Here is a 235,214-nt window from a genome sequence, read left to right as displayed (position 1 = left end):
CAAAGAACAACTAAAGGGTCAAAAGGTAGAAAAAGTGGGAGACTTGTCTGAACCTGCGGGGCCTTCAGCCCTCACACTGTGTTGCTCTCGTCTTCTCTGTCTTAGCAGTTCTCGCTTTCTGAAATTATTTGCTGTGGGGTATAAGTATCTTAAGGCACGACTGGCCTTAAGAGTGCTGGTGGGACAAGCAGAGAAGATATACTTTACAGGGAGCAAAGCTCATGCTACAGCAGTGTTTCTCAAGCCCGACTGCACAATAGAATCACCTGAGAGCTTTAAATGCTACCTGTGCAAAGGGCCCACCCGTGGGGGTCAGATTTAGTCCTCTGGGAAAGGGGCCAGGGCATCGTTTGTGTCTGAGTTCCCCCAGTGACTCCAATGTGCCCGTGAATATATAGGCTAGAAAACAAGAAATAAGGGGTTAACATGCACAAGTGAGCTTCCATGCTGCGTATAAGGAACTGTGCCGTCAGGGTAATGCTGTTCAAGTTTACTCGGCTCCAGCCTGCAGTTTGAAAGACTTTCTCATTCCAGCAAGTCTCCAGAGTGTAATTTGCTACAGGGGATCACCAGGGTCCTCAGAGCCCCAAAAGGCCTCGTGGAGGAGCTGGGGGCACATTTGCCAACATCTGGAGTGGGGAGATGAACTGCAGTCTCTGAAGCATTTTTGGCATGGTGGCAAGCAGTCCAAAATGCAACTGTAAAGCAACATGAAAATTCAAATTATAGTTCATTTGGGGAGTTATTAGCAATGCTCTATCTGGTAGTTAAGAGTAATTATTTATGATGAAACTAAGGGTTGAACTCAGAGTGTTAACATGAAGCATAACCAGCTTTAAAAGGGTTCAGTCTTTTAAAAGCATTATTGGCCCATCTGGCCTTGTGGTACTAAAGCAGTTCTACAGCACGCAAGTTAGCAGGTGGAAAACACGCCTGGGGCGAGGTCTGACTCTGCACACCAGATTACCAGCTGCAGGTGGTTTTAGAATTTGCTCCTCAGATTGTCAGGGCTTCTTAAATTCTAGACTCACCATCTACTAGAGGGAAAGGACCTCCAACCAAGTTATGAACTTGAGATGTGCACGATGTCCTGGGGGGCCTCCCTGTTGATTCTGACATGGTCAGACCCTATGCAGGAGGGCAAGAGAACCCAGGCGCTCAGGGGCAGCCCTTGGGTAGCGCTGAGAGCAGCCTCAGGCCTCATGCTTTGACCGGTGCTCTGCGGGGACGTGGACCTCAAGTATGCTGTCCCTCAGTTTTGGCCAGCCAAGAGAGGAGAAATCCAGTAAGAATGTGGCTTCCTTCTGGTATCAGGTGGTATGGGCGTGCAAGCTCGGAGGGCAAGATGTGCCTCTTAAAGATGAGCATCAATCCAGAGCTGAGCTTCTCCAGGTGGGGTCCTGGAGCCACCTACATCAGAACTACAGCCAGCATTCTACCCCAGACCTTAAGATCCAATTCTTGTGAGATCGTTTTAAGCACATTAAACTTATGAACCATGATACTGGTCTTCTCTAGACTTCAATGTCTATTTCTGGCAGCATGACCTTTTTTACCTACCCTTGAGCCTATCAAAGTGGCAGTAGTCATTGGCAAAAACCCTAAAGGGGTGTCCTTCCAGTAAACCAGTGGAGTTTCTGGGTTTTCCTTTTGTTAAGAAAGTTGGTATGTCTTAACAAGATGGGTATCAGGTAAAGGGGGCAAGGTGATAGCATAAACACAAGAGAGGGAGGAGAATTAACTTTTCTGGGAAATATGGGAGAGCTTCCAGGAGACCTAAGGTCTTCAGGTCTTCAAAAGACAAGCTGCTCTCTCCACCAATGTTCAAGAGCTCTTAGTATCCATATTCTCCCAAAGTAAGACATTACACTTTTGGCTTTAAGCCCCAAGACGCCAGGCAGCCTATAATTGAAACAGCTGACTTAATCATGCTTCTTTTCTGGCACAATGACTCACTGCATCCACACCCCACCCCAAACAAAGTGGCCAGTTTCTCCACCAGATACGCCTTGGGTGATTGACTTGCTACAGCCATTAGCAGTGAATGGCCCTGTCTTCAGCACACCAGCCTTTGTTTTCACCTTCAACTGATGTCACCTTGCCCTTTATTCTGCACTACTTCTTACCATTAAAAAAAAAAAAAAAAAAAAACAAGTTATCCTTATATTACTCTTACTGTCAACTAGATCCCTCTCAAAGGACAGTCAAGCTTAATCGACCACAGTAAATCTGCAGAGCGCTTCTGTGTCACTGTCTATTCCACTAGCTTTGACATCGCGCTAAAGTGGGACAGCACGTTCCAAACAGAAACTGAAACCAGAACAGAGGAGCTTTGCTGGTGCAGGGAGGGTGAGAAGCCTGGCACCCGGCCTCTGAAACTGTTCAGTAAGATATAGGCTAAAATGTACCTAGCAAACACACGAGGCTCAGAGTAGGGTATGCGCAGAAAAATGTTTTTAAAGAAGATGGGGGCACCGTTACTGAAGGACTCATCCTTTCTCATCAGCTGTGCATGTTCTGTTCCTATCTCCCCGGCACTATACTAAAAAGGATGATGGTAAAGTTTTCTGAAACATTTTCAGAAGGTGGCCCAAGCCAGAGTTCAAAAGTAACATTGTAAACTTTTAAAATTAAAATTTGGTGTCAGATGAAAAAAATTAAAATTTGAGGAAAAATAGAAAATCAGATTTCAAATAGTGGCATCTAGCTGGACAAAAAGATGATCATGGGCAGAGACCATAGTCCTTACTGTCCATTAGGTCCATATGGACCTTAGTCCTTATATGTGGTACAGAACATCCCTATATGTCCTATACCTATAACATCCCTAATACAGTGCTTACACGCAGTAGATGCTGGATAAGCCCGAATTTCTTAAGAGTTTTTTCCCACTGGTTAAGGCCAGAGCAAACCCCAGTCCTGCTCTCCGGATGAACTGAGCACACCAGATTTACCAAGCACAGGCAAATTAGAACAAATAGTTTTGTCTAAGCTTGCCAAAAAGCCAAGATTTTGTGAGCCACCTGAAGTTCTTATCTCACACTGAAGTTTTCTAGATCAAGTACCTGATGAAATATACCCCTGCCAGCATTTTCTTTTATCTGGGCATCGGTTACTTCAATACAGCAGACATTACTTGAAACACAGAGGAAAAAAAAGAGCGATGCTTTAGAATTTGTCTGCACGACGTCTGCAGTCCAGTCGATACTGCTGCCCAGCACAGATCTAGCTGAAATCCTGAGGCAAGCGTCTCTGGTACTGGTGTGTCGGTCTTATAGCGAATGAGCACTGGTCAGCGGGCCAGGAAGCTCCAAGCCTACTCCAGGCCCTGACACTTGGTCCTTTCGAGACCTTGGATACACAACTCACTTCTTTGTGAGCCTGTATCCTCAACTGTAAAGCAAGCCTGTAAACCCTAAATGGTTTTTCAGACCACTATAAAGGGACTCCCTAAATCAAAATGTGCAAGCCAACAGTTGCAGAAAATGTGCTCTCATACCACCCTTTAATAGTCTTCTGGTAATCCCAACGACTGTATTAGATAAAAGAAAGAAATATGAGGTATGAAAACTGGAAATGAGAAGGCAAAATTATCATTACCTGTAAATTATGATTAGTATACCCAGGACATCCAAATGAAGCAACTGAAAAAAAAATTTTTTTAAGGGAAATCCATTAAAATGCCTATATCGAAACATTAACATTTAGAAGAATATACAATGGAAGAAAGGCTCCTGTCCACATTATAAACAAAAAAACTAACAATAATAAATTTTCAAGACCTTCTAAAAATAAACTTATAAAAAAATTTCTGGCCTGGGGACTTCCTTAGTGGTGCAGTGGTTAAGAACCCACCTTGCAATGCAAGGGACATGGGTTCAATCCCTGGTGGGTGCTCTAGGATCCCATATGCCACAGAGCAACCAGGCTGGTGTGTGACAACTAGCACGTGAGTGCCCCGACTACTGAAGCCCCCGCGCCCTGGGCACACACGGCAACCAGAGCACCCATGTGCCGCAGCGAGAAATCCCGCATGCCGCAGCAAAGACTGCTCACGCCACAGCTGAGCGCTAACACTGCCGAATTAGTGTGAAACCTCTTTCCTGGTTAGAGAAAAAGAAGACAAATGAAGGAATATCAGCCCGACGAAGATTAGTACTTAACATTTACCAGGCACCTCGGCTTTAGGCACGACGTTAAGAATATTAATTCTCCCATTTGCTCACTACAACTTAGATGATATTATTGTCCCCATGTAGAGAAACTGAGGCCAGCATCGAAAAGCAACTTGCCCGAGGTTGCAGAGCCCAGACGATACTCCTCAGGGTCCCACCATGCTGGCAAGGCAACAGAGTAGAACAGAGAAGCCAGAAACAGATCCAATTACTTTATGGGAATTTGAACTTATGATTCAAATCAGTGGAAAACAAAAGAGTTCTTGGCTAGCTGGATCCTTAATCAAAATAAATTCCAGGTAGATTTAAACCAAACAAGAGGAGAGGAGGAGGAGAAGGAAGAGGAGGGGAAAAAAAAAAAAGAGGACTGAAGAGAGACGTGGGAGGGAAAAGTCATAAAAGCACTAGAAGAGAACATGGGTAAAAAAAGATGTATGAACTTGGAATGGAGACAACTTTACAAGCAAGATACAGAATTCAGTAGATATAAAAACTACTATACTTAAAAACAAACTACAAACAGTGACATATGAGAGAAAATTTCCTTACATTTCCAAGGAATTTCTAACATATAGCAAGAAAAAGACCACAGCCCAAAAGCAAACAAATTTAAAAGGTCAGTAAATATATGTCAACCTCATTCATAATAAAGGAACTCAAATCAAAACCATGAAATATTTTCCATTTCCATCACCTTAGCAAAAGCTGAATGAGATAACATCTGATGTCAGTAAGGATGTAGGGAGATGGAAGGCAACTGATTCACCTCCGTCAGGATTTTTAACACTTGGTCACTAAACCAGAAGTTCCAGGGCTAGAGATGAGTTTGTTCTATGAAAACAGTACACAAGATGTTCACTGACTGAAACAGTATTTGGAATATCAATGAACTGAAAACCTAAAAATTCAACAGGAAGGCCTGGTTAAATAAATTTCAAGTTCATCCATAGAATTAAATGCTATAAACTTGTTCTTTTAAAAAAATCTATACATACCAAAATGAAAAAATGTCTAAGATATACTCAATGAAAATGACAAGATGCAGAAGAGTGCAAGAAAGTTAAAAAGTCCACTTGCATTTTTAAAAGCAGGAGAAAAAATACATATATACAGACAGAAAAATTCTAGGAAGCTACTCAAAAAACTAGTGAGTATCCTCTAAAGAGTCCAAATGGGAGGCAGAGAGAGATGAAAAAAAAATTTTTTTAACTATTTGAATTTTCCTTAACTATCTGAATTTTCCCCCATGTACAACTTTCACTTTAAAAAAATGAATTTGACAAAATATCATCTCAACACTGAACAATAAAAGACACACACTTCAAAGCAGTTTTTTTTCAAACATTTACTGAACACAAACACCATTTTTTCCTTTTACACAGCAATATTGTTAGTTTCAAATTAGCTGGGCTATTAGGACTATCAATTACTACGAAATTAAAAATGATTCTACATGTCAAACTCAAATAGAAAATGTCATGCAATATATAAATCACTAACAGACCTCTGGTGCAGTCAGCAAGTTTACTATGTTTATTAAAGTCACGTAAATGGTTTGACAAAAGTGCACAATAGAATGACATCACTGGTTTGTTATAAATCACAGTGAATTACTAGAATACAACAATGTAATTCTTCTTTGTGGAGGATTGCAGGATGAGGTGAATGTTATAAAAGATAGGCTCTTTCACCATGTTAAGCCAGTCAGATTTTACTCCTCAGCTATGTATGTCTGAAAAGACTGGTTAGCAAAGCTGATTTTTCTCCCTCATCTTTTCTTCTCTACCAATTACTAAGCAATAACAAAAAAGGCCATGCACAAATTTTACAACACCTGATAAAAAACAGATACAAAACCTTGTTAATTTCATCACTTAGCAAAGCTTGTATCTTCGCTCCTTCATTTTTTTGATTAGGCCACTCAACACGTGACTTACCCCTAAATGAAAAGCTGTTAACAATTTAGCGAGTCTCACCCCTGCACACACAAGAGACACTCCCCATAACCATCAAGTCAGTGTTCCTTCCCTACACATTAACACAAATGAACACACCACAAACCTAGGACTAGAGACATTTACTTTACAGTTTTAAAAATTAATATATCTATTGCCATTATCCATGTAGTATTTATTTCAGATCCCACATTTGGAGAAGATACTGTACAACCCAGCCCATCTGAAGATTTGGGCAAATCTGCCAGGAATGTATGAGAAAGCCCGGCAATGTGCCATACACATTAGGAGCTCTCTACCTTCCAGAGAGGGTATCCAGAGCAGGGCTGTGCATTTTCAGAGCAGAAATAAACACACAGCTTAAAATCTTATGGACTAATAACTTTTCCTAGAGCAAAAGGCAGAGTTTTGTCTTAACCCATTTTAATGTTACAGTATAGTCAGTGAGGAAAACGGAATAGTCATCTGTACATTGACACATCTGGCTAGCCTGAAAGGAATACTTAAGGTTTTTACAGACACTCTACCATAAAAACAAGTCCTTTATACTTTTATCCATCTCCTCTCTAGTTCAATCACTGGCTGCTTCTAAAACCAGCAAACTAATCCAAGGTCCGGTAGCTCACTCTTCACCCTGCCCCTTTCCCCAAGAAAGAACAGTTTTTGCTCAAATAATCCAAAGCAACCTTATTCCTAAAGTAGCTGCCTCAGCTGAGGTGGAGACTAGTGACAGAGTATTGTTCCCTTGGGACCTAATTTTCAAAAACACTCACCAAATACAGAGTTGATACTTATGCAGCTGCTGGCCCCAAATCACATTTTACTTCAAACAGTGCTAGCAGGCCTAAGTTTCTCATAATTACCAGTTATTAATCAACTACCAGTGTAATGAAATAAAACACTTCCCAGAAACAAACAAGACCAAAGCTTGCTTTTTTTCGTTGGTTGGTTGGCTGGTTGAAGTTCACACAGCAAAAAACCTTAAGATAGCTGGAATGTGGCCTATGAGAGAGCAATACAGGGTGGACTGAAAACAATGTTGTTTCAGAGTTCTTAGGTCAAAAATTTCCCCTTTATCAATCTAAGGATGGATTTGTTGCCCGTTCCTTGAATTATACATTTACCTAAACTCAAGAGATCAATTTTACCAACTCTAAAGTGCAAAACCCACCCAGGTTTCACATGGTTTGCCCAGGCATTCATCCACCTGGGTCTCTATTTCAAATTTATATGACAATTATTAAGCAAGAAGTTTTGATTGAATTTGTAATGCTATCAAGGAAGATTTATAATCTAAAACACAATTCTACCAATAATAAACACAAAATGACAAAAGTGGCTAAAAAACAGCAATAGCCCAGAGTTCTCAGAGAAGCTGAGATACAGAACTATTACCTTTCTTACCTATTTATTTCCCTTTAAAAAAAAGAAACTTAAGTTCGGGAAGGGTTTGGCTAAACACATTTTAAAATAATTCTACCAAAAACAAAACAAAACAGGCATGTAGATCACTTGTTTCAAGAATGGTTTTATACAGGTGTTTCACAATACATATTTGGATTTGTTTTACAAGACAGAATTAGATCCTTAGAAATATAGTGAACAATGTACTGCTATAGTTTAAAAAAAAAAATCTCAGTTACCATTAGCAAAATTCATAATCTATCCCACTGTCTTCAAATTCAACTTTGTCAGCATTTCAATCAGCAGTTTTACTCTTTCCAGCATTCGGTCCTCCCTTCTCAAAAACACTTGAGTATCATTAAATTTCATTGTCTGAATATGTACAGATAATCATTATTCTCATTTAATAAGTAATACCTAAAATAGTTCTCATCCTGGGTAGCCAAAGGGATGAAATGTTTTATAAAACATGCAACATTATCTGATATTTTAAGTTCTGATGTTTAAAAATCATATGCATTAATAATGGAACCAAGTAAATACCAAGTATCACAGCAATTCCTCAGACTGTCAAATAAGCAGGCCTTGAAGTCTGAAAAATACAGGGTCTGATCTGAGCTGTGAAAAAAGTGTGATTCACCCACCTGGAGGATGAGCATTTTCTCTTTCAGGCCATGAGAGTTGCCAAGAGCAAGGTACACTAGTTCCTTGATTCACACCAGGAAGATCAAGGCCAGCAATTTTCAAATTAGGGATCCAATACCTCCCTTTAGACCATCCTAAAAACCTTTCTTGTAAAAATCCCAGGTTAGGAAAACAGAAGTAGATCACGATGGCAGAATTCACCATGAAAACATTCCTGACTGAAGCAAGAAGACACGCGAAGTGTAACTACAGCAACAGTACAAGTATCCTGCATCCTTGGGGGAATAGGTTTTTAAAGTCCCCCATCCATTCCCTCCCATCCTTCAGAGTATCTCATTTCATGGGGTATCTCTTATTTTATTTAAGGCCCTAGGTGCTGATTTTGGCTTGGTAACTATCTTTTATACTGATCCAGCTGCAACCTTTTTCTTAGACTTCCCAAAGCAATATCCATATATAAAATGTTAACCGAAATCTTGTGTTTTAAGTTTATATCTGATGTTGCTACACCATTATAATGCTTTTCATGAAAGAAAAAAAGCTGCAGGTGTTCACTTACAGTACCATGCACTATGAGTAGCTAAGGCATTCATTTGGCACTAGAGAAAAAAATATATAGCTAATTTTACTTATCATTTTTAACATTGAAAGAAATAGGTATGTACCCTTGAATTTCTGTGATGCTTAATCACAGAATATTCTTTTAGTCTGACAGTCAAAATGTTGCCATTAAAACAAAACCAAAACCATAAAGACCTCTGTACAGCCTGTTGGAATAAGTGACATTTTCTGGTTCCAAAATTTGCTGCCCTCAGACAGAAATAACTTTCAAAATGGCAATGAGAATTACTTTCATCATCAAAAACATTGAATCTATAACGCTCTAGTGATTTTTCTACTTCTTATCACAGACTAAATGAAGAAAGTGAAAAAAATATCCCAGTTCCTTTTCACCTGTCATAAAAACCTTAGGGAGGCACAAATAATGCCCTCTGGAAAAGTAGTTTTCAATTTGAAAAGATACCACACAAGAAGAAAGGGAGAAGGGGACAAAAACAGAATGTATAATGTACAACTATAATGTGACAACTTGTTTCATAGGAGAAAACACAGCAATCATTAATTTTTACATGTCTGTGAGCTGAGTCAAATGCTGACTGCTGGAATTTAGATTAATCACATCAAAACAGAGATGTCTATGCATTTTAGAATCCAAGCCCAAAGGCAAATAGTCCATCAATATTCTCTGAAAAGTTGTTTAAGATTACTGCTTTGTATGTATCACCGAGCATAATTCAACAATTTCAATGGAATTAACTTTACGAATTTTTAACTATTATTAAGTTAGCACATTTTTCAGATTAATATGCAGCTATACTTTTTAAAAATCCTCCCAATGTTATAATGTGTTGTATCATTTCACATAAATAATGGAAGAGTGAAAACTACCTATCGCAGTTTGGCATGTGCAGAACACCTGGATATTCCATTACTTTTAAAGCTTCTTTCAGTTGTTTTTCTTCATGAAATCCTCAAAACTGCTGCAAAGGCTAACACGCTGACACAGGCTTAACAGAAATGCTTTTCTAGGCAATTTTGGTAAAACATTTATCAACTTTAAATCATAAATGTCCCTTGTTACATAAACATTTTATATTCATTCCTTTAAAAAAAGAAAAAAATAGCTAAGTGACCAATATCCAAACACCTTAAGATTATAGTTACACCTAAACAATGTGGCTTTGTTTAAAGTGTATTTGAAATCAATAACCATATGAGGCAAGAAGAGCAAATACAAAACTAAGGAAGGATAAGTAGGGAGGAAAGGTAGTGGAAAGAAAAGTAGAATTTATGAACACATAATTCTATTGTCTGTGATTAAAGTCCTTTACTTTTTAGCACCACATTAAACGATTTTACATATCCAGTCACTTAATGAAATCCAACAAACTCTTCAAGAGTTCTGGGGATCTGGTCTTGGTAGTTAATGTCATTAGCCCGAACTGCCCGGGCAGCCAGGCACTTGAGACTCATCTTCATTTGAGTTTTAAGTAGTATTTCTGATACCCCAGTTGTACTTTTGTCTAATGGAGTTTTATTCTGTTTATTTGTCATGTCAGTGTGAGCGCCAGCTTCAACTAGACTAATGATGATAGAGTGCAAGGTCAAAAAATCACTGATGGGCCTGTTGTACTGAACAATAATGTGAAGGGCACTGTTCCCTTCATTGTCCACAGCGTTCACCTCAGCACCGCAGTCCAGCAGGAGCTTTGTGACAAGTGCGTTTGGAAAACTACAAACGTCATTGGTGTGGAAATCATCAACTGGGGTATTTGAGTTGACAGCTAGATGCAGCAGGGTGAAACCTTCACGAGTTCTGGGATCAAGGTGAATCAGGTTGTAGATCTGCTTGTTAATTTTGCACTGATCTTCTTCACTGCACTGTGTTTTAGTGGAGATGCACACTAAATACAGAAAGGTATAGAGGTTACATTCATAATTGTCCATAGCACTATGGACATCAGCATCTGGAATATTTTTTACTCTGTTCATACTCTGTTCTATTTCCAAAACACTGCATCTCAAGACACATTCTATGTCTGGGGCCTTCACAGTTTCATTTAAATGTATCATCTGTGAAAACACTTGGGCAAATCGAAGAAGATCCTTATGGGTATTTCTGTTACCTTTCTGTCTGAGGTGCAGGGCATGAAGCCACAACTTGATACACTGTTCAAATTCCATGTTATCTGCATAAACAGCTCCCCTGTAAATGATGGGATGGGAAACATCAATGTTGTCGGCACCTAAAATCCGTTCCCGAACTATAAGGCCTTCCATATGAAGAGCATCTCTGTCTTGCCGAATGGATTCCAGTTCCTGAGGATTTCTACATTCAGTTCTATTCCCATAAGCATGGATTGGTGGGAGAACCTCTTTCTCAAGAATGTTATCACCATCTTGAAACCTCTCCAACATAGCTAAATATAAATAGTGATATGTCTTCATGATGTCGTAGTTCTCACGATCATTTGCAAAGGAGGCACCCAAGAGCTCCAAAGCTTCAATCCGACTTCTCCGGTCACAATCAGCATGAGAGAGCAATAGTTCAACAACATCAGCTTTACAGCTTTCAGCAGCTACTTTTAACGGCGTCATCCCATGGCCGTTCACTACTATAGCAGCACGCCATTTTATCAGCTCCTTCACAATATCTATGTGCCCAGCTTCAGCTGCAAAATGCAATGCTGTGGCTCCACAATGTGCTTTAGCATTCGGATCAGCACGTTGTTCTAAAAGATATCTGACCACATCAGTGTGTCCCTTATAGGCCGCAATCATTAGGCAAGTGTTGTCATACTTGTTGGCAATGCTGATGTTGGCATTATTTTCTACCAAGTATTTCACAATGTCCAATCTGCCATCAAAGCATGCTGCCCGCAGGGGGGTTGAGTTAGTTACTGTGGTGTGGTTCACGTTGGCTCCATGACTGACCAGAAGTTTAACAACTTCAAAATGTCCTGCTCCCGCGGCACACCAAAGAGCAGTGGCACCATCAATGACATACCTGTTCATGAAGAGAACAAACAGTCAGCAAAGAGGCCGCCCGCCCTGACACAGATTTAAAGGACGCAGTCACTCACCCTGACCCAAACCTCACTCTACAGAGCACTAGTTAAACACTGGTTTTGGTGAAAATGAAATCAGGCAATTTAAGTAAAGCACTCAGCACAGTACTTGTATCTAGTATGAGCTCAATAAATGTGAGCGATTATCAGTATTTCCACGTATAAAAACTTAAAGAAAAAATAAAAAGAGTCACCGACTTCCTACTAGCAGAAGTACATAAATTTCAGGAAACAGAGGAAATATACGGAGTTTTGTAACTTCTTTACCACCAAGCTGATTCCCTGGCTCTTAGAGCACAGAATGTTCCTCTCTCCCAGCACTCTCACTACATCAGTAAGAAAGCCACCACAATCTCTGTGTTAATGTTGTTAGACACTGCAGTCAGAAAAAAAGTATTTGAGCAGATAATTTTACCTAGCATTATCTAAACTAGTAAGTATGTACATACTCCGCTAAAGCAATGAGAATGAAATAATTACTGCTTCTTACAATATGAATGATACAACACAGGTCAAATTATATATCCTATGAAGTAAAAAAAGTACCATCCACTTGGTATAAAAAATGTCATAAAAAAATATATATATATCATAGTTCAACCCCAACTGTCAATACTGTCTATCACTTCTGCTGAAAATAAAAGCCACACTTTATAAACATCCAAGCAATTACTTCTTCAGTTTCAAATAATGAAGCAAAATGTCTATAAGTAAAAGCACTCTCAGTAACAGCTACCTATAGGGTTATCTATAGGAGAGAGTGTAGGATTGATTTGGAAGGGGCTTAAAGCTATTAGCAATGTCCTATATTTTGAACTGGGTAGTAGCTACGTGGGTGGATATTTAGGGGAAAAAACTCATCAAATTGCATAAGAAAGATTTGTACATTTTACTGTATGGAAAACAGTCCTCAAAATAAATTTGAATACTTCTGAAGTTTCTTTTTAGAATTTCATTTTTTAAATGTCATTTAATTGTTAATTAATTTTTTAAACTACAGAATGAATCAAGAGGGGCTTCTCTGGTCATCTAGTGGTAAAAAATCTACTTTGCAATGCAGGGACACAGGTTAGATCCCTGGCCCAGGAAGATCCCCCAAGCTGCAGAGCAACAAAGCCCGTGCACCACGACTACTGAGCTTATGCTCTAGAGTCCAGGAGTCGCAACTACTGAGCCCCCAGATCACGACTACGGGAAGCCTGGAAAGCTGGCCTAGAGCCCACACTCCCCAACAAGAGAAGCCACTGCAATGAGAGGCCCACACACCACAACTAGAGAAAGCCCATGTACAGCCACGAAGACCCACCAGGGCCAAAAGAATAAAAATAAACAAATCTTAAAAAAGAATGAATCAAGAAAATAAGAAAATAAGACATTACATCAGTTGAAATGTTTCAGTGGTTGCCAACTGTAGCTTTAGCAGACAATTTAGTTTAATTAAAATTCACTTATTACATCTTTATTGTCATGATTATAAACACAAAGTTCAAAAATGTTTTCTTAAAAAAGAAAAAAAGTTTTTCTTTCAGTCAAAAAAAAAAATTCAATTTACAAAAACACCAGAAAATACCAATATCTAATAGTAAATCTAATAAAAAATGTACAAGAGCCTCTACTCTATACTGAAAACTATAAAACATTCCTGAGATAAATTAAAGACCTAGAGAAACGGAGAAATAGTCCATGTTTATTGTTTTGGAGATTCAAGAATGTTAAGATGTCAATTCTCCGCCAAAATAATCTACAGATTCAATGCAATCCAAATCAAAATCCCAGTAGGCATATGTGTGTGTGTATGCATCCATATGTGTGTAGAAACTGAAAGGCCAACTCTAAAATGTAGAGAGAAATACAAAGGAAAGACCCAAGACAACCAACATAATCTTGAAAGAAAAGTAAAGTTGGAGGACGAAATACAGTAAGACGGTGTGTTACTGGCACAAGGATAGATAAATACTAATCAAAAGAAAACAACCAAAAACCCCACCCTAGGAATAGATTCACATATACAGGAATGCAGATTAATGACAAAAGGTCCACTGAAATTCAGGTATAAAGTATGGTCTTTTTAATAAATAGTGAAGAAGCAGCCACTAGCATCTGTTTAGAAAATAATCAACCTTGACCCTACTCACAAAAGTTTCAAAGTGGCAAAGACCTATAATATGCAAAACAAAACAATAAAAGCTTCTTAAAAAAAAAAAGACTATCTTTATGACCTTGGGGTTGATGATTTCTTAAACATAATGCAAAAAAAAAAAAAAAAAACCATAAGAGAAAAAAGTTGATTAGACTTCAAAAAAATAAAAAAATTTTGTCAGGAAAGTGACCAGCAATCCACTGGTCACTGGTCCAATCTCACTGGAGATATCTACAATCAATTATCTGATAAATCACTAAAAAAGCAAACAACTCAATTTTTTAAAAAAATGTGGAAAGACTGAACACGTATACTTCAAAATTATATATTCAAACAACCAATAAACATATGAAAAGATGTTCAAGATAATTACTCAGCAAGGAAATGCAAATTAAAACCAGGAGTTACCGGGAGTGACCAATACACACGAGAACAGATGAAACTAATAATACTGACATGACAATACTAAATGTTGGCCAGGATGTGAAGTAACTGAAACCCTTCCTGCTGATGGAAATTTTTAGTGGGAATATAATCTGGTTCAACCACTTTGGTGGTTGACTGCTTGAGAAAGTATTAAACATACACCAACCCTATGAGCCAACAGTCCCACCCCTTGGTATATACTTGAGAAATGAATGCAAATTCCACCAGAAGACATATACAAACATGTTCATACCAACGTAATTCATAATAGTCAAATACTAAAAACAACCAAAATATCTGTCAATAGGACAAACTGCCATACATTCATATATATAATATTAAAAGACATTTTTAAAATACTTATACATGCAACTCAGTGAATGACTCTCATAGATACTGTGTTAAACAAAAAGAAGCCAGACAGAAAAAAAGAGTACACTGTATGATTCCATTTATAGGAAGGTCAAGTATAGGCAGAACTAATCTATAGAGATAGAAGTCAGAATAATCATTACTTCTGGGAGGGGAAGGGAGGGGAAATGACTGAGAAAGAGCATAAAAGAAACTTTTAAAGTGACATCAATATTGTGTCTATTGATGTAGAAAGTGATTACATGGATGTAAGCAAATTAAAATTTTATAACATTTATACACTTAAGATTTATGCACCTTACCTGACGTTACACCTTAACTAAAAATAGATATAATATAAAAACAAAAGAGGCACAAGTCAATTTAAAGAAAAAGTTTAAACACAGAAAGTTAATAATGTGTCAAGCACTGTACTAAGCAATAGAGCACATTTAATTCTCATAATAACCTTTTCCCAATAATCCTATAAGGTAGATAACCACTATTAAGCCCATTTTAAAGACACATAACTAAAAGGCTTATATGAGATTAAAAATACAAAAATCTTTGGAAACTATAATGCATCAAATGTAAGGAAACATAATACATGTCATTGTTCAAACATGTTTCCATTTAAAAAGCTTTTCCCCCAAATCTGTTTATTAATGTAATCTATCCAAAAAATCAATACATAGTTAAAATAGTTACATTTACAAAGTTACAAACTTTCCTTGCACTCCTTAAAAATAAAAAATTGTTACATGCCAGGAACATGAACCTAAACTAAATAAAACTCAAGAACTGTTGTACTAAAATAAGCATTCATGTATATTATCTTTAACTTTTGCAATAACCATATAAGATAAATAGGACCCCCATTTTAAAATGGAAAAAAAAAGAAGACAAAAAGTGATTAAAAAATTTTTTCTGGCCTCAAATTCCGCAGTAATAATGACATAAGGGAGAAGGAAATGGCAACCCACTCCAGGGTTCTTGCCTGCAGAATCCCATGAACGGAGGTGCCTGGTGGGCTAGTCTATGGGGTTGCAAAGAGTCGGATACGACTGAGCAACTAACACACACACACACACACACACACACACAATGACATAAGGTTAAAAGTTAAATTACAAGTATATACTTCACTTGGGCTTCCCAGGTGGTTCAGTGGTAAAGAATCTGCCTGCAATGCAGGAGACGCAATTTCCATCCTTGGGTCAGGAAGATCCCCTGGAGAAGGAAATGGCAACCCACTCCAGTATTCTTGCCTGGGAAACCCCATGAACAGAGGAGGCTGGTGGGCTACAGCCCATGGAGTCGCAAAAGAGTTGGACATGACTTAGAAACTAAACAACAACGTCACTTGGTTTTTATAATCATTTAATACTTTTTCCAATGTAATCTAATAATTTCCATTTTCCCTACGGTGATATGACAGAAGCCTAGAAAAAGTTTCAATTATCTATTTTTATTGAGGCAATAAAAATTTTGAAATACTTAATGACAAAAATATTCACTGCAGAATGTCCTTTAGGAACATTACCCTTAGTAATTTTTAAATTTCTACACCTTAATCAGCATTAAACAGATTAAAGGGACTAATAATCCTAACACTTATGACATTTTTTGTCCATAAAATACAGCTAAAGTTATAGCTGCATACTGCCCCAAAACAAAATGCCAAAAATATTTACAACAAAATGAATAGATAGTAAATAAAAATATAATCAAATAAATGCAATATTTACTTAATGAGTATGGGAGAAGCACTATAAAACACTGATCTCTCTTGTCTAAAATTGCAAATTTTAGGGTTCCCTCATAGCTCAGCCAGTAAAGGATCTGCCTGCAATACAGGAGACCTGGGTTCGATTCCTGGGTGGGGATGATCCCTTAGAGAAGGAAATGGCAACCCACTTCAGTATTCTTGCCTGGAGAATTCCATGGACAGAGGAGCCTGGCAGGCTATGGTCTATGGGGTCGCAAGAGTTGGACACGACTGAGTGACTAAGCACACACACATGTATTTCATCTGAAAAGTTAAGAAACTTTAACCTGGCATTCACCTTTTAAAATAAAATGTATAAGGATGACATTTCTGATCACAAACCTAAACTCATCTATTGTCTGGTTCAAGCATTTGAAATGAAAATAAAAATTCATTCAGTGTAAATGATCAACACTTTATTTTAACCAAAGTCCTAAAATCATTTATTAGATCATATATACTTCCTTGAAATATACACTGGAAATGACTTTCTAAATGAAGTCAAGTGACACTGTGCCCCTAAGCCTTTCCCCTACCTGGACATTTAAGGATCTGTACTAATACTGACTTTAAAAAAAGAGCACTCGACAAGATTCCCAGAGGTCCTGTTCTCCTTCCTATCCATGTCAGCAAACTTCTTCTAGGACAAGAGTTCCCCACAAACTCTGGCACTGAGCAGTCAGGCCCTCAGAACTCAAACCAGCACAGTATTCCAAGATCACATGGCGCCTCTCCTTTGTTCTGGTCCATTTCTGTAACACTCTTAACAGTTTCCCATTCTACAACTAAAGGTTCTTCTTTCATTCCTATTCATGTAACTTTTCTTCTTATCCCCTCATCTATGTCAACTTTAATCTTAACAGAGTAAGCCACAAGTAAAATAATCTCAGAATGGTGTGAGTGGGCAGAAAGGTGGCCCATTTCAATTCTTCTCTTTTGTTAATTAATTTGTAAGCTCCTCAAAAGTAGAAACTTTGTATTTTTTCCTCTATCTTCCACAGTATGTGTGGGGCACAGTCCCAGGCCCATCACAGTCACTTAGTAAGTTTTAAAAAAACTAAACTACTTTGACAGAGCAGCTAATGAATCCATAATTGTAATAATACATAAACAAAAAAAGACAGATTGAAGAAGGCTCAGACAAAATGTCAAATGATAGAAATGTTTGCAATTCCAGTCTCACCAGTCTGATATTTCACATGACAGTCATCAAAATCTGACCTCCACCTCACTCCAGTCTCCTACAATCTCTTTCTTAATTTCCCAGGCTTCAGCCCCTCCCTGCAACGGCACTGAAACACTTGTCATTGCAAGTGTACCATGCTGCTGCTCCTCTTCTTCACTTTCTACTTTCTATCCTTTAATACTGAGCTCAAACATCACCTCAGCTGCAAAAACTTCCCTGCTTTTCTCCCAGGCAAAGGTGAGCACTTCCTCTTCCTGCATTCCCTCAGTAGTCCAAAAAATTCCTGTAACCCTAAATGGCATGGCATCTATTACTCATTTGCATCAATCTTTCCCCTCCCCACCACACCTTAATCCCTCCCACCCAGGGCCACCTGAATGTCTTCCTGGGAACTGTATGTTACTCATCTCTGCATACCCAATCCCTACTATAGAGCCTGGCACACAGTAGGTGTTCAAAAAATGTCTGCTTACTGAACTAATTTCACTGGTCAGTGCAAAATACGGGGCAAGATAAGCCACTATGAAGGGTCAACGCTACATTCCTTGTCATTTCAGGTTCTCTTAATTGCCACTTCAAAATACCTCTCTCTTTGACAGTTAAGAAAGATAAGCAAAGCCTTTTCAAATGCTTCAGAAAAAACTATTTTTTCTTGCCACTATTCTCTCCTCATCAAAACAGGCCTCAGCAATCTCCTTAGCAGCAGTGGAACCAGCAGCTGTTACCGCAGAGATTCATAGCTCAGTGGATGCTTGTGCTTATACAACTGGAATGGTGCTTGGGAGTTCAGAGGTCATCCTACTTCACTCCTCTGTGTATAGGAAAGGCTGTGGGAATGCAGAGTTACAAAAAGAACACAGAAGCCAGTAAAGGAAAACAAACAGGAATCAGGTTGCCATCTTTGGTTAATATGATAAAGACCATCTCCTTAATGTCTAGAGAGGTGGTACCAGAGATTAACCACCACCCATGGGCTATCATTTCAGTAAAACGTAATACTCTGAAATATTTTCCTCTCATCTGAAACAGAAGAAAATGCTCTTCTTATCTCAACTTAAAAAAAGAATCAATCAAAATTCAACAATGCCCTAGTCATCTCAAAGAAGAGTTGCTTTTTTCAATCAGGTTTTATCCAAGCAGTATTCAATTATCAAAACTAAAGATACATATCTTTACGCTTGGATCACATCTACCTCAAAAGAAGAAAATGCTAGAAGAGCTTACCTACTGGCACAAGTCAACAAAAACAAATGCAATCAATGAAGCAAAATCTTCAGGAAGTTGTAATCTGTAAAACAGGTTATAATGATCCACACAGAAAAGATAATGTCAAACCTGACAATTCTGCATTCAACAATATGACACCTCAAAATATGTACAATTCAACCTAAGTGGCAAATTTTAACTATGACAATATGCATTTTTGAACTCCCCACCTGGAATAACAGTAAATTATCAAGCTTCCCCAGAAGATGACGGGATAACATTAATTTAAAAATGGCATCATCTTCTCTCACACCAGGTCCTATGCCATTTTCGCAGCCAACATATCTCATCCCAGCAATGTGTAAGTCAGAATCATGTCTAGGGATGTCTGGCTGCGTGACAATCCCGCAAGACGCTGAAGCTGCTGCTGGTTCTAGGGACTTATTTTGACATTAAGGTGCCATAACCCACCAAGGGCTTTATCAGACACTCGAAGGGCTAAAAATTGGTTGGTCAAATAACTCATCAATCAGAGGTTTCCAATGTTAATTGCTGATCTGGTTCATTTCTGATCTCGGTTACAATCTCAGTCCTGACAGAGGGAAAACCTGAAACGCCGCTACGACCTCCATACTGCTTGTTCATACACTATCTAGCAGAGCATTGGTTTTGCCTTAGTGCTCAGTCGTGTCCAACTATTTGCGACCCCATTCACGGGAGCCCGCCAGGCTCCTCTGTCCGTGGGATTTCCCAAGCAAGAATACTGGAGAATACCTATTAGATATTAAGACAGAGGGTGTGGCTATTTACCTATAGAGGGAATAAGGGGTAGCGGTCGATAAGGATGGGCAGCAAAACACGCCCTAGAAGATGAAGTGGTTATTAATGCTGCAGGTCAGGAGATACAAAAACGGGAGAAGCGATACCTCCATGAAATGAAAGCGTGGGACTGGAAGATCCATGAAGTGGTAGGTTCGCACGCGTTAAAGAGGAGGCAGGAGCTGGGATGTACCTACCCATCGAAGCGGACGGTGCCAGTCTGCTGAGTCTGCACCCGGTAATGTTCTAACAGCAAGCGCACCACCTTAGCGTGCCCATTGCGAGCTGCGATGATGAGCGGCGTGGAGCGCTGCCCTCCCTGCTGGCTGACATAGCCAAGCAAATAGCGGATGTCGCTTTCAGACCGGTTGAGAAGCAAGGCGGCCAGAGTCAGCACCTTGCCCTCGCTGGCCGCCTTGTATACATAGCCAGCCAGGCCCTCCATGGCCGCCGCCAACTCCAACACCCGTTTGGTCGCCACTGCTGCTGGTGCCTTGCGCCCCCGGAGGCCGCGTTCGCCAGCGCTGGAAAACTGGGCCCTCACAGCCCATTCAACAGGGCGCCGCCGCCGCCGCCGCCGCGCCCAGGCAGCAGCGCGGCCCGGGGAGGGCTGAGACGCAGAGGTGGCCGAAGGCCGCGGGGGGCAGGTCTGCGACCCAGCCCGGGCAGGGAGAGGGCGGTCAGGGCCGCCCCCAAGGCCCCAGGCGCCGGCCCTGGGCCGAGGGGATCTCCATGGCGGCCGCCGCCCCGGGCCTCAGGCCGGACCCCTCCTTCCTGCGGGCTGCGACAGGCGCGTGCCCGAGCTACGGGTCGCCGGTGAAATCCCAAGAGGTCCGCGCGCGCCCCGGATCGCGAAGGACGGCCGCGTTTCACCCGACCCGGCCCGTCAGGCCTAGGGCCTGAAACTGCCTGGTCCTCCGCCCCCGCTCTCCGCCCTCCCCAGGAAACCCGCAGGCCCTAGCCCACTGGAGCTCAGAAACGCCAGGCGCTGTCGAAGGTTTCAGAGGTCCACGCCTGGGAAGGCCCTCGGAGCGAGGCGGAACACTGCGGCGCCAGCAGCCCCTGGGCTCGGGACAGGGAGGAAGGCGGGCCTCTGCAGACTGGGCCGAGAGGGGGAGGGTGCGACCAGGGGACGGTTAAGTGGAGTGTCTCTTCCAAAGCCTACCGGCTGGCAAACAAGGCCCAATGAAGAAAGGTTCTGCTACGCGAAGGCGGCCCGTACCCAGTTCGGCCCTGATGTCCTCATTGCCCTTGCTGCCCGGAGCTTCCAACTCGCCCCCGTTAGGCTCTACGGGTCCCTAGCCAGGGAGTGGTACAGAGTGAGGCCGCTGAACCGTTACTACTGGGGGGTGGGGGGGCGCGACTCGGGGGGCCCTTCCCTTTTTGCCATAGACGTTATGGGACCCTTCGCCCGATTGGGGCCCGGGGAGGCGGGTACGCGGACCCGGCAGGGTCCACTTTGGGACCAGGGCGGTGTCTCTGAGCCCTACAAATAAGGGAGGAGTTTGGGTGTCTTGGGTGTCGGCACGAGGCTTTGAGAAGGGACTGGAAATCCGGCCTGTCCTCCCTAGAGAGGAGGATTAAGTGTGTGAAGACGGTCGGGGGAGATAAGGAACAAAAAAGGAAGGAGGGCAAGGCCTGTGTTCCCGCAGACCAGGACTCTAATCCTGAGCCTGATGGAGCCTTCAGTTTTCTCCCATATCTCACAAGATTGTTAGGATTTGAAAAGATCATTCATCCAACGAATATTAGAGGTCTACTGTGTGCCAGGCTCTGCTTGGCTCTAGGGATTCAGTGATAGACCAGATGAACACAGTGCCTCTTCAGGGACTGTGTTGTTGTGGAGAAAACAGACAATAAAGTAAACAAATAATAGACAAGACTGGTTGAGTTCTATCACTATGATTTGCTGTGAAACAAGTGAAATAGAGTGAAGGTGGGGCAATGCTAATTTAGGGTGTGTGGTCAGATAAGACCTCCATGACAGGTAAGGAGAACAGGGGGAATTTTAGGCAGAGGGAAAGCTAGTACAAATGCCCCGAGGGGTAACAGGCTTGGTGAGTTCAGAAACAAAGGTAAGAGTGACTTCAGCAGAGTAGGCCATAGGAGAGCAATAGGAGATGAAAGTGGGGTGCAGGTCTTGTTAGGCCCCAATTACCCATGGTAAGTTTAAATTCTTAAATGTGATGGGGGCATTTGAGTAGTTTTAAACAGAAAAGTGACAAGATATGGTTTATATTCTTTAAAAGATCAGTCTCTAGTAGGCAAGAGGCAAGGCAGGAAGGCCCCTTAAGAGGAAAGGTTTGGGACTAGGATGGTAGGAGTGGAGGTGATGAAGCTGGTGGGGCAGTCACAAAAAGTCCAGGTTCAATATGGAGGTCACTCCCTCCACACACACACAAAAGATAGTAGCTACACCACCACCCCTAAAACACAAAAGACAATATCTATCATACAGGAAGAGAAAATCCATTTATTTGGTCCCAAGGGACCAGGCTGGGCTCAGTTCACATAAATTATTGCATGTGAACCCCACTATTCCAATCCTAGTTTGAAGGCCTCATCTTAGTTGCAGAGCTATTGTTGGGGGGTTGGGCCATTGCTCAAATTTTCTCTTCCACTCTACAGCACAACTTTACCTATTTTCAGATCTCTATACTTTTTTTTCCCATATTAGACAAAAACAACATTGGAAATCAGAGCTGAAGATAGGGTTCTACTAGTAAAGTCTCTGAAGTAGCTGGTGGAAAAGAAGAGGAAGATGGTTGTTCTTATTCTGGGGCTTCGAGATTGGAAAAAAATTCCAGTTCTTGACAGGCTGACCCAGGCTTTTTGGCCTCTGGGCCAAAAGTGGGATGTGGGACCTGGGGGCTCCCTTCCAACTGATTTCATTCCCAGGCTCTGTATAGACATGCCAGGTTCCTCCGATTCACTCCCCCCACCCCCCCCCCCACCCCCGCGTCTCCCTCCCTTCTTCTCTCCCTGTGTAGCCTTTTTCCCTGCATCATTCTTTTCAAACTCAATTTTTTGAAGGTGATTCAGACACAAGGCCCTTCTTCCCTTTGGTTTCATTTTCAGAAAGAGACATGATTCATCCAACTATTTACTCATTGCTGAATCAGAAACTTTCTTCTTCCTCCTCTTGCCCTTTTGAGATGAAGTAGGGTTCTTCCTGGTGCTCACATCTCACTTTGGTGGTAGAACTGGATGAGTGCTAGGAGGGGTGGCTAAACCAAGAGTCATGAGAAGGGAGTAGAACTTGCACTTCGGGGCCTCGACCCCCAGATGGGAATATCCTTCTGCTCCAGCAGCCCAAGGTCAGGAGCCTTCTTTGTTTATCGCCATTGCCTAGTGTAAGGTTCTGGGCTCCCTGGGTTGCTCAATAGCCATTAACTGACTGGAGACTATTTGGTTGCCTGTATTTACCTGGGCTTGGAGGATGATGTTTCTGTGGTCAGGTTGTGCAAATTGGAGAGAAAATGTATAAACAGAGCAAGGCTGCTTTTCCAAAGGCCAGTGCCCAGAAATAGCACCTTGTTTTTCTGACCTATTCCCTTCCACTTTAACAGAAAACCACCACTGAGCAAACGATCAGTAACAAAATATAACTGAAAGTAGTTGTATCCAGATGGAGATTGATTTGCTGGTGACAGCAAACTGCAGCCTTCTACTGGACAAAAGATAGGACCAACCTCCAGCGCTTTGCTTTCTGGGGATTGGAGGTGACCTGTGAGCAGAATTAGCTGTATTTTCCATAGGAACATTCATTTTTCCAAGCCAGGTTGGCCCAGCCTACAGCTCCAAGTCAGTGGTATTTCTCAGATTTTGTTTAAAGCGCATTCAAAATGTCATTTTTCAAGCACCAGTAAATATACTTGTTTTAGTCCTGTAAGTCTCCCACATACTCTAATGGAAGAGGATAACTTTGGGTATTGAATAGATCTGGGTTGGACTCCCTTCTCTGAACATTAGGCATGGCCTTGGGCAAGTTTCTTCAACTGTACAATGGAGGTAATACTTTCTTTGTAGGGCTAGTGTGATGCTGATAAACAAACTCCTTAACCCATCCTCATCCTGTGAAGGAGTGCCCATCAGTACACATGTTTCTCTTCTCCCTAGTTCCCACCCCCGTCATACTTCCATTGTGCCATTAACCTGTTCAAGAAAGGACTTCTGGGACATCCCTGGAAGTCTAGTGGTTAAGACTCTGCACTCCATAACAGCAGGGGGCACAGTTCCATTCCTGGTCAGGGAGCTAAGATCCTGCATGCTGTGTGGCATGGCCAAAAAAAGAAAAAGAAAGGAATTTCCAGCCCATCTGCGTTTTTCCTACAGGCATGTGTCTGTGTCTGGACACATATGGAGAGCCCATATGCAAGGGGCTAGGGAGCGTAATTGACAAGAGGTTGGAAAGTTCAACAGAACCACCAAAGAAAGATATCAGAAATCAATGACAACCAAGAAACCACTGATGACCAGTCTCTATTAGCTCATTTTCAGAGGAAAATGTTGACCCACTAGCCTTTGTCTCCTTGTCCTCTCTCTCCCAGCCTTTCCCGAAAAGCAGACACAGTTATTGTCAAAGACCTAATGTGGAGGAGGGGGCAGCTGGTCTGTGTCATTTCCCAACCCAGTTCACCCCTGCTGGTGTAAGGTTACCAGGAAAGTAGACTGAAATAAGGGCTTCCTTGGTGGCTCAGATGATAAAGAATCTGCCTGCAATGCAAGAGACCCAGGTTCAATCCCTGGGTAAGGAAGATTCCCTGGAAAAGGCAATGGCAACCCACTCCAGTATTGTGCCTAGAAAATTCCATTGGCAGAGTGAGCTTGGCAGGCTGCAGTCCATGCGGTCGCAAAGAGTAAGCCACGACTGAGAGAGTTTACACTACACTGCTACGACAGACGGAAATGGACACAAGTCTTCTTCCTTCTAACCTCATTCCTCCCTGAATAGTGGGACCTCCCAGTCAGCTACCCTGGGATTATAACAACAGAAATAACAGTAGTGAGCGCATACTGCGCGCTTACTGCCTGCCAGGTATCACAGTAAATACTGTGTGCAGATTAGCATGTTAAAGTTGTGCAAGCCTCAGAGGGCCAGGCCACTGTCATCATCCTCATTCTTCAGGTGAAGAAACTGAGATGGCGATATTGTGTAACTTGCTCATGGCCCCATAACTAGAGTATGGTAGGATGTCAGGATTTGGATGTCAGCTGTTTGATCCCCACCCCCTGACCCTGCTACCAGCCTTCTGTTCCCTCTTTCTCCCCGCTCTGAGTGGCTCTCATCCAGCCTGTTCTCTGCGGCTAGGATCTCGGCTAGAGGTCCCCAAGGCTTTCTGTGGTCCTGATCACTTTGCCTGAGCCTAGGTGCCAATGAGTTAATCTGATCATCCATTCGTTGCTGATGGGGGAATGCTAGTGGAAACTCTTCCCCACCTGGCCACCCCCCACACACCCTGGACATTCCTCACTCCTACCAAGAACACAGGTCCATTTCCAAAGCGAGTGCTGTCTCATCCTAGAGATCATCTTTGTTTGCCCTGAGTTCTGTACCACTTTATACCTTTTCTGGGACCCTTATCTCTTTCTAATGAGAATTCATGTCTGTCTAGCACTTCATGGTCTACAACACTTTCCAATTTGCCTAACCCAGCCCCCACTTCCTAGGCTTCTTAACCATTTTCTATAACCCAGGTGACAAGAGAGCATGGCAGTTTAACATCCAAGGTCCACCACTTGCTAGACAAGTTACTGATTGACTTCTTCTCTCCATTTTCTTATTGTGAAATGGGAGAATAATAGTGCTTGTTTCTGGTTGTTGTGAGGGTTGAATGAAATAAACACACAGAGACACATAGAAAAACACACACACCGACACACATGCACACACAGCAAGTAACTCATTAAGTGTTGGCTATTGTTATCATTATCTCATTGAATCCTCAGACCCTGTGGGAAAAAAAATCAAAGCAGATCAGTTCTTGTCACCAGTTTAACTCAGCTCTCTAAGCTCTCTGCTAGCTCTGTCAAGCTCTGATTCTACCATGAATCACGGTTATTTATGAACACAACTTATTTCTGTGATGTAGCTACCCCGATGACCCAGCCCTTATCAGAGGGCCTTGTATATAGTAGGCTGTCCTGCCAGGTTGGGGATTAGCATGTAACAATAGTTCCTCCCTCATCCAGGCTGTGGGAGGAACTAATGAGAAATTTCTGTAATATACCCTTTAGTCCAGTGCCTGGCTCTAAGGAAGCTCCTAATAAACCAGAGTCACTATTGTTCCATCTTACAGTGAGGCTCCCAAACATGTTCCTTAAAAACATAGACTCTGGAACCATACTGTCTGGGTTCAATTTAGTGCTAAATCTATTAGACTTTAAGTTAATTAACCACCGGGGCCTCAGTTTCCTCATCTGTAAGATGGACATGCTGTTAGCATGTACCTAAATGAGGTTGTTCCATAGATCAAATGAGTTAATATAATAAACACACTTAGATGTGTACCTGTCACATGTTGGTATATGTAAGAGCTTTTTGTCACCATTTATAGATGGGGAGACCCAGGCTCAGAGACATCAAGCAGTAGTGGAGCTGGGATCCAAATCTAACTGAGGCTGTCTGAGACCAGAGCCTCACTCTTACTATTAGGATATGCTGCCGCCCCAGATGATCCATGTATATTTTACCAGGCGCCTTCTCCTATGGTGGAGATATCAAGAGTGGAGGAGAGTAAGTTGGCCCCAGCGATCTCTGGGGTAAGGGAGACCACAGAATGCCCTCAAGTCAAGCCACAGAGGTGGCTTTTTCCTCACCTGTGTCTGGCCATATGGTTTTAGCATTCTGTCAAGCCTCAGACCCAGAGGGCCATAAACATGGCACTACCCATGCAGACCTCTAACCCGGAATCTGCAGCAAAACTCTCATTATTGCATATTAATGTCACACTCAAAGCTGGGCCCCTGATTTTTAACACAGAGAGGTCCTGGCCTTGAGGCATTTTCCATTTCTGAGGTATGATTCAGCCCAGGAGACAAGACCAGACAGACTTGTACCAGAGGAAGGAGGCCTGGGTGGCGGATGGAGAGGGAGAAGAAAAATAAACAGGGCTTAGAGCTGAGCAAGTCTCCCAGCTGCTGGGCTGCAGGGGGAGGGAGCAGAAGTGAAGGCAGGGAGCCTGCCTGCACAGAACAGGGCGCCCACTGATCAATTTATCTTCCCTGAAGTCAAATGTATTGATTTAAATAGGAATCCAGCCCATGCTTCTAAAGCCCCAGAAAAACACTAATAACATTTCACAACTCTGAAGCACAGTATGATTGCCAAAGCATTCCACATAAGTAAGCTCAATTTTAGCTGCTTTTTAAAATAATTTGCATCTCTTATTACAAAGCATCAAGTGCTTTTTGAGGAATACTGGGAAATGTTTTTAAATGTAAATCTTAAAATGTCAAGTATGTACATATTATACCACTAGTAATAACATTTTCAGTAAATTTCTAACTAGTCTTTTTTTCCGAGCCTGTGTACATACAGAGGTCATTTAAACAAAATTGAGAAGTACTACAGAGTTTTTTGTTTTTTTTTTTTAATTTATTCAATCATGCCATGTGGCATGTGGGATCTTAGTTTCCTGACCAGAGATCAAACCTATGCCCCTCACACTGGAAACACAGATTCTTAATCACTGGACTGTCAGGGAAATCCCCAGAAAGTTTTAGATCTTTTCTTTTTCATGTAACATAACATCACGGGGATTTTCTAATGGTGCCAAACGTTTAGCTGTAACAATTCATAATGATTGCATTTATCAGTATAGATGTGCTACAGTTGCTGTAGCCACCCCCTAATTGTTAGACATTCCAAATATTTACAAAAGTTTAACTCTTTAAAAAATACTCCTATGAACATCTTTTTACTTACATTTTTGTCTGTATATCTGATTATGTCCTAATAGTAAATTTCAAGTAATGAAATTACTAACTCCAAGGGTTTTAATATTTTTGAGTACAGATAGCCAAATTACTCTTGAGAAAAATGTATTCACTTTACCCTCTGACCAGCACCGTGTGACAATTACCTCTCACTCTCTGATTGAGCCAGTGAGTTAGGGAATAAGCATCTCATGTTACAAATGAGGAAGACTGGGATTCATACAACTGAAAGTCAAACTCTAGTGCCCTGGATTTGGTGCCAGAGATCTTCCCACTCTGCCATCTAGACAAGATGAACTCCAAAAAGATTTCCCTGAGTAATGGAGTTGTAGAAAAAATTATTTTTCTATCCTCACTTATTGGTGAAAATATTTTTTTAAATCTTCAGTTTCTTGACCTTATTTGTGCCATGGGCCCCTTTGGCAGCCTAGTTAAGTGTACCAACCCCTGGGATTTCCCTGGCGGTTCAGTGCTTAGGACTCTGCCCTTCTAATGCAGGGGGCATGGGTTTGATCCCTGGTCAAGGAACCAAGATTTCACATGCCTCAAGGCACGGCCAAAGAGAAACAAAGGAAAAAGCCTACCAGCCCCTTCTCAGAGTAATGTATTTATATGCATGTAACCCAGTTATCAGAGAAGGCAATGGCACCCCACTCCAGTACTCTTGCCGGGAAATCCCGTGGACGGAGGAGCCTGGTAGGCTGCAGTCCATGGGGTCGCGAAGAGTCAGGTACGACTCACCAACTTCACTTTCACTTTTCACTTTTCACTTTCATGCACTGGAGAAGGAAATGGCAACCCACTCCAGTATTCTTGCCTGGAGAGTCCCAGGGATGGGAGCCTGGTGGGCTACCATCTATGGGGTTACACAGAGTCGGACACGACTGACGTGACTTAGCAGCAGCAGCAGCAACCCAGTTATATTAAATATAAAAGCAAAATGATGATAGAGTAATACATCTGCTCCTTTATGACAAGGAGCATTAATGGCAAGATCTAGAACTGCATGTAAGGAGAGGTAGTCCATCAGGCGTCCTGAGTGTTCCTGCACATTCTAGCTGAGTTTGCTCTTGTGATATTAGCAGTTTCAGTAGCCAGACACAGGCAACAGAGTAGCTTATTTGTTGCTTTCTCAAGAACTACTGGGCCTTGATTCTAAATTCTTCTTATGTAACAATCTACTACATGCGCTCTTCACCTGGCCCTCTGCATTGCCCCATGGGAATTAGAGCTGAGGGAAACTGCACAAACATGCTGACACTCTCCCTACCCCTTTTAATATGAATAATGAAGTCTTACATCAGGCATCTAGAAGTTTAGTGTCTACAGTCCTTATCCAGGAAACTGTAGCAAGCTGACTTAGCTTGCAGGGAGGGTAAAGTCTGAACGCCTTTACAATTCTGACCCTACCATTCATCTCAAAGCAGAGTTGAATGTAAATGATATTTTGAAATGTATGCAACAGCTATAATTGCAGACCAAGAATACCTGTAGTTTTTACCGGTACAAAAGTCACTGTGGTTTATTGTATACATTCAGCTAAAAGTTTCTGAAAATGTCAGGGTTTTTTTTTTTTCTTCCCTCATTCAAGTTTACAGATTTTAGGAGAATTCTTGGCTGCTGCCAACACCTCAAAAGAAGACCAGAAAATCCTGTTGATCAAGCAAAGCAAGTCTAAGTTAATTTGATATTTACTGCAATGAGGGAGAATAACACCTTGAAAGAAACTTGGTGTAGTTACTAAGAGGATTTCAAGAAAGGGTGTTTACAGGATTTGGCGGCCTGGGCTCAAGTGGTTTAAAGTGGTTTGTCAAAGCAAGAAACTGATGGGGATTGGGCACATTTATGATGTTTAAGATAGCTTGGGATTCATAGACACAGAAACAGAGGTCTTGAAGCAAGTCTCCTTAAATAAACTTGGTCATATATGTGAACTCTTTGCCTGTGTGGGCAGTCTGGGGTCCTGACGGTCATCTGTCCCATCCCAGATGAGCAAACTATTTGGCCAGATAAGTTAATTTCTTGAAACAAATAATTAATCTACTTATCCTCCTGGATAAGAATTTCCCTGGGATTTCCCTGGTGGTCCAGTGGTTAAGCCTCCGTCCTTCCACAGCAGGAAGCACAGGCTCAATCCCTGGTCAGGTAAACTAAGATTCTGCATGCAGTGCAGCACAGCAAAAAAAAAAAAAAAAAAAGAATTTCCTGATTTTTTAATTCAGTGATTTCGTAAATCCTTCATGCTGTCTTAGAACTGGAAGAAATATTCTAATTGGAATTAGAATTGGAAGAGGATCATCTACTGGAGAAATCTTGGGCTTTGGAATCAGAAAATCTTGACTTAATCCATGATCAATCAATCACTACCAGCATCGTCATTCTTTCCATCATTTCCTTCATTAAAGAAATACGTATTAACCTCCTATGATGGGTTCTGATAAATTATCTAAGTTCTTGGAACCTCAGTTTCCTCATCAGTAAAATAAAGATTAAAGTAAAAAAATAAAAATAAAAAAGAATTTCCTGGAGCAGTTGGCTCATGTTGATATGGGTGGTCTCAGTTCTTACTGAGAGTAAGAACTCTCAGTAACTCTTTGTATTATACAATCCATGGAATTCTCCAGGCCAGAATATTGGAGTGGGTAGATTCCCTTCTCCAGGGGATCTTCCCAACCCAGGGGTCAAACCCAGGTCTCCCACATTGCAGGCAGATTCTTTACCAGCTGAGCCACAAGGGAAGCCCCACTTGATAAGACCAGCTTCCTAACTCAAATTGGCTTTCTCGAGGAAATGGAGGCCTGTTTTTGCCTGTTTTTGCTGTCTGTCCTTTCCATAAGTGAGTTCACTGTGGGTGGGGGCTAAGTTTTAAACTCCTAGATGTGGGATTCATTTGTTTTCTATATGTTTACAAAAAAAAAAAAACAACCCACTCAAATACCTTTTTTAATACATGGGGGTATTTACTTAGTGAGGGGTCCTTGTGCTGTACACTTTTCCATATATGTAAGAATTGAATAATTAAGAAGTTGGGTTTTTTTTTTTCTTTTGGTAACACCCTTCTGTTGACCCTTACAGCTGTTGATTTTTTTTTTCCTTTTTACATCAAAATTTTTAAAAAGAGCTATTTGTACTCATTGTTTCTGATTCGGTTCAGTTCATTTCAGTCGATCGGTTGTGTCCGACACTTTGCGACTCCATTAACTTTTTTCTTTAAGTGAACTTTCTTATTTGGAAAATTTCAAACATAAAAGAGAGAATTGTAGAGTATGGATCATTCAGCAATCATAAGCTCATCATCAATGATGGTTTGTCCATACCCCAGCCCACACACATTCCCACTGAATTATCTTGAACCAAATCTCAGACATTGTTATCATTTCATCAATAATTATTTTAGTATATGGTTTTAAAATATGAGATTTCTTTTACCTAACCATAATACCATAAATCTGAAAAAATTGCCCCATATTATCTAAAATATCATATTCTAAAACAGCATAATACCATACTATCTTAAAATCAACAAGTAATTCCTTAACATCATTAAATATCCAATCAGGGTTCACATTCCCAACTGCCTCTAAATGATAGCACGTGTTTTTTTCATTTGAAACAGGATCTGAATAGGACCCATATATTGCATTTTGTTGCTATCTACCTTAAATTTAACTTAGAGATTTCCTATCCCTCCCCCTCCTTTTTTCCTTTTTCTTTGTTTAATTTATTCATTGAAGAAATTGTCACTTTTTCTGTAGAGTTTCCTACAGTCTGAATTTTGCCAGTTGCATTTCTTTGATATGTTAACATATTCTTCCTATCCCTGTATTTTCTGTAACTTGCTGGCAGTTAGATCTGATGACTTGATCAGATTCAGGTTTGAATGTTTAGGCAAGAACAGTTGCGAAGTAGCATGGTGGTCTCCTGTTATAACGCATAGATGGATGTCTAGTCATCTCTTTCTCATTTGTCTCCATCTCTTTGCAACAATTGATGATCATTGCCTACTTTTATCATTTCCTTAGTGTTTGCATGAGAATATTTTTTATAAACAGACACTTCCTCTTGTTAACTAGTTTTAGCTATCCTGGCATACAGTTTACATAGACAAGGCAGGTCATTCTTGATTCTTTCCTTTTGTTTTCATTTGTTGGTTTCAAAATAATGAATTGTTTCCCTAGCATCCTCCAAAAGTGAACATTTTGGGTTTCAGGGGAAGTTTATTGAATTACTACAAACTCATGGGTTTAAACATATCTCGCATGTTTCTGTTCATTCTTATTAATGGAAATATTTTTAATCTAGCACATTGTGAAAGATCAAAAATTCTGAAAACATACAGAGCTGGTGAGGCTGAGAAAAATGGTTCAACATCTGTGGACAGCAATTTGACAATATTTAACAAATTATAAAAGGCACGTTTCCTTTGACACAATGATTTTACTTTTATGAACTTATCCTACAAATGCACGCACAAGTATGCAAAGTGATGTATGTATCGAGTCTAAATAAACAAAAGCAGACTTGTTTATTTTAGCAAAAACAAAGGTAAAGAAATACTTATGCACAAAAATTAATAGCATTACTTACAACAGCAAAAAGTAGAAGCAACCCAAATGTCTATTGCTGGATAAGTGGATATATAAAATTTGGTATACACATACAATGGCATATTATTTAGTCTTAACAAGGAAGCAAATTTCTGACACACACTGAAATATGGATGTGTTGGTTGCTCAGCAATGTAAATACTTGATGCTCTTGAACTGATCGAAATGATTAAGATGGTAAATTTTGTGTTGAGTATTTTGCCACAATTAAATTTCTTAATTTAAAAATATAAACTAAATTAAAATTAAAAATTATAATTATTAACATGGGTTTTACCTTTCCCCTTTCTACTGTGCAATGCCAGTTTTAAATGCAAATATCATAGTATTCACACACGGAATTACACAATACAGAAATCACACAATTTGTGAGTTATGATTTGCCCCGGGGGTGTCTTGAACTGTCCAGAAGAGGCAGACGCTAGAAAGACAGAAGAAGATTAGAAAGAGGAAAGGAGTCCTTCCTCCCAACCCACCCCCAAGCTCAGAGCCGGAGCCCGCGGCGCCCCAGGGGCAAGCGGACCCTCTCTCTCCAGGACGGCCCTGCAGGGCGCATCCCTCCCGCAGGCAGGCAGCGGAGAAGGCCGGCGCCGGGCTGCTGGGTCCGCGGCGCCGCGCCCTAGCCGGGCGAGGTCTAGCGCCTTCAGGCCACGTGTCTCTGCTTCCCCAGCGCCCGCCGCCCACCGCGGGGCAGACAAGCGACTCCCAACGGTACGGAGACCTCAGCGTCGGTCATCGGGGCGAGTGGGTGACCCCGAGCAGCCAGGCCGGGGAAGGATGGCCACATTTACAGCCCCGCGCCTTCTCACAGCCGCGCCCAGAACCCAGCCCGGGTTGGAAGGGGCAGCAGTCGCGGGGCAGAGCCGGGAAGGCAGGATGGCGCAGGAACCAGGGCTAGCACGCTCCGTTGTTCCGGGAGACTTCCTTCTGAAATGTACATTCTAAGATCCAGTTAGAGGAGGGCACTCTCCTGACCAGTATTCTTGCCTAGAGAATTCCATGGACCGAGAGCTGGCGGGCTACAGGGTCACCAAGGGTCAGAAACGACTGAAGTGACAGCAGAGCATTAAGTGAAATGCAAGGCACTTCCCCGCATGGGACGCCCCTGTTCGACTGACCGCACTGGCCACACGCCCATGAAGCCGGCCCAGGTAGGGAGGGATCACAAGTATTGTAACATCTAGAGCAGTGTTGTCCAAGAGAAATAAAGAGAAATAAAATGTGAGCCGCACATGCGAGCCACGCTGTGTAATTTTAAGTGTTCCAGTGTCCAATAAAAAAGAAACAGATGAGAGTAATTTTAATAATATATTTTATTTTCCCTAACATATCCAAAATAATACTGAGTAGGGCTCTGTGGATCTCCTGGGCACAGGACTTTCTGTGTCCACCATTTCTTTGATGTTAGGAAACAGCCTTCATTCAGCCTCTATGACCTCCCCTGAGTTCTAATCAGATTCAAGCAGCTGTTTTTTAGGGAAGAGAAGGGATGGGAGACCAAGGAGAAACAGTCAAGAGCACCTTCGGGGCAAGGTCCTAGTTTCCAGTCAAGGAATACACACAAACAATTGATATGAAACTTCTCACTGTCTTCCCCAAGTGGGGACACATGGTTTGAGGGCATTAGCCCACTGTGTCCCCCTTTGCCTGGCAAAGTAATAGAGTTATCCTTTTCTGCTTCTCCCGAAACTGTCTGCAAGATTTGATTTGGCACCAGTGTACAGAGAAGCTGAGCTTTTGGCATCAAAAATATTATCATCTCAACAAGTAATCATTATTAAAATTACTGGGTTTTTTTTTCTCATATTAAATCCTCAAAATTCAGTATATATTTTACACTTAGAGCACTCTCGTTCATTTCACTTCAGTTCAGTCGCTCAGTCATGTCCAACTCTTTGTGACCCCATGAATCACAGCACGCCAGTCCTCCCTGTCCATCACCAACTCCTGGAGTTTACTCAGACTCATGCCCATCGAGTCAATGATGCCATCCAGTCATCTCATCCTCTGTTGTCCCCTTCTCTTCCTGCCCCCAATCCCTCCCAGCATCAGGGTCTTTTCCAATGATTCAACTCTTTACATGAGGTGGCCGAAGTATTGGAGTTTCAGCTTCAGCATCAGTCCTTCCAATGAACACCCAGGACTGACTTCCTTTAGGATGGACTGGTTGGATCTCCTTGCAGTCCAAGGGACTCTCAAGAGTCTTCTCCAACACCATAGTTCAAAAGCATAAACTTTTCAGCGCTCAGCTTTCTTCACAATCCAACTCTCACATCCATACATGACCACTGGAAAAACCATAGCCTTGACTAGACGGACCTTTGTTGGCAAAGTAATGTCTCTGTTTTTTAATATGCTATCTAGGGTGGTCATAACTTTCCTTCCAAGGAGTAAGTGCCTTTTAATTTCATGGCTGCAATCACCATCTGCAGTGATTTTGGAGCCCCCCAAAATAAAGTCTGACACTGCTTCCACTGTTTCCCCATCTATTTGCCATGAAGTGATGGGACCAGATGCCATGATCTTAGTTTTCTGAATGTTAAGCTTTAAGCCAATTTTTTCACTCTCCTCTTTCACTTTCATCAAGAGGCTTTTTAGTTCCTCTTCACTTTCTGCCATAAGGATGGTGCCATCTGCATATCTGAGGTTATTGATCTTTCTCCCGGCAATCTTGATTCCAGCTTGTGCTTCTTCCAGCCCAGCATTTCTCATGATGTACTCTGCATATAAGTTAAATAAGCAGGGTGACAATATATAGCCTTGACATACTCCTTTTCCTATTTGGAACCAGTGTGTTGTTCCATGTCCTGTTCTAACTGTTGCTTCCTGATCTGCATATAGGTTTCTCAAGAGGTGGGTCAGGTGGTCTGGTATTCCCATCTCTTTCAGAATTTTCCACAGTTTATTGTGATCCACACAGTCAAAGGCTTTGGCATAGTCAATAGAGCAGAAAAAGATATTTTTCTGGAACTCTCTTGCTTTTTCGATGATCCAGTGGATGTTGGCAATTTGATCTCTGGTTCCTCTGCCTTTTCTAAACCCAGCCTGAACATCTGGAAGTTCACGGTTCATGTATTGCTGAAGCCTGGCTTGGAGAATTTTGAGCATTACTTTACTAGCATGTGAGATGAGTGCAATTGTGTGGTAGTTTGAGCATTCTTTGGCATTGCCTTTCTTTGGGATTGGAATGAAAACTGACCTTTTCCAGTCCTGTGGCCACTGCTGAGTTTTCCAAATTTGCTGGCATATTGAGTGCAGCACTTTCACAGCATCATCTTTCAGGATTTGAAATAGCTCAACTGGAATTTCATAACCTCCACTAGCTTTGTTCATAGTGGTGCTTCCTAAGGCCCACTTGACTTCACATTCCAGGATGTCTGGCTCTAGGTGAGTGATCACACCATTGTGATTATCTGGGTCGTGAAGATCTTTTTTGTACAGTTCTTCTGTGTATTCTTGCCACCTCTTCTTAATATCTTCTGCTTCTGTTTGATCCATACCATTTCTGTCCTTTAGTGAACCATCTTTGCATGAAATGTTCCCCTGGTATCTCTAATTTTCTTGAAGAGATCTCTAGTCTTTCCCATTCTGTTGTTTTCCTCTATTTCTTTGAATTGATCGCTGACAAAGGCTTTCTTATCTCTCCTTGCTATTCTTTGGAACTCTGCATTCAAATGGGAATATCTTTCCTTTTCTCCTTTGCTTTTCACTTCTCTTCTTTTCACAGCTATTTGTAAGGCTTCCTCAGACAACCATTTTGCCTTTTTGCATTTCTTTTCCATGGGGATGGTCTTGATCCTGTACAAGACCTTGTACAGGATCCTGTACAAGACCTTGATCCTTGTCTCCTGTACAATGTCATGAACCTCTGTCCATAGTTCATCAGGCACTCTGTCTATCAGATCTAGTCCCTTAAATCTATTTCTCACTTCCACTGTATAGTCATAAGGGATTTGATTTAGGTCATACCTGAATGGTCTAGTGGTTTTCCCTACTTTCTTCCATTTAAGTCTGAATTTGGCAATAAGGAGTTCATGATCTGAGCCACAGTCAGTTCCTGGTCTTGTTTTTGCTGACTATATAGAGCTTCTCCATCTTTGTCTGCAAAGAATATAATCAATCTGATTTCAGTGTTGACCATCTGGTGATGTCCATGTGTAGAATCTTCTCTTGTGCTGTTGGAAGAATGTATTTGCTATGACCAGTGCGTTCTCTTGGCAAAACTCTATTAGCCTTTGCCCTGCTTCATTCCGTACTCCAAATCCAAATTTGCCTGTTACTCCAGGTGTTTCTTGACTTCCTACTTTTGCATTCCAGTCCCCTATAATGAAAAAGACGTCTTTTTTGGGTGTTAGTTACAAGATCTCAATTGCCACATGTGTCTAGTGGCTGACAGAGTACACAGGCAGGTCTAGAGCATGAAGAAGGAAGTGGGTGGCTGAAGACTTTGTGTAGTTGCCTCTGGGTAGCATAACACTGGTTGCTGAAACAGAAATACCTATTTTTGTCAATCACTTCCTGTGACTGGTGGAATTTGGCAGCAGAATTCCTGTGAGTGATTTTGATGACTGTCATGAATATTGAGTCGCTATTTTAACACTGTTACTGATTTTTAAATATTCCTGTATATAACAGTGTCACCCAGATATTCATTAAAACAGTGGTTCTAATGCTAATGCTACAAAACAACTCCTATTCAATAAATATTAGAAGGGGAAGTTAGATATGTCAATTACCAAGTTGTCGTTTTAGTCCCTAAGTTGTGTCTGACTCTTTTGCGACCCCATGGACTGTAGCCCACCAGTCTCCTCTGACCATGGGATTGCCCAGTCAAGAATACTGGAGTGTTGCCATTTTCTTCTCCAGAGGCTCTTCCTAAGCCAGGGATTGACCTGCATCTCCTGCATTAGCAAGCAAATTCCTTACCACTCAGCCACCAGGGAAGCCCCATTGCCAAGAGGGAAGCCAAATGACCAACCTTATGCTCCGTGTTGTTAATTTAGAAATGAATACGTTGGGAAATACTGAAAAGTTCTGAGAAATAAAAATTAACATTTAAGAAAATACACTTTTAGGTTTGCAAAAATGGCTACACAGGCAAAAAGGAAGGAAAAACAAAACCTGGCCACAAAGCTGCAAGCTCCAGGTCAAAGTAATGTGCACCTGAGCTGCCCTGGGTGTGCGTGTAAACACTCAGAACAAAAAACCCTGTTTTACATTTTGCATGTGTTCCTATAGAGGAAATTGCATGCTGCGAAAACTGTTTCATTAAGTATGGTTTTATTTTCACTAGCCTTTCGCATTCAGGTAAAGAATCTCCCTGCAATACAGGAGACCCAGGTTTGATCCCTGGGTCAGGAAGATCCCCTGGAGAAGGGAATGGCTAAACACTCCAGTATTCTTGCCTGGAGAATTCCCCAGACAGAGGAACCTGGTGGGCTACAGTCCATGGGGTCGCAAAGAATCAGGACACCACTGAGTGACTAACACTTTCACTTTCACTTTCAGAAGTTACAATACTTTACGGACAGACTAGCCTGCCACATAGTGGTGAGAATGGGAAACTACAGGCCACTTTAAAAATATTTAATACATAGTATTTGATGTATCAAGATAATAAGTGCAACAGAAAATAAGCACCTGGAAATGCACCAGCAAACTTAAGAACTAGAATATTACCTATAATGCATCCATCCATCTGTATGCCTTTTTCCTATCTTATCCTGCCTCACCAGAGATAATACTGGCTTGAATTTTATGTTGACCATTTTCTTGGTTTCCTTAAAAGGTTATTTTATCATTTCTGTATGCATCCCTAAATGAAATATTATCTAATTTGCTCATTTGAGCTTTATAAAAGTGGCATCATGATTTTATGTAGCTTTCTGCAACTTGCCTTTTTCATATGTTTACTTGACCATGTTACGTGTATAGCTGGAGTTAATTCACTGTGGGAAGAGACACCTATTTATTTATCCATTTACCCATTCTCCTGTCAATGGACATTTCATAGCCTGCAATGTTTTGCCACATTAACAATACAGCAATGAATATTTTTATGCATATTTAAGAATTTCTTTGTAATATGTCTAGTTCAATTTTACAAAATACATATAACCAAAGTGTCTTTCAGAGTTGTACCAATTTACACTCCATTTGTGGTATATAAAGGGTTCCACTGATTGTCGTCTTCACCAGTACTTGGTGTTACTAAATCACATAATTGTTGCCAATGGAGTCTGGCTGTGCTGGATCTTTGTTGCTGCGCAGGCTTTCCTTTAGTTGCACCGTGGGGGCCGCTCTCCAGTCATGGTCGGGCTTCTCTTGTGGGGCACAGGATCTGGGACACGTGGCTTCAGCAGCCGCAGTTCCTGGGTTCCAGAGAACAGGCTCAGTACTTGGGGCCCACAGGCTTAGCTGCTCTGTGGCTTGTGGGGTCTTCCCAGATCAGAGATCAAACACATGTCTTCTGCATTGGCAGGCGGACTCTTCACCACCGAGCCATCAGGGAAGCCTGGAATATCAGTTCTGATCATTGCATTGACTTGTATTTTTCTGGCTGTCAGTGAGGTCAAGCATATTTTAATTTCAATTGGCGACTTATGTTTCCTTTTTCATAAAGTGCCTATTCACATCTTGCCCATTTTTAACTGGTTTGTCTTTTTCTTATTTTAAGCTTAAGATCTTAATCTGGGAATATATGTATGTGTGTGTGTGTGTGTGTGTGTGTGTGTGTGTGTGTATCAGTTTCTATATTTAGCAACTTTGGTGAATTGTATTTAACAAGTTTGGTTTGGTAAACTCTCTGATCAATTCTAGTAATTTATCCATAGATTCTTCAAAGGTTTTCTACATATACAATTAGATTAGCTGCAGATAATGACAGTGTTGTTTCCTTCTTTCTCCTTGTATCTGTCTTGCCTCTGCCTTGTGGAGCAGAAGAGGTGATAGCAGACACTTTTGTTTCATTCTACTCTTAAAGGAACGATGCTTTCAATGATTCACCATTATAAATGATGGCTATTGTCTTCTTTTTCTTCTTCTTCTTTTCTTTTTATTTTGCTTTTTGGCCATACTATGTGGTATGTTGGATCTTAGTTCCCTGACCAGGGATCAAACCTGTGTCCCCTGCAGTGGTAGCTTGGAGTCATAACCACTGGACTGTCAGGGAAGTCCCTTCTGTAGGCTTTTTTAAAAAGATTATATGTTAATGTTAGGAAGTTTTGTTTTATTCCTGCTTTTCTAAGTTTTTTTTTTTTTTAATCAAGAATGGATGTTAACGTTTACTGACTGTATGTTAGCTTTTACTGACTACCTTTACTACATCTATTTAGATAATCATACAACTTCTCCTTTAACCCATTAATGTGATGAATTAAAGTTATGGGCTTTAATGTTAAATGATCCAAATATTCTTGGGATAAATCCAGCTTAGTTTTGATGAATTGCCCTTAATATAAGCTGTTGGACTTGATTTGCTAATAGTTTGTTTATATTTCCATCTATGTTCGTGAGGGATTCTGGTCTGAATTTTCTTTTTCATATAGTTCTTGATTGATTTTATTTCAAGGTTATACTAACCTCATATGAGTTGAGGAGCAGTGCTTTATTTGATATTCTTTATGTGAAATTAAAATCATTTGTTCTGTGAAAATCTGCTAGGAATTGCCTGAAAAATGGCAAGGCTTTTTTTTTTTTTTTAAGACATTGAAACTGATTTAATTTCCTTAATACTGTTAGAAACTCAAGCTTTCTTGTAACAGCTTTGATAACTTGTATTTTTCTAGAAATGTTTCCCTTTTTAATAAGTTTTTAAATTCATTGATGTAATGTTCTTTATAGTATGCTCATTTTATTTGTTTAATCTCTTCTGTATTTGCAGCTTTCTTCAGTTTTCTGTTCCTATTATTACTTCTTTATGCATGCTACTTACTACCCTCTTTTGTAATGAATCTTACCAAAAGTTTGTCTATTTTATCTGGCCTTGGCTTGTTGATCATCTCTATTATATATTTGTTTCATTTCATAAATTTTTGCTCTTATCTTTATATCTACTCTTAAGCTTTCTTTGTGTTTTTTCTATTGGTTTTTTTTTTCTCTTAGAGTGAAAGCTAGCTCATTAATTTTCAGCCTTTTTTCTTTTTTAATGTAAACATCTAAAGCAATAAATTTCCCTGTAATTACCATTTTTGGTACACCCACCAGTTTTTATATTTACAGTTTTCATCATGTACCATATAGTTGTTTCTATACAACTTTTAATCTCTATTATATCTTACTTGACTCATAAATTATATAGAAATGTACTTCCTAATTTTCAAAACTTAGAGGACACTGTCATTTATCTTTCTGTTAAAGACTTTTAATTTAATTGCATAAGCTCTATCCATGATCATAGGTCATAAAATGTGATTTATGTGAATCAAATTCTTTGAAATTTGTTGAAACCGGCTTTATGGCCTTTTATATAGTCAATTTTTGGAAATGTTCCATGTGCATGGGAAAAGAATGTCTGTTCCTTGACTGTCGGGTGTAGAGTGATTTATAAATATTCACTAAATCAAGCTAGTTGATTGTGTTATTCCAATCTTTTTTGACACATTAATAATTGAGAGCTCTGTATTGAAATCTCCCACTATGTTAATGGATTGGTCAATTTCTACCCATAGTTCTGTACATTTTATCTTGTGTATTTGTATACTATTTTAGTAGGCATGCACAACTTTAGAACTATTATATTTTCCTGATGGATTAAACCTTTTATCATTAAACTGATAAAAGGTCCTAATAATACATTTTTGCTTTATAGTCTATTTTATCTAATATCAATATAATCACACTGGCTTTCTTTTAATTAGCTTTTGCCTTTGTTCATCATTTTACTTTCATCCTTTCTATGTCTTTTAATTCTAGGTGTGTCTAGATTTTTAAAAAATCTAGATCTGAGCTCTTTTACTTGTTTGTCCCTTTTATACTTGTGGTTACTCTTTATTTTTTTTAATTGGCCGCGCTGGGTCTTCCTTGCTGCGTGAGGGCGTTCTCTATTTGTGGAGCGCAGGGGTTGTCTCTAGCTGCAGTGGGTGGGCTTCTCCGTGGCTTCTTTGGTTGCGGAGCACAGGCAGGCTCTAGAGCACGTGGGCTTCAGTAGTTTTGGCGTAAGGACTCGGGAGCTGGGGGCAGTGGTTGTGGCGCCCAGGCTTAGTAGCTTTGGGGGTACGTGCGATCTCCTCTGAGCGGGATGGAACATTGTGTCCCCTGCGTTGGCAGACAGATTCCCAACCACTGGACCACCAGGGGAGGGCTATACCTGCGATTTTGGAAAATATTTCTACCATCTTAATGTTTATTTTCCATTTGTTCTCCTTTTCTCAATTTCTCCATTTTTTTTCCCCTAAACTGACTTTTTGTTTTTGTTTTCTTACTCTATTTTCTCCTCTACTGCTGTGGCAGTTATGCTATCTCTGTTTTTAGTAATTACTCTTGAAATTTTACCAGGTACATTTAACAAAGTCTGAAGTGATCAATACCTGAACCTTTCCAAGAAGAACTCCGAACACTCTACCTCCCCTTACCAGCCTTCCCTCTTTCCCCCACCTATAAATTATTATTGTCCAGTATTTGTGCCTGTCCTTTTCAACCCCACACATTACACGTCATCACCATCTTTCGTTAGCAGTTTTTTGCAGTTATTTTACCTGCTGTTTAACTGTTTATTTAAATAAATAGTTTATTTAACTGTTATCTGGGTTAGCAGTTACTTTGAAGATATCTTTCTTTTAGATTCACTGTTACTGTTACTGTCCAATTTGTTGTTTCTTTGTAGGCAGTCTTTCTTTTCTCTCTAGCTGCTTTTAACATTGTTGCTCTGTGGTTTCTCTACACTCTGTCCATGTGTATGTCTTTTTTTAACCTGCTTGATGCATGTTCTTTTTTTCCTGTCCATGTGTTGGTGTCTTTTATCAGATCTGGAAATTCTTAGCCATTAGCTTCTCAAATATTGCTGCTTCTTTATTCTCTCTATTCTCTCCTTCTGGGATTCTAATTGGATATATTTTACACCTTCTCATTCCATCTGTTCTTCCCTTAACCTCTCACTGATATTTCTCATCTCCTTGACTCTCTGTGCTGCATTCTGGTAATTTTCTCAGATCTATCTTCCAGTTCATTAACTTATCGTCCAGCTAGGTATAATCTGTTGTTTGATCTGTCTATTGAGTTTTTAATCTCAACAACTAAATTGTTAAGTTCTATTTGCTTCCTTTTCAGAATATGTTTTGTCATTTTCAATAATCTCTTTGCCTTGCTCATTTAAAAAAATAACAGCTCTACTGAGATATAATTTACAAATAGGAAGATTTACCCTTTGAAAGTGTATAATTCATGTCCACAGAAGTTGTGAAATAATTACCATGAATTCTCAAAAAATTCTATCACCCTGAAAAGAAACTCTATACTCATTAGCAATAACTGCCAGTTTCCTTATACCCTTGTCTCCCAAAAATCACTAATCTATTTTCTTTCTCTTTGGATTTGCTTATTGGAGACAACTTATGTGAATGGAATCATACAATATGTATATAACCTTCTATAACTGGTTTCTTTCATCTAGCAAAATGTTTCCAATTTTCATTCGTATTTTATCGTTACTTTGTTCCTTCTTGTGGCTGAATAATATCCCACTATATGGGTCTACCATATTGTGTTTATTTATTTACCAGTTGATGGACATTTGGGTTGTTATTACTTTGGGGGTATTATGAATAATGCTGCCATGAACATTTATGTACTTGTTTTTGTGTGAGTATATATTTTCTTTTCTCTTGGTTATATACCTATATATCTAAGTTATGTAGTAGCTCTATTTAACAGTATGAGAAATTGCCAGAAGGTTTTCCCGTGGGGATGCACAATCTTACAGTCCCACCAGCAATGGGATTGTTTGTTTAGTTTTGGCTGTGCTGGTCTTCGTTGCTCACGTGGGCTTTCTCTCGTTGCGGTGAGCAGGGGCTACTCTCAAGTTGTGGTGCACCATCTTCTCGCTGTTGTGGAACACGGGCTCTAGAGCTCAGAGGCTTCAGTAGTTGATGGTGCGTGGGCCTAGTTGCCTGCAGCATGTGGAATCTTCCCGAACCAGGGATCAAACCCATGTCCCCGCATTGGCAGGTGGATTCTTAACCACCGGACCACCAAGAAAGTCCCCATCTTTTATTTCTTTAAACATTTCCTTTCTAGTTATTGATTTCTTCTTCTATCTGAAAATTACAATATCTAAAAACCAGAGAGGTCTATTGATAAATGTATTCTATTTTGTCTTCTATTCATGGTAGCATATTTCCTTCTATATTTGATGATATATTTCTGTGAAAATATAAGGTAGGGTTTTTCTTCTGTTCATTAGTATATCCCCATCATCTAGAACAATGACTGATACATAACAGATGCTCAACAAATCTGTTAAGTGAACAAATGAGTCCTAAGGACCTAAGCAGGAAAGTAAACCCCAGATAAGAACACATTTGCTTCTTCTTAGTGTCAAGATGCCTACAGACCCAGGACTATGGTTAGCCTCTATCAGTCAGGTTCTCCTTGGGAAAACAGAAGCCAACTACTCTATGTATTCTGAGTGTATCCACCTTTGTTCAATCAGAAAATGGAAACCGCACAGTGATTTAAACAGAGTATGTTTAACATCAAGAATTACTAAGCTAAGATAAAAGAGTAACTATAAGATATAAAAATAACTATGATGCAGAGACTCCGCTGGTGGTCCAGTGGCTAAGACTCCACACTCCCAGTGCACAGAGCCCAGGTTCCATCCCTGGTCAGGGAACTAAATCCCATAAACCACAACTAAGAGTTGGCATGTCACAACTAAAGATCCTGTTGCTGGCCAAAATCTCGGCCTTCTCTGCCCACCAAAGCCAAATGAAAAAATACGGAGAGTTTGGAGGAAATAGAAAGGTGGCTTTAGTTCTCAGCAGGTGGAGAGGGGAACAGCGTAGGCTCAGGCCTCAAGAACTGACCCCTCCATGAAGAGTCTAGGGGCTTATATAAGGCAAGGGCTGGTGGTCAGGAGTCAGTGACAAGGAACAAAAATGACAGGATCTTGGTTTCTTCCTCTTGCACTATCTCAAAGACAGTCATAGGCTGGTGTCAGTAACACAGTAATTGAGTCTGGCAGTTCTGTGTCTCTGCAGCCTTCTTTCTGATATGTAACTACAAGGGGAAGGGTGTTGCAAGGGTAAACACCAGATAGAGGATATATTTAGCCTAGAGTCAAAGGAAAAATTCTTAAAGAGTTTGGAATACCAGATCACCTTACCTGCCTCCTGATAAACCTGTGTGCAGGTCAAGAAGCAACGGTTAGAATCGACCATGGAACAGACTGGTTTAAAATTGGAAAAGGAGTATGTCAAGGCTGTATATTGTCACCCTGCTTATTTAACTTATGTGAAGAGTACATCATGCAAAATGTTGGGCTGGATAAAGCACAAGCTGGAATCAAGATTGCTGGGGAAAATATCAGCAACCTCAGATACGCAAATGGCACCACCCTTATGGCAGAAAGCAAAGAGGAACTAAAGAGCCTCCTGATGAATGTGAAAGAGGAGAGTGAAAAAGCTGGTTAAAAACTCAACATTCAAAACACTAAGATCATGGCATCTGGTTCCATCACTTCATGGCAAATAGATGGGAAAACAGTGACAGATTTTATTTTCTTAGGCTCTAAAATCACTGTCGACGATGACTGCAGTCATGAAATTAAAAGATGCTTACTCATTTGAAGAAAAGCTATGACAAACATAGACACTGTGTTAAAAGCAGAGACATTACTTTTCTGACAAAGGTCCATATAGTCAATGCTATGGTTTTTCCAGTAGTCATGTATGGATGTGAGAGTTGGACAGTAAAGAAGTCTGACTGTCAAAGAATTGATGCTTTCAAACTGTAGTGTTGGAGAAGACTCTTGAGAGATCAAACCAGTCAGTCCTAAAGAAAATCAACCCTGAATATTCATTGGAAGGACTGATGCTGAAGCTGAAGCTCCAATACTTTGGCCACCTGATGCAAAGAACTGACTCATTGGAAAAGACCCTGATGCTGGGAAAGATTGAGGGCAGGAGGAGAAGGGGACGGCAGAGGATGAGATGGTTGGATGGCATCACTGACTTGATGGACATGAGTTTGAATAAACTCCAGGAGATAGTGAAGGACAGGGAAGCCTGGCATGCTGCAATCCATGGGGTCGCAAAGTCAGACATGACTGAGTGACTGAACAGCAACAAAGGAAAGAATGTGAATTGTAGCTCCTGCAGAGTTAGAGGGCAGAAAAGCAAACTTAGTTACAGACATTCAGAGTTAGGAACAGTTAAAGTGAAAAAAAAACAAAACAAAACTAGGAATGTTCAGGCCTGCTCACTCTTCTCTTTAGCTTCTTTGTTCTCAGGGAAGAGAAAGAGAAAAACTCATTCCTCTGTTTTCCTTTTCACTGCAACAATCCCACATGCCATTAACGAAAATCAAAGATCCTGCGTACCATAACTAAGAGCTGGCACAGCCAAATAAATATATAAAATATTAAAAATATATAAGCAAAATAGAATAGGACCACTATTTTTTTTTAGAAAAAAGGAATATAGTGCTGAGAAAAAGTACCTAAGGAAGGACAAACGATGAAGGGGAGCTCCCTTCCCAAAGCTGGGGTTCAGATCTCAATGGAGAAGATGTGAGTGAAGACCACTGTATGGCAGAGAAGTTTGAAAGGCAGCCTGGGCCAGAGCCTGTCCTCAATGTCTGAAAAGGCAAGAAGCAGCCCAGTGAAGCACAGGTGAGCAGTGCCCAGGGCGCAGGTGGTCAGGCATGCAGGTGTGCAGAGGGAATGTAGCACCACTGTGGGAGGGAGGCCTGCAACCCACTGTCTGTGTTTGAGCGCCGAGGGAAGTGATCACCAGACCAAGCAGGAGCTGGGAGGTCACTGAGAGACTGTGTGTTCTGGGTGTGTGTCTGGGCAGAGCACCACCCAAACTGCTCCCATCCGTACCACCTTCCAATGTACAGCACCAGTACCAGCAGGAGAAGTCTTTCCTCCTCCAGTGTCTTTCCAGTGCCATCTACTGAAAAACTTAGTATCAGGCTCATAGTAAGAAGATACGTTTAAAGTTTTGCCTGTGATCACAGAACAGGTATTGAAAAGTGAATTTGGAACAAGAGAGAATAAAGTGGTAGTTGGCATGCCAAGTAGCTCAGTTTTGGATACAGGAAATCAGAGGTTTATATAACCCTTGGAAGGCTTGGGGAAGCAAAGGTAAGGGAAACTTCAACTGCAACTTCAGTCTGTAGCACCCAGGAGGGTGGTTCTCAGGCTTGCCTGAAGGCCACTCTAATCTCAAGAACCTCTGGGAAAGAACCACCCTAATCTCAACCTCTGGGAAGCACCCCTCACCCCCACCCCTCACCCTCTCAGGCTGCAGCATGTTGCAGGTGAGTCTCAAGAAGCACATCCGGAAGCCACCGTGAACTCATGTCTCGTCATGAGTCTTCAACTCCCCTGGAGAACTGTGCTCTCTCCCTCGCATCTACCAATGGCCTCTCAGTGCAGCCTCTATTGGAACCCCACAGGGCAGAGGATTCTGGGAAGCAGAGGATTCTGGGAAATGTAGTTTCCACTTCTCCTCAGTGAGGCAGAGGAAACCTCCGAGATGGAAAGTGAAAGTGAAGTTGCACAGTCCTGTCCAACTCTTTTCCACCCCACTGGCACGCTCCTCCGTCCATGGGATTTTCCAGGCAAGAGTACTGAAATGGGTTGCCATTTCCTTCCACAGAGGATCTTCCCAACCCAGGGATCAAACCTGGGTCCCCCACATTGTAGGCAGACGCTTTACCATCTGAGCCACCAGGGAAATCCATAGATGTGGAGCCAGTAACAAAAGACCATCCCTTAAACTGAGCTAAACTGGAATTGATGCTTTTGAACTGTGGTGTTGGAGAAGACTCTTGAGAGTCCCTTTGACTGCGAGGAGATCCAACCAGTCCATCCTGAGGGAGATCAGTCCTGGGTGTTCACTGGAAGGACTGATGCTGAAGCTGAAACTCCAGTACTTTGGCCACCTCAGGCAAAGTGCTGACTCATTTGAAAAGACCCTGATGCTGGGAATGATTGAGGGCCGGAGGAGGAGAAGACAGAGGATGAGATGGCTGGATGGCATCACCGACTCAATGGACGTGAGTTTGAGTAAACTCTGGAAGTTGGTGATGGACAGGGAGGTCTGGCGTGCTGGGATTCATGGGGTCGCAAAGAGTCGAACACAACTGGGCGACTGAACTGACTGACTAACTGAAGGTGGAATCCTGAGGCAGATCCCTTATGTTGCCACTGGCCCAAGGACAAGCTTCCCAGAAGCAGCTAAAATGGGCATTTGCCCTTAGGGCTGCCCAATCTTTACTTTGCTTTCTAATCAGTGCTCCTTCCTCCAGTCTCAGGTCCATGATTTTTGTTTGTTTAATTTTAGTGGTGAGGAAACTGATGATTTCCTTTACTATCTGCATATCCAGCAATGCATTAAAAAAAAGTTTTTTTTTAAGGATCCAGTTGTTTTATATGGAGGGAGCCCTTCTAGGAATCAAGCCCATCACACCACCAAGAGGATCCAGGCTACTTTTTATTTATAAATATTTATTTATTTGACTGCCTCAGGTTTTTTTTAAGATCCTCAGCAGGATCTTTCATTGTGACACGTGAGCTCTCTACTTGTGGCATGTGGGTGTTCAGTCACTTCAGTCATGTTCGACTCTTTGCAACCCCATGGACTGTAGCCTCCCAGGCTCCTCTGTTCATGGGATTTTCCTGGCAAGAATACTAGAGTGGGTTGCCATGCCCTTCTCCAGAGGATCTTCCCGACCCAGGGATCGAACCCACATCCTCTCTATTGGAAGGTGGTTTCTTAACCACTGGACCACCAGGGAAGTCCCCAGGCTGCTTTTTAAAAGAATGATTCCAACTCAGCAAGGTTCTAAAGTCAGTATATATATCCTCAAAACATATTGCATACAATTTCAGGTGGTGCAAAGTCCCCTAATGCCCATCTATGGACCCTGCCCATGGAGAGTAAGAACTTTACAAAAGAGAAATAAGATCCATACAAAATGTTAGCCCAGCTTTTATAAAGAGGCCAAAGCAATTGGCATTTTTTCCCAGTGCTGTTCTAAACATTAATAAAAGCATTTCTAACTATATGTTCACTGCTCACCATTTCTAGCATATTAGTTTTAAATCATGATAAAGACATAACATTTTTCTTGTTGCATAAGAAAATTTGCAGTGGAAGAGGGCTCCTTGTGTAATTAAGGTCTACAATGGCTCTGTGCCTGTTTCATAAGGACTGAGCAGGGTTTTACTAGTTATTATAAAGATTTGTTTGTAATAACTTTACTTATAAGACATTTTCATCATTTAATTTATGTCAGAGCCTTAATCAGGGACAAATTCACAACTCAAACTACGTTCTTATGGGGAAAAGACACTTTTATGCAGTGGCCAATTTTTTTCAGGAATGCCCTGGGGAAAAAACTGGATTGTCGTGTTTCGTGCGTTTTAACCTCGTCTCCCCACCCCAACCCCAAACCCAACTATCTTAGGAGTTACCCAGGGAAGGGACGGCAAAGCAGGGAGACCTGGAATCCATCCCGGCTTCTGCTGGGTAACCTCGCATCACATCTTCAAGTTTCTGTTTAATCATCTGTCAAAAAGTAATGACAATACCCAGAGTGGGTGGGCAAGAACTGTAAAGTTGTACGAAATATCGGTTCCATGTGTACTATTCTGGTACAGTTCAGCAAATGCTTATTGACTGATTCGGTAACTGAGAATTGGCTCTGGTCAGACGTCCAGCTAGGAAAAGGGATCCTGCTTTGTCTGCTGGGTCTATTCAGCCTTATGACTTGCCCATTGTTTGATGGAGGATACTGTAGCCAAACTAATGAATAGTTAATTTAAAGTCAGGCAGCTAGGGCTTTTTGCTTTGAGTGGAAACTTAACTCCCAGACAATATATACATTATGTATAGACTGCCTCTTCCTACCTCTGCATGTGGCACTCAGGCCAGAGTCCCGCCCAGGAAGATGATGGAAAGGCAGGGGAAGATGAGACATAGGATGGGGGTGAATGGCCCTCCCCTCTCACATCGCAGGGGTGCGGAAACTCCAGGCCATGGGAGTGAAACGTACAACTTGATTCGTCATCAGGGTGATACTGTCATGGTTAGCTCTGCTATTGTCCAGAAGGTAGTCTTTTTTGAGGCCTAGTGCTAGGCAGAGTGGGTTTCCCAGGTGGCGCAGTGGTGAAGAATCTGCCAGTCAGTGTGGGGGGTGCAAGAGACACGGGTTTGATCTCTGGGTCGGGAAGATCCCCTGGAGTAGCAAATGGTAGCCCTTTCTAGTATTCTTGCCTGGAGAATTCCATGGACAGAGCCTGCAGGTTTCCATGACTTAGCGACTGAGTATGCATACATGCTAAGCTGAGCATCCAAAGATTTTTTAAGATTAAAGATCACTTGAAATGGTATTTCTATTTCCAGTTTTCAGTTTTTCTTTCTAAGATTTTTTTTTTTAATGTGGAACTATTTTCAAAGTCTTTGTTGAATTTTCTACAGTATTGCTTCTGTTTTATGTTTTGGTTTCCTAGCTGCGAGGCATGTGGGGTCCTAGCTCCCTGACCAGGGATCAAACCCATACCCCCTGCACTGGAAGGCTAAGCCAATGCTGGACTGCCAGGGAAGACTCTGCTGTTTCTTATAAAGCTAAAGGTACACCTACCATTGGAGCCTGCAGTCCCATTCCTAGGTGTTTACCTAAGAGAAGATATCGGTCCACACAAAGACTTGTATATGAATGTTCCTAGCAGCTTTATCACAGTAGCCCCAAAGTGGAAACAACTCAAATGTCCTTCAAATGGATTAACAAACCATGGTACATCCAGACAATAGCATTCTACTTGGTAATAAAAAGAACTGAACTCTTGAAATGTACCAAAATACAAATGAATCTCAAAAGCATCATACTAAGTGGAAAAATCTGGATAGAAAAAGCTAGATGGTTCCATTTATATGAAATTTAAGAAAATACAAAACTATGATGACATAAAGGTGATCAGCGGTTGTCGGGGTTGGTGATGGTAGAAGGGAGGGACTGAGACCAGGGCCTGCCCCATACCAATCGTACAATAGATGTTTTCAGCAGTTGTTAAGAGTGAAAGAAAAGGACCTGAGTTCCTTTCTGGCATTGAACCCATAGACTCCCAAAGCAGGAAGCACCACATAAATTCTGGTTTTAGAAGCTCACATCAGCCTTTTCCACCATAGGCTCAGGAGCATGTCCTTAGAAATTCTCTTGAAGGAAGAATTTTGAGCCCACTGACCTGTTGCATAAAATAAGTCTAAGATGAAACTTAAGTAAACTTTTCTAATGCTCACATAAGAGCCAGGATGTGGACAGTGGCAGGCCCTAGTACCCTCTCAGCTTCTCCCAGCTCTCAATGGCAGATGCAGGGTGTGGGGGTGTGTGGCAGTGGGGAGGCTGAGAATAATTCAGCTCTGGGCTCCAACGGGGAGGCAGACTTCCAGACAAGGTTTGGGTTTCCAACAAATGTAGAAAAGAATGATCTCTTTCATTAAGGCATAGAAGAGCACAGAATCTCTTATTTTAGGGCTTTTGTTGAAGCCCAAGGTAATGAACTATCCGCTTCCTCCCTGGCCTGTCTGGCCAGAAAGCAAGCAGCTGTGACTCCAAAGCCTCTGGCCTCTCTGACTGGCCCAGGGCAGACACCTGCCTCGAGCTGGTCCAACCAGAACCTCCAGGAGAGCTCAGCATTGGGCCCAGAAGAGTCCAGGCTGATTCTGCTTGTCTCCTGGAAGGAAGCGAGGTCAACTTGGAAGTTGCTAACTGAGGCCCTTTGCTGGCGATGCTCCCTAGGACACAGGGAGAGCCAGTTTCAGAGAGGGAGAGAGGGATGGAACAGAGGCAGAGTTGGAGGGAGGTGGCTTTTGGGGTTCTCTGAGCCCTGGTCTCTTCTGTCCCCCAAGGCCCAGACGCACCCCGGTACCCAGATTCCTTAAGACGCCCCGCGCCCTTACAATATAACATCGCTTTTTGCCTTTCACCTGGCCCCACTTGTTTCTAGCGGTCACAGCCACACGAATCTTAATGAGATGGCCCTAGAGTCCGTCATGTGTTCTTAGTCTCGGCCCTATGGACTGTAGCCCGCCCAGCTCTTCGGTCAGTGGGGTTCTCCAGGCAAAAATACTGGAATAGGTGGCCATTTCCATTCCAGGGGTTCTTCTCAACCCAGGAATTGAACCTGCATTTCCCTTCATCTCCTCCATTGGCAGGCAGATTCTTTACCACTGAACCACCCAGGAAGCCCATAGAGTTAGTCATACAGAGTGACGTCAGTCAGAAAGAGAAAAACAGATATTGTATTATTAACACATATTTGTGGAATCTAGAAAAATGGTACAGGTGAAGCTATTTGCAGGGCGGGAATAGAGATGCAGATGGAGAGAGGACATGTGGACACAGTGAGGGAAGGAGAGAGTGGGACGAAGTGGGAGATTAGGATTGAAATATATACATTCCCATGTGTAACAGAGGGGACTAGTGGGAATCTGCTGGAAAGCACAGGAAGCCCAGCTCAGTGATCCGCGATGATCTAGAGGGGTCAGATGGGGGGTGGGAGAGAGGTCAAAGAGGTGGGGGAAATATGTGTCCATATAGCTGATTCACTTCACTGTACAGCAGAAACTAACACAGAATTGTAAAGCAATTATATTTAAAAAGTATTTCTAATGAAAGTAATTGGAGGTAACACCTCCTTCAGTCTCTTCCCCCAGTGTGGTCACCCTTCAGCTTCCTTAAGGATGACTTCAGCCTGGAGGAGCGTGTGCTACAGGTGCACCAGCTGGTAGAGAAAGCCAGTCTCCTCTCCCGTGGTCCCTCTTCCCTGGGGTCTGTCCTTGTGCTGTCACCCCTGTTTCCCACAAGCAGATGTCCCTAAATCAGGCCCTTCCTGACCACACTTCTCCCAGCATCACTGCACCTTCCCTGCCCCATTTCCTCCTCGTCTGCCCTCCTGGGTCCCAGCTTCTGGGTTTAGAACTCTGTGCCTCGTGCCTCCCAGGGGTGGCTAGAGTCTAACAGGGGACTGACTTCAAAGCCTTCCTGAGAGACGATGAATATTAGCTGAACCTATTGTAATCATTTCATGATATACTTAAACCATCATGCTGTGTGCCTGAACTTCTGCAGTGAGCTATGTCAATTATTTCTCAATAAAACCCAGTGGGGGGAGCCTTCGGGGGGGGTGGCAGACTAGTGTGGGAAGATGTTTTGGGAAAAGAAATATTTTCCGAAGTCCTTATATAAACTTGATAGAAAGATGAGGATTCGTCTCACCAGATTTGGAGTGAGAAGCCTAGAGTCTAGTCCTGTCTTTGCTTCTGTCTGTGTGACTTCAGGCTTCCTTTCCTCAGCAGCAGGACGGCAGGACGGAATGAGAGCGAAGGCTTGGGGGAGCCTTGTGAGGGTGCTTCCATCATCGCCTTGGAACTGGCAGGGGGAAAAGAAAACAGCTGACACCCTGTTTCTCTTCACTTAGAGTGGCCTCACTTCTGTTGTATACACTGAACATCCTTCTCAAGTGTTACCTTATCCCAGGTTTCCAAAGAAGCAGATCTTGAGGCAGAAGTGTGTGTGCCAGCACTTTAAGAGGGAGTGTGATGCTGAGGAAGCAGAGCTGAGCAAAAAGCCAGGTGAGAAAGAGAAGTGGGAGGGGGCAGAGGGCTTGGTTGGCCCCCATACATCTCCCCTGATGCTCAGTCTTGTGGGACCTTCTTCAAAGAAGCTGTGTGAGGCTTAGGACAGTCCACTCAGAAAGAGGAAGAGAAAGGAATTTATCAGCCAACACCTGTCCCTTTCAAAGGTTCACCCCATGGAGTGTCTGTCACTCCTGTACTCCGAGGCCAGAAGTTTGGAGGTGGGATGGGGGTTGCCATTGGCTTGTGCTAGAGTGAAACAAGTGGCAAGACCTGGAAGACAGGTGTGGCTGAGAGGATCTTAGGTGAGGCATTAACAAGGAGCTCCTGGGACTTCCTGGTGGACCAGTGATTAAGACTTTGTGCTCGCAATGCAGGGGGCACAGTTTCTCTCACTGGTTGGGGGAACTGAGATCCCATATGCCTTGCAGCACAGCCAAAAAATAAAAATAAATAAAAATTAGAAGGTGCTCATACAACTCTTGTTGGAAAAGAGTGAAAACATCTGCTAAAATAAAAGTTGAAACCACTGGACCACTCCAAAGGACCTCCCCAGCTGCAAAATTCCTTAACGCTGTTCACTGAAATGGCAACTGAGACCATTTGCCCCTCTGGTGGGCAGGAACCATGGTTCCAGAGAGCTGCAAGCAAGATCCCTGGAAATGTGTGCCCCTCAGTGCCCAAGAGCTGGTACCAGCTTTGCTCTATCCCCCGCCCCACCCCCGCTCCCCCCAATTTCCATGCAATTTGAGAGCTAACGCAGATGGTGTTTTCAGAGTCCTGATGGGACAGGCAAGGGAGAGGGGGCTGATAATCCCACCAGACTAGGGGAGTTTTCATTATGTTCATTCAGAAAGTCCTGGCCTCTGCCGGCTTGGACTCCCCTCCACTCAGGGGCAGCTGTCGGCCCCAGCCAGGAGGCAGATTTGTTGGTATTTAAGGGATTGGAGGATTAAGTGAGCCAGAGGGGCCCCCACTGCGCAACCTCATCCTCTGATGACTGGCCGCCCACCTCTGGGTATTATTAAATGATAATTACATCACAGGGCACTGTATGTCCCTTCCTCCGGAGCCCAGCAGGCTCACAAAGGCAGCAGAGAATGAGATTGAGGTCAGAGTGGGAAGCCTCAATCCTTCTTCTCTGGTGTAGGCATAGAACAATCTGTAGATGGAAGATCAAACTCAAAATTAAATCTGGGATCCAGTCTGAGTGTTGTTGGCTGACCTCAGGTATACTAGCTTTCCCTGGTGCAAAGCACAGACATCCTCTGCTTGTTGATGACATAGTGATGAGGAAATGAGAGAAAGGGAGCTATAAAGCAAATGTGCCCTTTAGTGAGGCTGGGGCGGCTGTTCGGGTCTGGCCTGGGGGCTGCTGGAGCCCAGGATGGAGTTGATGGGAAGTGGGCCAGATGCAGGGACCAGCCATTGCCAAGATAGGACATCTGGGCTCTGATGAAAAGGATAGGGAATAAATTCAACAGAAGTCTCTCAAGAGAAGAGATAGAAAAGAAAATAGAAAGAAGTAGACACATGATGGAGGCACACCTAAGGTGCAGAGACAGACTGGTGTACATCACAAACCCACCAGTGCCAGGCTCTGTGTTAAGTGCTTCATGTGCATTATTTCACTGAATCACCACAACTCCAATGCAGTGGATGCAACAGGCTTCTTACAGATGAGTAAACTGAGGCTGAGAGGGGTTGAGCCATTTACCCAAGGGTCATAGGTAGTTAGCAACAATACCAGGATTGAAATCCAGGCAGTCTGCCTTGTAAATTATTCTCCAACCTTTTTTTTTTAATTGAAGTATATGATGATTTACAATGTTGTGTTAGTTTCTGGTGTACACAAAGTGATTCAGTTATGTATGTATGTGTGTGTGTGTGTGTGTGTATTATATATACAAGCATGTTCAGTCATGTCCAACTCTTTGTGACCATGTGAACTGTAGGCCTGCCAGGCTCCTTTGTCCATGGAATTTTCCAGGCAAGAATACTGGAGTGGGTTGCTATTTCCTTTTCCAGGGGATCTTCCCGACCCAGTGATTGAACCCGTGTCTCTTGTGCCTCCTGCATTGCAGGTGGATTCTTTACTGATAAACTACTGAGGATTTCTCATGTATGTGTGTGTGTGTATATATATTCTTTTTCATATTCTTTTCCATTATGATTTATTACGAGATGGTTATTCTTTTATATTTTGCATTCTTTTCTATTTTCTACTATGGTTAATACAGTTCCCTGTGCTGTACAGTAGGCCTTGTTTGTTCTCAAGCTTTGCCCTCTGTTCTCTTTTCTCCAGGGAAGCTGTCTTGCCAGGCAGCCTCTAAGGCTCTAATTGTCATCTATATTCCCGTGACTCACAAGTCCGTCTGCCCAGCTCCCAGGCCTGACCTAAGTTTCAGATCCATGGGTCCATCAGCCTTCCTAACTCACCTCAAGTTTAACGTGTCCAAGGATCAATTCTCATTTAGCCTAAACCTGCTCTAACCCACTTCCCAAGGGGCACCTCCACCATCCACCCCACTGCAGAACCTGGCCACTGCCTGAACTCTTCTCCCCTCACCCCTGACATCCAAGTCACAGCCTTGGTCCCTCCCACACAACCCTTTTTTTTGTTGTTGTTGTCTGCAACAGGTATTAGTTGCAGGATCTTCAGTCTTCATTGTAGCATGCTGGATCTTAAGTTGCAGCCTGGGGATCTAGTTCCCTGACCAGGGATTGAACCCCAGCCCCCTGCATTGAGGGCACAGAGTCTTAGCTGATAGACAACCAGGGAATTTCCCTCTTACACAACTCTTGATGTTATCAATTTTCTCGTTCCCACTATGTAACCAGTACAGGACCCTCACTAGAACAACTGTGCCCCACATGCTCCATCCCCTGGTCTCTAGTCCTGCCTCCTTGCATCCATCTGCCCTACATGCTGTGGAGGGAAGGGTCTAAAATACAAATATGATGGTGCCTCATAGCTTTGAACTGCTGCCCATTCTTCCCAGGATAAAGGCTCTCCTCCTTAATTCTGTTGCCTTTCCCAGGTCAGCTCCTCTTGCTTTTCCTTCCTGCCCTCTGCTGTTTTCACTAAACTTCTTTCTGTTAGTCCAAACATTAGGGTCTCTCTGAATGCCAGGCCTCCAGGTGGGCTATTCCCTCTGCCTGGAACACTCTTCCCTTATGTGTTTGGTAGCCTTCTGCTCAGACTTCATTATTAGTTCAGAAGTTCCAAGTCACAACTAGGATGTCCACCTGAAACCAAGACCCTCTAAACCAAGTTCATGATTAATATCTCTTTCCAAAACTTTATTCCCTTTCTCATCATCTCGGACCTCTGTCCTGTGCTAACTGAACACTAGTAAGCCAAAGTGAGATGATTCAAATTGCTGTTGATAACATTGCTAATGTACTAATGTTGCTATTAGAGATATCATCATTAACATACAAACTCATGTTGCTTCTCCAGGGCAAGTTGATCTAACAGACGTCCCCCTCCACCAACTATGGGACCATCTGGTTGAAGAATCATAGAGATACCTTGACTCCTGAAACAACAATTAATGAATGTCACAAGACAGTGATTAATCCCAGCCTCTTCATTCTTCCTCTTTAAAAACCCTAACTCAGAGACTAAGGTGAAGTAGATCTGAGGCTTATCTCCCACTCCCTTGCTTAGAACCTGCAATAAATGCTGTATTTTCCTTCACCAAGTGAACAACAACAACAAAAATTCTTGCCCACCATCAAGCCATCAGCCACTGCAGCTGCCCCCCATGTGCACCCTGAGGGGCATTCAGGATGGAGAGAAACAAGATACTGGCCCTAGATAATTAAGATGCATATCAAAGGTCAATGAGCCCAGACTCTTGCACCTTCCCAGACACTAAAATCATTAACTTGAGATGTCTGTTTTTTGTGATTAGCAGTTATCTTCTGATGTTTGAATACATTGTTTTGTAGCAAAAACTCCTATGTATCCTGGCTCCTAATGGCGGAAAGTGAAAGGAACTAAAGAGCCTCTTGATGAAGGTGAAAGAAGAGAGTGAAAAAGCTGGCTTTAAAACTCAACATTCAGAAAACTAAGATCATGGCATCTGGTCCCATCATTTCATGGCAAACAGGTGGGGAAACAATGGAAACAGTGGCAGATTTTATTTTCTTGGGCTCCAAAATCACTGTAGCAGTGACGCTTGCCCCTTGGGAAAAGAGCTATGACAAATCTAGACAGCATTCTAAAAAGCAGAGACATAACTTGGCTGAGAAAAGTCTGTATAGTCAAAACTATGGTGTTTCTAGTAGTCATGTATGGTTGTGAGTTGTGACGTAGGAGATAGATCGGCTCCAGGTTAGAGATTTGCAGCTGGCCTCCTGTTTGCATGTCATGGGGCACAAAGAAGTGGACTTCAGGCTGGGTACTTAGAACTCTTAGCATTTTCTGAGACAAGAGATGGCTGGGCTCCAGTTAAGACATTTACAATCAGACTTCTGTTTGCCCTCTGAAATGCAAGTAACAATATAAACAGGGTAAATAGCCAGCGTGTCTCTCTTGTAAGCACCTTTAGGTAACAGTCATGGCAAGGACAAAGAGAAGCAAAACCCTGTTTCAGTAAAGGATTAAGGGATCTCCCTCCCCGCTCTTTTGGGACGAGGAAGACACTACACATGCGCAGAAAGGCTCCTTGTGGGCCAAAAGGCAGAGGATAACACCAGGCCATCATGAATCTTGCTCCTCCCAGAAGCCTTCACTTCAAGATCCATCTTGGCTGAGGGGTGCATGTGCACCCAGGGGAGGGTCCCAAGGTAGGTCAGGTGAGGAAAAAGAAACCACATAATTGGTCTGAATGGAAAAAGACCTGGAAGAACTGAGCTGTATAACCTCTTTACAGAATTCCTCCTCACTGGGGAGGACACCCACACCCTTTCTCTCTGGGTGTGCATCTCTGTCTTCTGTTTTAACTAAACAAACCATTTCTCTGTGTGCTGCCCCACTTACTGTTATACTATATCTATCTGTATTTACAGTTCTTGCCTCTGTGATAAGTGCATTTTTCACTGCGGGCAAAGATCCAGGGAAAAATAGCTTCTAGGCTCTAGCCCTTGCTGGTCTGGTGGCTAGGATTCCTGGTTCTCCTCCAGGCCACTCGTGTTCAATTCCTGGGCAGGGAATTAAGAGTTCACTTCACGCCATACTGACTGCTGCCTCGCCAAGATCAGCTGGACTATAAAAAAAGCTGAGCACTGAAAAAAGTGATACTTTTGAATTGTGGTGCTGGAGAAGACTGTTGAGTCTCCCTCAAACAGCAAGAAGATCAAACCAGTCAGTCCCAAAGGAGATCAACCCTGAATATTTATTGTAAGGACTGATGCTGAAGCTGAAGCTCCAATACTTTGGCCACCTGAGGAAAAGCTGACTTATTGGAAAAGACCCTGATGCTGGGAATGATTGAAGGCAAAAGGAGAAGGGGGCAGCAGAGGATAAGATGGTTAGATAGCATTACCAACTCAATGGACATGAATTTGAGCAAACTTATGGATTGTTGCAATCCATGGGGTTGCAAAGAGTTGGACACGACTTAGCAACTGAACGGAACATCCTGGCTTCACCCTTATCTCTTTGGAACGATTCCTCAGAGCTGTCTGAGAGGTTGTATACTGGTCCACAGCACTCAGTAATGTCCCCAAATAAAAGATAATTCTCAACCCTTTAGGTTGTGCTTTTTTCCAGCAACCACAGCTCCTCGGTAAATAGGCTGTGCTCCACCTCAGCAAGTGGAGTTCAGCTCCCTAAGCCATCCTCCAGAAGCCTTGTCTGACACAATCCCCTCCAAGTCTCCAACCTCACAGTATTCACTGTCTTCCCCACCTCCACCCCACCACTTACTAGTCCCCCTATTACTGAAATGTATGTGTGTGGGGTCTGGCTTCTCGCCAGTCAGAAACCAATAAACAGGCCAGGTTGGTGGAAAGGAAAGTTTATTTCAGATGCCGGCAACTGGGGAGGGGTGAGGGGAGAGGACATACGTCCCAAGGCCGACTCCCCACCCCCCATTCCTGCCCCCACCATAGGCAGGAGGTGAGAGCATTTATAGCCAGAGTGAGGAGGGACACTGCACTTTTGCCAACAAAGGTCCATCTAGTGAAAGCTATGACTTCCAGTAGTCATGTATGGATGTGAGAGTTGGACTATAAAGAAAGCTGAGCACTGACGAATTGATGCTTTTGAACTGTGGTGTTGGAGAAGACTCTTGAGAGTCCCTTGGACTGCAAGGAGATCCAACCAGTCCATCCTAAAGGAAATCAGTCCTGTATATTCATTGGAAGGACTGATGATGAAGCTGAAGCTTCAATACTTTGGCCACCTGATGCAAAGAACCGACTCATCGAAAAATACCCTGATGCTGGCAAAGATTGAAGGCAGGAGGAGAAGGGGATGCCAGAGAATGAGATGGTTGGATGGTATCACCGACATGATAGACATGAGTTTGAGTAAGTTCCAGGAGTTGGTGATGGACAGGGAAGCCTGGCCTGCTGCAATTCATGGAGTCACAAAGAGTCGGACACAACTGAGTGACTGAACTGACTGACTCACGAGTGGGGGGCTACATGCAGAAATAGCAAAGTCATCTCTGAAAATCATCTCCAAATTGGTCATCAGTGGTCTGACCAGTGTCATCTTGATTGTTTTAGGTAAAATTAATCTTCAGTTCCAGGGTCCATTTGTTACCATTTTTCGTGGTCAGTTCTCGGAATTGTGGCAGCTCATGTCCTGGGTTCAGTCTGGTCATCCCGTAGTTAAGTTCTCTACCTTGTGTTTTAGTATCTCTAAGACAGTTGACAGCATATGGCTCCAAATATTATCTACAGCCCTGTAGAAGAAATTAAAGGTCTTTGACTATGTTTAATGAGTACATTTGGTCTCTTTTGACTGTCTTCCTTTGTTTCAGCATTTCTCACTTCTCTGATTAAACTCATTTTAGGCTAAAGTTTTCCACAGGCAAAAGGCAGGCAGAAGATATTGGGGGGGGGGGGGGGGCGGGGGGCGGTGGATCATGAGTCCTGTTCCATTTCATCCCCACGTAAATCTTCCTAGGGTATTGGTCATCCATTCTTGAAGATGAGGGACTGCTCAGGAGTTAGTACATGTTTGAATGGAAGAGAAGGGAAGTAACTTTTATGAAGCCACAGAGTCCAAAAGAGTAACAAAGCCAGAATCGGAATCTGCATCCACCCCAACTTGGAAAGAATTCGCTCTTTCATGCGTCCTAACCTATCCCATTGATTTTTAATTCCCAGCGTCAAAGGCCACTGAGCTGACATTTTAAGGAGTCCTATCTTCCATCTAAGGAAGGTGGCTAGCACAGCCGCAAAGGACGTGAGCCCCTCCCCCAAAGCCTTCAGGTCCGCAAGGACAAGGGAAATCCAGTCCCGGCTCCTCCCCAGGGGAGTATTTAGGTCGAACTGGCCTTTCCCCACGTCCCTAGCCCACGCTTGACTTAATTTACAGGTTTCGGGTAGCCTAGGCCGATTCCCGGCCCCGGCCACGCGCCGGACCCCAGCAGATCGCAGCCCGAGTAGGCCCACGCCGTGCGCCCCTCCCTCCGCCCCTTCGCCCCGCCGGCCCGGCCCTGGGCCCCTCCTTCCCCGCCAGGACGCCCCGCCTCCCTCGCTCGGCGGCGCGTCTCGTGCTCCCGGCCCCCGCCGGCCCCACCCCGGCCCGCGCCTCGGGGCCGGCGCTCTCCCTCCTGCCCGCCCCAGCCCGCCCCCGCGCTGGATGTTCGCTTTCGCAGCCTTCGGCCAGCGGAGCCTGTTTGCAGCCACCGGCGGCGGGGCGAAGGGCCTGGCCGGAAGGTTAGGCATGGAGGCGGCGGCTCGGAGGCGGCAGCACCCGGGAGCGGCGGGCGGCCCCAGCTCGCAGCCGGGCGCCTCCTTCCTGCAGGCCAGGTGGGCGCGCGCCGGCGGGCGGAGCGGAACCGCGGCCCAGCCACGTGATCGCGCGGGCGGGGGGTCGGGGCCACGGACCCCGGTTGGGTCTTCCCGGCGCTACGTCTGCAGCTGCTCCCTCGCCCACTCGCCTGAGCCACGCCTCCGCGGCTTCTTGGGGGAGCCCGGGGACCCAGGGAGTCTCAGCCGCGGCGATCAGCGGCCCCCGTGGCCCGGCCGGTTCCGGGACGATCGGTCATCTGGGATCCAAGAAACTCGGAAAGGGGGCGGTGGCGGCGAGCCCAGAGGACACCGCTGCTCACTAGGGCCCCCAAAGCGCCTGCAAGCCCCGGGCACCAACCCAAGTTCTCGGGGTCCTTCTAACCATGACTAGGATTTGGATCCTGGTGTTAACGGGAGGCTCACTCCTTGCCCCGAGGAACCCAGAATGTTGGGAATGCTGATGGAAGAGACAGCGAAGTGTGGAAACTCCCCTCCAGAGAAAGAACGAGGAAGGGCTTTACCGACACGGTTGCTGTTCCCTTCTCTCAGCGAGGGGAAGTTACTGGTTTATGTGTTGATAGTTGAGGCCAGGCGCCTGGGGCCGAGGAAGAGGTACAGAAGCCACCTTTTCATCTTCCTCTTCACTCTACCTTCATCCCGTTTTACAGGTCACGGACATTCATTGCATAGAGCGGGTATTCATTAATCATCTCTGGTGTGCCCCAGCGCTGTGCCAGGGGTGGGTAAAGTGAAGCCCGGAGGACCCCACAGTCCAGTAGGACCTGGTAGGAACAGAGGCCAGGAGTTGAGAGATCGGCTTGGAGGGCTTCCTGGAGGAAGTGGCGCTTAAGCTGCATCTCAAAGTACTCAGTAGGTGACAAGGGAATGAAGGCTATTTCAGCTGTGGGAAAGCGTGGAAAGGCAAGGAGTGCAGCTGTGTTGATGCTTTCTGTGTGTGCAGTGGCAAGAGGAATGTAGCCTGTGAAGGGCCTTTAATGGCCGCAGAACTGGGCCCAGAGTGGGAGCTTAGAGTGCAAAATTTAAGGAGAGGCTCACTCTTGAGACCTGGTGCTCAAAAATCCTCTGTGGCCCACCTGTACCTCCTTAAATGTTGGGTCCCATGTGTTTTACTTGCCTCACCCTAGTTCCTGCCCTAAAAGGCAGGTTAAGGGTGCAGCTTTTGTTCCGTAGGGCACAGGGGAGCCATGGAAGGTTTTCAAGCGCTAGTGTGCTGGGAGTCAGTTTTAGGAAGTTTGTGGTATGATTTGGGATAAGGGAGGAAATCTGAGAGACTCGGCTGAGAGGAGCTCTTCCTCCTGCGCTAAGGCACATCTGTGTTCTGGATCCCCTACAAGCTGGGAGTCTTTGCCGTGACCTGTGGCCGCCCAGCTAGAGCCGTCTGTGAGCCTCAGACATGGTCTCCACTTGACTTGTGCTGTGTCTCCACATGCAGTGTCTCACTCAGTCTTTTTGTGTTTTCTTATGTGGAAACCGAGACCTAGAGAGGTTGCATCGTTTGCTGGCAAGAACCAGGGCGTAAACCTTGGGCTTCTGATTTCTGTTCTTACTGCTCCACTCTGGCAGCTCAGGGGTGATGTCCCTCTACTCCTGCATGAGCTCCCCACCAACCAGGATCTCCTGGGGATTGCATAAAGGGCTGGCTCACTTCCGGGGTCTCTCTGCCCACCTCCCCCACCCTTTGCCCCCTGTTCTCAATCTCATTGCTGCACAAGACAGTAGGCAGAATCACCCTGTCCAACTCCTAGGATGCTTGGATTTCCTCTGCTCCATCCATGCTGTGCTTACACACCTCTAGTGACAAAGTGCTCACTCCCTATTCCAGTTTTCACGTGCTCTGTTAACAGTTTTTTGTATTGCAATCAAACTAGTACATGCCCATGATTAAATAAAATTGCACAGACAGACTTAGAGTAAAAAGCAGTGGTTCTTTTTCCACCTCTCTCTAGTACCAGAGACAACCATGTTAGCTTCTTTTAGCTGTTTCTATCAGAATTAAATTCATATTTCTCAATAATAGTAACAAATACTACATACATACCAATTTCTGTGGACCAGGCCCTGCTCTTAAGTTTTTGCATTGAAAAAGGTTTTTGCGTAATTTAATTAGACCACAACTTTTTTTTTTTCCAACCACAACTCTTGAAGTAGGATATACTATTATCCAACCACAGCTCTTGAATACTTGATACTATTATCCCCCATTTTACAGATGAGAACGTTGAGGCCCAGGAGGTAACTTGCTCATGATTTGGTTAGTGGTAGAGCTGGGATGTGAACCCAGGCAGGCTCCGGAGTCCACACACAAAAGCTATGCTCAACTGCTATTTCTTGGTTTATCAATTTTTAGCCTCTGAAGCTAATGTTGACCTACTAATTTTCCTGTTATAATTTGGTTTACTCATACCTCTTCCTTCTCCACAAGATAGTTCTTTTTATCACCATTTTTAGTTTTGCTCTTTGTTACCTTCGTAGCCTTAGGAAATATGTAATACCATTATTTCTGTTTTGGTCAACTATAAAGCAGTGTCTTTTAAAATAAAGTTTATTTATTTATTGAAGTATAGTTAATTTAAAATAAGGGCAGTATCTCTTGATTCCTTCTTAAAAGGATACTGTTATTCTCCTACCCAAAGTTTTAGCTTTCTTTACCCTTTCCCCAGCTCCTGTCATCTATAGTTTTACTTTCAAGTGGTCAAGGTTGACAGTATTTACCTGCTGTTTTTTAACCATAATTTCCTTCCATGTTTTGTTTGTGAATTGATTCTACACTTAGAAAATCAATGTACGTTTTTATTCGTTAAGCCATGTAAATATTGTTCCCTTCAGAGTCCAGTAAGTTTAAAAATTACATTTGCTTTCTTACATTGCTTTTGTTTTTCCTGGGATTTCAAATTGCCTTTCCTTTTTCCCTCTTTTTTTTTTTTTTTCGCTTTTGTTTTCTCATTTTTTGTTTAAAATTCTCATCATGTCAGGTATTTTCACCATTGTGCATATAGAACCCAAATCAGTCCCTCTGTCGACCCCATTCATAGCTCCCTGCTTGACTCCACGGTGGCTGAGACACCTTCCTTTTCTGCCAGGCAGTCCTGCAGATACAACCGAGTGCTCTGAATATCTCATCTGTATGTTATGCGTTGTGTGGTATGTAGTCTCCAGCTGTCGTGGTATCCGTTTTCCCAGGTGGTAGGCTTGTAAGGCTGCGAAGGAGTGAAAAGGCCACCCGTGTCTTGGGTTACCTGCCCTAGTGCCTTCATCGTTCTCGGCAGGAGTTTCTGATGACTGGGGCCCAGAGCTGGCAGTCTGGGGGCTCCGTGTCTGTGGACTCAGGTACTTGGGTTAGCATGAGGATGCTCGTCCCCAGGACAGGGCTGGGGGAGAGGACGCCTTCACGCTCCGTGATCTGCCTCCTGTGCTCAGAGTCCCAGCAGAAGAAAACAGACGCTCACCCGTCTTGATTCCACGTTGGGTGTCAGCCTTGCACTTGCCCTTTTTCTCTCTGCTCTGCTGAGCCAGGCTGGACTCCCGGCAGGGATCCCTGTTGATTGAGATGCCTCCTGACGTGGAGGAGGAAACAGTCATGAGCCCTGAGTATGTGCTTGCTATCCACAGCTTCCAGAGACTCACACGAAGCGCTTCCTGGGCTTGCAAAATGCCTTTTGTTTTCTTTACCATCCTGCTCTGAAAGTTTCCTGAACAGAACACTGAGGACCTTTTTTTTTCTTTAATGTTTATCTACTTATTTATTTGGCTGCACCAGGCCTTCATTGAAGCACACTGGATCTTCATCACGGCCTGTGGGCCCTTTAGTTTGGCATATGTGATCTCGTTCCCTGACCAGGGATCGAACCTGGGCCCCCTGCATTGGGAGCTCAGAGTCTTAGCCACCGGACCCCAGGGAAGTCCCAGCAGTGAAGACTGTTCTCCTTCTTCCTCATCTAAGCTCTTCAGGCCTGGAGGTTGTTCCTGCCTGCTTTTCGAGGCCTTGCCTTGATGGTCATGAAGGGGAAGGGCATAGTGGGACTTCTGGACCCGTCACTCATTTCATACTCATCCCAGACTGTCCTCAGGGTTAGTTGTCTCTGAGCACCTGCCCAGTCTGAAGGCCGGGCAGCCCCTCCTTCTCTTCCCTCCACTAGTAAGCCAGGCGTCTCAGCTCCCTGCAGCGCTGTTCTCACTCCAGCCTCCAGGCTTTTGACGCTGCACTCTCACTGCTTTTCTGCCAACATGAATCCACCCACCCATGTTTCCAGGCTCCATTCCTTCCTTCAGGCTTTGCATACTGCTCCAGGCCACACCAGTCCTTCTGTATCTTGATCTCCTGATACATTCCATAGCTGATAGTGACTTGGAGCACAGGTCTCGAATCCATATAGACCTCGGTTTGAATTCTCTGCACTTCAGGACTCCTGGGTTGCGGAGTGACAGAAAACCAATGTGAACTGCGGCACCCTTAGCCAAAGGGAATGTCTTGGCTCTTGTGGCCAAACTGTTGCCTTGGGGATGCCTGGAAGTGGGAATGTGAACCCTCTCAGGCCTTTTCCTCCTCTTCTCTGCAGGGCCGCTTCATTCTTATCTGACTGTCCCTTGAGGCTAGTACCTTGGCCACAGGCAGCCCCGGGCCCTCGGGCTCTCATCTTTAGCCCCAAAGCACAGAAAGGAGGGTGCTCTTTTCAACTCTAGTTAGAAAAGCTCCCACTAGGCTGACCTGGGTTTTGGCCCTTCCCTCTGTCTCAGGGAACATCATCTTTGACCAGGAGGAGGAGGGAACGGGAAATAGTGTGACAGAAGGAATAGTTGATGCAGCTTCTTATTAGGGCAGGTAACCTTGGTTAAGCCTTAGTTTCCTCATTTGTAAAATGAGAGGGTAGCAGTCTCCTGGTATTGCTGTGGGGCTTAGATGAGATGATGCTGGTGGAGCTTCTAGCATGGCACACAGTAAGTAGGCAGTGATCAGAGGGGATGGCCAGGAAGACTTAGCTGATCTGGAAAAACCCACTCCACCCATCCATCCTGCCACCAGAGGATAATGAGTTCCTCTACAGCTTGCCTTCCTGTCTCTGAGTTGCTCTAGCAACCCAGTGCGGACCGTTCTTGGAATTGACTGAAAAGGATCCCAGAAAATTACAGAAGCAATAGCAGTGCTGACAGAGGGAAACCTTCATGGTGCCTCTAAGCTAATGTTTGATTAACCACTGAAATGAACGACTAGGTGCATGCTAAGTCATTTCAGTCATGTCTGACTCTCTGCGACCTCATGGACTGTAGCCCACCAGGCTCCTCTGTCCGTGGGATTCTCCAGGCAAGAACACTGGAGTGGGTTGCCATTTCCTTCTCCAGGGGATCTTCCCGACCCAGGGATGGAACCAGGTCTCCTGAGTGTCCTGCACTGGCAGGGGTCCCTTACCACTAGTGCTGCCTGGGAAGCCCTTGGTAGTACTATAAGTAACCAGTAACTGGGATTGTTTTATATTAGCCAGTAATCACCGAGCATAAATCAGGTACTGAGCTGAAAACTCTGGAGAATACAGGCCCTTGTCCATAGCTCCTGGTCTGGGCGCTAACGGGGCAGTGTAACTCACACCTGAGTCATCTCAGGAGGAGGCGACTGCTTGTCATTGGAGGTGTGTGAGTAGTGGCAGGGATGCTCTAAAGAGGATTTGTACTCTGATGGGGAGATTGGTGAGTTGCAGGAACCTTAAAATCACCCTTCTTGCAGGTCTCAGTAAGAGCAAAACTCCAGCTCTGTGATGTCATGGCCTGGGTGGGCGTTAGAGATGAAGTCCTCCCTGTAGTGGGCTTTGGGGAAAGCTTCATCAGGGAAGCCGCCTTGGAGAAGGTGGCATGTTTCTTGTCCTTGAACTTCAGCTCACCTGTGAAGAGCAGATGGCTGACTGCTTTGTAGAAGGGATGGGCATCCAAAGATGGTGCTCTGCTTCTTGCCACATCCCCCACATCACCTTATTCTTGCTGGCTTCCTCAAGTTTTACTGTGGATTGGTGAGAGGAAGGACATTCCTGCCTCCATTCCTACCTCCTCATCATTCAGAAACCAAGAGAAAGGGAAGCCCCCCGTTCATCTCAGCCTACCGTCTGTAAGTCACATCTCACTGAGGGGCTCTTATTGGTCCATCGCAGGTCACACGCCCATCCCGTGAACAAACCACTGTGAATGCAGTGTTGCTGTGTAGTCATAAAGTTGCAACTCTTCCGCCACCCCATAGACTGTAGTCTACCCATCTCCTCTGTCCGTGGGATTTCCCAGGCAAGAATACTGGAGTGGCTTGCCGTTTCCTTCTGCAGGGGGTCTTCCTGACACAGGGATCAAACCCACATCTCGTCTCCTGTATTGGCAGGCAGATTCTTTACCACTGAGCCACCAGGGAGACCTGTGGCCGTAAGATTAGAGGTTAACAACAGAAGCTCTGAAACGTAATCATCTGGGGCTCCAGGATTCTTGCCTGGAGAACCCCCATGGACAGAGGAGCCTGGCGGGCCGCAGTCCATGGGGTCACAGAATCGGACGTAACTGGGCGACTAAGCACAGCACCGCAGCACTTAGCGTCTTGGGCTCAGCTTTTCACTTGTAAAATGAGGGTAATAGCGTAACCTCAGAGGCTTCCGTGAGGATTACGAGAGTTACATGAGATGGTACATGTAAACAGCTGGAGTGGTGCCTGGAATACAGAAAATGTCCAGTGAAGCCTAGCTATCATCATCCGTCACCGTGTGTCATGCCTTTCAGCCACATTTGCATCCTCTGCCCCATCCGATCTCCCCGTCAGTCTATAGGTGAGAGAGCCCAACCGTGATTGTATCTGTTGAGTATTTTCCTTCTTGGATCCTAGAGAAGCAACTCTCAGGGCAGATGGAGTCCGTCTCCGGATCCCTTCCCCCAGGCCCCAGGACTTCCAGCAAAACCTTTTCCTAGAACTTAATCCCGTGTGTTTCCTTCCACCCACAAATCCCTATGGCTTGTCCTGGTGGGGAATCTTCCCATAGAGGAGAGAAGGGCTGACTGCTTTCGTTTACATCTTTCCCAGGCACGGCGCCGTCAAGGCTGATGAGGCCGCTGGCACGGCTCCCTTCCACCTTGACCTCTGGTTCTACTTCACCCTGCAAAACTGGGTTCTGGACTTTGGCCGCCCCATAGCCATGGTGAGCGTGAAGCTGTGGATGGAACCCCCGACCGGCAGTGTGGGGACAGTGTGATCTGAGTGATCAGAATGACCTCAGACAAGTCCTTGCGCCTCCTGGTACACTGTGAGAATAGGCCTGGATGCGGTCCCTTAGTCCTATGGCTGTAACCAGGGTGGCAGCTGACGGGGAGTGGGGGATCTGAGCAGTCATACTGTGCCCCCCACCATCCGCCCAGTATCTCACATTCAGGTTCACCCAAAGCACCAATTCGGACAGTGGACTATGGGAAAGGATCCCACCAGCCTTCCCTGCAGCCTTGGGATAGAATTGTGTTTTCTGGAGGTGAAGAGTATGGGCTGAGTGTGCATGTCATACACTTGAGCCTGGTGAAACTGTCCCCTTCTCTCCAAGGCTACTCCATGCCTCAGTGTACAGTGGTGGCCTCTGTGGAGATTAACACTGGAAGAGCACCGAAGCCCCTCACTTGTCATGAGCAGTTAGACAGCTAGATGGATAGACAGATAGGTAATAGAAGGTGGAAAAAAATTGAGGTATCACCATGTGCTGTTAATTTTTGCATGTGGGTGGTAAGAACAACAATATCCAGCACTGAAGCTGACACTTCATACATGCTAGTGATAATGCAAAGTAGCATAGTCCTTTGGGAAAGCAGTTGGTCACGGTGATAACTAGTACTTAGATAGTGCCTAGCAAGATAGGTCTCAGTATTCTTGTACTGAATGAATAACAATACTAACAGTAAGCTAGAAATAGCAGTTAAGATCTTTATGCGTTTAAACTTCTTTAGTTCTCCCATCAATGCTATTGTCAATCTCAGTTCTATAGATGAGAAGACTTGAGGACAGAGAGTGTGAATAACTGGCTCAGGGTCACCCAGTCAGCAAGCGGAGGAGCCAGCATCTGCCACCCCCACCCCCACCCGGACACTCTGGCCCCAGAGCCCACCTCCCCTTTCCATCATGATTATATCCGGAACCCTAATATGTTCATCCCGCCTGGCTCAGTACGACCCTTTCCTAGAGTCTGCCCTGAAGACGATCACTGAAACGACAGCCTCTGTACCAAGAGTGTTCACATACAGTGGCCCAAACCTGGCAGGGACTTGCGTGTCCAGCAGCAGGGACTGGGTAGATCAGCTTTGCTGTGTGCAGGATAGAGGAGCTGCCTGGGCAGTGAACAGGAATCGTGGGTACTACAGAGCATCCCGGACGTTTAAGGAGAAAACAGATGCCTGGGTGGCATGCATATGGACTGCCTGTCAGTCAGTAACAGCCCTAACGATCTCGTATACGTGGGACCCAAGACTTCAAGGGGATGAAAGAAAGCTTCTGGCAGTGGTTTCAGGGAGGAGGTATGGTGGATGTTGAGTCTCCTTTCTGCAGGCTTTTGGTAAGATTTACAAGTTGTTTTTTAAATGTAGGTGAAAGAAAAGGGACTGAGCCAGGAGTCAGGGCACCAGTCAGGTTTGTAGGTGATTTGGGGCAAGTCAGGGTCATCTGGGCTTTGGTTCTCTCATCTGTAAGAAGACTGGTTGGACCAGCTGACCTGAGCTGAAGGTTCACTTACCAGGGGACAAAGGAGCTACCCATCAAACTGGTGTTCTGGGGAGACGGGAGATGAGCCCAGGGTAGCTCGTGGCTCTCCTCACTCACTAGGACTCAGCCTCATCTGGCCTAATAGGGCTCGCCGGTGGGTCAGATCACCTCCCGCCATCCTGCTCAGAATTGCTGTGGCCGCTGTAACCCCAAGTGGGCTCAGTAGGAGCATACATCTGAACAGGGCCAGTGTATACATGAGCTTTTCAGATGGATACATGATAGTCTCAAATTTGTAATAACTACAAAATAAAACCTTTTATAAAAGTAGTCATAGTTCTATAACAAGTTATATAAATCTATGCCATAGTAACATAACAAGTGAGTTCATACCCAGCAATATAAAGAAGTATGAGACTCTCCCTTTCCTAGTCCCACTTCTGAGTGTTTGGGGCACATCCTTCCACTCCTTTCTCTATTCATGCAATACATATGTATACATCCTTTCCGCCCCCTGCCCAACCAAAGTGAGATTTTACTTTATACCTTAGTCTACAACTTGCTTGTTTTACTTTAGACTGTATCATGGATATCTCTTCATGTCAGCACATATGAGGTGTCATTTCTGTTAGTGGTTGCTTAACTTTCTGTAATAAAGATGTGCTATAGTGTATTCAAGCAGTCCTGTTTGGTTGAAGAGTTGGCCTATTTCTGATTCTTTGCTATCACTGAGTGTTTCAGCCAGCTATATATCTTGCTGTAGATAAAGCTATAGAGATGCCCACACAGCAAGTAAGAAAGAGATTGAGATTCCTGTCTCCTGGGAGATTTATTTCTGCAGGTTGGTTTTATCCAGCACATTTTTTAATTAAGAGAAATAAACATTTAAATTTTTTATTGAAATTTATGATCATTACAGGTGTTCGTCGGTAGATTCTAGAGGTATAGTTTGGCAGGGCAGGGATTGGGAAGTGTTGTGATCTTGCATAGGTGTTGTCATGCTAACCCTGACAAGGCTGGAACTTACTGGGGTAGACCAGTAGGAAGAACAAGGGAATTCCAGACAGAGGAATGGCCCTGGCCTGTCTCAGGGAAGGTAGGAAAGGAAGAACTGAAGCTACTTTGTAGAACTCACATATTTTCTCCTTTATTTCGTAAGGTAGAGTTCCAACCTGATTTGGAAGTGGTCCATATGCTCACTGGACAGAGTGTTTTTCCACACCTGGGTGGTCAGAATTTCTCGTCATCATTTTAATGAGCCAGATCACTAAGGGTCCATGTAGACCATCTGGGCCACATTTCGTGTTACAGATGGGGAAACTGAGGCATGAAGAAGGGAAGAACTTGCCCCAGGGTCACCCAGAAAGTTTTTGGCACGATTGAGTCCCAAAGGATCTTCCAACTCCCAGGCTGGTACCCAAGGACCTTTGTTTAGTATCCACAGGGAGAGGGACACAGGGTCAGACTCTGGGTTTGTACCTACTGTGTGACTGGGGACAAGTCTGCCTTCTCTGGGACTCAGTTTGTCTGAAAACACCTTCACCCCAGTGCTGCCGAGAGGATTCCAGGAGATCACAGAAAGAACGCAGTGTGCGCAGAGGCAGTTCTGAGGGCCGCGTGGGTCATGCCTGGTAAACTGCACTCTCCGCTTGCTCCCCAGCTGGTGTTCCCTCTCGAGTGGTTTCCGCTCAACAAGCCCAGCGTGGGGGACTACTTCCACATGGCCTACAACATCATCACGCCCTTCCTCCTGCTCAAGGTAGGATCCCAGGGCCCCGCCTCTCTCCACCCTTTCTCTGCCCTGCTGCCGAGCCCTGGGAGTGCCCTGAATCAGGCCGTCCCCTGCCTGACTCTGGGGGGGGAAGGCTATGACAGAGGGGACGTGTCAAGGGCCTGAGGGCCCCAGGGGAGGCCGGCTGCCTCTGCCGGGAGCGATGGAGCAGGCTTCCCCAGGGAGGGGCGTGTGATTTGGGCCTCCCCGGTGTGCCTGGAGGTGAACAGGCGGAGTATCTGAAAACAAGGCGGGTCTTGAGGAGCCATGTTTGGGGAGGGTGAGGCAGGAGTGGCCGGGTTGCTCAGGGAGAGGTCGGGGACCAGTTGGACAGGCAGGTGGGGGCCGGAGGCAGGAAGGGCAGCAATGCAGGGTGAACTCTCTCCTCCGGACCGAGAGCCCTGACTTTGAGACACCACTGGGATCACAGAACTGTCTCCTAGAGAGCTCTCTGCTCTGCGGGCTTTGCACTTTGCCAAGTAAGGGCTCTTAAAACTACTGCCATTTACTATCCCCGTCCTTTTGTTTTTAGAGAGACATTTCCAAACTTCCCTGGTGGCTCAGACAGTAAGGCGTCTGCCTGCAATGTGGGAGACCCGGGTTCAATCCCTGGGTCAGGAAGATCTCCTGGAGAAGGAAATGGCAACCCACTCCAGTCTTCTTGCCTGGAAAATCCCATGGATGGAAGAGCCTGGTAGGCTGCAGTCCTACCAGAGTCACAAAGAGTCGAACACGACTGAGTGACTTCGCTTTCTTTCTTTCAGAGTAGGGGAGGTGTAATCTCTGAATTCGGAGGGGTCTTTAGTTAAATAACTTAGTTTCAGAAACACCTGCCGCACATTTTTGTTTGTGTGGCTCAGTTGCTTAGAAATGGGAGCAGCGCAGCCTCAACAGGCCAGCCCAGCCACCCAGAAGCAGAACTAGGGGTGGTGGGAGTCAGGGCCTGGCTTGCCTGTGTGGAAGGCCTGGCTGTCATCTCCAGCATGGTACATGGGTGTGTTTAACCTTGGGCAATGAGCTGGCCCTGGGGAGTGTGTTTCCTCTTGGGCCAAAGAGGGTGCTCTTCCCCAGCGCCTGCTGGGTTCACAGGGATCATGTGAGATGACGGAGGCTGGACTGACTCCCCTAAAGGGAACCTGTGTGAGAGGGGCTTTCTGGCTGGTGGCATCCATCCCACTCGGGGTGTGAGGGGGCAAGCAGAGGGTGTCTGCTGTGGTGATGCCTCGGGGGTCATGCTGTGGGGCCTCCCTCTGACCTCAGCTCATCGAGCGGTGCCCCCGCACCTTGCCACGCTCCCTGATCTACGTCAGCATCATCACCTTCATCATGGGGGCCAGCATCCACCTGGTGGGCGACTCAGTGAACCACCGCCTGATCTTCAGCGGCTACCAGAACCACCTGTCGGTCCGTGAGAACCCCATCATCAAGAATCTCAAACCAGAGACGCTGGTGAGCCCGCACCTCCACGGTGCAGCCTGTCCTGGAGGCCAAAGACATTGCCGACCCATCACAGGTGCCCCAGATAGAGCAGGTCGCCCCCCCCACCCCCCGAACCCCAAGCTAGGATGCCCCACCCAGATCCCCTCCTCCCGGCACGGAGGGACTCGGGGCATTTGAGGGAGGCATGGGCAGTCAGGGGGAGGGGTAGCCTGGGGGCTGCGTGGGCCCGACACCCTTCCTGAAGCCCCATCCTCTCTGCTCCCCCAGATCGACTCCTTTGAGCTGCTCTACTACTACGATGAGTACCTGGGCCACTCCATGTGGTGAGTGGTGGGGCCGCTGGCCCTGGTGACGCTGAACACGGGGCCCCGGGGTCTCGAAGTGTCCAGCCCAGCCGCTGGAATGGCGTGCTCTTCCCCAGCGGGGGGCGCTGTCGCTCCTTTGGCGCCCGCCTCGCCACCTTCCGTGCCCACCAGCCCGCAGTATCCGCGGCGGCCACTAGAGGGCAGCGAGCAGCTGTCCTGCCGGGCCGAGGCTGCCGCGCTGGTAAACAACTCCCCCCCACCCTGGGGATGAGGATGGGGACCCCGAGGCAGGGAGGGAGCCGAGGAGGGCCGGCTGAACCAGGCTGGGGGCGAGGTGGGAGTAGGGGTGCTCCTAGTGCCCCCCTCCTCCGAACCCCCCGGGAGCGCCTTCCTCCCGCCCCTTCACCCCACAGTGGAGGAAACCTCACAAATGTGGGCTCAGCCACAGGAGATGCGGCCTGAGCCGGGGGCAGTCGTCTGTTCTAGACCCCAGTTTATCCCGGGTTGAGCTGGGGCCAGTGGGAGGGGCTTTGCCCACGGGCTGACAGCTGGTGCCAGAGCCAACCCTGGACGTGGGTAGCCCCACTCCCGAGTGAGGTGGGCTCGCTCGTGTCACACGGGCCCTAAATTGTATTTCTGGGTTCTGTTTTAGGGACTAGAAAGTCAGGGAGTCCTTGCATAGACAGGCCTCTTGCCAGTTCTCCCTGGCCTGTGCCAGGAGACCCTTCCCATGGAAGGCTGGGGAAGGGAGGAGGAGAGGTGTACAGGGGAAATGAAAGGGCAGCAGAGGACTGGGAGGGTGTGGGGGCCGGTGAGGGGAAGGTGGGGAAGGAGATGAGTGGGGGTGGGAACAGAAAGGGGGTGTTGTGCGAGCTGGCACGGGCGTGTGGGGAAGCAGCGTGTGTGTGTGTGTGTGTGTGTGTGTGTGTGTGTGTGTGTGTGTGTGTGTGTGTAGAGAGGGGAGAGGGTAGTACGTGGGTGAGCTGTGCGTGGAAGGGGGTGAGGCTGGGGGCTGGGTGTGAGTGACGGAGCGTCACAGAGCTCCTGGGGGACCCCCGGCACATGTTGTTCCTCCCCCCACCTCTTTTTTTTCCCCCAAACTGGGACCTCGGGCCTGTCCCTCCTCGATCCTGCTGGGTGCACCCTTTTCCAGGGCAGTGAGGGGCTGGGGCTGCTGGTCTTGGGGTGAGTGCATGGGGCAGAGAGAGAGACGTGCACTCACGTGGGGAGTGAGTGAGGAGGCAGGGACAGTGGGAGGAGGCCCCCCGCCCATGGCTCGGATCTGCAGGCCTCATCTTCCTTCCTAGACCCCCTGCCCGAAAGGGGCTGGGCGCACCCTCACCCAAACCAGGCGTTTCTGTGAACTGTGAAGTGAGACCGCAGAGGGTGGTGCAGGCAGCCAGTCCTAGGACGGCCGGGGTGGGCTGAGCACCGGCTTCCCTGTTGCAGGTACGTCCCCTTCTTCCTCATCCTCTTCATGTACTTCAGCGGCTGCTTCACTCCCACCGAAGCCGAGAGCTCAATGCCAGGGGCGGCCCTGCTCCTGGTGGTGCCCAGCGGCCTGTACTACTGGTGAGTGGATGGCAGACCTGGGGCGGCAGGGAGGGGGCCCTTAGTGGTCCAGTCAGGGAAAACGTGCTCCCGACCTCAGAGCTGCCGTGAGCCCCGGTGAGACACCCGCTGGGGTCCCTGCTTCCCCCTCTTCAGTGGGCCTGGGACAGTGCTTTCTGGTGGCCGCTCCGTGACCAGGAAGGAGGGCCTGAGTGTGACCTCTCTACACTCGGGGTGTAACCTCAGGGCCCGTAGAATCCACGTCGAGGCATAATTTCTGTGTGTGCCCCGTTGCTCAGTCGTTCCAGCTCTTTGCGAGCCTGTGGACTGCAGCCCACCAGGCTCCTCTGTCCACAGGATTCTCCCAGGCAGGAATACTGGAGTGGGCTGCCATTTCCTTCTCCAGGGGATTTTCCCAGCCCAGGGATTGAACCTGCATCTCCTGTGTCTTCCGCATTGCGGGCCGATTCTTTACCTTCTGAGCCATCGAGGAAGCCCCGGGGAGGGCTGTAGAGCAGAAGCCTGTAGAGCCTGCAGGGTGGGGGGGTGGGGGACTGAATTTCCCCCTCTGTGAGATGAGGATGATACCAGGCTGTCTCCCTTTTGGGACATGGTGAGAACCCAGAGAGAGGGACTCGTAAACTATGAAGCATCATGGAGAGGACAAGGATACTTACGGGGGAATCCCATGGCCTCGGGGCTTCCCACCTGGTTTCCTCTTCCCATTCCAGAGGACCAGGCCTCAGCCAGGCTCTTCCCTTTCCTCTGTCACTTCTGCTCTGGAGTCAGGCTCCCGGGGATTGTGGGTGTCTTAGAAAGGGTGGGTGTCCTAGCCCTTCTCTGGGGGGAAGCCTCCAGCCAAATGAAAAAGGCCTCCTCTCCTGGGGCCTTCTCCCCCACCTCCAGGGGCTGCCCCTGACCAGCAGTGGGGATCCATGAGGGTGAATCCATATGCCCTCTGAGGACAGGATTGGAAGGAATGGGTGACAACCACAGCTGGAGGGAAAGAGGTGAGAAGTGAGAAGCTCCGCCCATTCTTACCCAGGGTGTGTCAGTGCAGTGACAGCTGCAGGGGGCCATTCATTGAGCAGTGTGCCTTTCCAAGTACACAGTTCTCATCAGTAACTGTGAGAGCTAGGGCCGTTTGTGCCCCCTCTATGAGTAAGAAGACAAAGGCTCCAAGGTGTCATGTAAATTCTGCCACTCAGTTGCAGAGCTCTGTAGTCGCTTGAGTGGGATGGGTCAGCATGGTGGTTCTCTCTCGAGGCAAGGGAGTGGATGAGATAAGCTCTGAGAAGCCCTCCAGCAGGTGTTACTGCATTCCTGGCCATGTGCTAGGTACTGCCCTGAGAACTGGAGGGAGCCCTGGGGGATGAGACCGTGTTCCAGCCTTCAAGGAGATAGTCGTGACAACCCCATAAACTGAAACTCCATCCCCAACTCAGATGCCTTTAGGAACTAAACTGGTGATAGAAATGCATCAAGTGAGGCAGTAGGGAGTGGTGGGGACTGTGGCAAGCTGCAGAACCATGCTGTCTCTAAGCAACTGCTTTCTCCTCATCAGTTATTGTCACGTGGGAATACAAACCTAACGTTAGCAGGGAAATCAGAACTCCATGTGGGCAGGTAATCTGTTATTTAAATATTGGCAGCAAACTCGACCTTTTGAAAAATTCTAGAAGCCAAATCCGAATGCTGTGTACAGGCCGTGGCTCAGAGTGGACCCCTCACTCCACGCGATCTTCTGACTGGCTGGGAGGGTGGCCTGGGGCCTGGGTAGAGGGCAGGAAGCTGGGCAGGAGGGGCTGTCGTGGTGCCCCCACCCCTCACTGCCCGCCTGCCTCCTCAGGTACTTGGTCACCGAGGGCCAGATCTTCATCCTCTTCATCTTCACCTCCTTCGCCATGCTGGCCCTCGTCCTGCACCAGAAGCGCAAGCGCCTCTTCCTAGACAGCAATGGCCTCTTCCTCTTCTCCTCCTTCGCCCTCACCCTCCTGCTCGTGGCGCTCTGGGTCGCCTGGCTGTGGAACGACCCAGTACTCAGGAAGAAGTACCCGGGCGTCATCTATGTCCCCGAGCCCTGGGCCTTCTATACCCTGCACGTCAGCAGCCAACACTGAGTCCTGGGCACCGGCCCCTGGTGCTCTGTGGGTGGGAGATGGATGGTTGAGCGTGAGTGTGGGGAGTGTGTGTGTGTGTGCACTCACTGGGGATGGACAGCCGAAGGAGTCTGAGTGTGTGCGTGTGTGCACCCACTAGGGATGGATGGTCAGAGATGTCTGAGTGTGTGCGTGTGTGCACCCACTGGGGATGGATGGTCAGAGATGTCTGAGTGTGGGGAGTGTGTGCACCCGCTGGGGATGGACGGCTGAAGGTGTCTGAGCATGGGGAGTGTGTGCACCCGCAGGGGATGGACGGCTGAAGGAGTCTGAGTGTGTGTGTGTGTGTGTGCGTGTGTGCACGTGTGTGCGTGCATGCACCCACATGTGTGTAGCCTGCAGCTGAGAGCATGGGTGAGAGTATGCCTGGTGCCTGTGGATAGGGGTGTGTGTGTCTGCGTGTGCGCATACGGAGAGCATCACTGTGAGGCTGAACTCTTTTGGTTAAGTTTCCATTCGATTTAGCTTTTTTCATGATGGGACATAGTCTGAGGCAGTGTGTCCAGACCAGGAGCTGGGCCCGGCTTTCCCGTGCCCACTGGGGCCGGGCCTTCTCTCTCTCACTGCTCAGGGCCGTCTCTTCCTGGGCGTCTTCTGGTGGCCGCAGGGGAGAGGCCTGGGGGGGCAGAGGTCGGGAGGGAACTCGGCCTGTCACCTACCACCTGGCTCACTCCTCAGACCCCCTGACCCTGAGGGCAGGTTGCAGGGGTTCCGTGAACTTGCTGTGTAGCCATTTGCAGCGCACCCCCTTCCCTGGGCCACGGTTGCAGCAGACGGGCCGACGGGTCCCCAGTCGGCTGTGGGCTGGTCGCCGTCTCCTCTCAGGGCAGCCTTGGGAGGGGTGGATGGTTCCTCCTTGTCCCTGCCTCTTCAGCGCTGGGGGGTACATGCACCCCAGATCCTCACCCCGCCGCGGGCTGCATGGGGTGGGGAGCCAGAGCCAGCCCTCCCCCAGCTGCCGGCCTGATCTTGGGGTCTGGCTGTGGTCGTTCCCGGCCGCCTTCCTCTCCCGGGAACTCGGTCTGTGTCCCGCCTTCAGGATCGTGGCACCCGCTTGGTTTACCTGACCAAGGTTTCTGAGCGGCCGCTGAAGGCAGAGTTCTCCAGTACTTGCACTCACCAAGGCGGACATCGTGGGGCTCTTGTCAGCATGTCTCAGCCTGAATCCACGCCTGCCGCCCGCGGCCCTGCTCCCAGGAAAGGGGGCCTTGTTCTGGCAAGACGCCCCCTCCCCAGCACCGGGGCCAGGTCTCCTCCCGAGACTGCAGGCACGCAGCCTCACTTCCCAGCATTGCTGGCCTGCATGCGTGCGAGGGGCTCTGGGGGGCCTGCCTCGCCTCCCCTGCCCTCCCCGCCCGTCCTGTGCTCTCAGGGACTCTGCCTCAAACCCTCCTTTCACGCAGGGGTCCCCCAGCCCCGGTCAGTCCCCGTCTGCTGGCAGCATCGGGGTGAGCAGTGCGAATAAAGGCGGTGTGGAGCCAAGCCCCACTGGCTGCATCTGCTTCCTTGGGGTGTGAATTTGGGAGGCCGGAGGAGGAGGGTCCCTGGAGCAGGGGAGGGAGTGGCCTGTCTGGGGCCTGGCAGGAGCCCTGGGCTGACCCCAAGGGCCTGCTCAGCCCTGCCCAGCTGGAAGCAGGTGCTGCCACTGCCCACTGGCTGTCTGTGCTACTTGGTATGATGCTGAGTTTGGGGGGTCACCAGCAAGAAGGGCTTCCTCTAGGTCCCAGGTCCCTTCAGACGAGGCTGAGGGTCACGGGGGTGGGGCCGGCAGAGGGCGTGGAGCCCCCAAGCTGTGCTGCTAGCGCCTTCAGGAAACTGAAGTAGAGAGGGTGTCCTTTGGGGGGAGGCGGGGGGCCAGTTTGTGGGAGGCTGGGACTTAGCCTTGGGCAAGTCACATGACCTGCTTTGCTTTTCCTAGGCATCTTTTACACCCATGAGAAGTTAGTGACATCCGCCCCCCACCGCCTTGGGAGTAACAGATGCCTGCTGTCCTGCTCTGTAGCTCCTGCTCAGGATCTGGGATGAGGACGGCCCTTCTGGCTCGTCGGGCCCCCTGGCTTCTGGGATCTGAAATAATGAATTTTGTGATTTCACTTCCTTGGTGGGGATGTATTGAAACTTGTTTAGTTGCTAAGTTGTGTCCTACTCTGCCACCCCATGGACTGTCAGGCTCTTCTGTCCATGGGATTTTCCAGGCAAGAATACTGGAGTGGATAGCCATTTCCTTCTCCAAGGGGTCCTCCAGGTGATCTTCCTGAGATTGAACCCGCGTCGCTTGCATCTCCTGCATTGGCAGGCATTGGCAGGGAAGCCCAATTGCCTTCAATCAAAAGGACCCCATGGGTTTCACTTCCCCAGAGTGGGAACTGGATGCTGAGGGTGCTGTCTGCCGCCCCCAGTGTGGGTGGCTTGTGCCCCTCCTCACTCAGCAGTTCACAATCTGCACAATCTTAGTTCAGTAAGCCAGCTCCAGGCTTGGCCTCTCAAAGCATAAGGGCCCCCACCTTCCCAGTAACCTCAATTCTTCCCTACGTTGATTCCATGTTTCCTCCAAAGCCTGTCCCGGGCCCGTTCTCCATACAAGGACTTAATGAATTTCACCTAAGTGGGCACACATCTGATTGTGGGGTCTGAGGCTTACACAGTTTTGAGTGTGCTTGATAAGAAAACTTAAAGTGAATAAAAATTAGATATGAAAGAATATTTAGATTGGGAAAGATATCACAGTAAATTATTGGAGCCTTGGAGATTCATGTCCCTCTTGACCGGGATCTCTTTGGGAAGTTTCCTGAAAATGTTTCCCAAGAAATACAGGCACATGGATAGGTGGGTCTGGGGTGATCGTGCTGGTGGACAGCAGTGACTGGCCTGTAACAGCATCTGATAAATCCCGAGGAAACCACGAGAGGGCGTGCTGGTGGCTGCACGCCCCCTATGGGGAAAGGGCTGCAATAGTGACCTAGGAAACCACTTTATGGGCCATGAGAATCAGGAGCTGGCCTATAAAAGATGACATAGACACTGGCATTTCCACCTGCCCTACAACCCTCCTCCCTTGCTGCTGGGCTAAGCGGAAGGATGGATGGACTACTTACTTAACTAGCAAATGAGCCGGGAAATCCGCTCTCTGACATGTGAACTAGGAGGCTAACTCAAGCCTCCCACATTATAACTGAATATGGCAGGAACATTCAACCCAAAGACTACGCCATGGTAACCCCAAAGCAACTAGTCAGCACCATCCAAGTCCAGCTGTTTTTGTCCTGACCACAGGACCTACTCCCAGGGGAACATGGTGTACCATGGCCTGGGACTGGCAGGTAAGTTTCTGGTGGTGTGGGTTTGCCACTTCGTGGGGAATAGGATTAGAAAGGGTCTTACAGACTTCAGCTGTCCTCCACTCAGCCCCAGCTGAGACCACTACTGAGGTCACTCATCCAGGCCTCTACTGGAGAAAGTCACCGTTCTATGACCCCTAGGGTCTGTTAGACCCCCTCTCCAGGTTCCGGCGCCAGCTGTGGGGACTGCAGGCTGGGACGCCGACCGCGGGCTGGGGTGGTGTGATCTCAGAATGCTGTCACTGCTTGTGTGTGGCTTCATGGCCACGATCTCTCTCTACTGTGCCTGTTAAGCATCTTAGGTTTCTTCCCTAGCCTGAGCAGAGGGAATCTGGGGACCAGGTGACTGTGGTGGCCTCACCATTTTATTTATGTGTATATGGCTGTGCTGTCTTTGTTGTTGCGCACGGGTTTTCCCTAGTTGTGGAGAGTGGGGGCAACTCTCTAGTTGCAGAGCACGGGCTTCACACTGCAGTGGCTTCTCTTGTTGTGGAGCACAGGCTCTAGGCACACGGGTTGCAGCAGTTGCAGCCCAGGGGCGAATCAGTTGTGACTCTCAGGCCCTGGAACGTGCAGGCTACAGTAGTTATGGTGCAGGGGCTTAGTTGCTTTGAGACATGTGGGATCTTCTGGGACCTGGGATCAAACTCAGGTCCCGTGCATTGGCAGGTAGACTTCCCACCACTGAGCCACCTGGGAAGTCCTGGCCTCACCACTGGTAGGTCTGACTGCAGGGTCTCCCTCCTGTGGACTGCCACGAAAAATTCAGCCCAAGCTGGCCCACCTCTTGGGGAGTTAACTCTCTTTAGCACACTTTGTGTCTTACTCTTGATTGCATGTGTGTGCTCAGTCATGTCCAACTCTTTGAGACCCCATAGACTGTGGCCCGCCAGGCTCCTCTGTCCATTGGATTTCCCAGGCAAGAATACTGGAATGGGTAGCCACTTCCTACTCCAGGGGATTTTCCCGACCCAGGGATCGAACCGATGCCTCTTGTGTCTTCTGTGTTGGCAGGTGGATTCGTTACCACTGCACCACCTGGGAACTCTTGGTATTCTTCCAGCTACTGTTATCATGGAGCTGCAGAAGAATTGAAAACACCTTAGAGACTAAACAGCAGTAGCAACAATCTGTAATTATGTTTGTGATATCCGGTTGCAATGCACATCTGCACACTTGACCCCAGGAATATCTCAGAAGAGGGGCAGGGCCAGGATTATAAGAGTCATACACACCCCAGATGTGTGGGCGTGTATGGCCAGGCCACTCAAGATGGCTCTTCACTTGCTCTCTGTGCATCTCCTGCTCCACCAGTCCCTACTTCACCCACAGGACCATCCAATCCTCTTAATCATAGGCCTTTATCAGTGACTGTCCCCACGCTTGCCCGTGCCCCCAGCTGGTTTCCCTGGTAACTGATGAGCCCATCTGAAGTCAGTGCTCTATAACTGGTAGCCGCCGCCTCCTCCAGAGTAGCAGAAGGCCCTGCCGTGTCCTGCCTGCCGTCTGCCGTCCACAGTGGGGTGTTGCTCCAGGATGTGGTTTCAGATAGGGACGATCCCCCCATCTGATAAGCTGTTGTCTCTGTCTCCGGGCTCTTCTGTCTCGAGGCTGGGCTACTGCAAGGCGTGCAGGACCTTGGGGGTACAGCCCCGTGGTCATGTCTCCCCCAGGAGCCCCTTTCCAAGTACAGGGTGATTCCAAGTGAGCCCTTGACCTGGCCCTTCCAAGGCCCCACCTGATGTCCCCTCTCCTCTTCTTCCTGTAAGGCTGATAGAAGCTCCCCCCTCTCCTGCTCCCGGCAGCCTTCCCTCTTCTCAGCCCCAACTGGGAGGAGTCAGAAACCTCCAGCTAAAACTCTCTGGGTCTCGAAATGGGTGTGAAGTAGAGGAAAAGAGAACCTTTCACAAGGAAATGGTCAGGGGACAAAGACCCCCCCCATCCAATCCATGTGACTCCTACAAGTTACCAACGGCTCCCTCTGCAGACACGCAGCCCTTTGCAGGACCCGCTGGTCCCCAGGCCAGAGCCCTGGTGCAGGGCACAGCCTGTGTGGCCACACGTGCCGGTCCTGGCGGGGTGGGTGGGCCCTGGAGTCAGAGCCCCAGAGGCAGGGCAGCCACCAGCGGTGGGCATGGGATACAGTAGGGATCTGGGCGTAGAGGGGGGACCCAGCTGTGCCCAGCACCCACCTCAGTGGGGGAGGGGAGGGGTGGACTGGGGACAAACCGCTGAGGAATGGGAGAGTCAGCAGCTTCTGCTGGAAGGGGTGGGAGCTACAGTGGGGAGTGGAGGGGAAGGAAGGAAAGCAGAGCCTTCCTGACCAGGAAAGTCATTTAAGAGGTCTCCCTCTGAGTCCCCTGGGTTGCCAGGGGTTGTGCTGGGGTCGGAGACCCCGCCATGGGCACCTACCACACCCCCAGAAGGAGGGGAGGGAACTGACTCAAGCTGAAAACTGGCCATCTGGCCATTGACTCTCAACATAAGGCCAGGATGCTGAGGCACAGGGCTGTGGAATGGGCACCGAGGTCTTCCTTGGGGGGGCCTTTCTCCTGTGTGCGGCGTCCAAGGCTCTGGCAGAGGAGGTGGCTGTCACTGGGCTGTGGTGTCACGTGAATTTTCTTCCCATATTAAAAAGCAGAGACATTACTCTGTCAACAAAGGTCTGTCTAGTCAAGGCTATGGTTTTTTCAATAGTCATGTGGGGATGTGAGAGTTGGACTGTGGAGAAAGCTGAGCACTGAAGAATTGATGCTTTTGAACTGTGGTGTTGGAGAAGACTCTTGAGAGTTCCTTGGACTCCGAGGAGATCCAATCAGTCCATCCTAAAGGAAGTCAGTCCTGGGTGTTCATTTGAAGGACTGATGCTGAAGCTGAAACTCCAATACTTTGGCCACCTGATGCGAAGAGCTGACTCATTTGAAGAGACCCTGATGCTGGGAAAGATTGAGGGCAAGAGGAGAAGGGGACGACAGAGGATGAGATGGTTGGATAGCATCACCGACTCAATGGACATGAGTTTGGGTAAACTCCGGGAGTTGGTGATGGAGAGGGAGGCCTGGCATGCTGTGGTTCATGGGGTCGCAAAGAGTTGGACACGACTGAGCAACTGAACTGAGCTAATGAGGTGGTGTGTGATGAGCCTAAAGGGGGTGTGCAAAGTGCCCGACACCCAGGAGACTATTTAGCCCCTAGTGCAATCCTTAGAGAGAATACCCCTGAAGGCAGGCCCGGGGGAACCCAGCAACCCCCTCTCTGGGTGACCCCTTCTTAGTGTCCACGAAGGGCTCCCAGGAAGGAACAGCGGCCTTTGTCCTCTGGCTACAGGACATCAGCTTCCTGGTGCAGGGCCGAGTGCTGGGGAAGCCCTCGTGCAGCCCCCATCTCTCAAAATCCAGGCTGCCACCGCCCCACAGCCAGGCATCCACCGTGCACAGGAAGCCGGAATCTGACCCCTGGCGGCGGGCCTGGTCTCCATGGCAGCCGTGGATTTATTACCGGGGCCTCCACCCGGCCGAGCGGACTTTCGACTTGAAGCCGGGAAGAAGGGGAACAGGAAGGCAGTTCTGGGAGCAGCGAGCCGACGGGTGGCAGCTGGAGGCCCCGCGATGGTGAGTGAGGATCTGTGTGGCCTGGCCAGGCTGCCCTGGGCTGGGGAGGCAGGGGGCTTTCATGGAGTCCCTTCCTGACTGTTCTCCTCTCTCTGCTGCAGGCCAAGTTTCTTTCCCAGGATCAAATTAATGGTAGGTTTGGTTTGTTCTTTCATTAGCAACTCACAGCAAAATATGGGTCTCATTAGGCAATTTGCTCTGCTCATGTTTTGTTGGTGGGAGAGCTGGGCCCACCCACGAGCCAGAGGCCGACTGCTACCAGGAAGGGCCTGGTGGAGGGGCGGGGGATAAGGCTTGGGGGTAAGAACTGTCACTGGTACACTGGTCAGTGTGATTTACGAGAGGGCCTGATAGGAGAGGGAGCACACTCGGTTCTCCTCCAGAACTTGACAGTTGCGGGAGGCGGGGAGAGGGGCTGGTCAGAGAGACACCAGCTGGTTGTGGCTGAGGGCCCCGCCCGAGAAGGGGGCTTTGTAACTGGTTGAGAAAGAGAACAGGGCCCAGGGCTGTGCTCTCGGAAAGGGTGCTTTGTTTAAGCTGTAGGCCTCAGTCTCCCCATTTGTAAAGGGTGAAGGCCAGTGGAGGTCTCGGGGGTCCCTCTGCCCTGACAGCAAGCCTAGTGTTGGCATCTGGAGCACTTTATTCCCTGAATCCCCAAACCTGCTGCCCCCAGGCAGCTTCAGTTTCCCACAGTGCCTGGTTCTGTTTCCGCGAGGCCAAGCCAACAGAGTTGGGTTACACAGAACCCCGGGGCCAGACCTGGCTGGGGAGGCTCGGCTGAACTGAAGCAGGGAGCTGAACTGAGGGTGGGTTACCTGGGCAGGACGTGCAGAGCTCTGGGAACCAGCAGCGTCTATAAGGCAGAGAGGGTAGGTGGGTTGCAGGCATCTCCCCATAGGCCCCTTCATATCCTTACCCCTCAAGGCGGGCCAGAGCAGGGACTTTTAAAACCCAAGGCCCAGGATAGGGGCCTCTCCTACCTAGGTCTTAAGACAAGACTTGATGAGTCTTGGGGTTGGAATCCAGCTGTCAGCGTCCCCCCACCAAACCTGGTGCCGGGGCTCACTGACCCTCCCTCTGGGGCTTCTGAATCTCCCAGAAGGGAAGAAGGTAAGATTCCCTTTGTATCCTAAAGTCTGACACAAAGAAAGTGACCACAAACGTTCAGGAAAGGAAGACTGATTGAGTGGGAAGACCAGGGACCTTGGAGGCAGTGGGCCTGGGCTCCAGTCACCTCTGAGCCTCAATGGTCGCATCTGTGAAGTGGAAGTAATGACACTGCCTCATCAGGCTGCTGTGAGCAAGAGACAGCAGATGGCGGTCATGCATCTGACTCTGGGCCTGGATGTCACCCAGATGACATCCGGGGCCAGCTTGCTCTGCTAGCATGAGCTACGTGGTACACTTCTAGGAATTTTGTGAACCATTATTAAATAAAGGAAGATGAAAGAATGTCCCAGTCCCTTCGTCTATACAAAAGTTTTAAAAAGATAGCTCTGTTGCAATTAGTAGTGCTGAAGATTTGAAAGGTTTCAGTTTAATGGATGTAATTTGTGCAAAGGTGAGGAATAGTTTAATAGTAGATCACTCATCAGATGTAATGACAGTGTAATCATTGGGAAAATAGTTGCGTTCCTTGGCCTGCAGCTTACCTCACTTATGGTTAAATCCAAACTGTAGGTTGGCAATGGATACAAGAGCTTGGCAAAAACTCACTTGTGATAATCAATTGGCTAGATGGGATTTATAATCAGTGTTTTTATTACTTGTAAATTGTATGCTATACATCCTTAAGTCTACACCATGTACAGATGTCATCAGAGTCGGCTGTTCCATTCCCAGCACAGCTGGTGTTATCCCGGCTCTGGGGAGGATTCTTTCTTGCCTCGGGGCATTTGCATTTTCAAAGGGAAAACTTAAAGGGGATTTTAATCCAGTTTGTTTAACCCAATGTGTTCTTTCATTCAACAATTATGAGTCCTTTTTTTGTGCCAGCCCCGTTCTAGGGATTAAAAATACAGCGGTGCACAGAGGAGCCCCACATCCTTGTGCTCACAGGGTTCACCTTGGCGGGAGGGGGGGACACAGAGGAAAGGAGCAAAGTAAACAGGATGTTGGAGGGCAGGCAGGTCTATCAGGTGGAGGGCAGGGCAGGGAGGGAGGAGGTGTAGAGGTCGTGGAGGGGGGCAGGAGTAGAAAGAGAAGAGCTCTGCTGTTTCAGGGCTGGCCGCCAAGTTCAGAGGACCCCTCAGATTTTTAAAGGCAGGAAGATAGAACACATTTTAGGTAACTGGGGAGGAGATGGGCCCCCAATTGAATCTAACCCTGCTGATACCAGGCGCCACAGGCCCCCAAGAGCCGAGTATGGAGGGAGGTAGTTTGCCCCCTGTGGAGTCTGGTCCATTCTGGGTCCCGAGTGTGATGTCCCCACCCGGCTACTGTCGGAAACTGGTCAACTGTCACAGGATGGGGTCTCGGGAAGGTAGTGGGCCCACCCCTTGGGCAGAGGCAAACCCAGACAGAAGGTAAGCTGGGGTGGCCAAGACAGGTCCCGTGGAGAGGGGCGGGTGGGGGGGGGCTGAGTTCAAGCCCTGTGTGCAGGGCGGCCCTTGTCCCTATCCCCAGTGGCCTGGGCCCTCTTAGAGGGAATCAGGTTTTACAGGAACCAAGTAAGCCCTGCTTCCCTGGGCCACTCTGGCTCCTGCTGCCGGGTCCTGTTGGTGGTCTGCCCCTCCAAAGCTCAGGCTCTGGAAAGTTCTGAAAGGGCGGGAGGTTTCCCTTCAACCTCTCCACAGGCATCAAAGCAGATAATTGTCCCTAAACCCCCCTGCCTGGCCTGCCTTTGATTAGCAAGGCCCCTGAAGTCCTAGGCTGTGGGAGTGGCCTTACTGAGGCAGCCTGAAGGGGCCCTGGGCTTGGGCGTCCTTCTGCCACCTCTCTAGCTCTCCGGCCCGCTGGTGGCTTCTGCTGGGAAGTGGAGCTCCAGGGTGGCCTCCTGGGCAGAGCGGGCTGCCCACTGCCCCCCCTGCCAGGAGCCCTTGGCTGCTCCAGCCCTCCTCTGCAGCATGGGAACAACCAGGGCCCCTCCCCACAGGGCCACAGTGCGGATGACACAGGGCCTGGGGGAAAGCGCTGGTAGTGGGAGCTGCTTTGGCTGGTTTTGTTACTGTCTGCTCAGGAGCTGTTGGTCCAGGCCTCTGAGGAACCAGCTGGCTGTGGGAAGTGGGAGAGAGCAGGATGCTAGCAACAGTGCAGGGACCCGCATGCTCCCTTCGGGGCTCAAGCTGGAGCTCTACCCATGGGTCCCGGGGGCTGCACAAGACGGGAGTTTTGGCCAGTTCCACCCCCACCCTCACCCCGTGGTCAGGGCCTCTGTAAGGATCCCTTACCTTCCCAAGCTCCTGGCTGGCCTCCCCATGCCTTCAGGGCTGGGCGTCAGGGGAGATGCAGGTGGGGCTGGTTCCACTGGGCTGGGGAGCTGTGGATCTGCAGGCCACTTCACCTCCAGAGGGGAGAGAGGGTGCGAGGAGAGCAGTAAGGAAGATCTCCACAGAGCTGGGAGGACTTCGGGCAGCGCCTGTTGAAGTCTTGATTGGGGCCAGGGCCTGTGTGAGAGTGCAGCTTGAGAGTTCAGCAGCCCGGAGACCGGCGGCTGCAGCAGTGGACTCAGAACTTCCAGTTGTGATATCTGTCACCACGTATGATGGCCTCTCTGCCAGGCCCTCCCACAGGGGATTTCTGGTCCTCCAGCAAGCCCCAAGGCATTATTATCCTGTTTCCCACCTAAGTTGTAGTTTGCCAAGATCCCCTGGGGATCTGGTGCCCTGCTGTGGTCTCCTGGTCCCCCTGGGCTGGCCCTGGAAAGAGAGAGCGAGCAGGTTCTCCTGTGTGTGCTGTAGCTTCATTCACATCCAACTCTTTGCCACCCCATGGACTACAGTCCGCCAGGCTTCTCCGTCCATGGGACACTCCAAGAAGGATACTGGAGTGGGTTGCCAGTCCCTTCTCCAGGGGCTCCTCCCGACCCAGGGATCAAATCCACGTCTGCTGCATTGGCAGGCAGGTTCTTCACCACTGTGGTTTTAGTCAACTGAGGACAGCAGCAGGGAGGAAGGAGGCCGAAGGGAGGTCAGGAGGGAAAGGGGATGGGGCTGACCGATGAAACGCAGTTAAACATACATTTCCGATAAACAACAAATACCTTTGTAAGCATGTTGTTCAGTTGCTAAGTCCTGTCCGACTCTCTGTGACCTCATGGACCGAGGTTTACCTGAAATTCAATTTACCTTGACAGCCCTGGATTTTTTCTTTTTTTTTTTTTTTTTTTTGCTGGGCCTGGCCACTCTAGGAGGGGAGGAGCAGTGGGAAGCAGGCAAGAGGAAGGGGAGGGGCAGAAAGGGGGAGAGGACGGAGAGGTGGGGGGCGGGTGGAAAAGCGCCCCTGACTCTCCCTTCTGGGCTGTGGCAGAGTTCAAGGAGTGCTTCTCCCTATACGACAAGCAGCAGCGGGGGAAGATCAAAGCCACGGACCTCCTGACGGTGATGAGGTGCCTGGGGGCCAGCCCGACGCCTGGGGAGGTGCAGCGGCACCTGCAGACTCACGGGATAGGTGAGTGGGCCCGGCTGGGCCGGTTGCACGGGAGTCTGGGTGAGCGGGTGGGCCCTGAGCCCTGTAGCTCTTGTCCCAGGGACGCAGGCAGGCGGGCAGGTGTGAACAGCTGAGGTCTGAGGGGTCAGTGTCAGCCAGACCTCTCTGGCTGGGGGTCTGGAGGCACCTGGCCAGGTGTGCTCATAGCAACAGCTCACGCCCCCTCCCAGAGGACTGGGGGATCTAGACATTTCACCACCGTTGTCACAAACCTACAGTCCAGACAGTGCTGAATGATCCCAAGCATGTTTTGATGGAAGTGTCCCTTTATTTAGTATGTGTCCTCTGCTTAGCTCAGCAACACCATGAAGGAGGCACTATCCTAATTCAAGTTTTACAGATAAAGATCAAGATTCAGAGCCCAGCTAGTAACTTCTGAGTCCTTAAGCCAATGGTAGAAATAGATTGGAACCAGATTCTCATTTCTAACACTGATCTCCCCAAAATTTTTCAAAACGGCAAGAAAATGTAGAGGAAAACCCACCCAAAACGTTACCAAGTTATCCTCTGCTGATGTGATCATGGGTGATTTTTCATTCCTCATTTCCTCTATTTTTGACAAAGGAAACATACTGCTTTTACAACCAAAAACAACTTGCTTTTTGTTGGTGGTGGCAACTTTTTTTTTTTTAAGAAAAAAGGAGGGAGGAATATCAGAAGCCAGGATGGCTGTTTGCATTGGTAGCTGGACACTCAGGAAGGAAAGAGGAAGGGATGGCCTGCAAGGAACACTTGATCAACAGCCCAACTGGACCTCCATGGCCCCACCTCTCAGACGGGTTCCCACTCTCTGCTGGGGTTACCCCGCGGCCCCATCGGAGGGCGACTGCAGCGGCACTGGGAGCTTGTCCTGAGGCTGGGCTCGGGGTGGCCTCTGAAGTCCCCAAGCCTGGTGACGGGGGGCTCAGCCACCAAGAGCCCCTGCTTCCATCCTCAAAGCGTGCTGGTTTCCTCTGGTTTCTGTCTCCTTCAGACAGGAAGCCGTGGGCAGGGGCAGGCACTTCCGATTTCCTGCAGCTGGAGCCCAGCCTGGGCTGAGGGCCCCAGGCATGCCTGAAGGAGGGTTGTGGGCTGGGGTGGAGGCTGCAGTGAAGGGAAGGGCAAGTGAGCGAGGCTCGAGCCCCATCATCCACCTGTCTTTGTAGTTGTGTTGCAGCGACTGTCAAAGGGGGAGGACAGACATGGATAGACATGTTGGTGCACTTCCTCCAGTTCAGGGCACGAGAGAAGCATCCAGAAGGGGCAGAGGAAGGGGTGTGTCATCCTGGTCTTGTCACTGCTCTGAATCGACTATGCTCTCAGCTTCTGTCTCTTTAGTGGGCAAAATGAGATATCCAGGCACTGAGGGTTGTTGGGAAGATTAAACGAGGCATATCCATGGTGGGAACTCAGCAAGACAGGCTGCAGCCTCTTCCCCATGAACACAGCCACCATCAGTGCTTCCTGAATTAGGTGGCTCTTGAGCTGGCCTTGAAGGCTTGGGCAGGAGGCCAGCTGACATCCCCAAGAGAAGCCTTTTCCTCCTTGCTCACTCAGCTGTTTGGGGGTTTCCTAGACAGAAATGGAGAGCTGGATTTCTCTACTTTTCTGACCATCATGCATATGCAAATAAAACAAGAGGACCCAAAAAAGGAAATTCTTTTGGCCATGTTGATGGCAGACAAGGAGAAGAAAGGCTACATCATGGCATCTGAACTGCGGTCAAGACTCATGCAACTGGGGGAGAAGCTCACCCCCAAAGAAGGTAATGGCCTGGGGCCCAATCTCCCAACAGTGGGAGGTGACCAAGGAGTTGGGGGCACACCAAAGTCCAAATCATGCCACGTGGGTCATGTAGACATCGTATTTGATGGCATTTGAATGTTGGGACTAGATGCTAAGCTTGGTGAACTCTGGCCAGGAACCTGGAAAACAACTAGGGAACTGTGAGTGGCAGAAGTTAGCCAGGGTGAAGGGACAGTAGGGAAACCCACTTAGGATCTACTTGGGCATTACTGTTTTAAACTTTCACTGTGGGCCTTCATTTAGTGACTGTTGACACCTCTAGATCACTAGTGTCCCCCTCATACCGATTAGAGAAACAGGTGCAGTGCGTGGCCTGTGACGAGCAGAGCTAGGAGCTGGACACAGGGCTCTTAGACACTGGGACCCCCACCCCCCGACCTTGCTCAAGCTCTCTCCTCTCCCCACAGCTGTCTTCTGAAGGTGCTGCTGCAGCCAAGTTTCTAAATTGAGATGTTACTTTGCTCCCTTTTCTCATGAGTCAGGCAGCTCTGAGCTCTTCCAGAATGAACGTCCTGTCTACCTTTCCTGTCTTCCTGCCTCAGAGCCAGATGAGGGGTTTGGGCCTTCCGGGAAAGCCCGATGTTCATAGTGAGGGTGACCCCGATGCCGAGCCCTTTGCAGATGTCCTCCCAGCCGGCTGACAGGCCCGAGTCCAGCCATAGCAGCCATGCCAGGCTGCCACCAGAGTCCACACCCACCAACCCCCGAGGCTGCAGTTTCTAGGTAGGCCGCTGGACTCACCTGTGTTTGGGGCAGGAGGACACAGTGGGTGGAGGAAAAAGGCTCGCTCCAGTAATGACAGGCCTTTAGCCTTTGGTAAAATCACAACAGACTTGAATCCTGGCTCCCCCTCATTCTGGGGGAACTCAGGTGAGTTTCTTAACCTCTCTCACCCTCCTCAGTTTCCTTGTTGGGAAATGAGGTTACAATAGGCAATCCCTCAGGACCCTGCAAGAGCTAACATTCTATAAAGCAGCCTGCTAAGATTTTATCTGCAGTCACAAAGGCACAGTGCAAAGCAAGTAAAAATAGCGCTAGAGAAGGCAGATGGAGCTTCCCCCGCTCTTCCAGGCTGGTAGCTGTCACGCTCCCATCTTTCATTGTGGCTGTTTTAACGTGAACAGGGAATCACAGGCTATGCTTCCCTCCTGGGCTCCGAGGACACTACTCGGCCTTTTACGGATCAGGTGGAGTGTTAGCAGAGAGGCCAGCAGGGGCCTTCATTCTTGCAGTTAATGATCTAAAACAATACCATGGTCCCCAAACTCAAACCTCCCTCTCATTTGTTTAACCAGTAAAGAAACATTTCAAAAAACTGGAAGTGTCTGCCAGAGACTGATGTCCTTTTTCTCTGGCTATGGGAGATAGGAAAGGTGATACTGGAAGTAAGACTCCTTTACCTTCAGTGATAGAAAGAAAAGTTGGTTTACTGCAGAAGCATCCTTGGAGCAGCTGAGATGGCTGTGGGGGAGGCCTCTCTCGCAAACCAGTTCCCTGTGCTGTTCTAACCAGAAGGCACCATCAGACTCCAGCTGCCCCTCTTCTGGACAGCTGGAGGCTGCAGTGATTGGTACTGGACCTGTCCATTGGGACAGTTTTAACCAAGTGGTTGATGGGTAGAAGCTTCTCCATGAAATAAGATAAATTACAGGCTCAATGTTCTAAAAAGACTCAGAAGTACTATCAGCTTAAGCACAGTGCATAGCAATTACAATTCTAAGGAGGATGCTTAAGCAGCAAGTCACAGGTGACACTTTCTCACTGTCCAGAGTTCTGTTGGGGCTGTCTGGGGCTGGCAGAGTTGACATAGAGTGAGAGAGTTTTGTAAGAGGGTGAGGCAGGTCCTGAGAAGCCACCATTGAGAAGTGTCAACTGAACTGGCTCTCCTTGTCGACTCCTGGGACAAGCTTGTATTTTATCCCAGGAATCCAGAACCAGTAAATGTAGGTTTCTTTCTTTTTCTGAGCAAAATTAGAGAACAATGGCAGTTTTTATAGGCTTTGAGCTTAGACACAGTTGAATTTATTTTCTCTTGTACTATCCCACCTCCAAAACACTTTCAGAAAGAGGTGATAGTGGCAGATACCATTTGTCACCAAGCCCCCTCTTGGAGTTGGGGGATGTCAGGCCATAGTCTGGGCTAGGGGGCCCAGGATGGAGCTGCAGGGGTGTCTGTTATGGAGGGCGTCTGAGAGGGTGGGCGGTAGAAGGTAAAATCCATGCCAACGCTTTCTGGAAGTACTGGCACAGGAGCCAGATATTTTCTGAAGGAAAAAAAAAGTACAAGGTGGTTTCATTGACTGAATCCTTACCAGTACACCCCCTATCCTGGCCCCTGCAGAAAAAGCCTGATGAACTCAGAATTGATTCCATGGTCTCCAAGCGGGAGGGAGTGGGTTGTCTTTTTCTATTCACTGGGTTACTTCCTCACCTATGGAATCAGTCAGCTGGAGGCTCAGGGGAGACCTCAGGAGGCTCAACCCCCAACTGGATGCCTTATCATGTGACACTGAAGCCAAGCTGAAAAATTACTGTGATTTATTGCAGTGGAGGATCTCTTCAAGGAAGCAGATATCGAACCGAATGGCAAAGTGAAATATGACGAGTTCATCCAGAAGATCACCATTCCTGTGCGGGACTACTGAACGAGAAGGCAAGAGAGCCTCCCCTGGGCCTCAACACTCAGACTGATGGATTTTTGAAAAGAAAAGTGTTCCTTTCACTTGCAGGAGATGGCAAACACAGCAAGATGACAGACCTAACCACAGTAAGAGGACAACAAGGAAACAAAATGATTCTAGCTACGGGATTAGCATGTCTTTAATAAAATTTTTTACTGTTTTAACAACTACCATTAGTCTAGCCCTTTTCAGCCTGTGGTTTAGAGATGGGCCAGAGGTCTAGTCCTGATACTGCCATTTCCCAGACAGGTGATTTTGGGCAAATCATTTCACCCCTCAAAGCCTTAGGATCCTCACTAAAGTGGATTCTTGCTTCTTACCTCACGGAGCCTGTTGAGAATGGGCTTTGCCTTTGCAAACTGTAGAACACTGTGTAATCCTGGGTTGCCATGATTGTGCTTCTCCTAAAAAGGGCAATTTGCAGGAAGACTAATATTCTGTATTTGGGTGCTGGAACCATCTTCCACGTTCCCAAGATAAAGCTAGCTGAGAAACAGCAACAAGCAGAGAGCTCAGACAAACTATGGCAACATTTTTTGCAGCACCATGGGGTCATGTATAAATTCTCATTCCCAGTGCATACTAATGTAGTCCTGGATATTCATTCATAAGCAGAATATACAATAGGTTAGAACAGGCAGCATCAGCTAAATGTTGGGAAGAAGGATCTGACTACACCCCAGACCAAAGGAAACCAGGTGTGATGAGCTGCATTCACTGCGGCCTTGCAGAGGCTTGAGAAGACTCATTATGATGCTTCTGTCAGAGTTCTGAGCTCTTCCCTGGCCCATAATCAGAGAGGGTCATGGGACTAGGATGGGTTTGCTTAAGTGGGTCAAACTGATGATGGCTTCAAGCTGTTTCCTCAGGACTAGTGTAAAGTAGTGAGGTGATGGAACAGACCACAGCCGTGACACAACAAGAGCCCTGCAAAACTGCTCTGGGGTACTGGTCCTGCCGGGAGCTTTTCTAGCGTTAAGTGGCTTTTTAAGTTAGTTACGTGGCCGGGAGGTGCCAGCTGGTACTGCCTGTGTACTCATCAAAGTTCTGGATCCATTGCTAGAGTCAGCACAGCCCTAAAAAGGGCTGGAGTCACACATCAGCATGTTGAGGGGGGAGCCGGGCAGAACTCAAAGCACGGAGATTTTCATCCTTATATGTATCAAAATTGGGCTCTCTGGGCTGTGGCTTTTTCTAATGGTGCCTTAGTAGCGAAAGCAAAAGAAAACCAAATTAAGAGGGAGGTGTGTCTGTGGGGAGGTTTACACAGGACACAAGTTTGAGGGCGACGCACAAAGGAAACTTCAGGGGACAAAGCAGTCACAGTCAGTGTAACTATCTCAGTAAGGATGCGTGGCTTCAGACCAAATGGAGGTCCTGAGAAAGGAGAGTCACTTTTGTTTCCCCAACAGTGTAACTGCCCATTAAATGATCAGGAATTCCTAGGAGCTGGAGAGAAGGGTTATATGGGGGCAGGCAGAGGTGAACTTGTGATTGTCTAGCTGGGGATCTTAGGCTCATACGATACAAGGGCAGATCCAGGTTTTGTGGGATCTGAGGGTTATACGATTCGGCAGCCTTCCAGAATAATACAAGAGAAATACAGAATTACTTTGGGCTGCTTCCAGGACCCTGGAAGAGGTCAGAGCAAGTGAGGGGCTCTCATGCTTAAACTTCATTACCTTCATGGTAAATTCATCTGAGGCTGGTTAGATGCTGGCACACCATGGAGAACTGCTATATTTCACTTTCAGGCAAGGCTCAAGGGTCAAGCTCCACACCGACTGTTAACCCCTCATGGGCATGAGGAAGTTAGTCCTGCATAGCCAACCTGGAATATCAAGGATTAGACAGTAGATACCTGGGATTTAGATGGACAGGAAAAGGAAGTTCTGGGCTATAACAGTAAATGAGGGTCCAGTCCCTCAAAGCTTGGCTTTTATACGCTACTGGTGATACTCATATGGCTTCCAGGCAAGTTTTATGAATCTCATTTATCTGACAGGAATCTGAAGTATAACTTGCCAAAGACACCTGAGTGGTGTGTAGTGGCCATTTGAACCTGGGGCTCATGTCCACTGACTCCGTGTTTTAAGGGTGTTCAGTGCGTAGGATCCCAAGATCCTGGGATGTGTTCTAATTTAAGAATACACCCCAGATAAGGCACTGACAAAGATCCCAGGCCTGGGTTTCATGCTCAGTCCCTGAAACTGGTTTACCCAGTGCCTAGTATGGTTGCAAAAAAGGCCACAGTGTTCTTAACAGTCAAATTGCAAATTAATTAAACAGATTTAAAACTAAACCAATGCTGTGGTTCGTTACAAAGCTAGCCATATTTCAGTAAGAAAGGGGAATGACAGCTGTAGATTCATTACTTACCTCAAAGCATGTTGCAAGAGAATAAGTTACTTGTCATGCTTTGAAATCTCTGCATCAAAGGGGCTCTGGAAGCACAGAGCATAGTCACTTTTTCTCCTAGGGACTGTCCCCTTGTATACCCAGCAGTGTACTTTACAGAAGACAAATTAACTGAAGGTTTTTCTTTTATTACATCTAAAGAGCTCTACATAAACAGGTAACATTCAATAGGTAAACAATTTTTTTTTTCCAATGCATGTAATAAATATTTTCACTTGGTACTTTTATACAAACTGACATTGGTCTACTATACATTTTTAAAAGCCATTTTACTGGTTTGGCATGCGGTATGGAAATTCTAAGAGAGAAAGTTTTAAGGCAATGAATCACAGATTTAAGTTCATGGAATTTATGGTAACTTTTATATCTGTTTATATACATTTTTCCCCTTTGTTAATTAAACAATTAACAGCAGCACACTCTGGAACCACCAGCTAGTCTCCCTCCCTCTTTCTGAAATCTAAGCTTTGTGTTTTCTTTTAATTAAAAAAACAGAATTCAACATGTATTGAAAAAACAAAATTCTTACTAAAATCTTACTAAAATAATTTCAAATGTGCTTTAAAGTCCTAAAGATCTTGAAGTGTTTTATGTGTTTAAAATTGTTTAAAAACAATGTTCTTTCTATAATTAGTAATTTAAAATTGGGATATATTTCCATTCAGTTTCAAACATTTGACTCAAAGAAATATCTGCCAAGAAATCACATTTCTAAGAAGCTTAAGTATATCTTTTCTAAGTCAGTAATAAAGAATTGTGATAATGTCTAAATTAACAGGAGTAGAAAAATTTTAATGCTCAAAATAAATTAGTCAACCAAGCGTGGCATGGTTAAGGTCCAGATAGTTTTTAAAAACGTGTTCAATAATGCCCACAAAGTAATTAAAAGCCACTTCAACCCTGCTAGTCAAACAGCTATTATACTACAGGTGCGTGTGCGTATACACACACACCCCCACAGTTCTGTACAGAAACACAAACATATGCACACCTATTATGAATGACCAAGGCAAGGGGGATGGTGGTAACTTGACTAAAGATTCTGAGAATCGTCATTTGTCCACAGACAGCACGTCAGTGTTAGCGCTGTGCTGGGGCAGGGGGTCGGGGTGGGGGGTAGTGATAGTTGGCTAGGGAAAAAAGAAACAACTGTGCTAAAAAAAAACTTAGAAGATAAAGATGCAGTGCATTACTCCACTAGTAATTACTACGGATCATAAAAGTCTGATTGATTCACATCGGCCATGAACCAACAGAGTAATAGCTCCTACTACTGCAACACTTTAGAAAGTTAACAACTGAAGGGAACAAACTCCTTACAGTGGAATGAACTAAAATAAAAAGACAACTGAATGGTTAGTTGCTCCTGTGGAGACATGACCAAAGCTACTAGACAGACATTTATTTCTCCCTGTTACCTGTTCTTCCCTTAGGTTGGTATAATGCAAGACACTGAGGGAAAATAACTCTCTCCAAAACTGGGCTGAAGAAAGTAGAGGGACGGGTTTTCAACTGGATCATTCAAAGAGTTCGTAATTCAGCATCATACACAAAGTTATTGATCAGAATTCTGAGACCACTAACAACGACAAAAAAAGAAAAAAACAAAACTATTCATTTTATCTTAGGTAGCTGAATTAATAGAAACATTTCCTATTACAATGTGAAATAAGAAGCAACTCCCTACAATTTAAGTAATTTCTATCCCAATCTGAATTAGACACAAATTATAATACTATTAGATATTAGCCTAAGTTAACATGGCAATGAGAGTTCTAAAGTGTTTACTCACCATAACACCAGATTCATTTAAAAACTATTTCCTGTTTTAACTGACAATGAAATTTTTTTTTATTGCAAGTTGTTTAGTGACTATAACTCAGCCATGTATGTGTGGAATACACATGCGTAGGGAAGACTATATAACTCACTTGTTACTCACACACACTTGTCTATAAATACATATATACACACACACATATACATATCAATACCAACTTGTTTTTCAAAATTCAAGTCAACAATTTGGTGGCAGAGATGCTGTAAAAGCAGGTATTTTTAGATGCCACACAGTCATGTCAGCCATTAACTTTATCATACAATTGGAGACACAGCCATCTTGAATTCTAACTGGATTAAAGGAGGTCAATTTGTTACCACTGCAAGGTTTAAAATATGACAATTTTATACACAAAGGTGGTCCTTCATCAACTCTGAGAACAACTCTGAGAACATCAACAGTTGTGATATAAAAATCCAGTTTGGAAAACTGGTAATCATTATGCCCCTTCTTTATCTTTTCTGTTAAATCTGCTAAACCTTTCAATTAGATAAAAAATATTTTCGACACCTTCAGATATTACCTGAAGAACGTTAATACCTTCTCTGACGAGGATTTTGGAACACAAGTAGAATCACTTTTTCCTTCCCTCCAACCCTCACTCATTTCCTGAAAAACAGATTTCAATATATTTACATGTTCCATTATTATAAGGATAGATCAGACTGATCCATGAATTCTTAAAAAAATCTGACTTTCCTATGTCATGCTTGTATTTAAAAAGTGAAGAAAAAAAATAAACAAGATTACTAGGCTAAAAATAAGTACAGTCAGAACCAGAGAGTGAAAATGAATAAGGATTAAGCCCATTTTGAATTTCAATTATTTATCAGATGATATATTTCTACAGACGAACATGTATGGTGCACTCTATTTTCTGAAGAGAATTTACTTGTAAGGATAATTGACTGTCTGTCTGTCTTTTTTGAGGTGATGTAGCCTTACCTCTGTCAGCTGCACATGATACCCAACAGGGCTTTCTATGCTATTTTTACTTCCTACTTTGGTATGACGATCTTACAGGAAAATTTGTTACCCTGTGGCCAAAATAGCAGGTGTTCACAGACTTGGTTTAAATACATAATACTGGCAATCCAAATTTAGCATAAAGAACTAGACTAAGCCTACTCCTTACCCAGACAGCCTTACTCCAATCTCTGAAACATATTCTCAGGGGGCATCTAGCAATTAAGAGAGAATATGTGATGGAGAACATGCAATTGGGACAGTTGATAAAGATGCTCATATGTGAATTCAAGACCTTCAAAGCACTTTGAAAGAAGCAGGCAACTGGTTTATCAACTGAATGCAAACTCGGGAGAAGGAACAGTAATGACAGAAAAATACACACAGACACACACACTGAACACACACCTACAAGCTATGTCCTGAAAATACACAGGGAATGCAGAGGGACAGATGAGATTTATAACTTAAGGCTGAATAAAATATGCACACACACAAACAGAATCCAAGTCTGTCATTTTTAGAAAATGGAAATTAAAACTATCCCCCCGCCCCGGCCCCCTCCCCACAACAAAGAAAAGCCCACAATTTAAAACTTCATACATGCAATTCCTTTTCTGTTATTGCAAATAAAATAATGCCATTGAAGTAAAATAAAACCAAAACCATAGGACAAACGATGAAAAAAAATTTTCAGAATCCAGAAAAAATGAACCGAAGGTGGTTTGTGGGTACTTGTTTTTTTTTTTTCTTTTTTTTCTTTTCTTTCCTTTTTTTTGTTTTTTTACAAGTGTTTTTTTCAGACAGGCAGTCTTAGATTTATATACAAAAGTAAAACTGAAAATATAGTTTTGTTCTCTGTACATTTCTTTTTTAATTTTTTCCCTAAAAAAAGGAAAAAAAACACGCTTGTGTACTTTTCTAAACAGAATAGGTAAAACATAGCACAAAGTTCTCTTCTTTCTGCCAAGTTCCTTTAATCTGGGGTGGGGGTGGGAGCAGCAGGGGCGTGGGGATCAGTCCAATGAAATAATGTCTGGTATGATGCCAAAGATGGACGCTGTGTCCGTGCTGCTCCTACTTGCGACGGGGTGGCCGTGGCTCTCCCTCAGGCTGTTGGAGGACACGAGGCTGCTATTACTGCCACTACTGCTTCCGTTGGTGGTTGGCAGAGAAGAGCTGCCTCCTGCACTTAGCTGATCGAGAAACATCTGTGAGGAGGTATATGGAAAAAACCGAGACGAGTGCAAGAGGTCTTGATCATCTGAAACTGCTGCTGCTGCAGCGGCAAGGAGGGAGGTGTTATAATGCTAGGGAGGAGAAAAAAAGACAGAAAATAAAGTTAATTACAGTCATAAATTAATAAACTCTCTTCTCAGCACAACAAAGTCCTAAATTTAACATATTCTAAGTACCTGGTGTTTCTGAAATATTCAGTAAAACATTTTGCAAAATCAAATGGTGTTATATAATGATCACATCATTGACCATTTTATTTTAATTTTTATTAGCACAACAATGAGACATTTTTGTATCTGAAACTGGGGGTAGGGATCAAAATATTGTTTTTTGTTTTAATCTGTACTGCAAGCAACTCTCATAACGCTATTTCTGAAGAGGCATATGCAGGAAAGAGGAGAGGCTATTTCCCTTTCTGGAGATACCTGGCCAAGAAATTTGTCAGTCAATATGACCCACTGCCCTGTTTCTTTATAAAACAGTACTGGGAACCAGACACTGTACTTAATATATTCAGGCACAGTTGAAACAAAGGGACTTTTATTTAAAATTTTAAAACCTTAAAAATAACAAGTATAATAACTCTGAATTTTCTAAAGGAATTTATGTTCTTTCTCTTGACTACATATTATACTTTTAAGTATTTTAATGTAGAATTAAAAGAACAGTATTTGTTTCATATAACATACCTGATTGTCTCCTGATAAGAAAGGAAAGAAATCTAATCCTGCAGAAGAAAAAATCATTTTAGTTGGGAGGAAAAAAAAGCCTCCCACATACACCAACACTACACAAATAAAGACAGTATCTTAAAAGCTAATTCTAAATTCATTTAGCATTTTATTTAAACATGAAGAGTTGAGCTGAATAGTTTAGATCCCTCCCATCTCTAGATTACAAAGCCTGGAGTCCAAGTTTCAGCAATGGTGTGCACTCCCAGTGACGCCATCTGTGGGACTTGGGCCACTGCTACTCCATTCAAATCCAAACACCAATCCCTTAAACTGACTGAGTACTTTTCACCAAACGCTCTCAATGACTCCCGTAAAGTTACCTTTCAATCTAACCTACTCCATTCAAGCACCTCATGAGGTATGTAATTATATTTGGTCTCATTTTGCAGATGAGAAAGTTTGAAGTTGAAAGACGTTAAGCAAGTTGTAAGACAGATTTTCTTCCTCAAATTCCTTCACTTCCCACTGTCTGTACTGGATTCTAACTCAGAGACTCAAGTGACACGAGGCGGGGGAAGAGAGCTGAGGGAGTGTCTCTGCTGGCATGAAGGACCAGCTCTCATCCCTGGCTGCAGGCGAGTCACTGTAGGCTGGCCCCTTCCAATTCACATTCTTATCCACAAGGCCCAGTGTGTAATGTGATGAAGAGCAAGTAAACCAACATGAATAAAATCCCTCATTATGATATCTAAACTTGAAGAAAAGTATCACACACAGATGTAGATAAAAATATGACAACACAAATACTTTGGGGATACCTCCAAAGTATGGCAGGTATCCCACTCCATTATTCTTGCCTGGAAAACCCCATGGACAGAGGAGCCTGGCAGGCTATAGTACATGGGGTCACAGGAGTCGGACTTGACATAGTGACTAAACCACCACCGCTACCACTATCTACACTAGAACAGATTATACCATAAGGATCTGAAAATGTATAGAACTTTGGTTCTTGATAGTGAGCTTGGCAACAGGCAGTAAGAAACAGGGTTACACTGACTAATAGAGTAGCTACTAACCACCTGATGTGGCTATTTAAATTTACTAAGATTAAATAAAATGAAAAGCTCAGTTCTTTAGTCACACTAGCCACATTTAAATGCTCAGTAACCACATGTAGCTAGCAGCTACTGTACTGGCCAAATTACATTTCCCTAGTTGCAGAAAGTTCTATTGGACAGAGCTGAAACAGGGTTTTCACAACATCCACTAAGAATCCACTCAAATACCTCAGCTCCCAAGAATCCTTGCCAGTGACCCTGAATTTTACTGTAGACAAGGGATGGAGAGAAACTTCCACTTTGTGCTTTTGTATTATATTTTCTACAGTGTATATATATTTTCTATATATGGCTTTTTGTAATTTAAAAACTGTTCTTAGATTATATGGCTAACATACAAATTATTAAATTACAAAGATACATGAAAACAACAATTCTTTTTGATAATATAAACTACTATTATGAACTCAAAATACATTGTAGAAATGATTATAATGACATTTCAAATTACTTTCAAAAAGAAGAAACTGGGTTCACCAGAACAAAAATTAAAACTTTCCAATGTTTCAATTCTGCATTGTCTAAAAGATAATACAGTATAGCTACCCACAATGCCTGCTGCATTATAACCAGATTCAGGGAACAAAAAATAATTTTCATAAATATAAAAATTCAAAGCAACATAAGCAACATAGTGGAAATCATTCAAAACCCACTTGCAGACTACTTTGACATACAAAAAACCTAAAGATCATTCCTGTATTTTTACCACTGGTAGTAAAACACTGGCTATTGATGAAGGTACTAACAGGAAACTGAGTCTGTGTTTATTTATGACCGGAGTATATATTTCCCCCACTTTCCTAGATTCCAACCTCCTCTATCCCTGATCTTTCTATCTTTCTTAAACTTGCCCAGAAGAAGACTATATAGATCAAAGGCATTTACATAATGCTATATGACAACACAGAAGCATGGGTAACTCACCTTGTAAGTCATAAGGCATGGGTGTCATATGGAAAGGATGTCTGTAGTCTTGGATGAGGGATGTGTTAATATAGCTTGTGTCTACAGCAGGGAGGCTTGGGGTGCGGGACACTGGAGATGCTTGATGTGGAAGACTCAGTATGCTAGAAGAAAAAAAAGTTTGCAAAATTTTCATGAGTCAGTTGAACTCAAGTTTAATAAAAGGGCAGAAACTCACAATGAGTCCTAGTTTTTGTGCTGAAAATAAAAAAAAAGCAAAGCAATATATAGACTACCATGATTATTAGGAAAAATTTGTACACTTAATAGCATCTTTCAGAGGCTATAAGGAAAAGAGATGGACGCAATGGTATCTGACATTTATAAATCACATGCTGTCTTTGGAACATCATCTACACTCTTTTAGAATGGCAGGCCAAAGTCATAGTTGAGCCACTTCAATGAAATGTAAGTGAAAAGTACAGCAGACAAAATTCTGAAACTTTAAAAAATAAGCACTAGGGTGTTGGCAAGTAAAAAGATAGGTAAATCCTTGCAAAGAAAACACATCTAACAAAACTAAGGGAATGAAGCAATCTGAGCAGTGAAGCGTTAAAAGCTGGCCCTCAGACTTCTAAGATTTATGAGAATAAAAACTAGGTACTGTTTATCTTGGAATACCTAATGCCCAGCACAGTCAGGAGGAACTGACTGTTTGCATAAAAGGTCTGCTGAATGAACGAAGGCAGCAAGACAAGGAGTAGAGATCCTCCATAATGAACAGGTGATGGAGCGTTTTTAAAGGGAGGACAGTATAAATGGAAAAAGAAAAAAGAACAAAGAGAGGGATGCTGGGAGAATAGAGGGAAATGTTTAAGTAGCTGAGTAGCTAAATACTTTTTTCTTCACCAAAAATTAATGAAAAGCAAAAAGGAGGAAGTAATAAAGGAAAAAGAAAAGGCAGAATTAAAATGATTTTGAAAAGAAAAAGAATTCTCATAGTCCTGAGTGAAATCATAAGGGCCATATGCTATCCCAAACATATAAGAGGCCAACAGATATGTTATAGAAAATAGAGAGACAGACAGAGGCTGTCTTTTGCATTTAAAAGTTCGCGTAAAGTGTTGGGGGTATGGAGATGCAATTTCAATGGTAGAGAATATCTCTAAACACGCCAAGCAAGGCTGGATTTCCAGGAACAGTGTTCTAGTTATGATGTGCTACCTTGTTTTTATGAATGGGATATGAAGTATAAAATATACTCTCATCCACCTCATAAAATTGTTTTGTCTAATGGAAACTTAATTAAACTTCTTACATCTACAGAAAGTACCATTTTCCATTAGCTATTTCCTCTGACAATACTCAAGGGATTATAAAGGATTACAAGAGACAAAAGCAGTTGAAACACTAGTCTTTGAAAAACATCTTGGTATACCAAAGAGCAAAGAAAATTTCTGGAGGAATACTAAACACTCAGCGGCTGAAGACAGCAAAATATTTTACATTTACTAATGTTTGCCTCTTTCTACTTCCTGGTTGGCTCTTTCTCTTCCAATTTTGTGATAATATTCTAAAATGATTTCCACCTTCACACTGCATAATAACAAATCCAATATGCTGGGTTTAGGTTTCTATTTATAGGCTAGTCATTACTGAAAAATGATCACTGGTATTGAATATGGTGTTATCCTTCTAAAAAAAAATCATAAACTTTCAGGTTGCTTGTTTTTAAATCTGAAAATAGAGAAAGGTTTGGCATTTGCAAATACTCTATCTGGGTTCAATTAGTCACTGGGAAGCTCATGGAGTAGTTAATGCATCTAATGTAATTTCCCAAACACAATAAATAAGCTATTTTTGGAGAAATAGCACAGCAAATATTCAAAGAAGAAATATTAGATTTCTAAATACTCAAAATATTTCCTTTAAGGAAAAATGTTTTTTTTTTTTTTTTAATATTATTTTATTAGTTGGAGGCCAATCACTTCACAACATTTCAGTGGGTTTTGTCATACATTGACATGAATCAGCCATATAGTTACACGTATTCCCCATCCCGATCCCCCCTCCCACCTCCCCCTCCACCCGACTCCTCAGGGTCCTCCCAGTGCACCAGGCCCGAGCACTTGACTCATGCATCCCACCTGGGCTGGTGGTCTGTTTCACCATAGATAATATACATGCTGTTCTTTCAAAACATCCCACCCTCACATTCTCCCCCAGAGTTCAAAAGTCTGTTCTGTACTTCTGTGTCTCTTTTTCTGTTTTGCATATAGGGTTATCGCTATGTAATTTCCCAAACACAATAAATAAGCTATTTTTGGAGAAATAGCACAGCAAATATTCAAAGAAGAAATATTAGATTTCTAAATACTCAAAATATTTCCTTTAAGGAAAAATGTTTACATATATATGACTACTATCAATATCCTAAAGAGTAGGACTTATGTATATATAACAATGCACTTAATCCATGAAATATTTATACATCCAGATTTATGAAATAAATTTTAATAGTGCTATAATGGCATTCAAAGTAATAAAATAATAACGTGGTTTTGGTCATAATGGCGGGCTATGGTCCATGCGGTTGCAGAGAGTCGGATACGGCTGAGCAACTAAGCACATGTTAAATATAATATAGTCACACCATTAAAAAATATGTATTTAAATATAAACTAGCCCACCAGGCTCCTCTGTCCATGGAATTCTCCAGGCAAGAATACTGGAGTAGGTTGCCATTCCCTTCTCCAGGGGATCTTTCCGATCAAGGGATTGAACCCTGGTCTCCTGCACTGTAGGCATCTGAGCTACCAGGGAAGCCCCATAAATATATATATTAAATATAAAATCTAAAATAAAATCTCAGAATCAAAATTCAATAAGATATTTGTTCTAACTATGCTGCTTTCGGTAATCTGACTCCCCGCGACACCCCCAGATTTAAAAAAGAAGCTGGCATAATAACAAGGTCAGGCTTGTTGGGTAACAGCTGTCAAGGTAGGCTACATCAGAGGTGAATGTTTATAAAGTAGAATATAAAGTAGAATTAGTGTTTAAATACCCATTTCATTTAGAATAATGACACTGCTTTTAATATCTTTATTCCCATCTGTGTGATGAAATAAGCTGCTCTAGAGTGAAACATCAATCTGTGTAACATGTTTGGTTGTATTATAAAGATTCCTGAAATAGCCAAAGTCCTTTAACAAGAGAGGAGCTACATTTATAACAATTGTGCTCTTTTAATGTTGAAACTTCAACTTTCATGTAACTACAAATATACTCAAATAGAAGATCTTTTTATTTCATCAAACAATATCAAGCCTGAAAATAATTTGACTGCAAGCATCAAAGTACCTGTTCTTGGTCTGGTGTTAACCTTCCCTCCTAAAACCTTGAAATCTGTATCAATGCTTTCTGCAGACTTTCCTCCTCTCACTTAAAATTCTTCCTTCAGGCACTAGTTTGTTAGAATATTTTCTAAATAGCTTCTATTCAATTACATCAGGCCACACAACTCTCCTGATATATACCTAAAAGGTGTCACATCTATTTCTAGATTTACCTTTTGTGCGCTACAACTGTGCCTCAGAAAAACAGGACATCCTTTGCTGAGAATCTCCGAAGTGTCTCAAGAGACTAACAGTCTGTTTGAGAGTATGACTATAGAGTCCGCTACTTATTTTACCATCCTCTTCAAAACGTTAAACTCTTTAAGGCTGGGGCTGTACTAACTCACGGTATTACCACCTTTAGCACAGGGTGTTTTACATAAAGCAGGTAACAATGTTTCATGAAGTGAACTGAGGCCTAACCAAGGTACATTATTACTGACATGAGACTAATGGGAAGTGTGGGAAATGAGCCTGCAAAACAGAAAGTACTGTGTATTGCAACTTAATCTTGGACTACTTTCATTGCCAGTCTTGCACATTCTGAGGCAGGTTTAAAACATTTACCTGGTACTTCTCTGCTTTCCACTTAACATATTCAACTTAGGGTTAATTTCGCAGCTTACACTTTCTAGTTTGAGTAAATATTTAAAATCCTATGACCAGCATTAGGATCACCTGAGAGCTCATTAGGGCTCAGACGGTAAAAAAATCTGCCTGCAATGCAGGAGACCCGAGCTCAATCCCAAATGTTTTCTGTTCCTATTCCTGAATCAGACATGGGGGGACAGGAGACACAAATGTGTTTTAATAAGCCTTTCAGGTGATTCTGATGTATACTCAAGTTTGAGAACCACTGTACTAGAACCATCTTTGGGTATGATGAATATCATATCCAAGTGACCCCTTTAATGCATTATTCCAGCCCCTTAAGAAATACACTGAGAACAATCCAACCCATTCTCTGTACTGTTTTATAATTGTGCATAACCATTTTATTTGAGAGATCTTTTAATCCTGTTTTCAAAATTAACTTTCACAATGACTTTTTGTAAAAAAAAGACCTCAGCACTTACCCTTTATTATTTAGTGGCGATGTGGGAGATAGGGAAGGACAGGTTCTCTTGGCAGATGGCTCTTCCTCTTCTTCATCTGATGAACTGTCTATGGTTAGATCAATTACCTCTACTTTCTTACTTTTATTTGAGGACTGGTGATGAGAAGCCACTTGGTGCTCTAATGTGGAGCTTAAGCATCCTGGGAGGGAATAATCGAAACACAAGGCAAAAAAAGGCCTGTGATATCTCTTTTTCTTTCCTCAGCCTATGGATTAGTCTATCAGTTATAGTTTAGACTTTATCAGTTATAGTTATATTGCTGGGGCCTAAGAAGAAAAAAGCAATAGTGGCTCTGTTCCTCTAAGCACGAGACTACTTGTATAGATTGTCAAGGATTTTTTTTTTAAACAATTCTGAGTTAGGACAATCAAAATGTTATGTCCACCTCACAATAAAAACAGTCTGAGAGCAAATTCACATACTACACATTTCCCTGTACATTACCTGATACACTGAGAAATGTTATGGTAACACTTTAGCCTCCTTACAGCAAAACATAGTGAGTAGCCAGAGAAAAAATGCAAATGAAAAAAGAATGTTCACTAACCTAATATTAAGTCTGTTAAAAATTTAAAAGGATACCATTTCAAAAGCATGACTTTACAAAAAAAAAAAGCTTATTAAATTGTTACTCTGAAACCTTATACACAAAAATTTAAAAGCTTGCAAAAGGTGAATTTAAAAAGAGCTTCACTACTTCTGAACATTTAATCAATAATTTAATAAGAGTTATTGTGCTATCCATATATTACTGAATATTCTTAAAAAAATTTGAGTTTTAATATTGAAAACCATGCTTTAAAACAGCAAGGAGCCTGCACCACCCCTTTGGAAGCCAACACTCACCGTCAACTCCATTGTAAGAGGCAGAGACTTCCTGTACTTCCTTCTTTGACCTCATAGGTGCCCAAGAGCCGTCCTCCTTAAACTGTATTTCATCACAATCTGTACAGTACTTTAGGATTTCCATAAACAAGCTATAAAAAGCAATTTGTCCTTTGAATATCACATTCTAAATTAAGACCTATTAGAATTATTACTGTTCAAAAAACATTCAGACCTATTTTTTGTGCAAGTATAAATGAGAAAGTACAGGGTATTATTTGTTTTTAAAATCTAGGGTTAAATAGGAAAATAGTTACTTATATTATGGTAGGTTTATGCAAGAAAATATTACATAACTGAAAAATGCGGTTTCCAGAGATTTAAAAAAAAAATAACATGGGGGGGAGTGTATGTTCACAGCAAGTGGGAAGAGGACAAAGAAAGAAAACTCTGTATTCAAAAACAAAATTGTGAGTGGGTGGTATATAAATAGTGGTTATCTCTGAGAGGTAACATGGAAGATATTTATTCTTTTTCTTTAAACTTTTCAACATAATCCAAATTGCCTACCATAAGCACATCTTAGTCAATAACTGAAGAAATACATGCAAAAATATGTACTGAAAGATAGAACTCCGTGATAAATACCATGCAGATACTAAAAAATAAGATTTGCAAAAATGTGCAACATGAATGATCAAATTCTTAGGTTATAATGTTAAACAAAACCAAATGATAAAAAATATTGATACTATACAATCACAATTATGGGAAAATAAAAATCAGAAAATAATACATCTTTTTATTTGCCTGTGTTTTCCAATTTTTCTTTAGGAGTGTGTGTGTATGTGTGGATTTTATAATAAGAAAGAAAAATCCTAATTGATGGGGGTATCCAAAGTTATGTAATATACAGAGTTGGTAAAATATTATTCAATTTATTAGTGATCACTGACGTCTCTGAAAAATTAAACATAAAGCATTTAAGTTACACATTTACTTTCCCCCATATGATTGGTCTGGCATCTTTCAAGCTCCGGGTTACACCTATATTGATAAATGTATTCCATTCCTTATGTTACACCTTCTGGCTCCTTTGTTTCCTCAAATATTATAGATAAGATACAGTAAGCATTTTGCTAGAGAGCACAGGAAATATCAAGAATATATTTTCTTCTTTTCACAATTTTTTTTTTTATTCAGAGGGAAAAAGGAAAAAAAAAAGGAGGCTAGAGAATAGGAGAAAATTTTAAAAGACATTTGAAGATGTGTGGAAGGACAGATAAAACACTAGAATGTAAAAAAAAAAAGTAACGTTGTGATGCTATAGATGGAGAAGAAAGACAAAGACAAGTATTTTAGTGGAAAAAGAAACAGAGAGCACTATTCAGGGTATTGATCACTTTTGGGAGCCCACACAGCAGGGTGTAGGCCCATATAGTAAATGAAGCACCAGAAAATCTCCAAAAACAGACCAACTTTTGGTCAGCTTAGGTGAACCAGAGTTTCACAATTCTTTCATTCTTCCTCTAAAATGGTCTGCATGTCTAGGGACAGATGGATTCATGCTAGGAAAAGGTGTAAGCTACACCCTGCTCAGAACCACTGGTCCTTTAAAATGGTAAATGGCAGGAGGTACTGACAATGAGGCATGTATCTTTACAACAAGAAGACATAGTTAAAAAGGCAAAATGTTCACAATATTAATTACTTAGAAAAATATTGATTTCTACAGTCATGAATATCCTAAAAATATATAACTCAGAAACCACTATCTATAGAATTTGAATCCCAAACCTGATGGGTAACAAAACTGTAATAGATGATTACCATGAAGTACAAGGAAAAACTTTAAATTGACATACCCATCAATAATAAGGTGTTCATATGGGGCCTTCTTATCACAGACAGGACAAACCCAAGTTGGTTTTTTCTCATTCATCTGAATATAAAGAGTTGCATCAAAACACTGCAGATGAGAACATGTAAGGGCCCGACATGGAATTGTCAGCCGCATTTTACCAAGCTTTAAAAGAGGGAGACAAAAGTTAAGTATTAGACAACCGTTGTTAAAAGTTTTTCCTGAAACAAACACAATGTGCATGTATTCTGATTTAAAGCATATTGTGTCTACTTTCAACACACTTCCTGTGAAACATCGACATGTTAAAAATTACTATTATTTTTTTAGATATTAAAATACAGAGATTATGGGAAATCTACAGCATGGGTTATTTACCCTCAATTCACAGCTTACAGATCCACTTTTAGGGGGAAGGACCATGAATCCCTTGAAATTACACACAAAATCTTATAAGTGTGTGCATTTTTCCAGAGATTGCTTTCACCAAATTCTTAGGGTAGTCCCAAATCCAAAAAAGAACCACTTTACTAGGTACTGGGAAAGGAAAAATGAATGTCTTACTAAATGCTCAAGATACAATCAACCTGATCTCTGAATGAGAGTAATTCACAGGTCAAAACAGAATAAACACTCCCACGTCTGGCATAATTGCCAAATGGCAGCTCTGAGAAGAAAGCCAGTTGTTCACACTCTCTTCCCTCACTGGGTACCATCACAGGCAATTCAGCAAACACCTCTGGACCTCTAGCATCTCTGGAGTGTTATGAGACTTGCTCCTCTTGCCCTGCAAACAGTGCTTCTGCTGATACAGGTCGAGTCTGTCCTATGAACAATGAGATCTGCTTCATTTGGTCTCTGAACTGCTAGCTTTGGCTCAAAGTAGAAAAGTTGTCCCAAGACCTACCCAGGGAGCTACCATATCACCACCTCCTTGCATGGAGGACACTTGATACAAGTTCAGCCGGATAACCACTGCGGGGTCCCCAAAGGTCATAGTGCCCATATAGTATAGAAGTCACCTACTTTCAATAACCATATTTTTTTTTCACTAAATATCAGGAAAAGATTTTCACACATATTTGTGAGCTTGAAAAATATAAAGGTTTGAAAAGTATAAAAGTTAAATTAAAAAAAAAAAGATTCTTGGCTTTGAATTTCAGGAAAATGTGCAATTTCCTAGTCTACCAAGGAAACTGTCATTTGGGGTCCTAAATTATTGCTCTGGCACCAGTGACTTACTGTGCCTCTAGGAAAGGCGCTTAACCTTCCTGGGCCTCTCTTTCTATTTCTGGTGGAACATGGTTTCCCCCTTACGTCAACAGGATGTAGTGATGAAGATTAAACAAGGACCCAGAATGTGCCATCGTCTTAAGAAAGGAGAAATGCCAGTGTATAGTATCAGAAGTATGAACAGGAAGGATACAGAGAAAACTGACAGCTTTCTCCTCTGTGCTCCCAACTCCACCCTGCATATGATCACACTATTTATTTATGTGTTTCTCCTCCTCCAAGAAACACATCTGGCTCATCTCCTTATCTTCAGCACTAGGAAATGTACCTGCTACATAGACAGCAGGAAGATGGCCCTGTGTACTGACCAGGCTTCAGCTGTGCATGCTGGATAGTTCTAGGAGGCACCGTCCACTTAGGGTGTGAATTTTGGATGTTACTTAGTCTCTCTGAGCCTTAGTTTTATAAAATGGGGATAAAAATAGCATCCATACCATAAGACTGGGGGTCTAAATTGTATTCATTGCACAGGGTCTAACACATAGTAAGTACTCAATATATGCCCCCCATTATTAATTAAAGTACAGAAACATATTTACTTCAAATCACTTTATGAGCAAGTAGGAGACCCACTCAAACTTCAGCCTAGTCAGTCTTCTCTTCTGTGCTCACACAGTATTAAACAATTCCATTACTTCCCCTCTACACTTCTATTTAATTTTTATGATTTGATTTACCTAAGTACCTGATGAAAAGGCATACACATAAACAGAACTAGCACACAAACTAACAAAAAAATCACCTATTTACCGTTAGCCAAGACATACCACATTAGTCTAGAAACATTTCCCCAAAATGATCTAGTTGGTGGTGCTAAATTAAATTTTTATGTCTAAAGTTCAGGCCTTAACTTATCTGGGAAGTGCAAATTCCTACTGAGCAGGTATATTTACCACTGCCTTAAAACTAAGTAGAGAGATCCTAGATGGATACAGTAATCACAGACATGGTTCAGGTAACTACATAACTAAGTAGGCTACTTCTAACAGGTTATGAAGACAGTGGATAAGAAGATAAGATACAAAGACAGTTTCAGAATCCAAGCAAAGGCTGTAGAACTTATATTCTGAAAAGCAATTATTCTCCAAAGACCATCATCTCACATACCTTTAGCCCTAAATTCCCAGCTGTCAGTTCATCTTTTCATTGGGAGAGCAACTCTCAAGCCCTTATGATCAGCCACACTGACAAGTTTACCTACAGAATTTTTAAGGAACACTGCTACATGAATGGCACAGGAAGGACATGTATAAACAGGTACAAGAAAGAAGTTCAATTTGAAATGCAATTTATTAGCTGTCACACAAATGCCTTGTTTCAAAGAATTACAGAGTAACTGCTAGGTGATAACCCTCATATTCCTGACTTTTTAAAACAATCACTAAATTCTAAATACTTATCTAAGAGTGGACACTGAATTCTCTAACTTTCAGAGAGGAAGCTGAGCTTTGAACATCTTCATCTTGTAATTACAAATCCTTTTTCCCTAATATGGGATGGGATGGACATTTGCATCATTTGCAAATAAACACTTTGAAAACAACTCCCAAATAAGTTTTCTAAAGCCACTAATCTTACTATAACATAATAGTAATTGAGGATGCTACAAGAGAAAAAAATACCCTACTTAGATATAAGTTCAAACCAGCTTATACCAAAAGGACTCTAAAAACATCAAGAATATATGTACTTTTCCTTTGTAAAAAGAAAAGAACAGTGTGAAATTGGGACTCTTACAACTTTTTCATCATTATCATTAAGTATTTCATGAATAAATCTTCAAAGAGTTTCTTTTTCCTTTTCTTTTATCAACTCCAAGTGATTTGCATTTGAGTTTACAGGTCTAGGGAGTACCTCACAAAGCAGGTTCACAAATATTCTTCCAGTTCTATGTTTAATAAATCAGAACTAAAAAATTCCCAAAGAGCAAAAGCATTTTTAATTATTTTCATTGCCTTTAGCTAAACAGCACACAAACAACAGAAAGTCATTTATTTTGAGCTGTGTATATCACAACAGGGCAATTCAAATGCACAGTCAGACATCATATTTACATATTTCAAAGGGAACAAATCTCTTTTATTATTCTATAAATTTGATATATAGATGAGTTGTCATTAAGAAGTTTTATTTTTTAGAGTAAAAACCTACCTAAAATATAAGCATTACTGTTCCAGAATAATTGTAAAGACATTGTTTCTTAGGTCAAATAGAAATCCACAAAAGTATTATAATTATGGATTATATATAGAGAGAGTAGTTTTTCCTACGATCTGAATTTTGAAAGCATAAGTCAATTTAAAATGAACTGCTATAGTTGCTGAAACTAAAAAAGGGGATATGGAAAGAAAAATTTTAAATTGGCCCATTAAATTAAGAGGTACAAGGAGCAAAACATGATTAGTATTTTGTAATAATATAAAGATCACCTGAACTATGAAATTCAAAACTAGTTCTATAAATAAGAACATCAAGATTTATATTGTAGTGCTTATTTATACAAATAATCGCTTCATCTAAATGTTAAACGATACAAACATCATATATATTAACACAACTGTAAACATTTTTAAAATGAGAATGCATAAAAAACAAGACCCCTTCCAGTGATTTAAATGGAAAATGAAGCTTATGCACATTCCTGAATTTCTCATATTCTCTAAACTGGTATTTTATAATGGAACGGGGTGGCAAGAAATCACATCAAAGGAGAGGGTGGATAAATAGGTGTTTGGAAGAAAGAGGGTATGATACGTATACAACTGTCTAGAACTTTTTTATCTAGCCCCACTGAAACCCTCCGCCCAACCCGTAGTAACTGTCTATTTTCTGTTTCCATGATTTTGACTACCTTAGATACCTCATGAGTGGAAGCATATGATATTTATGCTTTTGTGACTAGTTTATTTTGCTTACTGTAATATTATCAAGGCTTATCTGCCTTGTAGCATATGACAGGATTTCCTTTTTTTCATGTTGCATACATAATATATCATATTTTATTTGTTCACCTCTTGATGGATATTTGGGTTGCCTCTACCTCTTGGCTATTGTGAATAACGTTGTGATGAGTGTGGTTATGCAAATTATTTCTTCGAGATCTTACTTTGAATTCTTTTAGATATATGAATTGATGGCTCACATATTCATTTTATTTTTAACTTTCTGAGGTACCTCCACACGGTTGTTCATAATGGCTACAGCATTTTCTATTCCCATCAAGAGTGCACCAGGGTTCCAGTGTCTGCGGCCCCCTTACTGACACTTGTTATCTGTTTTTTTGATTGGAGCTAACCTGATGGGCATGAAGTGATTATCTCATATGTGCTTTTGATACGCATTTCCTTAATGATGAGCAATGTTGAACATCTTTCCGTGGGCTGCTGGCCATCTATGTATCTTCTTTGAAGAAAGGTCTATTTAAGTCCTTTGCCTATTTTTAATCAGGTTTTATTTGTTTTTTGGTTTTTTTTTTGCTGTTGGGTTGCAGAAGTTCCTTATATATTCTGGATATTGACCTCTTCTCAGGTATAAAATTCTCAATTATTTTCTCCCATTCCCTAAGCTGTTTTTTCACTCTGTTAATAGTTTCCTCTGCTAAGCAGAAGTTTTTAAGTTTGGTGCAGTCCTGTTGGTCTGTTTTTGCTTCTGTCACTTGTGATTTTAGTGTGATATCCAAGCAGTAATTGCCAAGTTCAACTGAAGTTTTCCCTCCATGTTTCTTCTGGGAATGTAACAATTAAAGGTATTATGGCTTAGATATTAAATCTATGTTGAGTTAATTTTGAGGGTCCAACTTCATTATTCTGCATGTGAATATCCAGTTTTCCCAATGCCATTTGTTTAGAGACTATCTTTTTCCCATCATGCAGTATTGGCATTCCTAGGCATTTGATCATATATGCTGCAAAAATCTGTTTTTGGGCCACTGGTCTATATTATCTATTAATATCATTATGTCAATACTATACCATTTTAATTACTATTGCTTTCTAGTATGTTTTGAAATCAGGGAATGGAAGAGCTCAAACTCTGTTTTCATTAAAATTGCTTTGGTTACTCGGAGTCCCTTGAGATTTCATAAAAATTTTAGGATTTTTAAAATTTCTGCAAAACATGCCAATGGGATTTGATAAGAACAACAATGAATCTGTAAATCACTTCGGTAGTATGGACATTTTAACAATGTTAAGTTTTCTAGTCCATAATTATAGGATGTCTCATTTATTTCTATATTCTCTGAATTTTTGCAATGTTTTATAGTTTTCAATCTCCTTGGTTGAGTTTAATCCTAAATATTTTATCCTTTTTGATGCTATAGTAAATGGAATCAGACGGTGAAGTGTCTGCCTACAATGCAGGAGACCCAGGTTTGATTCCTGGGTCGGGAAGATCCCCTGGAGAAGGAATGGCAACCCACTCCAGTACTCTTGCCTGGAAAATCCCATGGATGGAAGAGCCTGGTGGGCTACAGCCCATGGGGTCGTAAAGAGTCGGACACGACTGAGTGACTTCACTTTCTTTCTTTCTTTCTTAGTTTCCTTTTCAGTTTGGTCACTTAGTTCCTTTTTAGAAAGACAAATTAACTTTTTTAAATTTTATTTATTTATTTTTGGCTGTGCTGGATCTTTGTTGCTGCATGGACCTTCTCGAGCTGGGGCGAGTGGGGGCTACTCTTTGCTGCAGCATGTGGGGTTTTCATTGCTGTTGCTTCTCTTGTGGAGCACCGGCTCTAGGGCACGCAGGCTTCAGTAGCTGCGGCTCCGGGCGCTAGAGCACAGGCTCAGTAGCTGTGGCACACGGGCTGAGCTGCTCTGCAGCATGCAGGATCTTCCTGGATCAGAAATCCAATCCGTGTCCCCTACATTGGTAGGTGGATTCTTTCCACTGAGCCACCAGGGAAGCCCAAAAGGCCACTAACGTTTGACTGCTACTTTGTGCTTATTTTGACTATAACTTTGTTAGTTCTAACAAGTTTTTGTTTGTTTGAGGAATCTTAAGGGGAGTTTTCTACATAAAAGATCATGTCATCAGAAAACAGAAGTTACTTTACTTCTTCCTTTCCAATCTACCACCAGCCCGAATGTTCTGGCTAGAACTTCCAGTACTATGTTGAACAGCAGTGGTGCAAATGGGCATCTTTGTCTTGTTCCTTACCTTGGAGGAACAGCTTTCAAGTCTTATACATTCAAGCATTATACATTGAGTATAATGCTCATTGTGGGCTTTTCATATATGGCTTTTAATATGTTGAGGAAGCATCATTCTATTTCTAGTTTGCTAAGTATTTTTATCATGGAAGGGTGTTGAATTTTATTAAATGCTTTTGTAAGTTTTTTCTATATTGATTGAGATGTGGGTTTTGTGCTCCATTTTGTTAATGTGCTCCATTACAATGATTTATTTTTGTATGCTGAACCAGTCTTACAATTCCAGCTATGAATTCCACTTGGTCTGGTATGTGATTATTCTAATGCACTGGTGAATTCAGTTTGCTAGAATTTTGTTCAAAGTTTTTGCATCATTATTCATCAGGGATACTGGTATGCAGTTTTCTAGTTTGTTTGTTTCATTTTGTCTTGTGTCTTTGTGTGGTTTTGGGGATCAGTAACACTATCCTCAAAGAATGTTTGGGAGTGTTCTTTCTTTAATTCTTTCTAGGAGTTTGAAAAGGCTTGGTGTTAATTTTTCTTTAAATGTTTGGTAGGATTCTCCACTGAAGCTAAGGGGTCCTAGCCTTTTCTTTGTTGGGAGGTTTTTCATTGCTGCTTCAATCTCCTCACTAGTTAGAAGTCTGTTCAGATTTCTTATTTCTCCATGATTCAATCTTGGTAGATTATATGCTTGCAGGAATTTATCTACTTCTTCTAGGTTATCTAATTTGTTGGCATAACAGTCTCATAATCCTTTTAATTTCTGTGACATCTGTTATAATGTCTCTTCTTTCATTTCTAATTTTAGCTATCTGAATCTTTCCTCTTTTTTCTTAGTTTAATTAGCTAAGGGCTTGTCAATTTTGTTGATCTTTGAAAAACCAACTCTTAGTCTCGTGACTTTTTTTGGACTGTTTTTCTAGTCTCTATTTCATTTATCTCTTCTCTAATCTTTATTCTTTCCGTGTGCTGACTTCAGCTTTAGTTTTCTAGTTCCTTGAGGTACAAGATTAGGCTGTTGATTTGAGTTCTTTCTTAACGCAAGCATTTACTGCTATAAACTTTCCTCTTCCTACTATTTCTGCTACATCTTGTAAATTTTGGTATACTGTATTTTTATTTTCATTTGTCTTCAAATATTTTCTAAATTCCCTGTGACCTCTTCTTTGATTCATCGGTTGAGAATGTATTATTAAATTTCCACGTGCTTTGTGGATTTTCCTGTTTTCTTCCTGTTACTGATTTCTAGTTTCATCACACTGTGATCAAAGAAGATATTTTACATGATTTCAATCTTACATTTGTTAGGACTTGTTTTGTAGCCTAACCAATGCTCTATCTTAAAGAACATTCTGTGTGCCCTTGAGAAGAATGTGTATTCTGCTTTGTTGGGTGCAGCATATCTGTTAGGTCCAACTGGTATAGTGTTGATTAAGCTCTTTGCTTACTTACTGATCTTCTGTCTGGTTGTTCTATCAATAACCAAAGGTGGGGTATCAAAGTCTACTACTATTAATATTATTGTGTTGCTGTCTATTTCTCCCTTCAGTCCTGTCAACTACTGAATCATATGCGTGGGAAAGAATTTAAAATAATTATACAGGGACTCCCCTGGCAGTCCAGGGGTTAGGACTCTGCCTTTCCAATGCAGAAGGCACGGGTTTGATCCCTGGTTGGGGAACTAAGACCCCATATGCCACGTGGCATGGCAAAAAGAAAAACAAAAACAAAAACCCCAAAACCCAAACAAACAAAAATCCTGGAGTCAAAATATTTTCCCTATAAAAATGACTGGCCATAGTAAGGGAAAAAAAAATAGAAGGATATATACAAAATGATAGGTTTAGTGGTTTTTCTTAATTTCACTATATTTTTTTCTGTAATTTATAGATGCTTAATAGTGAACAGAAGTTCTCTTAACAAAAGTTTTGTTTTTTTTTTTTAGCCATGCAAAATATTGTATTATAAACGAATTCTTGAGCTACTGACTTTTTCATTACTTTTTGTGTTGAGGTGTGTTTTTCACACTTGTGTTGAGGTTTTATAAATTATAAGAGACTAAGATATAAGACAAAACAATCTTTATTTAAATTTTTTGTTTTTTTTTAAGAATAAATTCATCTTAGATTAGTAGGATTTCAGTATTAAAAGCCTTCAATATCAAACTTGCCTGAACAATCCCAGCAAATGAAGAAATAGCTGAGTCCTCTTATTTTTCATATTTTCTCCCCAATTGAAATATGATTCATTACAGAACAAAAGGCAATCAAAATGTAACTTACTTTTAGTTTTTCACGTATTTCTGTATGAAAGCATCATTCAACTACCATCCCTACTACTGGTGAACCTAACATCAAATTAGTTAAGAAACAAATCTTAACAACATGTTTTTGGAAACATTTTCACTACCAGTTTTCACTTAGGCATTATATTTATTTTATAGAAATGAATGAAACTGATCTCATTTTCTGGTTTAAAAATATGTCTAGTTGATTTTTATATGCATACCAATTCAATTATTCAGGTTAAACAATAGTTTTTAATTCTTGTTATAGTCATTGTTGGCAAAGTGATTAAGTTAAATGTATAAGTAATCATGGCCAGATTTTTATTCAGAAGCATACTATTTAATAAAATGAAATTTCAATAAATACACTGAAATGTTAATCTGCCTTATTTGGAGATTTTACACTTAAGTCTGAGAGACAGTCATCTAATAACCATAATCAATATTTTAAATATAACTAAGAGTAGAACTATGGTGTTGGAGAAGACTCTTGAGAGTCCCTTGGACTGCAAGGAGATCTAACCAGTCCATCCTAAAGGCGATCAGTCCTGGGTGTTCATTGGAAGGACTGATGCTGAAGCTGAAACTCCAGTACTTTGGCCACCTCATGCGAAGAGTTGACTCATTGGAAAAGACCCTGATGCTGGGATGGATTTGGGGCAGGAGGAGAAGGGGACAACAGAGGATGAGATGGTTGGATGGCATCACCAACTTGATGGACATGGGTTTGAGTAAACTATGGGAGTTGGTGATGAAGAGGGAGGCCTGGCGTGCTGCAATTCATGGGGTCTCAAAGAGTCGGACACGACTGAGCAACTGAACTGAACTGAACTGAAGAGTAGAAAAATTTTATAGACATAAATTTGTTTAGATTTCAATTCCTATGACTACATAATATCTTTTACTTTTCATAAACTCTTAAAAAGTGGGTATGTTTCAAGGTAAGAGAATTTGTTAAATACTGGAAATACTTAATAAAAAAAAGAAAATGTGTATTAAACCTCCTGGAGAGCAAATATTAGTTAGCACTTACTGGACAGAGTAGAGAAACCCTCAGGCTGGTTGTAGCTATTTCACTGTCTGGATCCGCAGTCAACTTCTCTTTAACTGACATTCATCAAAGAAAAAGCAAACAAAAGAAGTTTATTAGAGATGTATCATTGATGCAACATAAGAAAAAGAATGAGGAACTTAAAAAAATGGTACTAAAGAATAATCTGCTCAATTATTTTCCAATCAACTGAATGGAAAAACAATTTTATAGTTTATAATCTCTACAATAAGCAAAGGAAGGAAAATGACCGTATACCTATCTATAGACTAACTACATTTCCTGTAAGCTTCCTATTTCTCACCGACAAAACAAAAGTTGCACTGCACTAACATAAAGGAAATTTATATAAGCAGGTTAACATAGTCACTGATGGCAGACCCTTCTTTTATAATGCTAAGAAACTGGGTAAATATTTTCAACTATGACAATTTTATTTTAAAAGAAATTAATAAAAACTACAAAAGTAACATGTATAAAATTTTTACAAAGCTCAGGTAATAAAAATATTTATTGTAAACATATTAATTCTAATTTCATATTGTAAAAAGAAAAAAGTTCAACTGCTTTTTAAAAAAACCATATAATTATTTGAGTTTTCTATTTATTTACCCATAACCTGATTAGTTACACTATCTTGGGCAAGTTAATCCTCTTCTCTGAGATTAATTTAACTTCTTGGAAAATAACAACCCACACTATATAATCTCTAAGTCTTAGTTCAAATTTCCTGTGGTTCTTAAGAGAGGGAGCACTGGTAATTTTACTTTTAAAGCTATTCTGTTACTCTTGGTCAGTCTAATACAACAAGGATCTTTATACTTCTCATCTGCAAACCAGAGACATTCAGGTTACTTCTGAAAACCCTAGAACTTCAATTAAACTTCAACACAGAAGTGAGACAGGATATACCTAAATGTAAAATTCAAATAATTTTTGAAACTCTTTCACAGTAACTTTAAAGTCTGTATATGTAAGGGGGGCCAAGCGGAGTAGTTGTGGACATAGTTAATCACAGAATTTCAGACCTGAGGTACAAGTGATTGTGACCAGACAGTTGACTGATAGATGGGTAGAGCACAGATATGCATAGATACACAAAGAGAAGAAAAGGGAAAAGTACTTGTATAAAGAAGAAGAATTTCAGAATAGACGTCTATTGAATTAATAGCCATTTATAAGAATTAAGAATCCTGCCTTTATTAAACTTGATGAGCATATAGTCTGAAGTTTTTTTGAAGTGGTCCAAATCTTAGGTACTCTATACAACTGTCTCCATAAACTAGTGGATCTCAACTAAGAGGCACATCAGAACTACCTACAGAACTTTCTAATTTATAATTGCCCACTGAATCAAAATGGAGCAGAGGGATACAAATGAGTAGTTTTTTATAAAAAGTTCCAGATGAGATTCTGATGACACACTAAAAAGTCATTTTATGGCCTGGAAATTCCAAAAATTTAAAGTCTACTTAACTTGTAAGCTATCACATCTAATAAGGCATACAATCCATGAATTTTGTCTGGAAAATAGTTATCACATCACTTAAATTATGAAAAAAACGCTTTGCCATTATAGACCCAATCTTAATCTTCTATACATTTAATGAATAGTGTCTGCTTACTGTGACAACTGCCGTATGATAAATGTGATTACTAACCATTTTACAACCACCCCTCTTAATACCCACACAGCAATACAAATAGCAATGGGAACAGTAACTGACTTTAGGTTTTGTCTACATGAAGTTCAGTGTTAGTACTCTGAAAAGACATGAAAAAGGAGAGGCAACCTGAGGCAGTGGTTCAGAGCAAAGAATCTAGAGCCAGCCTAGGTTATAATTCAGCCTCAGTCACTTTTCTGTGCCTCAGTTTCATCATCTTGTAAATGAGAATAATATTAGGAGCTCATAGCATTGTTTTAAGAATTAAATGAGTTATTACAAACAAATGCTTTAAAATAACATTATTCTCAATAAATATTAGCTATTGTGTGGAATGGGGAGGGAGGTGGGAGGGAGGTTCAGGAGGGAGGGAAAAAATATTAGCTATTGCAACAAAATAAAATATGATTTGTATGTTCATTACTTTCAGAGGTGAAAGATTTTTCTGAAATTATTTTAGAATCAGTTTGTCACTTTCTTTTAAGAAAAGCTTTGATTTTTCACCTTTGCCATAAATTCAATCAATCCTTTCATGTAAAGATACTTTTTGAGGATCTTGATTGAATTGAATTTAACCTACAGATCAAAATGGAGAGAACTGACATCTCTCCAGTAACAATACTGAGTGTTCTGATCCATTAACATGATGTATCTCTCTGTTATTCAGGTCTTATTTTAGTTACTTTTACCAGCGTTTTATAGTTTTCAGCATACCAATCTTGCACTTATTTTGCATAATATATCCCTAAGTACTTCATTTTTTTGATGTTACAATTTTTATAAACTGACCATATAAATTCACACATTAGCTCAAGTAGCTTTTTTTTTTTTTTTTTTGGTAGATTCTTTGGGATTTTTTTCCCTACACAATGATGTCATCTTGAAATAAAGACAGTAACTATTATTCGTTACTAATCTGTTTCTTTTTTCTTGCATTACTGTGCTGGCTAGGATCTCAAGGGCAATGCTGAATAGACGTATTAAGAAAGATATTTTGCCTTATTTTCAATCTTAGGGGTGAAGTTTTTACCATTTAATATATTAGCTAAAGGCTTCTTATAAAATACCCTTTCACACATTAAACAACCCCCTTGTCTCTACTTTGCTGAATTTTACCATGAATGGATATTGAAAGTGACCAAAAGCTTTTACTGAATCTATGGAGATGATCATATGATTTTTTTTTTTTAGTTGGCTGAGAAGGTGAATTATATTGACAGATTTTTAAAAATATTTAATGACCCTAATATTCCTGTATAAACTATTTGATCACTATGCATTAGCTTTTTATATACTATATTTAGTCAAAACAATTCTGAAAAAGAAAAGGTTGGAGGACTACCTGATTTCAAGAATTACTATCAAGCCTTAGTTAGTAAGACTGTGTTACTGGTATAAAGATAGACAAATAGGTCAATGGAAGATAATAAGGGAGTCCAGAAATAAATTTATATACCTATCTTCAATTGGTTTTTGGCAAAGGTGCCAAGGTAATTAAATGGAGGAAAAATTAATATTTTTGACAAATGTTATAGAACAACTGGGTATCTATATGAGGAGAAAATGAACCTACAAGTTTACCTTGTATCACATATAAAAATTAATTTCTGATAAATTGTAGGGACTTCCCTGGTGATCCAGTGGTTAAGAACCCACCTGCTAAGGCAGGGGGCCTGGGTTTGATCCCTGGTCTGGGAAGAGCCCACCTGCCCGCGGAGTGACTGAGCCTGTGTGCCATGAGTCTCTGCTCTACAAGAGAAGCCACTGCAGTGAGAAGCCCGTGCACTGCAACTAGAGAGCAGCCCCTGCTTGCTGCAACTACAAAAAGCCTGCATGCAGCAACAAAGACCGAGCAGAGCCAAAATTAATGTAAAATAAATTGCAGACCTAAACTGAAAACTAAAACAATAAAACTTCTAGAAGTAAAATGTTTGTGATCTTGGATTTGGCAAAGATTTCATAGTATACAAAAAGCATAAACTATAAAAGAAATGGGAAAAATTTGAAGAGACATTTCATCAAAGAAGCTGGAAGGATGGCAAATAGGCACATGAAAAGATGTTTAACATCATCAGTCATTAGAAAAGCGCAAATTAAAACCACAAATGACGTATCACCTACAGAGTAATCAGAACAGCAAAATCAAAGCAGCCTGACAATACCTACTGCTAGTGAGAATTGGGAAAAACTTAAAATCTCAAATCTTATTGGAAAGAATGCAAAAATGGAATATGCACTTCATAAGAAACTGCCAATCTCTTTTCCATACATTTATCATGTGATCCAGCAATCCTATTCCTGAGTACTTACCCAACAGAAATGAAAACCTATGTTCACAAAACTGAGATATTCATACGCAAAATGTAAATGTTTCCAGCAACTTTATTCATAATGAAAACCTGGGAACAATCTAAATGTCCATCAATTGACAAATGGATAAACAAATTACAGTACCAATAAATGGAACATTACTCAGTAATAAAGAGCTCAAACTACACAAATGAGCCTAAAAGGATTATACTATGTGAAAGAAATCAGAAATGAAAGGCAGGGGATGGGATGAATTGGGATTAACATATATACACTATTGATATTATATATAAAATAGAGAATTAATGACAATCAATTGCATAGCTCAGGGAACTCTATTCAATGCTCTGTAATGATCTAAATAGGAAAGAAATAAAAAAAAAGGGGGGGGGATGTATGTACATGTAAAACTGTTCTACTTCATTGTACACTAGAAACTAATTCAACATTGTAAAGCAATTATACTTCAATAAAGTGTGTGTGTGTGTTAGTCACTTAGTCGTGTCTGACTCTTTGCGACCCCATGGACTGTAGCCCACCAGGCTCCTCTTCCCCGGGACTCTCCAAGAAAGAATACTGGACTGGGCTGCCATTCCCTTTTTCAGGGGATCTTCCTGACCCAGGGATCGAACCCAGGTCTCTCACATGGCAGGCAGATTCTTTACCATCTGAGCAACCAGGAAAGCCTTCAGTCTTAAAAAAAAAAAAAAAAAAGGCTACATGTTGTGGGATTTCAAATATCTGAAATTCTGGAAAAGGAAAAACTACGGAGACAGAAATCATATTCATGGTTATGGGAACCAGGGGAGAAGAAATGAGAGGAAGCGTGAAGGTCCATAGAGGAACTTTCTGGGGTGAAGAATGTTACATGCTTTCATTTAACATGTGGTTCATGATTGCATATAACTGTCAAACTCAGAATGTATACTTAAAAAGGTGAATTTTTACTGCTTGTAAACTTCGATAAACACAACCAAAGGATTGAAGAAGAAAGGTAGGGGATGGGAATCATTATGTTAAATTTCAGAAGAAAGTATGAAGGAAAGACAAAGTAAGTAAAGTATTCATCCTCTGTGGCCATTTGAGTGAAAAATAAAAACAAGACATGATATTTACCCTGCTGCATCAACCAACATGTGATAAGTCTTCCAGGAATTCAAGTTTTCTTGTGTCACTGTGAGCTGCAGCAGTATATTACTTTATGACCCATAACAAAGTTACAGTCAGCCACATTTAAAAGTAATCTTTGAAAATCCCTATTGTCCTGTGCTATGAGAGTTGGCCACTAGTCACATGTGGTTATACTTAAATTTAACCAAATTTAAAATTCAGTTTCTCAGTTGCACTACCACATTTCAAGTGCTCAACAGACACGTGGTGCTGGGGGCCACCACACGGGACAGGACAGAGCTGATACAGAACATTTCCCTCATCACAGATGGTTCCATTAGTGCTGTTCTGGATTAAAAAATATTTCTATTCTTTTTAGAATGTTAAGGCTGGAAACAACTGAAATTAATATGTCCAACATGTTCATTTTATAAACGAAGAAAACAAGAGGCACAGAGATGTGATCTTTCACTCAAGATCTCTTCTCATCAGTTTCCTTAACAGAAGTCTTAGGGTCTTCTATGTGCCAGACCCTGAGCTAAGCATTGGGAATTCAAAGAAAGATAAGATTATTAATTCCTGTCTAAAGGAATTCATAGTCTAGATGGGAGCAAACATACTTAGTCAACAGCATCTCTAATGCATTGTAATGGAAACTAGTTGAAACTCAATGCATCAGCTCTGGGGGTTCTGAGCATGCAGGCTAACTAGAATTAGGCAAAGGAGGTAACACGGAAGTTTGAGTCATAGAGAACAATACTGACACAGCATTGAGGAAAAGAAAAGAATTCATTATTTCTGGAATATAAAGAATGAGAGAGGAGTGAATACACATGACATCAGAAAGTAATAAACAGATGCCACACCATGGAAAACTGTATGTTTAAGTCATCCTAACAAAGTTAGTTTTTTTTTTAATTTTTAAATTTTTATATATTTTTGGCTGTGCTGAGTCTTTGTTGCTGCACCGGCTTTTCTTTAGTTGTGGTGTATGGGCTTCTCATTGTGATGGCTTCTCTTGCTGATCAGCACAGGCTCTAGGTAATGCAGGCTTCAGTAGCTGTGGCGTCCAGGCTTAGCTGCCCCACGGCATGTGGGATCCTCCCACATGGGATCAGGCTTTGAACCCATGTCTCCTGTATTGGCAGGTGGATTCTTTACCACTGAGCCAGGAGGGAAGCCCTCAAAGTTAGTTTTTATTCCATTGGTGTTAGCCAGCCATGGATTGCAAAAAAAAGGTAAGGTTAGGTCATATTAGTCACTTAGGTTGCTATCAGAAGAGAGACAGGAAAAGGGGGGCCAAGAAAGGAGAGGAATATATAATTCAAGATTAGGTTTTTGAAATAAACTTAGGATATGAGAGCTTAAATGAGGTCAGTGATGGTAGGGAGAGAAAATTTGACAAGAGTTGAGAAATATTTAGGGTTTATGTCTGATAGAACTTGTGAGTTTTCACTCCTTGAATTAGAGGAAACAGTATTATGTTTCAGTGAAGACAGCTACATGTATCTACATTTGAAACTCAGGGGAAGGTCTGGAATGAAAATATTTATTTGGGAGTTGGTGCTAACTTAAACCACAAAGGTAAATGTGATCATCTCTAGCGAAAGTATGTATACCAGTGGACCAAGGACAAAAACCCAGGGAAAACAAACATGTAGGACGCTTCCCTTAAGAGAATCCATTGAAGGCAAGTGACTGAGAAGAGAGACAAGAATTTCAAGGGGAAAGTTGTTAGCACAAAATGTAGCAAAAATACCTAAGTTATAAGCTGAAAAAACAAACTTTAAATTCTGCAATCAGATTGTCACTTGTGGTATCTGCAAGAGTAGTTTCAGTGGAATGATGGGAGTTAAAAGTACACAATGGTTTGCAGTGAGGAGGTAGAAAGGGAAGTGTAGACTAGTCTTTGAGGAAACTAGGATGAGAATAGGAGGAACACAGGTTCCTAGAGTACCTTGCTTTTGTATTATTTAAAGGATGAAAAAGACCTGACAGTGAAGGTTGACAGAAAGAGCCTGTGGAGAGGAAGGAACTGAAAATACAGGACAGAGAGCAGATAAGTGAGCAGACAGGCCTTATAATACTGTTTCTGAGCATCTCCATCTGAATGCCTCAGAGATACCTAAAATACCAAAAGCCCAAGGATGGACTCTGATCTTGCTCCTGCAACCTGATCTTTTCAACACTGTTTTCCATTTGAGTAAATGGCACTACCATGTAAGCTAGTGCCTAGTAAGAAACCCAGAACTCCTTCTTCATTTCTTTTTCTTTACTCCCCACACATAATCACCATTCTCCCCTTCAACATCTCTCAAAATATCAACTCCTATCTTCATCATTACTACTTCAGTTCAAGACAACATCTCTGTACAATTGGGTTTCTAACTGGCTCACTTACATCAGCCTAGCTCCCCTTCAATTCAGTCTACTAAGTGATCTTTTCATTGCCCATATCCGGTCATACTGCTGTGCTTGAAAATCCTTTAAGGGTCTTCTGTCATTTATCTTTATATCACCTATAAGAACTCACTCCAGGGCTTATCTCTCTGGCCACTTTCCTCCTTTGTTCTCTCCGCTCCAACTCCACTAGCCTTGTCTCTTGATATATTCTCCTCCTATGTTGGGGCTTAATTCCTCCTCATCCTTATAATCTTGCCTTAGACATCACAGCACCAGAGAACTATGTTCTCCTGCTGTTACCTCCAGAGTTCCCTGTCTTTCTTCTTTAAGACACATGTCACAACTGTAATTCATTAGTGACTTGTGTAATCATTTAATTTTGTCTTTCCCATCAGACTGCAAACTTCTCAAGGATGCAGAAACAACTTATGTTTTGCTATTATAATACCATGTTCTCCTGTGCCTGGAACATAGTAGACTCTTAAACAATTTCTTGAATGAGACAAATGAATCAATAGATTAATTTGGGGCAGGAAAAGGGATGTTTCCTCCTGAGAGTGAAGAGAATAAATAAGGATGAGTACGAATGAAGTTATGGTGACATTATGGAAGAAATGGACAATTTAGAGAAGTCATATCTTATAGCACCAATTTTCTTACACTAACAGTGTGTTGAAAGAGGGGGAATATTGTTTAAGTATGGCCAAGGTTTAAAATGTCTGCTCAGGGGAAAGAGAAGCGGAGACAGGAACCTGACCAAGAATTAGTAAAGGACTCTTTTGTGATAGTTATGAGGGGAAAACTCTACATGAAGGTGGAAACCACAATACAAAAATCTACTAAAACAAATGAACCAGACAGTGGATTTCTCTGTGAAAAGCCTAAATACTATTGACTTTAGTTCAGGAATAATGTCTGATTTATTTTTGCCAGTAGAATTTATTGATAAGAATAACTTACAATGAACATATTTGGAGGTAATTAGATCCTTCAAAATATCTGAGAAATCCACCAACATTTTCTTCTGTCAAGTTGTTTCACACAATCTTTTAATTACATAATTAATATGCTGAGAAAGTTACTTCTTTAGAGATAGCACAAAGGCAAACAATCTGTTCTTTAGTCAATTACGACAAATGTTTTATTGGTAGGATCCAATGAATGTTTTGTTGGTTCCCCAGGCCAATTAAGATAAAATACAAAGTGTGACAAAAATTCTACCCAATCTCCAACTAGTCTCCACTTCTAGGATGCATCAGAGATGAAATAAACAGCTTTCGAGTTAAGTAGCTTTTCCTGCTTAACAGTGGCTAACAGCGGTTTGTGCCAGTGAAGAAAGGAACTCTAGGCTCACCTTTCCACTCCCCCTCCAGATGGTGCTACAGCTACAAATGGAGAAGAGTTTACAGCCTGAACAAAGACAGCTTGCCTTATTACTGTTGTGCCATTTAATAGCTTCATCAGCTTTTAGCTTTATTTCCTGGTATGCCCTTTTCCACACAGGCTCCCATAATTTAATAATACTTTTTGACTAAATGAGAGTCTAATACTATGTGGCAAATACCAAGATTCTCAAGAGAATGACCAGGAATGGAGTGTGAAAAAAGAAAAATTCTTCATGTTCCTTCAAAGCAGGCGTCGGTCCCTTCTCCACTTTTAGGGTCCCCCACTATCTCCTTGGCCTTGGAAATGGCGCTTCTACTCCCTTGGATGTCAAGCAGACCTCTAGCTCCTCACTGTCTATGAAGGGATGCCCACCTACAGAGGCAGTACCACCGTGTGCTCTGCCTGACTTAGAGTATTTGCAGTTTTTAAGAGAGCCTCTTTAAAGTAGAAAAATCCTTCAATGAGCTCTTAAGGGTATACTGATATCCAGAGGTAGTGGGATCTTTGGTATGAAAACAGGTTAGAACAAAAATAAACGCTATGCCACAAAGGGAAGCAAGAGGAAAGGTGGTCTTACTGCTTTAGTTTTTTTTTCTATCAGAATGTTGCTAACTACAAATCTGATAGGGGCTCCATTAACCAACTCACATCAAGAATGTCCTTAACGGGTAGGCATCTAACCTTCATCTGTAAAAGTTTTGTTTTCCAAGTGCCCATTTCCAGATACCCGCAAATTCATTCATGAAGAATCTACCTCTTATAAAGAAGAGAATAAAGGAAGAATTTAGTTTACTTCTTTGGAAAGGCCGTCAACCTCTGGGCTTAACCCTCACTGAGGGCAGAATAGTTTAGTTGCACCTTTCTACCTGTCAAGTTCAACAGAACAAAAGGAATGATCCTTTCTACCTAAGAATGCAGATTTTGGAGGAGTGTTAGATTATCATGTGGTATCATGTGGTATCTTGTTACAGATGAGGAACGAGCAATTCAGAGGAGGTAGACTGACTTTCCAAGGCTACACAGTTGACTAAAAGCAGAACTTATTTCATTATTTTATCTATCACCCCACTGACTTTCTATTTCCTTTGTTAATGCAGGGATGCTGTCATCACATATCCTTGGACGTTTTTGCTGGATAAACTTTTAATACACAATAATTGTTGTAAAATATATGCCAAGATTTTCTTTCCATCTTCTAAAATTCCTGAACACTTATTTTTATGAAGCTTTGGTAAAATATTCTGTGTTCATATACTGATGTTACAAAGTTAATTTTAAGATCAATAAAATATAAATTATACAATACAGATCATGACAAAGATATTAAAACTTTTTTCTGGCCACACCATGCAGTATGTGAGATCTTAATTCCTCAACCAGGGAATTAATGTGAGATCTTAATTCCTCAACCATGCTCCCTGTAGTGGAGGCATGGAGTCTTAACCACTTGACTGCCAAGGAATTCCTTAAAACTACTGTTAAGTCTTGAATCACTCTAGCTCACAAAACAAAGTTTTCAGTGTTTTAATTCGCAGTGACAACCTCTAGTAAAGAAAAAAAAAACCCTAAAATTTCTTGAGTTGAAAAAGCACTATTCTAATTTTTACCAAAACAGTTCAGCTGCATAAATAAAACAAGATTATCATACGTACTTAAAGCTCTAGAATGATCCGGGTTCCTTATTCCCTTTGCTCGTAACCTCTGAAGAAGAACTGTTGAGGACAACTGTTTTACAAGATACACTGCCATGGAATAGTTCTGGAAAAAAAAAAAAAAACGATGTAGAAAACAAACAACATATGTAAGTAAACAGGCACATCTACTTTAATCCCAAAATGATAGAGAAAGAAAATTAACACCTGTTAAAACACCTACTGTGTGCAAATACTATCTTAGGTGTTTTCATGAACGGTAATTCATTTAATCTTAACCAAAAAGCTGCTGAGGAAAGTGAAGTGCAGAGAAGTAAAAGAATTTGCCCTAATTTTGCAACCTTCAAGAGATAAAGCCAGATCTGTTATGCTTCTGTATTACCTGACTACCTATGCTTGAAGCTAACCATTTTAGGCACTTTTGTAAAAGAACATTGTTAAACATAAATATAAACCAAGGCTAATAAGATGTCAAAGTCATCGTAAACCATATTTAGTAAGTAACGGTAGCTATTTAAAAAATTACAAATTAGCTTGGTAATTTATACCATTTAACCTCTCACTATGCTTTAGTTATTGAAAAGACCCTGCTGGGGCCATTACCACAATAAGCAGAGGGAATACTGAACAGTCAAAGAGAAGCCGTTGGCTTGGCAAGTGAACAGATGAATGTCCATCACCAGCAGAGGGGTTGCCCAGAGATGCAAGTAGGAAAAGAGGAACAAAGAAAAAGCTGATCAGCAAGGCAAAGGAAAGGGTACATGACTGGATAAGAGGAATAAAAGAGGGCTGAAGTTTATGAAGGGTAAGAGAGGTGAATGAGGAGGCCCACTTTCCACTTGGTATTGGAATCAAGAAGAGCAAGTGACTGGGAAAGGAAAAACAGTTATTGCCATCTTCAATTTATTAGCTATATAGAGCTTTGTATGCACTCTTAATGTATGCTATCCACTTCATTTAAACCTCAAAGAAGGCCTGTAAGAGATAGGTAGGGCAAGTACTTTTCTAAGTAAAGGATTGATGCAAAGGAAGCACACAGAATATTTTCTAATTTAAAATTTAAAAATGTATGTAATCTGCTCATGATCATGTTCATGTACCTGCTTGATGACAAAGGTGGCAGTAGAAATCAAGAGGAAAGAGTAGGGATATCAAGACAAAGGACTAATGGCCAAGGCCAGAGTGGTTCTCTATAGATCTTAACTTCACACACCATTTGATTTGACCCTCCTAACCTAGTCCAATGTACATCTCAACTTGCATTTACGTCCACTTTCTGGAAAACACATTGCCCTCTTTTGGCAAGAGAATATATCCCATAATACCCTCTGGAAGGTCACATTTTCATTTATAGAAACTTACTGGGGCTCACATGTTATACATTTTCTGGGGGGAAATGAAAAGTACCAAAGAAGCTAATGTGAGAAGGATAAATTAGGAGTCTTGAACTAACATATACACACTTCTGCAATGCAGAAAACCCCGATTCAATTCCTGGGTTGAGAAGATCCCCTGGAGAAGGGATAGACTACCCACTCCAGTATTCTTGGGCTTTCCTGGTAGCTAAGACTATAAAGAATCTGCCTGCAAGGCGGGAGACCTGGGTTCAATCCCTGGGTTGGGACGATCCCCTAGAGGAGGGCATGGCAAACCACACCAGTATTCCTGCCTGGAGAATACCCATAGACAAGAAGCCTGGCAGGCTGCAGTCTATGGTGTCACAAAGAGTTGGACATGACTGAGTGACTAAGCACAGCACATATATAAAATATAATCAACAAGGACCTACTAAATAGCACAGGGAACTCTGTTCAATACTCTATAATAACATAGACAGAAAGGAATCTGAAAAAGAAAGGATATATGTATATGTAAAACTGAGTCACTTTGCTGTCCACCTGAAACTGACACAACACTGTACATCAACGGTACCTCAATATAAAATAAAAGTTAAATTAAAAAACTTAGAGCTAATTTACTTTCATCAGGGGTTTCCCTGGTGGCTTGACAGTAAAGAATCTACCTGCGATGCAGGAGACCCAGGTTCAATCCCTGGGACAGGAAGATCCCCTGGAGAAGGGAATGGCTACTCACTCCAGTACTCTTGGCTGGAGAATTCCAAGGATAGAGGAGTATGGTGAGCTACAGTCCATGGGGTTGCAAAGAGTCGGACATGACTGAGCGACTAACACACATACACACGTACTTTCATTAATAAATCCCATAATTAAACATAATTATTTTTAGTAGTCTTTCTTTTGCCACTCTAAGCAGGCTTTTTCTCTAGCTGCAGCGAGTGGGGGCTACTCTCTAGTTGCAGTGCATGGGCTTCTCGTCGAGGTGGCTTCTCTTATCACGGAGCGTGGCTCTAGGGTGTGTGGGCTTTAGTAGTTGCGACTCCTGGGCTCCAGAGCACAGGCTCAATAGTTGTGCGCCACAGGGCTCAAATCCATGTCTCCTGCATTGGCAGGTAGATTCTTTACCACTAAGCCACCAGGCAAGTCCCAAACCTTCTAATTTATTAATGAGGAACAAATAACTTAAAATTTGCCAAAATTTTAAATTGACAACAAACATACCAATCTAATATAAAACTAAAAAACTTCTTTTAGAAAAAAAAATCCTATTCATCTTTATTATTTGATGACAGAAACTGAAGAAACGCTAATTAACACTGTGAAATCATATACTGACAGCTTGAATATTCAGAATCACCTAAGGTTTTATATAGATTTTTAAGGAGAGATCAAGTAGAAACCACAGGTACAAGTGAAAATGTATGTTCACTCTAATTGAAACATGTAACAAGCAAAAAAGCAAAGAGATGGTCAGCTGTTAACAAACACCACTTGTACTGATAATATGGAATTAAATTTTATATCACATGCAAGATTCAGCAGCAACTCCCCACTCCAAAAAAAAAAAACCAAAACCCACCTTCATAGTGATATAGTATCACTTCTAGGTGGATGGTAACATACTAATCCAGCTACCCTTTCAAAGTGCTATCTAACTCCAACTACTGAAATACATTGCACTACACTAATGCTTCTGTCAAATGCTCTTTCAAAGAGTCTTCAAAACTGTCTAATGAGTTCATAGGACATTTTCTTCATTATTAAGATATGATATACACATTAAGTATCAATATTTATACAAGTATCTAAACTTCTCTACAATGACAGTTTAATAAATACTAGATGCAGTGATTACTCTGAAGTTATAATATAGTTCACTTATTTCCTTCAAGCACTGTAGTAGCTTTTTCTTTCATAGTTTTTTAATTGACATATAACATTGCGTAAGTTTTAAAGTGTACAACATGTTGACTGTAAAGAGTTAAAATATATTGTAAGATGGTTACCACCACTATGGGCTTCCTTGGTTGCCCAGATAGTAAAGAATCTGCCTGTAATGCAGGAGACCAGGGTTCAATCCCTGGATCAGGAAGATCTCCTGGAGAATTTCATGGACAGAAGAGCCTGGTGGGCTGTAGTCCACGGGGTCACAAAGAGTCAGACATGACTGAGTGACTAACATTTCCACTCACCACCTTACCACATTTCCTTTGAAGACATAATGGTAACATTTCTCAATAAAAACTAATAATATAGAAATTAATCCTCCAAACAGCAAGCGATCCTACATGTACTATTTAGAGTATCTTCATAAGTTGAATAAAACTAGTGATCAAAAACCAAACTAATAAGTTACTTTGGCAGCTTTAAAAAAGAATAATTTACTTTCAGCGTTTTACCTCAAAAAAGATCTCCAACTTTTAGATCAGGGTCTACATAAAGATCTTACCTGGGAGATCTTCAAATCACTGAAGATACTATACTGTTTTCTTTCTAAGGTGTGGAACGTTTCCCATGGAAGAATATCTCCCCCTCCTCTAGTGCTATATTATCAGCAACCACATTTCCCTCCTCTCCCACAGTTTCAGACTTTCTTCACGGCTCACTGTAAACACCCTGGTGTTTATTCACTTCCCAGGCAGGTTATACTCTCACACACACAGACAAACCCAAAATACCTGCAATACCTTCTTTAAAAAGGACAAAAAAAACAAGGAGCCCAAAGTATATCAGACAAAAAACATTTTAAAGGTATGAAACCTAATAGTGACATATTGATTAGGCAAAGGAAAAAAGATAATCATGATAGATGTCACAAAGGATTCTGATAAAATATCAAAATTTACTGGATATTTCTCTCAAAAATATCCAGTAAAAAAGAGGATCATAGGATTATGTTATTAATGCAATTAAGTTCTATTAAGAATTAATAGTCATTATAATACTTAATGCTGTGACATGTCTTCTCATTAACATAAAGAACAAGTCAAGTATGTCTACTAGTGCTCACATTATTTAACATTGTCTGAAGGCTGTAGACAGCACAACAGAAGAAGAAGAAATTATGGCATAAGTATTAGGATTATCATTATTTATATAATGATACTTCTCAGACTCAAGACTGCCGGTCTGGAAACACTAAGGAACCTACTAAAAAGTTATCAGAAACAATACAGGAATAGTAAATACTCAGCAATAACTAGCTTTTAAATAAGTAAAAAATAAAATTTTAGAAAATACAATAGAAAAAGAACTATTTATAGAAGCAGTAATAACAATAAACAATACAAGAATCAAAAAAATATGGAAGATTTATGAGAAGAAATCTATTAAATTACACAGGAACATGAAAGAAGATTCGAATAAATAGAGAAACATACAGTTCCTGAAATAAGGACACTGAATACCGGAAATAAGTTAATCTTCTCTAAGCTAACACAAATTTTAAGCAAGTTCATTCAATTCCAGAAAGATCTGGGGGAATAATGCAGGGGAATATGTCTTATTCTCTGTAATTACTTTTCCAATATTTCACTCTTCTCAAGGCCCTGATTTCTTCTCTCATTCTCAGCGGCTTCTCTCACTTCCTATTTCACAGACATACAGGAAGTCACCAGATTAGAGCTTAACCCATCTCTCCATTAACAATCACACGCACTCACACACACACACAATTCTTTTATTCCACTAAATAAAGAAGCTGTCCCTCCTAGGTACAATGAGTTACTATGAAATTTACTATTGATTATTTCTTTCTTCCTTTTGTATATTTAACTTCTTCCTCTCAAGATGATACTTGCCATCATCCTTTATACATATTTAACACTCTCCCATTGAAGCAAACAAATAACTATCATCTCACATTTTCCTCCAGCTTACCTGTAACTATTTCCAAATCCACACTTCTACAACTCACAATCTCCATGGCCTCCCTTGCACCTGGTCACAATCTGGCTTCTCCTCCCACTATCCACCAAAACAGCTTTTGCTGTATTTTTAATCCATAAAGTATTTTTTTAGAAAAATACTTGATTTCTCAACATCTGTTCAATACTGCTTATCATCTTCTCTTTTGCAATTCTTTCCTTGGTTTCTCTTACTCACCCTCAATTCTGTCGCATCTCTGATACTATTTTCCCTTGCCCTCTTCAGGTTCATTCTCTTCTACCCAGTACTAAATGTTACATAGTTCCTCAAAAATAAGTCTGCAACACTCTCTTCTTACTTGAAACATTTTCCCTGAGCAAAGTCAGCCTGCTTTTATGGCTCCAATAATCACCAATATGCAGATACGCAGATAATGCTTTTTTTTTCCTCTCGCCCAAACTCTTTTCTGAGCCCATATGCCCACCTATTCAGAATATCTTAAAGTCATCTCAAACTCTAGCCATTCTTGCACCTTTTCAGTTTCTTAAAAAAACTAGGCTCTGAGGTCAGGCCAGAAGAGTGGCTTAGGTGTTTCGCCCACCCCACTGGTGGTGTTGAGTGCAGCGGACATGCTCAGTACCCTGCTTTTGCTCGCAATACCCTGTTTTTGCTCCTGGTTCCTTAAAAGTGGCAGTGGGGTTTTTTTGGTCTTTTCGTATCGTTTGTCCAGAATTTGCCCCAACTGCACATGCCCGACCCCTGAGCACACCCCTACCCTCACCCTGTATTAGGAACAAGCTTATCTCCCCTCAGGGAGAAAGGAAACAAGGAAACCTGTTGTTTGTTCTTGCTCCTCCTTGCTGCAGCAGGGGACCCAATAAAGTCTTGCCTGAAAAAAAAAAAAAAAAGAACTAGGCTCACACCTGCCAGTGGGCTACTCTGAAGATTGTTTGCTCTGAACCTTTCACCAAACTGATTCCTTCTACCCTTCTCTCAACTCTTAGCTCAGTCATTACACCCTCAGGGAAGCCCTACCTGACCTCTCTCTAGTTCAAAGTGCTCTAATATATTCTAATATCACCATGCACCTCTTCTTTATATTTCCTGTGACACCTTCACATTTTCGTGTGTAAACTACCTGGCCCCTGGATCCTGGCTCCAAGTCAAGACTTTTTTTCTCACTATGTTACTGCTAGTTTTCAGTACAGTACATGGAATATAGCATACATTCTAAAATTTCAAATGAATTTGTGAGTATACACAAACTCATATAAAACTGTAATAATAAAAAATATTCTAAAATTGTGCCAGAAAAAGAATGCTAGGCTAAGAGCAGAAACACGCACAGGATAAATAAAAATCAAATATATAACAATGGTTACTTCAGAATTAGCATTTATCTAGTTAATGGTGTTAGAACTGGCTACTTTAAAAATTAAGATTTTTATTTCACACCACATGTAAATTTACAATGGATGAAATATGTAAAGATAAAACAAGAAATCTCAAGTCAAGAAAAAATATAAATAAATATTTATGTAAGATTGAGAAGGGCAGATAGACTAAATGCAACAGAGGTTGAGTGCAACAACTATAAAGAAACAAAACTATGCAACTAGAGATTATCATACTAAGGGAAGTCAGTCAAAAAGAGAACGAATTGCCATATGGTATCATTTATATGTGGAATCTAAAATATGACACAAACCAACTTATCTATGAAACAAACAGAATCAAGGGCATAGAAAATAAACTGGTGGTTGCCAAGGGGAAGGGAGATGGGAGAGTGTAGAAGCAGGAGTTTGGGATTTACAGATGAAAATCAGTATATACAGAATAGACAGACAATAAGATCCTACTGTATAGCATGGTGAACTATACTCAATAACCTGTGATAAGCCACAATGGAAAAGAATATGAATAAGAATGTAAATATATATATCTATATATAACTGAGTCACATATCTTTGATGTATAGCTATAGTTAACACAACACTGTAATTCAAGTATACTTCAGTAAAAAATAAAGGAAAAAAAGAAACAAATTGGTTAAAATTTGGGTCCATAATAATTTAAATCTTCTACACATTAAATAATCACATAAATGAAAAGGTAATAAACTAGAAACAAACATTTGCAGCATGTGGAAGAAGGTTAAATCACTAATATAAGAACTCATAAACAATAAAAATAAAAACAGCAATAGAGAAACAACTACTGATGTATTTTTAAATGTGAATATTCACAAATAAATTTGTTCAATCTCAGTAATAATAAAAGGAGTACTAATTAAAGCAATCTAATAACCACTATTTACCTATAAAAATTAGTAGAGATTTCAAAGAAAATAAAACAGTGTTATCAGTCAACAGGCACATGAAAAAACACTGAAAGAGAATAAATTTGTACATCTTCTGGTAAGGCAATCTGCCAGTGAACACAAAATTTCTTTAAATTCTGATGCTCTTTGACTCAGCAGTTCCACTTCAGGGAATTTACTCTAAAGAAAGTACTATGTATGTATGCAAAGTTAGAGCTACTAGGAAAGCCTTCAAAATGTTCTTTGAAATAGTAAAGAATCAACCAAATAAATGTTCAACAACAGGGAATAAGCTAAACTATAGATGCTTGTATTGGAATATGATGTAGCTGTTTAAAATCATGCAGATGAACATGAAATGACATAGGAAGATGTTTATGAAAATACTGAGTGAAAGTTATCAAGTTATAAAACACTGAAAACTGCAAGATCCCATTTTTAAAATGGGAACATGTTGAAAATTCATTGTGAGACAAAAATAAATCCTTTGGCAACTCATTTTATACCCATTTTATTTATATATAAGCACAAGTAGCCATGGAGATTAACCCTTCCTTATAAAACAAAACTCTGGAAGAAACAAAAATTTACTCACTCTTCCAATTTCTGCAGTCCAAGAAACAACAATGGTGTTTGGTACAGTTGTAGACAATCGGACAAGGGAGGTGATATTAATTGGTCGGCTGGGTCGCTTTGGTTCCACACCATTTTTAGTAGGTGGAAGATAACCCTAAGGATGAAATATAACATTTCTATTTATTACTTCCATAACCATTTCAACTTCCATTCCTTAAAAAAAAAAAAAAAAAAAAAACTTACAAACTACATATTAGAAAATATGAGTATTTTCATTTAAAAGTGGAGAAGCAAACATCTGTAAGAGTTTTCTGTACGTTTCTCTAAACTACCCTACAGTCTCATTATAGTAAGCCTGAGAAAAATATTGGTGATAGAACTTAAAAATCTCTAAAAATTTAAGAATTAGGTTGAGTTCATAAACAGCTTGGATAAACACATAAGGACTATTTTAAAGGTGAGCAATAAAAGCCCCCACTCCTTTGTGAAATGCACAGCAGTCTTCAAATCTCTCATCTACCACAAGGTTTCAGACACAAGAATACATCTGAGGTTTTGTTGAAACAATCTCTTCATCCCAAAATTAAATAAAATACTAAAAGCTACCACACCCAACTCCAAGTCCTAGACTATGTCTCCATAGCTAATGTCACAGCTGTTAATTGTACATAGTTGGTACAAGTGTTTCACTCAGTCACATGAATATACATCCAAAATAAAGATGTTTTCTTAATGAAAAACTATGATTAACAACAGCTGTGATGACTTATTTGCTAGTTATGTTGGCAATGCACTGGAAAAATAGCTTTTAGGACTTACTGGAAGGCTGCAAGGTTTTGTATTCACTTTCACACAAAGATTGGGTGGGAAGTGATCTTCTTGTGGACAACTGGTTTCTGATAAACAAAACCTAAACAATAAAAACAAATTTAATTTCCTTTATTAAAAGATGATCTCATTGATATTATTGTTCCATAGCTAATCTAAAAGATGGTCAAACTTAACAGCAACAACTATTAAAACTAGATATTTCATATTATGAATAAATGCATTTAAATAGGATCAAAATAAATAATTTTGTCAATGTAGAGTTTCAGAGTCACAACTACCAAACTGTAGTTGTCTTCATAATATTTCCAGTCATTTGTTCAAGCATGCTGGTGGGGGCCAGGGTAGGGGGTTGAGGGGTGAGTGCGCTGGGGTTGAATACATTTAAGAAATTTTGGAGAGTAATATGGAACCTTACATTACCATATGTAAAACAGATAGCCAATGGGAATCTGCCGTATGACTCAGGGAACTCAAACCAGGGCTCTGTAACAACCTAGCAGGGTGGGGTGGGAGTTCAGGAATGAGGGGACATGTATATGTCTATGGATGACTCATGTTGGTATTTGGCAGAAAACAATGACATTTGGTAAAGCATTGATTTTTCAATGAAAAAATTCAATTAAGTTTTCTCTATACAGAACATCTCAAAGCTAATAAGGACTGTAACTTTTTAAGAGGGAAATATAGTGTGTGTGCTCAGTCATGTCTGACTCTTTGCAACCCTAAGGATGGTAGCCCACCAGGCTCCTCTGTCCATGGAATTCTCCAGGCAAGAATACTGGACTGGGTTGCCATTTTCTCCTCCAGGGGATCTTCCCAATCCAGAGGTTGAAGCTGTATCTCCTGCACTGGCAGGCAGATTCTTTACCACTGTGCCACCTGGGAAGCCCAATATAACATATGGTATTTACCAAACTTATTTGTCTGTAAAACATTTTTTTGGTTCTCAGCAGACTATACTGAAAATGCTAGAAGTCAAGCTCCAGGGTCAAGTTTTGTCCACCAAGTTCAAGTATTCCATTAGTTCCTCAAAATCGAAGATGTTGAATAATAACATTATTTGTATTATATCCACACGTGTTTAGGATACTATTTAGAAACTCACAAAAACATTTATTTCTAAATTAAATGCATAATCTTTTAGGAAAAACCTAGACAGCTACATAATTTGTACACTCTCAATCTTTTCATTCTATTTTTTTTTTTTTAAACTTAATTGGCTGCACCAGGTCTTAGTTATGGTATATGGGATCTAGTTCCCTGACCAGGTACCGAACTGGGCCCTCTGCATTGGGAGCGAAAAGGCTTAGCCCAGGGCCACCAGGGAAGTTCCTTACTCTATTCATTCTTACATAGATTGAGAAATAAATTAATTTGCTATTTAAGACAACGATTCTCAATTACTTCTTTGTTCCCAATATAGAGCTAAGGTTCATTCCACCTTTACAGGCTGTTCACAGAACTTTTTGAGTTATATGTTAAGTATGCTATCTCTGAATTCTGTGAAATATTCATTGGCTTTACACAAGTTTTTACAAAAGAAGCACAAGTATCTTCTCTCAATATCTTGATCTGCCTGCCATGGAAACTGTGTGAGGGAAGGTCCACAAATGGGACAATTTTCTATGTAAAATTTTGTGGGTACATATACGGTCATCTTTAAGCAGGGACAATCTATAGATCCCATTATATTCTCAAAGAGGTTAGAGAGTCATAGAAAGGTTTAGAATTACTAACCTGCAAATATTTTCTCAAAATATACTTAGCATATAGATATCAACACCCACAAGATCATCTCTAACCCCAGCAGAACCTTCTATTATAGGCCAGTTCTTTACACAGCAAAAATAAGAGGATGCTCTAGTTTCAAATCAATTACACCAATGTCGTGGTAAATTAGAAGCATGGACCTGGTTGCCTGAAGCTACCGAAAACAAAATTTCTGTGACAAGCTGACTCCTATTCAACTAAGTAAAAAGTGAAAATCTAAATCATTCTTACAAACTAAAGGGAAAAAAAGATTTTTTAAAAAAGGAACAATAGCAGAAAGTTTCTATATAGAAGTTCATGGGGCTGGAGAGGGGAAACAGATAAATGAAAACAGATTAGGAATCTAATAGAGAAAATACGGATCTTAATTTTGACCAAATTGTTTTTCATGTTTTAGATAAAGACTTATAATTAAGATAGTAGAAGGTATACACTCTAAACTTAATACCCTGGGATTGCTGTGGGGGATGAGCAGTGTGGGGATGAAAACAATTTAGTAAAACACAAAGAACCACCTAATAATTCCCAAATATAATACAAAATGGTTCTTTTTCCATTAAGTTCCGGAGATAATTTGAATTTAAAAAGCTAAGCCACTCCAGAATTCTTATGCTTCCCTGGTTGCTCAGACAGTAAAGATTCTGCCTGCAATGCAGGACACCTGGATTTGATCCCTGGATTGGGAAGATCTCCTGGAGAAGGGAATGGCTACCCACTCCAGTATCCTTGCCTGGAGAATTCTACAGACAGAGGAGCCTGGCAGGCTACAGTCCATGGGGTCTCAAAGAGTTGGACACGACTGAGCAACTTTCACTTCACAGGCCATTTTTAACCATCACGATTCCCTTAGAATCTCTGAATTGATCTTAGAAAGAAAGAAAACCTTCCTTTGGAATGAGATCAATACCGCTTGCTGCTTTAAAGAATGCATGTACGGTAATGCTAAGAATAGCAGGTGGATCTTCTGTTCTAGAACTATGGTTAGTCTTGGGATATTCTCCTCAAACAAAAACTAACCCAGAAGTCAAACATGTAAAAACAGGTCAGAGCAGCACGACTTTGGTTCGAGTTTCTATATGTGTGTGTGTCAAGTAGGAGAGCTGGGGTGGGGGAGAAGGTGGAATGATAGCCAGAGGGTAGACCCAAATGGTGGCTTCAAGCAACAGTCTGAAAACCACTGTTTTAAAAGACAAAGTCACATACCAGTATGAACAAAATGTAAATTGAGGCAGGAAGTAAAAAATATTACAGCAATATGTAATTATTTATGAAGGCACCAAATTTTAGCCCTTTATTCAGTCATTATCATCATCTGCCCCTGACAGAGGATAAAGTATCTTTTACACAAAAACACCTTTGTCAGTGCCTTCCAAAACCAAAACCTCAATCTCTCCTCTGCTTTCTCAGTTTTCATCACACTATTTTCTAAGTCTAGATCAGAGATTTCCACATTATTCCATGAAGCACTGAGCTGGTTCTCTAATTTCTTTTCTGATCTCCTAGTATATTTATAATCTGTACATACAACTTAGTATTTGATTTTGAGACTGGGCTACATGTTTGACTTATCCTTCCTACTTTATAGGGAAAATAGCTTCCAGAGGACAACAATTGTCTTTTATTTTCTCTTCTATCTCTATTGCAACAAGAACAGTGTGGGGCACTTAAGTCTACACTAGAATAGTCACTGAGTAAAAAGAACAGCATAAGACGGTTTATGTAAGCAGTGAGAGAGAGACATTAACATAAAAGATGTCTTAGATACTCTTAGAAGAAATGGGCTAAGAAAAGAAACTGAATATGGGACAGTACCACGTTGGAAAATTTTCATTTTGCCTCTCAAATTTATCAAGAGATGTCTCACACAGAATCTAAATTAGAGAGTATTTAAAAGTTAATGGTTTAAATATAGGACACAGGGCTGGGAAGACCCAGAGGAATCAGGTGGAGAGGGAGGTGGGATGGGGGACCGGGATGGGGAATACGTGTAACTCTATGGCTGATTCATGTCAATGTATGACAAAACCCACTGAAAAATAAAAAAAAAATTTTTTTTAATAATAATAAATAAATAAATATAGGACACAGAAAATACTTATTGAAAATTAGAAAGATTTTTAAAATCTTTAAGAAATATTGACTTTTAAACTTTGAATATATACTGTAGTCAATACTCTACCTTAACTGGACCTGCACTGTGAAGTCACATTTGGTCCCAGAAATATCCCTAGAAAAGACATGGTAAGAACTACAATTATTTTAAAGACATACACAGGAAAGCTGATTCAAAGACATGACTAACTCCAGAACGTATATCAGAAATATTAACATTTCTTATGGTAACTAACACTCTAATAATATTTTCAGTACTAATACTTACAAATACTCTCCCCTGAATATACTGTTTCAAAAAGTCACTTATTATGGACAAAACTGGATTCAAAGGTTAAACTGCAAGCTACACGCAAAGACAACTTACATGGAACTACTGATCTGCTGCACTTGTTGCGGTGTCAATGCAAATGCAAAACAGGTTTCTCGAAAGCGCTGGCTGTTGTCTGATGCTAAAGAAGAAAAGAATTATATTTTTTAATTACCTTCAAATTCATCAATATGGAACACAATAGCAAACAAAACAAAAAACTTCAACTATTCACATGCCTTTAATTACCTAGGATGGATGCTAGCGTTTAGATAACAAGTCAATTATGGCATTTGAAAAATAAGATATATGCTAAATGTCTAATCACAGACGTCTGCATCTAAAAAGGACATGTATAAAAACATGCTGATATTAATTTTATCTAAAATAATACAAAGCCATTTAAAGATATATGTTTTTTGAGCTAAGTAACAAACATACACATACACCTTGAGATCTGCATAGGTGAGATGACAGTTCGACTTGAACGCAAATTAAGAATTTTATCACCCCCTGCTTAACTATGCCACGCAAATTTTATAAAATAAATATCATATATAATTTGTCATATCCTTAGATGAACTGACCTCAAAATTTGCCTGTGGTTACTATCTCAAAGAAGGAAAGGAGTTACAAAAAGGGAAAGAAGGGAATAGAGAAAAGGAGGGAAGGAGAGGTAGGGAAAGAAAAGAGTATATTCTGAAATCAGTGGTGAATATCTTTCTTGTTTGCTATATTTCTGCACAAAAAAGCACTAAATGAGTGTTGAATGAAGGAAAGACTGAAAATGAAGGATTAGCAAATTAAATTATTTAAATTTTCCTTTTTCAGGATAATTTTCTAGAACAAATGGATCACTTTTAATACCAAAGAACTCCCAGCCTGTGGGCCACTTACACTGGTGCGGAAAAAGCAGCTGAAGTTGGCTACTTGTTACCTGCAAGCAACACTCCCTCCAAAACTACACCAAACACAAATGCCGAAAACGCTGGACAAGTGGGAGAGGGATGCAAACGAGGACTGTTGGGTCTACAATTTCGAGTCAATACAGGAGTTCTCTCTTCAAGTCTACATTGGTATTTCTGCTTTCTGTGATCTGGGAAAGTTTTTTATTTTTCTTAAAAATTAATTAATCTATTTTAATCAGAGACTAATTACAACATTGTATTGGTTTTGCCATACATTGACATGAATCAGCCATGGGAGTACATGTGTCTCCCATCCTGAACCCCTCTCCCACCTCCCTCCCCATCCCATCCCTCAGGGTCATCCCAGTGTACCGGCCCTGAGTGCCCCGTCTCATGCATTGAATCTGGACTGGCGATGTATTTCACATATGGTAATATACATGTTTCAAATCATCCCCCCCCCCCCCCACCGTCTCCCACAGAGTCCAAAAGTTTGTTCTTTACATTTGTGTCTATTTTGCTGTCTTGTATATAGGGTCATCCTCAGCTAAATTCCATAATTATTGCGTTAGTATACTGTATTGGTGTTTTTCTGACTTACTTCACTCTGTGTAATACGCTCCAGTTTCATCCACCTCACTAGAACTGATTTAAATTCATTGTTTTTAATTGCTGATTAATATTCCATTGTGTATATGTACCACAGCTTTCTTACCCATTCATCCGTCAATGGACATCTAGGTTGCTTCCATGTCCTAGCTATTGTAAACGGTGCTGTGATGAATATTGGGGTACACGTGTCTCTTTCTTTTTTTTTTTTAAATTTTATTAAGTGTCTCTTTCAATTCTGGTTTCCTTGGTGTGTATGCCCAGCAATGGCATTGCTGGGTTGTATGGCAGTTCTGTTTCCAGTTGGTTAAGGAATCGCCACACTGTTCTCCATAGTGGCTGTACTAGTTTGCATTCCCACCAAAAGTGTAAGAGGGTCCCCTTTTCGTCACACCCTCTCCAGCATTTATTGTTTGTAGACTTTTTGACAGACTTTTACAAACTTTCTGCAGCGTGAAATGGTACCTGCCATTCTGACAGGCGTGAGATGGTACCTCATTGTGGTTTTGATTTGCATTTCTCTGATAATAAGTGATGTTGAGAATCATTTCATGTGTTTGTTAGCCATCTGCATGTCTTCTTTGGAGAAATGTCTGTTTATTTCTTTGACCCATTTTTTGATTGGGTCATTTATTTTTCTGGAATTGAGCAGCATGAGCTGCTTGTATATTTTTGAGATTCTTTGTCAGTTGCTTCGTTTGCTAGTATTTTCTCCCATTCTGAAGGCTGTCTTTCACCTTGCTTATAGTTTCCTTTGTTGTGCAAATGCTTTTAAGTTTAATTAGGTCCCATTTGTTTATTTTTGCTTTTATTTCCACTACTCTGGGAGGTGGGTCATAGAGGATCCTGCTGTGATTTATGCCAGAGAGTGTTTTGCCTATGTTGGGAAAGTTTTTTCTTAAAGACTCCATCCCCAAGAAACAGTTAAGATAACCAGAAAGTTATCTTAATCATGAAATATCAACTTGGCAAAAGGCAGATAACCAAGGACCAGAATGTAGAAAAGCAGTTTCCTCTTTCAGGCGATGAAAGCAACTTCTTTGTTTCTGACTTAGAGGATACGTCTCTCTCAAAATTTTAGTCCAGTAGGCTTAGCCTGATTTAGATTTCTGGCTCTGTTGTAAAATAGTACTAAAATAAGTTCCCAAGTATCAAAAATAATATTATTCTCTAGGCAAAAATTCAGATTCCTTTAGAATATATGAGTACAGTAAGTTTTGGACACATACACACACAGACTTAGAAAAGATATAACTAAAATAATGAGGTTGCTTTTTGAGCCACACATAGAAATCAGGTTTATTACTTAACAGTAACCCCTTTATATCCTCTTTTATATATATTAACAGTAGACTGGTTACCTGGAAAACCATCTTTCATACTATTTGATTTTCAGGTTTAATTTTGTTATGAATGACAGTGAATTTACAGTTTTGGTCTTAGGTAACAGACCATTTAAAATTTTTTCTAAAAGTTAATTAAGCTATCATTATTTCTTTCAGACAAATTCAGGTCAAACAGAATCATGGAATCTTCATACTGAAAAATAAGCCTTACAAGTCATCCAAAACAATGACCTCCAATGTTGAGGATAAGCATCTAAGACAGTACACAGAGATAAAGGAAAAAATATTTACCTGTAAAATATGTTCTTAAAAGTTTAGATTTTCCATAAAACCTAATTCACAAAAATATCTAAAATTTTATGTCAAATCTTGTATGGCATATGATAAATTATTTTCCTGAAAGGGTACAAATGATCAAATGAGCTTGCAGACCACTGATCTAAATTCAAATTCAGGAATTCAACATTCCTTTCAATTCTTCCATTTATATACTTTGAAACATTTTAGAGATGAGGGAAGAGTGGTCATTACCTTGTCAGGCAGAAGATGACTAGTGATGTACAGTGTAATTGTAAGAAAGCTTGCAGCCCAACAGAGTAGCAAGTATAGTGGGAGAGAGATGAGATCACACAGACATGGATTTGAAACAGGTTTTACCACTTATTTGCCATGTGACCTTAGGTACTGTTTTCTCCAATACTTAAACATACACAAACACAAAAACCCTCGTAGGGTTATTTTAAATATAAATATAAATGAGGTAAGATATTTAAAAAGCACCAATTTCCTTTTCTGTCTCCTTTTCTCCTTATGACCTTGCTGCTGCTAAGTTGCTTCAGTCATGTCCGACTCTGTGCGACCCCATAGACGGCAGCCCTCCAGGCTCCCCCGTCCCTGGGATTCTCCAAGCAAGAACACTGGAGTGGGTTGCCATTTCCTTCTCCAATGCATGAAAGTGAAAAGTGAAAGTGAAGTTGCTCAGTGGTGCCGGACTCTTAGCGACCCCATGGACTGCAGCCCACCAGGCTCCTCCATCCATGGGATTTTCCAGGCAAGAGTACTGGAGTGGGGTGCCGTTGCCTTCTCCTGAATCAAAACATAATGCTGTAACTCTCACCTATTGATGTCATATAGTATATCCAGTTATAGCCACTCTTCAAATATTTTAGACAGCATTAATGTGCCCCCCTCTCTCCATTGACTATTTCCACTGTATTGCAGGCAAGATTTCAGAATTACTCACCATTCTGATCTTTCTCCTCCAGACAAATGCCAGACTATCACACTTCTAAAGTGACAGCACTGAACACACTCTTTGTCATAGCATATATTATTTCTCCCAAATATTTGCTGCCCCTCTGTACTGATTCATTCCCCAAGGAGGACTATGACACAATGTCACTGTTGCCTTGATCAATGAAATATGAGTGGAAGTGTACTACTTCAGAGCAGACCTTTAAGAACTGTCCTTGGGTTTCAACATCTTTCCTTCTAGTCTACCTTGATTCTAAAGTGGAGAGAACATAGAGCAGAGCCACAATCAATTCACAGCTAATAAGCAGCTAAGTGAAAAATAAATCTTAGCTGTTTGCCATTGAAATTTATGACTGCTTTTAAGCTGACATTATTCCAGATGTCACATGACAAGAACAATATTTCTATCAACAACTGCAATATACTATTATTAATCCACACAACAACCATAAACAAATCTTATCTCAGATTCAGAAATTGAGGTTCTAAGTAGTTAACTGTCAAGGCCTCATACTAGGTAAGTAGAACCCAAATTAGAACTCAGATCTACACATTTCCAAAGCCCAAGCTCTTCTCATAACATACGTCTATTAGCTTCCCTGATCTAAGTGTTGTACTTCTTTTAAGTACAGACTAGCATTATATTTGATCACAGAAAACAGGAAAAGAGTTTCCCATTATACCCTCAACATAACTGTTTGTCATTTCTACATATTTCTTACCAATTAAATTATACATATAATTTGAAAGCTTGCTTTAAAAAATTACTTATCACATTTTCAATTATAATCTCTACTACCATATTTAATTATTGCATTGTATTCTATCTATGGGATATATGAAAATTATAATTACTCCCTTGATTAGCCATTTAGGTTTCTCTAAGTTTTCATTATTTGAAAACAACTCTGTATACAGGATTTATATGCTTGCTTTTTGGAAGGGGGGGGTGTTGTTATTATTTTCTTTGGATCAATTCCCAGATGTGGGTTTTCTGGGTCAAAAAGTATGGAGATCTTTTAAAATGAATTTTGATTTATCACAAGAGTGGTTTTCAAATGCTTATAACACTATATATATATATATATATATATATATAAAAAGACCATTACCAATTTGTGCATCTACTTATTGCATTTTACTCTGGCCTGCCTGGGAACTGCTGTTAATTTAATGGGTGGGTCTGTGTAACTCCTTAGTAGTTTAAATTGTATCGAAAATTTTTTTCCTGTTTTCAACTTCTTATTTAGTTAACTGCCCAATCTTGTCCTATGCCCATTTTTATATTTGTATAGAGTTTCATATATAAAAAAAACATTAACCCTTGGAAATTTGCTGAAAATATTTCCCCTGTCTGTTATATTTTTTCATTTTGGCAATATTTTTGGATAATTCAAAGTTAAGTTTTATGTAGTCTTATCTGTCAATCACTTCCTTTGTTAATTTGTGTTGTTTCCCTCCTGAGGTTCATTCAGTACACAATTCATTTCTTTGACTTGTTTCCATGTAATTATCAATCCATTTGGAACATATTTTAATATGTGATATTTTTAAAGTATAAATTTTTGTTTCTCCAAATTGCTTAGTTATACTAACACTATTATATTAAATAATCTTTCTTCCTTATGGGTATATGTGCTTCCTTTATCACATATTCAATCCGTATATCCAACATGTTCCATTTCCAGGCTATTTTCTCATTGGTCTTCTTTATCCTTGTGCTGGCACCCTATTTTTTTTAACTGTTATAGTTCCACTATGTTTTGATATCTTCTATTAGGTTTCTCTCCATTTATTCTTTTTTCAGAATTTTTAACATCAACTCAAAATGTTTTATCAAGATGAACTTCTGAATCCTTTTGTCATGATTCTCAAAGTTCAATGGTATTTTGAGTAAAATTATACCCATGACTTACTTTCAGAGCTGATATCTTTATATCTTTAATCTTTCTATCCTAGAGTACTGTACCTGTGTGCATTTATTCATATCCTTAAGGTTTTACCATTTTGATCATGGGATTCCCAGGTGGCTCAGCGGTAAAGAATCTGACTGCCAATGCAGGAGATACAGGTTCAATCCCTGGGTCAATAAGATCCCCTGGAGAAGGAACAGCAACCCACTCCACTATTATTACTGGGAAAATCCTACGGACAGAGAAGTCTGGCAGGCTACAGTCTGTGGGGTCACAAAGAGTCAGACATGACTGAGCACACACAAATGCATTTTATCATAAAAATTAATCACATAGTTTCCATTAAATTATTCTTACACAAACTATCAATAGGAGAATGACCAAGCATTCATATAACAGAATACGCTGTAACAACAACAAAAAAAAAAAATAGAGAAAAATCAACACCAGAAGTTAGTTTCTTTTTGAAGATCAATAAAATTGATAAACCTCTAGCAAGACTACTAAGGAAAAGAAGAAAAGACACAAATAAGAATAAGAAACATGAAGTGACATCACTACAGAGTCTATAGATAATAAAAAACATATAAAAGAATATCATGAACACCTTTCAGCCTAGAACTGACAACTTAAAAACTCTTGCCCCTACATTAAAAAGAGAATATTTCTCAACTCATTCCACAAAGAGAGTATTACTTCAGTACCAAAACAAGACAAATACATTGAGAGAAAACTACCACTGTTACTTCTCATGAACATAAATACAAACATTCTTGACACAACTTCAGCAAATCAAATCCAATTACATTAAAGTTAAAAAAAATGACTATATGACTATAAAAAAATGACTATACTATGACTATATTTTAAAAAGGGTAACACATCACAACCAAGAGAGACTTATCCCAAGAATGCAGGGTTGGTTCAACATCTGTCACTAGGTTAACAAACGAAAAAAGAAACAACATATTGTCATTTCAATAGACATAGAAGCATCTGACGAAAATTCAACATTCTTGATTTTTTAAAAAAACTCTCAGCAAACCAGGTATAAAAGTGAACTTTCTCAACCCAAGAAATGATTTCTATGAAAAATCTATAGTCAACGTTATACTTAAAGATGAAAGACTAAAGAACTAGAAACAAGGCAATGATATCCATTTATCACTTTATCACTTCTATTCAATAAAGTACTGGCAATTCTTGTCAGTGCAATAAAGCAAGAAAAAGAAATAAAAAACATCAGGATTGGAAAGTAACTAAAATCATCTATCCACAGACAATATGATGATCTATGTAGAAAATTTCACAGAACCTACCAAAAGGTATTAGAATAAGTGAGTTCAGTAAGGTAACAATAAAATACAAAAATCGGTGTTATTTCTGTAAATTAGCAGCAAACAGTAAGAAATTGAAAATTTAAAAACACATTTATAGTAGCATACCCTCAAAATGAAATATTTAGGGATAAACGCGACAAAAGAGGTGCTCGACCTGTGCAATGAAAAATGATAAATAATGCTCAGAAAAACTAAGGACCAAAATAAATAAAGAGGCAGTGTTTATGGATCAGAAGACTCAATGCTGTTAAGATATCAGTTGTTTCAAACTGATCTACAGATTCAATGTAATCCAATCAAAATCCTAGCTAGTTTTTGCTGTTTTTTTTTCTTTTAATGAAATTGACAAGGTGCTTTTAAACTTCACATGGAAATGCAAAGTACCTAGAAGAGTTAAAACAACTCTGAACAAGAACAAAGTTAGAGGACTAACACCACTTGATTTCAAAACTTATCATAAAGATACAGTAACTAAGACACGGTGATGCTGGTGTCAAGATAAAAAAAAATAGATCTATGGAGCAGAGTAGAGAATCTTGAAACATACCCACATATATATGAACAACTGATTTTTGACAAAGGCACAAAGGCAATTCAGTTGAAAAAGAATAGTCTTTTCAACAAATGGTGCCAGAACAACTGGATAACCACATGCAGTGGGGGGAAAGTGCTTTGAAATCATATACGACATGATATGTAAAAACTAACACAAAGTAGATCATAAGTAACAGAGAAAATGGTAGAGTAGGAAGCTCCAGGAGTTATTCCCTCCTCCAAAACAACCATTAAGCTGGAGAAATTTTTTAAAAAAAGATCAGAATTAATGATTTCACAACTTTAAACCTGATCAGCCACTTCACAGCAACCAGGAGGAATGCTTGATGAAGAGACTATTGAAGATGTTGAGGGGGGTTTGTGAGAGATCTAGCAATCATCCCCTATGCCTCGGTCCTACTATAGCTGTAGGGACTGTGACCTGCCATCTATTACAAGACTTAAACAGATGTACATACTTTACACACCTTAGGAGGGGGCAGGATGAGAGGGTTATTGGCTATTTGCAGAAATCTCTGTCAGATCACTGGCTGACTGAAGAGAAACAGCAGAGAAACGTCATAGACCACACAAAAGAAATACAGCTAGCTCCAGCTTATCCCTAAGTTGCTGACAACCTCTTTGAACTCTGCATCCACCTTCTCAAATCCATGAAAATCATGAACAAAACTGTGGGAAAAGGTTCTTCCAAACTCCATTCATGATGACAGCTGAAACCTCTTCAGGCTGCACAAAGTCAAAGGTGTTTATAGCCTTAAAGATGTTATAGTCCTTCCAAAATTGTTGCAAGACTGTTCCTGATTCATCACTCGCCTTTACTGCCTGACGAAAAGTGTGACACAAATAGTATTTCTGAAAGTCGCTATAAGTCCCTGGTCCATGCTGAGGGACATAGTACTTGGTGGCAGATGCACTTCTTTGACATTGGCATGAAAGTTGTCCATAAAAAGGGCCTGGAGCACTGTTGAGCAGCAAAAGAATGTTGAATGGGACATGCTTCTCCAGGCAATATTTCTCTACCTCCAGGATAAAGTGGTGGAAAAACCAGTCCTGTGCAACACAGGCTTTGGGGTTACTCTTCCATACAACAGGAAGAGAGTCCTTGGCTATGTTTTTAAGGATTCTTGGGTTCTCTGAACGATAAACCAAGAAAGGCTTCAGCTTCATATAGCTGGAACCATTGCCACCAAATAAGAGTTAGCCTATCCTTTCCGCTACATAGCATGGCATCAACTTTTTCTACTTACTGATGTAACTTTGGTCTGGATCCTCTTCCAGTACAGTCCTGTCTCAGTTCAGTTCAGTTCAGTCAGTCGCTCAGTCATGTGTGCCTTTTTGCAACCCCATGAATCGCAGCACACCAGGCCTCCCTGTCCATCACCAACTCCCGGAGTCCACCCAAACCCATGTCCACTGAGTCAGTGATGCCATCCAAACATCTCATCCTCTGTCCTCTTCTCCTCCTGCCCTCAATCCTTTCCAGCATCAGGGTCTTTTCAAATGAGTCAGCTCTTCACATCAGGTGGCCAAAGAATTGGAGTTTCAGCTTCAACATCAGTCCTTCCAATGAACACCCAGGACTGATCTCCTTTAGGATGGACTGACTGGATCTCCTTGCAGTCCAAGGGACTCTCAAAAGAATCTTCTCCAACACCACAGTTCAAAAGTATCAATTCTTCGGTGCTCAGCTTTCTTTAGAGTTCAACTCTCACATCCATACATGACTTCTGGAAAAACCATAGCCTTGACTAAATGGACCTTTGTTGGCAAAATAATGTCTCTGCTTTTTAATATGCTGTCTAGGTTGGTCATAACTTTTCTTCCAAGGAGCAAGCGTCTTTTAATTTCATGGCTGCAATCACCACCTACAGTGATTTTGGAGCCCAGAAAAATAAAGTCAGGCCACTGTTTCCCCATCTATTTGCCATGAAGTGATGGGACTGGATGCCATGATCTTAGTTTTCTGAATATTGAGCTTTAAGCCAACTTTTTCACTCTCCTCTTTCACTTTCGTCAAGAGGCTCTTTAGTTCTTCACTTTCTGCCATAAGGGTGGTGTCATCTGAGGTTATTGATATTTCTCCCGGCAATCTTGATTCTAGCTTGTGCTTCCTCCAGTCCATCATTTTTCATGATGTACTCTGCATATAAGTTAAATAAGTAGGGTGACAATATACAGCCTTGACGTACTCCTTTTCCTATTTGGAACCAGTCTGTTTTTCCATGTCCAGTTCTAACGGTTGCTTCCTGACCTGCATACAGGTTTCTCAAGAGGCAGGTCAGGTGGTCTGGTATTCCCATCTCTTTCAGAATTTTCCACAGTTTATTGTGATCCACACAGTCGAAGGCTTTGGCATAGTCAATAAAGCAGAAATAGGTGTTTTTCTGGAACTCTCTTGCTTTTTTCATGATCCAGCGGATGTTGGCAATTTGATCTCTGGTTCCTCTGCCTTTTCTAAACCCAGCTTGAACATCTGGAAGTTCACAGTTCACATATTGCTGAAGCCTGGCTTGGAGAATTTTAAGCATTACTTTACTAGCGTGTGAGATCTCATCCACATTAAAACAAAAACCTGCTCAAGTAAATACTTGCCTTCATCAATAACAGCTTGAAGAGTTTCAGGAAATTCCCAGGCAGCTACCGTTATCTGCAATGGTTGCCTCGCCACTTACTTTTACATTGTGAAAGCTGGCTCTAGCCTTGAACTGGTGAAATCAGCCATGTTGTTCAGTTGCTAAGTCATGTCCAAATCTCTGCAACCCCATGGACTGCAGCACGCTAGGGTTCCCTGTCCTTCCCAGCCATGGATGGCATTAAAAGATGCACCCTCTGATTTCTCACCATGTTTTTACTTCAAGTCTTCATAAAGACTTTGAGCTTTCTCTTGAGTCAGCATTAAGCTGAGCTGCGACTCAGTGCTGAGGCTGATCCTGCATTCACACACTGAGAAGTTTCTCTATCTCCTCCATTACTTTTCCACGCTTCTTCAATATTACTGTCAACATCACCAGCACAGCAGACTTCACATGTTCCATGATCTTCTCCATGTTCTTTAGAATTGGGCCTGTGCTTGAACAATTCATGTTATAGGAACAAGCAACATCTACCATCTTTTCACCTCATTGCACTCTCAATTATTTTCATTTTTGTTTACCTTGCTATCACTTGGTACTTCCGAGCAGTATCAGCTACATCACCACTGCTTTTACACTTGCTTCTGGACATCCTAGGCTTGATATAAAGATATGTACTACTGTATTCTATACAGTAAAGTACACAAAACACAACAATTTGTAGAGGAAGCATGCACTTGACAATGTATGCCAGACACGTGAACTTACGTGCCTGGACATGCAAATGCACATTCTCATCTTTGAAAGTTCACAACTTGAAGGTTCATATGTAGGGGACTTACTGTACACAAAACCAGAACCACTTCAAACTGACTAGGATGGCTATAATTAAAAACAAAACAGAAAATCACAAGAGTTGGTGAGGATACCGAAAAACTGGAACCCCTCATACACGGATGCAGATGCTGTGGAAAACAAGCTGGCGGCTCCCCCAAGAGTGAAACACAGAACCATCAGTAAGACTCAGTGACCCCCTTTCAGGTGTAAACACACACAGCAAAGAAAGGAAGGCACGGGCTCAGGCAGGTAACTGGTTGCCAACGTCCATGACAGCTTCATTCACAATAGCCACAAGGTGAAACGGTGTCCATCAACAGATGAATGGATAAACAAAATGTGCTTTATCTATGCCACAGAATGTATTATTCAGCCATTACAAGGATAAACTTCTGACACATGCTATGACATGGATGAACCATGAAAATACTAAGCTGAAATAAGGCAGACACAAAAGGGTAAATATTATATGATTCCACTTATGTTTCTAGATCAGGCAAATTCGCAGAGCTCCAAAGTAGATTAGGGGTTCCTAGTGGCTGTAGGGAAGGAGGAATGGGAAATTACTGCTCAATGGCTAACAAAATTACTGCCTGGGGTGATATACATTTGGAAATGTAGTTATAATCATTGAACAACATCGTAAATATAATGAAACACACTGAATTATATACTTTAAAAATGATAAAATGACAAATTTAATTTATATTATATATATTGTGTGTGCTCAGTTGTGTCCTAATCTTGGCGACCCCATGGACCGCAGTCCACCAGCCTCCTCTGTCCATGGAATTTTCCAGGCAAGAATATTGGAATGGGTTGCTATTTCCTATTCCAGGGGATCATCCCAACCCAGGGATCCAACCTGCGTCTCTTGTCTCCTGCATTGGCAGATGGATTTCTTTACCTCTGTATCACCTGGGAAGGCCCTATATTATTACAATAAAAAGATTAATAGGTCCCAGACCTAAATGAAAAATCTAAAACTACAAAATATCTAGAAGAACACATAAAAGAAAATTCTTTGTGATCTTGGGTTAGGTAAAGACTTCTATTTTTAAAACTGTATTTTATTGTAGTTGATTTACATGTTGTTTTAATTTTGGCTGTACAGCAAAATGATTTAGTTATACATATATGCACATATTTTTCATATTCTTTTCCCTTATGGTTTATCACAGGATACTTTATTCCCTGTGTTATTCAGTAAGACCTTTTTTTTAAAGCCATTCTATGTATAATAGTTTGCAGCTGCTAATCCCAAACTCCCAGTCCAGGGGCAAGTTAAGAGTACAGATTGCTTTAGAGATACAATCCCAAAGCACAATGTTTTTTTTAATTGATGCACTGAACTTAATGAAAATTAAGAACTCATGTTCTTGGAAAGACACTGTTAAAAAAAAAAAATGAAAAGAGACGCCACAGACTGGAAGATATTAAACTCACATATCCATTAAGACTTGCAGCTAGAATATATAAAGAACTCTACACAAAATCACCAACAAAAAAGCAAACAACATAACAAAATTCACAATGTGCGAAAGATCTAAACAGATGCCTCACCAAAGAAGATAAATATATGGATGACAAAAAAGCACATTAAAAGATGTTCAACATCCTTAAGTCTGTGGGAAATGCAAATTAAAACCACAATAAGATACACACCTATTAGAATGTCCAAAAATCTTTCAAATGATAACATCAAGTGTTGACAAGGATGGAGAGCAACTGCAAAGTTCATATGCTGTAGGTAAGAATGTACAATGACCTAATTCTTTTTAAAAAAGTTTAGCAGTTGCTTACTAAGTTAAACATATATCCACTGACCCACTCATTCCATTCCTAAGTAATTTATCCAAGAAAAATATAAGCATATAATCATTTGAGCCCAAATTTTTATAGCAGCTTTGTCCTCACCAGCCAAAAACTGGAAACAACGCAAATATCTATCAACAGGTGAATGAATAAATAGTGTTATATCCATACAATGAAATATCACTCAGCAATAAAAAGCAATAAATTATCAATACAACATAGATAAACCTTAGAATATAATCTTAATTAAAAAAAAATCAGACCTCACTCCCCACTTCAAAAAAAAAAAGATTATATATTTCATGATACCATTTATAAAATTTTAGAAAATGCAAATGGATCTATAGTGACAAAAAACATCTAATCTAGGAGCTGGGTGGGAATGGAAGGGGCAGTAGGAAGGAATTACTAATGGGATGAGGAAACTTTGGGGAGTGACAGATATGTTCATTATTTTTATTATGGTGGTAATTTCACATAGTCAAAATGTATTATACCGTACCTTTCAAGTATGTGTAGTTTATGGAATGTCAAGGATACTTGGATAAAGCCATTTAAAAAATAGTATGTAAAGCAAAATGGTGCACAGCCACACCCACACGCAAAAAAAGGGCAGATGGTGAGGGGGGATGAACAACAGAGCCCTGGAGAACCTGTACCAAATTTAAGGCTCAAGTCAAGGAATAAATACTCAGAAATTCAGAAAGAAAAACAGAAGGAAATGTTGTCCTTGATATCAAAGGAAGACAGAATTTCAAAGTGATAATGTTAAATGCTCAGAAGTCAGGATAAGAATTGAGAACTAGACTTAATAACTAGCAAGTCATAGACAATATTTGTTGGACCTGTTTCAGTGCAATGTGATTGTAACAAATTCAGGTATGAATGGTTACTCATTTTAATACTTAAATATGAGATGTTTGTTTTCATAACTGCAATAGGAAATTAATATCTTAGATTTCTGAACTAATTATCATTCTGTTTTGAATTATTATAAGCAATCCTGAAGACCTCCAAAGTTCTATAATATAACTTGAAATTTTGCTAAGAGTTGTTAATATGAGCATTTTCAGGATGTAGGATGAGTGTCCTGGGTAATAATTCAGTCTCTCAATGTGGCCTAAATCATTGTATACTTGTCAGTAGCTCTTTAGAGGGTAAAAAGAGGCATTCAGATTTCCACCTTTTCTATACACCAATTTAGGATGAAATGTCCTAGTAGAGTTACCTACAAAGGTTGTGGAGGATTTCTCTTGAGAATATTAAGGGCATACTGTACTCAAAAGAAAAGATTTTCAATAATCTCCCCATAAGTATTAATTTCTGTTTCAATTGTAAGAAAGAAAAGCATTGCTCATAATAACCAGAATTTAATTATATATATAATATATATATAAATATATATTATATATAAACAAAATATAAATAAAACATATAAATAAAATAAATATATAAAATATATATTATATATATAAAAATATATATATTCAATATATAAAATGTGCAGAGAAAAAGTTAAGGTTTTAGAAACTTCATTTTTTAAAGTATAAAACATTGCTCCATAGAAAGATGAACTAGACTAAAAACAGAAAGAAGAATCATGTGGCAATTTACATAAACTAAACAAATGGAAGGTAAAACCTAGATACATAAAATAAACAAAGTTATTGAGATTCTGATGATAGAAACACTGAGCTAATCTAAGTGGTTGTACTTTCAACTGCTCTAAAAATATTCATTATTCCACCTCACCAGCAGAAAGAAAAGCTAAAAATAGTCATCTTTCTGTTACAGAATATTTCTTGCTGTCTTGGGGAAAGTGAAACTAAAGTACCTATCTACAAACATCAGTCATAAAATCTTTAATGAGCATATTGGTTTACTTAAAAAAACAAAAACCTGGACAACTAGGTAATTTTTTAAAATATACATGAAATTACATAATTTCATCATTAGGCTGCTTAACTACCATTAAAACATAAGATTGCAAAAATCTGTTCCCCAATAAAAGGCCTATAACAAATCATCAACAAATTTACTATCTAGCTGTGATATGGGAAATACTTTAAGCAAACAAAATATAAAGATCTAAGAACACAGTCATAAAATATTAAGGTAAAAAAAACAAGATATAAACTTGAAATGTACAGCATAAGGAGAATTTATATATAAATATATATATATGCATTGAAAGATCAAAAGAGGCAGCAAAACTGATTACTTTGTAACTTAAAATTTTTCCATATTGAGTATGTATTGCTTTTATAATAATGTTTTATCTTATACAGAAACCAATATAATATCATACATATGCATTAAACATACAGCTATGATGTTCTATTGCAAGGTTTTAAGAATTCTAGGATGGCAAATATTTCACAACAAAATCTGACTAAAGTTCTTTAGGGGGGACAACAAAAGCTAGACATGAATTTTTCCACTTATATAGAACAAAAAGTACTAATAAGTGGGAAAAAACATTGGAATGTGCAATTCTAATGGACTCTAGCTCTATAAAACCCTTGGTTTCATCTTATCACATCCTAATTGTAGGTTCCTAATAAATTCATTTTCAGTAAGCTTACTATACTTTTCATCATCTTTCTCCTCTGGAATTTAACTCTGCCTGTCCTATTTGTCTTTATAATTTCTCAGATAGTTTACTGAATTAGTTAGCTGGTCTCCTGAAAAGACTTAGATCCAATGAGCCTATAGAGACCCCTGAATAACTTTAGAACTAAAACTATGGTAAATATTATATCTGGCCTATCTATTCTTTCACAGCTGACAGGCCATCGGGCTATTTAAGTCCATTGGGGTTAAGAAAAAAGACTGGGTCAAACCAAGCCAGTCAGCTATGAACCAAGTTTGATGCTCAATGTTTAAATGCAAAAACAGAAAAAGGAAGAAGACTATAATTGGAAAGGTGGGTTTTTTTCTTTTTGCAAAAGTTTTTCATTTTCTTCTTTTTCTGATGTTGGGAATACAACCAATCTAAGCTAAGAAAAAAACAAAATTCTGCTACTTGATAGCTAAAATACATTTGGAATACATTCTTCCAAGCATTCTGATGCTGAATCTGAAGCTCCAATACCTGATGCGAACACCTGACTCATTGGAAAAGACCCTGATACTGGAAAAGACTGAAGGTAGAAGAAGGGGGCAACAGAGGATGAGATGGTTGGATGGCATCACTGATTCAATGGACATGAACTTGGGCAAACTCCGGGAGACGGCAGGGGACAGAGAAGCCTGGCATGCTGCAGTCCATGGGGTGACGAAGAACTGCACATGACTGGGCAACTGAATAAGAACAACAAGCATTTCATTGTTGTGTGTATGTACATTCAAGAGTGTAATATACACAATGTTTCCCATTTTTTATGGGAATTTTTTTGCTCTAAATACTTTTCGCAGCTAAAAAGGTATAATAAAAATCTTTCCAGGTCAACAAACCTACTTCTGTCACCATTTTAAGTGGCTGCAAGGTATTCTATTACACAGATATGTGATAATTTAACCAATCACCCATTGTTAGGATATTTAGGTTGTTTTCAATTTTCCCCTTCAGGTTGTTTTCAATTTTTTCCTTTTGGAAACTACTCCTTGATGATCCTTTCCTCTTCCATGGCAAGTGTGTATACACATTTGTGTGATCTTTATTTCCTTAGGACATACTCTCTTAGAAAAGGAAGGGGTGGGTCAAAGGATATACATATTTTTAAAGCTTTTGTACAACTGCCCAAACTGCTTCCAGAAATGCTGTTCACTTGCATAAGTAAGTGGTATATGAGAGTTCCCTGCCAACATTGGGCACTAGATGAAAAACATCTTATTGTCTTAAACCTGCATTTCTCTGGCTACTCTAAGCTGACTACTTTTCATACCCTTTTTGGCTTTATGTTATGAGCCACTCTTTCGCTGCCTCAAAACTGAGAAAGGATTTGCTTTTAGTGTCATAACGGTCACTGATGACCTAGATAACTGGTTTCTTTGGCATGGGTTAAGTGAAAATCTACTTGGAAAGGATTCATGACAGAAAGGGGTGGAAAGAAATCAAGAGACAGTGAATTCAAACACTGCTGGCAAGGAATTTTATGGTGAAGGAAAAGAAAATGGGGGTATAGCAGGAGGGAAATTAGGAGAACAGTTTGTTTTTTAAGATGGAAAAGTTTGCACAAAATTGTATATTAAAGGAATGATCTAGTATATAGGCAAAAAACAAAACAAAACTGATGACATAGGAGAGAGAAGGAAGAATTAATAAGCAATGTCCTTGAATAAGGAAGCGAATGGGATCTAGAGGACAAGTATTAAGATTGGTCCTGGTTCAGAGATCAAAGAATTCATCCAGAGTCACACAAAAATCACATATAGAATATGTGCAGAGATGCAGGTGGGTGTGTATAAGTTACTTGTGATGGTGGGAACTTTTAGAAGTTAATTTTTGACTGATTCCTTTTTCCTAGTAAAGAAGAAATAACAAGTAAAATCATCAGCAAAGAGAGTGGAAGAATAGCTGTGTGAGAGAAAATAGTGTGTTGTGAGAGAAGAAGATTAAACAGTCATCCGGAGTATATGAACTAGGGTAACACTGTCTGATGGCTGGGTAAAATTAAGCACTTCTGTCCACACACAAATTATTTATAACAGTCTTTCATATATCAAAGATTATAATATGATCATATGTAGTAAATATTTTCCCTTGGTTTATTTTGCCATTTAATGTAATAAAAAAATTTTTGAGTCCTCACAATTAATGCTTTTTTCCCTGAAGAAAAACTCCTTCCTAACTCCAATATTATTTAAATATTTTTATGCCACATAATGTATGTTTATTCATTTATTTAAATGCAACCTGGCTTTCTGACCCTGCACCACTGCGTTGGTTGCGGCAGTAAGCCCTGACTCGAGTCAGCAATAAACTTCCCTTTTTTGCGAAAATAAATAAATAAATGCAACCTATATTCCTCTCTGACCTCACTACAGTTTCATTTTTAAGCATTTAAACCTTTAAACCATTTTTATATTATTCTGACAAGTTGGAAGGTAGGAATTTTACTTTTAGCGGTTTATTAGGTAATTCTTAACAATTTAATATCCAATTTATGCTACTAATTAGAAATTTCACTTTTATGCTGTTTTAAAATTATATTTCTACTTCATTAACTGCTTATTCAGGCATCATTTCCACAGCTTTAATTACTATACGTTTGCCATTCCTATAGGAGAAGGCAATGGCACCCCACTCCAGTGCTCTTGCCTGGAGAATCCCATGGACGGAGGAGCCTGGCAGGCTGCATGCAGTCCAAGGGGTCGCTGAGTTGGACACGACTGAAGTGACTTCACTTTCACTTTTCACTTTCACGCATTGGAGAAGGAAATGGTAACCCACTCCAGTGCTCTTGCCTGGAGAATCCCAGGACGGGGGAGCCTGGTGGGCTGCTGTCTATGGGGTCGCACAGAGTCGGACACGACTGAAGCGACTTAGCAGCAGCAGCAGCAGTCATTCCTATAGGCAGTATATTTTTAATGTCATATACCATACGCCTCTTTTTCAGAATTCCTTTATTCTTATTTCTTCTAAATTATACTAGACATTTCAGTCATGTTATCTACCACAACCAACTCTCTCTCCTAGCTGACCCTTCCCAGCCCACGCCTTCTACCAGGAAAGCAGCTCTAGGCTGTTTTCTATACTAGACAGTCACTGTCAGCAACAGGGGGCATAATTTTCCCAGGGGCAGCCTATCCAGTAGCATATCCACTGGCAAACCATAAAATGACTATGCCTGAAGGAATTCATCCATTAGCAACATATTAACCAAAATCAATTCAAACTAGCTTCTTTCAGGATTTGGAGTGTGGACACAGAAAGTCTCCAAAAGCTACCTGCAGTCAGAGGCAAACAAAATAGATGCTTAGAAAGAGAAAGAGGTGCCACAGAGGGAGAGAATATACATAACCAGACAAAGTACATAATCATTAACTTTCTAATTCTGGGTTTTAATTCTTATATAGCCTCACAATAAACCTTTCTGAGGTGGCCTGAGGTACTACCCTTTCCTGCAATCAAAAAACTACAACACAAAGGAACTCTGAAAGTCATTTGATAAAGCACTCTTTCTCTTCCCTTCACTCCCTTCTCTATTAAATTGGATTTATAAGTACAACTACACTAAATTTATTGAGAACAGACATCTTTCAAAGGACAGTGTTTTTCTTTACAAAGTCTTTGTGGAGTCATAAACTTTTTTTCTTCTAACAAATCCTGTAAATTTGATGAGTATTCCTTCATATTTTTTCTTTTTTTGCTGTTGTTGCATGAGACTTTGCTTCAATTTTCTAACTAGTTTTTTTTTTCCTAACCAGTTCTTAGCAAACATAACAATATTTCTCCTTGTGTGGGCCATGAGAATATACCATGAGCTGTTCTTGAGGGAAAAGGGTTCCATGTTCAAAGAATTTTGGGAATTGTTGCATAAAACATATCCTACTTAGAGATTCATAGAGTACAATATTATATTTAAAACTCCAAGAAATTCTGCAATAACAAAGTTTTACAAAATTTAAGTTTCCAAAATTAATGGGAGACAGTCACAGAACACCAACTGACATGCCATGGAACCAGTACCTAACAATCACATTTGTAAAACAGTGGTACAAAAGTTAGTAGACATTTCTTGTATTCAGCAGCTTCCATTCTCCCAACAGATATTTTTATTTGTGACTTTCTTCCAGTCTCAGAATGGAGCATATGATCAAAGTCTAGGCTGAAAGTACACTGCATTCCTCTGCAAGGTTGATCGGTCAAGGGTGGGACATGGCATTTAAAGTAGTTAAATCATAGTGAACCTCACAACTTTTTCCTGGGAATACTGGGACAAAGACTATTTCTCTTTTGGGCTAGATTTGAATCTGGAAGGATTCCAGGAACTGCTGGGAACTACATGATGACTAAAAAAATGAGACCAACAGCAAGGAAGCAAAAGTCACAAAATAACATGAAACAGATTTGTTACACAAACATTCGTTCAACGAAGTATTTACTGAGCATCTAACATGTATAAGACATTATGCTAGGTGCCTGGGATAATTAATGAAGAAGAAACCAACACCTCTGCCCTTATGGCACTCATATTCTAAAGGAAAAGAAAGATAATAAATGACATCATAATGAAGTATGTCAAAAAGTGGTAAACATTATGAAAAAATAGGACAGGGTAACAGGGATTAGAAAGAATGAGATGGACTTCTAAATAGGGTACTCTGGGTAAGTCATTTTAAAATATTAGTAATTTGGCTTAAAGGAACTGAAGGAGATAGCCATGTGAATATCTTGGTAACAGCATTCCAGGTTAAAAAACACCCGTGCCAAGGCCCAGGATAAGAGCATACAGTGCATCTGAAGAATAGCAGGAAAGTCACTGTAGTTAGAGCCAAATTAAACAGAATACTAGTAAGTGATGATACCGGATGGGTAATGAAGAGGGGACTAGATCATAAGGATTCTGGAGTTTACTTCCCTGGTAGTTCAGCTGGAAAAGAATCTGCCTGTGATGCAGGAAACCCTGGTTCAATTCCTGGGTTGGGAAGATCCCCTGGAAAAGGGAAAGGCTACCCACCCCAGTACTCTGGCATGGAGAATTCCATGGACTAAATAGTCCAAGGGGTCACAAAGGGTCAGACACAACTGAATGACTTTCACTTACTTACACTATAATGAAAAAGAAGAATCCAGGATGACTCTAAAGATTTTAGCCTGAGCATCTAGGCAGATGGAAGGTGTCCTTAACCAAGATGACTGTGGATCAAATTTGTTTTAAAAGAAAGAACAAAAAATCATTGCTGGACATATTAAGGTTGAGACAGACATCTGAATAGTAATTTTATATGGGCAGTTGCATAAGACTCTGGAACTCAGAGAAAACTTGGCTACAGATACAAACTTAGAATCATTAATGTTCGGTTACTATTTAAAGCCTTGAGACTAGATAGAATTATCAAGTAAGTGTAGATAGCAAAGAGGTCTGGGATAAGAAAAGTATAGAAGACATACAGATGGCCAAGAGGCATAAGATGTTCAATACCACTAACTACTAGAGAAGGGCAAATCAAAACTACACCGAGGTATCACCTCACACAGGTTAGAATGGCTATCATCAAAAAATCTACAAACAATAAATGCTGGAAAAGGTATGGAGAAAAGGAACCCTCCTACACTGTTGGTGGGAATGTGAATTGGTGCATCCACTATGCAGAACAGTATGGAGGTTCCTTAAAAATCTAAAAACAGAGCTACCATATGATCCCTGGTGGATCCTATCGGCTTCCCTGGTGGCTCAGATGATAAAGAATCCACCTGCAAAGCAGGAGATCTGGGTTCGATCCCTGGGTTGGGAAGATATCCTGGAGGAGGGCATGGCAACCCAATCCAGTATTCTTGCCTAGAAAATCCTCATGGACAGAAGGGCCTGGTAGGCTACCATCCATGGGATCACAGAGTCAGACAGACTGAATGCCTAAACACACCATATGATCCAGCAATCCTACTCATAGGCATAAATCCACAGAAAACCATAATTTAAGAAGATACAAGCATCCCAATGTTCACTGCAGTCCTATTTACAATAGCCAAAACATGGAAGCAACCTAAGTCAACAGAGTATGGATAAAGACGATGTGGTACAAATACACAAAGGAATATACATCAGCCGTAAAAATGAATCAAATAATGCCACTTGCCACAACATGGATGGAACTAGAGATTATCATACTAATACGTGAAGAGAGAGAAAGACAAATAAATGATGTCACTTATATGTGGAATGTAAAAAAGGTACAAATGAACCTATTTGCAAAACGTAAATGGAGTCCCAGGTACAGAAAACAAAACTTGAGGTTACCAAATGGAAGGGGGAGGGGGAGGAGGGGATAAACTGAGAGACTGGGACTGACATATACACTACTGCAGACAAAGATGACTAGTAAGAACCTACGGTAGCACAGAACTCTACTCGTTACCCTGCAGTGACCCACAGGGGAACGGCATCTAGAAGAGAGTGAATAGATGTACATACAGATGGCTGATTCACTCTGCCATATAGCAGAAACTAGCACAGCACTGTAAACCAACTATACTCCAATTAAAAAAAGTTAAAGAAAAAGAAAATATGTGTAAGAAGAAATAACCAGCAAGACAAAAGGAAAACCAAGAAAGAGAGTTGTGTCCTAGATTACTCTGTTCAGTGACAAAAGTGCTGCAAGCAGGAGAACTTGATTAACTGAGTCAAATGCTGCTAATAGATCAAGTAAGCTGGGGACTGAGAATGGGCTTTGGCATCAAAATCTTCCTGACAAAGAAAGTTTCAGGGAGTGATTGGAACAAAAGCATTACTGGAGTGAACTTACAGGAGAATGGAAAATGAGGAATTGGAGACAGAGACTACAGAAGACTTGTTCATGGAATTTTGCCGTAATGAGGAGCAAGGCAATGGGGGTAGAAGCTGATAAGGGAAGAAGAGGGTTAAGAAAAGGATCACGCTGATGTCATTGAGCTGAGCATCAAACCTCTTCTTCTTTGGTTATATAAACTAATGGATTCATTTTTACATTTCTGCCAGTTCTAGGTGGATTTTTTTGTATCACTTGTAGTAAGAATACTGATTTTTTTTTCACAATAACTTTTTAATTCACTCTCATGCTGAACTCTTAATTAGTTCTAACACCTCCAAACAGCTGATTTTCCACTAGTTTTCCCGTGTAAAAATTCTTGCATATATATTAAAAAAGAGTTCTTGCATAAAAGTAGCTAGAAGTTTCCAGTTACACAACTATACACCAGAAAGGGAAATTATTTTAAATAATCTTTCAGTAACTATCTGATAGCACAGACTGTTTGTTTTCTTAACTGTGTATTTTCTCCAGTAAATATAAGCATTAAGTATTTACCATGAACTTTTTTTCTTGTTTATAAATGTTACCCACCTTATTTGTCATCATACATTACTATTAATTGTATACTTGTATTCAGATATAGTTTAAGTCATTTTCAAAGTCATTCTACACTATCCTTTCATAAAAGAAGTAGAAGGGCAAATATTAAAATCTGAGTAGCAACCTATATTCATAAGCTCAGAAAAGGTTCCAAAGACTGTAATTATCTAGTGTAAATATTAGACATTTAGTAACACTGACCCGTAACTGATTTTATATTTACAACAGACAATCTAGAAATTCCAGGCATTTGGGTAAATACTGATTTATACTCTTGAAATACACTGCTGAAGAGAACTCAGTCTTACAAACTATTATGTTTACTTTCCTGCAGGAAGAAATGGAATTTCCTTCTGATAAGGATTAAGAGAATTCATGTGGTGAAGGTGGTGGCAAGTGAGCCCAATATCCAAGCATTTTTGCCATGAATAGTGATCAGAGGGAAACCAGCTATAAGTCATTGGCTAATTTCTAACAAACACTTAAATTACAAAAAGCAAACAAGTACATTTCCTTCCTGGAGAAGGAAATGGCAACCGACTCCAATATTCTTGCCTGGAGAGTTCTATGGACAGAGGAGCGTGGCAGGCTACAGTCCATGGGGTTGCAAAAAGTCAGACACGACTGAGTAATTAACACGATTAACTAAACATGTACAAATAGCTATCACTACCTGGACTCCCATTCCTAAGCAGAGAACCTATGGGTTCAAACGTGGAAATATCATGATATAAAGATTAATGGAGTTGATTGAGAATGCTCAAACCAAAGTAGGCTTCTTATATTCAGCTCCTTGCTCAAAAACCACTGCTCTCCTAAGGTGTCAAATAATCAAAAATAATGCCAGAAATTCTGTCTTGACTACAGTCCCCAGGTAAGCAGAAGAGTGTTTCCCTAGGTCAGTCTCTACCTCTCCTAACGAGAGTACCTCACTATGCTCATTATGATGCTCATGTTTTAAAGATCCAGTAAAAATTTTTCACAGAACATGACCCAAATCATAAGCCAGTTTCACCTGTGTTCAAGCAATGAAACAGCAGCCTGATCCCATGCAGGAGGAAAGCTCACTGTGCTGCCTGTCTATTTAAGTATGGCGCACTGCTCCAACAGAGAATTTCAGGAACTCAGTAGTCAGGCTAGTCCACTGACCTGTAGAACCAATTCCCTTCACTCTAGAGATGAGACCGTTTTCTTCTTTTATAGAACTGGAAAGAAAATGAAGGAGTCTTGTGGAAGTTAATAAGAGGTACATCTGCAGGCCTGGAAAAAATGCCACAGTAAGGAGCTAAAAAGAGTAGACACCCAAGAAGAAGGCAGAAGGAGGTGGGAGAAGCATGAAGAAAGACAAATGAGAAGATGCAAAAAAAACAAAAACAAAAACGTACTTTTCACTGAAATTTGGTCTGCGCCAGTTTTGCACATGGGTTAAGAGAATAGTTTCTTCCTGCTCCTCAAGTTGACCTTCCTATACCACAAAACCCTCCATTGAGAAAATCCAGAAGGCCTAGAAGCAAAGGTTATTTTCCTCATGGGACACAGAAACAGGTGTTTAACCATCATTTTTAAGCTTGGAGGAGAAAAGGGGATGCAAATAGTTTAATATCTCAAATGTAAACATTTCCATTTCTCCTACTCTTTTGAACTCTGGGTGCAAATGATCAAATGAGTGCATTCTCTTACACATATTCTTGTATGCAAATGTCTATATATGAAAACTAAGAGCATTAAAATAAATCAACTGGAAAAATAAGTGTCACCTTTAATTAAATCAGTATCTAAACTGTAGTTTGCTGACAGCAGAAAAAGTATGCTCTGTAATGACCTTCAGTTGAAGAACTGAATGAGACTGATAATTATCACTTTTCAAAACGTAAAATGGTTAACAGTGTGAATGATTTTTTAGTTTTCAAAAAATTACCTGTCTATCCTCTAATTTTATATAGAAAATCTAATACATATAGGGCAATAAGAGATACAACAAACTACTATTATTAAGAACTACAGTTTCATTTTATAAAAGTTAAAACACATTTCAGAAGTCTGCATAAAGGAGGTCAAAAGAGATGAAATGCTAGACTGGGGAGCAAAGTAGAAGTAAGCTGCAGACACAGAAAGGCTGATATAGATTACTCATTAGGTAGTAAAAGCTCCAGCACTTTAATTCTAGTCACACCAAGAGTCATTCTCTAAACAGTCTTTTGATTTAGCAAATCCAGGTCTTATGGTGGGAAGGTAAGAATTAATACGAAAAAAAAGTCACATATATAAATACAATCTTGGTTTTAAATTTACTTCAAAAGCAAACCAAAATCTATACAAAGCATAAGAAAATTGCACTCTAACACATAAAAAATAAATACAAACACATGACCTGTTTTACTTTATCTAAAAGTAACCATGGGATGAATTCTAGAGAAATTTCAGTCTTAAGCAGAAATACAAGTTATACCATCAAATTAGTTATTATTTATTAGTTAAAGAATAATGTATTATTTCTATTAAAAAGGAAGTTAACAATTCACATCCTAAGTGAACTTGAAAATATGAATTTCCTAATCTGCTAAATGGATAAAATTGCAATTTGACATGCTAAATAGTTTTTTTTTTGACATGCTAAATATTGTTATAGCTCACCTCTTTTGGTTGAGCTTTAACTAAATTCACAATATATTTGTCAGATTTTCTAATCCCCACTTTACCTACCTTGGAGTTGAAAAACTTATTAGCTTTTAGATTCTATACAGACCTCTCAAAATAATCTGAAATAAAGCACTAAAGTGAATGTCTGTTTGTCCATTTGACAGCAATTCTTTTATAACCATAATTATTGAATATATTGAGATTTCTATTCTTATCATGCAATGAGAAAAATGCTTCTGTCGATGACTGTCATGTAAACTTCAATTGTTAATATAAACTTTAAAGAAATAGCCATCAACATACTTCTGGCAAAATAAATCAATGAATAAGTTAACAAAGTGGGGGAAAGAGGCAAGACACATTGATTACACTGAAAAATTAACAAAGCTGTTAAGAAAACTTAGATTTTAAAGTGTTTGGTAAACTAAAATTGGCTTCCCTTGTGGTTCAGTGGTAAAGAATCCACTTGCCAATGCAGGTTCAATCCCTGAGTCAGGAAGATTCCCTAGAGGATGAAATGGCAGCTCACTCCAGTATTCTTGCCTGGGAAATCGCATGGACGGAGGAGCCCAGCAGGCTACAGTCCACGAGGGTGCAAAAGAGTCTGACATGACTTAGCAACTAAACAACAACAAAAACAGAACCCTAAATAATAACTACTTAAGAAAACAAAGATGGCAGAACAAAGACCAAATATAACAATGCATGCATGCTAAGTTGCTTCTGTTGTGTCTGACTCTTTGCGACCCTATAGACTACAGCCAGCCAGGCTCCTCTGTCCATGGGATTCTCCAGGCAAGAATGCTGGAATGAGTCACCATTCCCTTCTCCAGGGGATCTTCCCAACCCAGGAACTGAACCTGCATCTCCTGCACTAGTAGACAAATTCTTTACCACTGAGCCACCTGGGAAGCTGCTAAAAAGCCAGCTAGATGCTTCCTATTTATAAGAGCAAAAACTGCCTCAAGGAGATACCACTTCATACCCACTAGGTTGGTTATAAACAAGAAGACAATAACAAGTGCTAGCAAGATATGTGGAGAAATAGGAACCCTCATATATCACTGGTGAGACTGTAAAACAGTACAACTCCTTTGGAAAACCGTCTGGCAGTTCTTCAAAGGTTAGACAGAGTCACCCAGTATTTCCACTCCTAAATACATAACCAAGAAAACTGACAACATATGTCCATATAAAAACATGTATATGAATATTCATAAGCTTTATTCACAATACTGAAAAAATAGGAACAACCCAAATGTCCATCAACTGATGAATTTAAAAAATGTGGCACAATGGAATACTACTTTGCTATAAAAAAGAATGAAGTGCTGAAACATGCTATAACATGAATGAACCTTGAAAACATCATCCCAAACAGGCAAATCCATCAAGACAGAAACTGCATTAGAAGTTCCAGGGGCTGGGGAGTTGGGACTGGAGAGTGACTGAGAATGAGTATGAAGTCTCTTTTCAGGGTGAGGAAAATGTTCCAACACTGACAGTGGTGATGGTTCCAAGACTCTGTTTATATACTGAAACCAACAAATTGTACACTTTAAAAGAGTAAATTTTATGGTAAATTCAATCCTAAAGGAAATCAGTACTGAATATTCATTGGAAGGACTGATGCTGAAGCCAAAACTCCAATACTTTGGCCACCTGATGTGAAGAACTGACTCATTTGAAAAGACCCTCATGCTGAGAAAGATTGAAGGCAGGAGAAGGGGACAACAGAGGATGAGATGGTTGGATGGCATCACCAACTAGATGGACATGAGTTTGAGTAAGCTCCGAGAGCTGGTGATGGACAAGGAAGCCTGGTGCGCTGCAGTTCATGGGGTCACAAAGAGTCGGACACGACTGAGTGACTGAACTGACTGATGTTATCAATAAAGCCACTATTTAAAACACAAAGAACGTTCTAAAATAAAATGCCACAAAAGGTTGAAAAAACAAAGAACACAGCTTTTATCAGGCAAACAGTAATAAAAAGGAAGCTTAAAAAAAGTAACAACACAAAGCAAGGTAACTTTATGAGGAAAAGTCTAAAAGCAGGAGGAAAAAAATCAGTTTAATTCGAGACTTTCCCCCTCAGATTAAAAACAAAGGATGGTCATTCTCACCACCATTATTCAACAGTGTATTGCAGTCCCAAAAAGTGCAATAAAATAACAGCATATAAGGTATAAAAGAAGAAATAAAACTGCCTCAACTACCAGATGACATTGTAGCATGATATAGAAAATTTCAAAAACTTTTTTAAAAAAAGCCTTCTTAGAACTAAGTAATGAGCTCAACAAGGTCACAAGCTAGAAAACCAAGAACAAAAAGTCAAGCATACCTCTATATACTAAAAACTACCATGAAAAATCAAAATTTAAATTATAATACCACCTGTAATCACTCAACAGAGCGAAATACTTAGATATAGCTCTAATAAACAAGTGTAAGACTTGTATACTGAAAACTACACACAAAATGCTGATGAACAAAATAAAAATTAAATGCAAAGATATTCATATATTGAAAGACTCAATAGAAAAACTGTATATTATCCCTAAATTGATATAGAGGTATAACTCGATTTCCATCAAAATCTCAGCAGGTTTTTTTGGTAGAGAGAGACAAGACCACTTTTAAAATTTATATGGAAAGGCAAAGAAACTAGAATAGCAACAAAAATTATAAAACAAAAGAATAAAGTTAGAGAAATTACTCTGCTCAATTTTATGAGACTATATATCTATGGTAACCAAGATCATGTGATATAAATGAGAGACAGAAAACAGATAAGTGGAACAGAACAAAGGACTCAGAAATAGACCCAAATAAATATGGACAATGATTTTTGACAAAGGTGAAAAAGCAATTTGATGAAGGAAGAATACACTTTGATGAAGGATAAAGCAAATGATACTGCAGTAATCAGAAATCTGGAGATGAACCTCACCTTATATAAAAGGTAACAACAAATGGGGCACAGATTTAAACATAAAACATAAAAATATAAACCTTTTAGAAAAATACCATAGGAGAAAATCTTTCAGACATATCCAGAATTGAGCAAAGAGGTTTTAGACTTTACCTCAAAAGCATGATCTATTAAAAAAAAAAAAATTCAATTTTGCTCTATATAATACCCTATCAAGAAGATAAAAAACCACTACAAAAAAGGAGAAAATATTGGCAAATCACGTATTCAACAAAGGACTAGTATCTAGGATATGCAAAGAACTTTAAAACAACTACAAAACAGGAGAAAATATTGGCAAACCACATATTCAACAAAGGAGTAGTATCTAGAATATATAAAGAACTTTGAAAGCTCAATAATGAAAACACAAATGAATACTCCAATTAGAAAATGGATAAAAAATATGGAGAAAAATCACTAAAGAGGATATTCGGATGCCAAATAAGCAAATAAAAATGTGTTCATAAAAAAATTTTTTTAAATAAAAAATAAAAAAAGATGTTCAATAGCCATTAAGCCAAATTAAAATTATAAGATATCACTACACATCTACCAAAGGCAAGAGAAAAAAAAAACCAACCAACCAAATGATGTAAAAGATTCAGAGAAACCTGATCACTTATACATGGCCAGTAGAAATGCAAAATGGTATAGTTATTGTTTGTGCCTTCCAAGAGTCTCTGTTTCCCTCAGTCCTATGGAAGTTCTGTAAACAAATCCTGCTGTCCTTCAAAGTCAGATTCCTTGGGGATTCCCACTCCCTTTGCAGGTTCCCCAGGTTGGAAAGCCTGATGTGGGACCTAGAATCTTTGCAACAGTGGGATTTTTATGGTATTACTGTTCTTCAGTTTGTGGGTCACCCACTCAGTGGGTATGGGATTTGATTTTAACGTGATTGTTTTCCTTAGAAGAAAAGCTATGACCAACCGAGAGAGTGTATTAAAAAGCAGAGACATCACTTTTCTGACAAAGGTCCATATAGTCAAAGCTATGGTCTTTCCAGTAATCATGTATGGATGTGAGAGTTGAACCATAAAGAAGGCTGAGCACCAAAGAATTGATGCCTACGAATTGTGGTGCTGAACAAGACTCTTGAGAATTCCATGGACAGCAAGGAGTTCAAACCAGTCAATCCTAAAAGAAATCAGTTCTGAATATTCATTGGAAGGACTGATGCTGAAGCTCCAATACTTTGGCCACCAGATGTGAAGAACTAACTCATTGGAAAAGACCCTGATGCCGGGAAAGACTGAAGGCAGGAGAAGAAGGGGACGCCAGAGGATGAGATGGTTGGATGGCATCACTGATTCAATGGACATGAGTTTGAGCAAACTCCAGGAGACAGCAAAGGACAAGAAAGCCTAGCGTGCTGCAGTCCATGGGGTTGCAAAGAGTCGAACACGACTCAGTGACTGAACAACATAGTAACTGTGGAAAATAATTTTGCAGTTCCTTTTAAAACTGGAAATGAACTTACCATATGGCTCATCAACTGAATACTCAGGCATCTATCTTAGAGAAAGGAAACTTATTTCCACACAGAAATCCATATATAAAGTGAAAGTGAAAGTGAGGTTGCTCAGTCGTGTCCGACTCTTTGCGACCCTGTGGACGGTAGCCTAACAGGCGCCTCCATCCATGGGATTCTCCAGGCAAGGATACTGGAGTGTGTTGCCATTCCCTTCTCCAGGGATCTTCCCGACCCAGGGATCGAACCCTGGTCTCCCGCATTGACGGCAGGCGCTTTACTGTCTGAACCACTATAAAGAGTAATAGCAATTTTATGCAAAATAGTCAAAACACTGGAACTATCTAAAATGTCTTTCAGTGCATAAAATGGCTAAATAACAGAATACTATGCAACAGACTACTTCCTAGAAATGAAAAAAGAACTACTGATATACACAACAACTTGGATAGACCTCAAAGAAATTATGCTGAGTGAAGAAAGCCAATCTTCAAAGGACATAAGGCATGATTTTTTAATGTAATAATGGTGAAATAATTTAGAGATAGAGAACGGATTAGTGGTTGTCAGGGACTAGGCATGGGGGAGGAAGATAAGTGAGGCTACGAAAGGGTAGTTTAACAGGCAGTCATGTGGACTTGGTGGTAGTTACATGAAGCTACTATGTGATGTGATGTTCAAGCTGGATTTAGAAAAGGCAGAGGAACCAGGGATCAAATTGCGAACACTTGCTGGGTTATCGAAAAAGCAAGAGAGTTCCAGAAAAACATCTATTTCTGCTTTATTGACTATGCCAAAGCCTTTGACTGTGTGGATCACCACAAACTGTGGAAAATTCTGAAAGAGATGGGAATACCAGACTGCCTGACCCAACTCTTGAGAAACCTGTATGCAGGTCAGGAAGCAACAGCTAGAACATGACATGGAACAACAGACTGGTTCCAAATAGGAAAAGGAGTACGTCAAAGCTGCATATTGTCACCCTGTTTATTTAACTTATATGCAGAGTACATCATAAGAAACACTGGGCTGGATGAAGCACAAGCTGGAATCAAGATTGCTGGGAGAAAGGTCAATACCCTCAGATATGCAAATGACATCACCCTTATGGCAGAAAGTGAATAAGAACTAAAGAGCCTCTTGATGAAAGTGAAAGAGGAGGGTGAAAAAGTTGGCTTAAAGTTCAACATTCAGAAAACAAAGATCATGGCATCTGGTCCCATCAATTCATGGCAAATAGATGGGGAAACAGTGGAACAGTGACAGACTTTATTTTGGGGGGCTCCGAAATCACTGCAAATGGTGACTGCAGCCATGAAATTAAAAGACGCTTGCTCCTTGGAAGAAAAGTTATGACCAACCTAGACAGCATATTAAAAAGCAGAGACATTATTTTGCCAACAAAGGTCCATTTAGTCAAGGCTATGGTTTTTCCAGAAGTCATGTATGGATGTGAGAGTTGAACTCTAAAGAAAGCTGAGCACCGAAGAATTGATACTTTTGAACTGTGGTGTTGGAGAAGACTCTTGAGAGTCCCTTGGACTGCAAGGAGATCCAACTAGTCCATCCTAAAAGAAATCAGTCCTGAATATTCTTTGGAAGGACTGACGCTGAAACTGAAATTCTAATCCTTTGGCCACCTGATTCGAAGAGGTGACTCATTTGAAAAGACCCTGATGCTGGGAAAGATTGAAGGCGGGAGGAGAAGGGGACGCCAGAGGATGAGATGGTTGGATGGCATCACTGACTCAATGGACATGAGTTTGAGTAAACTCCTGGAGCTGGTGATTGACAGGGAGGCCTGGCATGCTGCAGTCCATGGGGTCGTGAAGAGTTGGGACACAACTGAGCGACTAAACTGACTAAACCACGTGATAAAGTTGCAGAGAGGTATACACACAAAAGTGAATGCATAAACAACTGATATAATTTGAATAAGGCCTGTGAGTTGTACCAATGTTAATTATCTAGTTATTAAGATATTGCTCTACAGCTAGAAAAGATGCTAACAATGGGGAGGCTGGGTGAAGGGTAGACAGGATGATCCATACTGTGCACTTCTTTGGAGTTTTCTATGAATCTATGATTATTTCAAAATCAATTAAAAAATACACACAAGCTATAACTTGGAAAAAATTTGCAAATCATGTATCTAAGGACTAGTATCTAAAATACATATATGGCAACTCTCAAAATTCAACACTATATAAACAAACAAATTTTAAAATGTGACTCTCTGACACATATCACAGCAAGATTCTTTTTGACCCACTTCTCAGACTAATGGAAATAAAAACAAAAACAAACAAAAGGGACTTAATTATTAAACTTTAAAGTTTTGGCACAGCAAAGGAAACAATAAATAAGATTAAAAGACAAAGCTCAGAATGGGAGAAAATAATTGCAAACGAAACAACTGACAAAGGATTAATCTCCAAAATATATAAGCAGCTCAATACCAGAAAAACAAACCAATCAAAAAATGGGTGGAAGATCTAAATAGACATTTCTCTGAAGACATACCGAAGGCTAACAAACATATGAAAAGATGCTCAACATTGCTCATTATTAGAGAAATGCAAATCAAAACTACAATGAGGTATCACCTCACACTAGTCAGAATGGCCATCATTAAAAAAATCTACAAACAATAAATGCTGGAGAGGATGTGGAGAAAAGGGAACCTTTTTCACTGTTGGGAATGTAAAGTGACACAGCCACTATGAAGAAGAATATGGAGATTCTTCAAAAACTAGGAATAGAACTACTATATCACTCAACAATCCCACTACTGGGCACAGACCCTGAGAAAACCATAACTGAAAGAGACCTATGTACCCCATTGTTCACTGTAGCACTTTATACAACAGCTAGGACATGGAAGCAACCTAGATGTTCATCAACAGATGAATGGATACAGAAATTGTGGTACACATATACAATGGCTATTACTCAGCTATAAAAAGGAACACATTTGAGTCAGTCCTAATGAGCTGGATGAACCTAGAGCCTATTACACAGAGTGAAGTCAGTCAGAAAGAGTAAGACAAATATTGTATATTAACTCATGTGTATGGAATCTAGAAAGATGGTACTGATGACCCTACTTGCAGGGCAGCAGTGGAGACACAGAAATAGAGAACAGACTTGTGGACACAGCGGAGCAGGGAAAGGGTGGGACGAACTGAGAACAGCAGGGAAGATACACATTGCCAAACGTAAAACAGAGAGGGTTAGGGTTAGGGTTAGACGGGAATGTGCTCACAGGGAGCTCAACCCAGTGCTCTGGGACAACCTAAAGGGGTGGGATGGGGTGGGAGATGGAAGTGGGGTTCAGGAAGGAGGGGATATATTATGCATATCTGTGGCTGATTCATTTCGATGTATGGCAGAAATCAACACAATATTGTAAAGCAATTATCCTCCAATTATAAAAATCAGGAAAACAATGTGAAAGACATGCACAAATATTTCATCAAATACACACATGGAAAGATGTTCAACATCATCATTAGCTATTAGGGAAGTACAAATTAGAATACAATGAGATATCACTACATACGCAATTAAACACTGAAAATAAAAAGCAACAATGACATATAAGCTGGCAAGGATGAAGAGAAACTGGATCTCTCATATATTGCTAGTGGAACCATAAAATGGTATGCACACTCAAGGAAACAGTTTGGTGTTTCTTCAAAAAACTAAACACATACTTAGAACTCAGAAAACTCACTGCTGGGTATGTATTCAGAAAAAAAGAGAAAACTGACGTCCATAAAAAAATCTATAAATGAAAAAGAAACAAAGAAAAAAAAAAACTGCACATCAGTGCTTATAACATTATTTGTAATCGACCAAAATTGAAGAAAACCAGAACACCCTTCAACCGGTAAAAAGGTAGAGAAACTGTGATACATGCATACCATGAACTACTACTTAGCAATAAAAAGGAATGGAACGCAAATTTCCAACACAAATCATAAATAAAGTCAAAAGATATCACAACAGAAAAAACAGTTGTGAATTATATCACAAAGTGCTAAATTCCTTAATTTTACAGATCAGAGAAAACCAATTTTTTTTAAGTCCTTGATTTTTTTTTTCATTTATTTTTATTAGTTGGAGGCTAATTACTTTACAATATTGTAGTGGTTTTTGCCATACATTGACATGAATCAGCCAGGGATTGACATGTGTTCCCCATCCCGATCCCCCCTCCCTCCTCCCTCCCCATCCCATCCCTCTGGGTCTTCCCAGTGCACCAGCCCTGAGCACTTGTCTCATGTATCCAACCTGGGCTGGTGATCTGTTTCACCCTTGATAGTATACTTGTTTCAATGCTATTCTCTCAGAACATCCCACCCTTGCCTTCTCCCACAGAGTTCAAAAGTCTGTTCTGTACATCTGTGTCTCTTTTTCTGTTTTGCATATAGGGTTATCGTTACCATCTTTTTAAATTCCATATATATGTGTTAGTATACTGTATTCGTGTTTATTTTTCTGGCTTACTTCACTCTGTATAACGGGCTCCAGTTTCATCCATCACATTAGAACTGATTCAAATGAATTCTTTTTAATGGCTGAGTAAGATTCCATTATGTATACAGACAGAAATATAGATCAATGGAACAAAATAGAAAGCCCAGAGATAAATCCACGAACCTATGGACACCTTATCTTTGACAAAGGAGGCAAGGATATACAATGGAAAAAAGACAACCTCTTTAGCAAGTGGTGCTGGGAAAATTGGTCAACCACTTGCAAAAGAATGAACTAGAACACTTTCTAACACCATACACAAAAATAAACTCAAAATGGATTAAAGATCTAAATGTAAGACCAGAAACTATAAAACTCCTAGAGGAGAACATAGGCAAAACACTCTCCGACATAAACCACAGCAGGATCCTCTATGACCCACCTCCCAGAATATTGGAAATAAAAGCAAAAATAAACAAATGGGACCTAATGAAACTTAAAAGCTTCGACACAACAAAGGAAACTATAAGCAAGGTGAAAAGACAGCCTTCAGAACGGGAGAAAAGAACAGCAAACGAAGCAACAGACAAAGGATTAATCTCAAAAATATACAAGCAACTCCTCCAGCTCAATTCCAGAAAAATAAATGACCCAATCAGAAAATGGGCCAAAGAACTGAACAGGCATTTCTCCAAAGACGACATACAGATGGCTAACAAACACATGAAAAGATGCTCAACATCACTCATTATCAGAGAAATGCAAATCAAAACCACAATGAGGTACCATTACACGCCAGTCAGGATGGCTGCTATCCAAAAGTCTACAAGCAGTAAATGCTGGAGAGGGTGTGGAGAAAAGGGAACCCTCTTACACTGTTGGTGGGAATGCAGCCACTATGGAGAACAGTGTGAGAATTCCTTAAAAAACTGGAAATAGAACTGCCATGTGACCCAGCAATCCCACTCCTGGGCATACACACCGAGGAAACCAGATCTGAAAGAGACACGTGCACCCCAATGTTCATCGCAGCACTGTTTATAATAGCCAGGACATGGAAGCAACCGAGATGCCCATCAGCAGACAGATGGATAAGGAAGTCCTTGAATTTAATGACTAAACTTTTAATATGTTGACTGCTTGACAATTTTTCTTTGGTTCTGTATTTTCTCATTTCTCAGATTAAGCTTATTCTTTGAAATAAAATGTTACTTTCTTTAAGATTTTTTTTTTAATGGACCATTTTTTAAGGTCTTTATTGAATTTGTTACAATATTGCCTCTGTCTGATGTTTTGGTTGTTTGGCTGCAAGGCATTTGGGATCTGAGCTCCCCGACAAGGGATCGAACCTGCACCCCCTGCATTGAAAGGCGAAGACTTAAACACTAGACCACCAGGGAAGTTCCATAACCGCCACGGAAGTCCCATAAATCAATTTTAAATGAGCAAAGTTCACAGAACAGTTCAAAGAGAAAGAAATATAACCATCTCAAACAAACTGTCTCTCCTAAGAGATGCAAGTAAAAACTTCAATGTATTACAGATACCTAATCTGAAATGTTCAAAAAGTTTAGTAACAGAGTATTCCTGAGGCATAGGGGAAAAAAATATTCTCTACATAGCCACTAACATTATAAATTGGCAAAAACCTTTTCTGGAGGGAAATTTGGCAACATCTATCAAAATTTTAAACATACATTCTACTTCTAGGAACTTATCTTATAAAAATATTGGATATATTTGGACATGTGCATAGGGATATAGATCCCAGAACAATCTGTGTAATACAGCTTTTTTGTGTAATACAGTTTTTAATAGCAGGAAAGTAAATGTCAATCAACAGAAGAATATTTAATAAAACACAGTCCAATCAACTGCATACTAAGCAGATGCTAAAAAAAGAATGAGGCAAATATGAGGACAAAAACTTTCTGGAAAGACATAAAAGGAACTGAAAGCAACACCTGTGGTTGAAATAAAATTAGGAGAGAGACTTCCTTTTCACTATAAACTCTTTTGACTTTTATATGAAGTAAAAATGCATTAAAATGTATTTTGAGAAAAAATTAAACATAATAAATAGACTGAGCGACTAACAGTTTCATTTTGACAAAACAGAAATAGACTCACAGACACAGAAAATGAACTTATGGTTGCCAGGGTGGGAGGAGGGGGTTTAAATTAGGAGTTTGGGAATAAAATATACACACTTCTATGCATAAAATATATAACCAACAAGGACCCACTGTATAGCATAGGGAACTATACTCAATATTTTGTAATAAACTACAATTAAAAAGAATATATATATTTATATATAAAGCTGAATCATTTTACTATATACTTGAAACTATTATAAATATTTTAATTAAAAATTTTAAAAATAAAATTGTAATTTATATTACTTAATGGACACTAGTGTATGGTGATACTACTGTATACAGCAACAAATGTAACTAAAATGCATAAGAAATAAATTAGTCAAATTTGCCAAAGTTTAAAATAAATAAATATTCTCTACATCTTTTAGAAAAGAAAAGAAACCAGTGCTGCCAAATTAGGAAGACAAGTTTCTAGGGAAGAAACCCGCCTACAGAAAAAATTAGTGCTTTTGATTTCCTAAATTTCAAGTACAGAAGAGCACAGCCTGTGTTGAATTGTTAGAAGGCAGATTTTCTAAAAGCAGAGTAAATCATAAACCTTTGAATGCCCTTTTCAATACTTATCAGAGCCTGCGTCCTTGAATTTGCATCACCTGATCTTCAGGCACTAGCTATTAGGCATGTCAAGGAAGGCAAATTGAATTATAAAAAATGAGAGGAGAAGGAAACTGTGAAATCTAATCCAATGCCAGAGGAGCCCTTGGCAGAAAACACTGGTAACCAATGTTATTAAGATGTAGCAGAAACCCTACCCGCACTGCACAAAACAAGATGGATCATTTTAACTATTTAGGAGTGCTGACACCATCTGCTGTCTTGTTTCCTAAGGCAAAAAATCAAGTGTGTGTGTGTGTATGTGTGTGTATAATTGGATGAATAAATATATATTAATTCAAATATTTTCTATAAATTATTCACACTTCTTCCCAAGTCTAAAATAACTGTAATTTTCTTTATGCAAATGTCCTACTTTAAAAAGAAAACAGATTGACCGAGCTTTCTAAAATACTGAGACTATAAACCCTATACACTTAGGCTGTTGAACTTTCCTAGGAGTATCAATACACTGTTCCACATCAAAGTAGAACTACTCGTAATAGAACTCAGGAAAATCAAATATACATTGAAAAGAGATGTGGTGTTTTAGACCTGTGGTGTTTAATGAAAAAGACTATTTGACAAACATTAAAACCTATATAGAAGTCACCTCCCAAGACTTACAAAAAGAGTGAGGGAGAGATAAATTGGGAGACTGGGATTGACCTATACACAGTATATATAAAACAGATAATAACAACCTACTGTATAGCACAGGGAACTCTACTCAATTTTCTGTAATGACCTATATGAAAAAGGAATCTAAAAACAGAGTGGATGTATGTATAACTGATTCACTTTGTTGTATAGCAGAAACTAACAGCATTGTAAATCAACTATACTTCAATAAAAATTAATTTTAAAAAAGACTTAAAAAGAAAAAAGTGACTTGCTTCATGACAAACTGAAGAATGACAGCCATATGATCAATTAAAATGTGTCTCAGTTTCAGATTATTTGCAGAAAACATTAGAAAATACTTTATTTATTGTATTTAAATAAAGTGGAGAGCTAACAAGTGTTTACTGTGGTTACCACATAAGAGGTTCTTTTGAGAGTATACAGATGAATACATCAGAGTTGATTTTGAGGAATAAATCACAAAATTTTATCAAGAGCATGCAAGAAAGTGAAATTGATTTGGACGGGAAAGAACACAGATATATAAGGGGGGCATCATGGAAAGTTTAATGGAAAAGGCTTTTCAAAGCATCTGAAATAGGCCTCATAGAACAAATAGGATTTTAATACTGACAGACAAAAATACACAGTAAATTAAGCATTTTACTTTATAAACATCTTTACCTCATCTCCCAATTCTTCCAGTTACTATGGACAATGAAAAGAGTTCTCTTTAATATGTGTCCCAAAATGAAGAAAGACCTTAAAATTACTTACTGTTAAAGAAATAAATTATAAAAATGGATAAAAATTATCTAATAAAGTAAAGGAATGCCAAAACTATTGTTTTTAGTTAGAAACATGAACCGTGCATACAATACAAACATTCAGCTTACACTGGAACCTCTTAAACTCTGTTTAAATTTAGTGCTTACAGTTAAAATTGAAGGGGAGAAAAATGAAAAATTAAATTTATCCATCACATTCTGAACTCAAATGATTGTGATGAATTAGCTAAGTACAGGTCAAAACTAAATTCTTAAAGAGTCTGTAACGATTTTAAATGTATGTATGCTGAGAAAGAAAAGAGAATGCTGCAAGGCATTTAATTTTTCAGAAAATAGTTTTCTAGATTCAAAACAAACGACCTACTAGCAAAAATCATCCTTTAGAAAACTGAATCCTACGATGAGGTAGTCACTTCAATTAATGAGGTACAGAGAAAGTCTTTTAACAATGTTAAAAATCTTACAGATTCTTTTTTTCAATCGTTTCTGTTACTTAGCAGGGCTTTAAAATACGTTCATTCTAAATTCCTGCAGATTACTCAGAATCTTTTTTCAATCTTTTCAGAGTCTCTGAGTATTTCCATCCCACAAATACTTACTGGATCAATAAACTCCCACAAATCACTTTCTGGTGAGCTTTCTATGTATAACCAAATTGTTTTATTTTATTTCTATGATAAGAGTGAGAAACTAGAAATCTATTTACATCCCACTAAGCAATTCTATAGCACCTATCATTTTGTGTGTATATCAAAAATAATGGATTTATTCATGAAGACAGGCTTCCCTGGTGGCTCAGATGGTAAAGAATCTGCCTGCAAAGCAGGAGAGCTGGGTTCAATCCCTGGGTCAGGAAGATCCCCTGGGAGAAGGGAATGGCAACCCATTTCAGTATTCTTGCCTGGAGAATCCCATGGACAGAGGATCCTGGCAGGCTACAGTCCATGGGGTTGCAAGGAGTCAGACACGACTGAGCAACTAACACACACATTCATGAAGTCTGGTGTTCTATTAATACGAAGTCACCAGAAACAATGAGTTAGTGAATATTGAACCATTGCTCCTAGGAGAAACACAGGGTTAAGTTCCTATAAGCCTCTGATCACAACATTTTTTCAACAACTGATCAATATCTAACCTTGCTTTCTGTGTGTTTCTATTTAAAGACACATTATTTGATATATATTGATAATTCATTAACACTAAGTTCACCGCCAACAGCACTGTAATTCATGCCTGAGCAAAACTGATCTAATACGTATGTTTTCTCCACAATGCACATCACAGCCTTTTTGCATTTCAGAACATTATAGACAAAACTTCAACACTATGTTTAGGGGCCATTTTAAATAATGTGATCATCAACAAAAAGCACCGAAATGCAAAAAATGTGGCAGTAAGTAGAGTGCAAAGAAGATATTTGTTTATGAGAACAGAAAACAAGAAGGCAAGAACCACCTAGTCAACCACAGGTTGAATGTGTGCATCAGCCAACTCAAGATTTTTGCAGCTCTGTGCATGTCTCCAAACGGCTATGTAACTGTTGTGAGAAGTGATTTTGAATTTACAAGTAAATTTGAGATAGCACACATTCACTCACCAGAATGTGCAAACAATGAGGCTCAACAACACAAATAAAGTTCAACTAAATAAACCTTATGGGAAATATTTTAGCACTTCAGTCAATTTTGTAAATGCAAGGGTTTACTTATTGGATTTCAAGAATGGATAAAACTTTATGACACTGTTCTTAAACTGTTACATGAAAACACTCCATTAAAGCATTCTATAACTTTTCAGATGAAGAGTAAAGAGAGAAATATTATTTAAAACTCACTGACTACTCTTTAAAAAGTCATTAAGAAGAAAATACTATATAGAAAGATAGCAAAAGCTATCTGTAACTTTAATGTAATTTCTTATGAACTATCTCCTTCTAATATCTTTTTAGGGGAAAACCAGATATTTACCTGTTATTTTTACACACTAAAAAGTTCATAAGGATAAAGTATCCTGAAGTAATAAGATATTAAGCTACAAAGGCATAAAAAATTAGTGTAGACAATCAGAAGTGAGCATATAACATACACACTTAAGCAAAGTACCTCAGTTAAGTATCAATCATTTAAATGCTCAATTTTATTTATTTAAAATATTATTCAATATAATCATAATGTATATCCAGTTTGCATTTCTACTTTTCATAACAAAATTTAATAGACATGTATGTAAACATCATCTATTCACTCTGGTACCTGAAATTCATATTAGTAAAACTGAAAACAACAAGATATGCTAATTATTAAGCATGTTTTTGGCAGCGAAAAACTAGAATAGAAGATTTATTTAGAACACAGAATTAACAGTCGTTAAAGAGAAAAGAGCTACTTTATATACATATGCTCACACATGTACACAAATACATTATATACACATGTGTATGTACACATACACATTATATACACATGTGTATGTATATATGTGTGATGTGAAAGTTGCTCAGTTGTGTCTAACTCTCTGTGATCCCATGGACTACACAGTCCATGGACTTCTCCAGGCCAGAATACTGTAGCAGGTAGCCTTTCCCTTCTCCAGGGGATCTTCCCAAGGCAGGGATCGAACCGAGGTCTCCAACATTGCAGGCGGATTCTTTACCAGCTGAACCACAAGGGAAGGCCGTATATATATATATATGTGTGTGTGTGTGTATATATATATGGCCTCCAACAAAAACGGGGAGACGAACAAGGAAAAGTCTATAATATATCAGTAAGACAAAGGGAGGGAGAAGCAAGTCACAGAATACTATGTACAATATGATTCCTTCTTAAAAACGAGAAACATAACGTGCTTATATACCCATACACACTAAGCTGCTAATGAGGAAGGGAATTTGGCACTTTTACTTTTTATAATGAGCATGTATAAGTTTTAGAAGTTTACAGCAGGTTCTCAACAAGTGTTTCCTTATTAATGGCTATTTTACAAATGTGATAAAATTCATGTTGTTTGAAAATGACTCCTATAATCTTAATTTATTCATGTATTCTGCTAAATATAATTTAAAACAAACATTTCCTAGTTCAAGAATTTCTGTAAATGTTCTCAAAATTCAACACTCACCAATCCCCCAAACTGAAATGTTTACTGATTTGTAACAGGGATTGACAAATTTTTTCTGTAAAAGCCATACAGTAAATATTTTAAGGTTTTGCAGACATACATGGTCTCTGGTGCATATTCTTCTTCGTCTTTGTTTTTACTTTACAATCCTTTAGGAATATCAAAATAAAAAAAGTTCTTAGCTCAGATCCACCAAAACAGGCTGCAGACAGGATCTGCCTTTCCTGCCACAGTTTGCCAATCACTGATTTTTAACAACAAACCAGCATCTGAAAGTCTGATATTTTAAATGCATTACACTGAAAGAATCAGAGATCCCAACAGGGTCAGTTTTCTTCTATCTTAAATAAAGTAAGGGAGCATACAGCAATTAAAACTTCTAGTTGTTTAATACATTGAATTCTATTAATATATTACACACTGATCAAACAATGGGAAAACATAGTACATGAAATTTCAAGTGTTTATTAGTATTATATAACCATGATCATGTGGGTACCTGCAAGACACACATATTCACTTGAAAAAGTCAACTGAAATTGAAATACTACACATCAAAGCTCACATCTCCTTTTATAACAATTTAAACCATTTACTCATTTAAATAATCAAAAATATCAATAGTCATTTTAGATGTCATCAACCCTTAAAAATTAAATACAATTCAGAGACTGACAGTAATTACTGGGTTTTGATTTTGTAAAGGTTACTATAAAATATTAATCAACAATCCAAAATATTATACTTTTTAAAACATTTATATTTTTGAAAAGTTATTAACATTCACTGTGTCAGCAACCAACACTGAAGACTTGAATATACTTTTTTCCTGTCTAAAAGACAGCTTATATATATTTGATTTTGTCTAAAACTGAAAGATCCTTATTACCATCTGGATGCTACTACCAAATATAAAATTCATTATGAATAATAATCTGGGTCACATTCAAACTCAAAAGTGAAAACGTATCCTCCAATAGTAACCAAATAACCATTATAGAACAATCTTACCTAGACTTGTGGGTTTTATCAGTTCATCCAGTAAATCATAAAATGGTAATTTCTGAAGTTTTATATCCGGATGGACTGGGTGAAGAGCTGGTGTAAGATGAGGGAGTTCCAGTTCATGTTTAGGTCCCAGGAGAGAAACGGGGAGTAAGGGGGAAGAGGCAGGGTGGCCATCGTAAGCGAGCTGTGGAATGGCAGATGGAGACAAAGCTGCTGGCATAGGACTTGAATGCACGTTGGGGATGGACAAGTCCGCAGGCGTCATGATTTTCTGGGGGAACCTCCGCCTGTAGAGTTCTTTAATTTTCATTTGTACAGCAGGACTGCAGCCAGCCTTTAGCAAATGCAGGGCTTTTGTGAGAAGTTCGTGTTTGCGTCCGTGCTTGTTTCTCCCAGCGTAGCCCAACAGTACTTGGAGTTCAGAAACTCTAAGGCTCATAACCATTTGCTTAGAGACAAAACAAAATGTGAAATATTAGTATTCCAATAACATAATTTACAATATTAAATAATACTTTATTATAACATTTTATCCTTATGTTTCGTTTACAAAGGCCAGTTCCATTATAGTCAATTCTAGTTATTTCAGACTTAAAATCTAACCATTTAAAATAAGTAACCAAAGAAATTTAAAATTAATGTTCATAAATTCACTAGCTTCTACGCAGGGTTATGAAAGCTGTAAAATAAAGCAGATATGAGGTAGAACCACATCGCACCCCATTTCACTGTCACAATGAAAACAGCAGGTCTTTACCCAGCACCCACTAAGCCTCCAAGAGAGCACTGCGTGCTTTGCGGACGGCCAAGGATAATGAGCCCTACAGAGAACGCGTGTTCTTGGGGAAAGATTACACACACATGTGAAACACACCAACAGTCCACCTCAAGCACCAGATGCAGGCATGATACAAATACTGTAACATTATAGACAATATTGTATTCTATACTAATTTTGGGATTTACAGGGCTTAAACTATACCTTTTTTGACCCATTATATACCATATACATATGATATTTTCATATGGGTTGTCATTAAATCTTTACACCACCACAAGGTGTTACCCTTCCTGCTTTACATGTGAAGAAACTAGTTAAGAAAGGTTAAATAACTTACCTAAGACCACTTAGCTACTATAATAAATATCAACCAGGATTCAAACCCAGATATGTGTAATTTTAAATCCCATGATCTTTCATTAAACCATTAGGAAAAGGATGAAACTGGAAACATACTATTGACTCTATTGGCAAAGCTAGGCTAAGAAATTGGGAATTCACTGTCAAGGGGATTAGGGCTCTGTGCTTTCACTGCTGAGGGCCTGGGTTCAATCCCTCATGTGGAAACTAAGATCCCACAAGTGCAGCAAAAAAGTCCAGGAATTCAATCCTCATGTCGAAATGCATAAGCCTGTAGTAAAGAAATCTAACTTTGTTTAACTCTCTGTTCCCAAATTTCTTTCTCCTTTTCCCCCAACTTTTAATACTAAGAGACCACCAACAGGAAATATCAATGTATACCAATTCCCTCATTTTAAAGTTGAGAAAAATGAAACCCAAAGGGAAATATGACCCAAGATCGTAAGAGCTATTAACAGCAGAATCCTGACTTTACCACCACTGGTAGAAGGTGTCAGGATGAAAGACACATGTAATCCTACCATTTGCTCTCTATTTTCCCAACTGTTTTATATACTCGTGCATGTGTGCTCGGTTGCATCTGACTGCAACTCCACGGGCTGTAGCCCACCAGGCTCCTCTGTCCATGGGATTATCCAGGTAAGAATACGGGAGTGGTTTGCCATTTCCTCCTCGAGGAGATCTTTCCAACCCAGGGATCGAACCCGTGTCTGTCTCCTGCATTCTCAGGCGGATTCCTTACCACTGAGCCATCAGGGAGGCCTCATCCCAAATACCAGTAACACAAAAGCTCACCTGGCTTCCCTAATTTATGGCCACTCCTGAAATGACATCCATTTCAAGCCAATCATCTAGAAGTTACCTACATATTACAAAACAATTAAGAAAAACAAGTGTATAAAGAGCTTTATACGCAACACAGGTGGTTAATCAAAAAACTATCAGCCCTTCCCCTACCTTCTCTGGCCTGGTTTCCTCAAAGCTCACTTTGTCATCCGTGCCCTTTCAGCCTGGCAGAACTAAATGATTCTCTTTTCACTACTCTCACCGGTCATTTTTCATATCTTTATTTTGGCACTTATTTTGCTGTACTACAATTTTATTTTTATACAAACAATTCCATGATCAGACTGAGGACCTCTTTGGTACAAGGTCATGTTACCTTCAGCTTCTAACACTACGGCCCAACAATAATGCCTTGACAATGCATGATGAACAAAATTAGAAAGTCATACCAGAAGAAAGGGTGGGGATGGATTCTACAAGGATAAGTTATATATACAACTAAAATATAACTCCAAATGAACTTCCAAGCTCTTAGGTTCATTCAAAGGTATAACACAGACCTTAAAAACAAATTTTACCCCAAATCCTTTCTTTCTTTAATTAGACATAAATATATCTTTCTTTAGATTGCTATCAGAGGTTAAATAATTACTATGTCAATTTTTCTCTACTATTCTACCTGTCCTAAGAGTACAGAATAGTTTTAAAGATTTTTTTACTACTTATTTTAAAAGGAACAGAGATTTCAACAGAAAAGCACTGTATTAGTAAGTAAGTTGCTCTTAGAGAATAACATGAATTATGCTTCAAAGATTATAGGTTAAAAATAAATTTAAGTTGACATTGGTCAAATATATTTCATTTTACAGAGAAAACACAATAAAGTTTTCAAAACAGAATGTCTTTCTATTTCAATTCAATTCCATTCTAAGTCAAACACAAACAAAAATCAACATTCAGGGGTTACTATAAACTTCTCACAACTTTTGTCCTAACTCTATGGATGTAAGGATTTAAATGCAGCACAGATGGATTATTGCTCTATTTCTATGGAAGAGTACATTGACAACTCACATAAAATTAAATCTTGATTGATCATCAAAAGAAAAAAGTTAATGACATAGGTATAATTTTTGGTTTTGTTATCACAGGATGCATAATTAATCATAATTACTGTCCTCATTTTACACATGGAAAAACTGAGCCCTAGGAAGGTTAAGAAATTTGGTGAGTATTACACAACTACTTCTACTCCAAACGCACTTTTATACTATGTTACTGTCTTTTAGAGAAAACCAACCACATGCCTTTTAGTTAGGAAAATTTTTTAAAATATCAATTTATTTAATACTCAATCTCAACTTCAAGTTTCAACATTTTAGCCTTAAAAAACTGGTGGTTAAGATAAAAAAAAAATCTGGATTCAAATTAACCACTTCACCTTATAATCAGATATAGTGAAAGATGAGGGTCTATCTATTGCTATTACTGGAGCAGCTTCTGCACAATCTTAAGGACAGTAATAAGCATGCAGTATTTAAAAAAACAAGTAAAAGAGGGTGGGAAACACAAATATCTGAACTTATCTATTACTCAAACCAAAAACTTCAGAGAAGCATGGAGCAGTCAATTCACAGTGTAAAGTGTTGACAACAGAGAAAAATTAAACACATCTGAAATGTTGAAATGCAATGTATTTTAATCTTTCATGTGTTTAAAATCTCCATTTGTTAGCACTACAACAAAATGAATATTTATATCTAAGGATAACATCAACCACTGCTACTACTAGAAATCACTGCCTTCTTGGATAGCACTGAGCTGACTCTACATGCCCAAATGATAGTTTTCAGAATCCTAAGGAATTTAGAATGTCTGAGAAATGAATATATTCTGTATAGAAAGCATTCTGTGAGAGACATCTTTCTAAAATGAATATTTTTAATCAGATAAAAATGCACAGTTCTAAAAGTCAAAATTTTAGAAGAAAAACATGTCCCTTGCCCTGCCCCCATTTTTCACATCCTTAAGGCAACCATTTTCAATTAAGTCTTTTTAGCTGTGTGTCTTCTGGCATTTCCCCCTCTATTTCTTCTATATAGTAGGTCTTTTAGAGTTATTTAAAATAACTAATGTTTTAAATTTAAAAATTGATTCCTATTAAAAGATAACGATTTAGATTTGTTACATCTCCTCTACCTCCATCTTTCTTTTTTAAAATATTTATTCATTTATTTGGCTCTTCTGGGTTGTGGCATGCAAGATCTTTTTTGCTTTTTTTAACTTGCAGCATGCAAGATCTTTAATTGCAGAATACTAACTCTTAGTTGTGGCGTGTGGGATCTAGCTCCCCGACCAGGGATGGAATTCGGGCCCCCTGCACTGGGAGCACAGAGTCTTAACCTCTGGACCACCAGGGAAGTCCCTACCTCCACCTTTCCATCATCATTTTTGGTTGACTCAATTGTTGGTGTTTACATTATTACTATGGCTGTAAATAATATTCAAAGATGAGCCAAAAGTACATCATGATTACTGTTTATTTTTTATAAGACCTTAGTTAATAACTGTACCATTTGTGTATTTGCTTAGTTTTCTATGAAGTAATAGCTAATTCATCTGCAAACTGCTAAAGTGCAACTTTCTTCCCAACATATTCAACTATATCAGGTAAACCTCTGTTTTAACTTCCTTCTTCAAAATATACTTCTTAAAACCCTCCATTAGGTTCCAATTTGAACTGCTTGCTCTCTTGGCCTGGCAACAAAACTGTGGTGATGGAATTCCCTCTAACTTATCCTGGGAATTCCCTTGTCACTCGTCATGTTGGACCTCGTTTCCTTGATCTCACTTCTTCCTTTCTGGATTTTCTCTTTTTAGTGGGGTATTTCCTCCAGTAGCTTCCTGAGAAGAGGGCATGGGAAATACACTTTTTAAAAATTCCTTGTATTGTCTAAAAATATCTTCATTTATTCATACTTAATAAGTGAGTTTGGCTCAGTACAGAATTCCAGACAAGAAAGTATGTTCCGTCCGAATTCTGTAAGGCTCTCCTCCTCATCTCTGCTAAGCAGCCTGGCGTCTTTCTGATGGCAGTCTTTCAGTCACCTATGTGTCCCTTACAGAAGCTTCCCATGGTTTTGTTTGTAACTGTATGAACTGACCGTGGCTAAGTTTCTACATGTAGTAATGTATGTCCTTCAGTCCTGGGACGACTGCTTACAGTAATCTTTCTTTGACTTCGTTCTCTTTCTTTTATGTCTATTATCTAGATTATGGCCTTCCTAAACTGTCTCTTTTGCTCTATTTTCTTTTTCCTCTTGCATTTACATCTCTTGTCTTTAGCTCTACTTTCTGGGAGATTTCCTGAACTATAGCTTCTAACTCTTCTTTTAAAATTTTAATTTCTATGAGTTCTTTTCTGTTTGCTGCACACTTCTTTTCTTTTCCTTCTGCATCTTGTTCTTATTTTACACGAATTTAGTATCTTCTTTACTCTTGAGGATATAAATAAATTGGGTGCTTGACATTGTAGTTTTCTTCAGCTGCCTGCACTGTCTCTATAATCCAAGGTCTTTCTTACTTTCTTACATTTTCTCTGGTCCCTGCCTCTCAGGCTTGATGTCCTCCTTGAGCAAGAGGAAATCTTTGTACATTTGTATCTAACAGTAAGTGTGTGCTCAGTCACTTCAGTCATGTCCGACTCTGTGCGACCCTATGGACTGTAGCCCACCAGGCTCCTCTGTAAATGGGATTCTCCAAGCAAGGAATACTGGAGTGAGCTGTCACACCCTCCTCCAGTGGATCTTCCCAACCCAGGGATCAAACTTGTGGCGTCTCCTGCAACTTCTGCATCGCAGGCGGATTCTCTACCTCTGAGCCACACAGGAAGCCCTGTATCTAATAGTAAGACGACAAAGATGATCAGATGAACTGTGTCAGTGACCAGACCAGGGTACTTCACTCCAGGATGATCAGGCAGGAAACTTGGCTATCATGAGGATTCCTTTTTTTCCTTTTATCTGATCAATTTTGGCAGAAAGGAATCCTTCAACTTCCTGGTTTGGCAGTATAAGGCTGGCTTCCAGTGTTCTCAGAACACAGTAGGGGAACGGGGAGGGAGGAAGAAGAGGTCCTTACCATCCAATAAGAATACATTTCAACTTCATCTCTTCTCAGATATTTAAGATTTTACACACACAGATATACACACAACACACATATACACAGACTGTATGTGCCTGTATAAGAACATGACTTTGACCACAGAGGAAGGGACCATACACTGAGGAAGATAAATAATCAAGCAATAGTGATGAGAACTGTAGACTGAGTGCTGAGATAAATAAAAAGTGCCAGTGTTACTTTCTCATTAGCTATGACCTTATGTTATTAAAGGTCATAACTAAATTCTGAATAAGAATTAGGTACTTCCTTTTGAACCACCTAATTACCCTTGTTCACACATTCACACTGCAGTATTTTAAAGGATTAGTCATGAAGCAGACCCTATATTACGAATCTTTATCTGGTATCAATTTGCAACCAATTATAAAGCAAAATGAATTCTAAAGGTAGACAAAAGAAGCATTTAACAATGTCCATTAACAAAGTATTTCATTTCTACTTTTGCTTTCTATCCACATAAAAACCCAATTATCGAAAATACTGTACATACATTAAAGATGGTACAGTACACCAAAATATTTTATTCAATATTTTCAAAGTTGAATTCTTTCAGTGGAACTGACCTTGGGATCATTTCTAATCCTTTTCATTTGAAATAGTTAAACAATTGTTAGATTAGCAATTGTCAGCAATGTCCAGTTCAACCAGAAAACCTAGTTAGACAGTTTCTACTAAAGGAGCAAGTTAGGTTGGTTACATACTTCTCCATAATCTTGTTCCACCCAATTTCTCATCTTGTACTGATTTCTCAATATAAGATGACCGAAAAATGACCTGCAGTGCCTACTCCTCTAGCTGACTACCTTTCCTCTTTTCGTATCTTCCATCACATGGGTTGCATTTAGCTCCGATATAATGACAAAACATGAAGATTCCATTCTCCTTTAAGCGAAGTACGAACCTAACATTCTGTTGAAATAGCATACCATGGCTTTGATTTTTGATAATTTAAACATCATTCCCGTTTCTGTACTACCACATTTCATGAAACCGATAGATATGTCCTTTAAAAGCCCCTTCTAGATGATAACTTGAATACTAAAAATAACAAACTCAAAACAAAACAGTTTAAAATTTGGATAAAATATTATTTTTAAAATTAAAAAGTTTAGTTTAATTTAAAAATCAAGAATTTAAAATTCTAACACATTGCTAAACTTCTTATGCACAGGTAGGAAAAACAAGACTTTATACAAAAAGTTGCTCTATACATAGGTGTATAACAAACAGTTTCTGGATTTATGAATGAGCCCTAAATGAGTTGTAGAAAGAGGGAATACTGGAACAAAGAATGAACACAAAGAGATAAGCTATTCTTCAGAGACAGGGGCATAAATCATATTAATTCAATTATCAAAAGTAACAACACTGACTATGTGCTAGGTACAAATACAACATAATATGGTACTAGTATATGTAGAATTTGGATTCTAGGACTGACTTGGCCACTAATTTACTGAATCACAATTTTCCAGGGTCTATATTCTCATTTAAAAAATGTGAGATTGACTAGAGCTTCTCAAAGGTTCCTCAAATCCTCAAAATTCTGTAATACTATAACTCTATTAAGGCTTCCTCATAACTCAGTTGGTAAAGAATCTGCCTGCAATACAGGAGACCCAAGTTCAATTCCTGGGTCAGGAAGACCCGCGGGAGAAGGGACAGGCTACCCACTCCAGTGTTCTTGGGCTTCCCTTGTGGCTCAGCTGGTAAAGAATCCTCCTGCAATGCGGGAGACCTGGGTTCAATCCCTGGGTTGGGAAGATCCCCTGGAGAAGAAAAAGGCTACCCTCCAGTATTCCGGCCTAGAGAATTCCATTGCACTCTATCTGAAAGTTAAGTGGAAAAGGAGGAAGAGATAAATGTTAACAAAACAGGACTTCCCTGGCAGTCCAGTGGTTAAAATCCAAGCTTCCAATTGTAAGGGGCACAGGTTTGATCCCTGGTCAGGGAACTATGATCCCACATGCTGCACAGTGCAGCCAGAAATTTTAAAAACTAAATTAATTTTTAAAATATTAACAAAACAAACAGTGATGGAAAAAACGCACTCTGTAACTACGCAAAACTTTCAATCATTGCCTTCAATTTGGGTCCCAGAAAAGTGATTAGTAAAAAACCTTAGAGGGAAAGTATCAGGAGAAAGAACTATGTGAGGGTCACAGATACGACCTATTCAACCAAAGTCAATGCTAGAAATAGTGGAGTTCAGACTTGAAAGTCAGGTGACAAAGACCACACGATGCTGTGGAGTACTGACAATTACAGAAACTAGTAAGTAATCTGAAATGATTTTTTTTTTTTTTTTTTGTGGCCATAACGCATGGCACAAGAACTCCCCCAATCAGGGAATGAATCCACAACCCCTACAGTGGAAGGCCAGAGTTTTAACCACTCACTGGACCAACAGGAAAGTCCATTAAATGATGTCTTTAAAAACTGTAGAATCACAGGATCATAACATAAAATAGAACTTTATTTTTATTGACATATAGTTGACTTACAAGGCTGTTAGCTTAAAATAGAACTTTAAAACGAATGGATAAGGAAGCTGTGGTACATACACACCATGGAATATTACTCAGCTGTTAAAAAGAATTCATTTGAATCAGTTCTAATGAGATGGATGAAACTGGAGCCCATTATACAGAGTGAAGTAAGCCAGAAAGATAAAGAACATTACAGCATACTAACACATATATATGGAATTTAGAAAGATGGTAACGATAACCCTATATGCAAAACAGAAAAAGAGACACAGAAGTACAGAACAGACTTTTGAACTCTGTGGGAGAAGGTGAGGGTGGGATGTTTCGAAAGAACAACATGTATATTATCTATAGTGAAACAGATCACCAGCCCAGGTGGGATGCATGAGACAAGTGCTCGGGGTGGTGCACTGGGAAGACCCAGAGGAATCGGGTGGAGAGGGAGGTGGGAGGGGGGATCGGGATAGGGAATGCATGTAACTCCATGGCTGATTCATGTCAATGTATGACAAAACCCACTGAAATGTTGTGAAGTAATTAGCCTCCAACTAATTAAAAAAATAAGAAAAATAAAATAAAATAAAATAGAACTTTAGAAATCTTCTTGTTCAACTCTTCATCTAATATATGAAGTTCTACTTGTAACCTCCCTAACTGATGGTCTCCCATCCTCTGCTGAAACACTTAAGATTGTGAACTATGAGTTTACAATCTTAAAACAGCACATATTATTGAAAAGTTCTGTGAATTGACGCTCAATGGTTTTAAAATTTCATTCTGTTGGCAGAGACCCCTTCCCAGTCTGGTTCCTTATTCCAAGAGCATTCTGCTGTCCATCATACTCACAGTGAGTGATATAATCCAGATAAAAGTCTGACTATTCTTAGTATTATCTATCTTATTATGAACACAACTATTTCTACCAGTGCAACCTGATAAGGCATTTTAGGCTGACAGGATTATTTTATTTAGGCAAATGGAAGGATGTTTTATGTTATGCTTTTTTTTCAGCAGGGGCAGGGAGTCACATCCACATCATATTGTCACTCATATTAAGACTGAGGTTAACTAAAACCTTTATTCAATTGTTTTCACATGAAATGCTACTAGGTTAAATAAACCCCCTCATCTTTTAATTTTTTTTAATTTAAAAATAGAACTTTATATATAGTAATGTTAAACTTCATTTTTTTCACGTTCGTCACTCCAGCCTTTCAAAATGCTGTGTAAGAATTGCACCCTGCAGTCTCAACTGTAGCACTTATCACAGTGTTACCTGATTTTCTAGTCTATGTCCTCTCCTAGACTTTAAAATTTTCAAGGACACTTTTCTCCACATTACCTATGCTAAGGATGGTAGATGATATCCAGTAAATGCACTGGAGATGATGGTGATGATGAATTAATTCCTCTTGATTCTGTCATCTAACATATTCTTCCCAGTTTTGTGTCACCAACAAAATCTGAGAGTTTTGCTTCTTAAATATTAATACAGATCACCCTTAAAACTTGAGATATAACAGGGTCTAGGCTATAGAGGCCAATGGCACATGATAAGAAATTCCCGTTCAGATAACAAAGTTAAAGATTACAAATATTACAAATAAGACTGTTCAACTACTTAGAGACAGATGATTACTTTCCCCCAGGATTCTCCAATTTTAAGGTAATTATTCAATAAACATTGTCCAGGGTGCACAAGAAAAACAATTCAGGTTATTATATACCAGCCTTGACTTATAGCTCTCAGAGAAAAACAAGCTTAGAAAAAAAGATATCCATCTTTTGGGGAGGGGGATGCCACACATCTTGTGGGATCTTAATTAGTCCCCCAAGCAGGGACTGGACTCAGGCCCTATCATTAAAAGCACCGAGTCCTATCCACTGGATCACCAGAGAATTCTCATAAATGTTATTTTTATTTTTTATTTTTTAAATTTCTATTACATTACAGTTTATTATAGGATATTGATTAGAGTCCCCTATGCTACACAGTAGGATCTTGTTGTCTATCTCTTTTATAAACAGTAGTTTGTATCTGCTAATCCACAACTCCTAATTTATCCCCCTCACTCCCTTTCCCCATTGGTAACCATAAGTTATATCTGTGAGTGTGATTCTGTTTTGTAAATTTATTTGTATCATATTTTAGATTCCACATATAAGTAATATCAAATAGTATTTGTCTTTCCCTGCCTGACTCAGTGCACATAGTATGATAATATCTAGGTCCATCCATATTGCAAATGGGTATTATTTCATTTTTATGGTTGAGTAGTATTTTATTGTGTATATATACCACATCTTTATGCATTCATTTGCTGATGGACATTTAGGCTGCTTCTATGTCTTGACTATTGTAAACAGTGCTGGTACAAACACTGAGGTGCATTATACAAATATCCTGAAAAATCCTGGGAATGACTGCTCACAAACTACTAAGAAATATTGGGGAAAAAATAGGTTGCACGGAAAAGCCAAGTCCTACAGTGACAGCTTGTCTAAGTATTCTTTTAAATCCTCTCAGAAACCTATTAATGATAATACCCCTTCCTTTTCTACATAAATAGAACACTCTCACCTGATTATTCTACGAGTTACAGCTAAGAGAAACAACAGAAACATCCTTTACTGCAAGGTAATATTGATAATAAAGCAAAATTGCTGAAGTATTACAAAACTTAACACAGACCATTATCTTCAGAACAGATCAGTATGATAAACATTTACATGCAAAGCTTTTATAATAGTTAAAGCAAGTTTAAGAAAATGCTCATATTTTCTTTGGAGAAATTCCATTAATGTATATAAAAATGCATTTCAAGGTGAGACCATGAAAACATACTACACACTCCCTGAAATTTAGGGAGGAGGGAAGATCAGGTACTTACAAGCCTCTGATATCAAAAAACCTAACAGCATCCACACTTGCATATCCAGAACATTAAACAAACAAAAAAAAGTTGGGGGGGGGCAAACCAATGCCAATGTTACTGTCAAGGAAGAAGTAATTTTTTTTAAGCACAAAATTAGGAAAAAAGTTTAACTCGTATATCTATAGATCAAAAAAACTAGCTAACAAGAGAAAGAAATGTACTATAATTATGCTAAAAGAATAATTTACCTTTTGTTGATATCAGAAAGTAAAATACATACATATATTATGAGCTTATCATAATCAAACAAAAATAAAAACTCAATGCCTTTCCTTAAATGCATAACTAATCAAATTCTAGAACATTTCTCCATATAGTCAAAGCAATTACATTCTTTAAAGTGCAAGTTCAATTCTTTCTTTCCTAAATCTACAAGGGCATAATTTTCCATTCAAAGATCAAAAACAGAGATTCGTTGATAGAGAAGAAACAATACCAATAGCTGCATCCTAAGTTTAAAATGATTTAAAAAAAAAAAAAAAGAAATTAGCTAGGCATATTGGCTAGCTTGGAAGAAGCAACACCTAAATGGCCTTTTAAAAATCTGTTCAATGAATTAGTATTCAACCCTCAAAGTTCCCCTAAAACAGCAATGTTTTTCAGGGAAATGTAATTGAAGCTTTATATATATATATATATATATATATATATATATATATATAATATTATATATAGAAATCATATTATATATAGAAATCATATTATATATAGAAATACATATATAATAATTGTTAATATTACAATGCGTTGATCCCAGCCCTTCCTTCCCCCACTTCCCCCACAAGTCTGTTCTCTATGTCTGTGAGTTTGTTTGTTTTCTATTAGGTTGGTGCAAAAGTAATTACGGTTTCGAACTCTGAATTGTAAATCATTATAATTAGCCTCAAACACATCTTTATTAATGGAAAATAGGAACCATTACAATCAATACATTTTTGCCAATAAGAAATAAATTTGTTGCCTGTAGCATAAAAATCTGTACTTCGGGATTCAAGGAACACTTGGAAAGTATTTTCTGCATCCTGATGGTTGTGAAAGCATTTTCCCTGCAAAAAAGTTGTCAAGATGCTTGAAGAAGTGGTAGTCAGTCGGTGAGAGGTCGGGTGAATATGGCAGATGAGGCAAAACTTTGTAGCCCAATTCATTCAACTTTTGAATCACTGGTTGTGCAAAGTGCAGTCAGGCACTGTTGCAGAGAAGAACTGGGCCCTTTCTGTTGACCAATAGTGGCAGCAGGCATTGCAGTTTTCAGTGCATCTCATCAATCTGCTGAGCATACTTCTCATATGTTATGGTTGCACTGGGATTCAGAAAGCTGTAGTGGATCAGACCAGCAGCTAAACACCAAACAGTGACCATGAATCTTTTTGGGTGGCAAATTTGGCTTTGGAAAGTGCTTTGGAGCTTCCTCTGAGTCCAACCACTGAGTTGGTTGTTGCTGGTTGTTGTATAAAATTCACTTTTTGTCACATGTCAAAATCCAATCAAGAAATGGTTCACTGTTGTTGCACAGTATAAGAGAAGACGACACTTCAAAATGACAATTTTTTGATTTGTGATCAGCTAATGAGGCACCCACTTACCGAGTCTTTACACCTTTCCAATTTGCTTCAAATGCCAAGTGACCATACAATAGTCAACACTGAGTTCTTGGGCAACTTTCTCCGTTAGTTGTAAGAGGATTAGCTTTGAGGATCCTCTCACTTGGTTGTTGTCAACTTCTTTTGGCCAGTCACTGTGCTCCTCATTTTCAAGGCTCTAGTCTCCTTTGTAAAACTTCTTGAACCTCCACTGCCCTGTATGTTCATTAGCGGTTCCTGGGCCAAATGCATTCTTGATCTTGCAGGTTTTCTCCACTGCTTTATGACCCATTTTGAACTCAAACAAGAAAATTGCTAGAATTTGTGTTTTGTCTAACATCATTTCCATAGTCTAAAATACAATTAAGATAAACAGCAAGTAATAATTCGTTAACAAAATACATAAAGCAAGAAATGCACATTAAAATGATGTATAACATAGCCACAATTAAGAAAGATTCCAGTATCAAATAGCAAAGTTCAACAATGCAAAATGAAATTACTTTTGCACCAATCTAATAGAAAGGCTCATTTGTGTCACATTTTAGATTCCACATATAAGTGATAATCATACAGTATTTGTCTTTCTCTGATTGACTTAGTATAATAATCTCTAGATCCATTCATTTTGCTACAAATGGCGTTACTTCATTCTTTTTTATGGCTGAGTAGTATTCCATCGTTTGTATGAACCACATCTTCTTTATCCATTCATCTGTCGATGGACATTTAGGGTGCTTCCATGTCTTGGCTATTGTGAAGAGTGCAACTATGAACATAGGGGTGCATGTATCTTTCTGAGTTAGTTTTGTCCAGATACGTGCACAGGTGTGGAATTGTTGGATCATATGGTAATTCTATTTTTAGTTTTCTGACAAACCTCCATACTGCACCAACTTACACTCCCACCAACAGTGTAGAAGAGTTCCCTTTTCTCCACATCCTCTCCAGCATTTGTTATCTGTAGACCTTTGAATGATGGCTGTTCTGACCAGTGTGAGGTAGTATCTCATGGTAGTTCTGGTTTGCATCTCTCTAAAGGGTTACCCTTGTGGCTCAGTGGTAAAGAATCTGCCTGCCAAGCAGGAGACACAGGTTTGATCCTTGGGTCAGGAAGCTACTCTGGAGAAGGAAACAGCAACTCACTTCAGTACTCTTGCCTAAGAAATCCCATGAACAGAGTAGCCTGGCAGGTTACAGTCCACTGGGATTACAGAAGAATCGGAGATGACTTAACAACTAAACAACAATTAGCAATGACAACCATCTTTTCACGTGCCTCTTGGCCACCTGTATGTCTTCTCTGGAAAGTATTATGCCCATTTTTCGACTGGGTTGTTAAAGAGTTGTCTGTATATTTCAGAAATTAAGCCCTTGTTGGTCATGTCACTTGCAAATATTTTCTCCCATTACAACAGGCTGTCTTTTTGTTTCTGGCTTCCTTTGCTGTGCAAGGGCTTTAAGTTTGATTAGGTCCCATTTGTATATTTTTGTTTTCATTTCTATTGCCTTGAGACTGACCAAAGAAATTATGGGTATGATTTATGTCAGAGAATGCTTTGTCTATCATCTCTTCTAGAAATTTTACAGTGTTTTTTCTTATACTCAAGTCTTTAAGCCATTTTGAGTTTATTTTTGTGTGTGGTGTGAGGATGTGTTCTAACTTCACTGATTTAAATGCAGCTGTCCAACTTTCCCAGTACCACTTGCTGAAGAGACTGCCTTTTCCCCATCTTATAGTCTTGCCTCCTTTATTGAAGATTAATTGAGCATAAGTGTGTGGGTTTATTTCTGGGCTCTCTATCTTGTTCCACTGATCCATATGTCTGTTTTTGTACCAGTAGCACACTATTTTGATTACTGTAGCATTATCTTAAGTCTGGAAGGGTTATGCCTCCTGTTTATTCTTTTTCCTCAGGATTTTTCCACAATTCTGGTTCTTTTACAATTCCCTATTTAGGATTATTTGTTCTAGTCCTGTGAAAAACGTCATGGGTAATTTGACAGAGATTGTGTTAAATCTGCATGTTGCTTTGGGCAGTATAGCCATTTTAACAATATTAATTCTTCTAGTCCAAGAGCATGGGGTATCGTTCCATTTCTTTGAATCATCTTCAATTTATTTTATTAATGTCCTATAGTTCTCATCATAAAAGTCTTTCACCTCCTTGGTCAGGTTTATTCCGGGGGTGGGTGGGTGGGTGTGTGTGTGTGTGTGTGTGTGTGTGTCTGTGTGTGTGTGTGTCTGTGTGTGTGTGTGTGTGTGTCTGTGTGTGTCTGTGTGTGTGTGTGTGTGTGTCTGTGTGTGTCTGTGTCTCTGTGTGTGTGTGTGTGTCTGTGATTTTAAAAGTTTTTTTTTTTTAAACAACCCAATCAAAAGATGGGAAGAAGACCTAAATAGACATTTCTCCAAAGAAGACACACAGATGACCATGAGGCACATATAAAGACATTCAACATCACTATTAGAGAAATGCAAATCAAAGCTACCAAGAGATACCACCTCACACCAGTCAGAATGGCTGAATGGACATCATCAGAAAGTCTACACATGACAAATACTAGAGAGGACATGGAGAAAAGGAAACTCTCCTACACTGTTGGTGGGAATGTAAGTTGGTGCAGCCATCATGGAAAACAGTATGGAGGTTCCTCAGAAAACTAAAAACAGAATTACCATATGATCCAACAATCCCACTCCTGGGCATATAACCAGAGAAAAACATGGTTCAAAGGGATACACGAATGACGAAGTGCACCGCAGTGTTGTTTGCAATACCCAAGACACGGAAGCAAACTAGATATCCACTGACAAATGAATGGATAAAGAAGATGTACATTTATACAATGGAATATTACCTAGTCATTAAAAAGAATAAAATGCCATTTGCGGCAACATGGATTGACCTACAGATTATAATACTAAGTGAGTCAAACAGAAAGACATATCATATGATACCACTTAAATACAGAATCTTTTTTTAAAAGATATACAAATGAATTTATTTACAGAACAGAAACACTCACAGACTTAGAGAACAAACTTACAGTTACCTGGGAAGGAAGAGATTGGCAGTTTGGGACTGATAAGTACACAATGCTATATTTAAGATAGATAACCAACAAGGACCTACTGTGTACCACAGGGAACTCTGCTCAATACTCTGTAGTAACTTACAGGGAAAGAATTTAAAAAAGAACACATACATGTGTATACATGTGTATGTGAATCACTTTGCTGTACATCTGAAATTAATACAACATTGTTAATGAACTATACTCTGAAATAAAATAAAAAATTTTTAATAAAATTTTAAAGATTTTTTTTTTACAGTCTTTTTCTGATATTTCATTGTTAAAGAAATGCAACTGATTTCTGTATGTGCATTTTGTATCCTGCTACCTTGTTGAATTCATTTATCAGTTCTAGTGTTTCTATGTGGAGTCTTTTGGGGATTCTATATATAGTATGTTATCTACATACAATGACAATTTTATGAGGTTATTTCTTTTAAACTTCAAATTTTACTCACTGTAATAAAGTTAGCTGCCCAAACATGAAAAAATAAAAATCCTAAATAAAACTTAAAACTGGAAACAATCTGATTGGGTTTCACATTAAAAAGATTTAATTTAAATGACAGGATACTCCAAGTCACCCTTTTCCAAACCAGGTTCGTAGGGTTAATAGATATTCAAAGTTAAAAAAAAAAAAAAAAAAAAAAAATAGATATTCAAAGTAATATGGTGGTGTGGCAAAACCAATCAAGGAAATTCAAGATTCTCTAATTCCCCACCATGCCCTACCTTCTCAAATAATATTCACACATTAAAGGTCCTAAGAGGTCCTGCAGAAAGAAGTATGTTAACTTTGTATCCAACATTTTGCAGTTACCTGGCCACTAAACTTTTCATTATTATTATTGTTCAATCACTGTCATCTCATTTCCCAGCACTTCACAAAAAAAGAATTTTAGAAAAACCAACAAGATCTTCAAGTTTTCCACTGTACACCTGTTGTTATAGCAACATTATTAAAAGTAGCCCCTTCTACTCTTAAAAGTGTCCCACTCTGGATGATAAATTATATGGTCACCCTAGAATTAATACTCTAAAACTAAACACCTATTTTAAAGCATGTGAACTACCTTTGCCAAATGCCAAATTAACAAGGCCATGCTATTACATGCAGTTAAAAATGCTATATAGATGATGATTAATCTTGATATTTTTTTCTCAAACTTCTGAAAAAATTCTCCACTAGCAATCATACATATTTTCAAAATACTCTGTACTACAGAATTCTCGCTAAATGAACTCACAAACCAGATGTAGACAGTGAAAGATGTCTGTAATACATAATTTTTAAAAAGTGTCTTATCATATATAATTGTAAGGAAAGGAAAACTCTTAAGAGACATCACAGCACATCCACACAAGATGTTTTATGTTTTAAAAGGTATTTTAAAAAATTATTTCAGTCCTCAATTGTGAGAGGTCCTTAGAATTCCTGACTGTTTTCACTCACTCCAATCTTCCTAGATGACCTCAACCGTCTCATTACATTTTGAGGTTAACAATCATCAAATCTTCATTTCTAGCCTAGCCTTTGTCTTCTGAATTACAATGTTAAACACTTCTATGTCCCAGAAGTAGTCAGCTCAACACGTCCAAACCTAACAAATCAAACTTCTCTCAAACCACTTAACCAGTTATCCAAGCCAGAAAACTTATATGCCACCTTCTCCCTCACTCACATCTACTTTCCAAGTCACATCAATCCTACCACTTTAAATGTCTATTACCACCTTAATTCGGACTACCATGACCCCTTTCCTAGATGTCTGTAAGAAATTCAACTGTTCTCCCCGTCTCCAATATTATCCTTTAAAGTCATTCTTCACACTAGAGGTCTTTCTAAAATAGAAAGATGATCATGTCACTCTTGAGCCTAAATCTTTCATGATTAGCCACTACACTAAGGATAAAGGCTAAATTTCTCAGCATGGCGTAAGACATCCTTCATGATCCAGTCTTGGACACTGCCACTAACAGCCCTGTTAACTAGCCTTCCATCCTCCAGGACTTTCATAAATATGCTGTTTTTCAGTAACTCTTCTCTCTTCTCCCATCCTAATCTTTTTCTAGTTAATTTCACCTCATTCAGGTCACACCTTAGAAATCATCAACTCTGGGATACTTTCCACAGGCTATCCTCAATATTAGTAAATTCACCTTATGTTACCTACAATTTAACCCAATACAGTTCTCATGCCAAAATGAAGAGAAGCCCTATTTACTTGTCTACTTTCTACCAAACCATACGCTCAGTCTATACAAACTGTGTTTTGTTCACTGTCAATGAATATGAGTAACAATATTCTGGCATCTCAACTATTATAAACCATATTGGCAGTGTAAGCCTATTAGAAACTATATGTATTCTCTCTCACAAATAAGGACATTATATAATTCTGCTCAGTGCCTACTCAGCATGTTATTGCTATTTAAATAGTAACTTACTTAATTTGGACAGGGAAAGAATTTTGTTCTTAATCCTACAAAAATGGGGGAGTTACAGAAACTTCTCCAGTTGCAGAAATGTAGGGCTAAGAGACTGACATATAAAAAAAAGGTCATCTAACTAAAACTGAAAAGGGAAATTAAGATACAAGATCAATTTAGGGGTTGTTAATATCAGGATGAAACTATGAGAGTCTGAAATAATGAGGGTGATAGCAGGGAAGGAAAGGAAGGCACAACATTTAAAATATTTGACAAGAATTGGAAGTGAAGGATGTAGCTCAGATGGCTCAGAAATACACACAGGGAAGCCTTCCTTGAGCACCCAGACTAGGTCAGGTCTCCCTGTTACATGTGCTTATAGAATTTTGTTCTTTTCCTTTACAGAACTTAGTACAGTTTCAGACTCATAATTTCAACATGAAAAGTCCTCATAATAATTTGGCTCCAGCTTTCCACAATTTGCATTCCTCTCTTATACAGATATCCAGACATGGATCTACTGGGTGTTCCATAAACATACCTCAATGTCTCTCATTACCTTTTTTTCACGCCGTTCCCTCTGCTTGAAACAACCTCCCTGTAATCAAAAACTTTCGAGAAGTCTCCTCCTTTGAGAGCCAGTTTAAAATAAGCTTGGCCAGAAGTGACTAGTCTTCCTCTCATGAATATATTGTTAACTATTTACATAATTACTTTTATAGCTTTCTATTACAGTTGTTCTAGACATTTCTCTCCTCCACAAGAAAGGCATAACTCCCCGAGGTTAGCTATGGGGCAGGGGTGCAGAGGTAGGTGTGAAAAGGCTGAACAGAAGGGAACTGCAAGCACAAACAGCAGCAGAAGAGAAAGTACCAGAAATTCAACAAAAGTCAGTCTATGACTAACACCCACGCCCTCTCCGAAAGAAGTCTTATACTGGGTACTATCGACCCGGCCTTTCCTCCTGCTCCTCATGTTAGTTATTGGTGATACTACTTCTAGAAATCAAGGCCCAAAAGCAATACAATGTAAGCAGCAATGGTTAGCCACACATGGAATTTAAAATTTTCCACTAATCACTCTTTAAGAAGAGAAAAAGGTAAAATTCATAGTATATTTTGCTTAATGCAGTATATATCCAAAGTAGTATCATTCAAACATGTAATCAATAAAAAACAACTGAGATATATTCCTTCATTTTCATGCTATGTCTTCAAAATCCAGTGTATCTTTTCTCAAAGCCACATCTCAAATGCTCAATAGCCACAAATATAATAAATAAACCACAATGGAAAAGAATATACACATATATGTGTGTGTATAACTGAATCACCTTGCTGTACAGCAGAAATTTATAATTGAACTACACTTCAATGACATTTTTTAAAAGAAAAAAAAAAAAAGTAACTAAACAATGCAGCTCTAAAATAATATCTCTGTCATTCACTGGCTCCAAACCAATACCCTGGGCTGTATCTGACTCTTCATCATTATTCTCCAACCTCACACACACACTTCCATGGCCTCACCTTAGATCTTTGCACCAAAACCTGTATCACCTTCAAAAATCACCAATTCAAATACTCCACTCTCCAACTACCATCTGTTTCTTACGTGCTTAAGCACCTTCACTCCAACAACTCAACTTTATCATGACCTCCAGTTAAGTGCTGTTTATCACTCTATCCCTTCAGCTTAGATTCCTTTTTCTTGGAGCGGGCCATGGTATAGAATTAAACATTCCTGTGCAAAATCCCCTTTCCCACTCTATGCCTGGCGCACACAACTTGTTCTAACTTTACAACTCAGACAGACAGAAGAATGCATTCACACAGGCAGAGATGTTACAATACACTCATAATCATCCATCTCAATGGGTATAGGCATCCTACTAAATTTTCCAGTAACCAGCAAACTTCCCACAGAAAGATAACTATTTCATATCTTTCCCTTGCTCCTCTCATATCTCCTTTCCCCCAATACTACCTTTAGGAAGCATAGCACTAATATCAGTCACTCAGTCATATCTGACTCTTGGACTCTTGGACCCTTGGACTACAGCCCACCAAGCTCCTCTGTCCATGGAATTCTCCAAGTGAGACTACTGGAGTGGACAGCCATTCCCTTCTCCAGGGGATCTTCCCAATCCAGGGATTGAACCTCATTCTCCTGCACTGCAGACAGATTCTTTACCATCTAAGCTGCCAGGGAAGCCCACTTAGGAAGCATACATAAAACCAATGACTTCCTCTAACAATGTTATTTAGCATATTTGATATATACTTTTTAAAAAACTTACAAAATTAAACAGCATTTTTTGCTAATTATAAAAATTTAGATTCATAAAAGTGCTGCTGCTGCTGCTAAGTCACTTCACTCATGTCCGACTCTGTGTGACCCCGTAGATGGCAGCCCACCAGGCTCCCCCGTCCATGGGATTTTCCAGGCAAGAACACTGGAGTGGGGTGCTATTGCCTTCTCCTTCATAAAAGTGCAGGAGAACCAAATTATCTTTCATATAATATATGAAAACCATATATAACATATATAACCATGTAAACAGAATAACAGAATATAAGTTTCATGAGGGCAAAGAATCTTTTTCATTCCCAACCTACTATTGAGCATCTAACCTAAGTATCTGGCACATAAAGCAGCCTTCATTTTTATTGATGGAATAAATAAGAACCTTGCTGTAAGCAACTGTGACATGAAAGGCCAAACTTGAAATAGGCAAAAGGAAGGGGGAGGAAAGAGTGCTTGTTTTCAAGATTTAACACAGAATATCTATAGCCCAGAAAAGGCATAATTAATTTTACTTTACATAAGACTTTTAAAAATGTATCAAACAAAACAATGGACAAAAATCAAACATAACTTTTCATGGTTTGCATGTGTGCGTGCTAAGTCACTTCAGTCATGTCCAACTCTTTATGACCCTATGGACTACAGCCCACGAGGCTCCTCTGTCCAAGGGATTCTCCAGGCAAGAATACTGGGGTGGGATGCCATGACCTCTCCAGGGGATCTTCCTGACCCAGGGATCAAACCCATGTCTCTTACATCTCCTGCACTGGTGGGCAGGTTCTCTACCACTAGTGCCACCCAGGAAACCCTTTAATGGTTTATCCTTTAACGGTTTACGCTTCCACTAAAAAGCTAGACTTCTCCTATAACTGATTTAATGTCTTCATTAACTATACCACAAACACATATAAATCTAAGCACTTCTGAAGACTTAACCAAGTGTGGATCACTGTGGTCATTAACCAAAGACCCCTTCTCTTCCCCAAACATCATTGAGCATAATTAATAGATTCCATGGGCATGAATATCTGCCACAGTTACATATATTTTCAAAATGAGGTCTCCAAAACTTTACTCTCCACTTGTGGAATCCTCCTCTTCAAAAAACACTATGTCACATTTATAATTTATAAAATTGTGATATAATTAATAGTTTAATTAGAAGCAATGGCTTAAAAACAACCTTAGAAATAAATAATACACAAAACTATTATTTCACTACTAGTTTTGATTTTTAAAGTAAAACATATTAATAAAGCTGCATGGAGGAAGTGGGGAGGAAACAGGATGTGGCTGCACAAAAGAAAGCCTCAAAGTTTTGGAATACTCTGTTAAGTTTGGTGTTTGTTTTATTAGTCATCTATAAGTTACACATTGCTCTACAAAGTTATACATATTACTCTACATATATATTTATTTTTCTAAAGCAACCTAGCTTTCTCAGAAAAGAACACAATTCCTATTAACACTCAATATAAATCCTAATTGAACAGTAGCAAATATTTAAGAATGGTCAAATATTTTGTATCATAAGCAAGTTTACAGTGTTTTCCAGTTAAATACAAAATGACCATACACAAATATCTATCATATTCCCTCCCTAAAAGGAAGCATTGGAAGAACTGATGCTGAAGCTAAAGATCCAATACTTAGGCCAACTGATGCAAAGAGCTGACTCCTTAGAAAAGATCCTAATGCTAGCAAAGATTGAAAGCAGAAGGAGAAGGGGATGACAGAGGACAAGATGGTTGGATGGCATCACCAACTCAATGGATGTGAGTTTGAGTAAGCTCCAAGAGATGGTGAAGGACAGGGAAGCCTGGTGTGCTGCCATCCATGGAGTGGCAAAGAGCTGGACGTGACTGAACAACAACAAAAAGGAAGCATAAAGAATAAAGGAAGAAAAAAAAATTTACAAGCTCAAGGAACAATAATTATTGCTTAAAAAAAAAAAGAAAAGAAAAGAAAATGCATAGGTCCATTCCTCTGACAAAACACAGAACAGGAAAGGAAGAAAAGGGCTTAAGGGCTAATACAAGAAAATCTCTCAGAAATAAAAGCACCTCCGGACAGCGCCACCGAGGACTGCAGCACAATGAATGAGAAAACATCCACATGCAGTTTCCATGTCATGAAGTCTGAGCACACATCATAAAGATCCTAAAACTTCCAGACAGGCCACTTGCAAAGGTTCAAGAACTAAAACGTCACTCTTTACTCCATACAATACAGAAATCATCTTTAGTTTACGAGAGTAAAGAACAGAAAATGTCTATTTAGAATTATACCATACTTCAAACTGGAGTTTCAATCAACAGATAAAACAAGTCTTTAATTTTCTGAAAAGCTAAGATTTGTCAAAGATTTAACAGAAACTGAGTAAAATCATTAATTTCAATGTTCACTTATTTATATTTCTCCTGCTCCTAAAGATTTTGACTACTTTAACTTAGTTTGGCGGAAAAAAACAATACAATACTTTTTAAAAACCATGGGGCAGAAAGGGTTGTGGGCAGGGGCAGACAGCAAGACAAAAGAGACACAGGAATCTAAAAGCCTATATATATAAATTTTTCAAAATAAAAAGCTATTTTTATTAATCAAAATCATTCATATGTGAAAGTTGAGGAGAAACAATTAACTTTCTTAACTATATCGGGAATGCAGAGATTCAAAGTTAAGTAAAAGGTAGAGATCAATTACGCATGGCTCTACTGCCTGTCTTAAGCAGATAATTTACAAAAATCCTCCTTTTTCCAATCTTAGCTTGACATCCTGCAGAAAGATGCTTGAGACACAGAGGCTGAAGTTTTTCAAACAACTTTAAAGAGTAGTTGAAAGTGAAAAGCATTCAATCCTGTAATCTCTAGGTCCCACTTTAATACAACAGAGAAAGGGAGAAAACAAAATACGTCAAATGCAAATCAACCATCTTTTATATATATATATATATATATATATGTGGTAAGAGCTGATAATGGGGCTTCGCAGGTTGTACAATGGTAAAAATGCAAAAGTGACGAGGGTGCCATTCCTGAGTTGAGAAGATCCCCTGGAGTAGGAAATGGCAACCCACTCCAGTATTCTTGCCTGGGAAATCCCATGGACACAGAGGAGCCTGGCAGGCTACAGTTCATGAGGTTGCAAAGAGTCAGACACAACTGAGCACGTATGCATGCAAGAGCTAATAAGATCTGCTAAAGAGGAAATTATCAGCTAAAATTAGGCTAGAGAACATCTGTATGGATTTTTCATTTATTCGAGCTATTTCCATCCCCTACTATAGAAAAAAAAATGGCGATCAAGGGTTGAGACATAACCTTGAAAAAATAAAAAAATCACACAATTCCCACACCATTACTGACTGAAAATATTGGAGCACATTTATTCAGTTCAGTTCAGTCACTCAGTGGTGTCCGACTTGCCACGCCGTGGACTGCAGCACGCCAACCTTCCCTGTTCATCACCAACTCCCGGAGCCTACTCAAACTCATGTCCATTGAGTCGGTGATGCCAATCAATGCAATGCAAACCATTACTGCCTAGCATTTTTACTATAGAGACACAGGATACAATTAAACAGCTCTGCTTAGCAAACTTGCCTTGAAAATGGATCACTATTATCTATAAGCAAAAGTTTTTTCTTTTAAATTATAAAAAATACCATGGATAAGAAGATGAGAAGGATACTCCCATTTTAAGCTACACTGTGTATCTTACATAAGAAGAGTGTTCAGAGTCTCAAAAGTTTTGACTCTCTGTTTTTTAATAGTCTTGAAAATAGAGGATCCCTCCCTCCAAAAAACTCTGCTGATTAAATCTATTCATGTTTACTGTATTAGAAGTTAAAACTGGAATTGTTGTCTAATGGATATAATTTTAGTTTTATAAAATGTTCTGGATATTGGTTGCATAACGATGTAAATATATTTAATAGCATTAAACTGTATACACTTAGAAGTGGACAAGAAGTAAAAATTCAAGTTATGCATATATTACCATAACTTAAAACTTTCAAAGAAAAACAGAAATTAAAACAAAATTTTGAAAGATTGTCATTTAAAATATAATACATTGCTTGCTAAATCAAAATATTAAATTAAACAAACTATTCAAAAACAAAAAAAGCAAAAATAGTCATTATGTGACATTTTTGCAAAGTTCTTTAATGTTTGGTTTAATAAAGACAGATTTATTTTCATATCCACTTTCATATTCAATCTGCATTAGGCTGTTCTGAAGTACATGAAGAAAATTCAGCCTCATGCAGGTACGTAGTGAGAAAAGATGCAATATTTCAATAGCTCTCCCAGGTAACTGGGGCTTCCCTGGTAGCTGAAACATTAAAGAATCCGCCTGCAATGTGGGAGACCTGGGTTCAATTCCTGGGTTCGGAAGATCCTCTGGTGCAGGAAATGACAACCCACTCCAGTATTCGTGATTGAAAAAGTCCATGGACAGAGAAACCTGGTAGGCTACAGCCCATAGGGTTGCAAAGAGTGGGATACAACAAAGTGACTTCCACTTTGTTTTTTGTTGTTTTTTTTTTCAGATACGGATATTCTTTCATCCTTCACCAAAACTCAACAAGTGGCAGTTTCTTAAAGGCTGCTCCAATATGGAATGTGAATCAATGAACATTTCCTACTCTTAGGTACTGAAATCCATTGATCTATGTTACATTTCCAATGGATCATTTTACCATTTTGTAATACCGTGCATTGATTATTTAGAAAATAACAGTTGAGAGTTATGTAGTCCTGCCAATGTTGATTTTGACCCTTTCACTATACAACTTCGCTATATGACATTCATTAATAGCACCACTGATCTTATACCAAAAAAAGTCAAGTATTGGGAAACTATCAAGCTCAAAGTGGTAAACACAAGTCTTCAAAAATTCTATTTTCACTTGAGAGCTAGAATTTTATCATTAGCAACAAATACTGTCAGTGTGGTGCAAACTCACTTGATTTAGTTTTGAGAAAATGTCTGCCAAATACCCAAGTCTTCGTACTTTGTCAGCCATTCTTTAAAATAAAAATGATACCCTATTTAAAAAGCAGCTAGTTCAGCATGCAACTCAAACAACTGTACAAATTCTTTTTCGTGAATTAGCCATCAGATTTGGTATTTAGTAAAAGTGGTTTACTGGACTTTCATCACACAAAATATACTTTAAAATGTGCTCAAGGACTGAGACATAATAAAATTAAGTTTTACTGCTTCATCATCTTAATTGAAGTACACAATGATATCCCAAACTAGTAACGTTTAATACTACTGCCTTAATTCATGCAATTTTACCCACCACTGATTATGCAAATGCCAACATAGTTAATGGGCTTCCCTGATGTCTCAGATGGTAAAGAATTTGCTTGCAATGTAGGAGACCTGGGTTCAATCCCTGGGTTGAGAAGATCCCCGGGAGAAGGGAGTGACTACCTACTCCAGTATTCTTACCTGGAGAATCCCCATGGACAGAGGAGCCTAGCAGGCTACAATCCATGGGGTCACAAAGAGTCGGACATGACAGAATGACTACCACTTTCAATATAGCAAATAATGCCTTACTTTTATTGAGCAAAGTTTTGACCTTCAGGATCCCCAGAAAGAGTCTGGAGAACTACCAGAGGTGTGGGAAACAGACTTTGTGAACCACTGTAATAGCTGATGCATTACTTGGGTGATTAAGAAACAAATATTTTTGGTATATATCCCTCTGTAAGAGTGTTTAAATACACGTCTACCTGGTAATGGGCTTCCCAGGTGGTGCTAGTGGTAAAGAACCTGCCTGCCAATGCAGGAGACATAAGAGACAGAAGTTCAATCCCTGGGTAGGGAAGATCCCCTGGAGGAAGGCATGACAATCCACTCCAGTATTCTTGCCGGGAGAATTCTATGGACAGAGGAGCCTGGCAGGCTACGGGCCATAGAGTCGCAAAGAGTCCGACATGACTGAAGTGACTTAATAGTAGCAGTTACATGACGACATTCTCAAACCAACTGATATCTAACACTTCATTCACAGTCATAACTCAAACAGAATATGATAGATACTTCCTAAATAAGTAACAAATAATTACCAAATACCTACCATATTAGACTCTGAGCTAGGTGCCTCTACATTCCCTTTTTGGGGTAACTCACAGAAGCCCACAGATCAGACTGATAATTTTAATATATGAGAAAAATATTTACCCTAAAATCTTTCAGATCTTATTTTTGAGATTACACTTACGTGGTTACAAGCAAAAGTCTTAAAATTCACCATAAAGCATAAGAAAGCATGTTTAAATTCTATTTTAAGCAGTATGCCATGAAGCTAAAAACAGGCTTGCTCACATTCAAAAACCCAAATACAAAATGAATTGCTTTGGCTATGTACTGCTAGCACGCCATCAAGAGCCTACATTCCATTTCTCCTCAAGCCAAACAACCCTTACCTGTTACAGTTTTCATTCCTATTTTTAAGGGAACCTCAAATATAACTTTACTGGAGTTACATTAAACATTGTCAACTATTAAAAAAATTTAGCAAAACCATCAAGACAAGTTAAGAATTTTTAGACATATACACTGATAAATCCACAAGCTAAACCTCTACAAATATACATATGAAATATCTGCAATGTAAAAAAGAGAGAAATATTCTCACTTTGGAACACGCAATGGAAAGAGCTTCAACACAGTATACTGTTAAGTGAAAAAAGCAAGTCAAAGGATACCATGTATAATAAGATTATGTATAGCAATGTATGTACATTCATTTAATAAATACTGAGTTCTATATCCCTAATTTGTTTCAAATCTAGACATATACAATAAATTACAAACACTATACAGACACAATTAAATGTCCACACACAGAAAAATGAATACACAAAAGGCTATATGTGATTCCATTTATATGAAGTGTTCAATATAGGCAAATTTATAGGGACAGAAAGCAGATAAGCAGTTGCCTGAGGGTGAATGAGTTGTGGGCAATAGGGGTGATAGCTAAAGAATGCAAGATTTCTTGGAGGGGAAAGGGAAAAATATCCTGAAATTGGTTGCAGTAACAGTCACACAACTTTGTGAATATATTAATATTAAAGTACCATTTAATTGTACATGTAAACAGATGAAAAGCATGGTATGTGAATTATACCTCAATAAAGCTTATGTTCTTTCTGCCTCAAAAAATAGGATACCAAAGTGGTTGCAAGGGGCAAAGGGTGGGTGGGGTGAAAATGAAGACTTAAAATTTTACACTACTTACTGCTGTATCATTACAATGAGAAATGTATTCATTTATTATCTATATAACTTAAAGAAATGTGAAAGGTAAACCTAAAACAGTCTTCCAAGACAGCATATTAAAAAGCAGAGACGCTACTTTACCAACAAAGGTCCATCTAGTCAAAGCTATGGTTTTTCCAGTAGTTATGTATGGATGTGAGAGTTGGACTACAAAGAAAGCTGAGCACCGAAAAATTGATGCTTTTGAACTGTGATGTTGGAGAAGACTCTTGAGAGTTCCTTGGACTGTAAGGAGATCCAACCAGTCCATCCTAAAGGAAATCAGTCCTGAATATTCACTGGAAGGACTGATGTTGAAACTGAAACTCCAATACTTTGGCCACCTGATGCACTGAAAAAAGACTCTGATGCTGGGAAAGACTGAAGGCGGGAGAGAAGGGGACGACAGAAGATGAGATGGTTGGATGGCATCACCAACGCGATGGACAAGAGTTTGAGTAGGCTCCGGGAATTGGTGATGGACAGGGAGGCCTGGTGTGCTGCAGTGCATGGGGTCACAAAGAGTCAAACACAACTGAGTGACTGAACTGAACTGAAATCAGTCTTCATAAATTATTCTGGATTGAATGTTATTCATCTACGAAGCAGCCATGAAAAAAAGTATGACAACATGACCCTATCTCAGAACACTGACAACTTAAGACTGTTATTGAAGTACATGCATCTGCCCCTCACTAACAGAAATATATCTTGAATGCAATTTGACAAATATACCTTAGGCACCTACTGTGTCCACAGGGCAGGGATGAGGGGAAATGGGGTGGTATACAAGGCAGAACACTAGTCAACAACAGAAAGCAAACTACTTAGCTCTGGCTCTAAGTAAGACACTTGCTATATACAGTGGAGGAGGCAAAACATACACACGAAACGTACTGGGGTCAGACTAGAAAATCTTGAATACTAAACTGAGAGCTAAAACTTGATCCTGTTTTCAATGAAAAGCCAGTAGAGTGACAGGATGAAAGGAGTGTTTGGGGAAAACTGACCTTTGGGCAACCAAAGGGGGAAATTAAAAGAAGAGAAGAATAGCAGGAAAGGTAAGAAAGAGATGAAGTTTTTGAAAACAGGAACATATACAACAGTCTTATGAAAGTTATTGATATTTCAAAGTTACCAGCTAAATGTTCAAAGGATTTATGTTTGATTTGTTTCTTGATCTAAGGTGAAGCAGAAAAGGAAACAAAGATTTCCTCATTTTGATGAATTTCAGAAGTTCATGACTAAGAATGAAGTTTTACCAGAAAATTCTGAGGGGAGGGGAGACTTAGGGAGTTTGTTTCATGTGCTACCATGAAACGAAGAGTAGACAGAATCAAAACCAATAGGAGTTCCACAATTTTTAACATGGAAGAGGAGGTAGTAGTCACAAAGTCACAAACACTTTGCAGTAAGAGTAGCAAAAAATGCATAATAATTAGCACTATTTCTTAAATTGTAGTAAAGGAAAACTTAATATTTTTAAATTTCTCTATCACCTATCTCCAAAAATTCCTAGTGATACAATTTGTTACATAAATGCTGAAGTTTTAGGTGAGGACCAAATTTAATATGTCAAAATTTAGAGTTTGATCAATTTCATATCTTTAATTTCATCAGCTGCTCCTTCCACAGTGTAGTACTTTTCAGATGTTGCACAAGTAATATTTTTAATTCAATTCACATATGGTTTTATTAACTGATTTAACCCATAGGTTCTTTAAGACAGAATAAATGTTTTCACTGCCGAAGGAACCTCCTCACTTTAACAGCCTCCCCGAAACAATGTCACCTACCAATTTTATACTATAGCAACGCTTTGCTTTGAGATTAAAAGTACGGCTAAAGCAAATATTCTCAAATCTATTTCTATTTTCATAATCTATTTCACACTTAATCAAATGTTCTGATTCAGAACATTTATATAAAGTTGACTTATAAAAAATCTATCTCCCAGCATTTTATAATGATCTCATCATTTTAAAATATCTGATCATTTTAAAATAATCTCATCATTTTATAACCTTATCTGACAGATTTATAGGAATAGAAATAAGAAAGGTATAGACAATGAACAAATCAAAAATTACTTTTCACTGAACACTTCACCTAATCCAAACACTATTTACACTGTTCCTGAAGCACAAAAAATGGTCTGGAGATTACATACATTTAGTTAGAATAAAACACTGGCAAACTTTTGTATCAGATTGTTTGTCAAGTCATTGTTTAAAAAAGCAAAAAGTAGAAGTAACCCAATTGTCCAGTGATTGGATGCGTGTGTGTGTTAGTCAATGAGTCGTGTCCGACTCTGCGACCCCGTGGACTGTAGCCGTCTATGGAATTATCCAGACAAGAATACTGGAGTGGGTTGCCATTTCCTTCTCCAGGGGAACTTCCCGACTCAGGGATCAAACCCAGGTCTCCTTCACTGCAGGAAGATTCTTTACCTTCTGAGCCACCACATAAGTCCAGTGATAAGGTATCAGCTGAATAAAAGACAATGTTACCTTTCAAAGGATCATAAAGACCTATACTGACTACCCTGGAAAGATAGCCATGAAAACAGCAGATTACAAATAGAGAGTATGATTTCTCTTTTGTGTTGAATATACATATGCATTTGCTCTAAGAGAGAAAGTCTAAATGTATACCCAGATGCTATCCATGATATTTCTAAGTACTGAGATTACAGGTGTTATTTATTTTTGTGCTTACTTTTCAGTATTCTCTGCAGTTTCCTCAAGTAAAATGATATTTGAAAGAATTAATGCCTATGATTCCAACTAACAAACTCCAAACTCTTCCCTGCAAAAAGCCCAAGGAATATCCAAAAATACCTTGGCACAGAGCAAGAGGGAAAGTATTAGCAACAACATAACTAGAATTCTTTGTGAGCGAGGCACCCTCAAGGGTTCCAGGACTGACATGGCACCTTGAAGGCAGCCTACAGCACAGAGTTTTGAAATCACAAAGTCCTAGGCTCAAATCCCTGCCACTTTCATTTGTATGACCTTGGACTAGTCATTTACCCTTTCTTGGCATACTTTATCAATAAAAGGGAGATACTACCTGCCTTTCCTATCTCAAAGAACTGATGGAAAAATCAAATGTGATAATGTGATAAATTATCAACTGCCAAGTACCATATAAGGTATTATTCAAATACATATATTAAAAAACAAAACAAAACCAAGGTACTTGATGCCAGAGCAGAATACACTACAACCAATTCTATGACGCAATGACCAGCGGTTTTGTTTTTGAAGACTACATCTCATTATAAACACTGCAGTTTTTCAGAAACTTAGACAATTCCTCCCATCCCTACTACAACTCTAAGCCATTTTCTTTTCTTATCCCTAGTTATGAGCAAGAAAGGGTACAAATTATCCTGAACTCAAAAGCCTTTGCAAGAACCCTGGAGCAGCACGTTGATGGAGTTCACCAGAAGAAACCCAAGGTTAATCAGCTATGGACTCGCCACTAAGCACTGCTGCAATCAACAGGGATTACAAGAGACTCTTTGAAGAGAGACAACACGATCACCCAGGAGAAAACAGCAGAGGAATAGGAGACATTTCAAAACTATTATATGAAATACTTAAAAACCAGAGTGTCTTACAAATTGTTTTTAAATGCTGTTCATAAAAATGGTGATTTAAAACAAAAGCCATCTAAATGTGGCACTTCAGCAAGGCAAGTTATGGAGATTCAAATCAAACTCATGAATAAATTGTCAGATTTACTTGCTTCCATCTAAAATAAAAACAGACAAATTACACCACAAAGACCAAAATTAAATGGCTAGTTCTTGAAAACGGAGGCAGGATACAACAACATAATTTTCTGACAGGCTTGTATAGATACTACTTTTAAAGGTATGGTTTTTAAAGTATGATTTCTCTTCCCCTTGAATTCCATTATTTACTTCACTAAATGATAATCAATTTCTTCCTTTCCACTGTTCCTCCTGAGGTAAGATGGCAATATAACCTAATCTGACTTTTAATGCAAAAAATATTTGTAATTTTTTTTTAAAGAGCTTTAAGAGAAGTTACATGAAGCTGTCAGGTTAACTTCCAAGATCATCTGGCCATCACACCCTCCTGCTTTTAAGCTCCTAGAGATAATAAAATGCTCACTCTCTACATTCTTACAAATGTCATTTATGGGTATTCCCCTAATGAAAAATTAAACCTTCCATAAACAAATGAGTACAGAGAATTTTTTGATATGTATGACTCACAATCTAATTTTTATTGGCAGTATCTATAAGTGTTGCAGCTTGCACTTGCAAGAGATACAGATCTATCCATTTTCCCCATCTGATCCTGCAGATTTGTTATAGATTTAAAGGGACTCACTAAAATGGGTCATGAGGAAAAAAATTTACAACCCACATTTCTTTTTGCTATGGACTGTATTCATAATTAAGGTAACAAATCACTGTATTTACTCTAAGCCTCATAGTTGAAAATCCATTGGAATACTGTGCTGTCACCTAACACTTAAAAAAAAAAAATCTGAGTTTTTCTTAATTCTTACTCTGACTTTTCATTCCTTATTAGGAATAAATGCTATCTACCTCCAAAAACCACACACACACACACACAAAATCACTTAGAAAATATAATTTCCAAAAGTATCTTCCAAAGCTTACTGCAGAGAAAATTATATATACACATTCTCAAATAACTATAGTAGGCGTTCCTAAGATCATCTCCACCCCTTAAAAAAAAAAAAAAGCAGCAAATGTAACCACAATCAAATATAAACAAAATGTTTAACACAGCTATCACCAACTAAGCAATTTATCACAGCTCCTCAAAGTACTTGGTACACACAACGACAGACCAGTATGTCAAGAACAGTTATTACAATTTGAAGAAAAAAACACTGTACAACAGAACGTAATAGTAGAAAAAACTCCTTTAGAAAAACTCAAAGAAATTCTGGAGAGAGCAAAACAGGAGACCAGTTTTAGAAAAATAATGTTTCCCCCCCATGTGTTTAGCATTTATCTGATGCAGGCTCATTTTTGTAAAGAGAAACTTTACCTAACAAGACTCACACCAGGGATCTGATCTATCCCCAAAGGCACTTTCTTAAAATGAGAAAGAACAAAGGAGGAAATCTCCCAGCATGTGCTTTCCATACCAGTTTCTTTGGACAACATCAAGAGTGACAACATAGCCAGCACAGGCTTTTCAGCTTTACTCTGTAGTCCACGTATAACAGAACTGTTTAGCTATCAATCAGAAGGATTCCGAACAAAATAAATACTAGAATGCAAAGATCACAGCGACATAGTGACTACATTTTACAACTACAGAAAACATGTACCTTAAAGTTGCATACTTTTTTATTTTAAGAGTTAATTACCTCCAAATATTCAAATCCCTGGGGCTTTTTCATTTAAGTCAATAGTTTCAAACTAGAAAAAACGAAACCACCCATTCTAGATTTGCTCTCCCTTAATTTGCAATTAGAAGTAAATTAAAAAGAATGACACTCAAAGGCAGAGTCTAACTATACAAATTTTGTAATGTTAACACTGAAAAATTATTGGGAAAAACGATCTCTCGGCGAAGCTTTCCACTGAAAAACTCTCCAGAAACAAACCTGGCGTTTGCCTGTTCTAGGAGTTATCGTTTCACTATAACAGAGATAATTCTTTAAATAATTTTTACTAATTAGGAAAAGACGACTCTTCCCCAAAGATTTACAACTGTATACCCCAATCTCCACTGACAGCGATGTCAGTTCTCTGGGTCAGGATACAACCAGCTGCTCGGTTCACACATAGGAAGCCACAGAGAAGGGAATATCGCGTTCAGAGCCTCGAAATAATACGCGTTAGTTAAAAACTGCTTGCTACTAAACCAAAATTATTCAAGCGGAGCCCCATTTGTCACAATCCAATCACAAGGGTTCCACCCCCCTCCCCCAACTGCTTGTGTAGTGGTATATCTGCTTCGGTAAAGAAGCCATCATCAGGTAAAGAAGACTGGGGTGGGAGAAAAAGCGGGGAAAAGGGGGCACCCTTTCATCCAATTTCGCGAGGCGTGAGTAATTGGTACAGTTGAGAGGAACGGAGGAACGTTCTATTTAATTGGAGGTTGAAGTAGGATGAGGGGACAATTTTGTTCAAATCAACATGGCCAGCAAGATGTCCCTACAAACAAAAGGCAACGGGGGGATATAAACACGAACCATTCACCTCCATCAGCTATAGCATCGCCATCATGGTGTGTGCAGAGACCCCCGAAGGCTCCTCTCACCCTCCACACCAAGCCAAAAGGAAGAGATGGAAAAGAAGGGAGAGTTGCTGCTTCCCACCACCTACCATTGCTTCCAAATACACACCCTTCGAGGGGGTTTCTCCCCGCGGTTGCCCGGAATCAGAGAGAAAGAGTACCGTCCCGCCCAGGCAGACTCCCCCGCTACCCCCCAGTCGAACCTCAACGCCAGCCTGGGGTTCACTAAACTTTACTGGAGCTTCTCCCCCACATCCCCACTCCATCGCCCCAGGATCGCGCTGCCCACAAACGGGCACCCCGGGCGCCTCCTGACAGGCGGGTAACCGGGGAGAGCCGAGTCCGGGGCGGGGGCGGCAGGGAGCCACGGAGGGGCGGGGCGGCCAGAGCCAAGTTCCCGGGGGTCTGAGAGGAGCGCCTGACAGCAGCCCGGGACTGCAAAGGAGGAAGAGGAAGCCGCGGCGGGGAGGTTTCCCAATCCCCCCAACATGAACACCCATCCCCTGCCCCCGCTCCTCACGGGGGGCGGGGAGGCTGCCAGGAAGGTGAGGAAGCTGAGCCCCAGAGACAGCCGCGGCCCCCACCTCCGGACTCCCGATCTCTTCCCCCGCCACCCCCGCCAGAGGCGCCCACAACAATAACACGCCGGGGACGACCCGTCAGCGCCCCCGAGGCACCCGGGGCCCGCGGCCCGCCGCTGCCGGGCCCCCTCAACTGGGGCCAGGCGCGCCGATCCTCTCTACAACTCCAGGCCCATGTGGAGTCAAGCCCGAGCGGCCCCCCAGGGTCGGACCCATCCCCCCCGGCACAAGCGGCGCCGTCTCCGCGGCTGAATATTAGAAGTGAATTCGAGCTGCGCTTTACCTTTAGTTCCGCACTGTCCGCCATCTTGCGTCTGTCAGCGCAAGCGCAGTGAACCTCGCCGGGGGCCGCCGCTAGACCCGCCCCTCTAGCCAGCCTGGCCCCGCCCCGGCCCGTCCCCTCTCTCCCCTCCACCTCCCCGGCCCGCCCCGGGCCTCCGCCCCGCTCCGCGCGCTCGCAGCCCCGCCCCGGGCACGTAGAGCTGCGAGGCGGGTACGTACTATTTAAATAATGGCGCCAAGCGAGGAGGTTTGACAGTTACTCCCCCCTTCCTCCCCGCCCCCCATCCTTGCCCGGCTGGCGCCTCCAGGGAAAGGCCGGAGCTGGAGGGCTACTGGCCTGAGCCCCGCCCCTCCGCGGCCTATGGAGCCCTTCTGCAAAGCTTCTATACCTGCAACCAGAGGAAACAGCAATGCCCCTCTCCCCTAATCAGCAAGTCCTTTTCAACACCTGCTACCTGCGAGGCTTCACGTGGGCTGCAAATAACAATCCGTTACTTCTCAAGGATCACTTGAAGCATTCCCAGGTTTATTAGCTCAGATCTTCCTCATCATGAAGCAGTGAGGTAGGCAGGGGAGAGATTACAATTTTTTGTAGTATATATGTTCAGACATAGAAGCTCAGATAGCAAAAGTGACTTGCCCAAATCAGTACTTAAAAGAGGTTGAGGACGTTCATTCATTAACTTATTTGTTTTCACAAATATTTATTTAGCGACTATGTACCAGCCCTGCTTATAAGGGCTATATACACATATACTTTCGGAAATTAAATATAATGAAACAAAGTCCCTGTCTCCCTGTAGTTCTCTAATGTGGGAAACAGACAAGTGAACCAATAAAGATACGATTACAAATGGTGTTGAGTACCAAAAATGAAGAAATGGTCCAGCGAGAGAAAAGGGGGTTGGAAGGAGATGCACTTAACCCTGCAAGGACTTTCTCCATGAAATTGACATTTAAGAAGTGTTGAAAGAATTATTTCATACCTTTCCCTCTCTACTAAAATCCTCCTCCTAAACTCCACTTATTGCTGCTTAAGTTTGTGTCACACCTGATGGAAAAGATATCATATGTCCTCTCAGCATTAAAACTACTCTTATAGGTGTGGGAACATTTGGGTTACTAGAAGTTTTCCTGTGCCTATAAAAGCCAGTCCCTCCACCAGGAAACTGACTTTTTCCCTCTCCCATGTTCCTCCTGCAATTACCCTGCCCTCCAGCATCATTAATTCCCCCCACCCATTAGATTATTTCTATATCCAAATAAACATACTGAAACTCCTCCCATCTAAAATAAACTTCCTGACTCCAAAAGTTCCTCCGGAACTGCCCAATTTCTCAGCTCTCTTTACTGCATAAATGCACGGGTTTTTGAAGAGCTCTCTACAGTGCTCTTTCCCACTTTCTCACTTCACATTTACTTCTCCGCCTACTCTGATCCAGCTTGGACTTCCCTCATCAACATCACTTATCAAGATGACTTATGATCTCCAGGTTTTCAAAGCCAATTGCCAATTCTCTATTCTTATCTAAATTGATAGCCCAGCAGATTGCTTCCTTTCTTTAGAAACACTTTTCCACCTGAACTCCCCTCAATATCTTATTTTCCTGATTTTCTGCTCCCTCCCTGAGCCTCCTTTTCAAAATCATTTGTTGTTTTTTCCCTCTTTTTCTCAATGTTGCAGTGCTCCAGGGTTCAGTCCTTATCCCATTCTCTTTAATTTTACTCTCCCCAGGTGATCTTGTTGACTCTAAGTCTAAATCTGTGATGACACTCAGATTTCTGTCCAGCCCAGATACTCCACCAAAACCCAGATTCAGAAATCCAACTGGTTACTTAAAATATTATTGATCAGAGACATATTAATATGTCTTTTGTTATCCAAAAGTTATTGACCAGAGATGTATTGATATGTTTTTAGAAAATGAGACAATTAACATCACAGTGTTAGAGCTTAAACTTGATCAAGTGTTCGTTATACAACTTATGATCGCCGTTATCAATCACATTTTGCTCCATTAGGTTTTTGTTCCAACCTGTGTATATTATAAATGCAAGTTGTTACCATAACATTTTCAAAAATGATTCATTGCAAAATTTTGAGCAAAGATAAATCTTTCAGTAAGTTTTATGCATACTTTTTCTGATTGTCCAAGTGACCTATGTACTAGTGTCTCAGAAGATGACAGCTCTTCAGAATATAGTTCTGATTCAGGCCCTGTGAATATTAGGCCAGCGTAAAGACAAAAAACCTGAGTGATTGATTCTGATATGGAAAGTGAAACTCACAGTGCTGAAGAAGACTTCACAGGTGTGTCAGATGTAACTATTGAATGTTAATAGCCCACAAAGTGTTACTTATATAACAGAATTCATTTTGACCAGTCAAAATAAAAATCACTGGCCACAGGTGTTAGTTTCTGCAAAAACCCCCCAATCAATAATGAGTTAATACCTCTACCTCATGACTCAAGGTCTTCTCAGATCCATAGCAAAAGGCCTGATCTTACCCCCAATCCTGGCCTTTTCCCAGTATTCTTAGTGGATTGGCAGTATTATCTACCCAGACATTCAAGCCAAAAATGTGGAAGTCACCCTTGGTGACTGCTTCATTAACCTCTCACATCCAATCCATCAGTCAGTTCAGCTGACCCTACCTCTAAAGTATATCCCAAGCCCATCCATTTCACTGTCTTCACTACTATCACCCTACTCCAGGCTGCCATATTTTCACAAAAGGACTGCTGGAAAGCTACTCAATTGACAGGACCACAGACTTTTTTGGCCTTCTAGGTACTGTGGTATAATAACAGATAAAATTTGATTTTGTCCCCAGTTCCTGGAGGGCTTCCCTGGTGGCTCAGAAGGTAAAGAATCTGCCTCCAATGTGAGAGACCAGGGTTCAATCCCTGGGTCAGAAAGATTCCCTGGGGAAGGGAATGGCAACCCACTCCAGTATTGTTGCCTGGAGAATCCCATGGACAGAGGAGCCTGATGGGCTACAGTCCATGGGGTCGCAAAGAGCCGGACACGACTGAAACACACACATTGGTTCCTGACACACAGTTCCTAAAATCCTTATTTCCTGAGTGATAGAATTGTCTTTTGTTAATCATAACAAGCCCCTTTTCATCACACCTGAAATTATGTTAAAGAGGTGACTCAGGGTGGGGCTCCTGGGTGGCTTCAGGATGGCAGTTGGTCATTAGAAAATCAAAGGTGATCAGAGGGAGGACCGTGAATACCTGGAAGCCATGGCAGGTGAGGTGGGCTGCCTGAAGAAGATGTGAAAGCGGCGTGTCCCCTCCTCTCATACCTTGCCCTATGCATCTCTTCCATCTGGCTGTTCCTGTGTTGTTTTCTTTATCATGAAATGGTGGAAACTGAGTGTTAGTCTCTTCCATCTGGCTGTTCCTGTGTTGTTTTCTTTATCATGAAATGGTGGAAACTGAGTGTTAGTCGCTTAGTTGTGTCCAACTCTTTGTGACCCCATGGCCTGTAGCCTGCCAGGCTCCTTTCTCCAAGGGATTCACCAGGCTGGAATACTGGAGTGGGTTGCCACTCCCTTCTCCAAGATATCTTCCTGACCCAGGAATCAAACCTGAGTCTCCTGCATTGCAGACAGATTCTTGTAATCAGGGCTTTCCTGATAGCTCAGTTGGTAAAGAATCCACCCCACAGTGCAGGAGACCTGGATTCGATTCCTGGGTTGGGAAGATCCCCCGGAGAAGGGAAAGGCTACCCACTCTAGTATTCTGGCCTGGAGAATTCCATGGACTGTACATGACCATGGAATTTGTGACTCTTTGTGATCACAGGGTCACAAAGAGTCGGACACGACTGAGCAACTTTCACTATCTTTACCATCTGGGCCACCAGGAAAAGCCATAATAAACTGGTATATGTAAGTGAAGTGTTTTCCTGCGTTCTGAGTCATTTCATGGAATTATTAAAACTGAGGAGGGGATTGCAGGAATCCTCAAATATGGTCAGTCAGAAGTATGAATGGCGTATGAAACTGGCAACTGGCATCTGAAGTAGGTGCAGTCTTGTGGAATGGAGCACTTAATCTGTGGGGTCTGATCTTACTCCTGTTGTTGCTCAGTTGCTCAGTCACGTCCAGCTCTTTGTGACCCCATGGACTGCAGCGTGCCCGGCTTCCCTGTCCTTCACCATCTCCCAGAGTTTGCTCACTCATGTCCATTTGCTCAAACTCATGTCCATTGAGTTGGTGATGCCATCCAACCATCTTATCCTCTGTTGTCCCCTTCTCCTTCTGCCTTCAGTCTTTCCCAGCATCAAGGTCTTACTCCTGTACTTAGTGTCAAAATTGACTTGTTGGATACCCAGTTGGTGCTGGAGAATTAATGTGGAAAGACGCCACCACATTTGGTGTCAGAAAGAACCTCAGAGGCCCCTTCTTCCACAAAAAACTTTAAAAGTATATTTTTCATCTGTATCAGTATCAGTTCAGTTCAGTTGCTCAGTTGTGTCCGACTCTTTGCGACCCGTTGATTCGCAGCACACCAAGCCTCCCTGTCCATCACAAACTCCCGGAGTTCACTCAAACTCATGTCCATTGAGTCGGTGATGCCATCCAGCCATCTCATCTTCTGTCATCCCCTTCTCTTCCTGCCCCCAATCCCTCCCAGCATCAGGGTCTTTTTCAATGAGTCAACTCTTCACATGAGGTGGCCAAAGTACTGGAGTTTCAGCTTCAGCATCAGTCCTTCCAATGGATACCCAGGACTGATCTCCTTTAGGATGGACTGGTTGGGTCTCCTTGCAGTCCAAGGGACTCTCATAGCCGCTTGCAAAATAGGTTAACAGTTCCTTTGAAAACTAAAAACATACAGACAACAGTTGTGTCCTTGGGCAGTTTTCCCAGAGAAATACAGGAGGTTGTACCAGAATGTTCATAGCAGCTGTATAAGAGCACCAAACTGGATATTATCCAAATATCCTTTAATGAGTACATGGCCAAATGAACTGATACATCCATACCATGAAATGCTGAAACCACACACATTGGATGGGATTTGCGCACAGTCAAAATTCAGATTTGGTCTTGAACCCATGAACTCGGACTCAAACCCACCGTCTTTTAATTAAAAGCACTCACCTGGTGCCAGGACTTATGGAAGCTCAGGTTCTTTATGTCTTAGAGAAATAGGAATTCAGCAAGAGGCAAAGTGATAGGCAACAAAGTAGACATTAATATAGGATGCTTATAAGGGATATGGGTTTCCCTGATAGCTTAGTTGGTAAAAAATCCGCCTGCAATGCAGGAGACCTTGGTTCAATTCCTGGGTTGGGAAGATCTGCTAGAGAAGGCATAGGCTACTCATTCCAGTATTCTGGCCTGGAGAATTCCACAGACTGTATAGTCCATGGGGGTCACAAAGAGTCAGACATGACTGAGCGACTTTCACTTTCTTTCTCTAATCTATAAGGGATATAAGCCAGCAGGCAAGGGTGGGAAAGCAAATTTATTTAGGGAGATACACACTCCTTAGAATGTGGGCAGTCTTAGAAGGTGAGAAGCCCTGGGAGATATACATTTCACAGTCAGAATGCAGTCAGTCTCAAAAGGCAAGTGGACCCAAACATGGGAGATATTCAGTTTTTAGACTGATTTCATAGGCTAATGAGTGGGAGGATTATTCCAGCTATTTGGGAAAAGAGATGGAAATTTCCAGGAACTGGGCTACAGCCTACTCCTTAACCGTTTATGGTTGGCCTCAGATCTGTCACAGCATTTGTGCTGTATGTCTGTCATTTAGCAAACTAATGTATTACAGTGAGGGTCAAAGTCTACTGGGAGTCGAATCGTCCACCATCTCAGGCCTAGTAGGTTCTAACCAGTTTTTGTCTTATCCATAACATCTATGTCATTCTTTTAAAAGTTATATCCTCCCCTCTTCCTTCCCGGCTCAACAGTACTCAGCAATTTAAAAATATACATATTGATACACAACAGCTTAGATAAACTTCATGGAATTTATGCTGAGTGAAAAAAACAATCCCAAAAGAATTACATGAGTTATTGCTTGATTCCATTTATGTAGCATTAATGAAGTATCTCATAGCTCAGTTGTGTCTGACTTTGTGACCCCATGGATGGTAGCCCACCAGATTCCTCTGTTCATGGAATTCTCCAGGCAAGAATACTGGAGTGGGTAGCCATTCCCTTCTCCAGGGGCTCTTCCGGACCCAGGGATCAAACCCAGGTCTTCTGCATTGCAGGTGGATTCTTTACCATCTGAGCTACCAGGTGATGAAATAACATAATTACAGAGAAGGAGAAGAGATTAGTGGTTGCCAGGAGTTAGGGATATAGGGAGAAAATAGTTCTTTCAAGTGTCAACTTCTTGGTTTTGATATTGTACTATACTTCCATAAGATGTTATTAATAACTTTGGGGGGGAATAGGAAGAGGATGCATGTAACTTCCTTGCATGTTTCTTTGCAATCTTCTGTTAATCTACTTCAAAATAAAAGTACATATATTTTTTCATACATATGTATACATATGTTTGAACAGTGTGTATATATATATATATATATTTGAGAAGTGTATATATGTATATATATATATGTATTAACATATCAAAATCTGGAGACTTCCTGGAGGTTCAGTGGTTATATATCTGCCTTCAAATGCAGGGACACAGGTTCAGTCCCTGTTTGGGAAACTAAGATTCCACATGCTGTGGGGGTACCAAGCCTATGTGCCACTAGAGAGCCCGTATGCTGTGACCACTGATGCCCTCACGCTTTAGCGCCGATGCTCCACAACAAGAGAACACCATGTGCTGTAACTAGAGAGAGGCCCCTGGGTGCCACGCAGAAGAACCAGTGAAGCCAAAAATAAAAATAAAATGAATGGGAAATTATTTTAAAAAATATATATCAAAATTTGTGGAGAGAGGAACAGCAACAAAATTCAGAGTAGATAGCTCCCAATTCCATACCACAAATCACTGAAAAAACAAGAAGGTATCACACCAACTTTTTCAGAATTCTGGAAAACAGTCAAAAGATTTACAGCAACCAACCAAATGCTTAATTTTGTTTTAAAGGCACCTTAAAAATGGTAAGAAAACCTTATGACATTTTTACTTGCCCCTTCCCTACTCCCTGCCTGACTCTGCAGCAGACAGAAGCCCACATTTCCAGAGAAGAGCCCTGATCCCTGGTATCGCTGTGTTTGTCTATTCCAATCTGTCTGGGGGCTAGCTGAAGGACTAATTCAAGGTCCTTGTCTCCATCTTGCCAGCGCTGGAACCCAAAGCAGTGGTCATTGCTTGAAAACACTGTAAAGTGAATAAATAACCTGCAATGGCCTGGGGCCAAAGATTACAGCTGGTACACAAAAGACCTAAAGCCTGGAAGTAAAAGCTGGAGAGAAATTTTCTGGAAGTTAGAGCACTCATATTCAAAAGTGTTTATGCACACTGGGATATTTAGAAAGCTAAACAAGAGGCATGCTCAGGAAAGACCTGAGAAGATCCTAAAATTGTACCACTGGCTGATCTATATGCTCAGTGCAACCAGGAATTAACAGACTGAGGAAGAATTTCAAGTGGCCTGGCTAAGTGTTAAAGGAATGCTCTCGCAAGAGGCAACTGCAAAAATTGGGAAAGGTGTTTGTTTAAGTGCTCAGTGTTCAAGGAAATCTCTGTAAAAGCACTGGCTGAACGTAAGTCGAGGCTTCAAAAATCAAGACCAGCAAATCCTGGGCAAGGGAGAGAGCTTAATTTCCAGAGATAACCTATTATAATATTCAAATATCCAGTTTTCAACAACAACAAAAAATCACAAAAAGTACAAAGAAACAGGAAAAAATGGCCCATTCAAAAAAAAAAAAAAAAATTGACAGAAACTATTCCTGACGAAGCTCAGACATTGGTACTATTCAGATTAGATTGAAAGATCACTAAAATATATACAGAAAAGAAAAGAAGGGAATCAAAATATAATCCTACATAAAAATCAACCAAAAAAATTGTCAAGGCAGTAATGAGGGAATGAAAAGTGTATAAACCATACAGAATATAGTTAAATGACAGAAGAAAGACCTTTCTAATCAATAGTTATTTTAAGTATAAATGATTAAGCTCTTCAATGTGAATCTCTTGGTTAACTTTATTCTTAAGAATTTTATTCATTTTAATATTATTAAAAATGAAATTATTTTCTTACTTTCCTTTTTAAATTGTTCATAGTGTACACAAAAAAACCTAATTTTTATGTGCTGATTTTGTATTTCATACCATTACTGAATTTAACTCCTAGGTGGCAACTGTTGTGTCATATAATCTACCACAGTAAAAAATTAACCAAGCAAACAAACTTGGAAGGAAATTATAGCCATATGTGCCAGTATAAGAAAAATTTGAAGGTTGAAGATCAATTATATAAGTTTCCATCGCAGGCAGCTATTAAGAGAATAACAAATCAAACTCAAGCTAGCAGTAAGCAAATAATGAGAACAGAGATAAAATTTAAAATAAAAATAAGTCAGCAAAGCCTAAAGTGGGTTATTTTTAAATTTTAATGAAATTGGTAATAAAATGAAATAAAAATAATAATAAAATTAAATTTCCCCTAATAAAACTTATCAAGAAAAAGAAAAAAGAAAAATTCTCATCATCATGATGTCGATTCTACATGAAAGGCAAATGAGCTGTCCTATGTGTGCCAGTAATGACAGAAGCCCTTTTTAGAAATTATGATCATCATGAGTGAACTAAGGGTCACCCACTACAGATCCTTCAGACACTATAAAAGATAATGAATACTGTGAACAGTCTGATTCAAATACAGCTGATGATTTAAACAAAATGAACAAATTCCATAAAACCAACAACTTGCCAAAACTGACTCATATCCAAGAAAATGAGAACAGTTCTATACCTATTTGAAAAGTTGAATCTATTATTTAAAACTTTCTTACAAAGAAAACGCCAGACACACATGATTTTACCAGTGAATTTGCTAGACAATTAAGGAAGAAATAACAGCCAACCTTAGTCTTCTCAAGAACAGAAAAAGATATAACATTCCCAACTCTTTACAAGGTCAGGACCGTGAAACCAAAACCTGACAAGGATATTACAAAACAGAAAAAGTAAGGACCACTCTTTCATGCCCAAAGGGGTGAAACTCTTAAGCAAATATTAGCAAATTTAATCCAACTCTTTCTCTCTCTCTCTCTCTATACACACACACACACACACACACACACACACACACACACCACGTAATGGAATATAACCAAGAGGAGCTTATTCTAGGAACACAAAAAAACTGTTTAATATTTGAAAACCAACCATTTAAATTTGTCACATTAGCAAAAAGAAAAAAATGATATGATCACATTGATACAGAAAAATTCTTTAATAAAATTTTATACTTATTCATGATACTACTTCAATAAACTAGTAATAAGAGGAAACTCCTTTATATGATTATAAGTATTTACCAAAAACCCACAAAAAAACATAATTAATGGTAAAACAGTGAAAGTATTTCTTTTGATAATTAGAATGACACAAGATGATAATGTAAGTAGAAGGGGGAAATCAGGATTAGAAAAGAAGTAATAAAACTGTCATTCACAGAGAAGTTGATGGTGCATGGAGAAAATCTCAAAGAATTCTCACAAAAATTATTGGATAGAAGAATTTATTAATAAGTGAATTTCACTGGATGGGATGTGAGTTAACAAAAATCAATTATGTTTCTATATCAGCAATAAATAAATAGAAGATGTAATTCAGAAAAAGATGTCTTTATTGGATAGAAGAATTTATTAATAAGTGAATTTCACTGGATGGGATGTGAGTTAACAAAAATCAATTATGTTTCTATATCAGCAATAAATAAATAGAAGATGTAATTCAGAAAAAGATGTCAATTACATTTTTAAAATAACAAAAAATATATTTGAACACATCTTATAAAAAAAGACCTCTACACAGAAAGCTATTAAACTTTTGATGAAATTAAAGACCTAAATAAACAAAACAGAGAGATTATGCTCTTCATAGATTTGAATACTCAGTATTGTAAAGATATCAGTTCATCCTATATTGATATGTATTTAATTGGAATATATTCAATGTAATTGTAATCAAAATCCTAGTAGATTTGTTACAGATACTAATAAACTGATTCCAATATTTATAGAAATGTGATGATTCAGAAAAAGGAAATGCAGTCTTGAAGGAAACAACATAAGTGGAGGCTTCACACTACCAGATATCAATATATATTATAAACCTAGAGTGGTTAAATCATTATAACATTGGCACAAGGAGAGACAAATAGACTAAAGAACAGAAGAAATAGTTCAGAGACACTTGGAAAAAGCACAATCTTTTCAGAAAAAGATACAGGTCAATTGGATATCATTCAGCAAAAAATGATTCATGACCCCTACCTCAAATCATACACTGAAAGCAATTACAGAGAAATTATAAATCTAAATGTGAAATGCAAAATAAAATCTTCTGTAAGTTAACATAGAAGAATATCTTTAAGGCCCTAATATAGGCAGAGATTTCTTAAATGACATACAAAAAGTGCCAACCACAAAGGAAAATTTTAATAAATTGGAGTATATAAAATCAAAACTTTTCATCATAAGACACTATGAGGAGATGGACTTCCCTGGTGGGACACTGGATAAGAATCTGCCTGCCAATGCAGGGGACATGAATTCAATCCCTGGTCTGGGAGAATTCCACATGCCACAGAGAAACTGAGCCTGTGCTCTAGAGCAGACAACCTGCAACTACTGAGTCTGTGCACCTAAAGCCTGCTCTGCAACGAGAACCCGACGCATGGCAACGAAGAGTAGGCCCTGTTGGCCGCAACTAGAGAAAGCCCACACAGCAGCAACAAACACCCATCACAGCCAAAAATAAATATGCTAATTAATTTAAAAAATTTTTTTTAATTGAAGGATAATTGCTTTACAGAATTTTGTGGTTTTCTGTCATAGATCAACAAGGATCAGCTATAGGTACAACCATGTCCCCTCCTTCCCTGGTCTCCCTCCCATCTCCCTCTCCATCCCACCCTTCAGCCTCTTGCAGAGCCCCTGTTTGAGTTCCCTGAGTCATCCAGCAAATTCCCATTGGATATCTATTTTACATGTAGTATTGTAAATTTCTATGTTACTCTCAACATACATCTCCGCTTCTCCCTCCTCTCCTCCCACCGTGTCCATAGTCCTGCTCTCTATGTCCGTTTCTCCATTGCTGCCCTGAAAATAAATTCATCAGTGCCATCTCTTCAGAGTCCATATGTATGTATCAGTATATGATACTTATATTTCTCTCTTACTTACTTCACTCTGTATAATGGGCTCTAGTTTCATCCACCTCATTAGAACAGATTCAAATGTGTTCCTTTTTATGACTGAATAGTATTCCATTGTATATATGAACCACAGCTTCTTTATCCAATCATCTGTTGATGGATATCTAGGTTACTTCCATGTTCTGCTGCTGCTGCTGCTAAGTTGCTTCAGTTGTGTCCAACTGTGTGCGACCCCATAGACGGCAGCCCGCCAGGCTCCCCCATCCCTGGGATTCTCCAGGCAAGAACACTGGAGTGGGTTGCCTTTCCTACTCCAATGCATGAAAGTGAAAAGTGAAAGTGAAGTTCCTCAGTTGTGTCCATGTTCTAGCTATTGTAAGTAATGCTGCAATGAACATTGGGGTACATGTATTTTTTTCAGTTTGATTTCCTCAGGATATATGCCAGGAATGGGATTGCTGGGTCATATTGTGGTTTTATTCTTATCTTTTTAAGTAGTCTCCATATTATCTTCCATAGTGACTGTATCAATTTACATTCCCACCAACAGTGCAAGAGTGTTCCCTTTTCTCCACACCCTCACCAGCATTTGTTGTTTGTAGACTTTTTGAGGATGGCCATTCTGACTGGTGTGAGGTGATGTCTCATTGTAGTTTTGATTTGCACTTCTTTAATAATGAGTGATGTTGAGCATCTTTTTCATGTGCTTGTTAGCCATCTTTATGTCTTCTTTGGAGAAATGTCTCTTCAGGTCCCTTTCCCACCTTATGATTGAGTTGTTTGTTTTTCTGGTATTGAGTTGTATGAGCTGCTTGTATATTTTGGAAATTAATTCTTTATCAGTTGTTTCCTTTGCTATTATTTTCTCCATTCTGAGGATTGTCTTTTCACCCTATTTGTAGTTTCCTTTGCTGTGCAAAAGCTGTTAAGTTTAATTAGGTCCAACTTGTTTATTTTTGTTTTTATTTCCATTACTCTAGGAGGTGGGTCCTAGAAGACAGAGAAAAAGCAAGCCATTAGTGGGAGAACATATTAAAATACATGTATCCAACAAAAGAGATCTTCTATAATATTATGTAAGAAGCTTATAAAAATTATTCAAAGCAATTCAACAAAATAAAAAGCAGACAACCCCATAGAGCAAATAGACAAGAGGGTTGAATTGGCACTTCAGTAAAGAGCCTATTCTAAGTGGCCAATAGATACATAAAAAGATGCTCAACTTCATCAGTCATCAGGGAAACACTTATTAAACCCATAGTGTAGCAAATTTAGGAAAAGGAAGAAACAGCCTTAGCTCAGCTTAAATGTTACTCTCTCTGAGATGCCTTCTTATCCAAGACGGGACATGGTGGTGTTTATTTCACCTGTAGTCAGTATTTGCCTTATTTTTGGCTGACCCACATTTAAGTCACCTCTATTATGCTAGACCTCACAGAGGGAATTCCCCATGGTGGGAGTTTTTGTGGGAAGCAAGTGTCCAGAGCTAGCCACCCAAAATGGAAGCCAGGAGCTGAGGGAGAACAGCTTCATGGGACAGGAAGTGGGACAGGTGTGTGAATCAAACCCAGTCAAACGAAAGCTTGCTGTTGGTTCCCTGGTCCTCTGTTGAGAGCTAGACACAAGGGCAGAGATCTGGTAAACACAGCCATCTGCAGCATCACCTTCTCAGTGGTTTCTGATACTCAGTCCCTGGACCTCTCAGGGTTCTAGTTTGCTTTCCAAGTCTACTTATCCAGACTCTCTTTGATCCAAAGTTTCCAATTACCTTCTAATAACTTCCCCCCTCCCTTTTTTTAACCTAAGTGAATTTTCTTGCTTACAGTCAAGGATCCTGTCTGATGTGTCTCTCTCATTCATTTTTTTTCATCATAGTTATCAAAATGTATAGTTATTTTATCTATTTGTCTACTTGGTGTTGACCCATATCGAACAGTAAGCCTCAGGAAGTCAGGGTTAGTATCTATCTTGTTTTCCACTGTACCTCTTATGCTTGAATAGGAACTTACATATAACAAAAACTCAGTAAGTGCTAGCTGAATGAATGAATGCCTCCTTTGCTTACTTACCTGCTGTATTGTCTGTTTCTTCGCAGACAAGGGATTTTCAGCAGCCATCCCCTCTGTAATGTTTAATTCAACATATTTTCTGTTGAAGCATTTTCATCCAATGATTAAGAAGCCTGCATTAAGGGAGCCTAGCTTCAAGATAGATCGAGGATCTAATTTCAGGTTAAATGATTAGAAAGCTGCCTCATGTTACTACTTCTTGAATATGCCCAGATATTTATGTTAACCTTTTAGTTGCTAAGCAATAGTTCACTTTTCTGTCTAACTAACATTCTTCCATTCCACAAAGTAGATCATCATAACCTGATGAATATCCACCATCTTAGGGAACTAAACTTAGCCATTTAAAATTTTTGAATAAAAACAAAATAAGGATTTTGTTTTGCATAAGAACTAACTTTTTAAATTTCTCTGAATTGACCCTCTTGCAGAACACGTTATTAACCAGGAGTTTCAGTCTTTAATAGAATTGCAGAATGAAATATCAGGTAAGGAAGAAAGATAGAATAAGGAGATATCCAAATTATAACTTATTTTGAGTGAGGGTGGTGTAGCGGAAGGAAGTCAGTCTAAAGGACTGGGTGTTTTTATTCAGCTTTAAAGCAAAATTACATTTTTTTGAAGGTGGGCTCAGAATATGGTGGCCCATCCTCTGAGCCATAAAAATAGA

General features: G+C 40.6%; 4 protein-coding genes across 8 annotated transcripts; 2 read left to right on the top strand and 2 right to left on the bottom strand.

The window, feature by feature from the left end:
* Positions 1-7,453: 7,453 nt before the first annotated feature.
* On the bottom strand, positions 7,454-20,793 carry FEM1B (fem-1 homolog B). 2 transcript variants are annotated; one of them, XM_065940363.1, is made up of 3 exons: positions 19,902-20,793; positions 18,904-18,967; positions 11,653-11,747 (listed from the first exon to the last, which is right to left on the bottom strand). In XM_065940363.1, the coding sequence occupies exons 1-2, from the start codon at positions 20,147-20,149 to the stop codon at positions 18,904-18,906; spliced, it is 312 nt and encodes a 103-aa protein (XP_065796435.1). In that variant the 5' UTR covers positions 20,150-20,793; the 3' UTR covers positions 11,653-11,747. The 2 variants fall into 2 exon arrangements, with proteins under 2 accessions (XP_065796434.1, XP_065796435.1); XM_065940362.1 differs by lacking the exon at positions 18,904-18,967 and having other exon boundaries at positions 7,454-11,747.
* Positions 20,794-60,742: 39,949 nt separating this feature from the next.
* On the top strand, positions 60,743-82,430 carry CLN6 (CLN6 transmembrane ER protein). Of its 4 annotated transcripts, XR_010663918.1 has the most exons (9): positions 60,743-60,991; positions 68,034-68,148; positions 71,347-71,445; positions 72,718-72,906; positions 73,165-73,220; positions 74,652-74,774; positions 76,603-77,127; positions 77,178-80,232; positions 81,265-81,374. XR_010663918.1 is itself a non-coding variant. In XM_065940829.1 (7 exons), exons 1-7 carry the CDS (start codon positions 60,822-60,824, stop codon positions 81,371-81,373), a joined length of 861 nt encoding a protein of 286 aa, XP_065796901.1. In that variant the 5' UTR covers positions 60,743-60,821; the 3' UTR covers positions 81,374-82,430. The 4 variants fall into 4 exon arrangements, 2 of the variants coding, with proteins under 2 accessions (XP_065796901.1, XP_065796900.1); XR_010663917.1 differs by having other exon boundaries at positions 76,603-80,232; XM_065940829.1 differs by lacking the exons at positions 76,603-77,127; positions 77,178-80,232 and having other exon boundaries at positions 81,265-82,430.
* Positions 82,431-82,560: 130 nt separating this feature from the next.
* Positions 82,561-93,144, top strand: CALML4 (calmodulin like 4). The gene is made up of 6 exons (XM_065940830.1): positions 82,561-83,274; positions 83,578-83,861; positions 83,963-83,993; positions 88,329-88,469; positions 90,064-90,252; positions 92,841-93,144. The coding sequence occupies exons 2-6, from the start codon at positions 83,727-83,729 to the stop codon at positions 92,936-92,938; spliced, it is 594 nt and encodes a 197-aa protein (XP_065796902.1). The 5' UTR covers positions 82,561-83,274; positions 83,578-83,726; the 3' UTR covers positions 92,939-93,144.
* A 2,355-nt stretch (positions 93,145-95,499) lies between these two features.
* On the bottom strand, positions 95,500-221,177 carry PIAS1 (protein inhibitor of activated STAT 1). The gene is made up of 14 exons (XM_065940831.1): positions 221,146-221,177; positions 185,809-186,253; positions 142,851-142,935; positions 142,551-142,598; positions 138,590-138,680; positions 137,790-137,924; positions 129,650-129,755; positions 119,107-119,180; positions 109,345-109,505; positions 107,501-107,631; positions 106,613-106,793; positions 102,160-102,302; positions 100,127-100,164; positions 95,500-99,508 (listed from the first exon to the last, which is right to left on the bottom strand). The coding sequence occupies exons 1-14, from the start codon at positions 221,167-221,169 to the stop codon at positions 99,215-99,217; spliced, it is 1,956 nt and encodes a 651-aa protein (XP_065796903.1). The 5' UTR covers positions 221,170-221,177; the 3' UTR covers positions 95,500-99,214.
* Positions 221,178-235,214: the final 14,037 nt, after the last annotated feature.

The sequence above is a fragment of the Muntiacus reevesi genome, chromosome 7 (genome assembly GCF_963930625.1).
Source record: "Muntiacus reevesi chromosome 7, mMunRee1.1, whole genome shotgun sequence".
Taxonomy (NCBI): Eukaryota; Metazoa; Chordata; class Mammalia; order Artiodactyla; family Cervidae; genus Muntiacus; species Muntiacus reevesi.
This window is presented reverse-complemented; position numbering and strand designations above follow the sequence as displayed.

Excerpts from the sequence above, each read along its gene's own strand:
- CLN6 (XM_065940828.1), top strand. The coding sequence starts at position 60,822 with ATGTTCGCTTTCGCAGCCTTCGGCCAGCGGAGCCTGTTTGCAGCCACC. Across the intron at positions 60,992-68,033 it reads GCCTCCTTCCTGCAGGCCAG|GCACGGCGCCGTCAAGGCTG; the intron begins GTGGGCGCGCGC and ends CATCTTTCCCAG. Across the intron at positions 74,775-76,602 it reads CCCAGCGGCCTGTACTACTG|GTACTTGGTCACCGAGGGCC; the intron begins GTGAGTGGATGG and ends CTGCCTCCTCAG.
- PIAS1 (XM_065940831.1), bottom strand. The coding sequence starts at position 221,169 with ATGGCGGACAGTGCGGAACTAAAG. Across the intron at positions 186,254-221,145 it reads CGGACAGTGCGGAACTAAAG|CAAATGGTTATGAGCCTTAG; the intron begins GTAAAGCGCAGC and ends TTTGTCTCTAAG. Across the intron at positions 142,599-142,850 it reads CAGCAGATCAGTAGTTCCAT|GGATATTTCTGGGACCAAAT; the intron begins GTAAGTTGTCTT and ends TGTCTTTTCTAG.
- CALML4 (XM_065940830.1), top strand. The coding sequence starts at position 83,727 with ATGGCAGCCGTGGATTTATTACCGGGGCCTCCACCCGGCCGAGCGGAC. Across the intron at positions 83,862-83,962 it reads CAGCTGGAGGCCCCGCGATG|GCCAAGTTTCTTTCCCAGGA; the intron begins GTGAGTGAGGAT and ends TCTCTGCTGCAG. Across the intron at positions 90,253-92,840 it reads GAAGCTCACCCCCAAAGAAG|TGGAGGATCTCTTCAAGGAA; the intron begins GTAATGGCCTGG and ends GATTTATTGCAG.
- FEM1B (XM_065940362.1), bottom strand. The coding sequence starts at position 20,149 with ATGGAGGGCCTGGCTGGCTATGTATACAAGGCGGCCAGCGAGGGCAAG. Across the intron at positions 11,748-19,901 it reads GGCACCGTCCGCTTCGATGG|GTATGTCATTGATGGTGCCA; the intron begins GTAGGTACATCC and ends CTTCATGAACAG.